Source organism: Armigeres subalbatus, chromosome 1 (genome assembly GCF_024139115.2).
Source record: "Armigeres subalbatus isolate Guangzhou_Male chromosome 1, GZ_Asu_2, whole genome shotgun sequence".
In the NCBI taxonomy this organism is placed as follows: Eukaryota; Metazoa; Arthropoda; class Insecta; order Diptera; family Culicidae; genus Armigeres; species Armigeres subalbatus.
In genome coordinates, this window is record NC_085139.1 from 199,437,190 (window position 1) to 199,725,547 (window position 288,358).

General features: G+C 40.7%; 6 protein-coding genes and 3 long non-coding RNA genes across 26 annotated transcripts; 5 read left to right on the forward strand and 4 right to left on the reverse strand.

Annotated features, from left to right (window-relative positions):
- Positions 1-6,707: 6,707 nt before the first annotated feature.
- Positions 6,708-31,940, reverse strand: LOC134205670 (arf-GAP with coiled-coil, ANK repeat and PH domain-containing protein 1-like). Its single transcript, XM_062681166.1, has 4 exons — positions 31,401-31,940; positions 19,381-20,412; positions 19,012-19,233; positions 6,708-9,972 (listed from the first exon to the last, which is right to left on the reverse strand). Exons 1-4 carry the CDS (start codon positions 31,487-31,489, stop codon positions 8,565-8,567), a joined length of 2,751 nt encoding a protein of 916 aa, XP_062537150.1. The 5' UTR covers positions 31,490-31,940; the 3' UTR covers positions 6,708-8,564.
- A 1,815-nt stretch (positions 31,941-33,755) lies between these two features.
- LOC134205671 (phosphatidylinositol 4,5-bisphosphate 3-kinase catalytic subunit beta isoform) lies at positions 33,756-170,526 on the forward strand. 5 transcript variants are annotated; one of them, XM_062681168.1, is made up of 7 exons: positions 33,756-33,911; positions 34,498-34,943; positions 122,012-122,859; positions 160,879-162,468; positions 162,578-163,774; positions 169,332-169,451; positions 169,529-170,526. In XM_062681168.1, the coding sequence occupies exons 3-7, from the start codon at positions 122,728-122,730 to the stop codon at positions 169,655-169,657; spliced, it is 3,168 nt and encodes a 1,055-aa protein (XP_062537152.1). In that variant the 5' UTR covers positions 33,756-33,911; positions 34,498-34,943; positions 122,012-122,727; the 3' UTR covers positions 169,658-170,526. The 5 variants fall into 5 exon arrangements, with proteins under 5 accessions (XP_062537152.1, XP_062537151.1, XP_062537155.1 ...); XM_062681167.1 differs by having other exon boundaries at positions 33,757-34,025; XM_062681171.1 differs by lacking the exon at positions 122,012-122,859 and having other exon boundaries at positions 33,757-34,025.
- LOC134209760 (uncharacterized) lies at positions 67,297-67,824 on the reverse strand. Its single transcript, XR_009978779.1, has 3 exons — positions 67,689-67,824; positions 67,522-67,621; positions 67,297-67,447 (listed from the first exon to the last, which is right to left on the reverse strand). It is a non-coding gene; the product is annotated as an uncharacterized LOC134209760 (long non-coding RNA).
- A 13,438-nt stretch (positions 170,527-183,964) lies between the features above and the next one.
- Positions 183,965-238,548, forward strand: LOC134205673 (protein white). Of its 14 annotated transcripts, XR_009978175.1 has the most exons (8): positions 183,965-184,426; positions 184,660-185,094; positions 195,465-195,635; positions 214,230-215,167; positions 215,230-215,560; positions 215,629-215,989; positions 237,603-238,041; positions 238,336-238,548. XR_009978175.1 is itself a non-coding variant. In XM_062681173.1 (7 exons), the coding sequence occupies exons 3-7, from the start codon at positions 195,573-195,575 to the stop codon at positions 237,986-237,988; spliced, it is 2,079 nt and encodes a 692-aa protein (XP_062537157.1). In that variant the 5' UTR covers positions 183,966-184,426; positions 184,660-185,094; positions 195,465-195,572; the 3' UTR covers positions 237,989-238,548. The 14 variants fall into 14 exon arrangements, 13 of the variants coding, with proteins under 13 accessions (XP_062537157.1, XP_062537158.1, XP_062537159.1 ...); XM_062681173.1 differs by having other exon boundaries at positions 183,966-184,426; positions 237,603-238,548; XM_062681174.1 differs by having other exon boundaries at positions 183,966-184,426; positions 184,725-185,094; positions 237,603-238,548.
- LOC134205672 (sphingomyelin phosphodiesterase 4) lies at positions 238,433-245,611 on the reverse strand. The gene is made up of 7 exons (XM_062681172.1): positions 245,428-245,611; positions 245,106-245,200; positions 244,827-245,052; positions 244,662-244,764; positions 244,327-244,558; positions 243,129-244,266; positions 238,433-239,177 (listed from the first exon to the last, which is right to left on the reverse strand). Exons 1-7 carry the CDS (start codon positions 245,440-245,442, stop codon positions 238,560-238,562), a joined length of 2,427 nt encoding a protein of 808 aa, XP_062537156.1. The 5' UTR covers positions 245,443-245,611; the 3' UTR covers positions 238,433-238,559.
- A 588-nt stretch (positions 245,612-246,199) lies between these two features.
- On the reverse strand, positions 246,200-247,497 carry LOC134209766 (uncharacterized). Its single transcript, XR_009978780.1, has 3 exons — positions 247,398-247,497; positions 246,760-247,309; positions 246,200-246,549 (listed from the first exon to the last, which is right to left on the reverse strand). It is a non-coding gene; the product is annotated as an uncharacterized LOC134209766 (long non-coding RNA).
- A 1,073-nt stretch (positions 247,498-248,570) lies between these two features.
- On the forward strand, positions 248,571-249,678 carry LOC134209773 (uncharacterized). Its single transcript, XR_009978781.1, has 3 exons — positions 248,571-248,656; positions 248,744-249,307; positions 249,537-249,678. It is a non-coding gene; the product is annotated as an uncharacterized LOC134209773 (long non-coding RNA).
- Positions 249,679-264,266: 14,588 nt separating this feature from the next.
- Positions 264,267-267,525, forward strand: LOC134205675 (28S rRNA (cytosine-C(5))-methyltransferase). Its single transcript, XM_062681187.1, has 4 exons — positions 264,267-264,438; positions 264,505-264,967; positions 265,704-265,960; positions 266,020-267,525. The coding sequence occupies exons 2-4, from the start codon at positions 264,544-264,546 to the stop codon at positions 267,472-267,474; spliced, it is 2,136 nt and encodes a 711-aa protein (XP_062537171.1). The 5' UTR covers positions 264,267-264,438; positions 264,505-264,543; the 3' UTR covers positions 267,475-267,525.
- Positions 267,526-270,000: 2,475 nt separating this feature from the next.
- On the forward strand, positions 270,001-270,832 carry LOC134209781 (small ribosomal subunit protein uS3-like). Its single transcript, XM_062685815.1, has one exon. The coding sequence runs from the start codon at positions 270,067-270,069 to the stop codon at positions 270,799-270,801; it is 735 nt and encodes a 244-aa protein (XP_062541799.1). The 5' UTR covers positions 270,001-270,066; the 3' UTR covers positions 270,802-270,832.
- Positions 270,833-288,358: the final 17,526 nt, after the last annotated feature.

The following is a 288,358-nucleotide window of genomic DNA, read 5'->3' on the forward strand; positions in this document are numbered from 1 at the left end:
CCGTCGGCATATAGACCAATATGCCTGCTTGACACGGCGGGGAAGGTGCTCGAGAAGATCATCCTCAACAGGTTGTTGATACGCACGGAGGGTGCGGATGGTCTATCGAGTAACCAGTTTGGCTTCCGAAAGGGTAAGTCGACCGTAGACGCTATCTTGTCGGTTACCAAATCCGCGGAGATAGCTATCCAGCGTAAGAGGAGGGAGTTCGCTATTGTGCAGTAGTGACTCTCGACGTGAGGAATGCTTTCAATAGTGCCAGTTGGGCAGCTATTGCAGATGCGCTCCTGCGTCTTGGAATTCCAGTACCTGTACAAGATTCTCAAGCTACTTCCAGAATCGAGTACTGGTATACGACACGGAGGCGGGTCGGAAGTGCGTTGACATAACCTCAGGGGTTCCGCAAGGTTCCATACTGGGTCCGGTGTTATGGAACGTCATGTACGACAGTGTCTTGAGGTTGAAGTTCCCGGTGGGCGTGGCAATCGTCGGCTTTGCTGACGATATTACGCTGGAGGTCTACGGCGAATCGATCGAAGAGGTGGAATTGACTACAGCCCACTCGATCGCAATTGTGGAGGAGTGGATGAGTTCCAGGAAGTTAGAACTGGCTCACCACAAGACTGAGGTGGTTGTTGTTAACAACCGAAAGTCGGAGCAACAAGCGGTGATAAGGGCAGGCAACTGCACGGTCACCTCTGAACGCTCCATCAAACTCTTGGGGGTAATTGTTGGCCATAAGAAGGGAACCCCCTCACGAAGAATAACAACTAGAGTTCCCTCTCTACACCACGGCAGGCTACTGACTGATACTTCTGCCAGCAGCTGCAGTTCTCTTTATTCAACAATAGGTATATACAATACATCCATAACAATATTCCTTAATCTACCCAAGAGCAACTACAACCAACTGGCGCCTACCTCCTATCCATCTTCGATCTACAGCGAAGCGTCGCACACTACCTGATATTCCAACACTCCTCCTTAGTGTGCACGCCTCGCAACTCTCCTGGCTCCTTCTAACACCGAGCCTCCCGTCCAGAGCTCCTTCTCGCCGAACAATTCCTCCTGGCCCAATCCGTTGCCCGTACAAATGGCCTCTATCCGACGTTTGCACAGCACCCTCTGTTGACCAGCTCCTGAATGTTCCGACGCTCCTCCTGGACGCTGACCAGCCAGCATCCTACCGAACGTTCCAACCTCCTGATGAATGCCGTCCGCCGCTACCCAAGACTTAGTGGCTGATCCATGATCCCACTGCGCCACGCGACTTATGCGGCCGATCCATGATCCCACTGCGATAACGTCGACGGCCATAACATCCCACTAAGATGGAGAACGGGAATCGTTCCTGGGCCCATAACCTGTTGGCCATAAGAAGGGAACCCCCTCACGAAGAATAACAACTAGAGTTCCCTCTCTACACCACGGCAGGCTACTGACTGATACTTCTGCCAGCAGCTGCAGTTCTCTTTATTCAACAATAGGTATATACAATACATCCATAACAATATTCCTTAATCTACCCAAGAGCAACTACAACCAACTGGCGCCTACCTCCTATCCATCTTCGATCTACAGCGAAGCGTCGCACACTACCTGATATTCCAACAGTAATGATCGACGATAAGCTCACCTTTGGTAGCCACGTCAATTACGCCTGCAAGCGTGCCTCCACAGCTATAGCGGCATTGTCCCGGATGATGTCCAATAGCTCTGCGGTTTATGCCAGCAAGCGCAAGCTTCTGGCTAGCGTTGCTCTGTCCATACTGAGGTATGGGGGGCCAGCTTGGGGCACGGCCCTGCGTATTAACTGCTACAGAACGAAGTTAGAAAGTACGTATAGGCTCATGTGCCTAAGAGTTGCGAGCGCGTACCGTACCGTGTCGCACGATGCACTTTGCGTCATCACCGGTATGATGCCTATCGACATAGTTATCAGTGAAGACATAGAGTGCTTCGAAATGCGCGGCACGAGAGGCATCCGTAGGACTGTCAGGTTGGCCTCAATGGTCAAATGGCAGCGTGCGTGGGACAGTTCCACTAAGGGTAGATGGACACATAGGTTGATACCGGAGATAGGTACGTGGGTCAAGAGGCGCCATGGGGAAATCACTCATCAGTCGTGCAGAGGGAAGCAGGCGCGAAGTCGACCCTGCCCACCTTCCGAGGACATAGGGCGTGGTAAGGCCACCTGGAAAGCCGGCAATGCGCTGGCACGACACCATGGTGTTCTTCTAAAAAAGCGAGTCACGATGTTCGATGCTGCAAGGACACGCAGCTAACCTCGAGGGTGCGTTATGCACTGGCTCCCCTTTGAAGCATTACTTTCTGGTTGTACCGAAGGGACGATGGGCTTGGCGGCAATGGAAACGGTTTAGCTGGTCGGGGATGCAGTCCTGCCTCCCTCATTGGAGGTGGCCCCTAACCCAGCACTTCCTGGTCAACCCAGGATGTCTGTTGAGCAGATTCCCCCTCCATTGTTTAGGAAGAAAAAAAAACACACACACACACACACACACAGACCTAGGATAGGATGTGCCAAGTAGTCAGTAAAAATCGTACCGATTTACTGTCACAATCGTACCGGTTGCTGATTGGTTGAAAATGACAATCGATTACTTCGATTGGTGGCGGCGGGTTTTTCGTAGGGCAGCATGTTGTTAGTTTGGCCGTGTTGCAGGTTTGTAAAGTTGATATTAAGCAAAATACGTAAATGTTTGAGTTTCAGTTTTTTTGGTAAAAAAATAAATTTATTTTGAACTGCAAACGCCATATTAATTATTCTCAAGGATTGTAAAGGTTTAAAACTGTTGATTTTAAGCATTACGATTCACCTTTCTGTCATTTTCGATCTCAAACAAATATTTACATTAGCGAAAACTTCTCTAACTCGCTTCTCTTACATAAATAATGGATGGAACGGAAAGAAAACCATCAAGTTTTTATACATGATATTTGGAAGATTTTGTACCAAATTACTTTGGCTGCACTGGCGACCACCTCGTCAGAGCAACCGACTAAAAAACAACAAGGCAGTCTCAATTGAGTTGTCACATCCTATCCTAGACACAGACCTGGACGAGATCATCGAAGTCGAAGAGCTCGTCACGGCACTGCGGCGACAGTGTGAAGTGGAGACGCCCATCGCAGCCGTTCGGCTACGGAAAGGTCCGACAGGGACGCAGGTAGCATTCGTTCGGCTACCTGCAGCGGACGCCTCCAAGGTAGTCAAGTTAGGGAGCGTCAAGGTGGGGTGGTCGGTATGCCCTGTGGGCATATATGAGCAACCAGAAGTTTGCTTCAAGTGCCTGGAACCGGGGCACAAGCAATGGGACTGCAAAGGCCCTGACAGAAGCAAGCTCTGTCGACGCTGCGGATTGGAGGGACATAAGGCACAATGCTGCACGAACCCTCCCAACTGTTTGATCTGTTCCAGCAAAGCTGCGAACAGCAAGCACCGGGGGTTCGAAGTGCCCGGCGTTTAAGCGTGCTGCAAAATCACAGTGCAGGTAACGCAGCTAAACCTGAACCACTGTGATGCAGCCCAGCAACTGCTGTGTCAGACAGTTGCTGAATGGGGGACGGATATCGGAATCATAGCGGATCCTTACCGGGTACCCGCAAGGAACGGTAATTGGGTCACCGATGGGTCTAAAATGGCGGCGATATGGACAACGGGGAAATACCCAGTCCAAAAGTTGGTGTCTTCGATACACGAGGACTTCGTCATTGCCAAAGTCAACGGGGTCGTCTTCTGCAGCTGCTATGCGCCTCCTCGATGGTCGATCAAGCAGTTCAGTCGTATGCTGGATTGTTTGACGGCTAACTTGATGGGGCGTAGGCCGGTGGTGATAGCGGGGGACTTCAACGCTTGGGCCGTGGAATGGGTAAGCCGTTCCTCGAATCAACGGAGGCAGATCCTGCTGGAATCACTGGCCATGTTGGATGTGGACTTGGCCAATGTCGGTACCAAAAGTACCTACAGCTGGAACGGGGCTGGTTCGATTATCGACGTTACGTTCTGGAGCCCTGGCCAAACGAGTAGTTCGAACTGGAGGGAAGATGATGGCTACACTCACAGCGACCACCTGGCGGTTCGCTACAGCATCGACTATGCGACCAGCATTCAGCGGACGGAAGAAGGGGCGAGACCTAGCCCTCGTATGTGGAAGACATCGTACTTCGACGACGAGGTGTTTAAGGAAGCGCTCCGCTGCGAGCACAATACTCTCGGTCTGAGCGGCGAGCAGCTGATAACAGTACTCTCGCGTGCATGCGGTGCTACCATGCCTAGGAAAGTCCACCCTAAGAATGGGAGGCCACCGGCTTACTGGTGGACTCAAGCAATTGCGAACGTGCGCCGCGCCTGCCTACGGGCACGGAGGCGGATGCAGCAGGCACGCACAGAAGAGGAGCGTGTTGAACGACGGGTGCCATTCGTGGCTGCTAGAGCCTCTATGAAGACTGAGATTAGATCAAGCAAGAATCCTGCTTCGGGGGCCTGTGTCAAAGTGCCAACGCGAATGCATAGGGTGATGCCTATAGGGTCGTAATGGCTGTGGAGTTTATGTTGGCAAGTTGACTGTTGGCAAGCGGGAGCCACTTGGAACACCTTATCGCACTGTTTGTTCACTGGATGTGATGGACGACACATTACCGGATTGCTTTGATTGTTGATGATGTGACTCTAAGTTGTGGTTCACATTAGGCCTACTTCGATGGTTTCAAAGCAATTGAATATATGATTTATGTAGTAAACGGCAAGTACTGTTTCACTGCCACACAATGGCCAAGACACGCCTCACTTTGTGGAGCTGCCAGGGGCCAGGGTGGCCGACGAGGGAAGAGTAACTGTGGCGGAACTTGCGGGGATTGCACAGTCCCTTAGTGTAGGTAAGGCGCCAGGACCGGATGGTATTCCGAACCTGGCAATCAAAGCGGTCATTGCTGAGGCTCCCGAGATGTTCAGATCTGTCATGCAGAGATGCCTGGACGAGGGAGTCTTCCCTGAAGCATGGAAAAGGCAGAGCTTGGTTCTATTGCCTAAAGCGGGAAAACCACCGGGGGATCCGTCGGTATATAGACCAATATGCCTGCTTGATACGGCGGGGAAGGTGCTCGAGAAGATCATCCTCAAAAGGTTGTTGATACGCACGGAGGGTGCGGATGGTCTATCGAGTAACCCATAATCCTACGGTATAAAGCGACCCGTGCCAAGGGGATGTATGGTCTGGGGGGTGAAATAAATAGCAGGCCACTAACGGAGCCTGTAGGGTACCTGGACACCCCCACGGTATAACGTTCCCTAACCACGTTATTGCGGAGCTCTAGCGTGGCGGACCTATTTTCTCGCGCGACTCGTGGGATCAAAATGTCGACCAAACCAAATAAAAACAAATCTGAGTGCAGAAGGAGAAGCGTCTAACGAAAGGGTGGACAGACGACAGACGAAGTGGCCTTAACAGGTCGCCCCACCGATCGCCAGGGGAATGCGATACAGAGGAGCGTGGCCGGTCGGAGGAGCCACCCATCGAGATCAAGAAGGACGGAGCTACCCTGACCAGCATCATCACGGAAGTGATGAGCAGTCACAAGGAGAGCGGAGCCCAGAAAATGGAGGTGATTACATACGTAATGTGGAGGTGATTACATACGTGCGGTAAGACGCGCGGCTACAAAGCAAGACCATGCTGAGGGTGGCTGGGTTCGATTCCCGGTGCCGGTCTAGGCTATTTTCGGATTGGAAATTGTCTCGACTTCCCTGGGCATAAAAGTATCATGGTGCTAGCCTCATGATATACGAATGCAAAAATGGTAACCTGGCTTAGAAACCTCGCAGTTAATAAATGTGGAAGTGCTTAATGAACACTAAGCTGCGAGGCGGCTCTGTCCCAGTGTGGGGATGTGATGCCAATAAGAAGAAGACATACGTAATGTACGTAATTATGCCCTTTCTGGACAACGGCGGGAAGTACAGCAAGGACCTTAAGAAGTCCGTGCTGACCCTCTGCAACCTGGTTGTAGAGGCAAAGCGGGAGTGGAAGTGAGCCAAGCGGTGGAGGCCAGGAAGGAAGCCGATTCGAAGATTCGAGTCCTTACTGAAGAAAAGCAGCTGGCAGAAAGCCAGACTGGAGAACTCCGCATACAAACCGATTTGACGCTGATAGGAGATAAGACATCTCACTGTCCCTTTTTGAAACCATTTGCCTGTCAGAAAAGGCCAATTTTTATTGGGCGATTTGACAGACGCCGGCAAGCGCAGCGTTGCTTTATTTTGCAGTCGGGTGCTTTGTTATTAATTTCGCGGTGTTGCTAGTAGTCGGGGATTTTTCAGCTTCAATTTCGAAAGATGCAAGTGAACACGAACAAACTTTTGTATTACGAGTTAAAACGCGAAACGGCATGAGAAAAATATGTTGCAATCATATACAGAATTGCAATTTGGAAATACAGATCAACAGCTCAACATTCTATAATTATTGGTTGAAATGTGTGCGCCTTGATAATTTTCAGTTAGTAAAACAAGATGGTCACACTAGAAGTGTCCGTCGTGTGAATCGTGGAAAAGTTGTGCGAGGGCATTCAGTTCTGAGATGTCTTATCTCATCTCAGATTTGACGGCTTTGGGCTTAATCAGTCGTGAAGCTATGTAGTCATAAATAGGGTGAAGGTCGTTTTTCGGTGCAATTGATTGATACTATCAATGGATAACCAATAAGTTTATTAGCACAAAGCTTTTTGTATATAGTTTATAAGAGAAAAGTGTCACTTTCTCTTTCTGTTTTTCTCTTATCGCCAATGATAAGGTATATAAATATGATGAGTGTATATAAATCTACCGTTAATAGTTAACTAGTCCCTAAAGATAATGCAACTGATGATCCACGTTTTCTTGCGTGAGATTGTTTCATTTATTTGGCTAACGATAGGTACAGTGTTATCGTTACATTTGTTAAATTTTGCAGTTATTTAGTCAACGAGCTAATCAATATTTGCGGGAGATTCGCGCTGCTAAATTTATATTAACAAGCTATAAATACTCTAAGAAAAATGCCTTATAAATAATGCTTTTACAGAAAATTGTTGAACAAAATATTGGATCATGGATCATTGGCTACTTCTTTTTAATTTATGAATCAACTTTGCAACTTTTTGAACAATACAAGCTTGTAATGATTATAGGTATTTTTGACGAACATCTGATTCCACTGTGGTTCCTGCATCAGGTTTTCTCTTTTTCTAAACATGCGTTTCGAAAGTTAATTCTGCTCTGGAATCAAACTGCCTGCTTCTGATATTAAACTAGTCTGATTCGGATCACTTAACAAATGCCTATCGCTAAATATTCAATATTAGTTTTCAAATCTGATTTTATCCGGCGTTTCACTTATAACATGGAATGATTTTTCAAATGACCGGCAACAGATGGGGCGGTGGAATTAGGTCTCTCATATAATGCACAATATTCAAGTTATGCATACCGTTAATGAGGAGAATTTATTGTTCTTCTAAGTTGCATATTTCTATTGATATTTTGTTTTAGTAAAATTGAAAACAAAAAACCTTAGTGGAGTTGTAGTAGTTTAATAAATTGTTTGGTTTCTTTACGGGAGTGTAAGGCATTGTTGAAATTATTATAAGTTGAAGATTTGTCCCTTACGCCAGTAAAAACAAAAACGATTATTTTTTTTCGGGCTCGTGCAAAAGCTTAACACTCGAGGACGCGCGCTGTTGTATTTTGTAGAGTATCAACGAAACAAGCTGCGTATGGCTAGATGCGCTGATAATGTGCAGAATAAATATTCTTATTCGATATAGGGGGAATGACGGCTTTGGGAGGTTTTGTTCTATTATTGTCAGGGGGGTTTTTTATGACTGATTATGCTCAAATTTGGCCAAAACATTCTTTGCATATCAAAGAATATTGTGGCCGAATTTCATAAAACCGTCTTTCTCCCTACTATATAAAAACAAATTTCAAGGGTTTTTAGTAGCATGAGAGCATTTACTAATCAAATAGGCAAAATGGAAGCAACCCGCGAAGTAAAAACACATTTTAAAAACAAATCGGATTTGTTCAAGTTTGAAAATTTATGTGATCTATAAACAATAGGTAGTGATTAAATTCTTCGTTCTTTCCCTGATCAATACAGTTTAGAGTCAATGCACAAGTAGGTACACTTAATGAAAAAGATTTAATTTTCAAAGCCGCGTCCACGCATGTGGCGGTAAAAAAGTATGAAGCACTATGACTTATGGAAGTCGCTTTTCTCTTAGACAAACCCAATGTTCATAATATAAAAAAGACTGAACAATATTTAGTGTGTGGGAATGTTTCAATATATCACGTGTTGTACATTCAATGTTTTGAAATATATTTAAAATACGATCATATCATCGGCCTAAACACTATTTGACCCCACTGTTCGTTGTCTGTATGCGTAACATGATTCGTAATTTGTTACAGAAACGTGTTTTACACTACTGATATAACATACTATAAGTACAAATCCTCCAACTGTTGTTCTAAAACGGCTTTGCCTCTTACCTAGAAAACCAACCTATTTTGCGTCCTTTTGCTCGTCCAAATCGGTCACAGGACCCACAACTTCCGATGCAACAATTGTGGAAGCACTTGAAAAAGAGGACGACGCCATTGAGCTCAGGCAAAGCTCCCCGGGTGACGCCCCGCCAGGGTTTCGATTCTTCTGTAACCGATAGGGCTGGTTGCTGGTTAAGTGGGAGAAATCATTCATCACGTCGGTGTAGGTCGAATCTCCGCCCAGGTAGGTACCACCATCCTCCCCAGGTCCGATTTCATCGTTTAGCTGAGCAAGCCTCAAAAGCGTCACTATGTCGGCATCAGTTCGCTCTACCGCTATGTCGATCGGTAGTTTCTGATTCGTAGCTTTAATATCATACTTCGCTTTGTGTTTGAGGAGTAGGTATGCCTGAGCTGTAGAACCATTTTCAGCCGCAAGATGAAGAGCGGTGTACCCGTTCCTATCCGTGGTGTTGATGTTGCATCCGTTGATGAGGAGAAATTCGCAGGACATAACTGAACCGGAAAGTATGGCGGCATGCAACGCGGTTCGATCGAGTTCTCCCGGGTTGGTCCAGTTCTTGTCTGCCCCGAGGGCCATCGCTTGACACATCACTGGCAAATTATGACCACTCGCTGCTTTGTACAGAAGGAAGTTGGGATTAAGCTTTTCGAAGTCCTCGCACTCCATGATTCCGTTATCTTCTTCTCCACTAGTAGATTCTTGGTCAGAGTTGAGAAGTAGCAGATGTTCATCGGTTAGATTATGATCGTTTTCAATGATGCTATCCCCAATTAATAGAATGTCGTTGAATTTCTTTGGAATGTTTAGGTTCACATCTTTTTCGTCGGCATCCGGGTCAGTATCTGTATTTCCACCACTGGATGTTCCTTCAGCTACTTCTTCTTTATTCTTCTTCCTGAGAAGCTTTCTATAACTTCTGCGCCTAAGCTTTTTAATACTCCATTTCTCTGGATATTTTGAACTGTCATTGTCCAGGCTCTTGAACGACAGGGTAGATGAAGACGTACTAGTTGGAGTAGGATCAAGACCCAATCCTCCCGTACTATCCAGCGGAAGCACAAACTTCCGATCAATGTATTTGGCTTTGATCCAAGCTTCGCGAACCGATATTTCACAGTTGTCCGTGGCGCGATCAAATCTGTTAACTTTGGCCGTATTAGCTTCGTAGATCCGATTGATTACGTCGTTACCAAGCTCTATCATGACGCGGAGGATTTCCGGTTCCCATACGTCCAGCGTAAGAGAACGGACCTTGCTGTAATGGACGCCCAAGCTTCGATGCACTCCGGAGCAGGCAATACACAGGGTGATACCGAGGTTGATCGAAGCCCACTTGGGATCCATGTTGCCACAGTCACAACAGCGTGAATTTCCGGGAATGCGTAATATTTGGGTCCAATTGCTGAAAAAATAGAAGGTTGGAATATCATGAATACTAGTTAACCTTCCGCAACTCGCTTCAACTTTCATAACACGAGAACTCGCGTGTTGTAAAAAGTACAACAGGGATGTGGGATTTAGAAAGTTACCGTCTTATACAAAGTTGTTCGAGGATTGGAAATCAATATGTTGAGAAGCTAATTAGTTTAGAATTCATCCGAAAGGTGTATATGAGAGATCAGTTTGGTTCCATATTTCGGGATCGATTGTACGACACTTCGCGGTAAAACACTCCGCGGCCAACCATTCCGCGGTGTACCAGTTCGCGGTCCACCACCTCGCGCTCAGTATCATATCGCGGTATAACACTTCGCGGTTTATACCATCTGGCGGTATACCATTCCGCGGTTAGTACAATTCCGCGGTGAAACCCTTCGCGGTCAATACCAATTTGCAGGCTCAACTTTACTAATGTTACAAGTAGTTCAATAATGTGTTCTTTAGCTTTGCAAAGCCTTGAAATTCACCTAATTATTATGTATAGCGAACAATCATTGAGCTCACACCAGACTCATATAAATTCAAATCCCAACAAAAAAATGTTTTAAGCAAAACATATTTTCAAATACGACTACCGCCACCGTACCGGGGGTGACAATGGGTCTGGGGGTGAGAATGGGTCATCGCTTTCACCGGCAGTCAGGAGGTCGAAGAGCAAAATCCATCCAGCATTCAATCCAATCTACAGGCATTCTAAGAGGTTGAAACAGTGACCCATTCTCACCCCCTTTGACCCATTGTCACCCCCGATGACGGTATGCAAAGAATGCGAAACAACACACTTTGCCTTCTACCGGATGCAAATATTTAAAGAAGGCAAAACATCACAATTTGCCTTATACCGGGCAAATGCGAACATTTGAAGAAGACAGAACATGATATTTAGCCTAATACCGGCTAACATTTAAGGAAGATACATTTTGCCTTATGCATAATTTTCAGTCATTCCATCTTCTGAGTTCTACCTGAATACCATAGCCTTTGAGGTATTAAGACAGCGACCTTTACCATATGATATAGTGTATCTTGATGACAAAGTTCACACATCTAATATTGACAATAATGTATATGTCTTTTGGAGATAACATAAAATAATGCGTAAAAGAAAAGAGAAAAATACTTGAAAGGGAAACGCAATGAAAGAAACGGCCATATAAAGAAGAGAAAATTAATAGTTGGTAGAAAAGATTGGCAAACTCTTAAAAATACAAAAAAAGTTAAAAAGATAAGCTAAGCTTGAATACCGCGAAACGGAGCACCGCGAAATTGCAAACCGCGAAATAATATATACCGCGAAACGGAATACCGCCAAATTGTATAAACCGCGAAACAGATTACCGCCAAATGATATAGACCGCGAAATGGTACACCGCGAAATGGTTTACCGCGGAATGTTTTACCGCGAAATGTCGGACAACCTTCGGGATCTATTGGTTTTGGAAAGTTGCTATCTTCTATAAAGTTGTTCGAGCATTGGAAACCAATATGTTGAGAAATTGTTAAGTTCAGAATTAAGTCATAAGGCGACGCTAGTGCATATAAGAGATCAGTTTAGTTCGATATTTCGGGATCTGTGAAACTTAGAAAATTGCCTTCTTCAACAAAATTGTTCGAGGACTGGAAACCAATATGTTGAAAAACAGAATAATTTAAAATTCATCCGCAAGGAGGTGCTACTGCATATGAGATATCAGTTCTTCGATATCTTGGGATCTGGGGGATTTAGAAAATTGCCGTTTTCTACAAAGTTGTTCGGGGATTGAAAACCAATATGTTGAAATATTGTGAAGTTTAAAATTCATCCGTAGAGTAGTGATAGCACATGTGAGACCACCAGTTTGATTATACAACCCCGGATCTGTGATATTAGTCTTTTTCACAGCTGCTCGAGGATGAAAACCATTATTCTGTTTAATTTGGATTACATCCGCTGGGTGGTGATATATGGATCAACCAGTTTTGTTAGATGTCGAAGGATATTTAAAAGTGCCTTCATTTACAGTTATTTGGGATTTGAAAACCAATGTGTTCAGAAAAGTGTGTCATATAACTACCGTTTCTGCCTCCTACACATGATGCCTTGGGTTTGATCTCAGGCCCATTTAATTCGCCTACTTTGTATCTTTTTGTATACTTCTCATGTTACAGCAATCGCTAGAACACGAAATAGATTTCCGTAGCGTTTCCATTTCAATCCCGTACCTTTAACTTGACTAGTCTAACAGTAACTGTTAGTATTGGAAATGCAGGAAAAACTTATTTCTTACATCCAATTAGAATTCCGTTTTTTCCTATCACATCCCAACAAAGTTTTTTTTAGCTGAAATAGCTTCTTCTTGGCCAAATAAGACCAATACCTCTCGAATTGATAATGTGGTTATTATCATCAATGACTACTATTTAGGTATTATTATGATAGAATTCATTTTTCATTTGTTTGCGTAGTGCACATATTTTTGGGTTATTATTATACCTTTGGCGAAGGTGGAAAACTCCATACAATATTTGATGGTGAAGAGCATTGACTAACTTCCTGGTCATTATTGTTAGGAGGCAACCCCTATAGCAAGCCGTCCCCATCTACATCACCAATAGTGTAGGTGCTATTATCATTCTCACCAGTTGACAGTTCATTTTATGTTATGTTCTTTTGTATTAATTATAACAGATAACCTTGTAATTACAAGATCGCGTGTTTTAGTTTCTTCCGTAATTTCGTGTTTTATTCCGGTTTATTCCGAGGCCATCCGAAAACCATTTCAGGTTATGGGCCCAGAACGTTTTCGGTATATCGGTCGAAGTGGTTCGCGTGATGGAGGAGAAGCCGGAACGTATGTTTTTGCCTCTGTTTGATGGCACAAATTTTTCCGCCTGGAAGTTCAGGATGATTATTCTTCTGGAAGAACACGAGCTCGTCGAGTGTGTTCGGACGAATGCCATTGAGATGGATGAACTGACGGATGCACCAGGGATACAGCCGAAATCAAGAAGAGGAAAGAAGTGGAACGGCAGAAACGGTCTAAGCTCGACAGAAAATGTAAGTCCCTATTAGTGTCTCGTATTCACGACTCGCAGCTTGAATACATTCAAGATAAACAGTCCCCGAAGGATGTCTGGGATGCCCTGCAGAGAGTTTTCGAACGTCGGAGTATAGCGAGTCGAATGCACCTCAAGCGGAGGATGCTATCTCTCCGTTTCGACGGCGGAAGTTTGCAACAACATTTCCTGCATAAACAACATAAACTTGTCCGCGAGTATCGCTCAACTGGTGCAGATCTGGAAAAAGTTGATGTTATCTGCCATCTACTGTTGACACTAGGGCCATCGTATTCTGCTGTAATAACGGCACTCGAAACGATGCCAGAAGAACAACTTTCCATTGAATTTGTGAAGTGTCGACTACTGGACGAGGAGACGAAACGGAAAGGAGTAGATTCATTTTCCCTCACCAACGAACAGACTGCTTTTGCCGGATCGAAGCAGCAGTATCCGAAGAAAACATTTAAATGTTTCGCCTGCAAGAAGGATGGGCATAAGATATCAGATTGCCCGGTCCGGAAAGAGAAAAGGAAGACAGAGGAAAGAAAGTCTAAGGCGCACCTTGCCAGTAAAGGTGACGTGTGTTTCGTAGGTGTGAGCAAAGGAAAAGAAGAAACAGTGAAGTCGGATCGAATACAGTGGTATATTGATTCTGGCTGCTCAGATCACCTAGTTAACGACAAAACACTTTTCGAGGAGTTAAAACCTTTGCGAAAACCAGTGGAAATGGCGATTGCGAAAGGCGGCGAGACAATCGTGGCCAGGTATTCCGGCACGGTAAAGGTGATTTCCAGGATCGGCAATGATCATATTGAGTGCACAATCAGAAACGTTTTATTTGTACCTGAACTACGATGCAACCTATTCTCTGTTCTGAGAGTAGATGAAGCAGGTATGCGTGTTGTGTATGTTGGAGGAAAGGTAAAAATCAATCGTGGATCGGAAGTTGTGGCATGCGGTTTTCGCACTGGAAAATTATACCAACTCGATTTTTGGCGTCGCGAGTGAGTCGATGCTAACGTGCGGTCGTGTTCCGATGCAAATGGAGCTATGGCATCGTCGTTACGGACACCTTAATGCCAAGAGCCTAGGAGAAATTTTTCGATGTGAAATGGTTACGGGAGTGAAACTGCCCCTTCATGCGAAAGACAAAAACGTTGTTGTGTGTGAGCCATGCTTGTTGGGGAAACAGACTCGGAATCCGTTTTCCATACGTGAAGCAAAAAGGTCGTCGCGAGTGCTCGAAGTAATCCACTCGGATGTCTGTGGACCAGTGACACCGGTCGGACTAGATGGTGTAAAATATTTTGTGACATTTATCGATGATTGGTCACATTTCGCGATGGTGTTCCTCAATGTAAATAAATACTAAGGTATGGAAATCCATATATTGTGTGCGTGTCTTTTGTGTATGGCGAAAAAGCTTTCACTACTACATTCGAACGAGCTCCCATAAGAAGCCGTGCAAATATGTACGTCACCATTTGCTGTTTACGTTTTTCATAATCCACTAATACACTTGCATTTGGTCTTCTTCCTCACCTTCTATTTATTCTCATTGGGTGTTCCTAATCAAATCGAAAAATGAAGTACTGGAACAGTTTCGAAATTATGAATCTTTCGTGACCGCGAAATTTGGACAGAAAATAAGTCGCTTTCGATGCGACAACGGTGGCGAATATCGCAATAGTGAGTTCGAAAGATTCTGTAAGGGGCGTGGTATACAAGTTGAGTGGACGGTTCCATATACGCCCGAGCAAAACGGGATAAGTGAGCGGATGAACCGTACTCTTGTAGAAAGAGCCCGTTATATGCTGGAGGATAGTAATATTGACAAACGGTTTTGGGGTCAAGCAGTTCAAACTGCGGCATATCTAGTGAACCGCAGTCCATCGAATGCGATCCAGTCTGGAGTGACGCCGTATGAAATATGGGAGGGCAGTAAGCCGAACATTTGCAAACTGCGCACTTTTGGATGTAATGCTTTCGTGCATGTTCCAAAGGAGCATCGAAAGAAAATGGATGCGAAGGCGTGGAAGGGAATTTTCGTAGGTTACGCTCCCAATGGCTATCGTGTGTGGGATGAAAAATCGCAGAAGATTGTGCATGTGCGTGACGTTGTGTTTGACGAGTCTCGTGTCCCGACACTGAAGAATCAGCAGATAAGCAATTCGGATATGTTTCTGTATCCGACTTCGAAGAATGAGTTAGCTGTTATTGACGATTCTCCTGATAGTGATGAGCAAGTTTCTTCCGAAGAATCTGAAGAAGAGTTTGGAAGTTTTATGCAATATAGCGAAATTGAGCCGCATGACGACCTCGGTTCTCCGGGCGAGGATTCTGGTGATGAGCCACAAGTTGAGCAGCAATCACAGCAGCGTTCGCAGCGTGTACGAAGTGCCCCTGAGTGGCACAAGGACTATGAGGTTGAATATGCAGCATATGCTCTAAATGCAACAGGGTACGTTGATAACGTACCGAATTCCTTGGCAGAGGCTCGAAAGCGAAAAGATTGGTTAAAATGGAAGGAAGCAGTAGAGGACGAGATGGTTTCGTTAAAAAAAAAATAAAACTTGGTCTTTGACGGAGTTGCCTGAAGGTCGTACCGCCATCACAAGCAAATGGGTGTTCCGGATCAAACGTGGGATAAATGGACAGCTGGATCGGTATAAGGCTCGTTTAGTTGCGCGCGGTTTTAGTCAACGAAGAGGTTTCGACTACAGTGAAACTTATTCACCGGTCGCGAAACTAGACACACTTCGCACCGTCTTGGCGGTTGCAAGTCATGAAGAGATGATCATCCATCAAATGGACGTGAAGACCGCCTTCTTGAATGGAGGGCTTTCAGAAGAAATCTTCATGGTTCAGCCAGAAGGTTTTGAAGCTGGGGAAAATCTTGTGTGCCGTCTGGAGAAATGCTTGTATGGGCTGAAGCAGGCATCGCGAGCTTGGAACGAGCGGTTCCATTCGTTTGTGGAAAAACGGCTGAAGTTCACGAGGAGCATGAATGATCAGTGCCTGTACACGTGGAAGACCAATAAAGGGACAGTGATTATGGTTATTTATGTGGACGATATCATCATCGCTGGTACTTCGTTGAAGCTTGTCGAGACGGTGAAGCATTGTTTGGCTAGTGAGTTCGAGATGACTGATGCTGGAGAAGTGAAATGCTTCCTTGGCATGCGCGTTGACCGTGATCAGCATAAGGGAGTGATGTGTATCAGCCAAAAGCAATATCTCGAAGGTTTACTGCGGCGTTTCGACATGGAAGACTGCAAGCCCATTTCAACTCCCATGGAAAATCGATTGAAGCTATCGCGTGGAGAAGAGATCAATCGGACGAACCAACCCTATAGAGAGTTGATAGGGTGTTTAACCTACGCTGCATTGACAACTCGTCCTGATTTGGCAGCATCTGTTAACTATCTCAGCCAATATCAGAGCTGTCTCACGGACTACCACTGGGCCTATTTAAAACGAATTCTGCGCTACATTAAGGGAATGTTAGACATCGGTCTTGTGTTTCGGCGGAGTTCCGATGCGGTAACAATGGAGGTGTTTTCAGATGCAGACTGGGGAAATAACGTTATGGACAGGCGCTCTGTAAGTGGCGGCGTGTTCAAAATTTTTGGATGTACTGTGGCGTGGATTGCACGAAAGCAACAAACCGTATCGCTCTCATCAACTGAGGCGGAATTAACTGCGCTGTGCGTGGCTGTTTGTCACGAGCAGTGGCTTATGCGAATAATGCAAGATCTGGGATACGATCCTGAGAAGCCTGTAGTATTTCACGAAGACAATCAATCGACAATGCGGATTGTCGAAGATTCGAAAGATTATGGGAGATTGAAGCATGTAGACATCAAGTTCCATTATGTGCGGGATCTAGTACGACTGAAGAAAATTTACCTGAAGTATGTTCCCTCTGACCGACAGCAAGCCGACATGATGACCAAGAGTCTACCTGTGGCGGGGTTTCGGAAGCACTGTGCTAGCATTGGGCTGGCTAACTGCAGCGGTTGAGCAGGGGTGTTAGGAGGCAACCCCTATAGCAAGCCGTCCCCATCTACATCACCAATAGTGTAGGTGCTATTATCATTCTCACCAGTTGACAGTTCATTTTATGTTATGTTCTTTTGTATTAATTATAACAGATAACCTTGTAATAACAAGATCGCGTGTTTTAGTTTCTTCCGTAATTTCGTGTTTTATTCCGGTTTATTCCGAGGCCATCCGAAAACCATTTCAATTATCAGAAATGGTTTAGAAGAAAATCGTTGATCTAGGACGAACTGTACAAAACGACCATTCACAGACGTTCCAGATTTTCGGAAAGGCCGTCTGGTAGCCATCGCGGCCGTTGCAGAGTAAGAAATGTGAATTAACACTAAGACCACCATCAAAAATGTCTTAGAAAAAATTGCGCTACTCTAGGACGAACCATCCAAAATGACCATTTTCCAAATTATTCGGAAGGCGGCCACGTGCAGTCATAGCTGATTAAGACTTTGGAAGATCTTCGAGATCACCGTCAGTAAAGGTTTAGAAAAAATGCGCTGCTCTAGAAAAAACTTTCCAAAATCATCAGAGCAGAGTAATGACTGAGAATTTCATCCAAAATCACCGTCAGAAATGGTTTAGAAAAATTGTGCTGCTCTAGGACGAACTTTTCAAAATTACCATTTTTACTGACGTTCCGGATTATCCGGAAGGCGGTCTGGTGGCCACCTACGGCCATAGGTGAGTGAGAACTGCGAATTAACTCAAAGGTTATTGTCAGAAATGGTTGATGCGCTGCTCTAGGACAAACTTTCCAAAATGACATTTTTTACGGACGTTCCGGATTATAAGGAAGGCCGTCCGATGGCCACCTACGGTTATAGCAGAATAAGAACTGTGGAATTTCTCTAAAATCACCATCAGAAATGGTTTAGAAAAAATTGCGCTGCTCTAGGACAAACTTTACAAAATGATTATTTTTACGGACGTTCAGGGTTTTCCGGAAGGCCGCCTGGTGGCCACCTGCGGTCATAGCAGTGTGAGAAATGTATTTTAGCTTATACATGCCCATCATAAATGGTTTAGAAAAAATTGCGCTGCTCGCGAACGAACTTTTCAGAATGAACATTTTTACGGACGTTCCGGATTATAAGGAGGCCCGTCTGGTGGCCACCTACGGTTTAGCAGAGTAAGAACTGTGGAATATCCCCAAAATTACCATCAGGAATGGTTTAGAAAAAAAAATGCGCTGCTCTAGGACAAACTTCAAAAAATGACCATTTTAACGGACGTTCCGGATTTTCCGGAAGGCCGCCTGGTGGCCATCTGTGGTCATAGCAGTGTGAGAAATGTGTTTTAGCTCAAACATCTCCATCAGGAAAGGTTTAGAGAAAATTGCGCTGCTCGCGGACGAACTATTCAGAATGAACATTTTTACGGACGTTCCGGATTATAAGGAGGCCCGTCTAGTGGCCACCTACGGTTTAGCAGAGTAAGAACTGTGGAATATCTCCAAAATTACCATCAAGAAGGCCGCCTGGTGGTTACCTACGGTCATATATGAGTGAGGTATAGGTTGAGTGAGAACTGCGATTTAATTCCAAGGTTATTATCAAAAATGATATAGAAAAAATCGCGTTACTTTAGGATGAATTGTTAATGAAATAAATAAATAATTCATTACTGGTCACTTTTCCCAGTGCACCTGAGCCTTTTACTTAGCTATATTTACCCGAGCCTTCTATCGAATCACTTTCTTTTGAATTGATGAAGAACTAATTTTTTGAGGAATACATGGTGGTTTGACTAAAAAGTTATCTCATTTTTACTGAACGTGTTGTACTTTTTACAACGGTGCGAGTCCCGGAAGGTTAATAAGTAATTGGCGTAAATGAAAAGGGCGAGAGGTGTTGTGTAGGGTGCATTTCATGTATCACATCTAGCGATGGCCGATGATACTTACATTTTCTTGACAGTTTTTCTGGGATCGCCGGTCTTCCCACTCGAACCAACGGCACCACCCAGACTACCGGGGGCACTTTCGTTCGTTGGTGATTGACTGGCAATACCACGCATATCGCTGCTATACGGACTGTGATACTGAATAGCCGAATCGATTCCCTTTTGCAGCGCCTTGAACCATGCATTCAACATTATCTCCGAATCCGCCTGCAGGATGTGAGATCTAAAAAGCAGGTGGGCAATATAAGCAACTATACTGCCGTGAATCGCATATTTGTCCCATATGAATAGGAAACCCTGCAAAGATGGGACAAATATGCGATTCACGGCAGTATACTTTCGTAGCGTATTCACATCAAGTACTACTTACTTGGTTGGTGAAATCACCTCGAAGCAGAATCGGCGATCTGAGTCGGAAAGCAAACGCACCGTACACAGCCGCAGATCTTCTTCCATCACTGTGGGAAGCTCTTCACCCATGCGTTTCCGGTAGAACAGCTGATTGTCGCGCATGCAAAACCAACGTCTGTTCCACGTTTTAAAAGCGTTGGACGTGCGTTTGAATAGATAGCCTTCCATGTGGTTCAGAGGTCGATTAGTGTACGGCTGGGAAGCTCGTTGGTCCCCGCCTTCACCGGCTGATGAGGAGCTGTTCGAAATGATCGACGGTGTCCCACCGGTGGAGGAAAGAGATCGCTCCCCATCCTCCAACAGCTCATTGACGCAAGTATGGCGGTTCTGCATTTGCTTGTCGAGTACGTTATAGTCTGCACGCATGTTACTTATTTCTTCGTCGAGATTTTTAAAGATCGATCCGTAATCTTCGCAAAGGTCTGATCCCTGGTGGAAATAAGTACTACATGCTTGGATGTAGCTTAGGATCGTTGCGAGAATTTCGTGACGCTTACGATTCTGCAGCATTGTAATATAATTCACATAGTCTAAGGCTGCATGATTGTAGCAGGACTTTGTAGCAGAGAGCAGGTTTTCCGCTTCGACGATGTCTACGGGGCGATTTTTGTTGACCTGTGCGTTCTTATAAACAGCCGCATCCAGGTTTTCCGACACCTTGGTGAATATTTGCTTATAGTCTTTGACCTCTTTGACATCTTTCTTCAAAAAGCTGGTCAAATTCTTCAATACGGTCCGGCTGGCTTGATCTAGCAAAGTGGTATGGAATTTGTTCATCTCCTGGAGGCAGTGGATCAGTGTGGTCAGGGCACTAGTGGAAGATTTGTCCTCTTGGAAGTGTTTCTGGAGGTCCCATAGTGACGTGGCGAAAGCGCTCTGATTTCTGATGTACTCTTTGCCAGTGTCGACAGCAAGGCTGCACATTTTTATCACTTTTTCTAGCTTCTGCTCTAGGTGATCAATTTCGTTTTCTTCCTGTTCAAGGCGTAGTCTGTAATCGAAGAGAAAGTATATGTTAGATAAATATTTAATTTTTGGGTATTCAGTAATACCGTGATGAATAATTAATCAAATACATAATTAATTGTATTTAAATTGATCTAATCATTCGTTATCGCAAACTGTAATATTACTTTTTAAATATATCGACCTATACTATGTATTATTATCGATTCAAAAGGTAGAGTCAGTTTGCGCTGATCAAGTAATTGATGGCCTCCTAAACTCCACAGAGACTGCGGATTGAAAAGTTGATAAGAACCCTCAAAGGTAACACATATGAGACGACCTTATGTTTCGAACGATGAAAAAATACCAAATTGTAATGTAAAAGAAAAAGAAGAAGAAAATGACTAACACAAACACTATAAATATAGGGAAGTTGAAAAGATCTCCTTGATTTAAACCTTTCCGTTTCCGTTGTACCAGTGCATCTTATCGCGTAGAGTTACGGAAGCTCAATTCGGTACTCGATTAAAAAGGCACTTCAATTTTCCATTGGCAGTCAAATAGTGGACATGGCGACCATCTGGGCTTATTCCACGAATTGTATGAATGTCGATTCAATCTAAATCTTCGGATGTCACTCTACTCATTGAATAAGCAAAATCCCATGGTATTGGCCAGGGCACGAGAAACCTTCGAAAATCGGGCTGGAGCAAACAAACTTTGAATAAAAATTGATCGAGGAGTGCAATATCCTGAAGTCATGCGTATCTATGATGACGAAAAAGTTTCCAAAACGTTCACCAACGTGCAAATGCAGAAGGACGTACTACAACTCAGAGCAACTATCAAATCCCACACCACGAACGCATCACAGCCGAAGGAAATCAATAAGATATATTAAGCCCTACTTAAGGTTTCACCAAAATCCCCATTGATGTCGCTCGATAGCCCTTCAAAAATCCTTAAACCAGAAGAAATGACAGTCCGAACCCAATCCTACATATAGCTACCCCAAAGTCCCTTACTCTATCTTCACCGGTTAAGGCCGTATAATTACCAACCATTCACGACAAAGCGGACTTAGAGCAAAACAAACTATCCAGAGGAAATGCGCGCCGCGGTACAATGAAAGCTAGTACAAACAAGTAGCAGCGTGAGAAGTATCTCAAGTTAACCTTCCCAGAAGAACGTGGAACACCGCCGGACACAACCCGAAACAAGTCCATCACTCTCTCCAGCAGCCATCAAATATCTTCTCTCTGCAAGCCAATCAGAGCTTTCATACCGACTCCGCCATCCAAGAACTAACCGTAATGAAGACAACAAGAAAAACAGCGACTCAGCCAGTCGGGAAACAATCGTAAGGTCGAGTCAAATCCAGAGCATAAATCGTTTTCTGTCGTCCGGACATTCTTGCCTTTAGCAGGTGCCCAATCGCCACTAGCTACTAGTGTGGCTCTGCCTCGTTCGGCGCAAGTCCTAAGCTCTTCAATACTCAGGTCATATTCCAATAACGCCGAACCCGGTTACTTTCAAAACTTCGCATCCCGCACGTATGAGCAGAATTTTTTGCACTGAGTGTAGGACAACACTGCTGGTGCACAGTGAGCAAGGTGATTCGATTAGGTGGAGGACGATTTGCGGACTGCGTGGTTGGCGACGTGCAGCCATGGGCCAATCTGAATGAAGAAGAGTCTTATGTACTGCACAGGCCACTCAGGCCTTAATCTGCGGGAGTCTTTCCAAGCGCCGGCGAAAAGAGAACCCACATAGCTAAAAGCCACATTCCAGAGCCTTCATTGAACAAAAACCGCACCTTAGGAAAGATCCATTAATTACGCAACCCAAAAATTTTGCATTGTGTACCCCGCTCTCCCCCCTGCCGTGACCCGATCGAGATTTCTAGTCTCGACCGTTCACCGCAACAATACTCAGCAAACTGATTCGCAATTCGGTTTGACACGGGCGAGCATTCCGTAATGTTTTCGTGGTGGATTGAATCAATATATCTTACAATCTAAGGTAGCTCACCCCCATGTCACACTTTATGGTATGAAGCATCTGGAAGTTCTATATGGATCATATGAATCGTCAAACTTTAACCGAACTTTCTCTAAACGATAAGTTAATGATGGATGTTTAGAAAAAGCTTCCTAGATAACTGACTTGAACACTTCGTGGTAGTAGTATGGTACTTAAAATCCCATATATTTTTTTCTTTTTTTTTCTTCCTAAGCAATGGAGGGGGAATCTGCTCAACAGACATCCTGGGTTGTCCAGGAAGTGCGGGGTTAGAAACCACTTCCAACAGCAAACGAGGGAGGCAGGACTACATCCCCGACCCGCTAAACCGTTTCCATTGCCGCCAAGCTCATAATCCCTTCGGTACAACCAGAAAGTAATGCTTCAAAGGGGGGCCAGTGCACAACGCACCCTCGAGGTTAGCTGCGTGTCCTTGCAGCACCGAACATCGTGACTCGCCTTTTTAGAAGAACACCATGGTATCGTGCCAGCGCATTGCCGGCTTTCCAGGTGGTCTTACCACGCCCTATGTCCTCGGAAGGTGGGAAGGGTCGACTTCGCGCCTGCTTCCTTCTGCACGACTGGTAACAAGAATGATGATGCCGCGTGCACCCCAAATTAAAATCCCACATTAAACCACCTATTAGTGGTACTGCCTTTCTCGCATTTAGCCAAGACGCCAACCTTTCCGGTTTGGCTCACCATTTTGTTTATAACTTTTAAACGCAATGACCAATTGTTATAAAATTCAATAGCGACTTTACCACCTTTCAAATGCAACTTGTTGCGAGAAAATCGGTTAAAAAAAAGATATTTTAGTTACTAGATAAAGATTGTCGCTGTCGTCGCTGTCCGGAACATCTTTTGCTGGCGAGGATAGGGGAGCTAAATGTCAAAGAAGGAAAATCCATACGATTTGACAGTTATGTACCACACATGTTTCGGACAGCAGAACAAAGGGAACCGCAGCGACAATCTTTATCTAGTAACTAAAATATCTTTTCTTAAAAATTACTAAATAAAAAGTTGGTGAGTCGATTGGTATATAACACGATGGGTTTACGATCCTTCTATAAAAAGTTCGCCTTCGGAGTGAAATTTCGACAAAATGCAAGGTCTTGTATTGGTTGAATAAAACAAAACCATTATTTCCATTGGTTGTTATTGTTTCGCGAAACGTTTATCATGGAGGAACGATTGTTCGGTTTCGATAATTCTTGTGAACTCACCGGTGAAAATTTTACTTTACTGCGAGATGGTCAATCCTTAAAACTGCTTCATGATGGATTTATTTATCACAGGGACAAAACGGTAAACTAATTAATTCATCATCAAACTATGAAATAAAATTCTATTATTTTATGCTTTGAAATAGAGCGCGGAAACATGGTACTGGCAATGCTCTTTGCGGAGGGAACAAGATGCATCCGATAAATATCCAGGAAGAGCAAACACTGCAATATATCGCGGAGTGCAAACGCTTTTAGGTTGTATGGAGCACAATCATATGCCGATTTTTTTAGCAGTGGAAAGTGTAAAGCACAGATTCACACTTAAGCAAGCTGGCGATGGAACTGAAAGACCAGAAAACAATAATCCGGGTGACAGTTACGATGACGCGGTTATACACCATGCGCATACGATTTAAAGTTACACTTACATTCAACTAAGGTGTCTTAAATGGAAGAGATTCGATGTACCATAAGAGCCAAACCACCATAATAACAGCAACAAATTTTGAAATAAAATATAGTTTTTTTATACTGATTCTTTTTTTTTGGCAAACGGGTCATTCTATGTTTCTGGAGAATGGGGAATAGTGCATTCTGGGGAACTAGTTCTGTGCATTGATCTACAACCGTAGAAATCTACACGGGAGTAATCACTATATTTATTTATTTATTTATTTATTTATTGTGTGATTTCATCAACAGACTACAATTAGCCCTAATGATGTATGTAAATACTAATTAATACTAAAAAACGCACATAGTCAAAAAAATATAACATAGTAGCATTGTCAAGATAAAAAAATTAAAACAAATAAAATGCAGCCTCCCCGAAAGGGGAGCCTCAGCATCGAATTGTTCCGTAGCGGTCTTGGTTGAACGTTCATGTTCACTTGTTGTAAAATTCTTTCGCAATCTATTCTTCCTTGAAGTACATCAGCTACACATAGGGCTCTGCCCACATCCCGGCGGATACGCAGTGGCTCTAAGGCAATCAAGCGACAGCGCTCTTCGTAACTAGGAAGATGCAGCGGGTCTCTCCAGTTTAGTCTTCGAAGCGAAAACCGCAGGAAACGCCGTTGAATAGATTCAATACGTTCTACGCCGTTGTTGTAATACGGGCTCCATACTGACGAACAATACTCTAGTGTAGAGCGCACCAAAGAACAGTACAGCGATTTCAGACAATAGACGTTCGTAAAATTTTTCACCGTTTTCATGACAAAGCCCAGGGTTCTAGACGCTTTGTCGACAACGTATGAAAGGTGGTGTGAAAATGTCAGTTTTGAGTCTAAAACCACACCCAAATCCTTCACGTGATTCACTCGTTCGAGTGTAGTTCCCAGCAAATGGTAATTGAAGATAATCGGCTCTTTTTTGCGTGAAAATGTGATAACGGAACATTTTGTCGGATTAACAACCATCCGGTTCGTAGTGCACCAATCAGCGAAAGCATTGATTTGACCTTGGAGAGTATGGCAATCAGTAACCGAGCAGATACGTAGGAATATCTTGAGATCATCGGCAAATGATAATCGTGGACCCTTAACAGCGTGATGGACATCATTGAAGTACATGATAAAAATCAGCGGTCCTAAATGGCTGCCTTGTGGTATACCCGACGTTGCACGAAAGTACGTTGATCGGTTGTCGCCTAATGCGACCGTTAGTTGGCGGTCAGTAAGATACGAGCGAAACCATTTCAAAAGATCCCCACCGATACCTAATCGGTCCAGTTTTGCGATCGCGATGTCATGATTCAGCTTATCGAACGCAGCAGAAAGGTCTGTGTAGATCACATCCGTTTGGGCCCGAGTGTTCATACTTTCCGTGATGTACGAGGTTAGACACAGTAAATTCGTAGTTGTGGAGCGCCCAGTTACAAAGCCATGCTGGTCTGTGTTGATGTGTTGCTTGCAGTGTGCACTGACGTAATCAATGATAACAAGTTCAAATAGCTTCGATACGGCGCATAACGATGTAATTCCCTGAAGTTATTAACATCGCGCTTGTTACCCTTTTATATACAGGAACATTTCGGCTATTTTCCAACAGGAAGGGAATACTCCGCTGGAGATTGAAAGCTGGAAAATCTTTTGAACTGGAGCCAGTAGCCATTCGATACTTCTTTTAATAAAACAGGATGGCACCCCATCAGGACCGGGCTTATATGAACCCTTGAGTTGAGATGCGGCTTTAGTAATAAGTTAAGCACTCACGTCAATGCTAACCAGCTGTTGGTTAGCCAAGCGGACGTTCTCGGCTGCGGAGTTGATGGAGTCGGCGGACAGTAGCTCTTCTTCGAACACACTGGAAAATTTAGCCGAAAAAAGGTTGCAAATGTCCTGTTGCGTGTCAGCAGTTTCGTCATTGAGAAACATGGATGAAGGCAATCCGCTTTCCTTGCGCTGTTCATTTATGTAATTCCAGAAAGATTTCGGGTGAGTTTTTAGGCGTTGTTGGATCCTTCTTTGATAGCGTCGGAAAAGGAACCGACTTAAGCGCTTGTACTGATAATTTATGCTGACATAGTATCGTTTCAAAGAAAGTGAGCGGAATTTAGTAAACCTTTTAGAGCAGCCTTTTTATTCCTTCTTAACGAGCGAAGTTCGTTAGTCATCCACGGAGTGCGACTGTCAGACTGGACAATTCTTTTCGGGACATGCCTATCGATGATGTATGCCAAGACATGAGAGAAAGTTTGTGCAGCTGTGTTGACATCGATCGGATCCAAAATTCGATCCCAATCCAGCTCTGAAAGAACTTCGTCAACACTGCGATAGTCGGCCCTTCGAAAATCGTAGGTCACTGCAGCCACAGTGCTAGAAAAATCACGGCCAGCGGTTTCCTCGACGGTAATTACGAGAGCTGGGTGATGAGCGACAAATTAAACCAAAGGGACCGGTGCCTTGGAGATAACTGGAGCGGTTTCACGAGCGCTAGTAAAACAGAGATCAAGCGAACGACCGTTCTCGTTTACAATTCCATTGATTTGAGATAAGGCAGCCATACTATAATTGTCCAAAAGCTTCGTGGCACCAACGTGAAAAGATGATCTTTCAAGGTCGAAGCCGTAAAAACCGCTGTGAATTCGTTTCCATGCGATTCCCGCGAAGTTGAAGTCACCAAGTATCATCAATTCGTCGCACGGAGCGGCATCGTTCGACACAAATGAGAGAGACTGACAGTGTGTGTCGATAAACTCCAAATCACGCGTCCGGTCTGGAGGAATGTAAAGTGCGCAGATAAACAATCGACGATCGACGAGTTGAATAGCGACCCAGACTTGCTCCACGGCCTTCCAGGTATTGTCCTCAATAGCAGTCACTTTTAGTCTGGAGCTTACAGCGATAAGAACGCCTCCTCCTGTGGATTTCCTACTGTTGTTCAAATTGCGGTCGCAGCGAAATATTTGGTAACCATGCCCAAAAACATAACTTGAGATGGTTCCAGAATCCAGCCAGGTCTCAGTCAGAACGATTATATCGTAACAAAGATCGATAACGACTAAGTGATAGTCGTTCAGAAACCCGTTCATTCCGCCAACGTTCTGATAGTATATTGTGATGACGGATGATGCTGGCGGGACACAGATGCACTGGAAAGCGAAGCACTATCAGATGCTGGCAGATTTACTTGCCGACAGATGGAGATCGGAAGCTCCCGTTTCCAGTCTCAAACACAGGACCGGGACGGCTGTTGGTCCCTGGGAGAAATGGCTCGACTGTGTTGAGTGGATAGAGAGCTTCCTCAATACAGGCAGCAGTTGTGCGTCCCAGTGGGTGGCTGAATCGATGAGCAACAGGCGCTTGACATGGTTCTGAGTGGAGTTCATTGATAGAAACAGGACACGACGGATGTATACTTTGCTGCGGTGTTAGTTGAGGGTTCGATGTGCTGAAAGCCGAGACACTTTTAGACGATGAAATAGACCTTTGTTGATTGTACTTGCCGGTAACAGGAATTCGGAAGACCCCTTCTCCGACCTCATTCGCAGGACCAGGACGACTGTTTGGCGCTGGCGGGAAGGGCTCGACTGCGATGATTGGTTCGGGGCCTTCCTTGAGGCAAGCGGAAGTGTTGCGTCCCGGGAGACGGCTGGAGACATTATGGTATGGGAGGCTTATGGAACTAGCGTTATTGTTTGGTCGCAGTTGTGAACAAGTGGTCGAGCTGAAAACCGAAATACTTTCAGGCGAGGCAATGTTGGTTCGTTGATCATACTTGCCGATTATTGAATCTCGGAAGACCCCGTCTCCAAACTCAGTCGCAGGGCCAGGACGGCTGTTGATCGTTGGCAGGAATGTCGCGACTACAACGAGCGGATAGAGGTCTTCCTCAGGGCTGACGGCTGTATGGCGTCCTGGCGGTTGCTTATGGCGTACATCGTGTTGTAGTATCTTGATGACTGTAGAAGGAGTTCGGAAGATCCCGTCTCCCATCTCAAGCGTAGGGCCGGGACGACTGCTGGCCGCTGGCGGGAAAGGCGCGACTACGATGAGAGGGATAGGGACTTCCTTAAGGGCAGAGGCAAGTGTGCGTCCCGGAGCAGAGCTGACGTCATATGATCTATCTATAGATCATTGCCGCTGCAACCCCTCCGATGATAACGAGAGGACCAAGATCGCTTTAGGAATGCGCAGAATATCTACAAAACCCGAGGTTTGTCAAATATTTCCAATTTTATAAAACTTGTCCGCAAAGCCGCGTCGAATGTGACCCCGCGATCGAGCAAAAAAGCTGGACTAAAATCACTTCGTTGGTGGACAGAAGACACACGGCCAGAAGAAAAGCTATTAACCCTTTCTTTCCTGTGATTGCTCAAATTCTCAACATTCAATGTGGACAAACTAACCGAAATACAAAACGCATTAGCTGGGAAGAGTTTCTGGGCAGTATGAACTAAGTGAGGGAAGCCCATATGGCATAAAGCCGTTTGGCATCATGCCATTTGGCATAACGACTCAAATGTCTATGCCATTTAACATAAAGACCATTTGGCATAACGACCATTTGGCATAATGATACCATTTGTTGGGTACCTCAAGGCCATTTGGCATAATGACCATTTGGCTTTAACGTTGAATAGATGTATCAAATGCAATGGGTCGTAATCAAATAATATTATGATATCCATTCATGTATTTACCTGGAATAAGGCAAAAAAGTAGATGACTCCTTCTTTGAAAGTATGCATTTGCCCGGAAAAAGGCAAAAGAGTAAATGACTCATTTTTTGAAAGTACGCATTTTCCCGGAAAAAGGCAAAAGAGTAGATGACCTCTCCTTTAAAAGTATGCATTTGCCCGGAATAAGGCAAACGAGTAGATGACTCCTTCTTTAAAGTACGCATTTTCCCGGGATGAAGCAAAAGAGTAAATGACTCATTTTTTAAAATGATGCATTTACCCGGGATAATGCAGATAGCTCCTTCTTTAAAAGTACGCATTTTCCCGAAAAAAAGCAAAAGAGTAGATGACGCCTTCTTTAAATGGATGCATTTGCCCGGAAAAAGGCAAATGAGTAGATGACTCCTTCTTTAAAAGTATGCAGCATTTGCCCGAAAAAAGACAAATTTGTAGATGACCCCTTCAAAAGAACGGCTTTTTCCGAAAAAAGGCAGAAGACTAGATGATCCATTATTCAAAAGATCGCAAAAGTCGAAGCGTATATGATTTTTTTTCTGGATGAACGTGATGTTTTTTTATATCATGTTTTTATTTTCTTCTTTAACTCACATCACCCACTGCGCCGCGAAGATGAAATTTACTACAGCAAAATGTACACATTCACCCAGCTAATTGAAAAAAATCACCACGCGTTTAAATGGGCCACTCACAGTCATACGGTAAGGCGCGAACTGAGCAGCCTGTCAGAGCGACTTGTGAGTGGCTGAAATCGAAATTGAACTGTCGGTGTTGGAAATGATTTTTCGGCTGCACCCAGTCGCACTCACCACGGCGGCGATGAAGGCGACTGCAGATTATACTGAGATCCATGTTTTTCACTGCATTGACTGTGAAATATTTCTACCCTGCTACGCATACGATGGGAATAATACAAATGAACAGATGATTCTATCTATCTTTTAAAGCACACGATTTCTACTTATAACGAGAAAGCATTCATGCATTTGGTTGGAAGAATTCTAATGAGTAGATCATTCCTCCATTCAAATTACCCATTTGAAAAAAAACTTTGAAAAATCACATTTCTCAGGAATAAGGCAAATTAGCACATTATTTCTTCATTTAAACCATTTAAATTAAAATTTACCTGGAATTAGCTTCTGCCCAGAGTTTTTATGATTCTTTTAATTTTTATTCCAAATGGTCGTTATGGCAAATGGCCCTGAAATCATTATGACTATTTTTCTTTATTATGCCAAACGGTCGTTATGCCAAATGATTTTTATCCCAAATGGCCTCTGGCCATTCAACTCGTTATGCCATTTGGGGTAGCCCCATAAAGTCACAATGTCTCAAGAACAACCATCTTCATCTTCCACGTTCCGAACGACCTGGAAGGTCTCTCAATAAGTCAACACTTTTTTCTCTCGCTGAGCTGCAATTTGCTCTTAGGCAGCAGGAGTAGCAAATCAGCTGGGTCCGATGGAACCAGATATGAAGCTAACCCCCATTCGACGGTCTCACCTCCGAAAATCTACAACCAATGACTGGATCATCTGCACAAACTCGATCCCGTCTGCATGGCACAGCCATGCGTTATAAAACGCACCACTCCTACATTGAGGCAAATCGGCAATTCGACAGTATGACCCATGAGCCCGATGGAATTTAACTCGAACTCGTGAACCAGATTTGAGAATTTGACTTTTCCTAATACTGCTGATGATGATGATGATTGGATTAATACATCAGCAAAGAAAGAATTTTTTTTGATTACTCAATTCGGTGTTCAACTGTAAAATGTAAGCTCAATATTTGCATGTATACAGTAATCAGTTATATGTTCATCCTTTCATTACTGCAATGAAGCTTGATTTATTATGCAATATATAAGGATTCAAATTGAGCATGAAAACTCCGTCATACAACTTCTTTCAATAAAAAAATTGAACATCGACGTTGAACTCACTTTACCTAATACCTAATCTGAATAAAATTAATTAGGCAGCTGCTAGTTGCAAAAAAACTTATATTTTTGAGTATTGTAAGTTCTCTTGGTGGGTCTCCAGTAGCTTTGCCGTAGGATTGCCAATCCGGAGAAAACCAAGTTCTAGTTGGAATGTAGAGCCATTGAAGAAAGAAAGAAAGTTCTCTTGGTTGGAAGATTGGAACTTTTCTAATGATTCGGCCCTTCGTGGTTTGGCTTTCTGGGTTTAGGCATACTATAGTATACTTTATACCTCCAATACTTTAATAAGAATTAAGCATATCTTGGGAGTATTAAACGCTTCCAACCATATTTAAAGTTTATTTCGCCAAGCAGTTAAAACATGTCAAAATATCTATATAAGCGGGAAGCGATTCGAATAAATCGGATCTGAATCAGACTTGTTCGGAAGTTTTGATCATCAAGAATGAGATAAGATGACTGATTTGTTTGAATATTATATAAGCCTATTGGTTTATTCCGTTTATTCTCTCGAAGACACAATAGGTACAATGAGTCTACAGAGAAAAGATGTCATCGAAATTATTACACTTCGGCCCATAGTCTACACTTTCTTACTTGGCATAGCATAAATCATGCATTTTTAAACAAAGGCAAATTTCGTAAACGGAAGATACCTATTGTCCTGCAGTTCAATAACTCACCTGAACTTTGGAGAATCCTTCAGGCATTCGCTGAAATCAATTTTACACGTCATGTTGGTATTGTGGGAGGTTTCCCTGTGCGAAATCATTGCATATTATTTTACAAGTTCCATACAGGCATAGTTTTCCTTCCACAAATTCGTCGCTAACAAAACAGGAAACCTACAGGTGAACTGAAAATACCGTATGTGAAGTCTTGTTTTGTAGTCGCTACCAGCAGCAGCTTGCTAATGATAATTATTGCCAGTGATTGCGATGACGAACGCAAATGGGCACGGCTCAGTCACGAACAGCGAGAAGTGAAGCCCTTCTTCCAATTGCTGGAGATTGTCGATCGTTTCCGGCTACTATCGATGATGTGACACTACTTCAAATCCACTACAGCAGCTACACTTTGGACAATGAATCGATCGAGAAATATATATGCAAAAAAACAACAGGGAAAAATGCATAAAACTTTCACTGCTGATGCACCACAAGACAACTTCGAAACAAAAATGCCCTGCAAGTTCACACTCTACGCGATGTATGTATCGTAATTTACTAGCGTAGCGAGCTGTCAAAAAGGTATGTTTTATGAATGAGTCATGCCCGTATCAGACCCGAAGCTGGAATGAACACATTCATTCCAGCTTCGGGTGTTTGTTCCGAATGAATTTGGATGACATTAAAATCCTTATCGGCCAAACTTGTATATCTCGGGTACTTTTTCAAAACGGCGTATGTTGCAAATTGAAAACAAACCCGTTTTGACCAGCATACACGGTTAGATGACTTTACCCATTAATGGGTACTACACTGAGGAAAATGGACGTATGATTTTCAATCAAACGCCTTATGAAAATTTGCCACAAGGAATCGGTATGAATTTCAATATGTTGCCTTATGAATTATGATTTTCATCGAAAAAAAAAGCAAAGTGCGGCAGACTGGGTTCGAACCATAGACGTCGGGGTCGGGAGGCCGGTATGTAGACCACACGCTCATCGACGCTTGAATACTCAGGAAGGTAACTGCGTATAAGAAACACTGTTGGTGGAATAATCAGTCGAAGATTCATAAGCGCCAATTATGAATTTCGATAGTCCAGTTCGCTGAGTGTATGTTATTGTTGATATTATTCCCACCGTGAAAAATTCACCCATTTTCTTGAAAAAGTGCCACTACCCATTTTAATGGGTAGTGGCACTTTTTAAAGAAAATGGGTGAATTTTTCACTGTGGGAATAATATCAACAATAACATAGTACCCATTAATGGGTAAAGTCATCTAACCGTGTATGGCATCAAATTCATCTATAAAAATGCTAAACGTAAAAAAAAAAAATGTTATGTAGGGGGAATGACGGCTTTGGCAGGGGGGTTTTTTATGACTGATTTTGCTCAAATTTGGCCTAAACATTCTTTGCATATCAAAGAATATTGTGGCCAAATTTCATAAAATTCGGTCGACAAAACCCCCCTGCCAATAATAGAACAAAACCTGCCAAAGCCGTCTGTTCCCGTATTATAATAAGAGTGACACTATTCATACAATTTTAATTTGAGCCCAACAAGAATGATTGGAATAACATACATATTTCAAAGCAGGCAGCCAGAACAAAAACAAATATGACAGAAGCATGGAAGATGACCGATGTCACACATACTTTTGCAATCTTATTGGGACTGCACTGAAAATGTTCGTTTTTGTGGTGCAAAAAGATGCACTTTCCGGTGTATTGACTTCTCCAAATAAACAAAAGTGTGCGTGACTTCGCTGTATTCCTGTCAATGTATGCTGTCTTCCTCCAAAAGTGTTCGTTATATTTTTGCCGCAACGAGATTACCACCCACTTTTATTTTATATATCTTATACAGTGACGTTAGTGTGCGAGAAACAGCGCTTGGAGAACTCAATATAGCTACACCACAAAAACGAAAACGACATGACGTATGGCTGTGATTGATGATCTATAATAATGTACAAGTATTATTTTGAATGGTTGTGAATTATATATGGGAGAGTACTTCAGGATCATGAACTATGCGGGAGGTCAATTCCGAATCGAACTTTTTCCGAGTTCACAATATACAGGGTTGAACCAAACATGAAATTGAGTTTTTCAAATTATTCATGTACTCTCGTGTTTAATGACGATGATGGCGCCCGCTTTACATGAATTCATTTTGATTTCAACTGGCGTTCATTCATACACGAAGAAATCCGAACGTTGATCGGAACCTTTCAGCTGCAACTCGGCAAGCTGAAAAATCATCACAAAACAAGAACGGGATCTTGTGCGTTTGTGTACGTGTGTGACGTAGTAAAAGGCGAGTTTGCGAGTGAAAAAGTATAAGGTACCTTATTTCTTTACTCGCCCAACTTGTCGGACGGGAAATCTGCCAACGTTTGGTATTCTGTAGGGAAATTAGTTAAAAGTCGGATCCAACGTGTCACAAATGTGTTTTAATGTGAAATTAAAGTGTCCGTGAACCGATCGAAATCATAATTCGGAAAGTTTGCGAGATAGTAAGCAAGAAAAAAGTGAATTATTTCTGGTTGAAAAAATCATTCACGGATATCCCCCATGAAAGCGAAGACAATACACAGTGGGTCGAAATGAAATAATTGATGTTCAAACAAGTATGGCTTATATTTTAGTTATTTGTCAATCATGTTAGATATGCCATATAGTTTCTATTCTTTGGGCATTACAAAATTTGATAACCGACCAGTTCGGTTTCAAGTACAACCTCGATTGTGTAATGATAGTGCAATTTAATCATTGTTCAAATAATACTTGAGGATACCGTGTATGTTTATTTACAATGTATGTTCTATCTCGTTTGCAATTCAGTTCGGTACTTGTCTTCCCTTTTCTGTTTTGTAATTGTAAATTATTGATTCAACGCAAACCTGGCAGTTCCTCAACTTACTATTGATCAGGCAAAAATTTTTTTTCTTTTCGATTTATTTTATCATTCATACACACAATCAAAATGAAGTATTAGAATTTTTAGCTTTATCCTCTGATAAAACGAAAGAGGAGCCTCAATACTAAGTGAAATTGCAATATACTCATATCTAAATTACTTTGCTCCGTCCCACTGTGCAGCCGCAGTGGATCGAAAGAAGAGCCCAAGAATAAGTAAGCGAAAAAACACCACCACGAGATACGGAAAGACGACGACGATTGTTTGCCACGAAAAAGTACACCATTTTACCCAGCGGAAATTTTTGTATGGTGAAGAAAAATGCAAAATTGCAAGTGGTGATAAGTTTTGACAAGCCAGACGACAACGAAGAGGGTGGCATGTATTTTTTTGTACTCAGTGCGATAAAAATTAATATTTGTGTTTGCTTATTTAATTCGGGTTGAAAATTGTGTGGCCCATCAGCAGTTCGCGTGAAGTGAAAAAAGGCGGCCTACTAAGAACGTCGTGAAGGGCGGACGACGGGTTGTGACGATGGAGAATGTGATGAAACGAAAAAGGAGCGCCATTACGGTGTCTGGGATTTCGGCTCTGTGTTGAGAAGCGCAGACGTACATCTTCTATGATGGTAAGTCTATTAAATAGCGGACTCGAACCCGAGTTAAACAACAACAAAAACATGCTGGGTGAAAAAAGGTATAGTCTGCTACTTTAGGGTATCCGAATTCAATCTATAGTTGTCGCCTCCACCACACACATCAAAAGAAGGGCAAAACAAGTGCGAATTGCTACCGCACGGTTTAGCAGGCGTTGCCAATCGTTTTTGGAGTAATGTATCTCGAATGTTATTGTCTAGATCATAATAAATATACATTATGATAAATCTGAACCTAAATGGTTCAGCCTGATTTGCTTCACTATCATTCACTATTTTGCGTTTATTAAATATATAATAGTTTTTTGTTACTCTGTACTAAAGATTCTTTGTTTTATCTGTAATGCTGTTAAAACTATTAGTCTATCCAAATGTAATTATATTTTAAGACTGTTGCATGCTTGACCCGATGTAAAGTACGGACGCTATTCGGAACATTTATGTATGCCAATATCGAATGGTTTTTGTTTTCTTATGATATTTCACATTTCTTCACTTATTGTGACACTAGACTCACTTCTTCTTCATTGGCGTTACATCCCCTACTGGGATATTGCCGCCTCGCAGATTAGTGTTCATTAAGCACTTCCACAGTTATCAACTGGGAGGTTTCTAAGCCAAGTTACCATCTCTGCATTCGTATATCATGAGGCTAACACGATGATACTTTTATGCCCAGGGAAGTCGAGACAATTTCCAATCCGAAAATTGTCTAAAGCGGCACCGGGAATCGAACCCAGCCGTCCTCAGCATGGTCTTGCTTTGTAGCCGCGCATCTTACTGTACGACTAAGGAGGCTCTGGAAGCACTAGACTCACTGTGATGCTTTTTTACGCGGATTCTGAAAGTTTTTCCACGTTATTTTTTACAATTTTACGAACATTTTGAAATTAGAGCGATCTCGTTGAAAAAAAAATTTACGCGATTTTTTTTACGATTTTTTGTTTATCGGTTTAGGGCTCTAACCAGTTTTTTTTAACAAGGACTATGAGATTTACGTGGTTTATGAGCAATATAAAAAATATATATATATTATTATATATGATTTCTTCTGCAAATTCCCAAAATAGTGCTTTCAGAAATTCTTCTGGTTATTCCTAAAGAAATTGTTACAAAAATTCTTACGAAAATTTCTCTAAAAACATCTCCGGAAATTCTTCTGTGAATCAATCCGGAATTTCTCTAGAAATTATTCAATGAGATATTCTCGTTAAGTTACCGGGGGAACTTCTCTATAAATGATTGAATTCATTTGACGATAACAGTCTTAATAAGTAGTGTTTTCGCTCCTAATTCCGGCTAATCAAAATATTGCAGCAAAAAAAAAATAGGGGGTCCCGTAGCGTAGTTTGCTACACGTTCGCCTTACAAGCGAATGGTCATGGGTTCGATTCCCAGCCCCTCACCAAACCCTCGTCAGTCGCCGGATGCGCAGCCTATACGGTGGCGTATTCGGGAACGCCCTTACCGTTACGACTGCCTGATGACGACTGACAAATTGTTCTTCTCGGAGGCATTCCTCCAACGTACCCGGATAAATGGCAACCGAACAATGAAACGATCATTGGATTCATGACACGGACAAATGGACTCACGGTGAGATGGACCAACAACGACAACAATAAATAATAGAAAATCTAAAAATAGATGCTGTGTGGATTCTGGCAGCAGAATACCACAGTAGATCTCGGCACAGTAGCGGTTAAGTAACAATTTCTCCGAAAATTTCTCAGGAAATTTATTTTTCAATTCCCCCATAAATTCCTCAAGGTACTCTTTGAAAAAAAAATCTGTGAATGGCGCCAGGATATTCTTCTATAAGAATTCATGATGAATTTTTTGTTGAAAAATTCGAAGGAGGTCCTGAAAGATTTTACGACACAATTCCTGGAGGATTTACTGAGGAAATTTGCAAAAAAAAATCTGGTTTGAATCCTTGGAGAATTGTCTGAATAAAATCTTGAATGAATTTTCGATGTAATGTGTGCGTTTCCAAATATGTTTAAAGTGAGTTTATGCGGAATTTGAAAAAAGTCTGGCAGAATTTCTAAACAATTTTTACATGTAATTCTGAAATAATTTCAAAGCAAAATACCGAAAGAATTCTTGTAGAAGTTTCTGAAGGTGTTCTTAAAATTGTTCCTGCAGAACAATTTTTACATTTTCTGGACCATTGAATGTCAGGCGGATTTCTAAAAGGAAAATTGTTTATGTTTGGCCGTTGCATACTGGGGCAACCCTTGTCCAAAAAGCGTATTTTTTTTTATTCTTATTTTATATATTTGGAGCAGGGAAAATCCCCTGGGAGTGGAATCATACAAACATCCTTCTCCCAAAGGCATAAAACCTCCTCTTCTTTTCAACTTGGATACATCAAAAGAAACACTGAGATGTGAGATTTAATATCTCTTTGAAGGAAGTGCATTTCACTTTCATTTATCCTTAGTTATAATACTGATATGTGTGGCAAGCAGTTGGTGGTAAGCGTTGAGTGGTGGTGGGTGGTGGCAGATGGTGGTGGCTGGCGGCGATAAGAGAAGATACAGAATAATTGAATCGTCAAGCGACTACTAACTTTAATAATGTAATGGCCAATGACTCAATTTTATATAATGTAGCGAGGAAGGTTTCTTTTCAAATGTTTTCTCATTCGCAGCGTGAAGTAGTTGAGATTTGTAGCTGATTTGCACGTAGCAGGTAACTCGTTGAGGGGCCCTCCTTAGCCGTGCGGTAAGACGCGCGGCTACAAAGCAAGACCATGCTGAGGGTGGCTGGGTTCGATTCCCGGTGCCGGTCTAGGCAATTTTCGGATGTAATGTGTTGAATTTTCGTAGATAATTTTCCAAACTTGCATAAGGGATTGGTAACCATAAATCGCTTTTATTGGAAGAATTGTGTCTTTGCAATTCATGTATAGGTCGATTGTTGGATGTCTCCATGGTTTTCCGTCTTTCAAACATCTTTTCTGAATAACCTGTAGCTCCTTCAGTACAAATTCACTTGCTGAACTCAGCAAACAACAAGATATTGTAGTCTGCTATAGAATAGTGCGTGGTATAACCTGACTAATCACTCGATCGGTAAGAAATTTGCTATTTTTTTGAAAACTCCGCAGATTGAGCTCAACTTGCTTTTGAGCCTGTTTACGTTGGCTATCCATTTTAACAATGGATCCAGCGTGAGTTCAAGAAACGAGTTTTCTGTCACCTTCTCAATTTGATATCCATTAACTTCCATACCATCATGTGGATTCGTTTCCAGGGTGAATGGAATATCATGTATTTAGTTTTATTGAGGTTCAGTGACAAAAGGTTCGAGCTAAAGAACTAATTCAGTAGGGCGACGTCGTGTTTTATCTGTCTCTGCAGATCATCTATCGCATTACCTTCATAAAATACTGAAGTATCATCCGCAAAAAGTCGAAGTCATTCAAAGATAGCTTTGAGATGTCATTGATGAAAAGAAGAAATAGGATCGGCCCCAGGTTGCTGCCTTGTGGAACCCCCGTTCTAAATGAACCAGGAAAGCTTTCACTATCCCGAACTCGAACAAGCTGATACCGTGAGATAGCTTTCAAGTATTGATTTTGTAACTCTTCTAAATTCTAAAACTTCCAATTTTGCAATCAGCAATCTGTGATCTATTATGTCAAACGCTTTCTTAAGGTCGATAAATCGGGCAGCAGCGATTCTTCTGTGGGCTAGAGTGTCGTAAATATCACCTACCTCTATCAGATCACTACAAGCTGTCAATGTACAAGATCTGCTCCAAAATTCATATTGATGTAAGAATATCAAAGTTGTAACATTGCATAAACTCTGTTATCCTAGCAGCCACAAGGTGCTGCTCCATAATTTTGTCCAGCGTGGATAAACAGTTTGCTTCTAGTTCTTAATTCGAATATGGGAACTACTCGTACAAGTTTAAGGCAGTTGGGGTACACGGTACACGCCAGTGCAAATCATATCGTTGAATACATCCATAATTAGTAGTGCAAAGAACTGATGATGGAGTTTAACAAAATTGGCTGGTATATTGTCGGGACCGGGAGATTTTCTAACGTTTAAGAATCACAACTTCGTTGTACGTTGTTGGATACAGGTAGAGTGAACTTTGTTGAGGTACGAGGATGCCAAATTTATGGATGTTCATGTCGCTGTTGATGCCAGTGGCCAAAGATGGGCCGACATCGCAAAAATCCCTATTGAATACCTCACAAATGCTGTCGGGTTCGGTAGCCATTAGCCCGTTGACCTCTACTACTGATATCTCATTATCTGTATTATGCTTCCCCAGGTTCCGGTTTATGAAGCTTCAAACTGTTTTAGTATCTAGTCTATCTAGTTGTCTGTAATAATAATCGTTCTTACATTGCGCATTTTTTGATGAAGTAACTTTGAAGCTCGTAATAATAGTTCCTTGGCCAAGTTGTCAGGAGAACGTCGATGTCTACGTAGTGCATTTTCTTTCAAACGAATCAGTTTTATTAAATCGAATATCATCCATGGACAATGGATTTTTAGTTTTTGCCTCTAACGTTACTGTCTTCGTGCATTCCGACAAAATAGATTTGTACAAGCTTATCACGTATTCCAACTTGTTTACAGCACTTTACAGTACAGCTTCTTGAAGAAAAAAGTAAGAAACAACAAAAGAGTGGTCGCTTAAATCATTCCTAACCGTTTCATTGACAACATTGTTGGCGATCTTTGCAGTACAAACTGTATGATCCAAAATATTACCACTATATCAACTCTGGTACTGATAGTGTTGGTAATAAAAGTATTGCAAGATTCCAAGAGACGAACATACTCGGAGACGGCGTTGTTTGCTGTTCGATTCGATGGAATATTCATGTCGCCGACTAATACGCAATCTTGCCCCTTCTCAACATTAATCATTGCTTCAAATTCTGTTAAAAACGCCTAGAATTGAAGCTTGGTGGTCTGTACACAGCATTCAACTGCAGATCTTTACTTTTGATTTTTATTGCTAGATGTATGTGGTGAAAACCATCAAATGTTCTGTTCGCGCAAACCTTGAAGTTTAAATCCTTTCGAATGAAGATGGCCAGGCCTCCATGGACATCATCTCTGCAAGAGAAGATTGCCATGTATCCATCGAGAGAATAAAGCCTTGTTTTATCCACCTTCAACCAAGTCTCTCCCAACACAATAACATCCACTCGATTTGCATACCTATCCAACAGTTCTTTGATACAGTCAAACTTAGATAAATCATTCATGCCCCGGATATTAAGCTGAATTATCCTAAACGTACTTCTTGTTGTTATTACACCCGATTCTTTTTTACACGGGGGATGCGTGCCGTGTGAAAAATGTTCGTGTAAAAAAATCCGTGTTATTTCGAAAATCCGTGCAAAATAATCCGTGTTATTTGAAGAATCCGTGTAAAAAACCGTGTTATTTCGAGAAACCGTGTGAAAAAAGCCGTGCAAAAAATATCCGTGTAAAAAAGTCATTGGCTCTTTGTTAATATGGGGGATGCGTTCCGTGTAAAAATAAATCCGTGTAAAAATAATCCGTGTTATTTCGAGAAACCGTGTAAAAAAAATCCGTGCTATTTCGAGAAACCGTGCAAAAAAAAATCCGTGTTATTTCGAGAATCCGTGTAAAAAAAATCCGTGTGAAAATAATCCGTGTGAAAATAATCCGTGTAAAAAAAGAATCGGGTGTATATCTTCTTTTTATTATCCAGGACTCTGTACAATCGTAAGCTTTATTTGTATACATTTGAATCAACTATCTAGAACTCGATATAAAACTTCATTTAACGTCGCTTAGCTGCAGCCATTTCGATTCGACCAGGCCAAACAAATTTGAAGTTGAGACAATCTTGTAGCTCCTTTACTTGTCGATGCAATTCCATACCGCGTGGTGTCAACTCGTCCCTCAACATCAGTTTTCTTGCAGGGCCAGGCAGCATGGGTTCGATTGCAGTGGTCAACACGGGTCCATAACTTCGCTTTTTGTAGAAGAGCTCTTCGATAAAGCGCTCATCCGAAAAAATAATTTTGATCGGGACTGACTCAGCGTTGCGTTGCTTTGGCTCGGATAAGGAAAGGCGCTTAATATCCACGACTGCGCCATCTGGTAAGTTGTATCCTTCCGCGAAGGCATCCAAAGTAAAATTGCGTTTATCGGCAGCGCCACTCTATTCAGACGATCCACTTCCAGTTCCAGCTCGCTAACAGCACCATTTATATCCTAAAATTTTAACTGCATTTCGTAGGCTCCCGATTTCAGTACTGATTACTCCGCTTTTAGTAACTTGACTTCTTCCAGAATAGTGTCCATTTTTACTCGATAGAAAGTTTTGGGACCGCTCCAACTCCGTGATGGTGTTCTTCAGATCATGCACTTCTTCTCGCGTTCCTTGCACCTCTCTGAGTACAGTACGCAACTCATTCATCAGTTGAGAGTCAGATGATGGAGACGATTTGGCTCGATGATAGAAATCCTGACACTCCGTCGAACAGAAGTAATCCTTCTGTTTTACCTTTTTTATCGCTGAGCCAAACACATTACGCCACTTAAAATGTTCACATTTATGGCACTGGACACATTCGATCACTTTCTTCGGATCCCTTTCTTCCTTTTTGCATGAGATGCAGATAATGCTATCATCGGACATTGTTTACGAAGTTCGTTCCACACATAGGCCCGGATAAATGAAGAGTGACAGAAACTATAACGAGACTCCGACAACGCCGATTGTTGACCGTGTCATGAAATATTTCATGTAGACATAGACAGAAACGACAAATGAAGACGTAGATGTAGACGTAGACGGAGAAGACATTGGATAACTTAAAGACGTAGACGTAGAAGAAAATGGATGACTTAAAGAGGCAAACTAATAACGCGTCCACCGGTAGTCGGCTAAATGAATTCCTGTTATCTTGATGATCCAGCTGTTGTTTTTCCAAAATCGACGCGGTGGTAAGGTACACCGGGGCAAGTTGAAACGGTTTTTTCAAAGTTGAAATTCGAAGTGCTGTAAAAAAATCACCCTTTGATATATTTTGAATCCGTTTGCGGTGTTTGCTAGTTCGGGCCAAATATTATACATAAAAAATAAGCAACCTTAACAAACTTTTTATAAATATTTTTTATATTTAAATTATTTTTTTTATATGCATCGTTTCAACTTACCTCGCGAATCGGGGCAAGTTGAAACACTGCGTTATATTCAGACGTAAGCTAATTTTGCCGTATTAATAACAAAATGTATGTACTCAGTGATACTCAAGAAGCACGAGGTTGTAATGGTGACTATAATTCTGCTTGGATTCGCACAAGAGTCCCATGTAAGTTTTTGACGATTTTGATTTTCCTTCAGTAATAAGCTTAAAATTGTCTTCTGTTTAAGAAAAACTGATAAAATAGTAGGCTTTGTTCTAGAAATTTGAAAACAAATTCCATTTTTGTTGTCTCATCTTGATATTTACTCTCATAAAAATCAGATTCCAGATTTTGATAGGTACTCTTTTACACAAGAAATAAACTTAAGTATGGTCTATTTAATTGTGGGACAATTAACACGGATAAGTACGGATAAAGAATATTATGTCAATTTTTGGGAAAGACACCAATTTTTTTTTCAATTTTGTTAGATTTTTTTGTATTTCTCCATGTAAAACAAGTTTGATAAATTCAACAGCAAATTACTCAAGTCAGCGAAACTAACATGGGACTCTTATGCGAATAAGGGCAGTGTACAACAAAGTCACAAGCGTATTTTCAGAGACCAAATTCTGATAAACGCACTGCGTTGAAAATTTATCAAATTGATTTCCTCCTACTGTGACCACTCGGATTACTATTCAGGATGCTTCATTATTTGGTTCACTTGTATATTGCGCAGTTGATTAATTCAGCTGCGGCTTCTTCATAACTACATTAATTAACCAGCCATCACATCTCTCATAAACTCTTCGATTAGAGAAATAAACAGCTGGGGTAGTGAAAGATGTAGTTAACGAAATGTTCACATATTCTATGTTTTATTTTTCTGAGATTCAGTGCTCAGTAGATTAAGAATCTCAAAACTGCAGTTTAAACATTCTAGTGGAGATTGTAGGAGGACCCTTCTTTTCATTCTAGTGGAGATTAGGAGGGTTGGAGGGTTGCATTCAGGACGGAATGGGCGGAGATTTATTAAAATTATGTTCAGTTTGCATGTTTTCATAAATTTATGTTTTTCGAATGCATGTATTTACGGACCATGTTGAATTCTGAAAAAAAAAACTTTTAATTGCGAGGGTGACGTTTTGAATCGTTTGTTTCAACTTGCCCCGCACCACGCATTTCGATTTGCCCCGATGAGTTGAACATGCAGAGCAATATCAAATAACCAAAATACAAAAATTAAAACGGGTCTTTCATCGATTTTTCATAATCATTATGCTTATTCAACATTAAATGATTACCTACCGTGAAAATTTGATGAAAAAACTCTTCCAAACATCGTTTTGAGACCTGTTCCATTGACACGTCAAATAGTTGGTTTGTATTTTGCAAACGGCGAAAAATAAACAATGGCAGTGATTGCTTTTGAAAACTGCAATCTTTCGGGAATGGCAGTCAGAAGGAGCGTTTAGGCGAGTAGTTTGTTGAAAAAAATTATCAGAGCATTCGGTCGTTTCTTATCTGAATTACAGCTTCCGTTTCAACTTACCCCGCATTTCAACTTTCCCCGGTGTACCTTAAAGCAAAATAGATCCTCAACAATGCATCACACGGTGCTTAGCACGTGCTCGTTCATTTTTTGTTTAACATCTAAACCAGGGGCGTCTCGTGGACTTTTGCTACACCTGTTCTACCATCCTGGTAAAAAATATTCATCAATGGCTTCGAATGAAAGTTGTGCATTTAATCTAATATTACAACCTTTTCTTGTACAACTTAACCAAATATTAAAAAAAAAAACATTTAAATAGAAATGATTTACAAAACAATAAATAGCTTATTAATCTCTTTTTTTTTTGCCTCGTAAAGCTGGTAGATCACTTTTACGTAGTGTTTTACGGTGTAAGATCTACCAAACCGAGTCCTAACTTAATCCATTTTTCAAGCTAGGGCAATAAGTTGTGGTATTTCAACGATTTATCGTATTTAGTCCTCTCTACCAATTGCAGTTTTTGAATTATAACAAAATTAACTTTACCCTGCACATGGTTGAAAGACTCAAATTCCTCTCTGATTTGATGCTAAATTGTATGCAGCGGAAACATATTTTCTAGCAATTAGATATAAAAACCCGGGGCCATTGACCTATACAGAACTAACTGCTGGAAAAAATTCAAGTTAGGGTTCTATGGGTACTAACTCTTCATGAACTGGTAAACAATGTTAGTTCGAGGAACACACGGAAATTCTTGTTACTGAACAACTTCTCTAGATTGAAATGGTCTTGTAGATAGAGCTTAATCCCGGGTTTATAGCTTTACTGGTGATATTCTAGAAGCAAGACAAGGATGTGGCTAGGAATCCAATGTATGGCCAATTAACAGTATTACTGTTCTGTTTTCTCAAGGAAAGATTTGATAAGGGGCGCGGCTTCAATGAGAATGCTCTCTGTGGAGGGTCTGAATAGCGTGACCGTGTCATGCACTCTTGGGAAAAAAACAAGAACTGTATCGAAACCGATACTTCATTGCTTCTCAATAGTAATGAAGTAATTCGACATGCACTTAAACACTCGTCTAAAATCTAACTTGGTAACAGTTGGCAATACATAACTGGATATTTCTCAGAATAGAGATCTTCTAAATCGGCTCATTCCACCATTCGGGGTACACGGGACCCATCGCCGCTAATATTTAAACTCTCACATATTTTGTTGCTATGAAAGAAATGTTATTAACCATTATTAGTATAATTGTTTGATGCGGCCCCAGATTGTGACGAACAATGAGTCACATTTAGAAGCTGAAAAGTGTTCCAGTTATTTAATTTATCAAATTTAATGAAAACTATACCTTTTTCTCTATGTTGATTGATTTTCAGTATTCGTAAAAAAGCATTATTGAATGCATCTTTTGAAAACGCAAACATTAATTTAATATTGTTCTTGATGCATTGCATATTCATCAGGACAAAAAGAAAAACAAACTGTTTCCAATCATCGGTGTATGAACGAAAGCGTGCGCGGTGCGCCTTTCGACAAAGCAAAGCACAGCCCGACACTCCGACCGGCAGGTTTTGACAGAAAATACATGGGTTAACTGTCAAAACGCGCCGCTGCGCTCATCATTGTGGGAGCCCCTTAACCGAAGGTGCGTCGCGTCGTTGATTGTTCTCGCAGCGCGTCGAACGGGTTTGACTCCTGCGCGCATAGCAAAATTTGCATCTAAACGTGCTTGCTTCGCATGCGAAAGAGGATGATGTGAGGAAACGGAGAAAGCTGGCAACGCTCACGCTGGTTCTCTGCGCGCGGAGAACGAGTGAGCCGAGTGAGCATACCAAGGAGGAAATTATTTCAAATCATTTGTCATGGCGCAAAACTTTAAATTTGACTTCTGGCAGCGCTGCTGTTGGTTCTTCGTTATGGATCGCACGACTGGCAAAAGCTTTCTATGTGATGGGGTGTGGTGTATCGGAGAAACACACATTTAGCTGCAATTTGACTATACGCCAAGCATGTGGCGTTAACTTGATCTGCCTACGAAATATTTTGTTTCGTTAGATATTAAACCATCATTGGAAATATTACGTGAAACTTTGTTCGCCCTAATGATTAATTGCTAGGAAATTAATTGTAAGTACATTAAGTTTCTTACTTCTGAATTAAAAATGGTTACCTGTTCCATGAACAGGTAGAACGTATGGACGAGGCGCCTCTGATCTAAACAGATAACACTGTATCCACAATTTGATTACACGGTTCAAGGCCGGTTCATTACACGGTTCAAGGCCGCATTTTTCCATGCTCGAATGCGCCTCACGCTCGCCAAGTCGTTATGTACCTGTTCAACCAACCTCGAACCTTCTGGATACTGGATTCGCCGTAGAGCTGGGCGAGCTCGTGATTCATCTTTTGCCGCCACACACCGTCTTCTTGCAAACCAACAAAGATGGCCCTGAACACCCGTCTCTCGAATACTCAGAGGGCTTGCAAGTCCTCCTCGAGCATGTTCCAAGTTTCATGTCCGTCGAGGACTACCGGTCTTATGAGCGTTTTGTACATGACAGATTTGGTGCGGGTGTGGTCGCAGTTTCTTATGGAGCCCGTAGTAGGCCCGACTTCCACAGATGATTCGCCTTCATATTTCACGACCAACATTATTATCAACCGTTAGCAATGATCCAAGGTAGACGAATTTATCGACCACCTCGAAGGTATCACCATAACACTGGTCTATCATAACACTGCTTCTCAGGCGGGCCTTGTCGCGTTCGGTTCCGACCACTAGCATATATTTTGTCTTCGAAGCATTCACCACCAGTCCCACTTTTGTTGCTTCATGTTTAGTTCTGTCACTTTTGCAAATATTCGGCCGATAGAGTCCATGTCATCCGTCATCATAAATTGACTGGTTCTGTTGAAAATCATACCCCGGCTGTTACACCCGGCTTTCCGCAGGACCCTGTTGAACAACAGGCACGAAAATCCGTCACCTTATCTTAAACCCTGACGCGATTTGAACGAACTGGAGTGTTCGCCCGAAATCTTCACACAGTTTTGTACACCATCCACTGTTGCTTTGATCAGTCCGGTAAGCTTCCCAGGAAAGTTTTTCTCGTACACAATTTTCCATAGCTCTCTGCGGTCTATAATGTCGCATGCCACCTTGAAGTCGGTGAACAGATGGTGCGTTTTGCCGTACAGTAAAGATCTGGTCCGTTGTCGAGTGGCCGTTAACGAAGCCGGCTTGATAACTTCTCATGAACTAGTCGCTGTGGGCAGTATGTAAGACTGGGAGGTTGTGTGATTCTTCGTTCTCCACCATTAGTACGTCCTGTGTGATGTGAGGTTGATCATTATAGCTTCTACGAGATTCACCAGCGTTATCATACCTATGGCTTCTTATTCGCTGACTGTGGCTTTTAGGGTGCGTTTGAGAAGTTGAAACTCTCCACAATGTTTATTATCGGACTTCTCTTGTAAATTATCGGACTTCTCAGATAGTAACCGTGTAACCTCAAACGCTGCTTTTTAAATATCACCTCCATATTTTCAGGACCTAAAATATAAAACTAAGAATGACGTAGATACATTGACATAGGGTGGGTGTACCAATCGTCGCCATGCATAAGAACAACTATTTTTATTTCGAATAAGTAAAAGGCATGTGGGTGGACTTTATATATAAGGTTTTACTTCCTGCTCCTTAGAACATCTGTGAAAACCACAATAAAATTTGTTATAATCCCTAAAATTGATTAATCCATAATAGTAAAGCATGCACCAGTTGTGGCACTATTCTTAATTTTGGTTCCTTATTTGGCAAATCTCATTGCTTTCTTATGGGATTGGCCAAATTGGGACCACTAGTGCCCTCCTTAGCCGTGCGGTATAGACGCGCGGCTACAAAGCAAGACCATGCTGAGGGTGGCTGGGTTCGATTCCCGGTGCCAGTCTAGGCAATTTTCGGATTGGAAATTGTCTCGACTTCCCTGGGCATAAAAGTATCATCGTGTTAGCCTCATGATATACGAATGCAAAAATGGTAACCTGGCTTAGAAACCTCGCAGTTAATAACTGTGGAAGTGCTTAATGAACACTAAGCTGCGAGGCGGCTCTGTCCCACTGTCCCAGTGTGGGGATGTAATGCCAATAAGAAGAAGAAGTGCGACAACTGTTGCGAAGGACGTGAAAAATTAAGCAAAATCAATTTTTACAATTATGCTTTGCTTCCCGGATAAAAAATATAATTAAAATATCATAAATTTTACTGTAACAACACCATCTAAAACAAAGGATTTACCATTAAATATAATGGAATTTTAACAATTAAATCACATAGGAAATAATGGTTTTCCACGATAAAATGAATGGTAAATGGGACTTTTACAATAAAAAAGGGGGGTTGTTATGTATCTTTACAATAAAAAAATCGAAAATTTTCCATACATTTTTCAGATCAAAACAATTGATTCAACGGTTCTCCAATGGGACGATTTAGAGAGACAAAACAATAGAAAATATTGTATGTTAAATGTTTTCTCTCACTTTTTTTATTGTTTTACAGTAGAAATATAATGAAATTTAGAATTCATTTAACTCTAATATTACAATAGAAATACAATACAACTGTATGTCCTACAATTTATTTTATTGATACGATTTCAATTTAATTTTATTTTCGTATAGGCTTAATGTTCAATCAGTTTGAACTGAATTTTACTTTAATTTCAATTCAATGTGATTCAACAATAGTTTTAATTTGAATTTAATTCCAATTTATTTTAATTATATTTCAATTTCATTTGAATTCAATTTAAATTTCGTTTTAATTCAGTTCTTGTTCGATTTCAAATTAGTTTTCATTCAATCCTAAATTTAATGTGTTAGTATTATTGTTTAGCGCTTTGCTGTTACTTAGTCACTGTTGCATTGATGTTAAAATCAAATGCGCCGATGATGCACCTCGCTATACTCGCTGAGCACGCTGTAATTTCAGCCACCAGGAAAGGGCTGTCTCCTATTAGACTTATATACGACTTGTTTTTTGTTGAGTGGGTGAATTAAAGTTAGTCGTTTTTTCTAACTCATCAGCGAGCTCATCAGGTTATGAATGAATCTGTTAAAAATGTAAATTATAAAAGCATGTAAGTTTTCTTAAAAAAAAGTACTTCGAGAAAAAAGGAAAAGTTACCTGTATCAGTTATTATTGTATCTAATTGGTAAGATAGGTCAATAATAGCTGCCGAACGATATTCAGTCTTACGTGGTCTTACCATAAACTTCCTTCTGAAAAGGAACAAGGATACATTTTAACAAAAATCTCGCTTAACTTTTCAAAAGGACCTAAGTAACATTTTTTTCATGAATTAATTTGAATACTGCTATCAATAGCTTTCATGTTGTTCTGTTGATTGCGCTATTCAAATTAATTCATGAAAAAAATGTTACTTAGGACCTTTTGAAAAGTTAAGCGAGAAATGTTCCAATCTACTTCGGCGGTGGAAATTAAGAACTCCTTCCTAAAGGTACTTTAAACAGTTCTCTTGCATCAAAATCATCCGGTATACTCACCACGATACAGCAGCCTATGATCCGCCTCTTGCCCACTTCTAGAATCCGTAATGAAGGGACACTTCCTGCACCACAACATCAGTTTCATTTTTTCATTCCACTAATCATAAACAAAACGTACACGCTCAAATAAATCCAGCAAATCTCCGAGTAGAATGATATGCAAAAGAAGTTTTTGTTCCTTTTTATATTTTTAATTCAACCTGGTCATAGGGTAAAACGACCTATTATGGAGGGGTTAAGCACCGTGTCAAAACAGAATTGATTACAAAAATTCTTCAAAAATTACCTGTTGGTCGATTTCCACATTGCAGTAGTTGAATAGGATGCTCGTTAACTATAGTTTTGTAAATATTACGTCAATTGTGCTGTACTTATGCTGTTTTGTTTTTATCACAATAAAAACAAACTACCGCAATAATAGGACGCAGTTGCCTATCGTTGCGATATTTTTTGAAGGTCAGTCCTATTGTTGCGGTATTGCATGTAATTCTTATGGGGAGCGATACCGCAACAATAGGACCTTAGCACTACCGCAATAATAGGCTCAAAGGATTCAAATTTTTAACGAAAAATGTTGATTTTTCATCATTTTGAACGGAATTTTGTCAAACAAAAGCTGTTCTAGTCGTTAATCCGAAGAGTTTTAGCGTACCCACAATTGTTTTCAATGGTATTATATCCAGAATGGACTACTTTAACACTACCGCAACATTAGGGCATACCACAACGATAGGACGTTTTACCCTAACATGAATATTTCAAGACCTGAAATAAAAAGTATTTATTACAAAATCGATAAAACTTTTTTTTTCATCTAATAATTAAACCTTTTGTTACTATATTGTATTCAATTGTTATTTCATTAATACAATAAACAAATTAAATGTTTAAAAATTATATAATATTTTCTCCAAGGTGGATTTTCTGATCACCCAGTTAGAATACTTGTATAATATATTTAACTTTGGGATGAGCAATACAAAACATAAGCGAACAATAAAAACAAGATAGAATGTATTGGTAACAGTTAAATTTATTGTGCATTTAAAGTAAGCACAATAACATATTTTTATGACCGTGAAAAAACTACAATAAACGTACAATAGATTATTTTGTTTACCATACAATCTATTGTACTCCAATGGATTATGCCATGCGAGGTACTGTAAATTTTTATCCGGGTTGTGTTAGGTGTCAAAGGTGTTATCGTATCATATGAATATGCTTTATCGATATGAACTTGGTTTGCGGTGATTTGATTGGCCATTTGGCATACAATTTGGCACTAGTGCGACAACTGGTGCTATAGCCACGACTGATACATCTAGCATATATCTGGATATAACACAATTTTATTGAAATCATTGAAGACAAAGACTAGATGATAACAATATCAATTTTCAGAAACCGATAATTGCAATGAAGCTAAAACCTATAATGCATTCTTAACGTTAGATGGACCGCGTTCCATGGTTTGCGATCTGCTGCTCCGCTCCATACTGCGTGTATCGCACATCAAAAATTAGCCGCCAGGGTACAGCGGGTAGGCTGTGTGGTAGGAACTGCGGCCGCAAGAGAGGAATGGGAACGACCCTATGATGTATGTGTGCGCTGTTTTACGTAAACTCGACGCAATTCCTGTTTTATCCTGGTTTTAGCGCGCGCTACGTCAAGCCGAGGCGTGTTCGTGGCATCAGTTGTTGTTCAGTTCAGTTCGTTCAGGGGTCAGTGGTCCCTACGGCACTAAAGGGTACACAAACGATGGAATGGGTACGTACAAGTATAGCAGCTCCGGTTATTGAGTTTTCGGAATGGTTGCAAAAGCAGACAGACTGTTCATAGCGGAACGAATTTTATTAGCGACGTAGAAAATCGTTCAGTAAATATTGAAACATACTACGCATAATTCAATAAATCGATTACCAAGAAAACAATCGTCCTGCTAACATCAGTATGTTACATAAGCGCATCGAAATTCTTAGAATGTTGAACCACGAATAGGTTGCTCTATCAATCGGTTGACGTTTTTGACAGAGGACAAACATCGTGGAACTATGGAAAATTAGAATATGTACGACTAAAAATGACGCAAACAGCAGATAAACATTCATCAGCAAAACAGAAAAAAGCGCGGAATAGTAGTGAATGACCTACAAAGGCAACGGCAGGGGTTTTCGAGAACCTTCACGGCACCAAACCTTCGCGTCTAGAGCTACATAGAGATGTAATATGTGTGAAGTGAACCAACTATGGCACCCACACAGATTCAGGGAATCGTAATGAGCCAGACGTAAACTATAAGGCAATGGCAGGTGAAACGAAGCGAACGGGCCACAAGAAACTCGGGGAGAAGTTGACTTCGCACACAAAATAAGAATCAAAACACGCAAATGAACTGCCAATGGTAAGTCAATGACTCAATACGCAGAAGCGCCCATAGTCGTCCGCCCGCCGTAACCGTCGATGCTCAGGGATGATGGCACGCTGTACATTTCCGTCTGTTTTGATTTGCTTTGTAGGCAATGGCATGCATGTTGAGCATGGCAGCAGGGTTGCCATTAAGGTACACATACGCTACATAACTGATCGCAAGACTTTGCTTTAAATATGATTTTTTTTTCAAATGGGGTATTTGTTCCATCATTAACAACATGTTCCTATATCAATAACAATCGCAAAATAGACAATGGAGGCTTGATATGCTGTGTTATTTTTTTTTATGAAACCATGCAATCATTATCCGATCATTAAGTATATCATAATTATAACAAGGGGAGTTATTTATTTCAGAAAAATATTGTGACAAAATGTGTAATGAATTATGCTGGATAGTTGTTAAAACAACAAAAAATTAAAAAAAACCCCTCTAGCCGTAACACAATTAAATCAGAAGTTGATATCTTGATATCAACATTATAACAAACGTCGATATGATTATTCCAAACAAAAACCTACTTTTAAGGTAATTACTAGACCTCTTCATGTTTTCAAAAAGTATCGAAAATTCGACCGAGAAGATTTTTTCCAAAATTGAAAACAGCCTAAAAACACTAAATCGACTTGAGCCACCTCGAAATTTTATCCGAATTAGCTGAAAATTTGACAGGAGACTTATTTTAGCATAAGAATTGTTATTCTGGGCTGACCGGTTGAATTTTCGATACTTTTTGAAAACATGGAGAGGTCTAGTAATTACCTACTGATGTAACATCACGTATAAAAATCTGGTACGCTACAACGACGGATTTCCACCCATGATGTAGGCAATTAACTTTGTACTAGCTATTAATATCGAACATAAACTTAAATTATACTGATTATTTTCGCTTTTTTCCAATATCTACAAAAAATGTAGGCAAATTTATCTAGAAATCCAACGAGTTGTTTTCTGGATTTCCACAAAAAAATCTACGAAATATTCGCGGGATACTGTGAAGAATATTGTGAAGTTTGTTCAAATTGAGGGTTTCACGATGATTTTTTTCAGTTTTCCTAAAAAAAATTCTTCTGAATTTTGATAGGACTCTTTCTTAATTTGCCCTGGATTTGTTTTATATTACTGTGGGAAATTCATCTTAATTTTCGTGGGAAATTTCCCGGAATTGTTCAGAATTTCAACGTGAAATTTTTCAGTTGTACCAAAAACTGTGTTCAACGGAATTTCACCAATTTTTTTTTAAATTTTGAAAGACTTTCTTTGGGAAATTATTTGTATTGTCAATAAGATATTTTTTGGAATAATGACGGGAAATTGTTAAAAAAGGGGAAGCGACGTATGGCCAAATGCCACTTAGCTGAATAATGCATTGAGCTGAAAGCCATCTAACCGAATTCCATTTGGCCGAAACGTCATTAGGTCGAATACGGTTTGGCGAAAAATGTCATTTGGCCGAAAGCGAGATATAACCAATAGGTATATACGACCGAACTGGTAATTTGGCCGAAAAATCCGTCTCCCCTAACAGGTTGTCTGGCCGAATGTGGATATGTGACTGAAGATGCGGTTTGGCCGAACCGGGGTCATACGGCCGAAAATGTCATTTGCTAAAAAAAATGCCGACTCTTTCGGCTGAACGATCGATTCAGAAAGAAAGTTTGTAGATCAGGGGCCGTACCAAAGACTAAGGGGCAAGCCAGAGTAGACGCGACGTGCGATGCGACGCGACGTGACTCACGTAAAAGAATAACAATCATTATCAACAGGCTGTCAAATTGCACTGTCGCGTCGCGTCGCATCGCACGTCGCGTTTACTCTGGCTTCGCCCTAATGAAGACGTTCGTATCTCATACAAGAGCCCACTTCTATAGTGCTCATGAAGTAATAGAATAGAAAAATAGACAACCGCATTATCACCTTGATGCAAGTACCGAGTTGAGTAGCTGGTACTGCTTCGATTGTTGCATTGCCTCTCCACATATCGATGTTGAAGGGACCATACACTGAACCAAATCTTCATCCTGATAGCGACTGATACTTGATTTGGTCCCGCCCCTTAACGATAATCATTCACTTTCAGGATGATCGTCATTTGCCAGCTCCCATTCGCTAACGTGGTCGCGTATGATAGTCATCCCATTTCCATTGCCCAATGCAGACGGTGTGAAGGTGATTAACATTCGGTGAACAGATGATTCCAGGATAGTTTTGAAATGATTTTAAATTTGAGAATGTTTTTCAATTTGAAAACTGGATGACAAATTTAATTGTCACTTTTTTGTAAAACTAAGTAAAACTCGAAAAAAAACAAATATTTAGAAATTGCATGCACATTTTATTTCGTATTGTGTACTTCATTTATAGGCCTTCATTTATTCTTTTGCCTTAATTATGCTTCTTTTTGTGCCATACTGCCCTAGCCAAGGTCACGGGGGTTGACGGTACTGAAGATAATATTCATCTGTGTATCATATCACATTTGGAGCACTTCAGTGCGCCTCTAACGATTCACAGTGGATCGGCTGCTTTGCAGACTGAGCCCCTGATCGTATGTCCCGGCATACTTATCAGGTATAGCTCTTTACATGGAGGATCCGCTAGGGCTCATTAGCACTCTCCAAGGGGTCGGGAAATTAATCAATTTCTCCTCAACTGGAAGTAGCGAAGCCAACGCGTGGCCATAGGTAGCATAGGATAGGTTGTAATATATATTGAAATTGAGAAGTCTACTTTGTATTTTAGAGACATTCAATTTTCAGAATGTTTTAAATTGGGAGTGGAGAATTTAGACTTATCAGGATTTACATCAGGTTGAAAAATTCAAAATAGTAATGTCATAGCAAACCAGAAATCAGCCAAGAAAAAACGTAGGATTAAAAAAAATAGATTGATCACAAAATGAAATAATAATATTGAACATTTTAGATTCAGTAATTAAACAGAATTTTATTTTTTTATTTTTGTTTCAGAAATGGTTTAGAGCAGCCAAGGTAGAAGTTTACTAATAGTAGGATAGAAAAACATTAAATTGAAAATCTGAGATAGAAGAGAGACAGAAGAAAAAAGTGGAGGTTGAGATTATAAAAGAGAAAAAGAGATTGATAAAAGGAGAAATCAGATATTGATAGATATAAGAAGGACATAGGATTTGTAAGGCAATACTCAACAATTCTTTTGTAGTTTTATACATACTGTATCTAACAATGACTAAAACACTAATAAGACAAAGTTATAAAAGACCTTTATGTTGAAACATAACAGACAGACAACCGACAACAACACAATGACAATAACAGATCTAAAATATAGAAGACAAGTAGTGTTTTACATTAATTATACAACTCACAATAATAGAAATGACTATCCAACGAGTAGTACATATTTTTAATGATGTTATTCAGATAAACCAATGCTTCATAATCGTAAAATTCATTCATTTAGCAAGGAAATAGACGCAATGAAGCATTACCATACCATTGATAACTGAATCTTGGACCAGACTTTAAAGACTTGAATTTTGAAGAGTGGAAATGAACATGACCATTTGACTACTGAAATTTATGATATCAGACAGTACTGTAAAGGATATGACGCCATAATCTTGATCAACCGCCAAAATAATGGAAGCTCTCAGATTAATATGTCGATTTATTGCAATAGTACTTAAATTAATTTATTGTATATTTACGATACCATTTAAATTATTCCATGTTGAAACAAAGTCCACTAGTATGATCCCATCACATTACATCAAAGTGTTATGGCTCGGCTGCGGTGGTGGGCGCGGTGACGCGTTTTGACAGAGAATACAGAATTACTGTCAAGATGCGCCGTTGCGTTAATCGCTGTAGAACGGCCTTTACTTGGAGATGGCATCAGTACCACCCGTTGTCAACATAGACTACTATTCGATATTGAATGTCGGCTCCAAGAAAACATTAAATCAACTTTACATGTTAATTATTCGGAAAACATTCATGCGCGTGATGAGCTTTCATTATTATTATTATTTGTGTTTAAACTGACAGACTGCGGGAAGGGAAATGTATCGGTATGATCACAATACGAACCCAGACCGCAGTGACCTAGTGAGCAACATAGCTTGAGTCGTCTGCTAGTATTGTGTATCACATGGAGAGCCCAGTCGAGATACCAGTCTATTAAGACTACAACTGGTCAACCCTCGAAAAAAAAAAAATTATGCTTCTTTTTGTGCCATACTGGTTTTTTCCGGGATTGTTCTCATGATGGAATCAGCATAACGTTACTGCAATCCTCCTGAGATCCTGCAAAATCCTGTAAAAACAGTACTCATTTTTTTGTTTCCATGCGTATTTAGTCAAATGTTTTTACTCACTGAAACCTGCTCGAGCGCAAGCCGAATCGATGATGATGGCAAGACGAATTATCACTGAGGATGAAAACAATATTTAAATTATTCTATGCACTTATTACTTGACTAATTTTGTTTTTTTTTTATACGTACCACAAATCCATAGCGCCTGAAAATAAATTCCAAGTCGCTCGAAATTAGCTTGCGATGGGAAATAACACGAACTGATTTGTCAGGAAATTCAAATAAAACATGGCGATAATTTTTGCTTTGCCTCTGGCAGACACTCACTCAACCAATCCGCACCTTCATATGTACACAATGCATTTCAATACCAAATGAACTTCGTTGTGGGGACAAACCAAAACAAATATCATCCGGTATCTCAATGATTCTATTTCGGTATAGATGTATATGAAATTTGGGTGACACATCATTCAACAAGCGTTATAAGCATTGTTTGCTGGTCGGATGATTTTCATTCGGTTTTACATGGGTAAGTCATACACAGCGGGACAGCATACATTTGTGGAAGGAATAATATTTCAAACAAGGGGAAAGTCAAATCAGTCAATTTAAGGTCCATGCTTTGGCTCAGTGTAGAAATAAGGAGAGATGAAATGAAAATTGAAGTGAATACTAGATCAAAAAGATCGTTGCTATATGAAAAATAACAACAAAACAAATGTCCTCCCTTGTTTTTTATCTTCTTCTTCTTCTTTTTATTGGCATTACATCCCCACACTGGGACAGAGCCGCCTCACAGCTTAGTGTTCATTAAGCACTTCCACAGTTATTAACTGCGAGGTTAATAATTTTTGCATTCGTATACAGGGTACAGGGTGTTCAATAAGTGCCGCATAAATCGATATATCTATTTCATGTATTATTGAAGCAAAGTCTAATGCAAACAATTCCAATGTTTTTTACACATTAAATGGGTCTTGGATTTAACGACACCAATCATGCCGATCAGAAATCGCCCATGTAGTTAGATGGAAGGTGACGTGTGTTTCATCTACAAAAATAAGCGTTGAGCTGGATTGTTGCAACTATCGCGCTATCCCACTGCTGAGCGCCGCCTACATGGTATTCTCCCAAATCAAATGCCATAAATTTGTTTTAAACAGTTCCAGGCTGATTGCCAACCGGGTTGATGTCGATCGATTTTAAAGTGTTTCGTGTACCTATTTGAACCAACTATTTTTTATGTTTTACCAAAACAATCATCAAAGTGTCATTCCAAACAACGACTGGTTACCATAAGCTACTTCAGCGCAAAGTTGATGCGAATGGAGGTGATCTATATATAGAACATCAAACTTGGGTACTGAGGGGCCAAATGCAGTACTAGCAGTAGTCCCTCGAATGAGCCCTACAGTTACGTCTTAATTAGCCTTTGGGCCGTACACTTATAACGCAAGGGGTTTTCCTGTGTTTTTTAAACTCCCCTTCAATCCATGTAAAATATTCTTCATACAAATGATTTTTTATTTATATGGTGCGTATGAAAACGACAGAACCAACCCCACCCCTCCAGATAGCATAGTATGTACCCAAGTAACAATCGTAGCCTTTTCACTTTGACAAGCAAATTAGTTTTGTTAAATTATTATTAACTAGTTGACCCGGCAGACGTTGTCCTGTATAGTAGGCGTGAATGCGCGTTGTAAACTGCCCATGCGAAATTCCCATAAGAATCTTAGTTTTAGTTTTTCACGATTCACTCATCTTCACTAATAATTTTCGCATGAGAAAATATCATATAAACCCGTCGGAAACTATAACGAATGTAACTGCTGAAGGAATGAAGAAAAGCCATCCAGCCGTTTTTGAGTTATGCGGATACGAACACAGACCATTTCATTTTTATTATATAGAAAGAAGAAGACCGAAGATAGAAGATGTATATTTGCATATAGTACCTTTTCCATAGGTTTAAGAATTTCAGAAGAAATCACGCATTGCTTTTGCTCATTCGGATTAGTTTTAGATCAAGGGAATCCGTTCCGTCATTCTCTTTTTTTAGGTTTCGAGATGAGCTCATTCACATTTATATCCTTCCAAAAACCGATTATTCTGATTCTATAGTGGATGCACAGTGCGCAGCGTATGGATTCGGAAACGGCAATCCTTGCAGATTGGCGATCAAGTATTGCTAAAGCCCAACAACCGACATGCCTGGAAATACCAGGCTGTCCGTGTGCTAGGCGAAATGGTATCCACAATAGACTACTTCCCAACGATTGAATCGCTGGAACACTGTAGTTCAGATATGGGCAAAACGGATCACTTTGATGAACGGATCAGATCTAGGTCCTTGTTGGTGTTCCAAAAACGGAGAAACTTGACGCTTGGAATGTCCATAGATTGTTATGCATGTGCGAGTCGAATCAGTATCCAATTCACACCTTCTTGGTGGACTGCATAAAGGGCCCATCGCCTTCAGCAGTAAGCAAAAGCAGCAGTAATCAAAAGGAGAAAGAATTGAAAATCAGGCGGTTTCTCTAAACACGTTTGTTCTCCGACACTAAGTTCGATATGTACAGATATATTAATGTCCCTAAAATGAGTTCTTCTTCTTCTTCTTCTTATTGGCATTACATCCCCACACTGGGACAGAGCCGCCTCGCAGCTTAGTGTTCATTAAGCACTTCCACAGTTATCAACTGCGAGGTTTCTAAGCCAAGTTACCATTTTTGCATTCGTATATCATGTGGCTAACACGATGATACTTTTATGCCCAGGGTAGTCGAGATAATTTCCAATCCGAAAATTGCCTAGACCGGCACCGGGAATCGAACCCAGCCACCCTCAGCATGGTGTTGCTTTGTAGCCGCGCGTCTTACCTCACGGCTAAGGAGGGCCCCTGAGTTCAGGCAATTTTATTGTTTCGCCGAAAAATGATGGATTAAAAATTCAAACATCAACTCGCGGCGATCACCCCAAAGTAAACAGTATACACTATACTTATTATTCTGTTACACAATGTCTGTTTTGAAATTTTCTTTTAATGGGGCGATTGAGTCCTGTACATAATTTTCACAAAAAAACATCCACTACATTTTTCTACTTAATGTAATAATCCCGCCAAAACATCGAAAGCAGTTATTTTGATAGGTATAGGTTACGATGTTACAACCGCTCTTATGATTGCCACCACCTTTTCAGACAATTGATAGACTTGACAATCATAGTGATATCACCGCTAATTAGCACTGTTAATAATATTGCAATAAAAAGTTGTTTATTGAACAGATGAATAGTTTTATCAACAGTATGCAATTTTGTACAACCCGCCTGTATGAGCGCAACAATGGCAACCCTGCCCGATGCGGTGGGCTTAGCTTGTTCTTTATTTCAGACGATCATACTCCACTGGCTGTACCGAATTGAACCAAACCGTGCACACGCGGTGTGTAGAAGAAGGTAAATAGGTAGAACGCAGAAAGCATAGTGCGATGTTGGAAAAGACGTTGAACTTATTCCGGCTTGTTCTACGGCGTATGATGGCTCGGCCAGTAGGACGTACGAGAACAACACACCGCATGAACTTTAAGCTGCGAACCAAATAAAACCCAACGTTGTTGTGGTGCACCATGATAGTGAACGAACCAACCAACTGGAGGTTTTAGATGGAGCAGGCATAAAAATAAATCGATTTGTTTGGAAATGCAACCGTATTTGTGTAGAGTACGAATGTTGTTGTTGATGGCAAGCACATGCTTTTAGTGTAGTAAAAAAATTGCATTCAGATTGCCATTTCGTTCATTCGATTTGAATTGGTTAAAGTAAATAAATAAAAGGGAATGTAATTACTATGACTAGATTTCAATTTATATTTCTAAAGGTTGATTATTTTGAAAGGTACAAGGTACACGTTTATCATTTCAAAACAGTTCAAGTATCAAGATAACTTTGAATGATGTCAGTTTTTGTCACTGGTCAATTTGACAGTATGATCTAAGCTATTTATAATGGAGTGTCTTTTATCTAGCTGCTAATATGTAGCTTGTGTGTATGATAATGAGCCATCAAGATGGCAAGGAACAGCGATTGCTCATAATTTTGACAACGGCTCTGGTTGCTTGCATCGAAGATGCAATCAGGGGTTTTCTTAGTAATACAGAAATTAAGCAGTCCTGCTAAATGAAATCTATTTCTATATTTACCCTTGTAAAACTCACGGTAATCTTATTTAAATGTGTGCCCCAGAAGCCCAAATATTTTGCATGAAAACCTGGCCAAGTCCATGTACCAAGATGAACGCAACCAATCCAATCCTAAGCTCATGGCCACTTTCAGTAATTCTCTTTTTGCTGCAATATGATTCTCATTAATAATGTTCAACAGATCACCTCATTCTAAAGTGTTAGTCAATTATACTTATGGGAATCGTGATATGAATTAACTTTTTAAAAAGACTTGGTAACTCTAAAACACTTTTATTTATAATACTAACACAATACATTAGGGTGGCTCAAATTAGTATGGGAACAACTTTTTTCAATTTTTTGATGGGCCGCCCTCTTATTCAGTTCTATTTGATGCCCTGATGCTCTGGATAAAATTTTAGCCAAATCGGTCAACGTTTGGGCGGTGCTAAACTCGTTGGAAGTTTATATGCAAAAATGTGTGCAGAACAGGGTTGGGAAAAATCAAATTTTCAAAAAATCGAGGATGATCAAATTCACCCGCGATCTTACTTTTAAATTATCAGATGATAAAAACTCGCCAGCGATTAAGAAGCGTTTGAAAATCGTATCTTGATTTGAAGCACTTACCGTTACATTTTGAACACTTTTTCCTTACTACCATGAAACCATAACGCCAAATAGAAGATATAACGGGACTGTTGACAATTAGCTGATCATAGCAAAGATTAATGTTTGAATGAAAATTCTGTGTTTATTATCGTTTGAGTACACTATTTGAGAGGTTGTCGCCGGCTACAACTCGCCTACTGTTTTCACCTGAAAAGTTTTCACATGAAAATTGCAATCATTATCGTCTGATTATGATTCAGCACAACACTGGTGCAGAAACATCCAAAAACAGTTTGTTGCAGTTGGACGGCAACAATTACGATAAAGAACTATGATACTCATTCAGATTTTGAAGAATTTAATACAGAATGTTATGCAGAAAACCGCGATAGGATTAGAGTTTGCCCGGCTAAGTTATTAGCATTTCTCTGAAGTGGGGTTTGAGCAAATTTCGTTTCTTCTACCTATGAAAAAAAATTCACCCCTACAGCATTCCAGTAAAATGCTAATATCTTTGCCTAAAATACTCTAATCTTCTCGCGGTTTTCAGCTTAACATTCTGTATTTAATTATTTGGCTGAAATTTTGTCTAGAGCATCAGGGCATCAAATAGGAATAAAAGGGCGGCCCATCAAGAAAATTGGAAAAGTGTTTTTTGAGCCACCCTACGATACATCACCACCGGTGATTGTCCAAATCTGCAAAAGGAAAGAGAACGCGCCACGCGTTCACGGGTTATTTATAATGGACAAACTGCTGATCCGGCAGTTTGTGTCGCCCACGTTGTCTGACTGCAATTGGTGCATGATGTTCCGATGTTTCCATAACGGCTCCCCTTCCTTCTATTGCTATGGGATAAGTGGTATATCTCTTGACTCGGGACATCCATCAGTTGCTAGTCTGAAATTGATATGAATATCTTCCTTTGTGTTGTGTGATATGTTTTCTCCAACTAAATATGTTTTAAAAATGATGGCTATGATAAGGCCCAGGATACATATGAATATAACTGTTGTGGATAATGAGGTTAACCATCCAAACATATGTAGTTTCCAAGTGATTTTACAAATAGTTTTAGCTTTGTAAATTCGTTCCATAGGGCATTTGGCTGTGTGTTGTCCTGAAACTAATTCAGAAAAATATATTAAGCTCTTTTAGTGGAATGTATTAAACCGTCTAAGACGAATTAAGTACTGTCCATTTAATTCCACCAGTTAATTTTTGTTATCTTTGCAGATACGTATTTCGACCACACAGTTGTGGTCGAAATACGTATCTGCAAAGATAACGAAAATTAACTGGTGGAATTAAATGGACAGTACTTAATTCGTCTTAGACGGTCTGAAACTAATCGTTGAATGCACTCCGTAGGCGGTTCTAAGTTGCTGGAGGAACATATAGAGAGATCTTTCATCTCTGGAATCGGGTTTTTCGACATAAATGTGCTTTGTCCTTCAATATAAAATTGTGCCGTTAGATGAATTCGTAAATTATTGGCAATTACGGGTTTAATCAAACCGTTTTTATATTGCACATCCTTGATTTTTATTATTTTGAGTATAAACATGAACATCTCGTTGTTAATATACTGCGTATGCGCTAGCAATATTCAACATATCGTCGACCGAGTTCAATCGAAAACCGTTATCGTTGAGGTTATGGCGTATAACTATATAGCTATCGAATGTTATTTTTTCCAAATTCTGCTCGTTATCTAATAGTGAATTGGGAGTTTTTGGCAAGTTTCTCATACGTTTCTCAAACATGTGATTTATCTGAATTTGTTTATTATTTTCATCTACCAAAAAGTTTAGAGAAGAGTTTATGACATTAAGATCGGCGTCGGCGTCTGGACTTCCTGAAATATATTTCCACGCTCTACCTAATGATTCCCATCGTTTGATTCGATGTGACCTAATTCAATTGAACAACAGATTAATTCTGTCTATTTTTATCCTGATAGATAACTCAAAAAACGTCTGATTAAGCTTTCCGGTTTGGGCTACATTATTGTACACATCTATTGTCGATTCAATGGTTGTAAGGTTTATTGGATGCATTTTTCTAAAAAATCTGTTACTGATCCTAGCTTCTCCTAAAGGGAATCATTATGATTCTGTTTTACATCGTGTAGTCTTAAATCCGTTAGAGTCGTTTGCGTCAGTATCTTCTTCTTCTTCAATGGCTCTACATTCCAACTGGAACTTGGCCTACCTTTTCAACTTAGTATTCTATTAGCATTTCCTCAGCTTCCAATTTTCTATGCCCGCCATTGCATATCTTGTATGGCAAGTACAATGGATACACTATGCCCAGGGAGTCGAGAATGTTTCCAACTCGAAAACATCCTAGACCGGTCCGAGAATCGAACTCGCCATCTCGCTCAACATCTCCGGAAGGCTACTGCGTCACTATTCCAAGCCATAATCTGTAAGGATGTAGGAAAGTCAGTTCAAATCAGTTTGTTACTTCTTTGTGTCTTTTTATTTATGAATTTTGATTCCTTTTTCGTTTTGCTCTTCGATATCTACTAGTCTATTAGTCTTTTCCTTTCGTCTTCACTAAAACCTTATCGTGTCCGATATCCTCTTAAAGACTATGACTATGTCGTGTATTTTAATTTTAGAATTATGTTTGTTAGCCTCGAAAACAATATTGTTTCTTGCTGTCATAACAGTACGTTGTTTTGCTAAGTTAATGTACTGTAAGTCTAATGACGTCGAGTTTCCGAATACTAGGGTGGGTGTACCAATAATTGTTAGAAACTTTTCATTTTCCTTCACGTAGACATCCTTGAATAGACGTTTTACGCTCATATTTAACGTATTTACAATCCCAGCAGGCCCGTAGGGGCCCTCCTTAACCGTGAGGTAAGACGCGCGGCTACAAAGCAAAACCATGCTGAGGGTAGCTGGCAGTGTTGCATTTTGAACTGAACAAGAGCTAAGAGCAATCCACAATGGTCCGATTCAGTTATTTAGCAGGAAAAAACTATTTTCCTCCGTTTTCGTTCTATTTGGACACTTGGTGTCTTCAGTGAAGTTGTTTATAATAAAATATTGCTTCTTCGGTCAAAAAGTTCGATAGGGTGGTCCTTATCGTTTCTCAAAACTGAAATTAAACTTTTTTATTTCGGGTTTTTTGTGAATGACCTCTTCAGCAAACTTGCAGTAAACATTATTTGATGCAACTTTGCCGAAGACACCTTGTATCTAGCACATAAATTGAGTTCAGTAAATGAAGTTTTCGATTTTAACCTAGGGTGGCCCAAAAAAAATCAGTTTTTCTATCCTATCTTTTTTGTTTTAAGTTTTACGAGAATGCGGTCTTCAGAAGAAATGAAGAGCAAGTGATGGTGCATATTTTTGCTGAACACATCATGTTTATAAGTCTTACCATTTAAAAGTTATATGCAATTTATACCAAAAACTATGCAATCTCAAAATGCCTATATCTCATGGAGATGGTTCGATTAATTTTTTTGAAGGTGTTATCTGAAAGGGCACATATATAGTAACTTTTACTGCAAAAATTACGGGAACGTATTTTTTTTAAATTGAATAAATCGACTTTGAAAATTTCTTCGAAAAAATTTTAATTTACTAGTATTTCACTATATATTAAAATTATGAGTAAATTACCTTCGGCAAAAGTTCAAATTTAAACTAAAAATACATATCCGATTATTATTATTTAATCAGACTAAGGCCGAAGTGGCCTGTGCAGTATACAAGAGTCTTTTCCATTCGGCTCGGTCCATGGCTACACGTCGCCAGCCACGCAGTCTACGGAGTCATCTTCCACCTGATCGATCCACCTTGCCCGATGCGCACCTCGCCTTCTTGTGCCCGTCGGATCGTTGTCGAGAACCATTTTCACCGGGTTACTGTCTGACATTCTGGCTACGTGCCCGGCCCACCGCAGTCGTCCGATTTTCGCGGTGTGAACGATGGATGGTTCTCCCAGCAGCTCATGCAACTCGTGGTTAATTCGCCTCCTCCACGTACCGTTCGCCATCTGCACCACACCATAGATGGTACCGCAGCACTTTCCTTTCGAAAAATCCGATACTAAACTTTTATTAACAATAGCGTACGCAACTTATTCTGCTTTGATTTCCTTCCGACTTCCGAAAATGGTTTCGAAGGACGCCCGCCCTTTCTGGCTTTTGTGGTTTCGTCTGGCGTTTGATCATTATTTTTGAGCCAAATTTTCTTACTCATCCAAGATGCATTCGATGAAAAAAAAACGTTTGCGGTCAAAATGACTATTTTTCCATTTTCTGTTAAATTCAATGCTCATCCATCGAATTTGTTTCAGCAAAGCACTCTCATCAATTTTCCACACGGAAGACATTTGCTTCACATGCTTCAAAATTTGCACAGGGCTCTTCTTGTAATCGCTTCCTGTGATTAGCCAGTCTGCTATATTTTTATAAGTAACTGGAAATTAATATATGTAATTGAATGAATTGTATTTCAGTTTCCTGTACAAAGGTTTTTTTTATACCACTCTTCATTGCACGAATATACTTAAAGACAATCCTCACGGAATCCGAATTTAAATTCACTCGCGTTTTCAAGGGCACACCATTCAATACGGAAACAACGCACAAACTGTCATTTTTATTTTTACGCATGCTACGACGCAGTTTTGTATCGGATTTTTCGAAAGGAAAGTGCTGCGTACCATCTATGGTGTGGTGCAGATGGCGGACGGTACGTGGAGAAGGCGAATGAACCACGAGTTGCATGAGCTGCTGGGAGAACCATCCATCGTTCACACCGCGAAAATCGGACGACTGCGGTGGGCCGGGCACGTAGCCAGAATGTCAGACAGTAACCCGGTGAAAATGGTTCTCGACAACGATCCGACGGGCACAAGAAGGCGAGGTGCGCAGCGGGCAAGGTGGATCGATCAGGTGGAAGATGACTCCGTAGACTGCGTGGCTGGCGACGTGTAGCCATGGACCGAGCCGAATGGAAAAGACTCTTGTATACTGCACAGGCCACTTCGGCCTTAGTCTGATTAAATAATAATAATCGGATATGTATTTTTAGTTTAAATTTGAACTTTTGCCGAAGGTAATTTACTCATAATTTTAATATATAGTGAAATACTAGTAAATTAAAAAATTTTCGAAGAAATTTTCAAAGTCGATTTATTCAATTTAAAAAAAATACGTTCCCGTAATTTTTGCAGTAAAAGTTACTATATATGTGCCCTTTCAGATAACACCTTCAAAAAAAATTAATCGAACCATCTCCATGAGATATAGGCATTTTGAGATTGCATAGTTTTTTGGTATAAATTGCATATAACTTTTAAATGGTAAGACTTATAAACATGATGTGTTCAGCAAAAATATGCACCATCACTTGCTCTTCATTTCTTCTGAAGACCGCATTCTCGTAAAACTCAAAACAAAAAAGATAGGATAGAAAAACTGATTTTTTTGGGGCCACCCTAGGTTAAAATCGAAAATTTCATTTACTGAACTCAATTTATGTGCTAGACACAAGGTGTCTTCGGCAAAGTTGCATCAAATAATGTTTACTGCAAGTTTGCTGAAGAGGTCATCCACAAAAAACCCGAAATAAAAAAGTTTAATTTCAGTTTTGAGAAACGATAAGGACCACCCTATCGAACTTTTTGACCGAAGAAGCAATATTTTATTATAAACAACTTCACTGAAGACACCAAGTGTCTAAATAGAACGAAAACGGAGGAAAATAGTTTTTTCCTGCTAAATAACTGAATCGGACCATTGTGCAATCGGTTCGTTCGTAAAAATTGATCACAATCGCAGTAATCATTGATCATCGTTCAAAATTTGAAAAAAGCTCTTGCTCTTTGCGTTCAGTTCTGAATTTTGAACGCGTTCAAAAATTAAGTTCAAATTATTTAAATATCTGTAATTTTAAATATAGTCTAGAATACAATAAAATGCTGAAACAATACTCTTACAACTATGTAATTGATCAAATGTTCTGTCTACATTTATTAATTTAGGTCAATATCTAGAGAATCAATTTGATGTCTAACGTTTACTCATTCAAAACAAACGCGCTTTAGAAATTATTGATGTAAGAACATTTAAGATAGTTACATAATAGCACTTTAACTTCGAGTGGTGTGGTGGCAATACGTTAATTACAACCTAGCTGAATTCACACAAACTTAATATTCGCCTTAGATATAATATATTTCTGCTATAGGAAAAACAATTACAGAAAAAACGGCAAATCCGCCCCCTCTTTCATCGTCAAACTGTTAGTGCGAAACCTCAAAATTTTTGTATGGATCGCAATTCTTATATTACCTCTTACTCCCTTTTCCTAATTATGTGAAGCAATTTGTGTTCGTTTCTAAAATGAAAACCAATTGATTTGAGCTCATGAATAACTAATACCCATTACACCAACAATGTCAATGTCAAAAATTGTCTATTTTACGATAATGTATTTTAATAAATACAGTTTCTGAAATAAACGCTGTTTTAGTGTTGTGAGGTACCAAAAGTATACTTTTGGGAGATGAAATAAAATAAAATAAAATCTTGTTATTTAAACATGTAATTCAGCTTTATGAACATTTTCATCTACATAAATCATTTTGCAACAGTTGAATTCACATTCCGGTTGAAGCTTAGTCGTGCATGTTTTTGACTATATTATCCTGACTTGACTGAAGGTTACTTCACAGTTTACACGATCTGTGAATGAAATGGTAGAATTAAAAGAAAAGATTTCCCATAAACAAGCATTTGCATAAACAAATTTGTCTCACCGTTGAAATCTTATTTATTCCTTAGCATCACAGATCTCGAAGCTTTCATTTCGAAAAGCAAGGAATATACGGTATTTAAATCAGTTCTCCTGCAATAGACCTTTAATTTAAAATCACGTTACAGGTAGTTATACAAATATAAATTTATTAGATATATTGATACGTACTATGCGCTGGTGTCGAATTTGGGGCTACGTAGAAATATATCGAGGAAATAATGGTAGAAACAGTGCTGAAATCCCTCGCAGTGCGAAATCCATCGAGGAACATAATGTTTTGACAATCTAATATGCAACAATGGAATGTTCGTTTTGCGTTCGTTCAAAGCCTGCTTAAAGTTCCGTATTTTGAACTGAACGCGCGTTCTGTTAATATGCTCTTGAGTTCAGTTCATTTTTCCTGAACACAAATTGATCGCGTTCAAATGCAACACTGGTAGCTGGGTTCGACTCCCGGTGCCGGTCTAGGCAATTTTCGAATTGGAAATTATCTCGACTTCTCTGGGCATAAAAGTATCATCGTGTTAGCCTTATGATATACGAATGCACAAATGATAATTTGGCTTAGAAATCTCGCAGTTAATAACTGTGGAAGTGCTGAATGAACACTAAGCAGCGAGGTGGCTCTGGCCCAGTGTGGGGATGCAATGCCAATAAGAAGAAGAAGACAATCCCAGCAACTTTTTACAAAGGTCCTAACAATTGAAGACATGTTTAGGAAGTAGACTGATTGACGAATCTCTTGATATGTTCCTTCCAACTTCTATGATTAAAGTTGTGACTCTTATGAACAAATTTGTCTGGGTCTTTCTTAGAAATTAGATCTGGTTAAGATTGCAGAATTGTACTCGCATTCCCTTGAAATGTTTATCTAGAATTCTAGAGCACAATGTTGCAATATTAGGTGGGGCAAATATTCCGTTTGTTATTTTTGGAGATAAATGAGCTTTAAGAATATTCAACAGTTGTTCTTCGGTATATTACTCCTGGTGGAATACGTGTCTACTATAACCTGAAAGGATAAAATAATAAATGTGAGGGGACTTTTCCTCTGATTTTATCAGTGTTCGCGAAAGGTACGCAATTCAATTGGTCTTTCGTGTCCATCTACACCCAACCAGCGGATGGCAGATTTTAATACAGTTCTACATAAGAACCTTACAGAAACTGTGTAATAATTGGGCATATACAATTTCGGAAGATTTTAATACAATTGTTGTATTAAAATAATACAGATTTGTATTATTTTAATACAATATTTGTATAAAAATCTTACAGAATTGTATATGCCCAGATTTTATACAATAATTGTCAGATTTGTTTTTTGGGTGTACCATTTGCGTCAATACTGGGCAGATAACATAGTTTGATGCGACGTTAGTTAGGATGAACGGTTCATTTGAATCTGGATATCTCAATAATAATGTTGTGCTCATTATATCCTTTAACTTAGCAAAGGCAGATTCATATTCAGGATCGGTAGTAATTGATTTATTCTTGCCACGAAGTAGGTTAGTCATTGGTTTTGCAATTTTTACAAATCCTGGTACAAGTCTTTCGTACAGGGTCCGGCTATTGAAGTACTGTATAGGAATAAACAGATAAATTGATCAAAACATAAATATTTCTTTTCAATTTCATTCGATTTCATTAGAAAATATATCACTTTTTGAAAGTTCATGGGTAAAGTTCATCTTTTTTGTTCTTGAGCTGAACCACCAGTCGCAGACGACTGAGGAACGTACAAGTCCCGCGGGGGCTCTTTGTGATATTTTACCAGAAGCCACCAGATGTCGCTTCAGGAATTGCACAAAAAACATGATGTTTTAGAGCAACCGCTTCCTCAGGAGTATGTTCCTGACAGTAAAATTCATAGGGTTTGTGTCCGGCGAATTCGCTGGTCGCTCTTAGCTCGAAATGACCAATGAAAACCCCTTAGTTGGGTTTTCTTCACTTTTTGGGCAGGCGTCTAATCCTGTCCCCTGGTATCAAAATAACAACGTGCCCACGGTTCGACGACGTTTTTTAGAACTAATTCCCAATACGTATTTTGTATTATTTTGCTTTTACTCACTTATGTAGCAGTTCAATTACTGGACCCTGTACTAGGAGATTGTTCCGAGAAACGACTTAAGTTCTTTAGATGCTTTCGGGGAAGGCCAGTTTTTAATTGCCTCAACTTTCTTTGGGTTTGGTTTCACTCCGTCTGTAGAGACGACGTGTCCAAGGAATTCTACTTCCTTACGAAGAAATTCAGACTTATCACATTGTACCTTAGGGTTAGCATCTTTCGGTGTTTGTAAAATTTTCTGAATATCCTTCATATATTCATCTAAAGAAGTTGAAAAGATAATGATCTCGTCCATATATACGAAACGTCTTATCCCCAGATGTTTTCGTAGAACAGCATCCATTAAACATGGGCATGTCGTGGGAGTATTCTTCAACCCGAACGGCATTCTCAAAAATTCGTATTTTCCATTGTCGACATTAAATGCCGTCTTTGGAATATCATTCGGTACCACCTAGGGTGGTCGGTATTGTCCATTTTTGACACATACCGGTATTCAGTATTTGGTGGAATCAAAACCGGTAATACCGGTAAAATACCGGTTTTTGTGAAAATTTTAGGTATTAAATGAAAAACTTTTGATTTGAACTTTTGGATGAAAAATAATATTTGTTGACAACTTCAAATGTTGAAATCATTGTTTGTTGAGCTGGGTAAAGCAAAACTAAAGTAGACTGAACATACTGAGCGACTCATCTCCTAATCCACATTGGATTTTTTTGGCAATGTTGTCAACTACTGAGAACCCCCTCTCTGGTTCAACCGAAATTGGACGAATGGTTCCAAGGCCGTCGAAAGTCACTGTCAAGTAGTATCATCTTCGTACTGATCGTCAGACCTGGTCATTGTCTCAGTTTTAATGATCGAATCAGGAATACGCTAGCTGATCGACGCTTCTAGATCTCGTCCACTTGCTAAATCAAAGTAGCTCACGGAGCAAAGTAGAATTCACGGCAGAGTAGTTCCACAGCAGCCTGAACAGGTTTGAGTGCTTAAATTTTTTTCCGAAACGCCAAAGAATCATCACTAAAGTTTAATTCGAATTAAAGCTTCAACTCATAGATCCGTCAATTCAAATTCTTTTTCGAATTGAAAACGGACATATTTTTACAGCAAATCGATTTTTTCAGGTGATATCCGGAGAAGAACTATTTTGGCTCAGTGATGAACTCTAGTAATAAGAAAAATCACTTAAATAAAGCCTAAAAAATACTATGGCACGTACTTTTTTCACAATTTCATATATTGCGAGAAAATTCCCGACGATGTTAGTAATGTTCATTAAAGACAAAAGTCATTGGCAGTTTGACAGATGGCTAAGAAAATAAAGCAACACGTATGATTAATGACTGATCGATTGTTGCTGTAGGTCAGCGGTTCTCAACCTTTTTCTGGAGAGGTACCCCTTCGAACTTTTGCATTAACTGAGGTACCCCCTCTCGAAAGTAGGCTTCCAATCCTCTTGGAAACATAATTCCTTTGAAGGGAATCTCCTTTCAGCTTTTGAATCCCTTTAACCTTTTGTCTGTGCTCTGGGGTCAATATGACCCCAGGCCACTTTGAGTGGCTGCCATTTTTTTAAATTTTCAACCGATTCTCCTAATTTTTGGTAGTTTGGTAAAACTCGCCGAGATCTGTCTCCTAGGCGCAAATTCACTTCAAAAATCTTGAAAATATGCGCTACAGTGTACTTTTTTCAAAAAACTTACGTTGTCTGTGCTCTGGGGTCAAATTGACTTAAATTGAAATTGCTATAACTTTTTAATGCTTGGCCAATTTTGAATTTTGGGGCTGGTTTCAAAAAATAATTTAATCATCTTTCAGGTCGTTACCAAAGATTGACTATAGGTGGGCGGGTACATCGCGGGGAGGGGGTTTCGTAAAAAGGGTACAAAAATAGTGATTTTTCATGCTTATTTTACTTATATCTGAGAATCCTACCCATTTTGAACTGCACCTTTTCAAAAAGGTTATGCAGGAAGGCGTGTGCTTTGATATGAGGCATTGATTAGTTTAGAGCTTGGTCGCTAGGTGGCGGTATATTTGAATTCATTACTTTAGACTATTCAAGTAATTCCGATATATGGAATTTTCCTCATTGTAAATATTCTTATCGCACAAATTTGAAATTTGTAAAGATGACGTCTTTAATAAAGTTCGTCTGGTGGGAATGGACTGTCATGTGACGAAATGAATAATTAGGAAATTTACAAATAGGCGGCGCTAGCGGACTTGCAATATTCATGCATATATGAAATATTGCTTTAGCTTGAGATCCCTCATACCTACACTCAAGTTGTATTCGGCAACATTGTTCAGGATGTCTAGCACTACAAAGCGGTGCTCAATATAATGAGTACGTCTTCCAATTTTTGAATTTGTGCGATAAGAATATTTACACTGAGGAGAATTCTATATATCGGAATATCTTATGTAGTCCAAAATAATGAATTCAAATATACCACCACCTGGCGGCCGAGTTCTAAACTTATCAACGCCTCATGCCAGAGCACATGCCTTCCTGCATAATCTTTTTAAAAAAGGTGCAGTTCAAAATGGGTAGGATTTTCGGATATAAGTAAAAAAATCACTGGTTTTATACCCTTGTTCACTAAAACCCCTCCCCGCGATGTACCCGCCCACCAATAGTTAATATTTTGTAACGACCTGAAAGATGATTAAATTATCTTTCGAAACAGCCCCAAAAATCCAGAATTGGCCAAGCATTAAAAAAGTTATAGCAATTTCAATTTGGGGTCAATTTGACCCCAGAGCACAGACAACGTAAGTTTTTTTTGAGCACAGACAGAAGGTTAAAGTAGGTTTCCGCGCCTCTTGATTAAAGGCTTCTGAGCCTCTTGTAGATATTTCGAGGTTCTCGAGTCACTTAAAAGGGAGGCTTCCTTTGCATCTTAAAAGGACGCTTCTGAGCCTCTTGATAGTATGCTTCCAAGCCCCTTGAAAGAAGAATTCCGAGTTACTTGATGCGAGGCTTCCGAACCACTTGAAAGTAGACTTCAGAGCCTCTTGAAAGCAGGCTTCCGAGCCTCTTAAAAGGAGGCTTACGAGCTTCCGAGCATCTTGAAAGGAGGTTTCCGAACCACATGAAAGTAGTCTTCCGAGCTTCTTGAAAGGAGGCAACCTAACAACTTGAAAGGAGGCTTCCGAGCCTCTCGAAAAGAGGCTTCCGAGCCTCCCTAAAAGAGCCTTCCGAGCCTCTTGGAAAAAAGGCTTCAGAGCCTCTTGAAAGGAGGCATTTGAGAATCTGGAAATGCGACTTCTAAGCCTCTGGAAAGGAGGCTTCTGATCCTCTTGAAAGGAGGCTTCCGTGCCTCTGGAAACGAGGCTTCCGAGCCTCTTGAAAGAAGGCTTCCGAGCCTCTTGAAAGGAGGCTTTTGAGCCTCTAGAAAGAAAGGCTTTTGATCTTCTATAAAGGAGGCTTCCAAGCCTCTTGAAAGGAGGCTTCGAAGACTCTTGGAAGGAGGATTTTGAGCCTCTTGAAAGCGACTTCCGAGCCTTTTGAAAGGAGCCTTCCGAGCCTCTTGGAAAGAGGCTTCGGGGCCTATTGGAAGAAGGCTTCCGCGCCTCTTGGAAGGAGGCTTTTAAGCTTCTTGAAAGGAGGATTCTGAGCCTGGAAGGAGGTTTTTGAGCCTCTTAAAAAGAGGCTTCCGAGCCTTTTGAAAGAATCTTGAAGGGATGCTCCAGAGCCTTTTAAAAGGAGGCTCACGAGCCTAAAAACTTGAAAGGAGGCTTCTGAAGTGCCCAGCAGGCTTCCGAGCCTCTTGAAAGGAGACTTACGAGCCTCTTGAAAGGAGACCTTCGAGCTGCTTGGAAGAAGGCTTCCGAGAAGCGTAGAAAGCTGCTTCTAATCCTCTTGCAACGATGCAAACGAGCTTTAGTGAAAAAAAAAATCGTTTTGTTCATTCGACGTTTTGTTCATTTGATCTTTTGTTCCGCAGCCCTTCATACATTGTGCTGATTGTGGAAGGCAGAATTCAATTGGGATTTATTCATAGCATTGCATATTATGTACAATATAAATTTTTGAAATAAAAAATACACAATTATTAAAACTTTATCAATGAGTTTGATTGGAATTGTAATACGTCCGCCATTACGTATTTTTGTCCGAGGTACCCTCTAGGGCCAGCGAAGGTACCCCCAGGGGTACATGTACCCCAGGTTGAGAACCGCTGCTGTAGGTGAACGTCGTCATTAATGTTTACTTGTGCAAAGGTTCATTCATGCTCGCATTCAACCAACTGGTAACCAAATATTTCTCCCATCTATGCTGGATTTCCTATTTATATGGGACAGATATGCGATTACAGGCAGTTTTGCTGATTAATGTAGGTGAAAACTATTCGAGATTTTTTATTCTGACAGCTAAATTTGAAATACCGAAAATACCGGTATTTTTTGTCTCTAAAACCGGTATTTTCGGCATCCAAAATTGGCCGGTAATACCGGTATTACCGGTTTCGGTACTACCGGTTGGACCAACCTAGTACCACCTCTACCTGGTGAAAACCGGTGGCTGAGTCGAGTACAGAAAAGTACTGTGCTTTCCCGAGGCGATCCAAAATCTCGCTGATTCCGGGTATAGGATATCCATCTGCTGTGGCGTTAATTTATTCAGTTTCCTATTATCTACAACCACGCGATATTTCTGTATACCCGAATTATCTGTTTTCTTTAGGACCACCCAGATCGGGGAAGTCCATGGGAAAGAAGATTCTTTTATGATTCCAGTATCTAAATTTTTTTGGATTTGTTCACTTACCTTTTCCCGTAGATGGTATGGGTACTTGTAAGTTCGTTGGCGTTTATTCTTTACTTGATGGGGGAAATCCAATGTCTGTCCATCATGGAAGAGAACACTCTTGAAAGGCCAAAGAGTTTTGGCTAATAATTTGACTTCTTCTTTATTGAAAATTTGAATATCAACCGGCATGAAACTTATCCGCAACTTAATTTCCTTGATTAAGTTGCGGATAAGTTTCATGCTGGTTGAGAAAAAAAACGTTCATTCTCAGAAGGTTTCAATCTCTACAGTTTGTCTAGTAGTAAACAAGTGTACAGTGGCACAGACCGCATCGTGCTTTCGTGCTGTGCGGTTCTTTTCTCTTTTTGCTGATGGAAGTTTTCAATACTACCCGACACTATTTCAATTTCAACAGTGTTTCTCAGCGCTATTTGTACCTACTGATCCCGTTACGATCTTTGCTGGAACCCGTGCCTTCGTTTCACGTTTGACCCGTTTGCGGAAGTAAAATTCCGACGAGCGGTGGTAATCCTGCAGGGACACTGTTCTAAAAAAAAAACTTCTTAGAAGGTCACGTCTCCACTCTCAGCAATGAGCATTAATAAAAACAAGAGGAAGGGTGAGTCTATGAGTTCTGCACTTTCTTTTAAGAAACAAGGTTTCAAGACCGTCCTGCCAAAGCGTGGAAAAATAGAAGGATATTCCTTCTAACTCTATCATTGAAAATAATTGTTCTCCTATCGAACTGAGCAATCAGTTCGATTTGATTCGTGACGAAATTGAGCAAATCGAATCTACCTCTAGCCCAGGTGATTCGATCCATGCGAAAAAGCAAAGGATTCCACCAATTATGGTATCTGTTGCCGGGTTTTCTGGCTTTTGGAATGAAATTTTGAGTAACCTTCGAGGGAGCATGGTTCCATTTCAGATTGCCAGGAAGGGCGACTGCCGCGTTTTGCCGGGATCCTTTGACGATCGCAAACGTCTTCTTCTTCTTCTTATTGGCATTACATCCCCCACTGAGACATTGCCGCCTCGCAGCTTAGTGTTCATTAAGCACTACCACAGTTACTAACTGAGAGGTTTCTAAGCCAAGTTAACATTTTTGCATTCGTATATTCGTATTTTTGCCCAGGGAAATCGAGACAATTTCCAATCCGAAAATTGTCTAGACCGGCACCGGCATCGAACCCAACCACCCTCAACATGGTCTTGCTTTGTAGCCGCGCGTCTTTCCGCACGGCTAAGGAGGGCCCCGATCGCAAACGTGTTCTTCAGTATTTAACTGAGAAGCGACATAAATTCTTCACATACGACGACAAAACTGAGCGAAAGTTCAAAGTCGTCTTGAAAGGTCTCCCACACCGTGAATGAAATAATGCTCGAAGCAATTTCAAAGGTTAAAGTTTATTCGAAGATTGTTCTGCGTTATATTATACTATTCAATATCCCAATGGACCAACTTGTTTTTCTTCCAGTCGAAATCCTTCTACAATTGATTTAGTTTCCACGGATTCAAGTCAGCTGTGTGGCCAATTGGTAACTCATGCTGACTTTGACTCTGATCACCTTCCTGTGACGTTTGAAATCTCATAAAAAGCCATTTATAATCCAATCAGCTCTTCTTTTAATTATCATAGAATTGATTGGGATTTATATAAAACGTATATCGATAGGAATTTTGATGTTGATTTTCCTTTCGATACCAAAAGTGCTATTGATAATGCTCTCGTATCTTTGACAAATTTAATTGTCGAAGTTAGAGGCATTGGAATTCCTAAATGTGAAATTAAATTCAACACCAGTGTTATTGACAACTTCAGCTCTTCAGCTACTGATCCGTCTTAAAAATATGAGACGAAGGCAATACCCAAGAGCTCGCGATTCCGCGTTAAAAGTTATTTGGAAGAAATACCAACTTTGAGAATAATGTCTCGAAGTTGGATCCCAGTTCGAAATCCTTTTGAAAATTAACGAAAATTATTAAAAAACCTCAAAAGCCAATTCCAGCGCTTAAAGAGGGAAATAAAATTGTATTAACAAATGGCAAAACGGCTCAAAAACTTGCTCAGCAGTTTGAAAGTGCCCATAATTTTAGTCTAGGTCTCACTAGTCCAATTGAGGATCAGGTTACACGGAGCTTCGAAGACATTCTCAATCAAGAGAATGTTTTTGACCCTTCGTTGGGAACTAATTTGGATGAAGTGAGATCTATTACTAGAAAATTAAAAAAATATGAAAGGTGATGATGGTACATACTTATCAAAAAACTTCCTGAGAGCTCTTCATCCTTTTTGGTTAATTTTTTTAACAAATGTTTTCAATTGGCATATTTCCCAGATAAATGGGAAAACGCCATAGTTGTTCCAATTTTGAAGCCGGACAACAATCCAGCTGAGGCTTCTAGTTATCGCCCAATCAGTTTGCTTTCTTTCTTGAAAAGATTATTTTAAATAGAATGATGGTTCATATTAATGACAATTCTATTTTTGCTGATGAGCAATTTGGTTTTCGCAATGTTTTCGCCAACCACTCATCAGTTATTAAGAGTTACGAATTTAATTCGGCTCAACAAAACTGAAGGATATTTGACTAAAGTTGCTCTTCCTGATATAGAGAAAGCAGTTTTCCTCTGTACATAATTAAACTGATCCAAAATTATTTATCAGATCGCTCACTGCAGGTAAACTATCAGAATTCTAAATCTGATAGATTGCCTGTAAGAGCTGGTGTTCCTCACGGCAGCATACTGGGGTCCATATTGTATAACATTTTCACTTCTGATTTACCTTATTTACCACCAGAGTGTCAAAAATCTTTGTTTGCAGATGACACGGGACTCTCAGCCAAAGGGCGAAGCCTTCGTGTCATTTTTAGTAGATTGCAAAAAAGTTTGGATATTTTCTACACTTATTTGCGAAAATGGAAAATTTCCCCGAATGCTTCCAAAACTCATCTTATAATTTTTCCACATACGCCGAGAGCTTCTTATTTGAAACCTTCTAGCAGACATATTGTCACTATGAATAGGGTTCCAATCAATTGGTCTAGCGAAGCTAAATATTTAGGACTTCTGCTGGATCAAAAATAAACTTTTGAAAGCCACATTGAAGGCTTTCAAGTCAAATGTAACAAATATATTAAGTGTCTATATCCACTTATAAACAGAAAATCAAAACTTTGTCTTAATAACAAACTTTTGATTTACAAACAAATTTTTAGACCAGCCATGTTGTATGCTGTGCCAATATGAACTTGTTGCTGCAATACCAGAAAAAAGGCACTTCAGAGAATTCAAAATAAAATTTTGAAAATGATTCTGAAGTTGCCTCCGTGGTATAGTACACAGGATTTTGTTTTTACACGATTTTTTTCGCTCGTATTTTAGATCGTGTGACTTCAACTTACCACCAAAATCTTCACAACATGTTTCAAAAAATCCAGAATAAATCAAAGAAAAATCACATGATAATTAATATGCGTTAAACATTTAGGATGAGTCCAAATTTGAAAAAATGTAAATCGTGTAAAAACAGAATCCAGCCAATGAATTTCATAGAATTTCTAATATTGAGACATTGCAACAAATGTCCAACAAAATAATTTCCAATTTTAGACAAAAATCGTTGCAATCTTCTATTACAACGATTAGCTCCTTGTACCCTTAGTATAAATTAGGTTAAGTTTAGTTTCAGTTGAAAACATTGTAATTCCGACATGGTTTATTCAATCAGAGGAAAAATCTTAAGTGCCAGAGGCAATTGGAATGTATTAATAATAACTAAAACTGTAACATAGCAAATAAGGATGATGGTGTTAAGGAAACACGGAACACATAGTCTAAGAGATGAATGCATGTATTAGATAATTAGCAAATAAAACACGTTAAAAAAAAACGAAGAAGAACTGATTTTATTTCAATAGTCTGTCGTGATCGTCATAAAACAGTTATTCGCTGCAAGAACGCCTTCTCCTCGGCTGTTTATTTCTCTGTAAGCTTTTTTAAGTGGTAGATCTTTAATTTCTATCTCCGCTTTTAGTTCTGCTTCTCTAATTCGCTCTTGTTCCTCACGGATCTTCATTTTCCTGGCAAGATGCATCTTGATCCGGGCACTACACTTTTGTCTCCAGTTGCCTTACTGGACTTTTTCGACATCATAACCCCTGCTGAAAAATTACACAACTCGATAAGGGGTCGTTCATCAATGATGTCACAGGTTTTAGGGGGGGAGGGGGTCTAAGATTTTGTGACACTGCATATACTAGGTATACAAAAAAGCGTGACAGAGGGGGGAGGGGGGTCTAGAAATCTCAAAAAGTAGTGGACGTCATATTTGAATCGTCCCTAATCAATTCTTGCACGGTAGAAGAAAAGTAGAACTGCTACTGCAAACCAGAGTGTATGTAATTAAGAGTGGCGACACTGTCAGAATTGGAACAAAATTCATCTGTCATTCCCATACACAATCGTGTACCAAACGAGCAGGAGACCTGTCGAATGCGGCACATGTCGCCACTCTTAATTACATACACTCTGCTGCAAACCACTCAAATGGATTTTAAAGCAAAACCTGCTAGCAAGCTTTGAATGAAATCCAAAATCCGTGCGAAAAAAAAAGTTTTCGATCGCCGCACTCGAGAGCTGTGTGCATTTTCTCATGTCGTCGCTAAATTGTACACACGAATTTCCAGGAATTTAATTCAATAAACCGTAATCTTTTTTCTGTCAAGTCACTGTGCTGTAGAAAGCGCAAAAGTGTCCTACATTGTGTCTTGTGTCTTTCGAAGTGTACACACATTGTCCTCGATGTGAAATTGAAAGTGACGAGATTTTTTTTAGAGACGAGTGACATTTACTCATCTCGTCAAATTAAAGTCATGTAATAAAGTACTTTTGTTTTCTATTTGGAATTGGTCGGATCTGGTGTTGCATTTTGAAGTTATTTTCATAACTTTTCTTGGCTTAAACATACGTGCATCAGAATCAAATATCTGCTTAAATTTAATTGTAAGAGGTGAGCCAGCCTAGGGCTGAAAACCTCTCAAATAAAGACAGTTTATATTGAGGTCTAGTTAACACCAGTCAAAATAGAAAAATGTTTCGAACATCAGATGAGATTTTTTGAATCCTACCTATTAGTAACATAGGCCAATCATGTGCCCACTAAGCAATATATTTAGGTGACTGTTAGCACTAAACAAATTCAATGTGCGACTTGGACGGACGGTTTATTGGTTGATGGCTACGTTGTTTACCTTACCGCGAATGACGCCATATTTGCCATATATTTATCGACTAAGGAGGCTAAGCTCGGCTCTAAATTGCGAAAAAAAAACCGAAAACAAAAATGCGAACAAAGAAGAAAAATAACCCCTCATGGCGCTGAAGCCATCAAACTTGAAGCTGCAATGCACTAAAAATAGTGTAGCTCAACAATTGAAAAGCAATTGTCCTAAAAATAGATTCTCTTTTCGCCTCCGTTCGTTTGCTCCATCATTTTTATGTTTACCTATCGATCGGCCGTTTTGGCTCGGCGGGCGTGGAGAAATTTGCAAGGCTGAGTAGTCAGTCAACAGCACTGATGGCCGGCTGGCGCTGGCTGGCACTACTGACGGACGATGACTAATTTGCAGCTGACTGGGATACCATCGGCAAGCAAAGTGGCAAAGGCGTCAACGAGAAATATATATGTACCTACCTACCTAGTCTAAGAGCAACAGCACTAACTCTGATAATGGTGTTGGCTGGGCGGGCACACGTGCCGCAAATAAACCCTGGGAGATGCAACGTGCCCTGTGGGTGGATTACTCCTCGTTTATTTTCTGATTAATTGAATATTATGTTCTGATTTCTTAGTTAATTATTTTCCATAAATTCTGAAAAATATTCTACGGAGTTATTGAATAATGAGTTAAACTTTGACAATACTATATACATGCTGATTTTATTCATCAAATCTTGATACTATTTCATTAAATCATCCCTTGTTTTCTCTTAGTAATGACTTTTTATATCGTTCGAGTAGATGTTCAAGCTGAATTTTACTCAAAGCGATTTAATAAAAATGCGAGAAGGCAGAAAAAATAATAAGAGAGATGAATGAAGGAAGATAGAAGAAGGAATGAGGGAGAAAAAAAGGCTGATAGAAGAAGTAGAAATAAAAAAAGGAGAATGACGAAAGTAGAAGAAACAAGGAAAAAGTTTAAAGAAAGAAAATGGTAGATGGAATAAATAAGAAGAAAGAAGGAAGACGAAAGAATGAAGCAGAAAGAAGAAAATGGGGATAAGAAGGAAGAAGGGAAGTAGAAAGGAAGTAGAAAGAAGGAAAAAAGAGGGAAGAAGGAAAAGGGAAGAACAGACTTCTGATTTCTTACTTCTCACTTTTAATTTTTCACTTCACATGTCTCACTTCTCAATCGACATGCTTCTCATTGTAAAGCATATGTTATTGACGAGTAAACCGATGCCTTCAAGAGCGCTGTAGCAATTTTTTTGCTGCCCACATCGGAAAACTGTTCGCCATACGTGAAATTTGTTCTTAAACCTAGTTCTTCCTTTCGTAATCACATGTAACTTTTTTTGTTACAGACGATAGGATTAATAGACGTTAGGCATAAATGTATCAAAGAACGATTGTACGACAATTACTCCAAAAACTAAACAATTTTTCGAATAGCAAGAATAAGTAGCATGTTAGTCGCAGTCCATTCTAAAGCTTACCCGGTATAAGGATAAGTGTATGTATGGCCCCTCCTTTGAGAACGGTCATTTCAAAAATGTTCTTTTCGAGGAGATATTATTGTCGAAAAATGCTATTTTCGTTATAGGTTAATGTTATTTTCGACAAAATGTCATTTTCGGGGAAAGTAGAAAAAATGGTAAAGTAATTGTTGAAAAAGTATCTAATACGGGGAATTGTACGATCCCAAAGAACTTCCGTGTGTTATTGGCGCGTCTCTTCACGGTCTTGATCTTCCTGCTAACGCCTTTTCATTCAAAAATGTATTCTGGACCAATCCACCTTCTGAAGACATTTGGGGCTTTTCAAAACGCGTTGTTTGCTATAATAACATCGTCTGTATCTTATTCTATTGTCGAGTTATATCAATTTACTTGAAAAAACATGACTTCAGTAAAATTGGTAAAACTTGAGATAAAAAATAACATATCTCCAATTTTTTGACATAATAAAGAATATGAATTGCTCTTTCAAATGCCGTGTAAACATATTTTTTTGGTCTGCCCTAACCGGAGATATCAACTTTTGAAAAAAATGTAATTTTGACAGAAAAACGATTATAACTTTTGATCGGAAAAAAATATTGAGCATATTGACCCAACAAGAGTTGAATTTTTTTGAGCTCTAAAAGTCACCCGAAGACGACTTTTTCAAGAAATCTAAAACAAAAAAATAGATCAAAAATACTGTTATTTGAGGTACATCCTAATCCAATTATTTAAAATTGCTCTAAATCAGCCAACTTAAGAGCTACAGAAAAAACTTTTTTGGCAAAATTTATTGGAATAAGCTGCGCTACAACTTTGTTGAACATAACATGTCAGTATTCCGAGAAATAAAAAAAATATTTTCTATTTTTTATATGATGGGCCACCCTATTTTTTGATAGCACCATAGGGGAAACTGGACACACATGATCCCCGGGGACACATGATCCCCCCATGTTTTCTCGAAAACTAATCACATTTTTATATCAGTGATATGTGCAAACGGATCCGTTAGATAGATTATTGAATCTGAGTAACATTTGATATTAGTTACTTTATGTATATGGGTTTTAGAGAGGTTTTATTATTTGAGCATTCTCAATCCTTTTTTTCTTCAAAAGAAAAAAGTTTAATAACTTTGAATATGTCCAACCAAAACGTACCAAATTTTTACTGGACAAAGTTTTATTATTGTAGAATTGAATAAATTCATTCAATTAACTATTGCTTATTTTCCTTTGAATACAAAAAACAAAAAAAACATATATTCTCAACATGGACACACTTGATCCCTCACAGTTTGGACACACTTGATCCCGAAATTGCATATATTAAGGCGTCTGTTGTATACCGTTGCATATTATTGTATTGTACACACTTAAAATAAATCGCCGAATTCGGTAAAATTTTACCGAAATCCCAACAGCAGAACTGTTCGGTAAATAATTTTACTGATTTTCGGTGATTTTGACAGTTGAACAATGAAAACAATTTCAAAAAATCTGTAAAATAATTACCGTACAGTTCTGCTGTTGAGATTTCGGTAAAATTTACCGAATACTGTGAAATGAGTTAAGTGTGTATGTAACTAATCGATTTGTTAAAATTCTTTTCTAGTTAAAAAGTATAAACAAATTTAATTTCTCTTTAATTTTGTCAATCAAACGATACACGCGCAATTTGAATTTCTCAATAGCCTTATTTCATTAACCAGAACAAAATGTAATTGAACATACTTATTTTTGATTAGTTTTATTAAATACATTTTAACATTATTTTCTATGAAAAAGTGTATAAATTAGGCTTTAAAAATACTCAACAAATCACAGGGCTTAAAATCAGTATTGTTCTATCTGGTACTAAATTCTTTCCGTTTGAACTAGGAGAAGTTTGCTTACAATCACCATTTATTTGTAAATCTTCTTAAATAATTTTTCAATAATAGGCACATTCAACAACTTTTAGTCAGTTGTTTAAGAGAAATCGCATTTGTGTAATAATAACACACACTATAAAAATGATGATGCGTGACAGTACCATATTGATGTATGAAGTCACCATCCTGTATGAAGTCACCATCCTGGTATGAAGTCACCATCCTGGTATTGGTAGTAATCTCGATGTATCACAAGTTTTTTATTGATCTCAAAACAGGTACTCAGGGATATTTACCAATGGCCATGGCATTCGCAGTGTGGCCAATTTTTAGAGATTTAATAAAAAAAATGGATTCTAAAATTACAAAGATATATTTATGTATCGATCAACCGTTTTTGAAATCATAATTGTATCAATTACAAAACGAGATCGTCTTGGTTGTCATCATGGTTGTCGTGATATGACCACTGTCTTTTAATGGAGTGAATGGTTTGCAGATGAATCATCATCACTATGCCAATTTTGTTGCTATAGCAGACATTCTATCTGTCACTATTACTCTATTCGAGAACCAAAAAACTTGCCTTACTTAATACCAACATTATTTAATTTTCGCACGACCGCTATTACGACAGACTATGAAGAATTGTTAGGATTTGATGCTAGACCAATTCGTCCTTTCATTAGACTTGGAAGAACCTAAACATGTTCAGCTCATAACGGGATCAATTTTCCCCTATATGGGGATCAATTCTCCCGCAAGTTTTGAAAATTCCAAATTTTCTATCTTTCAGCAAAATCGAATTTTTGGTTACTTTCATGAAAAAATAATTACTTCCAATGACGTTTTTGTAAAGCTAATTAAATTCTTTATCAAGTCCATCAAGAAGCGTGCAAATCTGTGCATGTTACATCGAGAAATATGCTAAACAAAAAGTGGGGATCATGTGTGTCCAGTTTCCCCTAATGATGGACAATTCTCTGTGAAATCACGATTTTTGTCTTTCTCGTATACTAAGTATACGTAAAGGCTATATGTTCGCTCCAAAGATGAACTTTTTATAGGAGGCCCGGAGACCCATAATGTTATATACCAATCAACTCAGCCCGACGAATTGAGGTGATGTCTGTGTGTGTGTATGTGAGTGTGTGCGCGCACCAAAAGAGCAAAAAGTTTAGCTCACTTTTTTTTGCACTAACCTTTAACCAATTTACTCGCAGCAGGTTGCATTCGACGTAGTATAGTGCCCCATTGTTTCCTATTAAAAATTAACCGGATCGGACTATGGGCTTGGATGTTATGGCCAAAATACTTTTTCTTATAAAAAAGCACGTGAAAAAGTCTAGCTCACGTTTAATGCATTTACCCTAAACGGATTCCCTCACAACAGGCTGCATTCGACGCAGTATCCTGCCCCATTGTTTCCTATTGAAAATTGGACGGATCGGACAATGGGCTTGGTAGTTATGGCCAAAATACTTTTTCTCATAAAAAAACGCGTAAAAAAGTCTAGCTCACTTTTAATGCACTTACCCTAAACCGATTTCCTCGCAACAGGTTGCATTCGACGCAGAATCTTGTCTCATTATTTCCTATTGAAAATTGGCCGGATCGGACAATGGGCTCAGAAGTAATGCCCAAAATCTCGCCCAAAATACTATCTTTTTACCGCACGAGAAAGGCATCATCACCGCTAGGTGGATTAATCTGGGTTTTTAAGGATCAATTTTGTATTATTTTATTACCTTGAAATTTTGAATATACATCCTTTATGGCCAAAAAACATTATCTGCATCATTGGTTTGCCCTTTTAACTCTGGTTTAACTTTTGACAAGGGCCTAGCAAAAACACCTTGAACACTTTCAAAAAAATATAACTTGAAAACGGCTTGTCCGATCATTCTGGTGTCTTTGGCAAAGTTTTAGGTAATCAATGGGGCTATGTGAAAAAATATACACTGTGAAAAAAAAAATTCAAACATTGAAAATGAAACTTAAAAATCGATTTTCTCAAAAACGAATTTTTCAATATTTTTTATTTTTTGATATGTTGTAGCAGATAATATATGTATTGTTTTGCACTATGGGTCATGATGGAGAAATGATGGACAAAAAAGTTATAATTTTTTTTAAATAGGTTGGTTTTTCAAAAATGGTTGAAATATTATTTTTACGTTTTTATGAATTTGATTTTATGAAAGTACGTTAAATTTCCAATGTAAAAAGTGTACGTCATTTTTTACTAAGTGCAGCCGTTTCTGAGATACAACGGTTTAAAGATAAAAAACGGCATTTTTTAAATTTCCAGTCTTTTTCGAATGTTTTATGAATATATTTAACATAGAATCAAAATTTACTGCTATCGTCGAAATTTATTAATTAAAATGTAAGTATTGTAGCAGTGGTTGGTTATTTTCATGGTATCATTATATGTATGTGATAAAAATTTCTTTGTAAAAACTAAATATTTTGTTTTTTGATGTGTGTTTCAGTTGTCATAAGACGAGTTTGTACCAGTGCTGCAAAGTGTCACCGTACAAGTCACGCAAAGCGTGACAATAACAAAATCCAGGTCATGTGTCAAGTACTCAATTGTGATGCTCAATGTGGATCTCACATGCTTGGTGTAACGATCAGCATGAAAGTGACATTTTAGCAACTAGCGCTTGGTCACTCACCATGTCTTCACTTCTTCTGCCTGTGATCACCAGCATGAATGATAGGAAAACTTTCCTGATGTTGTGGTTGTCATATCCATGTCATCTTGACTATCGTGATGATCACTTGACCTATGCGGTGTTTGGTTCGAAATCAACGCTCGACAGCAATGGAATAATCCACTTAGCGGAATTAATGGATTTTGCTGTGATAAAATGCATGAAGCCAAAATAGAATTTTTGGGAACATTTAAGTGTTCTTATTGTTTATATTGACTTTTTGTGCAATATTTTAAGAGGTGCTATTAAAAGAAAAGTACATACATAGTTTTTCCAAATTTGATCCAGACTATCTTTTGAAAAAGGCCAAATTTTTATTTATTGATTTTTTCAAATGGATACAATTAAAAAACGACGCATCCTACAAAAAAATGTTGTATGGGTGACTATCGCAAAATCAGTCAAAGTTTCTAATAAAGATATCGGAAACAATTCAAATTGAGCCCTACACTGAAAAAAAATCAGTTTCAACAGTTTCAAAAATTAAAACTTTGTTAGAAAAACTTTTTTTCCTTCAAAGTGCCCAGCTTGCGATGTATGGACGGTTGGTAGGGAACATAATCACCTATCTTGAGACACAATTTCATACAAATCAGAAAAAGCGTTTTTTCGCAAATCGAGTTTTAATTTTTGAAACTGTTGAAACTGATTTTTTTTCAGTGTAGGGCTCAATTTGAATTGTTTCCGATATCTTTATTAGAAACTTTGACTGATTTTGCGATAGTCACCCATATAACATTTTTTTGTAGGATGCGTCGTTTTTTGATTGTATTCATTTGAAAAAATCAATAAAAAAAATTTGGCCTTTTTCAAAAGATAGTCTGGATCAAATTGGGTAAAACTTAGTTAGAGCCATTCACAAATACGGCCCATACAAATTTCAGAACCCTCCCATACAAAATACGTTACGAGAGGGTGGGTGGGGGCTTTCAGCCCCCAGGTCCATTTTAGCGTTATGTAATTTGTGAATGAACCCTTAATTTAACTATTGATTTATCCAATTTATCAATTAAAAACGACGTCAGTCCAATCAAACGACATCAAAATCAATCAATAACGGTGCTCACCTGCACTTTTGACAGCTGACCGACCTGATGCTCTTTATGGCTCTCAGCTTGTGGTTGTCAATCTGGGTGTCACGCTTACCGAAGGTACTCACGTGTCAGCTTCTACATGTCACGATGCGCTTGCAGTGATTGTCAGTAAAGAACATCGTTTAAAAGCGTGGTGGTTTTTGTTTTCATATCTGATCATCTGGTGATGGTCACGACATTTTGCAAGACTGGTTTGTACAATCGCAGCGTGTAGAGTCATATTTTTGCCTTTCTCGTACAACTAAGTTGTACCGAAAGGCTATCATTTCACTCCAAAAACGAACTTTTGATAGAAGTCCCGGAGACCCATAGTGTTATATACCATTCGACTCAGCTCGATGAGCTGAACAAATGTCTGTCTGTCCGTGTGTGCGTATGTGTGTGTGTATGTGTGTGCGTGTGTGCACAAAATGCCATAAAAACATTAGCCAAATTTTCACATAGAAACTCTTAACCGATTTTCTTGCTACAAGTTGCATCCGACAGAGACTAAAACGCTGTTGATCACTATTGAATTTCATAATAATTGCAAATTGCAAAAAATAGATAATATTAAAATAGTGAGAGACATAGTCATATAGAACAATAATGTGTTATGAAAAATGCCTTGCATCTATGAATATTTTATCCGTGGCTTCCCATTAAGAGTTTCATCGTACTATAAAGATGCTCGTGTTGCACGCATTTAGGCGTAAGTATGCTCTTCGTTCAGTTTCATAGTACTATGAAATTGTCCGAAAGTCAAAATTCGAACATAGGAAATTCGAGAAACTTTTGGCAGCGCCATCTGTCATCTACTAGTGTAAATTTTCTATCATAACATTAGACGGTGTAACTGTTTTGCCTTTCTTGTACATCATCGAGGTGTAAGCGTTAAGGCTACATTTATTACCTTTTTGCGCGAGAAAGGCGCCATCACCGCTAGGTGGATTAATCTTGTTTTTTTTATGAAAGACTGAGTCAACCATACTTCAATATATGTTATAGCGGAAGATTAATATGAATCTCTGCACAGTGAGTCAAGATGAGCAAAAATGAAAAAAAATAAAAAAAGCCGTTTCCAAGTTATATTTTTTTGAAAGTGTTCAAGTTGTTTTTGCTTAGGCCCTTGTCAAAAGTTACACCAGAGTTAAAATGGCAAACCAATGATGTAGATAATGTTTTTTGGCTATGAAGGATGTATATTCAAAATTTCAGGGAAATCAAAAAATTCAAATATAAATAGACCTTCGATTTCACAGAGAATTGCTCTATTTCTAACAATTTTGTAGAACAACTTTTTTTTTAGTACAGAGTTCAGTGCGTGATTTCTCATGTTTCGGACAGCAGAACGATCGCGTGATCGGCCGAAATATTGTGTTCTGCATTGCGCGGCCGGTAATAAAGTTAATCAGTTCAGTGCGTGATTTCTCTTGTTTCGGACAGCAGAACGATCGCGCGATCGGCCGAAATATTGTGTTCTGCATTGCGCGGCCGGTAATAAGAGTAGCCATCGAACAAGTAAGTGCAGTGCGTGTTTTAGTCGTCGGGAAATAAATAAAATATCTATCTTGTGTTCGGTGGCTCATGCGCGTTCTTCAATAGTTTGCTGTAGCCATCGAGCAAGTGAGTACAGAGTGCTGCGTAGCCATCGAGCAAGTGAGTACAGAGTGCTGCGTTCCCGTGCGGTCGTCCAAAACGCGAATCTTCTCAGTTTTCATATGCTACTGGGTGTGCATGTTTTAACTTTTAACTAGTATAAGTGTTATTTCCCATCCCATAGATCGCATCGCTTACCAAAGTGAATCCAGATAAATTATCCTTTGTAACTAAAACGATATCCTATCCCAAAACAATCGTGGAGATGCAGAGGTATACTCGGTCTCTAGTAGCAACGAGAGTCGGACTAACAATCCTTCCATTCCTATATGACCGTAAGGACGTGGCCAGCGCCATTATTGACTTTAAATATTTGAACTCCCGAAACGTCTACATTGAGAATGGGTTGCTAATCACAAGTCCCATTCATTGTGTTCTCTGTACAATTTCGCAAGGTCAGTCAATCACGGAGTAGCAACTACGAATTGTGCGGTCATAATGCTCATGCTCATGCAATTTTGTAGAACAATTTTTTTTTCTAAAAAATATAATTTTGGCGTAAAATGCATCTTTCCGCGTAAAATCTGTATCCTGGACCATAGTGCAATGGCGGATCGAATTTGTCTCCAGCCATCTTCAAGAGAAACTGCGCCCAGCTACTCTTCCGTTGGGAGAACCAATTCGAGCTGCTGCGCGTAGTCTTGGGTTAGTCTACCATCTTGTAGCCGCCCAATGTTAAGCCGCGGCGTTGGACTTCGACGCGGGTTGTACACCGTCAAGAGTTTTGAGCGCAGGCATACTGCGACGAGGTAGTGGTCAGATTCAATATTCGCACTGCGGTAGGTGCGGACGTTGTCGTGATATCGGTGAAGAATTTACCGTCGTTTAGAACGTGGTCGATTTGGTTTTCCGTTTCTTGGTTAGGTGATCTTTATGTGGCCTTGTAGATATTCGTTCGTTGGCCGTTGTCATTCGATATGGTATGAAGACTGTCCGGTCCGATCACCGGACATTTCTTCCCTCCGTAGCTGAACGTTCATGTCGCCGATTGACGTTCCGCAGGGGCATTCCACCACATCCTAGGCAGGCACCACACCTCGCAGTTGGCCTGGGAAGCGATGGTCAAGCCCATGGACGGACTACATATGTCTACGAAGGGTCCGCAAATCATCTTCCACCTGATCTATCCAGCTTGCTCGCTGCACACCTTCTTTTGCCTTCTTTTGCTCGTTGGCTCGCTATGAAGAACCATTTTCACCAGGTTATGGTCTACATTTTGGCTACGTGCTCGGCCCATCGTGATCGTTCGATTTTCGCAGTAGATGGTTCCCTCAACAAGCATGGTTCATTCGCCTCCTCCACGTACCGTCTTCCATCTGCATCCCACCATAGATGATTCGCAGTACTTAGCTCCAGATGATTTTATTCTACTTTAACAAGTTTAAAGAATTTTGTCAAACCTGCTTAGACTTTAAGGAATGCATCCAGGTTAAAAAAATATCTCTAGAAATTTTGATAGTTTTTCTGATCAAATTTTTAGTTTAAGTTGTAGATATTGAAATGTGTTAGTAGAGCTTATTTGACTCTCCAGCTAAATTTCTTACATTCGACTAAAAAGGCCCACCTTTTTCAATGACATCTTAATTTTTTTTGCGCTTATTTATATGGCTTTCCGATACCTGATAGGAGAAACAAATGAAATTGAAGTTAGTTTAACAAAACAGGTGTAAAGAATGGCCATTTAATCACATGAAAAATTGCATTGCCCGGACCCTGGGAACAGCTACCGGAAACAGAAATTGAATTTGCACCTCAGTTTCATTATATATCTAACAAAACATGATCGTTATTTAAAATATGGCTTTTATTGACCATCTCGACATAAACAAATGCATTAAATTGATTTTAATATTGTTGATTCAAACCTTCTAAAGTTAGGCGAAACACGAACAAATTTGGCTTATACAACATGAGGAAAAATGAATTATTGCTATTCCATACAGGGAAAGGACTTTTCAATAGGTGGAAGGACCTCTGCAAGTGTAGTGTTGAGAATCGTCCGGTGCTGGGGGATCTCCCCCAAGAATCATATTATTCCATGCACATACGAACTTGAATCTTGAACAATATTGCTACTTATTGCTTACTACTTTGGCAATGCTTAAGATAAATTTCTTCTGTTTTGAAAGATAAGCAATTAGAATCATTAAGAACAATATAAAATGCACGTAGTGCTTTTTAACTATATTTACTCAATAAATACTCATTTTTATTTGGCTTAAGAAACCTGTTCTTTGATTATGACTGATTCGCCCTAAACTTGCTTTTTAATGGATAAAGTTTAGTATGTTAAGATTCACCTTCTAGATTTCATCCGACTTTAACTGCAAAGCCCGCCACGTTGAGCGTCGCTCCGAGGCTATAATAGAGGATAGGCTTGAAGATAAGCTGCTGACTGACGGATTGACGACAAAATGCTGTCGCAAATATAAGCGCGCACGGTTTTCGTCATTGCTGGCGAACATTTTTTTTTCTTCTGTATTTTCATTTATCAACACCCCGACCGGGCTGACGCAATGCGATATTAACATCGGATACCGCACTGTGGTGGGATGGGGCTTTTCTTGCGAATCGGTTGTAACTGGAAAGTGTGGTTGTTTTCTTCCTTGTGCGCGTGAACGGATTACGCATTTTGGACTTCACAAGAAAAACAGTTGTTATTGGCACAGCGGCAGCATATTATAACGTGAGAAAACAGCAGGGACAGATGTTATGATTGCAACACGGGCGCCCAACCCATCATCGGCTCGGTGTGGTGGGGCGTCGTCCACGATTCGTGGAATATGCGGTTCGATCAGCTCGCGCTCCACACAACACAACAACCGATGGAGGCGCGATGTTTATCGTCAAAGTGAGATTGTTCGCTGGAATCGATATTTTCTACAACCGGCTGTTTAAACTTTACATTTCTTGAAAGTTGTTATTTTTCAAGTTCAATGGAACGATCAGGAACAAACAGCTCGTCAGCATGACGAGGTTATGTTCGCATCTTGATTGCATACTTTTGCTTCCTCACTAACAGGTCACCGACAGGTCGTTTGTTGCTAATACACAGTAATAAATAAATACTGATTTGGGAACGAGTTTAATTTCGGTTAACTATAAGATGTGACTGATTAACTCATCGAGATTAGTAGGTTAATGCCTTTTTTTAAAAGCTCAGCAAAGTTTCAAAGCAAAGTTCATATTTTAGAAAGGCTATATGATACAGAACTCAAATTGAAACTCAAATTGAAAAATTCAAATCGATTCTTTTGATATGACTTGTAAAAGCAAATAGTATTTGTATTCTTATCGGGGAGTAGAGTTTTTGGAACAGTCAAGTCCGAAAATACGCATTTGCTGTCTGTCGAAATAGGCTTGATGGTTTATATTATATATTGGATTTAGACAATTTCTAAGTTTTTCATTCAAGCAGCGTATTTTCAGTGGCAATACTAGGCAGTGTCAGACACCTCGCTGTAGACCGAAGATGCTCAGTGGAATCGTACTGAGCCTATAACCTCACGACGAAAACACAATACTAGAATTCCCTTTAGTCCATTGCAGGCTACTGACTGATACTTCTGCCAGCAGTTGCACACTTGCAGCTCCCCCTATTCTTCAACAGGTTATGGGTCCAGGAACGGTTCCGGATCTACAACTCAATTAGTCACAAAAACGTAGTCGAAGGCTAACTAATTAACTACTTAGTTATTTACGTAATCGCAGTACGGGATCCAAGAGTCAGCTGCATAAGTCGCGTTTATTTATTTCATTATTTATTTTTAGTTATTTATTCCATCTTTGGTTCAGACCCTCACAGACTAAAGTATCTTAATCCTATTTTTGAAGACAAGTTTACTAACATTAAAATCAAACATACCACATACATCGTTAAACAATCTACAACATCTGTCAAGAGGTTTGTTGTCACCGTAAGCAGTGCGGTGGTGTACCGGGGGATTTCCCGGAGCACGCTACTGCAGCCAATGTTGTCACGGATCATGTCAAAAATAAAAAAAGTCGTTGTAAATACGTTCGGCGTTTGGAGAGTGTTTCTTGCAAACCAATGAGCGTACATCTGTGCTCATACGGAGGCAGGTTATCGAGATCGGTCCATGGCAGCAATCTTAAAGCGAATCTGACGAAACGTTTCTGGATGCTTCCTATGCGTGATGCATGAATCGCATGGTATGAAGCCCATATTTGAACTCCGTACTCAAGAATGCTTCGGACCAATGAGCAGTATAGTGTTTTCAAAGCATAAACATCATCGAACTGTGCAGAGTTGCGGCGCAGGAAGTCAAGTATAGTGTTGGCTTTAGAGATCGTCTTTGAGATGTGCTCACTGAACCGAAGCTTACTGTCCAAGGTTAGGCCAAGATCCTTTATTGAGTTAACTCTCATAAGCGGTAACTGATCCATCGAATAGTCAAATCTGATTGGTGAGATTATGAATTTGGTGGCATTGGCTTGCCTTCCGTTTGTCTGACACCACGATGATAAGCGCACAATGCATTGTTGGCTGGATACGTAGCGCGAAAATTGAAGGTCCTAGGTGACTCCCTTGTGAAACTCCAGACGGAATCTCGAATTCACCGGAAGTGGCGTCACGAACCTTAACGAAGGCTTTTCTTGAAGTCAGACGGTAGACCAAGACGGTTCAGTTTCAAAATAACAAGATCGTGCGGAACTTTATCAAATGCCTTCGAAAAGTCAATGTACACAGCATCTACTTGTTGCCGCTTCTCGATGCATCCAATAACACTATTGGTGAAGCTCATCAAATTAGAGATCGTCGAACGTTTTTGCATGAATCCATGCTGGTATTCTGATATAACGGATTTAAAGGCTCGACAAAGCTTATCATGCAACAGTCTTTCGAGTACTTTGGCCAAACAGTTCAGGATCGAAATGGGTCGATAATTTTCCACGCTATGAATGTTGCCGGATTTGAAGCTCGGTGTAATTGATGCAAGCTTCCAGGCATCAGGGAACACGCCATCCGCGAGGGATCGATTGAATATTGCCAGGGCTGGGACAGCCAGCGAGGCTGCACAGTTCTTTAAGATCTACGGTGGAATCTAATCTGGACCAGGTCCCTTCGAAACGTAAATCGAATTAAGAGCGCTAAAAACCGTGTCAAAACTGAAATTTAGCTGCGGTTAATGGATGTTCAAGCCTCGTAACTCATCTAGATACTATTGTAGCAGTGAATGGTAATCTGCATTTGCAGAAGTGTTATTGGCGGAAGAATTATGATTGCCATAGAAGACGTTATTCGGAATGCCAGCCGACACAAAAGACCAGAACGATGAAGGGTCCTTTTGAACGGAAATAACGTTTGCGGGCCTTGCGTAGATGGTTCCGTAGTTTTCGCGGCTGCGGGTTTCACCATGGTTGTTGGCATTTTGTAGACATTCTTCGGGTTTTCAGCGGGACATTGTCACGAATTACTTGGTAAACATTGTCATAAAAAAACAGTCACAGCATCCACCGTTACGAGGTTTGACAAATACGTCCCGTCCAATGCAGTGAATCTTGCAACAAAGTAGCATCGTGGGAAGTTATATTCGTTCCGTGGAGCTGGGTTGCAAGTCTTCAGAGGAACATTCGAGCGTCAACACAAATGGCTTTTGGTAAGGATCGACTTTCAAAATGGCAGCAGGTGATTCAAACAGTTCAATTCGATCAGAATCACTGACGAAAACTAAATAGAGAAGCCTACCATTCGCATTAACCAAATCCAAATCATTGATTTGATGCAGTCATGTGGCTAGTAAAGACTCAACTACTGTAAGTTCTTGTTCCGATGAAGCGTTGAGAGGCAGAAACCCATGTACTTCATCATCGAATTCCCAGGTCATATTTGGAAGGTTGTAATCGCCCATGACTACTATCATGGTATCACGAGGGTCAGCTAACTCGCGGAGACGCATGAGGGATTCCCCGTGCTCAGCGTAAATATCGACGGGACTGCGCGGTCGAATATAGATGCAACACAGACAGATGGACTCATGTTGTAGCATAACTTTCACAATAACTTGCTCAAGATCATCGCTGCCTTCAAAAAATACGGCTTTCGAATGCAGCTCGGCTTTCAGTGAAAGCCTTACACTGCGATTAGGACTACCCCCCCGCACTGAAATACACTACATTCCTATCGCATCAGTAGATGGTGTATGTGGGTGTCTACTATCTGGAAAAACCTGGAAAACCTGGAATTATCAAGGAATTTCTCCCCACCTGGAAAATTCCTGGAATTATCAGGGAATTCTAGACATAATCAGGGAAATTTCAATACCCGGTAATCATGAGTGAAATACTCTCAAAAGATGAAAAAAATCCTTTAAAATATTTGAATAAATATGCCAATCAAATCTATTGAAAATGTAGTGAACGTTAATGGATCGTTGTTCCGCAAAAAACGTTTTGCCATCTTCTAAAGAATTCCTGGAGAATTTCCGAAGCTATTCTTGGTGAAATCTAGGAATTTATTCGGAAAATCAATTAGGGATTGCTTTGTAAATTCTTTTGAGTATTCCCTCGGAAATTCTTTAGGAATATATTAAAAAAATACTAAATTAGTTAGGATTTTTCAAAGCAATTCCTGGAGGAACTTCCGAAGGAATTTCGGGATCAGTTTTCCAAGGAATTATTCAAAGAAATCACAAAAAGAGTGTCCATAAGAATGATTAGCAATTTTCAAAATTATTTCTGGAGGAATTTCCAAGATAAAAACCGAGAAGAATTCCCGGAGGAATTTCAAAACGAACATCCGGAAGATTTTTCGTATTGATTCTTTAAGAAATTCCCGAAAGGGAACCTTAAGGGATTTAAAAAAAAAAAGTGTAGAGTGATTTGTGAAGGATTTTTGCTAAAGGATTCTTGAAAGAATAGCCGAAGAATTCCTTAATGGATTTTTCAAAGGAGTTTCTAGAGGTATTCTCGAAGTATTTCAAAAAAAAAATGTTAAAAGCAAAATATCCGGAAAAACTCCTCCAGGTGTTTTCTAAAGTTTTCCTCAAGATTCTTCTTCCGAAGCATTTTCCGAAGGTTTTTACAGTAAAGCAGTAATAGAACGCTAGTGGCTCTGTAACCATTGAAATTATTCTGCCAAAATATGCTCCAATAAGCTTAATAGCCTATTCAGATTACGATTAGATTATTTATCGTAATAAATATTGTGTTAAAGCGGAGAAAGAAAGATGAATGTATGGGGATGGCATCAGGTTGTTGTTTATCATGATATTATGATCATAAATGGCGTAATCTGAATAGGCTATAACCGTTTGACACTTATAGTACCGATACCTTGGCTGCTAGGTCCAAGCAAACTAGATGTTGGTCACAAACTAGAACGCGAACAGGTATAAGGACGTTAGGCATGAGTACGTTAGGCATAAAGGATGTTAAGCATAAAATGCCCCAAAAACAGCCCACGACATAAAGAAGGTATTATGTCTAACGTCCTTATGCCTTACGTCATGGACCCAGCAATCTCATATTTTTGCATCAACACATTCCCCAAAGGAGTTTTTGTAAGAAGTTCTGAAGGATTTCCTGAAGAAATTCCCAAACATATTTCCGGAACATTTCCTTAAGAAGTTTTCTTAAGTTTCTTAAAAAACAGCTGAAATAAAATTCAAAGAGATTTCCGAAAGAATTCTTAATCAAGTATACATAGAAATTTCTAAAAAAAAATCAGAAGAATATCTGAAAAAATCTGCAAAGTATTTTATAAAGGTATTTCCGAGGGATTTTCACAAGGCTTTTTCGAACAAACACCTAAAGGAATTAAAAAAATCGTAAAGGAATCGCCAAATGCATTTCTAAAGGAATTTCCGAAACAATTCCTTGAGATGTTTTCTAAAGTTTTAGCAAAAAAAAATTCAAATTAAGTTCTGAAGCAATTCTTAAAATCCGGAGGATTTTCCGATGAAATCTATGGAGAAATTTTCAAAAGAATACCTGGAGGAATTTCCTATGTGATTCCTGAAGGAATTTTGATTGAATGGCTGAAGCAATTTCTTGGTGAGCTTGCAAAGGAATTACTGGAAGAATTCTTTAAAATAATATTTTTCGCAATATTTACTTTTTTGAATTGATTATTTTGCTGCTAATACCTATATGTGGCACATTGGTTTTTGCCTGGAAATTAATGTAAAACACCTGGAAAAATCAGGGAATTTTGTTTTTACAGATGAGTAGACACCCTGTAGATGCTTGACAGTTCGGTGTTCGAGATGTCGGAATAGAGCCATGTATCCATGTAGCAGTAAATTGAGTAAGGTGCTTGTTTTTGTCTTTTTTTATCCTCCAAATATGTGCATTAAGGTGGTTATACAACAAAGCCACAAATTGGCCATCTTGGAAACCAGGTGCTTTTTCTAGTGATTTTTCAAGAGCACGAATTAAGAGAACCCACAATGTTCATGTGGATGAAACATCCATAGATCGTTTGCTTACTTATGGTAAACAATCGACTTTAATTTCAGCATTGTACGAAAATTATTACACTAGATTTGAACTATTGATGATAGGGGTAGAAAACCGTGTGGTGAGTTTAAAATTCACCACATGGCTTGATTGTATAATCACCTTAAAATGAACGTGTGTGAATCCTCGCTGTAGACGGGAGATGAGTAGGGACCATACTCCAGTTAAATGTATCTGCTCTTTTGTAATATAAGGGAATATTGTTAACGATGTATTCCCTAGTAACATTTTGGTTTATGCTGGTTTTATAACACTCTTGAAGAATAAATTATGATCTCCAAGAGCATTATAAAACTTAAAATGTTACTTGGGTTGTAGATACTTGTTGTTTAAATATAAGAGAGGTGCAGTTGCTGGCAGAAGTATCTATTTATTTATTTATTGATTTGCCTTCAATCAAATGTAGACCAATTATACTTAGTACAATAAATACTTATTATCTAGTCTTTGTGTAGTTCAGTCATTACCTAACTTGTCTAGAGAACATTTTTGCCTTTCGCGTACCACAAAGTTGTACCAGAAGGCTATAATTTCACTCCAAAATTGTGTATGTGTGTAGCCCATAATTATTTTTTTGTTAAACGCTTTTCATATAGAAGGACTTGACAGATTCGAGTTCAACTGGTTTCATTCGATCGAACAAATGTCCTAGTTGGACCTTTTGTTTTTGTTTGTCAATAAATCAAGCAGTTTGGATTATATGTTTATTTTTTAATCCACAAAAACACTGTTTGCATTCACACATTGAATCATTGATTATTGTAGCCGTGGCGCAACCCATAATTGAGTATTTACAGTATTTACAGCGTACTAGAATTGCACCAAATCTTTTAACCGCCGAAAGGTAGGCAATAAGCACTGCATTTACAACATTAATTCGAATTCAACATATTGAATCGAAAAAGGCATCATCACCACTGGTGGATAATTTTGGGTTTTTAGATGAGTTTTACTCATCGTTACATCAATTGTTCCACAATGTGCATTACAACATGACATTATTCTATTTATTGGGCCATTTCTGTCATAGTTTGTTCTTTGATTATTGATATAAAATAGGCCTCTATTTCTAACGGATAGACGCATTAACATTGATATTTGCCAAAATTTCACTACTATATAATATAGTTTATGAAAGCTATCATTGAGAATTCCCTACGTTTTTTGAGTTTTTTAGGTTTGTTAAGTAATTAGTTGATTGAGACACCCTAATGATACTAAATTCGTGAACAAAAGTTGAGATTTTTCCCACACCATTCCGATCACTCACCTACACCACAGGTAGAGAGTAATCGGCAAAAGCTCCCTAAAATGTTCGTTTCGCTACACACGATCTCTGTACTGATCCTATACCTAGATATAAGACAGCAAGAATCTCGCAATAGTTAGTCGAATACAAACTATCAGTCCAATCGCATCTACCGTGTTATTTCTAGTCCGTATAACAAGTGAGCAATAAATCCATTCGTCGTATCGTGAAATTTCCAGTTCACCGCGTTAAGTGATTGTAATAATTCCGAACATAAAAGTTGGTCCTTCGAAGAGCCGGATCACTGCGCGCGCGTGAAACTCGTGAAACTGTGAAACTTGGTCGTGAAAGACTGTCTAATCGTGACAAGTGATAAAGAATAACGCACTTATTGTGTGCGAAGTCACAGTGTAGTGCACCGCATTTGCTTTAACAACTGGACGATCAGACATTGTGTGTGCTTGCCGCAACTGACAACCGCAAGTTAAGTCCCCACCGGGGTGAAGATTCGAAAGTGATTCCGCACAGTTCGGATAAAAATTGGAAATAAGTGCGGAAAGAAAGGCAATCGTTTTGCTGGATCGATCGTCAGGTGGCTTGGGCACGCTTTGGTGGCTTGGCTTGGGTCTACGAAACTGAACTATTGTTGGGCCGCACAAAGGAGGTGAAACAATCAACCCTTCTTCTGTGCCGCAGACTGTAAGTACGCTACTCATGCATGATAGCAGCCCGGCTGCGGGGATCGTTTTGAGGCAAATAAAGTTAGACTACTACAAGGTGATCAATTATCACTAATTGCTTTTGGTTTTGGGAGTGAGTTGAGTTATCCTGACGCAGTTTAAAACTGTCCTTGCTCGTCGCTATCGAAGTTGTGGTGGTGCAACGTTCTTTCGAGGAATTATTTGCGATTTTCTGTTCTGTTGGTCGATTTTGGGGATTTTCGGTGGATTTTCTGACCCTTTAAAATGGCACCAAGTTTGCGCGCTCTGTCTCGTCAGGAGCGATTTTGCATTGATTCAATGAACAACCTCATTAGCCTGACTACCACATACGATGAGCAAAGAGACAAAGGCTTTCTTGAAGGATGGCTGCAGCGGTTGGAAAAAGTGTTTTCCGAATTCCAATCGATTCGTTTGCAGTTAGAGCTGCGTGAAGATAACGATGAATTTGCGGATGCATCGGAAACTATTTCCGTGAATGAAGATGCAAATAGGAAGGCTAGAGATGATTTCGAATGCAATTATATGAAGGTGTATGGGTTTATTGTTTCTAAAATGCGTACCCCTGAACCTATGCCATCTTCATCTAATCAAAATGTCGTTGGGCAAACGAGCACGCTTGCAGATTCGTCGTTCGCTCGAATAAGGTTACCGGAGGTCAAACTTCCTACCTTTGACGGTACCTTAACACAGTGGTTGACTTTTCGTGATGCTTTTGTCAGTTTAATCGATTCTAATCCCCAATTAAAACCAATCGACAAATTCTCCTACCTCGTTTCGTCGCTAACTAAAGAAGCGAAACGTGTGATTGAATCGATAGAAATTACCTCGGTTAATTATTCAGTAGCTTGGGGACTACTTGAGAAGAGGTTCGATAACAAAAAACTTGTCGTGAGAACGTATATCGAATCGTTGCTTTCAATCGAACCTATGCGCAAGGAATGCTACGACTCCTTGGCGCGCATCATCGATGAGTTTGAGCGGAATCTTAATATGATTCAGAAAATGGGGATAGAAACCAATGGCTGGAGTGTTTTACTGGCGCATATGCTGTGCGCACGCTTGGATGGTGCTACGCTGAAACAATGGGAGCAGCATCACGCATCCACGGAAGTACCAGAGTATGAGGACGTGCTTCAATTTCTGCGTGGACATTGTGCTATATTGCAGTCGCTATCATCTTCAAAAGTTCGTATTCCGGACCCGCCTAAACAGGAACCAATTCGATCGCTGAAAACAAAGTTGAGTCATGCTGTAACCGCAAGCACTTCACTGAAATCATGTTCCTTCTGTAAGCAGTCGTCGCATTCCCCCTTCCACTGCGAAACTTTTCGCAAAATGCCAGTATCCCAACGTTTCGAACTAGTAAAGAAAAATTCGCTTTGCATAAATTGCTTCTCGCCATCCCATATTATGAAACAGTGTCCTTCCAGCTGTTGTCGAGTATGTGGACAAAAACATCATACTATGTTGCACCAAAATACCACGCTTCGTCCGTCAGATAGTGATTCGATTCCAAAATCCACTCAAATGCCTCCTCCTCCTCCCAATCATGTACCATCCATTCGAAGTACTACAGTTCTGCCTCAGTCCTCCACCTCTCAGCCTCAGCCCTCCACCTCTCAGCCTCGCCTGTCATCTACTGCAGCTGTTCCATCCACCAGTGGTGCATCTAGCAGCTACGTACCGACGGCTCTACTTGGGAATGTTCGCAGTGTCCCCTTGACCGTTTTGTTGCAAACCGCCGTGGTGAAGATTGCTGATTATAATGGATATGCTGTATGGGCTCGTGCATTGTTGGATCCTGCGTCGCAGATTAATTTGATGACGGAGCAACTCTCGCAAAAATTGAAGCTTCGGCGACTGAAGACCCACCAGGAGATCGGAGGAGTTGGAAATGCTACTGTCGTTTCGTCGTACCTCGTCGATGCAAGGATTGAGTCGCATTGCTCCAGTTTTGTCGCAGATTTCTCTTTCCATGTACTACCAGGAATCACTCGTGAGCTACCGGCCAAGGCACTCAACACCAAAGAGTGGAACATACCTGCTAATCTCGTTCTAGCTGATCCCACCTTCCATCAGCCTGGCCCTATCGACATAATACTAGGGATGGAAGTCTACTACGAACTCGTCGAAGAAGGCCTAATTCGTCTAGGATCCAATCTACCAGTGCTGCAGAAAACCGTTCTCGGATGGGTCGTGTCCGGTAAAGTTGGATCGACACCATCGGCACAAATCAGCTTTGTGCATGTCTGTAGCATCAGTTCACTCGAAAATCAGTTGGCACGCTTCTGGGAATTAGAGTCTTGTCAATCCAGTAGTACATTTTCCGTCGAAGAAACGCTTTGTGAGGCTCACTTTGTTGCAACCACCAGCCGTGATGATAACGGTCGATTTGTCGTTCAGCTTCCGAAAAGATCAGCAGTCCTTTCAACACTCGGTGATTCCAAAGAAATCGCTACTCGCCGTTTTCTCGCTCTAGAGCGGCGTCTGAATGCCAACCTGCAACTGAAGCAAGCGTACACGGAGTTCATTGAGGAGTACCATCGACTTGGTCACATGGAAGACATCACGGACTCGAAAGACGCAGAAACTCACACTGTCTCGTATTATCTGCCCCACCATTGTGTCATACGACCCGATAGCCTGACTACCAAACTCCGGGTAGTATTCGATGCCTCGTGTGCTACCAGCACAGGAGTTTCGCTGAATGACGGACTTATGGTAGGTCCTGTCGTCCAAGATGACCTAGTGTCGATTATCTTACGCTTCCGGATGTCTCGGTACGCGATTGTGTTGACAATTTAGTGACCGACAAATTTGGCTCTCGCCGTTGGACCGGCGATTTCAGAAGATACTCTGGCGGAATTCTCCATCCGAACCAATACGCACATTCCAACTTTCCACCGTGACGTACGGAACGTCATGTGCTCCGTACCTTGCCACCAGAAGCCTTATGGAACTCGCCAAGATAGGAGAAATTTCTCACCCACAAGCCGCTGGGGCAGTTGCTAAGAACTTTTATATGGATGACCTTCTAACCGGCGTCAACGAAATATCAGAAGGCCAGCAGTTAAGTATTCAAATGTGGGATCTCCTGCGATCAGCTGGACTTTGCCCTCGGAAGTGGTCCTCGAACTGTCAAGCTATTCTCGCTCCACTACCACCCGGTATGCGAGACGAAAGGACGATTTTGATCTTGAATCCTCGGCTCCGATCAAAACCCTTGGGTTAAAATGGCAAACAACCACCGACGAATTTCTTCGACGTTCCTGAATGGAACGAATCTCCCATTATCACCAAACGGATTGTACTATCGGAAGCTGCTAAACTTTTTGATTCGTTGGGATTAGTTGGTCCTGTAATCGTGCAGGCCAAAATCTTCCTCCAGGATGGCTGGTGAAGCCAAAAGGGATGGGATGAAACCCTGGACGATGAATTACAACAAAGGTGGCACGAATTCCGGCAAAACCTTCTCGCCCTCCGGAATCTCCTCGTTGCTTCGCTGGGTAATTCCTCTCGTCGAACCCTCATCGATCCAAATTCATGGATTCTGCGATGCTTCACTGAAAGCATATGGTGCTTGCCTTTATGTCCGTGTGGCATCCAACGATGGCACTATCAGCGTGAATCTCTTGACAGCGAAATCGAAGGTAGCTCCTCTCGCTGATTCTCGGAAGCAGAAAAGAGTCTGTTTACCTCGTCTCGAACTTTCGGCGGCATTACTCCTCGCCCATCTGTTCCAGAAAGTGCAAGCTGCAATCAATCTCGAAGCTCAAACGTTTTTCTGGTCGGATTCCACCATAGTCTTGCATTGGTTATCCGCTACTCCGTCCCGTTGGAAAACCTTCGTTGCCAATCGGGTGTCGGAGGTTCAACATGCAACCGTTGACGGACGATGGGCTCATGTTCCTGGATGCGAAAACCCAGCGGACATAATTTCGCGGGGAATGGACCCCGAACAACTGAAGGCTACCAATTCGTGGTGGCACGGACCAGATTGGTTGTCGAAGTCATCGCGGTTTTGGCCTTCCTTAACTCCCACCTATGATGAAAACTTCAACCCTGAAGAACTCGAAGAACGGAAGGTCGCTCTCGCTATCCAATCCGTACCTCCGAATCCTATTTTTACGCTGCGGTCTTCGTACAATGCTCTACTGCGAATAGTTGCCTGGATACAAAGGTTCCAGTTCAACTCGAATCCCAATAACCGAACACAACGGCGGTCTGGTGGTATATCTACCGTGGAAATGGACGATGCCTTGCGGTGCCTCGTTCGAATCGCTCAACGTGAATCGTTCCAGAATGATCTTGCCTCGGTGTCCAACTCTGGACAAGTCAAACCCTCGTCTAAACTGAAAAACCTCGGACCGTTTCTCGATGATGGTATCTTGCGAGTCGGTGGTCGGCTTCGCCATGCTTCGGTCCCTGCTGACCGGAAACATCCATATATGTTGCCATCGAACCACCCTTTCACCGAGCTGGTCACACGATATTACCACCTGAAAATGCTGCACGCAGAACCCCAGCTGCTCATCTTAAGCCTCAGGGAGAAGTTCTGGCCATTACGTGCCCGAAACCTAGCGCGAAGGATCGTTCATTCGTGCATTAACTGCTTCCGTTGCCGCCCTCGCATTACGGAACAAATCATGGGCGACTTACCAGTCGAACGTGTCTCGCCTACGATGCCCTTTTTGAGTACCGGAGTAGATTTGTGTGGGCCTGTTTACTATCGCCATCCTGATCGTAAAACCAAGCCAATCAAGGCGTTTGTCGCCTTGTTTGTTTGCCTATCGGTAAAGGCAGTTCATATAGAGCTCGTTGGGGACCTTTCAACGGGGTCGTTTCTAGCTGCCCTCCGACGTTTTGTGGCTCGAAGAGGGAAACCTAAACTGATCCAGTGCGATAACGCAAAGAATTTTCTCGGAGCGTCTCGGGAGTTGGCAGAACTAGCTAGGCAATTTCGAAGTCAGGAGCAGCAATCCAGCATTTCTCGAGCGTGTGCCGAAGACGGCATAAGTTTCAAATTTATCCCTCCTCGCTCCCCGAACTTCGGTGGCCTGTGGGAGGCGGGCATCAAATCTCTGAAGACCCACCTCAAAGCCACACTGGGAAACGTCGTTTTGACTGCTGAGCAACTAACCACACTTTTGACCCAGATCGAGAGTTGTATGAACTCGCGACCTCTAACCCAACTATCAGCGGACCCAGAAGACCTGGATGTCCTAACACCAGGGCATTTTTTGATACACCGTCCGCTAATAGCCGTTGCGGAACCTTCGCTGGAAGATGTACCTCCGAATCGACTCGACAAATGGCAGGAAGTTCAAGAGTTTCTCCGCAGACTTTGGAAGCGCTGGGCCACAGAATATCTGTCCGGGCTGCAGCCTAGAACCAAATGGACCCGCGAGAAGGACAACATCGTTATCGGAACTCTAGTTCTGGTGAAAGAAGACGGACTTCCACCCCTCAAATGGCGCTACGGCAGAGTGACCCACATCTTCAGGGGAGATGACGGGAACATTCGCGTCGTCGTAGTGAAGACGAAGGACGGAGAGTACCGGCGCGCGATTTCCAAAATCTGCGTGCTGCCGATAGATCATCCATCGTCGCTCGTACACCACGAGCCCGCTAATGACAACTGATGACATCTCTCTTCCATCGCAGTGTCTGTTCTGCGCAACAACCGGGGGCCTACGGGCCTCCGGTCCATGTAAGTCTTGTTTGTTTAATGAATATTCAAAAAGCTCAAGGAATTTTTGTCTCCCATCATGACCGGCCGCTGGACGAGTGCCACAATCCGTGGGCACGGGCGCTACAACCCACAACCACAGCGCTGGACATTCGATTGACGATGACGGAAGGAAGGAAGGAAGGACGAACGACGCAGACCCGGGCGACGAACGAATACCCTGATGCATCAGTCATGGACCCAGAGCCAGCCGCTGATAGAGCAAGATCGACAGCCGAAGTAGTGTTTATCAACAGCTGATCGTAAGATCGGCAACGTCCAGTGTATATGAAAACCGATTAGTCACGTGTTGTAGCCGATTGTTACTGTATTAGTGTAGATCTCCGATCCCAGTCCCGGTCACCTTAGGGTAGATAGGTTAAAAAACTAGTTTTTAACGGTGGCCGGCATATGTTAAGTAATTAGTTGATTGAGACACCCTAATGATACTAAATTCGTGAACAAAAGTTGAGATTTTTCCCACACCATTCCGATCACTCACCTACACCACAGGTAGAGAGTAATCGGCAAAAGCTCCCTAAAATGTTCGTTTCGCTACACACGATCTCTGTACTGATCCTATACCTAGATATAAGACAGCAAGAATCTCGCAATAGTTAGTCGAATACAAACTATCAGTCCAATCGCATCTACCGTGTTATTTCTAGTCCGTATAACAAGTGAGCAATAAATCCATTCGTCGTATCGTGAAATTTCCAGTTCACCGCGTTAAGTGATTGTAATAATTCCGAACAAGGTTAATTAATGAACACCGTGATTCATAAAAAGACAATGTTAGAGACGTGCATCCTAGTTTTCGAAGCGCTAAGAGTAAAAACTGTTTTTATGCGGTTCACATGTGTTTCTTGATACGGAGCCCAAACTACAATGCGGTATTCTAAAAGAGGACTAACATATATGCAACGTACAAAGTTTTGATTGTGTAAGGATCATTTAAATTATAACTGAATCTTTTGATAAAACTAAGTATGTTGCTTGCTTTATAAATAATATGATTATAGTGATCTATGAACAACAATTTGGAGTCCAGAATGATACCTAAATCTCTAATTAGTTTGCACCTCTCAACTGTTTTCTAGCCTATGTATATTTGCTCTTGTACCGTATTGATCTTTCTTGTAAACGAGATTGAATGGCACTTTTTTACATTCAATTTCAATAGATTTTTCTTGCACCATTTATAATTATAAATATAGTTGAAACACTACTAGATCAGACTGATTCATGTCATCTGCGTAAATGGAAACATTCAGGTAATTGCATCGTTGACGAATAAGATGAATAACAATGGTGGGATCCTTGCAGTACTCCAGATGTAACCTTGAATTGTTTTGACAAACATCCCTCAAATCTTACTCTTTGGGCTCTGGCAGTCAAATATGATTCAATCCATCAGTCAGTAGCCCGCCATAGGGTAAAGCAAAACCTAGTCTAATGTTTTCTTCATGAGGGAGTTCCCGCAGGCGTTGCTCGTTCAAAACAAATAAAAATTGTTAGCAGAAACACTACTAGTAAGCCTCAAGCAGAAAAGGATTTTTTTTTGTCTCGGGTATCCTTAGATTTTCGGGATCTCAAAAACAATATCCCGGGTATCGGGAAATCCCGAATTTTCCTAAATCCCGGCATTTTTTGTTCCGGAATGGAAATTCTAATCAAACCTCATATCTCCGCTGTTGTTTATTCAACAATTACAATTACCCATGACAATAGTTGGTTAGAATAACTGTTAAACTGATTCAGTGCTGCTTGTTCATCTCTTATTATAACTTGGGCAACGGCTTGTTTATCATCTATTTACGGAATGCTCGTTTTATTTTCCATGCAACACCAAGTTTTAAGCATTTCATGTTCTCTGAGCTATTCACAATTATGAAATAACTATTTAACAGCTATACTTTAGCTAAATTCTGCGCGCTTTCCCAAAATGCTAGTTAGATATAATTTCGGCACTGTGGCATTTTCGCCATAAAAACTCTAAAATAATAATTATAAGACAGAATATTGTTTACATCTTTTATTTTGCTCGTTGTGAAGCGGTACTTATCCGTGTAAGATAAATTAAAAAAAAATCTTAGTATAGTTATGACTTGAAAAACATTTAAATATGGGATAAATTGGTCAAGTCGCCTGAGTGTAAAGTGAGCAATGTTCTTACAGATAAATGGAAACAAATTAGACTAAATTTCAACCTAAATTGGTTTGGCTGACAGTGGGATCGCTCATTAATCAGATTGTGACTGGGTAGAAAGAAGGGAGGAGAAAAGGGATCTGGCAATTTACGCTCCATACACATTTCGTACAATTTCTTCGTTTGTGAGTTATTATTTCCATACAGATCCCCGCGTTCACGAAAACGGCTATATATCAGATGTTTGTCATAAGCAACTCAGCAAAAGCTCTAGTTTCTGTAAAAAACTATAACAAGAACCAATATTCCACCCATGTAATTAATATAGGCGCACGCGCACAAAACCTAAAATTTTTGTCATCCCCTCAAATAATCCGGAATTTCCCCTGCGGTTAGAACATGATTTTAAATCAGTTTTTCAAAACTAGATGGATTCCCTGCCGAACCATTCCCAAAACTAAAGTAATCGGTTGATATTTAACAGGCTAATGACCAATTAAATTTTTGATAAAATTTCGCCCACCCTGTAGGGTGATATATCATTTTGTCTAACCCAGGTACGTCTGCATGTCGGGATAAAACAAAGAGTTAACATTTTGAATATTATTAAGAATATGTATTTAGTTTAAAATATTTTCACCGAATAATTTGTTTTATTTACAATATTGTTCACTTTTCCCCACCGTCTGACTTTTTTACCCCACCTAAAACAAAATTGAATTATTTTGGACTTATTTTAAACGATTTAAATAACATATTTGAATATTTTTTCAAATATTTTTCACAACAGGGTTTGATAACCAATAGGATAAGCTTCGACACACCTACATTGAACGATTCAATTTCTTGATAGCCACTTGATGAACAGCAACAGTTCTTAGGGTGTCCAATTTACCCCCACCACTCCTAGTGGAATTAAATGGGATAGTACTAATTCCGAATTCGTCTTATGACATTGATTGTGCTAACTTTTAAATATTTCACAGATATTTACTTTCACTATCTCTGTAATCTAAAAGAAAGGCATAATCCCCATCAGGCGAATGAATCGTTTTTTTACAAAATCAATCCCCACCCTGTGCATATTAGGAACCCTTGGAACCACATAATATTTGACCATGGACTTTCCATTCAACAATCTAGCTCGCTTCCATTTACGGAGCATGCAGTATCTATTTCTTGGAAAAAGTCTCCGCCCGTGGTGGTTTGGTATCAATTAGGAGGCGCTCCGAAAAGTCACCGCCGATTATCGGTCGATAAGTGTGTAAAGGTCATTTTAGTTGTTTGGCAATTCGTGATAATACACGAATGTGGCGCTGATATTTTTTTTTTGGCTGATTCATCATGAAGCGCCCTCTTCCCGCTACTTGCATTACCTACTGAACGGATGTTCACAATCTACAATCAACAAAGGTTCATTCATAAAACGGACAATCTGTTCACACAGTGTGATAGCGTCGGTATTTTCATTACACTGGCTGTTGTGAAACATATTCCGATGGCGGGCGCCAATATGTGGTCGCACCATCGTCATTCATCACATCGTTGGCGCTGGTAATTGACGTGCAAAATACGTACGTTTACGTATGACGTAAATGTTACTTTCCGCCCATACTCAAGTTGAGCAGAATTGTTCTGGAAATGAAGCGAATTATATTCGACAATTTCGGGAGCTTGTTTTTTTTTCAGAATAGCTGATTTTAATTTTATTTCTGATGCTATCAAGAACATTTCGAGTATTGTATTATATGGATCGTAATTACATTTTTAGTTGGACTCATGGAAGCAAATTTTGGCATACCTACTTTTGATTACGCGTTTCAACTTTAGGGCGTATACTCCAGGGAATTTTAAGATAAACTGAAACGAAACGTTTGTTGAAGACATCAATCTGTTCATGTATCATAGTTGCAAAGAGCTTACAGATATTTGATTACGCGTGTAGACTTCAAGGACAATAATCCGAGAAATAGTCGGACAATTCGGATGAATGGATCTGAATGAGGACATCCGTTATGATCTACAATACTATTTTCCAGAATCGGGAGGGCCATATTTTGATAGTAGGCAAAAATACTGACCAACCAAGTTGGGCTTTAAAGCAAGCTGTTGGTGCACATGATTGGCGACTTCGTTATGGCAATCAGCTGAGGTTGGCCACCAGGACACGTTATGCTCGATTGTATGCCCCATTGGTCCACTGGCAGCGGTCCTCTAAGTGTTCGTGAAATATATAAGTGCCGATAGTTCTTCGTCCCAATTACCCGGTCCTGGATGGCTACCATGAAAGCTTCGATTTCTGAGAAGAGCTTATCCGCACCAGTCACATATTTGATACCGATTTGTCGAGCATATGTCAGGAGTCGTGCTCATCTAAGGAACTGTTGGCACGCATCACACGATCAATCTACACTGAAAAGAACAGAACTGTTAGAAAAATGAATCAGAAATGACTTTATAAGAAAATGCATGTTCAAGATTCATAATCATTCTCACTACGTATGTAATTTGAATCAGTAAACCTCATATCAACCTCTCGCACTTGCCAGTTTTCCATCTATCGAGCGACTAACTGACCGGGACAAATGACCAACCTGGAAATTTACCGTAGAGATGTTCATGGAATGAGAAGATCTCATATGAAGATTGCAAAAACGGCCCTTGTGGGTAAGTATGTCAATCAAATAATTTCCACCGCACATCAGCCACGTGGAGTAGGATTCGATATTTCAGAAGAGTAGGTAGAAGCTTTGCTCCTCGCAGTACTTCCAGAGGAATACAATCCGATGATCAACCTACATCCGTCAGACCCATCCGTGCGAGCCCACCGATTCGGCGGACCAATTTTATCCTAGTGCCACGCGAAAAGGCCAAAAAGCGCGCGCGTGTATTCATCCAGATGTTCTGATGGACCAATGCGAAGTCCCGATGCGAAACAGGGGCAGGCCACCATGGATGAGGAATTTCGCGCTTCGATGGACAACGGGAGATGCTAGCTAGTTCAACTTTCTTCGAATGAGAAAGCCATTGGATGCAGATGGCTGTTTAAAACAAAGGTCGGCAAGAAAAGCGTTTTGCTCCGGTGGCAAAACAAATGACGTTACGGACTCTTCAATGACAATTGCTTCCATAAAGAAGTCCATAGTTAAGCACGTTGACGATAAAACAGCGTATCTGAATGGTGGGGACGATTCACATGCAGCAGTCTGAGGGGAACGTTACTGGTGACAACCGCATGGTGTGTCATTTGATGAGGAGTTTGTACGGATTGATACAGCTGCCCGACAACAAGAACTATCTGTGTCTAATCGGAGGTCTGCTGTATGTATCGGTCAGACTTCCTTGCTAATGCGATACCTGCGTAACCTCTCAATAACAAGTTGTGCCTAGGCTCATCTGATGACAGGTTACAAATGTTCGATCAAATTCCGATCACCTACTACTTTTTGGGGGCGTGGCACTGAGTTCCACCGAAGCGGTATTCGTTACACTTGACGAAGAGTGCCAAGAGCGTTTCTAGACCAGAACTGAAGGAAATAGGAGAAGTTCAGTGTCCACCAAACGTTTTGGACAACCAGAGCTGTATCAAGCTAGTGGAAAGCGATAAGATCAAGTATGTTTTGTTACCCTGCAAGAGAAAAAGGTCATTGGACATTATAAATGGCAGATTATATTCCTCCTAGAGTTCGGGTCGGGTTCGGGTTTGGAAAATTAGAACAATGTCGGGTTCGGGTCGGGTACGGGTTTGTGAGATGATAAAATGTCGGGTCTGGGTCGGGTACGAGTTTGAGAAATAAAGTATTGAATATTTTTTTATTCGTTTCTGGTAATTTTAAGGCTTGTTCGTTGTTTGGGCCTATACCCTTTTGGGTGTAAAGAGAAATATAAAATATCTAGTTTGAGTTTTCCGCCAAAAAATTAGTTCGGGTCCAGCTCGGGTTTAAGACTGCAAAAATTGTCGGGTACGGGTTACATAGAAATAGTCAGTCGCAATTGATTTAAAATTGTAGCTGTCATAGAAAAAAATACTATTTTCGGGTGTAAAACGGGGAAAAATGGACACTTCCAGTCATGATCTAAGGCCGGATTTTATACCAGTCGTATTTTCCACTAAATTAGCATCAGAAAACATAGAAATAGTTAGCCACAATCGATTTTAAATTGTAACTGTCACAACAAACGATTTTAGGGGGTAAATGGGGCGAAATGGCTATTTCCAGTCATGATGGATTAGATACCATTCGTATTTTCTACCAAATAAGCAGCAGAGAACATAGGAATAGTTAGGCGCAATCGATTTTAAATTGTAGCTGTCATAGAAAAATATGATTTTTAGGGGTAAATGGGACAAAACGTCTTCACGTAGTGTAGGGGAAGGTGGGTAGACTTGATCCCCGGGGAGACTTGATCACCCCCTGTTTTATCGAAAACTAAAGTAGTTTTGTTCTAGCGTATTTTTTAGTATAGATCCTCTAGGCAAATAACCTTTATGTGGTGAGTTATTTTTTGGATTGACAGCCTTATTAATTCTGCAGGGCGGTTTATATGTTTTGACCTTCCTAAAGATTTTTTTATTGGCCACGCAAATATTGAACAACTTTTCATAACAATGACCAAATGCTTTCGTTTTTTCACAGCAACAAGCCATAAATACGCTTATTGATCTGTACTGATGAAAATGTCAACATTCCATCAAAGTTTTAGGATATTTGGATTTGAAGTTATTGCCTCAATATGGGGACACTTGATCCCCCGTTAGTCACCCATACAAAAATTTGGCGAAAAAATTCAAAAAAATTAAAAACCTTTCTTAGGCTTCTAATTTTTTGTAGATTTGACGGATTTGATGAAGGGTTGGCTGGAAAAATTATTTATTGCGTAGATCTCATAGAAAGGGGATCAAGTCTCCCCAAATTTTAAAATTGCATGTGCTGTCGAATTCAATAACAAAAATCGTTCAAGTATACGCACAGCAATTCGATAATTCCGCGTATTTTGAAGGGAAAATATTTTAAAAATCTGAGGGCACCTTTCTAATTTTATCAGAGCAAGTTCTTGGAGAGGGATCAATTTCCCCCAAATATTTTCAAAGTCGATTTTTGACAGCACTCCAAAAAATCGATTGTGTATCAATAACAACAATAATTTAAGGACTGTCATACATCAGTAAAGTTAAATACTATATTTCTTAGAGAGTACGTGTGGAAATCGCGTATGTTTATTTATTTTTGGTTGTGATACATCGGAAATCAGAAAAGGGGATCAAGTCTACCCAGTCTCCCCTACTGTGCTGAAAAGAACTGGTAGAAACGGCGGCGCAGCGGCTGTCGGGGAATGTTAAAGTCGAACAAGGCTGAGACATGATTGAAGTTTCTCTGCAACCCGCTGATAGCACCATGCATGCTGTAGTTAGTTCGGCTAAAAGGCATTCTTAGCATTGCGCCGATTCGTAGTGCTCTGAGCTACAGTCAATTCGGCCTTGCAAGATGTCAGCAATTAGAAGAGCTCGAGTTGTCTCCCTACGGTATCGAAGCGCTTCCAAATGTATCAACTGACATCGCGATTCATAGCTTGGAAGACGTTGTGGATCCCTCAATGGAAATTTACGTAGTGCGAAACGTAGGAATCGGCGTTGCACCGACTCGATTCTGTCGGAACCGTTGTTATAGTTCGGGTTCCGCACTTTCGATTTCCCGGTTTTTCCCGCTTTACCTGATTAATTTTATAAAATTTTCCCGGTTTTTATTTAACTTAAAAAAAATGAGAATAAGAGTTTTTGAAGTTCAATTAGGCGTTTTATTTTCTGACCATACCCGAGGTCAGTTTTATTACGAAGCAACTGATAATTTATAACGAACATTAGAAATAGATGCATTAAATTACCAACAACGTGTTATGCGAAAAGCTTTAATCAACAGGTAACCAGAAATTGCACGCAACGTGGGCATGCAGTGTTAGTGTCAACCGGCATTTAATCAATATGGCAATATCGATAAGCACCTAATTACAATGGTTCAGTTCTTGTTCTAGTTGCAAAACAAACTCATTCTTATGAAGTAAATCAAATTAAATTGATGTTTTTAGCTTAGAGAACTTATCAATGAAGTAAGTAAAGCAGTGTATAACCTCATCATATTGGTATTGCTTTTCTAAAAAAATCAGAAAATTATAAAACAACTAATTTGAACACAGCTTAACCCAAATCTTTGTTTCCGATCAAAATAATTATTTTGTTGTCTAAAATAGATTTAAGCACATTTTGGCTAATCACAAATTTGGTGAAGGGTCATTTGTCCGAAAGCCCATTCGGCCAAATGACCCTTTCGGCCTAATGACCCTTTCGGCCAAATGACACTTTCGGCCAAATAACCCTTTCGGCTTAATGATCCTTTCGGCTTAATGATCCTTTCGGCCAAATGACCCATTCGGCCAAATGACCCTTTCGGCCTAATGACCCTTTCAGCTAAATGACCCTTTCGGCCAAACGACCCTTTCAGCCAAATGACCCGGCCAAACGACCACTTCGTCCAAATGACTTTCGGCCTAATGGTTTATTCAACCTAATGGCTTCGGCCAAATGGCTTTCGGCCAAATGAGCCTTCCCCGAAATTTCGTCATTAAAACAAATTCATTTTAAAAATTTCCTAAATTTTGTTTTCTTTTTTCAGTTTTCTATCCATTCAAGAAAAAAATCTTGAATTAATTATTAAAAAGTTTGAACGTTCCCATTCAATGTTGAAGTATATAGGTATTGAAATTTTAAAAGTTTTGGAACTTATCCTTATTATCAATGTATCAATTTAAAAAAAAATATCATAATATACTTTTACCATCATAACCTTTGATTATATTAGGTTAGTCGTGGAAAAATATTAAACTATATCTTAAGTAATAGGTTAATACACTTTTCAAAATATTACAGACAAAATCACAAGGCATAAAAAATTACCATTTTTCATTGATTTGTTGAATTTTTTAAATATAATTCCAAACAACTCTTGAGCATGTGTTAAGGTAAATCGCGTTGTAATCCATGGCGCTTTCAGGGGCACATAACTCCTAAAACAAACGACAGAGAACAACGAAAAGCGGTTCTTCAGCTTTACTCACCTACAGCATACACGAAAAAATGGTTTTCAAATATGCTAGTCCCTAGTCGCGAGGTGGGGGCAAGGACGGCCATTGTGGCAGCCATTTTTAGGCTCTGTCGTGATTGTCCTTCAAATATATATTATTCACTATGTTCGTTTTTTCAAATTCTATATTACGATTGTATGCATTCCTCGTAGCACAATATTTCTGATATATGGTCGGGGTCCTACCAAACCGCACCAAGCGGTTTTTTGACTGACTTGTAATATTTGGTTCATAAAAGTAAAACGGAAATCATTTCATATCAATTCACATACGTCTATTTATTGAAGGATATCCTTAGTTAAGAGGAATAGGGATATCTGGTACGATTCGTGATCAATGAAATCTGCTAAACAAAAACTTGAGAGGAAATCTGGGTAATTTTTAGCAGGCGCTTGGTTCGATCTGGCAGCAACCTGGGCAATATGTCGCTTGAAATTGATATCAAAATGATCTAGTAATAACACAAACTGGTTTTGGAAAAAAGATTTACTTTATTCTCGAACCTTACGCATACCATATACTAAAATCAAATAATTCAGATGAAATGCGACTGATATCAACTTCATTAAAAACATTGAAGTATTTGGTATGTAGCTTAACGCAAATTTATTTTTTCCCGGTACATGTCTTGAATTCCCGGGTTTTCCCGCTTTTTTTCCGGTGACTTCAATTTCCCGTCTTTTTCCCGGTTTAGTGGCCACCCTGTATTTACAGAGATGCCTAAAAACTGCTGTATATGTACAAAGTAGTGCTTCCAATACCCATGTTCAAGTCTGTTTCTGTTTGTGTTTGTGAACGCAACTTGTTGTAAGCAAATCGGTTAAGGATAAGTGCTGAAAATCGAAGGAGATTTTTTCACGTCTAAAAATAATATTTTGCCCATGATCTCTGAACCAAATTTCAAAACGACAGATTTTTCCGTCAAATACACCTTGTTGCCATGGATAAGGGCAAAACGAAAAAAACGATTACGAGTCTGTTTTACGCATTTTATTACAAAATTAGTATTTTGGCCATAACATCTGGGCCCATAATCCGATCTAGCCAGTTTATAAAAAAAACCCAGATTAATCCACCTAGCGGTGATGATGCCTTTCTCGTGCGGTAAAAAATAGTATTTTGGGCATTACTTCTAAGCCCATCGTCCGATCGGGCCAATTTTCAATAGGAAATAATGAGTCAAGATTCTGCGTCTAATGCAACCTGTTGCGAGGAAATCGGTTCAGGGTAAGTGCCTTAAAAGTGAGCTAGGTTTTTTTACGCGCTTTTTTCTGAGAAAAAGTATTTTGGCCATAACTACCAAGCCCATTGTCCGATCCGTACAATTTTCAATAGGAAACAATGGGGCAGTATACTGCGTCGAATGCATCCTGTTGTGAGGGAATCCGTTTAGGGTAAGTGCATTAAAAATGAGCTAGACTTTTTTACGCGCTTTTTTATGGGAAAAAGTATTTTGGCCATAACTACCAAGCCCATTGTCCGATTCGTCCAATTTTCTATAGGAAACAATGAAGCAAGATACTGCGTCGAATGCAGCCTGTTGTGAAAGAATCCGTTTAGGGTAAGTGCATTAAAAGTGAGCTAGACTTTTTTACGCGTTTTTTTTATGAGGAAAAGTATTTTGGCCATAACTTCTAAGCCCATAGTCCGAATCGGCCAATTTTCAATAGGAAACAATGGGGCAGTATACTGCGTCGATTGCAACCTGTTGCGAGTAAATTGGTTGAGGGTAAGTGCAAAAAAAATGAGCTAAACTTTTTGCTCTTTTGGTGCGCACATACACACACACATACACACACACACACACACACACACGCACACACACACAGACATCACCTCAATTCATCGAGCTGAGTCGATTGGTATATAACACTATGGGTCTCCGAGCCTTCTATAAAAAGTTTGTTTTTGGAGTGAACATATAGCCTTTACGTATACTTAGTATACGAGAAAGGCAAAAAGAATCAATAGGACTGAATTCACCGTCGAATGCTTTTCGTTGCGTGATAATCGGTTAAATATATGTGCCAAACATTAGCAAGACTGTTGCGCACACACACAGACATTGCCTTAATTCGTCGAACTGGGATGATTAGTATATAACACTATGTAGATACATACATACTGGCCGAGCACATATAGCTTTACATAGTGTACGAGAAAATAAAGCATAAATTGATAAAACTATGAGACTTACTTACTCTTTGAAGCGCTTCCTTATTTGCTTCTGTTTTCGCCTACCTTACCTTGTGGACTATCATAAAATTATGCATTTCTGCTAGGTGGAATAATTTTTTTTTTAATTTATTGGAAAATGGGTGATTTGTACTTGTACGCATTGTTTCTCGTAGTTATCTAAAATCCAGCTGTTATTCAATTTTTCTAAACCTTGCCTTAGTTTGCTCTCTTTACAATTGTCAATCAATTCTCACAACCATAATTGCGATCAAAATATAATCAGAAAAGCATCTCCACTGACAAAACTAAAACGCCCCGTTCTGTGTCGTTCCAACATACTCACGGATACGGTTATAATTACACGGTGAAGAAGCACGAGTTTCAATACATCATCAACGCCATGTTTTAGAGTAATTCTTGAGCAATTTCTCGGGAAGTGCTCAATAATTGTTGATAAAATTTCGAAAATCGATACAGGTTGACCGTTAAAATCAGCGACACCCGGAAGTGAGTCACCTTATCTAACAACCAATAAACGAACACTGAGATAGGTAAACATTAATATCTTCGGCACGTGTGGGACATAATTTTCGAATGCTTTTCCGCTGACGAGATATCAGCGAGTGAATGTTTTGTAGTATTTTGTCAGTAGATTTAGAGTAATGAGAATTGCTTTAAATATAGAATGGATATTATGCAAGTTTTACATGTTTAGTGAATTGGATAACTTTTGTGTGGACTACTACATTGTGTATTGTGTTATTTTTAGCATACATTGGATATGGTCCCAATTTATAGCTTCTCCGAAATGCAAGCAACAGGTCCAGCTTTCCATGGTCCATGAGCTTTACAATATCAAATAATACTAAAATCTGAAACAACATTATAAAAGTAATAAAACCGAATAAAAAATTCACAATTTTTCGGATACTGATTGATGCCGCCCCAGTATTCGATTCGCGCGAGCAAGCGCCGACGCGTCACGCTCTGGAACGGCGCGCGGGTAAATCCAAAACATCTTCGCCGATGTGTAAACAACAATCATCGAAGAAAACCCGTTCCGTTCAAAGCGCATCCTCCGCCGCCCAACCTTGCAATCATCACCTCCGCAACACCGCATCGCCATAAACGGTGTTGATCATCATCGTCATCGGCAACCGCGCGGGGCGCCCGCCCGCCCCCGGGGGTACAATAAATACTATCGATACGACGGGAATGGCAGTGCTGGTGCCTTCCTACGTAAGCCGCCACGAACCTCGCGGCCGCCGGAGGAGGTGTGTATGCTCAGAGCTGTGCGGAGCAGCAGCGCGTTCATTTCGAAGTGTAAATACAGCGCGACGACCCCCGCGAAAAGGTTTCATGAGCTTGAGCCGACCGCGAATGGTAGCCAGTATTAAGCTGTCCGTCAAACGCGCTATACCTATGTGCACAGTCAGAGCACAACAACCGCGGCGGACGAACGCGAAGCCAAAGCAGAGCAGTTGACGGTCATACTGTACGCGGCCGCAAGTTGGCTAGTTGGTGCGGCGAACGGTCGGTTATTCGCGTCCAGTTGATTTTCATCATATAGTGAAATCGATCAACGTGTCAGTATTACATTATGGGCTTGAGCAAAATGTAAGGATGCCACATAGTTGCTGTGTTACTTGATCGATAAGTTCAAAGAAGTTCAGTTGAAATTGTGATGGAATGAAGTATAAACTAAAATCATAAAGAAGTTCGGTGATAAATTGAGATGCGGATAATGTCTTCAAAGGGATTATTAACTTGTGTGATTTATATCGGCCATTGGATATAAAACCTACCGACAGCGATGGAAATGAGTGCTGAACTATAAAACATAGTTCTCTAGAAATGTGTTATGCAGCTTTTTACAGGAACATACATACAAACAAATTCGAGTATATTTTCGGGGGAAATTATTCAAGATTTTTCTCAGTGCATTTTGCCTTTCTTATGCATCAAAGTTGTATCGAAAGGCTACGATTTCATCCCAGAAAAAGAACTTTTTATTGAAAATTCATGGACCTGTAGTGTTACAAACCAATTGACTCAGCTCGGCGAACTAAGCAAATGTCTGTCCGTGTGTGCACAAAAGATAAGAAAAACATTTGCCAAATTTTCATATAGTAATACTCAACTGATTTGTTCGTAACAAATTACATTCGACTCTATTGAATTTGATTACGACGATTTCGATTTCGCAAATTGTATACTAAATAGAAACAGTTGATGTTTTGCCCGTCATAACGTACTTGACTCCACTTACTCATCTTATGACAGGTGTTCCACTAAAAGAGCTTAATCATTTTGTTTTTATGTTTTGGTTAAATGCGATAACGGCATATCACTATTAAACTAATTAATTAGAGCTGAAAAAATGTGAATCAATTTTATTAGATTCCATGGGAACCGAAAATTATATTGTGACTATCCTAAAATGGTTTAGAATGTCTTGAATCGTCTTCATCTTAACACGCAGGGTGGTTCGAAGCCCTTAAATATCATATTAAACTTATTCTTGCATTTCTCCTACAGATGACTTGCGTCGTGGCGATCATTACATTCGAAACACATACTTTACTACAGCTACTCTCAAAATTGAGCGTAATAATCCACGGTGTTATATGAATATATTTGCACATTTCAAACGATACAATTTGTTTTCTACATTTTTGCACATTTTTGCTTTTCTCGTATACAAAATATATGTAAAGGCTACAGGATCACTACAAAACTTTTGATAGAGGGCTTGGAGATCCGTAGTGTTATACATAAAAAAACAGCTAGACGAATTTGGATGATCTCTGTATATCTATGGGCGGTATGTGAGTGATGTATGTGTTCAAAAATGTGAGACTCATTTTTTCGTACTTAGCATTATCCGATTTTCTCGTAACAAGCAATTGACGCCGAATGCAGTCTAGTTGTTTCCTATTGAAAATTGCCTTGATCGATTATTGCGTTCCAGAGTTATTAAAAAACATTGTTTTTGCCAAGAGGGCTTCGAAAAAAAAATTTAATCGGGCACGATCGCAAGTAGAAAAAAAAAATTGGTTAAAATATCAAAATCTATCCCCGTAAAGTGCTAATTTAACCGCTTTTATGTGTTTTTTTTTTGCATTTTTATAATACGCGAGAAAGGGATTATTAAGCCACCAACGCTAGGTGGCTTAATCTGGGTTTTTCAATAAATTTCTCTGCGTTTAGGATACGCATCTTTCCCAGCACTGCCTCAAATCTAGGGCATCCGAAGATCGCGTGCTCGGGTGTTTCCTCAACATCCTCACATCCAGGATAGCATGGTGATGCTGCGTGATCAATGCGATGCAAATACTTGCTGAAGCACCCGTGACCTGAGAGGAACTGCGTCAGGTGGAAATCTATCTTTCCATGCTTCCTGTCAACCCATCTCGACACATTTGGGATGAGCCGGTGGGTCCACCTTCCATTTTACCCATTATCCTCTTGTTGCCACTTGAGCATTGAATAAATTCTTGCAGTCTTCCTCACGCCACTCGTTTCTCTTCTTCGGTAGCATTCTTCTAGCAATCTTCCGCCAAGATTATACCAATGGGGATCATACCCGCGATTTCAAAAACCGCCACCAACGATATGTTTTTCAGTTTTTGTAAGCGCTGGTTACTCGCATGGCCATGAGCTGGAAGGCACTGCTACACTTCATTCGGCGAGAACCCCGTATCTCAGGATCGATGTGAATACACATGCAAGAAGTCTTCTTTTGCTGCTTTTTGGACTCACGATGTTCAGCATGGTTCTGGTTAACGCGCTGATCGTTTTTGCCGCCTTCTCACAAGCAAAGTATCGACGTGGCTATTGAAATTCAGCCGATTGTCGATCATCACCTCCAGATGTTTGAAGGCATGCTTGCAACTGATTCCATGCCCTCCGACTACAATCTGCAACTGCTGAACAGCCTTGCAGATACTAACTGTTACTACTTTTTAATCTTTTCAATTGTGTCGATCGTCTCTGCCGCCAGCATTTCCACCTCTTCCAGTGTCTTGCCACTGACTGTTAATATGGCATTTGTTCCGTAGAGCAGAACTCGACTCTGCAAAATCCTGATCAAGTAGCCAGTAGCATACATGCTGTGCAGTACATGAATTGTCACCACAGCGCAATATCGATTCCCTCTCCTATTCTGTTTAGACGCCTTCTCTGCACTTTTAACGACTGTGCGAATTGCGTCAATCGTTGATATCCCTTTCCGGAAGCCGAACTGCCTCTTGGATAATCCGCTTTCGATTTCTGTACATTTGAAAAGCCAGTTGAGGATGATCCTTTCAACGAGATTCCCATTAGTATCCAACAGACATATAGACCTGTAAGATGTCAGATCTCTAGGCGGTTTTACTGGCTTTGGCACCAGCACTAACTTTTGAATCTTTCATATGTCAGAGAAACAATGATGATCTAAACATTTCTGCATTACCGCTTTGAACATGTCCGGGAACGCCAGTAGCGCCAGTATCAAGGCCACAATAGGGATTCCGACTGGACCAGAGGCTTTCTTCACTTTCGCTATTGGACGGATAGGGGCCCTCCTTAGCCGTGCAGTAAGACGCGGAAGTGCTTAATGATCATTAAGCTGCGAGGCGGCTCTGTCCCAGTGTGGGGATGTAAGGCCAATAAGAAGAAGAAGAAGAAGCTATTGGACGGAGTTCTTCGTTGTCACCAGAAGCGTCCGCATCAGCATACAGCGTCGGCGCCCACACTGTCGGATTATGCTTCGGAAAAAGGACCGGCAACTTACAATTCTCCTTGATAGCTTTGGTGCGTCAATCTGCGCGGAGATTGCTGAGTTGTTTGTTCCACCAATAAGCTGGACGACGCCTGTTTCTTGGTTACAACTTTCACGGCATTGAAGCATCACACGCTCTTGTTAAAGTATCCGTTAGCTGATTTGCATCCATGTTTGGGGCATAACCTTCAACGTAAAGTGCCTCAACTAAGAGGTCTTAATCGAGAATTTTTATCTTCTACATCTGCTCGCAGGCTTGCGTCCTATGTATTGCCGTAGACCTCAACATTATACTGCATCGCCTGATGGTCGCTATGGGTGTAATCTTCACTGACTCTCCAGTTCATATTCCCCATCAGCGACGAACCAACTGCAAAACGTAACAATTAGATGGATTCCCGGCCATCTTCGCGTAATGCTTTTACGTTGCCTACGTTGCACAACTTAACATCCACTTTTGCTAGAGCTTCCTGCATACTATAACCTCTTGGGTTGGTTAGTTTACTTCCCCATTCCACGGTCCACGGATTAAAATCTCCTTCCACCATCTGGTGGAATTGATTAAAGACCGCGGGGCCTAACAGCTGCATACGAAGACACCGTTGATTTTGGCAATCACGAAACCTTCGCATAAATGATCAACAACTTTTTAAATGGGGTGTTCGCCCATAAGAAACTTGCAATTTCGCATATGTCCAGTTCTTATACAGATTTTGGCAGGTTCCTATACATAATTGTAAGAAAATCTGACATCCGCTGGTTGGGTGTACAAATCTATCGAAATTATATAAATTCTTTCGTTCCTATTTTAATGCAAAAAGTTCAAATCTTTCCTATCATCTGCTGTTATTATAATATTTATCTACTCTCTCTGCTAGACAGTGATTCCGTTAACCCATATTACCCTAGCAATCTATAAATAGGACAGCTCTTTTGAATGATCAGCGAGCCTTTTCTCCGGCCGTTAATGGGTTAACATGATGTAACTGTAGCCTACAGTTACATCATACTAACAAAATTGTTTTATTTCAACGAAAACTCGTTTTTATTTAATCAAATTCAAAATAAATCTCTAGAATCTTAACCTATTTTTAAGATCAACCACCTTATTATAATACGTTCCAACCTTTCAACAGAACTATCAATATTAAACAATAACTCACAAATCCTTTTCTCCCGTTATACTTACAGTTATCCAACAATCATGTGATCGTGCGGTCCAAAGTCCGAGCCGCGTGAAGCTGATTTTCGGATGCAATACACAAAGAAGTGCTGTCCATGTATTGTAGAAACAATAACGAGAACAACAAGTGATTCGGTCGCTTCAGTGACGTGTTCAACAGAAAAAAAAAATAGAAACCCCGGTGGTTCAGTTGTTGTTTGCCGTGTATTTAGAAGACTGCCGATTACCGTTATTCAAAGTTCAAAAAAACAAAGTGGCATTCTGCCGTCGGTCGTGCAACAAAACAACACACTGTGGTGTGAGTAAACAGGTTGTTTTGTTGCGAATGCGCAAATAATACACGGCGGCGCGAGTGGCAACGGCAGTGCGCCGGCTGGAAGAACAACAGCTTCGACAATAACAACACCTCCGTGCGCTCCATCAAGTCAGCGAGCATCGGGGCAGGAGAAAGCGAAACGCTGCTGCGCTGTTGGACGAATAGCGATCCGGAAGAGCGGTCGTCACTTCGTCATTGGTGAAAAGTGCTGCGAGACCTTTGCGCATTTCGCTGTGGGGAAAGATTTTCCCTCTGAATGTGCGTTCGGATTAGTAGAGTGAAGATTTGCAAAGTTTTATGCATATTATTGGGATGGTGAATAGATTAATTGTGGAACAGGGATAATAATTATATTTAAATCAATCAAGTTGGTGCTACAACAAGTTCGGTGCTAAATAGTAGAGCAAGATGGGAATGAAGTTCAATTACGATTACTGGGCCAACCCAGAGGAGCACACCGAGATAACGTTCTTTCTGCCGAACGGTGTGCTCATAATACTGAAATATTCAATCTACACAACACTTCAGGATTTAAAAGCGGTAAGTCTCTATAGTTTGATTAAATTTTATCTGATTAGGCTTACTTATAATCAATAAATAACAATAACGATTAGGTTATTATTTATATTTTGAACGCAAGTACATCTATCCGATGAGAAATCAAGCGCAGCATTTTATTGAATTGATGTATAGAAACGCATTTATGGGAATAATATGGCGACATCACATAACCGTTTTACACGTTAAAGTACTCTAAATGAGTTTTTTTTAGTTTTGTAAAGATTTTCTGATATTAGTTTAATTCTATTTTTTTTAATTTTCGTGGCTTTTTTATAATTTTATTAATGTTGAAATATCCTTAGCGATTACACATAAAATGAATTCCAAAATGGCTGGTTTTTCAAATAATTTGGCGCAGATCTGGTCCGTTGTCGTGCAGCCGTTAATGAAGCTGATTTGATATCTTCCCATCAAATCATTTACAACAGACGGAGAACAATAATTTGTGATAGGCTTTGCAGGAGGTATTGAAAAAGCAATACCGTTAATTCTTTTAAAATAGTTTTTGAATCCCATAAAAGTGCCTATACATTTTTTAATAAATTGTGCCCCATATTTAAGTCCTAAAGTCCCATCATCTTTGGAAGAAATATCCATATAAGAGGGCACGAAATAAATTTTCCAGGATTAATAAATTGAGTGTAGTATCGAAATGAAAATATGAGATTTATCTACGAGTTTTTAATGAATTTATTTTTGTATTATTATTATTAATTTCTTCGGAACTTGGTCTTCACAAATTTCGTACGAACTATTGTCGCAACAACACTCCATCACGTAGTTTGGGATGCAAGAATGCGCCATAAGAAGATTTCCCCATAGCATATGGTATGTAGCATCACCAGAAATACCAGTTGGAGGGCAAACCATGTTTAGTGTTTTGACCGCTCGTCTGTGACTCATCGGTTATTCCCTAACAACGGTGGCGGTGACGACGTGATTCATGTCACATTGCACCGCTTCATACCACTATATACCAGTAGAGGCCTATTGGCACATTTTGTGAATGGAGAGACAAAACGGAGATCAAAACAGCTTATGGCCAACAACCGCGCCATCATCATTGCCGTCTCACCACGTCTTCTTGCACGTAGGTATGGACCAAAATACCAACCTACGACGTGGATTAAAATAAGCAGCCCAGCGAAGCTGCCACTGACACGGGCTGGCCCAGGGTATAAGCCAAACGTGTTGTTTACTTTTTGTGGTGGTTGCGCTGTCCGGCCTGGCGGCTGGCATTGGCAGGGCAAGCGCAGTGTGCTGCTCGTGTTGTTTGTGTATTCACATGCAATCCAGCGACCTCAATATGTGGGGGATCTGTCCTCCTTTCAGCAAACCGAAGTGAAATTGCCATATTTTGCGACGCTGCTGTACGCTGGCCGTGCTGCCGTTGCACTACTCGGAAATGAGTGGGATGTTTGGGTAAATATTAAAGATGTCTCGGCGGTGTCGAACGCCTACATTGTTGTAGGTATGTGGAACTTTACTGGCGTCCGCCGACGACTGTACGCTCGGTTCCATTGGTTATGCTTCCCGCATCTCATTTACATCTTTGGATGAAGTCCATCTGTTACACCGTATGATGAAATACCATGCAACAGATAGTGACGTACCCACGTTGAGTGGAATAAAACAGCTCGTTGAAAACGGCTGGCTGCTGGTTTATCTATGAAATGAAAATGTTCCAGACATAGATTGTACGATTAGTCATAATAGGCACTCGCATAAATATCTAAAATTCGCGTAGGTATATTTTTTGCTTACTACTTTTGCCTCCTTTATCGAAAGGATATCATTTCACAAAAAAAAACACGTTTTTTTTATGGAAAGCGTGTTCATGACTTACTTCAACGCCAATTTATATGAGGCGTCTGCAAATAAAATCTAAACAATCAGCCCTTTTTGAAAATTTTGATATCAATATCAGCCAACTCTCTAAGATTTTACACAGCTAATAAAACAATTGATTTGAAGCTCTGAACCTTTGAAATTTGAATTTACCTGAAAACCAAAACCAATTATTCTATTTTGTTAATAAATAAAAACAGACTTTAGTTTCTTCAATTTTTTATGTTTGTATAAAACTCAATAATTCGTTTACACCTCTTTAACTAAAATAAAACTAGGCATCAAATTCGTGCAACTCTGAGAGCGGTCACAATAACCGAAATTTATGGCTGCAAAAATATCAAATACACTGATCCCACATAATGGGTCACTTTGTAACAATAATTAGTCACTCCATTTTGCATATTGATCAAATGGAAATGACCCATATTAGTGTGTGACCCATGATGATCTATAGCGGAATTTTGCTCTTCCTGGCATAAGGAGTTAAAATATCACGATACATACATAAAACACTTAAATACACGATGTTATTCGTTGAAATTGACATTTTAAATACCCTATTATGGACCCTCCAAAATATTCCTATAATAGACACTCTCGTGTTTATTTTTTTAGAATTGTAAAAAATCATCTTATTTGGGAAGATCCATTAATTACGTAACGCGAAAATTGGACTTTTTCAACCCTCCCTCCCCCCTGTGTCACACTTTTTGTATGAAGCTTCTGAAAATTTAGTATGAATCGTCACACTTCACTCAACCCCCCTCCCCCCTCTAAGCGTTGCGTAATTTGTGGACGTTCCCTTTCACTTTCCATAGCATTTCCAATGCATGTAATCAAATCATAGGACTGTAAGGTAGGTTTTCCCGATGGAATTTCATAGCAAAATGTTTACATTGTACTGTAATAATGCAACAATGGAACTACCTCAAAACATTTCCAAGGAACTCGCCGGGAAGTCCGATCTTTGAGAACGGCAAAAAATAGCGTTGAAAAGCGCTAGAAAGTGTTGAATGTTGGGAGAAAATCAATCACACGTGCATTCACTCGCCCAAGACTTTTCTCAAACGGATTTTGTTTCAGTTTGGGCGAATATGGCCAGGATTGGATTTCAGGGAAACAATGGTCGGAGATATTTTTTAGGATCCTCTGAAAATGATTATTATGATTATATTGATATTATGATTAGTATTAACGTAAAGTAGGGAGGACGGTTAAAAGGAAAGTGCCTCCTGAGCCGATGTTATGATCACGAGCATTATTCGTGTTGATTCTGTTATTAGCAAAATCAAATGAAAAATCGTTTCGTATGGGTCGGATTCGGTCGAAAATTAGCACACCGAAATGCATGTTTTGAAGCCCACTCAAGCATTCGGTGAAAGATTTATTGTATACAAGTACGAAAAAAACAGAATCGGATAGGCAGTCCCCACAGAGAAATGATGATTCTCATTTTGTGTTGAGGAAAAAACAGCTGTGTAGAACAAGTGGATCATCAGAACCAGTGCTCCCCGCGTTTGGAGTTTTTTTTAAAAGAAATGTATCATGAGGTATAGCCTCTCGAATCAGTTCTTTATCAGAATCAGACAGCTTGCGAATAAAGTTTCTCGCGGTTTGCTACATATCGTATATGTATGGGGAGGTGCATCGAATGAACACAATGACGTTTGAGAAGTGCGCTGTTTACTAAAAATAAACACTCTTTCGTACATTGAGTTCATTCAAAATGAATTTCGGCACCGCTCAAACGTCAAATAATGAACCTATGCACTGTCCCATACAGAGATAATAATTGAGAGACTTTTTGATTCTCTTTTGGATTAAATCCCTGACCATTGATGAACTCCTGATAAAATGAAACCATCTCAAAGAAATTGAACTATGATCACTGTCGAAACTTGATAGCAGATGGAAACCCTGAATGAACTACTAAAGTAAGGGCCCATTCACAAATCAAATAACGCTCTCACGGGTGGGGTGGTGTTCGTCAGAGCGTTACGGCTCATATAAATTTTAGAAGCCTCCCATACAAAAAAAAACTTTACGGGGGTGGGTGGGGGCTTAAAAATGGTGAAATTTGGCCTTATGTAATTTGTGAATAAACCCTAATTCTTAGAAAGGATTTTTGCATTCATTCTTCAAGGAGAATTTTCTAACAAAAGCTACAAAGAAATTCTTGAAGAAATCATTAAAGTCATTCGTTATTGGCAAATATTTTAAAGGACATTCCGCTGGAACTGGAATCAATGTAGATACAGGATTATTTACCGAAAGAATTCCTGAAGAGAATTCTGAAGAAATAATCCAAGGGATCATTAAAATAGCTTTTGGTTAAATACTTTGAGAAATTCAAATATAAATTCCTGAATCTTCTCATTTTCAGGGCTAAAGCTATGTCCATTTAGAATACGGAATCATTTATTGTATTGCAGCGGCACGAAAAGTGACCGCTGCAAGAATTCTTTTACAGCGGTTTGTCCACCTAGGCGCCCACTTGCTGGGGTATAAATTTCACGATGTTTCGTGTAGCAAGTCAAAAATTATTCCAGATGGAAGCCGAAAAAAGAAAAATCTGCACACCCACGTTGATAATCCTGCTCATCGACGATGGAACCTACGTCAAAATGGATTTCGGACAGCTTCCTAGCTTCCTTCTACATGGCGACGGCACGAGGAGTAGTTCCTGCGAAGTTTAAGTTTGCTTTTTGGACAAACTTGCAAAAAAACAGATGTACCTGTACAAGGAGGAATGTCTCAAAAACCGCGGTCTACCTTCCATAAAGCCCATGAAGGTCGCGTGAAGTTTTGGCCAGATTTGGCGAGTTGCCACCACAGCCGGGAAGTTATCCAGTGGTAACGCGATAATAACAAAGATTTCATCGATAAAAACATAAATCCACGCGACTGCCCATAGCTCCGGCCCATCGAGACATTTTGGAAAAGCGGAAGCTTAAGAAAAGTGGAAAACAGCTCGAGACACGACTCAGATGACCAAAATGTGAAACAAATGTGCCAAGGAAGTTGACTCCGGAGGTGTGCGGTAAGACGCGCAGCTACAAAGCAAGACCATGCTGAGGGTAGCTGGGTTCGATTCCCGGTTCCGGTCTAAACAGTTTTCGGATTGGAAGTTGTCTCGACTCCCCTGGGCATAAAAGTATCCTCGTGTTAAGGTGCCGTCAGACGTTGCAAGCAAATCACTCGCAACGAGCATTTTGCTCGCAGAAAGTGACAACTGTCAAAAATTTGCCTGTCTGACTACACTGAAAGTGATTGCATGCAAACAAATGACAACTCGTAAGCAAACGCTTGCTAGTGCAGCACTAGCAAATTTTTCGCTCGCAAAAGTGAAAACGTTTTCAGGTGGCAGTGTTGCATTGCAAAAATAGGAATGAAATTAGATTTTGTGGCCGAAAAACAAGTTTTTCGTTTTTGTTTATATTTGCATGAGAGTAAATCAGACATTTGCTTAAAGTAAAAAACTGCTACGTGTGACTGCAATTGCGAGTGCTCTCAGAAATCATTCGCTCGCACGAGTGATTTGCTTGCAACGTCTGACGGAGCCTTTAGCCTCATGATATACGAATGCAAAAATGGTAACTTGGCTTAGAAACCTCGCAGTTAATGAACACTAAGCTGTGAGGCGGCTCTGTCCCAGTGTGGGAATGTAATGCCAATAAGAAGAAGAAGAAGTCCGTTACATCTCATATTAAATTTGATATCGTGCTTCTGAAAAAGGTTTTAAAAAAAATTTACAACGCTCGTGCTTGAGCACATCACAGAAATAGAGACTCCATGGGAAATTACGGTTGGTTGCAAATCCGACTGCTCGCAATAGATGGGTGGTCAAAATGGAGGGGTTTTGTATGTTCATGGGAACTTGTATGTTCATTGGGAGCAGAATCTCGCATTTTTTTTGTATTCCTCTTTGCACCAATATGTCCATGGGGAGCCTTCGAAACCCTTCAATTGACTGTGAAATAGCCATCAACAACGTATAGCCTATTCAACAGTTTCATCATTTGATATAATTATGTATCTTGCCATGAAACGGCATGTACTTTATTTTCAGTGAAATTAAAGGCTGTAAACTTTGACATTAAGACACTATCAAGTGATAAAGCCTGGAGTTTGACTTAGCTGTTAGTAATGCAAAGATCCATTTATTTATAAATCATGAAATTATTTCCGTTTTAGCATTCAAAACATTATGCGGCATAAATTATGCCGATACAAATATTTAAAAACAATTACGTCACATCTCGGATTTTTTTTGCCCAAAAATATTATGAGAGGGTAACAAAAAAGATCGGATAATTTTGAGGATTTTCACCTTTATTATTCACCGGATGTTAACAATGGCTGCCGGTATTCAAATCTTCGGCGAGTAGGTTGTCTCGGTGGGTCAAGTGATATTTGGCAACTATACCTGCAAGTTGGAGTTGCTTTGCTTCGGAAAACTCGCCATCCTGGGCTGTTGCATTGATGTTCTTAGTTTCTTCTTCAGAGCGTAACAGGCCCTCAGGGGTGAGTTGGCAAACAACTAGATAAGTAGCATTTGGTGGTTAGCAAGTGTATTTGTTAATTCAGTGGCAAAATAGAACGAACTTAGAATCTCGACCTGAGCGCAATTTCCAGCGAGTGCCTTCGACAAGTGCTGTGACTGTCCAATTGCGGATACTTGAGGCCGAATTGCTGATCGGACGAGTGTGCATTCTTGGATATCGGTGGTTGTCAGGTGCACAGGAGCATCTGACGATGTTGTCAATATAGTGAAAAATAGTTCGGACTTGAAATCCAGATCGGTGCACAATTTCCAAAAATATTAGCGACAAGTGATTGTCCTCCTGCGGATGCCTTAGTCGCGAAACAGCTTGACCAGAGATATCCGATAATGGGTCAATAATTTCTTCCTCCGCGGCTGCTGGTAATATAGTGTCGATTGGCACAAAAGCTAGCGGTACGGACTGAAAAATCTGTTTTTTGGTGTGTCAGAACAAATCACCGGCAGAGTAGATTGACAATACGCTTGGCAAGAAACTGTCTCTAGAGGGCCACTGAAAATTATTTGTATATGCACCAATTCACTAAGCATTGTTAGCGGCTGCTACTGGAAGAAAAAAAACTTATGAACTCAAACGTAAATGATATTCATATTTAATGTATAACTCCTTTACGTGATGTGTTACGGAGTAAGATTAACCATAATCACATTACCAGCTTCTGATAAATATTGACCCATCAAATATCCTTCTCAATAGCTCCGTGATACTTATGAGGGTGAACTGGGGCCGTCTTTAGCCGTGCGGTAAGACGCGCGGCTACAAAGCAAGACCATGCTGAGGGTGGCTGGGTTCGATTCCCGGTGCCGGTCAAGGCAATTTTCGGATTGTAAATTGTCTCGACTTCCCTGGGCATAAAAGTATCATCGTGTTAGCCTCATGATATACGAATGCAAAAATGGTAACCTGGCTTAGAAACCTCGCAGTTAATAACTGTGGAAGTGCTTAATGAACACTAAGCTACGAGGCTGCTCTGTCCCAGTGTGGCGATGTAATGCCAATAAGATGAAGACTTATGAGCAGTGATGGGAAATGTCAAAAAAATGTCATGGGGTTGCTATTACTAATTTGCTAATAACTTTTTTCAAAAGTTGTTTACAATTCGGATTTTTTTATTAACATGTAATGCTTAAAGGATCCTACAACTTTGCCAAACAGGTCATTGTTCTAAATATACAGTGTGAGGCATGATAACGAATTTAAAAAAATGTCACGGAATGTCATGACATTAATGTCATTTGACACTAATTCGGCTCTCACGCCGCCAATTTTAGTTTTAGAGCAATGACCTGTTAGACAAATTTTTAGTATCCTTTGAGTGCTTTATGTTTATATAAAACATACGATTGTAAATTACTTGTGAAAAAAGTTATTAACAAATTAGTCCCATGACATCGATATGACATTTCCCGTCACTGCTTATGAGGGTGGCGCTAAGTCGGTGTCCATTCTTTAAGTAAGTGCTTCATTAACAGTTCCTCCCTTATCCTAGTTACGGTGAAAATAGGCTTGACCAGGAGTAGTAATCCCCATGCTTTTGCTATTTATGCCTTATATTGGAGCCCTCTCGATATTCATGGTACTCTAGATAGGGATTTGCAAAAAATATATCCAATTTACAAACTACACCGTAAAAATGCTAATTGAATAGGTACCAGGTGAATGTTACTTTGTTTGTTTGACGTTTGTTCAAAACAGATCAATCATGTAATTTTTTTTCCACTGAGTATGTCGTGTGGATTGTTTAGAGTACACGGAGTTGCAAGTCAACTCACTATAAGGCATTCCCTGTTCTTCGTTAGAAGCGAGCAGTTCGTTTTTTTTTGCTCTCATCTCGCGTGAAGTTTTCCTAGCGTTTTTCTTCAGTAGAAGTTTTTACACTAGGTTTTTTAAACGCGTTTTGTGCCCTGTGACTGGGAAGCAGCACACCCTGGCCGAGACCTCCGGTGTGTCTGTTAAAGGCACTTCCGGCTACGACAACCTGCCGGATCGCAAGTCGCAACTTCCAAAAGCTGCATCACCATCAGCAGCAGAAAGTGCGGCAATCGTTTTGCTACAGAAGCCCCCGTCCCCATCGTAGCAGCCAGTACGACGACGAAGCCTGCCTGCAGAGGAGTCGCCATCGACACCGGTACGCTACCTACCTACACAAGGCTGTTATTGTCGGTAAATATCTCGCCTCTTGTTTTCGGTCTCTCGCATCTTGTGAATTGGTAGTTGAATTGGCAAGTGGAACTGTGAACTGGTAGTGAATTGGCAAGTGGAACTGTGCCAAAGTTCATCAGATAAAAGTTATTTTTTTACCGTCCATTTTTTTATCGTTATATATTTTTTTTTTTTTCGTTATTTTTTTTCACTATATTTTTTTTTCTTCATATTTTTTTTTCGTATATATTTTTTTTTTTCGTTATATTTTTTTTTTTCGTTATATTTTTTTTTTCGTTATATATTTTTTTTATCTTTTATTCATTATCCCGCTAACTTTTTTATTTTTAATTTAATTTATCCGCCACTTTTTTATTTTTTCCCTCTTGTTGGAATAACCGCAATATTCTGCGTGCTCTTTGTTTCGACATTGGAATCATTTTATTTTTCGTTGCGGTGATCATTCTCCGCAATGGAAACTGATGACAAAGGCGGGGGTGATTCGCAATTTGAAATTTCTGACGATGATTACATTCCATCCCCGGAATACGAGCAATTTAATGAGCGAAACTTTCCACCACAAAGCGAACATAGCGCCGAAACCGGCTCAACTCCCGCTGAAACTGTTTTGCACAAACCGGTCAACAACTCTAATTCTCCTGGGACTTTTAACCTGCCTTCGCCTGATCCTATGGATACTAACCAGGCAAGTGGATCAACACCCCCGGCTACCCCCCGCCTAAAAGTGTACCCGCCAGGATCTAAGGGCCCATTTCTGGTTTTCTTTCGGCCCAATGGTAAACCGCTAAACAAATTGCGAATCGAAAAAGATCTGGCAAAATCGTTTCAGGGCATTATTGAAGTGAATGCCGTAATAAGTTACCGTAAGCCAAGCTAAGTCACTGTAAGTGATCGTGAACAGGCCAACAGAATTGCTGCCTTCGAGCTCTTTCAATTGGAATATCACGTATACATCGCAAGCAGTGAAGTCGAGATTGCAGGAGTGGTCACCGAGCAGTTTCTAACATGTGCTGACATCAAGACTGGTACTGGGGGGTTTAAAAATCGAGCGGTCCCAACAGTTCAGATTCTTGATGTCAGACAAATGAATTACGTGTCAGAAGATGGCACCAAAAAACCGTCTGATTCGTATCGTGTGACCTTTTCTGGGTCTGCCCTTCCTGACCACCTTGTTCTAGGGAAACTTCGATTACCAGTGCACCTCTATATACCGACCGTAATGAACTGTAAAAAGTGCCAGCAGATTGGTCACACAGAGACCTACTGCTGAATAAACCACTGTGTAGCAAATGCGGTGAGCAGCATGCCGAGGGTCTCTGCAGTAAACAGCCGAAGTGTACCTGCTGTGGCGAAGCTCCGCATGAACTCACTGCGTGTGCTCGGTATATAGAGAGGGAGAAACATCAAATCCGCTCAATAAAACAGCGGTCAAGGCGATCCTATGCAGAAATGCTGAAGACGCTTGCCCCAGCCGCTGTTCCATCAACCCGTTCTATCGCCAGCTCAAATGTCTTCTCTTCCCTGCCCTTAGATGATCAAGGCTCAGACTCTGGGGACGGTGAAGAATATACTGTCATCGAAACAGGGACAAAAAGAAAGCGAGCAAGGTGCAGGCCAAAACGCCAGCACGCTTTTCAAGATGTTCCTGTCGTTGAACAGAGTACTCGACCCTCCCCTGGAAAATTAGCAAGTGGTGGGAAACCCCAAAAAGTTTCTCCTATGGGGTTCAAGTTTGCGGCTGGCAATTTCCTTCACTTCCGGGAACATCTAAAACCCCAGCTGTTCCAATTTTTGCCCAGAAAGCTTACATCAGCAACAAAATCATCAGGCGGTTCAACATAACCATGTTGAGGTACCCGATAAAATGACTCTTTCTGGGATTGTGGATTTCATCTTCAATACTCTAGAAATCTCTCCCGCAGTGAGAAACATTATCAACATGATAATCTCACTGGTGAAACCCTTATTGAAGCAATTGATTTCAAAATGGCCTGTTCTTGATTCAATCTTATCCCTCGATGGCTAATTTAACCAACGAGGTCGGGGATAAGATCGTAGTCCTGCAGTGGAACTGTAGGAGTATTTTTAAAAACCTAGATCCGTTTAAGTTTTTAGTTCACAGCTCATGCTGTGACGCATTTGCTCTTAGTGAAACATGGCTTTCTCCAGACAAAGTTCTTTCTTTCCACGATTTCAACATTATTCGCCTAGATCGAGGAGATGGATATGGAGGGGTGCTCTTGGGGATCAACAAGCTCCACTCCTTTTACAGAATAGATCTTCCCTCGATGACAGGCACTGAGGTAGTCGCATGTCATGTCACCATACGAGGAAAAAGCCTCAGCATAGCTTCTGTGTATATACCGCCGAATGCTTCTATGCGACGCAGAGATCTTAACGAAATCTGCTCCGCTATGCCTGAGCCACGGTTGATTCTAGGAGACTTTAACTCACACGGTACGGCCTGGGGAACTTACCGATGACAACCGTTCTTCGTTGATTTACGACATGTGCGACTACTTCAATATGACATATTTAAATAACGGAGAAGCAACACGTGTGGCACCTTCAGGACTCGAAAGTAGAATTGACCTCTCAATCTGTTCGATTTCACTAACATTGGATTGTACGTGGAAAGTAATTCAAGATCCCCATGGTAGTGATCACTTGCCTATCGAAATCTCAATCACCAATGGATCGTATCAGTCTCGCCAGATTGACGTTGCGTACGACCTCACGAAACACATTGACTGGGGAAGATACACCGAGGCGATCATCGTCGGTGAGCATTCGATCGATATTCTTCCTCCGATGGAAGAATACCAGTTTCTCTCAGGCTAATCCTAGACAGCGCAGTTCAATCACAGCGTCGATCTATACCGGGATCTCAAATACGTCGCCGTCCGCCTTCTCCTCTTTGGTGGGATGAAGAGTGTACTAAAGTCTATCGGGAAAAGTCCAACGCGTTCAAGGACTATCGAAAACGTGGTACTCGACATAATTACGATCGTTATGCCTCTCTTGAACGTAAGTTTAAGAGTCTTGCGAATGCTAAGAAACGCGGTTATTGGCGCCATTTTGTTGATGGTCTTTCGCGCGAAACGTCGATGAAAACACTTTGGGCCGTCGGGAGAAGAATGCGTAACGCGTCATCGATTAACGAAGATAGGGAAAGTTCCCTCGATGAATCTTCGCTTTCGCCAAAAATGTGTGTCCAGATTGGAAATTCAATGGTTCGCACGCAAAGCAACCTCCGGGTCCGGTCGACACGAGATGGGCGCCCCATTTTCGATGGTTGATTTCTCACTTGCTCTCCTTTCATGTAATATTACCGCTCCAGGAATGGATATAATTAAATATAAGCAAGTTGTAAAACCTCCCAGACGTCGCGAAGAGGCGCATGCTGAATTTATTTAATCAATTCGTGGAAAGCAACATTGTTCCGGATGAATGGAGACAAGTGAGGGTGATCGCTATCAAAAAACCCGATAAACCCGCTTCGGATCATAACTCGTACCGTCCAATCGCGATGTTGTCGTGTATACGGAAGCTGTTAGAGAAGATGATTCTCAATCGGCTCGACCGATGGGTCGAATCAAATGGCTTTCTATCAGATACTCAATTTGGATTCCGCAGAGGCAAGGGAACGAACGACTGTCTTGCATTGCTTACTACAGAAATCCAACTGGCCTATTCTCAAAAAGAACAAATGGGTTCAGTTTTCTTGGATATTAAGGGGCTTTTGACTCAGTTTGCGTTGACGTCCTTTCAGACAAACTCCACGAGTGTGGGCTTTCACCAATACTAAACAACTATTTGTACAACTTGTTGTCTGAGAAACATATGAGTTTTTCTCATGGAAACTCAACAACTTCAAGAATTAGTTACATGGGTCTCCCCCAGGGCTCATGTTTAAGTCCCCTTCTTTACAATTTTTATGTTAAAGACATCGATGGATGTCTTGTGGGAAATTGCTCGTTAAGACAGCTTGCGGATGACGCTGTTGTCTCCGTTACAGGAACAGGGGCGGGCGATCTGCAAGGACCATTGCAAGATACTCTGGACAATTTGTCTACTTGGGCTTTAAAGCTGGGTATCGAATTCTCTCCGGAGAAAACTGAGCTGATTGTCTTTTCTAGGAAGCATACGCCAGCAAAATTAAAGCTTCATCTTAGGGGTAAGATAATCTCTCAAGGCATTTCACATAAATACTTAGGGGTCTGGTTCGACTCGAAAGGCACCTGGGGAATGCACATTAGACATCTGTATCAGAAATGCCAACAAAGAATCAACTTCATGCGGACAGTTACCGGTACGTGGTGGGGAGCCCACCCGGAAGATCTGATAAAGCTATATCGTACAACGATCTTGTCGGTTATCGAATACGGTAGTTTTTGTTTTCAAGCCGCCGCGAAAACTCATATATTGAAGCTCGAACGCATTCAATATCGTTGCCTCCGCATCGCGCTAGGCTGTATGAACTCGACTCATACAATGAGTTTAGAGGTACTCGCGGGAGTACTTCCTTTATCAGATCGCATCGCGGAAATATCGCTCAGATTCCTCATTCGGTGTGAGGTTTTAAATCCATTGGTAATTGAGAATTTTGAGAAGCTAATCGAACGAAACTTCCAATCAAAAGTTATGACACTGTACTACTGGTACATGAGCCTGGAGATTGGCCCTTCTTCGAATGCTCCCCATCATGATTGCTTCTTAGACTCCTCCAGTTCTTCTGTAGCTTTTGATCTGACCATGAGAGAAGAGATCCATGGAATTCCAGATCCTCTCCGAATGGAGTGTATACCACCAATTTTCACAAGTAAATACAGCCATGTCAGTTGCGTCAAAAAGTTTTTCACCGACGGGTCAAAAATAAATGAATCCACTGGATTTGGTGTCTTCAACGAATTGCATAGCGCCGCTCGAAAACTTCAAAATCCTTGTTCCGTATATGTTGCAGAATTAGCAGCTATACACTACGCATTGGAGCGAATTGCCTCTCTTCCCTCTGATCAATACTTCATTTTTACGGATAGTCTCAGCTCAATAGAGGCTATACGTTCAATGAGGCCGGTACAGCACTCACCGTATTTCCTGAGCGAAATACGATCCATATTGAGTGCTCTATCGAATCGCTTTTATACTATCACTTTGGTATGGGTCCCTTCACATTGCTCGATCCCGGGTAATGAGAGAGCGGACTCACTTGCCAAGGTGGGCGCTATGGAAGGTGATATATACGAGCGTCAAATCACCTTTAACGAATTTTGTTCAATTTCTCGTCAACAAGCCTTGCTCAGTTGGCAACGAAAATGGGATGAAGGAGATTTGGGTAGGTGGTTACATTCCATTCTCCCGCAGGTCTCGAAAAGACCTTGGTTCAAGGGGTTGGACCTTAGCCGAGACTTTATTAAGGTAATGTGTCGTCTAATGTCCAACCACTACTCACTAAACGCGCATTCCTATCGAGTAGGACTCGCAGACAGCAATCGATGCGGTTGTGGGGCAGGCTATCAGGACATCAATCACGTTGTCTGGAACTGCCCTGAATACGGTATTGCTAGGTCCGATTTATATGCATCCCTCCGGGCCCGAGGGAAACCAGAAAATGAGGACATTAGAGATGTGTTGGGAAAGCTTGATATTGACTACATGGCCCTTGTTCACAATTTTTTGAAGCGCATCAACGTCATTGTTTGATTCCCTCTCCCCCCATTCGTAGGGCCATGTCCACCTTGTATTCTCCCACTCCGCTCTGTAGAAACGTTTTGCTTGTATCGTTGCAGTTTGTCCCTGTTCTGAACCACACCAATCATCATGGGAAGACTGCATCAACGCTACCTACGGACACCAATATAATCCCAAGCCCCAATCCCATCCAATTTTTTTTGTATGTACTCCTTAACCTCGACCAAGCCGCGAGTTTTTCGGCTCCCCAAAACTAACATAAGAACATAAGAAGCAAAAAATGAAATTGTAATAAAATTTCAATTGACTTTCGGCTCCGTTATGCCTTCGAGCGCTTGAGCCTTCAAATAAACGCTAAGTGAAAAAAAAAACTCACTATAAAGTTCCTTTCTCTCAAATCCGTCCTTGCATGGAAAAAGCCAAAAGTAAATAAATGCAAAAATGAATAAATTTCTGGAAAACTTTTTGATAGACGTCCTGGGAAATTAAAAAAAAATCTTGGAGGTTCCCTTTCCTAGAAAATAATCCGAAGTTATTTGAGAATCGCTACTTGCGCTACTTGGTTTATTAATTTTTTGAGCACCAGGAGGAGAATTTGAGTATTTCCCCTGCGCTCAAATTCGAATATTTACAGTACAGCATCAGCGTTATTACTACATGCGTACGTTTGACGCAACGAATCATCAACGTTCCACGCTAACGGTAGTATTGACGAACGTGTGTCGTGCGTCGATTTGTTTTTGTATTTTTTTTTGCTCCTCTTAATTGCCCAATGAAACAGAAGCTTAGTCTACGGAGGCCACAGCGGGTAGCTCCATTAAGCCGAAATTTGCATTCCTAAGATCGCGATGCCGTAAATTAGGAAGTAACGGAAGATAGCGAAAGTAACACGCTCAAAAGTCACCTCACATGGTCGATTACCGAGTGAAAGCAAAATCATAACATCGCTATCAAGACAATAAAAATATAAAAATCTGTATTCATCATAATTAAGTGAGATTACTTTGCAATGTGACAATGACTAAGCAGTCTAGAATGATAGATTACACTTAGACATAACAGCTTTTAAGGCTATGAAACAAAAAGTATTCTTAATCTACCGTTAGACAAGTTATATGGATGGGGATGGTTTCAGTCAATTAGTCAGAGTTCGACTCATTTGTCAATAACGCAGTCCAGAATATGAATTTTGAATTTGCTTGTATGATTGGTTGAATTCATGGTATGGTTGTAGGGGAAATGCTCCGATCTCCATCTCACTGTACATATATCCATCTCATCGCTTAACAAAGAAATACGGCACCAAATTCGTCGCTTCTTTTTGTCAACATGCGTGCTCACTGATGAAAAAAATCACAAAAATAATAAACAAACCAAATTCCTTTCCATTGCTTTGTTTTTGATGGGATGGAAATAGGAGCTATGAGATGAAGTGGCGAACCGTTCCCCTATATACCGATTGACACCATCTCTGATTCTCGGTCTTGTGGAGTGTCTTCACCTGTGCATCATATAAGTTAGTTAGTACTACATATTCAGTTTAATTCCACTACTCGACTCAAGTAGTGGAATTAACCCCTCGTTATACGCGCAGGTGTAGCCAAATCTACTTTTAATCCATTGTTCAGTATTGCGTCTTAGGATAATTATGTTAAAGATTGATTCTGTATTGATATCTTTTGAAACGCTAAAAATTGAACAAAATTTCGAAATAATCTCAGTCTGTTTTGTGGCTTGATAAACACTAATTTGCCAATCGTTCTGCAATCTATATAGACGATTGCAACAGCTTGTACCACTAGGCCCACTAATACATACTTCAGTTGCTTCAGGATGATGAAATATCTCAATTAGGTTTTTAACCAACCATCCTAAAGCGTCTGCTGTCTCAAATTGTGCTGAGTTGGGTTGTTTACCCGATGATACGAAGTTCCACTGTCTCACACATATGTAACATGTTGTTTGTTGGGCGAGGAACAAACACGTTGGTTCTCGAAATGAATGAACTGCACACCACACCAGCAGAGCAGTGTTGTTGTTTTTCTCCATCCATATCGTGCGGAGAAGATGACGACGACTCGATGGTTGTTTGTGGCTGGTTCGTTCGTTCGTTCGTTAGCTCGTTTGACGCGATCGAATGCGCCGCGCTGCGCGCAGCGAACCTACAGCTACACGGTGGGTGGTAGTAGTTTGCTGCGCTCGTTCATCGACGACAACGTTTCCGTTTGTGAATGACTCAAATCGTGTCACACACAGACCATGTTGGAGACTGCGGCACGAATAGTATCTTTAACTATAGTGGCCTACGCGCGGGAGAAAAACAACTCTATCAGTTTACACACCGTTAAAGGCAAAGACCGCCGCCATCGATCCGGTCATGTGCCTTTTGTTGTTTTCGCGCACTCACGGCTATTTGCAGAAGTATGATGTTGGACGGAATTCTGGCGACGACAGGTTAGGATTGCATGGGGGAGATATACCGCAACAATTTCGCTAATTAGGATGGAGAAAAGCAAACAGGATGACTAGAAGATTTGACCGTAAAAAGGTCGTTGGTGACGACTGCTCGCCATGATCGACAACATCCCGTGATGTCATGTGAATATCATGCGGGGTAGTACTGACAAGGACAATTTTCTCTCTCGCTCTGTCTTTATTGGGACTATATCCGTCAACTGGAATATGTTTTGTCGCCGCATTGCTATGTATTTTGGAAGACTTTATTAGTTTTGATAAGAGCCGATCAGTTCTTGACTCAATTTAGTTTTCTTCGGTACCTCTACTTCATTTCCAATTGAAATTTGGGCCTGTTTTTCAGCGTAGTTTTCTTTTAGTACTTTCACAAATTGGGACCGATTTTCGATTTTGACATAACTTATTTTGTACGATTTCCTCCAGAAATTTTCCCATGCATTCCTAATTGAGGTCCACCATATAGATTCCTTCAATAATTCGTCCAAAAACCCTTAGGCTAGAATGAACAGGCTGAGAATTATTCGATCTCAAATTCTTCGAAGTGTAGCATTCATGCATGAGCATGTGCATGATGACCGTGCATTTCGTAGTTTACTACTTGGAAATGTATTATTTATTTATCAAAACTTCTGGATAAAGGAAAACCCCGAAATTCCTATATAGACAATATAGTGGCATCTGAATTTCTAAAAATGGGAGAAGAAACTTTCCAGACTTCATTAATAAAAAATTCATTTAAATTCCAAAAGAAGGAACTCCCCAGAAGTTCGGTAAAACGAATTTCCTAGAAACACGTAACGGACATTTTTCAGAATTCGTAGAGAAGATGTCTCCATAATTCAAGAGGGAAAAATTATTAAGAGTTTTCGATCGATAGGCGATTTCACAGGATCCTTGGAAGAAAATTTATTAAAATTTCTGGAGGATGACTTTTTTTAATATTGAAAAATCGGAAGGGTTGTTCACAAGACTCGGCCGCATGGTAGACGTTGGACAACGCAAGAATATTATTGTAACACAAAACGCATTGTCGTTTATTATGGTGTAAATATGAGAATAGTTAAGTATCTGAGACACATTTTGGAATCTTTTGGAGAAAATTTTACTTGGCCACCTCTGACGCCATCCATGCGAATAAATATTTCTAGCACCTTTCTACGATGTGCGTTCGTGATTCTGTTACGGACGGCAACTTTCTGACGTCGTACTTTGAACAAATTCGCCACTCCCAATCTTCCTTTGTATAGAATGGTGGCTCTGAGAAGAACCGAATAATTTCTAATAATGCATGTTCCAACGTCCTCAGCCTTGCGGTGAAATGCGCGTCTATAAAGCAAGATCATTCCCGGTTCCGGTTTGGGCAATTTTAGCTTTGGAAGTTGTCTCGACTTCCCTGGGCATAAAAAGTATCTTCGTGTTAGCCTCATGATATACGAATGCCAAAATGGTAACTTGGTTTAGGAAACCTCGGTTTATAATGCCAAAAAGAAGAAGCATCTTTCGAATCACTAACAGCTGTCGACGACGACCACACGACCCACTCCATAGGCTGGAATCAAATTTGCTTCAGCAACTCCGCCGATGCTGGGATCGCTATCTGCTCTCCGCGACATTTCCAATGAAATGCCACGCACGTGGAGAAAGCAGTTTTCCTATAATCAATAAAGAAGGTCCATTAGTCCCGCCTCTTTGTTGATCGGCAAATATTGTGTAACTGTAACTCTCACCAAAAAGGGCGTGGCTACAGGACTAACTTTATTGATTACAAGAAAGCAGCTTTTCCACGCACAACGGCACAAGAGCCTTTTCGTTCGAGATGTCGCGGTCCCATCATCGGCATCGGCGGAATTCCTGTTGGAAATTTTATTCCCACCGATGGTGTGGGTCGTGCGGTCGTCGTCGTCGGCATCAGCAGCACTCAGATGCAATTTTCTCGCCTGTTTCGCTACGATGGCGGCTGTGGCAGCAGCGCGGTAGAGCACATTTCAAGCTCTATCTGGAATAAGGGCGAATGTCGCAAGAGAGGATTCTCTTCGTCGACTTCCCTTCTTTTAAATAAAAGTGACAAGCAGCTGATTTCTTTGTGGTTTATCACCCCAGAACGAAAGAAAACAATGCGAACTTGCATCTTGAAGTTTTGTTTGTTTGTTTGTTTATTACTGACACGTTACACCAGAGGGGTGCATTTGTGTCAAAAAAAAGTTCTGTTACAATTCTAAAGTTTTTCGTACAATTGTGTGTGGTGCAAATAATTCAATAGGCTTTCAGTTGAAGTGTCTGCATTACCCAGGGCCTCGCGTAAACTATCGCCGATGTTATATTCACGTCTTCCCTTTTCGTGCTTCTTGCATTCTAGAATAAGGTGCCGAACATCCAGCACGGTTCCGCAGCATTCGCAGATTAACGGGGGTTCTTTTTTCAGAAGAAACGAGTTAGTGTACCGGGTATGGCCGATTCTCAACCGCGTTTAAACGCGCTGATCCATCGTGATATTGTGGTCTGTCCATCTATAGGTGTCGTTTTTCACTTCTCTTAATTTTGCATCTCTGGATTCGTACCATTCGTTGTCCCAGTGACGACGTATGGCATGCTTCACAACTTTCAGTGAGTCCTCGCTTGGAATGGGTATATTCATAGGATGTTGGCTTCTCGCCTCGTTAGCTAGGCGATCGGCTTCCATGTTTCCAGTGATGCCAGCATGCCCTGGAATCCAGCAAAATCGTACAGCTTTATATTTTATGACGTTTTCAATATCTTGGATCCATGGGTGTCGGGATCTATCTGCTTCTAAAGCCAGCAAGCAACTAGCCGAATCCGTAAGGATCACTACATCTTCAATATTTGGGATCGAAACGGCCATCTTAATGGCGTATGCTTCCGCAGAGAAAACGCTGCACTCTTTCGGGAGGCTATACGTCCTTGTGAACCCAGTGTTGTATAATGCGGCTCCTACGGCATCTTCACCCTTGGAACCGTCGGTGTATATAATTGTCGAGTGGTGGAACCTGGAAGCTAGTAGCTGTTGAACAACTGGTCGTACTTTCTCCGGGGGGTCACCTGCCCGAACAGTTTTCTTCACATCCCACACAATCGTCGGTTTTCGTGAATTCCACTCACGATCACCATGCCTAGTAAGGCGACTGATTACGGGGAGCGCTGTATCCGTCAATTCAGTCAAACGATCGAATATTCGTCGAAGGGTATCGTTATTTCGGTGTTTAGCTTGTATTCGGATAGCAGTACGCGCTATAAACCGCGCCGCTAGTAATTCGAAGGGGAGAGTTCCCTCCTCAGCCATGATCGAGTCACGAAGGCTCCGGAAGCAAACCGAAACATTTTATTGTAAGTGGGAGCAAGTGTTTGTAATGTTCCTGGACCTCCTAAGCTCACCAGGCCGATCCCGTAGGTAAGTTTCGAGGTCACTAAGGTGGAACCGACCTGCAGCAAAGTCGTTCGATTGTCACGCGGAAGCTTGGCGCCGATTATTTTCAGAATCCGTAGTCGAGACTCGCATCATTTCTTCATCATTTGGCAGTGTGGCTTGAAGGTCAGCGTTCGATCCAAGGTTACGCTCAGGATCCTCAGTCTGTTTGTCCTTGGTATGGCTTTCCGGTCAATGGTGATATTCTGCGCTGGCTCACGACGCGCATTCGGGCTGCAGTAGACTATTTGAGACTTCGTTGCTGACACCGCGAATCCGACACTCTTGACCCATTTGTGGACGGTCTTGACGGCAACCTGCAGTTTACGTTGCAGTCCTTCAGTTTTTGTCTAAGTATAACGAGAAGAATGTGGTCCGCATACAGGACAATGTCAACTCCGCTCGGCAGTATTCGATAGATGGGTTGCATCGCAACGAGAAATAGCGTTACAGAGAGAGCTGATCCCTGCGGCACACCGTTTTCCAGTTGGTGCTCACGAGACAGATGTCCTCCCACGGACACTTGGAAGGTTCGCTCCGAAAGAAAGCTTCGCAACATGTTCGTCATCCGAACACGTATCTGCCATGGCTTAAGAGTACACAGTATGCCATGCCGCCAGGTGGTATCATATGCCTTTGACAGGTCCAGTGAGGCTATCAGGCAGTGCTCGTCAACGATTGGTAGTGATCTCTCCAGTTCGGCAAAGTAGGTATCGGTGCCAAGGCCTGAGCGGAAAGCAGCTGATTTCTTTCTGGTTTATCACCCCAGAACGATAGAAAACAATGCGAACTTGCATCCCGAGGTGATAAACTGTAAAGAAATCCTTGTCACTTTTATTCAAATGAGGGGAAGTCGACGAAGAGAATTCTCTCTTGCGACATTCGCCCTTTTACCAGATAGAGCTTGATTTCTGCAATGGTTGCCGCCTGAAGTACCATCGATTGGCTATCATCAGTGAAAGCAGCTCTTAAGTCATAATTTGAGGCGAGACGAATGTTGATCAAAGTACAAATGATTCGCTTGGTGATGGCAGATAGTTTCCGTCGGAAGCAGTATCACAAGCACGCGTCAGAGAGACGCTGCAGAAAATTATAGCAGTCAATTGAAATTTTCCCTCAAGATTATAATTTTAAAAGGGTAGACTGCTACTTGTTCCAGGTTTTATCTCTATCTATGCGAATACATTAGTGTTGAACTTAATTTTAAAATTAAAAAAACACTAATAAAGAATAAAAAAAAAAAAAATGCGAATACATTTTTGCAGCTTCCGTTTTAGACGCTCGTGATTCTGCGGCCGACGGAAATTTTCTGCTGTCATCAAGGGATTATGACTTGTACTTTAAACAAAATTCGTCTCGGCCAAACCATAAAATTGTACTACGGCAGCGTTTTGGCGTTGCAAAGCGGTTAATTTGCACTTTGAACAAAATTCTCCACACAACAACCTTCTCTTGTATAAAATGGTGGTACCGAAGAAAAAAACAATTTATTGATCCTGCAACAAAACCAGATCCAGAACCATGAAAGTAAGTTTCACTGGAGTGCCGCTGACGCCGAAGATAGCCACTCGATAGTTTGCCGCTAAACCGCTAAAGATGCAAAAACCACCGCCATCGATGCTAGGATCGCTACCAACGCCATCGTTTTGTGTGCGCTCTCCGTTCCCACTCACCGTAGATCATCGTACAGAAATGACGCGCGAGTACGAATCATATATCACAAAGAACCATGGCTCCGTAAAGTGTTTTACACGCCTGAGCCTACCAAATAAACGAACTTGGAAAAAAAAAACTTACATCATTCTGATGTCCGTGCTAGGAATGCATGAACGGGATTTGTTGGTTCTGATATTTTTACTGGGTAGGACAAGAATTGAAATTTTCATTAGTTTATCGTAAATCATCAAAAGTTCTGAATTTCTGAACAGTTTCGAGTCGATTGATATTTAAATCTTGAAAATCCATCGATAGATAAAGGCTGTATTAACATTCAAAATCTTACATGATTGCGTGACGGTCCCCAATTTTAGATTCTGATTTAATACCCAGTACCTTCGGGCAAGACGTTGTCCAGCGTTAAAAAATAATAGAATGACATCAACATTGCCAGAATGTCAGTTGGCATATATGCAGCTTGTCTCATATAATTTCCGAATGCAAATTTATTCTGAAAAGTTAAGATTCGGATTAGTCTTTCCTGCAGATCCGACAAAAATCCGACTATTTGGAGAAGACCGTAATTCCCTAAAATCCTTGGAGGAAGAATTTCCCATAATTTGTGAAGGTGTAAATTTCCCCAGAGTATTTGAAGTAGGGAGAGCCGTTCCATTGAATTCTTGGGAGAGTAATTCCACAAAAATTTTGCATAAGTAATTGCTGGTGGTGGGGTATTCCAGAAATCATGTGGAATAAATAAACCAAATTTCTTGGAACCGGTTAAGTAGCGAGGTGTTTGCTAATATTTGTTTTCATAGTTATGCAAAGATTGTAGCCAACGAATAACTACAGGAGTATCTGAATAAGACGCATTTTGTCAAACATTTAGCCAACTCCTTTACAAACTTCTCGCTCGTTGAGCGCCCACTTATTTAGTCTTGCACAAGAAATAAGGCAAAAGATGTTAAACTTATATGGTAATCAGCTTTCTCTTCTCTGGTGGCACATTATATCAAGATGACTGTTCTAGGAATGGTTTTTCAAAAAAAAATATCGATGTTGCTAAATCGTTGTTTTGATTGTCGAAATATCGATATATCGACGCTGAAACATTGATATTCCGATATATTGACACGTTTTGAAAATTGAAAGCACGAGCACAAAAAAAAAAGAAATTACGGAACAAAGAAGTGTAACTTCACATCACATATCACATTCTAGTATTTTTTTTCGGATTGTAGCTAATGTTTGTTATATTTCTCAGTTTAATTTATTGTGGTTCATGTTTCTCTAAGTAAAAATATCGAAATCCGATATCAGCTATAGAATATCGATACGGTCAAATATTACAATATAACAAAATATCTATTAAACGAAGGGAAAATATCGATACTCGATATATCGTTTCGGTATCGCCCATTCTTAAAATGTTTATAGTGATAAAAAAAAATTCTTAGTTAGGGAAAAAATTAAAGGATGCATATTGGGTGAACATTTCATCGGCGCTTCTAAAATTGATCATCCCGGTCTAAAACTTGCAGCCAGTTGAAAATAGTGGCGGCGGCGGCGTTTTTTCGGCTGTCATGGCGCGGGGTGGTGGCGCATACAATTTTCACCAGGATTTTGCCTTCCAATGTTTGTTTACAAAATCATTTATGTACACCCATATCGCAAATCAGTTTCGAATTATCAATTAAAAGCTTTTCTTTGCCTGTCTTTGCATGAGAATTTATCTTGAGCTGCAAAATCACAATAAATGATACACTATGTCCACTAATCCAGAATGTTTCTCACTCGAAAATATCCTAGACCGGACCGAGAATCAAACTCATACTGTTCATATGAGTTTTTTTTTAATTTTTCACAAACAATTGTGACGACCTATTTACATGAGAGCTAAAACCTTTCGTTGTATGTGCTGCCTTCAGCATGGTTTAGTTCTTTTCATATTGATAAAATGGCGACAAATAATTGAACATTATCTAAGTGTCCGAAATTTAACGTTAACAGTCTTTATGATCTGTTTTGTAGGCATTCATGCATCGTAATTCTATTTAACTTAATTATAAGGTGAAAAAATACACCCTAACAAAGTTACATCGTACTTTAAGACCTCTATAACAACGACAACAGAGTAATAAATAACCTACTTACTGATCATAGAAGGTTTATCAACTGTCAAAATAAATATACATTTTCTGAAGATACCATTTGCTAAAATAATAATGAAAAAACACAGTGCTGGAAATTGTTCTCTTGTTCCAATCTATCGCATGAAATATCTACACCAAAATTCACATGATTTATCGCACATTTCCAACTACATTGAAACCTTGAAGCTTTACCTAAATCACAATACCACGCGCCACGTTGACTGGCCCAAACTTCTGATTCGACATTCATTGTCAAACAATCTGTTTATTTGTTCGACGGAAAAATAAATAAAACTGTAAATTAGATCGGTGTTTGCAGATTCGAATGTGCGAATTAAGGAATGAATCATTTGTTTTTTATTTATTTGCAATATCTAATCCAAATATTCCGCCACTATGCCAGGTTTAAGACAAACGAAAATGCACCCTGATCTTCTGGTTGGTTGGTAGAAATGAATGTCTTTCAAGCACGAGCGCAAACCGAGTTGCCACAAACAGAGAGGTTGCAAGGTTATTGTGTTTCTTTATTTGCCGTGTGTTGACGCAATCCATGTGAAATTCCATTCTCCTAATTAGTGTTGTTGTTGGCATTGTAGATGACACGTGCGGCGGTGGGGTTCCGATGTTTGGATCAAGTTCCAATAGAAAGCAATAACAAACATTAATCTGCCTTGCTGCGTTGCCCCCGCAATATACGTACTTTCCCAATGTACGTACTATCATTTTCCCAGAGCGGAGTATTATCAATCAGCACGCGTGCAGAATTTGGAACACGCAGCAGGAGGCATACAGCTGTGTTTATTTTCGCGCCACCAAAGCTGGGGAATTTCGCATCATTTACAACACACACCCGCACAGCGGTATCGGAATAATATGACGTTCGAACTTTAAAACGTATGTTTATGATCTGAAATATGGGATTTTTTTTCATCTGGAAAATAAGTCCCATTAGGTGCGTACTTGATTATCTGGTAATGTGACGCAAATAAGTACGTTTAACATTAAATTTCATTTTTTGTTTGAATAATTTCATCAGGAATATCCATGTCTTTTAATACATATGTATCACTGTATCATTGCTCAGCCGTCTGCACCATATTTCATCTTATGACATATCAGCAAGACAAACCACATCGAGCGTTATCTTCTTCTTATTGGCATTACATCCTCCACTGGGAAAATGCCACCTCGCAGCTTAGTATTCATTGAGCACTTCCACATTTATTAACTGCGAGGTTTCTAAGCCAAGTTACCATTTTTGTCGAGAAGTCGAGAAAATTTACAACCCGGAAATTTCCTAGACCGGACCGAGATTCGAATCCAGCTACCTTCAGCATGGTCTTGTTTTTTAGCCGCACATCTTTCTTACCGAACGTCTATGGAAGAGAACCCGCGTTATCGAGCGTTATGTTTGTACCACAATCTCAGTCTGCATCTGCCACTATGTAGATAGTTAGGATACTTTGTTCTAGCAGGAAACATTACTAAGCCAATATGTTTGAAATCTTCTTTTCAAAATGATTCAGCAAAACAAAGATAATAACTAGAATACAACACATATTTGTGCTGATTTTAAGGTTATCATAGATTGTATGAACATAAGCAAAGCCGATACAAACATTTAAAAACAATTTTGTCTCCCCCTCCCTCTTTGGATTTTTTTGCTCAAAATAATTTAATTAAAATAATTTCATTTTTATATTTTATATTTTTTTATATTTCGATTTCTTCACCTCCGTTTAGGGCTTAAACCAGGTTTAAGCGTATGGGTAAGCACCGCTTAAGAGTTAAGCGGAGGTGAAGAAATCGGCCCTAAGTTACATAACATACAATAGAAGTAAGAATGATGTAAAAATCGTTTTGTTTGATGCCGATGACCGTCTAAGACGAGTTAAGTAACTCCATTTAATTCCACCAATTATTTCGATTCTTTGCAGATACGTATTTCGACCACAACTATGTGGTCGTCTTCAGTGTCTCGTACTTGACTAAACTTCGTCGTATACGTATCTGCAAAGATATCGAAATAATTGGTGGAATTAAATGGAGTTACTTAACTCGTCTTAGACGGTTGAATACATTCCACTAAAAAGAGCTTAAAATATTTTTTCTGGGGATGCCGATGAGTTAATTTGTCAATAACCGCTTAAGCCACGTCCTTACAAACACACATTAGCTCCAAAAATGCAGTACCTACATGCACGAGTCGTCGAAGAGTTCGCGAAATTGCATAATATTCACAAACACCCTCGTGCGCCGACATTCCGCGGCTATCGTGATTTTGTATGATTTCAAATCCACCGCATCCACAGCGCCTACCTCAGCGTTCAAAAATTTCCGATCAAGGTTGCCGTTGACGTCGAATGGCACGGGCTATTATTGGATGGCTCTCCGCACCGCAACCCCGCGCGATAAGGCGGCACCCTCGAACACACTTCAGGTGTGGAGAATCCATGAACCTGTCTTTGCGCGGGCGCTTATCAGTCAAATGAACCTCGCGTATGCAACAAATGCACAAATCTAAAATTAACCATGTTTTTATCGTCCGCCGATGGCAAGAGCAAAATAAACATTGCCTCGTGACCGATGCATAAACAATAATTATTTTCTTTGGAATTCCCAGCGTAAAAGTTGGCCCTAATTGCCCCGCGCCTATTACTAGAAGCGGGGATTGACATAAGTTGTTGTTTTGCTTCGGTCGGATATGCATCATCATAAACCACCCAATGCCTCTCGGCCGAGGCGGCGATGACTCGACCTGACTCACCAAGTGTAAAGTACCCACAAACGATGCGATGATGGAGAATTTTCGATCAAAACAACATTCCATTGCACATGTCGATGCTTGTCGCGATGCGATGGCCGTGTGGTGATGAATTGGTTTGTGGTCGCGCCGTGGTGGTGGTTGGAAGCGCGCGGGAACTACATTCGCGCATCCGTTCAAGATAAAATCGAACGCGACAGTTGCATTGCAAGTGTAGGGGCTTCGGCAGTGCGGGACCTGCGGCGATTCCAAGAAATGCAATACGAACATCGTCGGGTCGACGCGTTTTGACGATGGAGAATGGGGAGAATAGCCTCGGGGGGATAGGGAAATAAGTTTCGTTTGCGCGCGCGACATGACTGAGCTTAAAGGATGTCCTTTGCAAAGGTGGTAAGGCTATGAGATTAATAAGATCGGGAAAAGATATAGAAATAAATTGCACAAAATATTTATCGACAGGAAGCCTGCCCATTATAAATCCATACTAATCGAATTATACTAAGTGAAAGCTGTTGAGTATTCCTTTTAGCTATGTAGGTTTTCTTTCAACATGCGCTTGATGGGGAAGCGTCATTAACAGTATAATGAAAAAATAAATTTCCCCATACTAATTTGCATGCAAACTTGAAACGGCTTGTGCTAAATCAGTTTTAATCCAAATGAGCTCAAATTTTCAGAGGACACTCAGAACATAGTAAAGAATCAGATGAGCACTGTGGAGCAAAATCGATTTTTTGAACCACCCTATTCACTATACATGATCCGCAATGTAGCAAAGATGTAAACTAGGTATGTTGGGGGAAATTTAGCAGTTTGCGCAGGAGTAAAAGTATAACATTATCGTCATGGTAATTTATTGATTTATTTTGTTTCATTTAATTTCTTCTAACAAACATTACATAAACTGATTCGACACATTTACATCAGATTAAAACTGTACAATATAAAAATAAGAATGGTCTTAGTCTTAAAACAAAATAAATGCATCTTTAGATTTATTTTCCAGTGCTCCATCAGGTGTCGTATCTTTGTCTTAGACCGAAAAAAGCCAAAAAAAAATCCAACGCTATCCAAAAATATACTAAGCAAGGGCTAGACAGCGCATGTAACGCCAGATATCACGGGATCAGTTGTTAGCATCAATGATGTTATCGATCATTAAGTAATTTGCGTTCGATCATTTAGTAGTTTGTCAATAACTCATTCCAAAAGCTGTATTTCAAAATGAGTTGTATGGTGAACTTCTAGTGCGAAGGTTTTTCTACAACTCTGCTATAGTTTTAGTAACTTAGACTAAATGATAACAAAATTCTAATCATTCAGTTTAAGTTACTGCAACTAGCGCTATAACTCCGTTATAAGTTGAATTCTAACAACGAACCATTAGGCAGTGTTGTAGAAAAACCTTCGCACTAGAAGTCCATCATACAACACATTTTGAAATTCAGCTTCTGGAATGAGATATTAAAAAACTAATAAATGATCAAACGCAAATTACTAAATGATCAATAACATCCTTGGTTAGCATCGGTAGATCGACCCAAGATGTTCTGTTGCTATCAATAGCAGTTTCAAATTCACAACACTTAGTGGACCACCTAGTAGCAATAACTAAGTATCTGTTTAGTGGGCCTCGGCATAGACCTACTGGTTACGCACTACGTCGCAGATGAGTACCGTGTATACAATTGGTCATTTTCCATTTCACAGTCTCGGAGAGCCTCCAACCAGTGTGTGATCTTGATCTTCATTAGAGTGGCCCAGCCTCGTATGGGGAGAAAAAAAGTTGTCGAATTCTACGGGGCACCCCTCAGGATTGTGCCTTTGGGTAAGAAAATCATTCTCTGAAAATTTCAGCTCAATCGCATGTTGTATAAGCTGGCGCATCTGATTTGAAGTTTGTATGGTGGCTTCAGCCAAAATGCATAAGAAAATACACCTCCATCACTCTTGTGTTCAGGAAATTGGTTCGGAATGCCCGATTGACATCAGAATTGCAACAAAGGCAGTTGATATGTTAAAGATCAATTCCACAGAACATTATACGATAAATAAATGACTTTTTATAAAGTTTCAGATAATTTATTAGGAGTTGGGCTGTGCACTTTGGAATTCATTGATTGTCATGAAAAACGTGCGCATGTTATCAATGTCAATGTTATCCTCTGCATATGTTTGAGCGCGCGCGAAACCACACAACGCAGGCATCTTTGATGGCATGCGTATGTTGTTCATGGCAATCAATGAATTCCAAAGTGCACAACCTAACCCCTAATAGATCGGCCGAAAACTATAAAGGAGTTCATTTAATTATCGTATAATGTTTTGTGGAGTTGATCTTTAACACATCAACTGTCTTTGTTGCAATTCTGAGCTCAATCGGACACACCGAACCAATTTCTTGAATAAAAGAGTGATGTATTTTCCTATGCATTTTGTCTGAAACCACCATACAAACTTCAAATCAAATGCGCCAGGTTATGCAACATGCGATTGAGCTGAAATTTTCAGAGAATGATTTTCTTACCCAAAGGCACAATCCTGGGGGGTGCCCCGTAGAATTCGACAACCTTTTGTTCCCTGGGCCAGTCTAATCTTCATTTCCAAAATCAGTTTGAGATTCCGCAATCTATGAAGTCTGGATTGATCAAAAATCGGCATTTTCCCCGGAGCATTTCGGAAGATTCCGGAACATGTCCAACTTGTTTAGAAACTCTCAAAATGAGCTCTGTTGATCTTGTTTTGGAAAATTATGAGGTTGGAGGTGTCGCCAGCGAGGCTTCAAAAATGATCAAAAATGGTCATTTTCTCCGGGCATCATTCCTGAAAATTCCGGAACATGTCCAACTTGTGCAGAAACCCTCAAAATGAGCCTCATTGATATTGTTTTGCAGAATCATGATGTTTGAAATGTCGCAAGCTTCGTAGCTCCGTAGCTCACAATTTTCCGTGGGGAGGGGGAACTCCTCTGGACGATTCCGAAACATACCCAACTTTTAAAATTAACTCCATTGATCTTCTTTTCCAAAATCATGAAGTTTGAGGTGTCATAAGTGAGGCTTCATAAATGATCAAGAATGGCCATTTTTCCCGGGGGCACCATAGCATATGTGATTGTACAAATCGAGGGTGGCTATACAATGCTCAATTGAGCAATCTACTGTATATTGTCGCAAATTAGTACTTGGGATTAGTACCTTTTCCTATACAGTAGCAGTTGTATACCTGGCCACGTCCTTACAATCACGGAAGGAAGGGAAGGAATGTTAGCTCAACATCTACTATTGAAGATGCAGGGAACCCATACTACTCATAAATGTCTCGAGAAGGAAAATTTGTGTTAGTGGGTAAGGTGAATAATAGGGAGCTCTATTCGACAATATAGAGCGTTTGTCAATAACAGTATATGCTGAAAAAATATTAAAATATATTCATCAATTTACTTACGAACCGTCCAAAGGAGGACAAAGTAACCTGGATTCTACAAATGTTTCGCATTATATACAAAACACGTTCAACCACACACTTATTCACCGAACATTAAAATCAGAACCAAAAACTCGGATATTACGAATGTTCTAAATCCTACCTGAAACACGTCCGATCACGCACCAGTTGTTCACTCACTCGGCCGCGCGAACTATCTGCTTACTGAGCAGAAACACGACAGGCACTCGGCCATTTTTCCCGGGAGCACCATTACTGAAAATTCAGAAACATGTCCAACTTGTCCAGAAATCCTTAAAATTATGACGTTTGAGGTGTCGCAAGGCTTCATTAATGTCGGAACATGTTCAACTTGACAAGAAACCCTCAAAATGAGCTCCATTGATCTTCTTTTGCAAAATCATGAAGTTTGAGATGACGCAAGCTAGAGTTTATAACTGATAGAAAATGGCCATTGCAACAGGCGGACTAGGCTTCCGGAACATTCCCGAACACGTCCAACATGCCCAAAAACTATCAGGATAATGTCTATTGATCTTATTTTGCAAAATCATGAAATTTGACATGTCGCACGTTGACTTATAGAAGTGCTAAACGAGTGTTTCCACGGATGCCAAAAAACCTACCCCAGTACACCCCGGAATATTACCGGAACCAATGGCCCAATCCAAAATATTATCCCATTTTTAGAAACTAGAGATCTGAGCGATTGTTGATCGGTTGAAAAATGTAGAAGTTATGACTTTTTTTTTAGTGATTATATGAAAGCGTGAATCGTACGTTCAGGCTTTGAGGGTTAATGGTAATTTTTTTTATTCTTTAACTATTTTTTTCTACCCGGGAAACTAAATATGTTCAAATCCAGTCGCTTTCAATAATGTTGAGCTTTCATTCATTTTTGAAGTCTTTTCTTCGATAGATAAGCACCGCTTAAGAGTTAAGCGGAGGAGAAGAAATTGGTCCTTAATCGACAAAACAGGCCTCATATTATTTTTTAGTTGTGAAGTATCTCTGAACCAATCAAAAGCATTGCTAAAATTCGTAACCAAATCTTCGTTTTCATTTTCATTTATTTAGTCTACATCTAAACAGATAACACTGAATCAACAATTTGACGCCACAATACACGGTTCGAGGCCGCATCTCTCCATCCTCAAATACGCCCCACGCTCGCCAAGTCTTTCTGCACCTGGTCTGTCCATCTCGCTCGCTGCGCTCCACGTCGTCTCGTACCTGCCGGATCGGAAGCGAACACCATCTTTGCAGGGTTATTGTCCGGCATTCTTGCAACATGTCCTGCCCATCGTACACTTCCGGCTTTAGCTACCTTCTGGATACTGGGTTCGCCGTAGAGCTGGGCGAGCTCGTGGTTCATTCTTCGCCGCCACACACCGTCATCTTGCACACCGCCAAAGATGGTCCTAAGCACCCGTCTCTCGAATACTCCGAGTGCTTGCAAGTCCTCCTCGAGCATTGTCCATGTTTCATGTTCCGTAGAGGACAACCGGTCTTATTAGCGTCTTGTACATAGTGCGGTGACGAATCTTTTTTGACCGCAGTTTCTTCTGGAGCCCGTAGTAGGGCCGACTTCCACAGATGATGCGCCTTCGTATTTCACGACTAACATTGTTATCAGCCGTTAGCAAGGATCCGAGGTAGACGAATTCCTCGACCGGTATCCCCGTCTATCGTAACACTGCTTCCCAGGCGGGCCCTGTCGCGCTCTGTTCCGCCCACAAGCATGTACTTTGTCTTTGAGGCATTCGCCACCAGTCCATCTTTTGTTGCTTCACGTTTCAGGCGGGTGTACAGTTCTGCCACCTTTGCAAATGTTCGGCCGACAATGTCCATGTCATCCGCGAAACAAATAAATTGACTGTTCTCGTCCATAATTTTCCATAGCTCTACGTGGTCTATACTGCCGTATGCCGCCTTGAAATCAATAATCGGATGGTGCGTTGGGAACTGGTATTCATGGCATTTTTGAAGGATTTGCCGTACAGTAAAGATCTGGTCCGTTGTCGAGCGGCCGTCAACGAAGCCGGCTTGATAACTTCCCACGAACTCATTCACTAATGGTGACAGACGACGGAAGATGATCTGGGATATCACTTTGTAGGCGGCATTAAGGATGGTGATCGCTCGAAAGTTCTCACACTCCAGCTTGTAGATGGGGCATATAACCCCTTCCTTCCACTCCTCCGGTAGCTGTTCAGTTTCCCAGATTCTGACTATCAATTTGTGCAGGCAAGTGGCTAGCTTTTCCGGGCCCATCTTGATGAGCTCAGCTCCGATACCATCCTTACCAGCTGCTTTATTGGTCTTTAGCTGTTGGATGGCATCCTTAACTTCCCTCAAGGTGGGGGCTGGTTGGCTTCCATCGTCCGCTGAACTGACGTAGTCATCTCCTCCGCTGCCTGTACTCTCAGCGCCATTCAAATGTTCCTCGTAGTGCTGCTTCCACCTTTCGATCACCACACGTTCGTCCGTCAAGATGCTCCCATCCTTATCCCGGCACATTTCGGCTCGCGGCACGAAGCCTTTGCGGGATGCGTTGAGCTTCTGGTAGAACTTGCGTGTTTCTTGAGAACGGCACAGCTGTTTCATCTCCTCGCACTTCGCTTCTTCCAGGCGGCTTTTCTTCTCCTGAAAAGGTGGGTCTGCTGTCTTCGCTTCAGTCTTTAACGTTCCACGTTCTGCCAGGTACCTTGCTGCAGCCCGACCGCCCGCCCGACTTTCTCCCATATACCCGACGTTGTTCTCCGCTGCGCCGTTAATGGCTGTTTTGACTGTATTCCAACAGTCCTCAAGAGGGGCCCTATCGAGCTCACCCTCTTCCGGCAACGCTGCCTCGAGATGCTGCGCGTATGTAGTGGCGACATCAGGTTGTTTCAGTCGCTCTAGATCGTACCGCGGCGGTCGTCGGTACCGAACATTGTTGATGACGGATAGTTTTGGGCGCAGTTCAACCATCACCAGATAGTGGTCAGAGTCGATGGTAGCGCCACGATATGTCCTGACGTCGATAATGTCGGAGAAGTGCCGTCCATCAATCAGAACGTGGTCGATTTGTGATTCTGTCTGCAGTCGTGATCTCCAGGTGTACCGACTTTTTTTTTCCTTATTGGGTATTTTAATCACTGCGACCATTTGTTAGATCTATTGTGATATATGCCCCATTTGATACAGCTTTGTCAAGTTGACGCATCATTGCTATGAAGAGCAAGTTCATCATCTTGACTGCCAGCGTCTTCCCAATGGGGTATTATGGTTCTGATGAATCGTACTACCATATTGGGATTTGTTCTGGTGTACCGATACGGAAGGCTGTGTTGGAAGTAGGTGCTGCGAATGGCCATATTCTTGGAGGCAGCGAAATCAATTAGTCGTAGGCCGTTTTCGTTCGTCAGCCAGTGTGCGCTGAACTTCCCAATAGTCGGTCTAAACTCCTCCTCTTGGCCAACCTGAGCGTTCAAATCTCCTATGATGCTTCCGGAGTGTGGGCTATGGACGTTGATTATGCTGAAGTTGAAGAACCGGTCTTTGATCCTCAACCTGCACATTCTCTCGTTGATCGGCCACCACCCGATCACGCACCTTTGCATGTCGCCCATCATTATGATGGCTGTACCCAGCTCTGGTAGATGATATGATTGCCTTAAACGTTCACACCATTGATCCCTTCCAACACACCTCATGCAGCGCTACGATACCGAATGCGCGGTTCTTCGGCATATCGGTGAATATGCGTGTGCTGCCGATGAAGTTAAGAGATTTACAGTTTCACGAACCGAGTTTCTAATCGCTAGTCTCTTTTCATCGCAGTGGTCTTCGCCGATGATTTCGGTCCGTACTCTCTTGTTGATTGTTCGTTGCGTGAGTTTTGTTTGGCTGGCTTGCAGGGCACCAAACCCCCTAAATTTCCGGAGGACCATTCCTCCTTATTTCCGGTGGACCATGGTGCACAGTTTCACTTAGAGTCCCTCGCTGGCACTCGGACGATGATCAGCTGCCCCTAACATGGAGAACAGACGCTGTTGTGAGCCGATCCTGACATGGAGAACAGACGCTGGAGGAGACATGGAGAACAGAGATTTGCATCTCCGGAGAGGAGCCACAACCCCCACCCCCTCTTCCCTGTCATCATACAACCATAGTGCCCACCGGGGTAGGTTACCCGATCTTCCCTAAGGTTGCTCGTATCCCGGCCAGCACCGCGGGGAGGTAGGGATAGGAGTTGCTGGGTAAGAGGCTAAGGACCGCGAGATGGGGTGTATGGGGTAGTTTTTACGCCACTAGAGCATCGGAGCAACTACTGCGTGCTTAAAAAAATCGGATTCTCTCGATTCCTAAATAGTAAATAGTTTCCAACAAATTTCAAATTCTAGTTGTCCTAGCTGTTCAAGATTTCGTAAAATGATGGTAAAGAACAGTAAAATATGGATTCTATGACACTACCCCGAATGTCATTAACCCGAACGCCAATACCCCGGAAGGCTATTGCCCCAAATAATCAATTACCCCGAATGGTCACTACCCCGAATTATCCTTACCCTGAATGACCATTGCCCCGAACTTGTAAAAAAAGGAAAATAAAAACTTGTACTCACTTTCTCGCTCACTTTATCACATTATTAGATTGCGTTTCAATAATGAAGTTGAAAATAGGAACTAATCAGTCAAAAATAACATATTCAAAATAATTAAAGTAGGAGTCATTTACTCACCTGGCTTATTTCGGGCTACCGCGTTGTTTAAAAGACGGAAACATTTACTTTTTCGACTCATCTCGGGTAAATGCGTGCTTTAAAAGAAGGAGGCATTCACTCTTTCGCATTATTCCGGACAAGCGCGTGCTATTGGCGAACAAACGTTGCATGAAGAAGAAGAAGCATAAAGATGATATTCGAAAAATATTGCACGGGAAAGCATACGAAGAAAATTTTGAAACTCTTTTTAAAAATTCTAGAAGCAATTTAATTAAAAACGGTTAGCAGTGCGGGTCGGAAATTTCTTATACTGGGTATGAAGTACAATATCAGTAAATAAAATTTTTAATCGAAATGATGTTGTTATTATACAATATAAGAAATTTCCGACCCCGTACTGCTAACCGTTTTTAAATTTTCTACGTATGCTTCCCCGTGCAATTTTTTTCGAATATCATCTTTTCTGCTTCTTCTTCTTCATGCAACATTAGACTGCCAATAGAGAGTCGTTTTAGTGCGGGATGCAAGCACGTTCCCAGTCCCGAATCGAATGGCCGAAAGGACGATAGCCGGACACAAACGAACCGCAACCACACCGACAACATGGTAACATTCGTACGCTTATCTCAGTTGACATGTGCTCGCTGTATTGACAAATAGGAGCAGCTGTAACCGGAACAAATACTGACCTTCCGAGCAAGCGCAATAACGACAATCGGAACGTAACCTATTGTCGTTAGAATACAAAACCTTGATGATAACAAATCGACCGGCCCGGACAGAATCTCCAATACTTTGCTGAAGTCGCTGAAAGACGTTCTGATCAATTCATTGCACATGCTGTTCAATTCTTCGCTTTCCAATGGGTACTACCCTGATTTCAGCCGTTACTCCATTCCTTAAAAAAGAGTAAAAGTCTAATGTTGAAAACTACCGCGCCATAGCAATCCAATCCGCTATACCGAAACTTTTTTAATCTCTGGTAGATAACCACCTATACCAAACTGTTCGTTCAAACATATCAACAACCCAACATGGTTTCCTGACAGGAAAGTCCGTCATAACGAACCTCTGTGAATTCTGCTCCGTCGTAACTGATTACATTTCGCAAGGATTCCAAGTTGATTGTATTTATACTGACATGAGTAAAGCGTTTGACATGGTCGACATTGAAAGCATTCTGAGAGCTGTATCAAATTTCGACTGAAAACGCTTTTGGAATCAAGAGTTCAATACGTAAAAGTGAACGACAACGGCATGTCAACTCAGGTGTCCCACAGGGAAGTCATCTGGGGCCAAACTATGTGACTCATTCTTTCGTCTTGATCTACGCCGACAATGTAAAAATATTTAGGCCAATCAAATGTGTACAAGATTCTGTACTTCAACAAACCGATCTCCAACATTTTGGAAGATGAATGGGCGAGAGAATGGGCTTAGTGTCAACGCTACCGAAAGTTCTGTGACGACGTTCACAAGGAAAAACAGTCTCTAATTTTCGGTTACCAGTATGTAGAAACCGCCCGTGATCTTGGTGTGACTCTTGATCGTGCTCTCATGTTAAACGAGCGTAATAACCGAATTGTATAGGAAGGTCTACACTTGTTTGCTTTATTGAGAAGGTTTGGAAGGGATCTGGACGATTCGCATGCAATAGTGAATGTGTTCGTTGGACTCGTTAGGTCGAAACTGGAATATGCCAGTGTTGTCTGGACACCACAATACACTGGCCAAATTCAACGACTGGAAGGTGTCCAAAAAAAGTTTGAAAGGTTCACTCTCCGGAATCTTCCGTGGACAGGAGAAGAAATACCATGCTATCAAGACCCCTGTGGCTTGGTCAATCTCGATACGATATTTACGCGTCACGAGATAACAGATATTGTGTTCTTCACTAACATCATGACAGATCGTACCGAGAGTCGACACCTCCGAGGATAAATTCAGCTGAATCATCTACGACAACGGAGAGTATTTAACCCCTACTACGCAATCATCGTAACTACCTGATGCAACACACCTGCGATTAGATTTATGAGGGAGTTTGACCGTTTCAAAACGTCATTTCTTTAGATATGGGGTCCGAGATGATAAAGATTAGGTTAAGACTGATTCATGTTATATTGATGTTATAGATTTTAAGATAGACTTGGTTAAGGGTGAACAAAAATACATTCCAATAAATAAATAAAGGTTAATATATAAATAAATAAAGGTTCCAATAAATAAATAAAGGTTTACAGAATACCGGTGAAATCGATCCGTGGTCGCTGCAAACCGCACCTCATCGTTTCGAACAAACAAAGCTGAGCTCAAAAGACCTTCCTCAAAGAAGGTCTTTCTTTCATATAGTCTATTGGTTGCTCCTCCGTCCGATGTACACGTGAAGCCAGCAGCTTAGGAGAAGCGTGGACGGGCGCGCTGATATCCAATCGCACGGAAGGCGGATTCGCGCCATCTTCTATATTTTTGTTATTTTTTTGCGGTTGTGTTATTGGAGTCGCGGATTTTATTTTGTTAGTCGCGGACTTCGCGGATCTAAATATGATCAGTTTGTAACAGCATTCGCTTTACTTGAAATGGATGCCACACTGCAATTTTGTGTAAAAAAACAAGGTGGCCGTCTTGCCCCATATGACGATTTTGCCCCACATTCCCTAACTATCGATTTCTGCACACAATATTTGTCGCAATCTGTTTTTGTGGCAATCCTCCTTGGAAACCTGTAACAACCGTCTTTCGAAGTTCATATCCAAGGTTGTCGGCAGTCATTTCGAAATCTTATTCTTAAGCAAAACTTATTCAACGGTGACATTTAGAATAAATCTTCAAGCTTTCAGATTCTCTTCAGATAGAATGATGATATTACAACACCAATGGTTTCAAGCCGATACTGTTTCGTCGACAACATTTGAATGCTTCACTTATTGCAATTTTTCAACAACATTTATCAAACATTTTTTGATGGAGCGTATAAAATGAGATCCATTTTCTTATGTTGTTAGCGCATAAAATCATATCGACAAATTATAAGTGTGTTACCTTTCTCCTGTGCTCGAACATCTACATACAATAACCACAATCTTTTATTCTCATTTTTTTCCAGGATGTCTGGGAAGAGGCGGAACGCTACCCCCTGTACTGCCACCTCGGCGACAAGTCGATGTACTTCTTCAGTACGATATCCAGCGCCAACAACAACAGCTACGAGCTGAACGATGAAACCAAACGACTGATCGATATCCAGCCAGTATTCTGCATGTTCCGGTTCGTGGAGAAGCAGGTTTCCGTGAACAACAAGCTTATCAACAACATCACCAACCTGCTGGGGAAGACCCTGTCGGAGAAAACCCTCAAGAACCCGGAGGTGAACGATTTCCGCACCAAAATGAGCTACCTGTGTGAGGACATTGCCAACAAGCGTGCCACCATGAACCGGATGCAGCGGATAGCGTACCAATATCCTCCCAAGTTGGTCAGTAGCCAGCACATACCGGAGGTTGTGAAGAAGCGCATGATCAATGGGGGGGAGTTTTGCGTGGTGGCCAAATGTTCCGACATTGCCGTCACGGTGAAGATTCCGTGCACCGCAACACCCACCGAAGTGATAAAGCGCATTTTAGAGAAGAAGCAAATACTGGCCAATACGCGGAATGAGAACAGTTTCGATTTCATCCTGAAAGTATGCGGTCGGGAGGAGTACCTGTTCGGTGATTACCCGATTATAAACTTCCAGTATGTACAGGACTCGTTGTCTCGCGAAGAAACACCAACATTTGTTCCCAAGTTGCTTCGCAATGTAGATATTTTTGAAGATAATATTTATGAAATTCCGGAAGATATTACTCAACGGACGAACAGTACCGGCAGTCGGCAACCTGCACAAACGTTGCGGAAGGTGAAGTACGTTCCCAGTTGGGACACAGATGGTCCGTTCCAGTGTACGGTGAAAGAGATCACCGCTCTGAATTGTGATGCGAATCGGAACGTGGAGGTTGGCATCACACTTGGGCTGTTTCACGGAGGGAAATCTCTTTGTAAAACGGTGAAAACCGATTTGGTGGCGTTGAATGGTGGACGTGCGGTGTGGAATACGAATGTGGTTTTTGATATTGATGTGAAAAATGTTCCTAGGATGGCGCGGTTATGTTTAGTTATTTATGAATTAGTTAGGACGGCGAAGGGCACCGGTGTAAGGGCGCGTCGTACCAAGGACGGGTTTATGAATCCCATCGCTTGGGTTAATACCATGTTGTATGATTATAAAAATCAGCTGAAATCGGGCCCGGTGACGTTGTACACGTGGACCTACGCAGAAGACTTGCAATCGGAAGATGTTCTGCATCCGCTGGGTACGGTGGAACCGAACCCGCGACGGGATGAGTGTTCCTCGATAATTTTAAGCTTTCACAACTATTATAATGAACACAAGATCGTGGTGTACCCGTCGGAGGAACAGCTAATGGATCATGCCAATAAGATGCGGCGCGTCAATAGGCATCTGAATCGGGACAGTGCGGAGGAGGTTCGGCCCATTAAGGATATTCTGTCGATGTATATGCACAACGATAAGCTCACCGATATGCACGAGCAGGATCGAAATGCGATTTGGGCAAAGCGGAGAGAGTGCATGATGCTGGAACCGGATGGGTTGCCGTGTTTGCTATACTGTGTGGAATGGAACGATCGAAATGAGGTAAGTTTTTTTTAAAGTTGGTAGCTTTCCAGACTACGAGCTTTACCACTTGATGTCCTGTGATTATGTTAATGGTATAGCATCAACTAACATTTTCTTTTTTTTCTAGGTTGCCGAAATGGTATCACTACTGCAAGAGTGGCCAATTCTCAAGGTGGAACGTGCTTTGGAGCTGCTCGACTACGCCTACGCCGATCAGTACGTCCGGCGGTATGCGGTCAAATGTCTGCGAACCATCCAGGACGATGAACTGCTGCTCTACCTGCTGCAACTGGTGCAAGCTATGAAGCACGAATCTTACCTTTACAGCGATCTGGTCGACTTTTTGCTGCAACGATCGCTCAACAACCAGCATATCGGACACTTCTTCTTCTGGCATTTACGATCGGAAATTCAGGTTCCCTCCGTGCAAGTTCGGTTTAGTCTCATTCTGGAAGCGTATTTAAAAGGCAGCCAAGAACATATATCGATACTGCTAAAGCAGATGCAGTGCTTAAGAAAGCTGCAGCAAGGTTCCGAGTTGGTCAAAAAAGGAAACAAAGAGAAGGGAAAGTCATTACTGATGGATTACCTGCAAGATAAACCCGTTGGCGATGCATTGTCCGACGTGATTAGTCCGCTGAATCCAAGCTTCCGGTGTAAAGCGGTTCGCAAAGAGAAGTGCAAGGTTATGGACTCCAAAATGCGACCGTTGTGGATTGTGTATCAAAATTCCGACATCAATGGTGACGATATTAATATGATCTTCAAAAACGGGGATGATCTCCGGCAGGACATGCTGACGCTTCAAATGCTGCGAATCATGGATCGAATATGGAAAAGTCACGGATACGATTTTAGAATGAATCCGTACAGTTGCATAAGCACCGACCGCCGACTGGGAATCATCGAGGTGGTGCTCAACGCTGAAACCATTGCCAACATTCAGAAGGAGAGGGGAATGTTCTCAGCCACATCGCCGTTCAAGAAAGGGTCGCTTTTGACGTGGCTCAAGGAACATAACACGACGGAGGAGATGCTGGCAAAGGCAATACAGGAGTTCACGCTCAGCTGTGCGGGGTACTGTGTTGCGACGTACGTCCTAGGGGTGGCCGATCGGCACTCCGACAACATTATGGTGAAAAAGACTGGTCAGCTGTTCCACATCGATTTTGGCCACATATTGGGTCATTTCAAGGAGAAGTTTGGTTTTCGGCGCGAGAGGGTCCCGTTCGTGCTGACGCATGATTTTGTCTATGTGATCAACAACGGGCGAACCGATCGAGAAGCAAAAGAGTTCCGCCAGTTTCAGCATCTTTGCGAAGAGGTAAGGTTGAATTTTATATTTTAGGCATTTTGTTTTCATTCAATCCGGATTCTAATGCTCGCTAACGGTTGATCAAATCTTCTGCCCATCATTCTCCTTCACAAGTCCTTCAGTCCTAGTTATACTCACTTGCTAATAGTTGTTTCCATAAGCTGAAATTTGCCTCGCTCTCAATTTCTATTTTTTTAAACATTATTCAACACTTTTCCTATGTTTATGTTCTTATTTATTCCTGTGCTTGATAGAACAATTTTGTCTCATGATTGCAATTGGTCGGGCTTCTGCCTTTTCGACGTATTTTGTATCAGGGTATTTGAGTGAGAAGGCAGGCCGAATAAGAAGTGAGAAGTCAGATCTTCATTTCTACTTTTTCTTTTCTCTTTTTGCTTATTTCTTTTTTTCTTCCTTCGTATTTCATATTTCGTTTTTGACGTAAACTACGTCTAACGGGAAGACTCGAATACAGGGGGACAAATGAAAATTTCCAAATTCGAGACCGTCACGAAATCATGTAAGATTTTGAACTTTAATAGCGTCTTTATCTTCCGATGGATTTTTGAGATTTATATATCAATCTACGTGGAAATTCTCTACCAATTTGTCAATTATATTGCAACTTTGGGTTAGGACGTTAAAATAGGGTATCGGATCATTTTGGCAGCACCCTCTTTTCATATCCGCAAGAGTCTCGTTTCGGCCGTCGCCGTTCAGTGCAGTTGGCTTTTGGACTCTGCTTTTTGTGCGGTGTTTCGCACAAAAAGTAAAACAATGGAGCCGGACCATCAGTGGCGGCGGTCGAAACAAAGGTAACAAAAATGCGTTATGTAGTGCATGGTGCATAAAAAGTGATGCAGATAGGGGCATGTTTGTGCAGGCATGAGACGATCAATTGTTATCAATGCCAATGCCCTTACTAGTAATGCAATCATCGCAATTTAATTGCATAAACATGTTTATATTTAAAAACGACTTTGGAAAATGTTGAGCATTTTTTTTGCAAACTGAAAACTAATAAGGCCGTTACACATATTTATTAAAAACTAGCGAAACAAATCCAGCTTTGTCCGGATGTTGAAAATGTCACAATGAACTATTTGCAGCACCGCACTCTTGATCATTTTTCGTCCGTTTGTTTTGTTTTCCTCAACAGCTGACCCAAAATAGTATTCTAATGATTTTTTAAATTTCCCCGTTAAATTCGCCAACTTTTTGTATATACAAACCTTGTGGATCCCAAAACGAAAAAATCTTGCAAATCGATCAAGCCGTTCGCGAGTTAAATCGTCAGGAAGGAAATCTCAACTCATTTTTATGATATAGAAGATTATGGTCTACGCAAGGTCAAGGTCTACTGGCCTCTAATCAGAGAACTAATCAGAGAATAAATCAATTTTAGACGAAATAAAGTTCGTCGGGTCTGCTAGTAAAAAATAAATATAAAAATGTTTAAAAAAATTGAAAAAAAAAACTCCTCGGATTTGTTAAAGAATGTTTTGAAAATTCTCAAAATTTACCTGATTTTTTTTTGTTGCCCCTCAAATTGTTATTTTTAAGCAAAACAATCCGAAGGGGGGGGGGGACTTATTTTAGAAGATGTTTATATCGGCCTAATAATATTTTGTCCAATTAAATGCGCGCCTGAATCAGAAGGATTTAACTTTGATTCAGGAAGTGTTATTACAGGAGTGAATCATGCGGTACTTATTGTACACGACAAAAGCTTCGGAACGCATACGTTCTTGAAACGGGCTAAGTATATGAGTTACAATAGAGTTATCACCTACTTGATCCCTGATTCAAAAGTCTTGCAATGATATTAATAAAATGGTTGCACGAATATTTTATCCATAGTGACACTCAGTGTTGGTAGAATCATACTCAAATCTAAATCATCGAGGTTTCATGCACGAGCTAACTCACCTGCGATTCTGCAGGGGGAGCATCATGCTTGAGTTTCTCGGCCAGAATCGCATCGCTTCGCTCACTCACCGAAAATTGATTTCGTTTTAAAAAGCGTCAAAACGCAATCGAGGCGTATGTTAGCCATTGTTTTAGAAGAAAACAGTTAATTCAATGCATTCAACAATGAAGAACACGTAAATATCATGCAATGATGCAAATTGTGATTCGAATCATGAGCAAATCTCAGGGCCATGATTCTGATGGGATTTGACTCACGCATGGTTTGAATCGCCGATGAGATTTGAGATTTTGAGATTTTACCAACACTTGTGACACTGCCAGACAGTGGGAGTTAGATTGTAATAACACACACACACCCTCTTTTCCCGTCCGCAACGTTTACTACTCGCGCGCATCACCACCAAATTAATTGGGTTTTGGTACATGATTGACATTTTATGATTTCTAGTGATGCACGAAAAACAAGATATTGCTATGATTGGAATGTTTCTGAATAATAAAAGTTGCAAACGGAAAATATTTCTATTGAAATATTTTATCAAATGCTTCAAAACCCAAATTCGGATCCAAGAAAGGCATCATTACCACTGAGGAATAAATTTGGGTTTTCACAGTGAATGTTTTAAACAATTGTCGTATCCAACAATTTTCATATAGTAAGATACGCTGCTTTTGTTCGAAACCAGTGACATAAGTAATCAAATGATTTTTCTAAAAATATTCATGTATGATGGCACTACAATCCTCAATGAACAAACTGTCTTACGTAGTTTACGTTGGGCGGTTGTGTCTTGTACATAACCCTTCTGATTTTTCTTCTTCTCTTTAATTGTTTGCTTGGGTCTTATTTCCTTGTCTCTTCTTTTTTCTTACTACATTAATTTTCTTTCTTAATTATTTATTCTTTTCGTCTTACTGTCTATTTCCTGTTTCCGTATTTCGTCTACTTCCGTCTTCTTTCTCCATTCTGTTTTTCCATTCTTTCTTCTTGATGCTTTCTTCCTTCTATATTTTTCTTCTTCTGCCTCCCTTATTCCTTATAGCTTCTCCCTTCTTCTGTTTTTAATGTTCTCTTTTGTTCTTCCTATTTACTTCTTTCGTTTACCTCCTTTTTTCTCTCGTCTCCTTACTCCCTTCTCATTCATTTTTTTCTCTTTTTTCCTCCTCTTTCTTTCCATTTCTTTCTCCTGCTTCGCTTTTATGTCTTCCGCTTTTCTTCTTGCGTCTCTCTTTTTTTTTATCCATCCTTCTTTTGTACTTCCACCTTCCTCCTTCATTCTTCCTTCTACATTCTACTTTATTCCGCCTACCTTTCTTTTTTTTCTCTTTATTAAAGTGTTTTTTTACCTACCTTTCTCGTTTTTTACTGTTATTCTTTCTTCTCCTTTCTCCCTTTATTTTTCTGCAGTCTTCCTACTTTTTCCATTTCCACCTTTTTTCTTTCTCACTTCTTCCTTCTTTTTTCTTCCTCCTTCCCACTTCTTTCTTCTTCTTCCTACTGCCTTCGTCCGTCTTTTTCCTCTGTCTTCCTCCTTCATACATTCTACTCCAGTTTTTTCTGTCCTCTTTTTACTCCCTTCTTCAATCTTCTGTCTACATTCTACCTTCTTCCGCCTCTCATATTCTTTATATCTCCTTCCTTCTTTCTTTTTTACTGTTCTTCTTTTTTCTTTCTTCATCCTTCTCCTTTTGTTCTCCTTTCTTCCCACTTCTTTCTTTCTGCTTTTCCTTCCTTCTGCCGTCTTTCTTCTTCTGTCTTCCTGCTTCATTAATTCTTCTACCGTTTTTTTCTGCTCTCTTCACCTGCTTCCGCCTCCCCTCTTCCTTATATCTTCTTCCGTCTTTTTTTACTGTTCTTCCTATTCCCTTCCTTCTTCTTCCTCTTTTCTTCCTCCTTCTTGTTTCTACTTCCTTCTTACTTCTTCCGACTTCCATCTTCTCGGCTCATTTTCCCTTTTGTCTTCCTCCTTTCCACTTCTCTCTATCCCTATTTCCTTCTCACTTCTTCCGTCTTCCGTTTCCCCTCTTACTTCTTCATTCATCTGTTTTTATTCATTTTTCCTGCCTCTGTTTTCTGCCTTCTCCATTCAACATTCCTCTTTCTTCCGTCTCACTTTTTTTACTTCTTATTTATCTCGTTTACTTTTTCCTTCGTTCTTCTTTCTTCTTCCATCTCCCTTCTTACTGGTACGAATGTCTTACCTGGTACCCATTCGGGCTAATAATTTGCAATTCAAATTAAACTTATTCATCAAGCTTCCCATAAGGCGTCGATGACCTTTGGAGTCTTCCAAGTTTCTCAAAAAGAGCCTTCCCACCCTCTTGAAATGAAGCTTCGTCCGCTTCTTCAAAAAAGAATTCCGATCCTCTCGAAAAAAAAGCTTCCGAACCTCTTGAAAGGAGGCTTCCAAACCTCTTGAAAGCCGGTTTTCAAGCCTTTTGATGGGAGGTTTCCGAGTCTCTTAAAATAAGGTTTCTGAACATCTAGAAGGTATGCTTCTGAGCCTCTTGAAGTAGGCTTCAGAGCCTCGTGAAAGAAGGCTTCCGAACCTCTTTAAGGGAGGCTTCAGAGTTTCATGAGAGAAGGCTTCCGAGTCTTTTGAAAAAAGGCTTCTTCCTGTTTCTTTCTTCCTTCTACATTCCTTTTTCTTCCGTTTCACTTCTTTTCTTGATGTTTACTTATTCCTTCTCCTTATATCTTACCTGGCACCCATTCGAGCTAATAATTTGCAATTCAAATTAGGCTTATTCAACAAGCTTCCCATAAGACTTCCATGACCTTTGGAGGCTTCCAAGCTTCTTGAAAGTAAGCTTCCGAAAGGAGCTTTCCGAACCTCCTGAAGGTAGACTTTAGAGCCTCTTGAAAGGAAGCTTCGTCATCTTCTTCAAAAAACGAATTTCGATCCTCTCGAAAAAAGGCTTCCGAACCTCGTGATAGGAGGCTTCCGAACGTCTTGAAAGCAGGTTTCCAAATCTTTTGATAGGAGGTTTCCGAACATCTTGAACGTACGCTTCCGAACCTCTTGAAAGGAGGCATCCGTAACTCTTGAAAAGAAGCTTTCGAGCCTCTTGAAAGGAGGCTTCCGAACTCTTAAAATGTGGTGTGCGAGCTTCTTGAAAGGAGGCTTCGGAGACTTTCAAGAGGAGGTTTGCGAGTCTCTTGAAAGAAGGCAGCCGAGCCTTTTGAAAAAGGTTTCGGAGCCTTCCAAAAGAAAGCTTAAGAGTTTCTTGAAAAAAAAAAAGACAAATCTTTATCAACGACGCTACTGAGCTTTTCGGAAAAAGCCTTCATGCCTATCGAATAGAGGTTTGCAAACCTCTAAATTCTTGATTTTTATCAAACTTTTTATCCTTTTGATCTTTTGTTCCACAACCCTTCATACACTATGCTGATTGTAGTGGGCAGGATTCAATAGGTTTTGATTTACTAATCGCCATACATATTATGTACAATAGGTACGAAGCTTTGGAATTTTAAAATACATAATTATCAAAACTGTATGAATAAGTTTTATTGGAATTGTAATAGATCCGCCATTACGCATAGGTACCCGAAGGCGTAATCACAATTAAACTCAAGCAGAAAAGAATTTATGTGAACCTAACAAATATCTACTCAACATTACTTCCACAGGCATTTTTAATCCTACGAAAGCACGGATGTCTCATCCTATCACTGTTTGCCATGATGATCTCGACCGGTCTACCCGAGCTGTCGTCGGAGAAAGATCTCAACTACCTGCGGGAAACTCTGGTAAGTAGCGCCTCTTCCCGTCGCCCTTTTTCCTTGCAGATTAACTCAAAATCATTTGCATTCCCACACACACACAGGTTCTCGATCTGCCGGAGGAGGACGCGCGTACCCACTTCAAGTCCAAATTCAGCGAAGCCCTCGCCAACTCGTGGAAAACGTCCCTCAACTGGGCCTCGCACAACTTCTCCAAAAACAACAAACAGTGACAGTTGCGTAACAATCTCACAATGTAAAATAATGTTGTCTAGCAGTGCTGCAGTGGTCTAACTTCTGGAAGTTGAGAACAGGACGTCGACCGTTCTGGACGTAACTCTTGCGTTAAATTACATTTTGTTATCAAACGTTTACGCTAATACGAATCATGTTAGAATCTTCTAGTCGATACGGTTCGAATTGTATCTTCAATGATTAAAACAATACTTCTTATTTTCTATTTAACACTATTTACAGATATGTTCGTCCATTTCTAATCAAATGTCTAACATCATGCGAGATGTAATGTTTTGAATAAATAGCTTTTATGGAATATTAGTTTCAGTGACACTAGACTCATTTAGGTATACGTTTGAATGAGTTATGTATTTATACGACACGGATGTTGACTAGATACCCATGGTCAGATTTCAAAACTTAAGAAAAAAAATTTGCTTCAGGCGTTAATTAGTTGTGTCAACTTTTAATGATGAGTCCACTTTAAAGGCAAAATTGAGGCAATAAATGTCTCATGAGAATATGTCTTAGAATTGTCCATAGCTTCTGTGAGTACTCATTATTTGTAAGAAATGGATTTCGGGATTTCTTTAAAAATTGAGGGGTTGATATGGTCATTTTAGCTGGACAATAGATTGAAAATTGTCTACATCACACTGAAAGAATAAAACCAATTTCTCATCATAGATTTATCACAAAGTTATTTCGACACAAGAGGGGCTAGATCAAAAATGCAGGCACGTTGTTTCTATAGTGTACAGTTTAAACATTTGTGCATAAGCAATTCGCATCTTAAGTAGTTAATTTTAAAGTTTCTGTTGTTCTTTCATTATTAAGGTAAATAAAACCAAAATTAGAACCACAATTCATAAATGAGATAAATCTGAGGGTTACTAAAGCGACCTTCTGTGTACATACATTTAAATAATAAAATAAATTAATAAATAATATCAAAGCGGAATAATCTATACAAGTTAGACCCTTGCTGCCCTAACATTGATAAATAAAAATATCCAATTACTGATAAGAGAAAGAGGGAGAGAGAGAAATAAAGATATTACTCCAAATAAACAAGCAGGAAGCTGCAAAACGACTGATAGAACAAAACGCTATTAAAGCCTAGCCTAAATGTAAATTATTAAATAAAATAATAACATTATATTGACTGTCATAGTGTATAATAGTGTAGTCCTCGAAAAGTTAATAACTGAAATCTAGGCGTTCTAGTTTGCTACTAATTAAAAAAAAGTGGTTTGAGAATAGAATAACCTAAGTAAATCAATTTTATAGCAGTACAGTGTATCTATAACTAGACCTAGGACGATTAGACAACACGGAGTCAGAACAAACTTAGGGTTTAAGTCAGTAGAGCTCGAAAAATGAATGAATACGTTGAAAAAAAGGCAAACATTTTTATTACTGGAATTAGAAATTGAGAAACCTTTCGTTCTGTTATTCGCCCGCGCTAGAAAAGTTATATTTCCAACAGCTATGTGCCTTTCTTGGCCCAGCACACTTGTATTGCAGGTTGCCACCCTCAGACACTAATAGGTGCTGAAGTGTAAGACTCGTCCTGGCAGGATATGCCTGCCCGGGAAAAACCTACTAAAGAAATACCTTGAGCTTCAGCCTATGTCTTTGTACCTTCTTTTTTCTGGCTAGTGTCATTCCGTTTGAGTTTTTTGGCTTCTCTCTTGGACGCTACTTTCTAGATACAGTAACCATTCGCTAACTGGGCGCTCTTTAACTGGGCTGCTTTTTAACTGGGCGTTCGCTAACTGGGCTACAGCCCAGTTAAAAAGCAGACAACCGTCAAAAATAGACGTCAAAAGTAGTTTGACATTTCATTGTCAATGCTAGCAAGGGGCATGCAAAAGGGAGACGAGTGAATATAATTGATTCTCGAGTAACATGATAATCGAGCGTAAACCAATTATTATTTTTATTCAGAAAACAAAACAATAATTAGGGTCGCAAAATAATGTTCAGGAATGTGGAAGACCTTTTAAAAATTAACTTCTTGCCCGAAAGCAGAGTAATTCACTATGGCATCGAAATCAATCGCACCCATTTCAATATCTACCGTTAAAATCTGTTAATCTGTAAAAAGTACCCTCATAATAAACCCGGATCAGTTGAGTCAATAATCTCGGTAGTTGAAATTTGCGAGAATTTGTGAACATAGCCACAACTAAAATTCAGAATGTGAACCATTCCACCATTGTGAACCATTTAAAGTTCAGCAGTTTGATGGTTATTTCTCTGTGGTTATAAATGACATTTTCAATACCCCTAAAATGTCCAATTGCTGCTTACATTTTTAAAATTGCTGCCAAACAATAATGCATGACTTAAAGCTAGTACGCTGCTGAAAAGTACTTTGCAAATAGATAGGATACGGAATGGTCACGGAATGATTCCGCTACTGAAATTCCATGAGCAGTACGGAGCTGACAAGTAGAGAAAATTTCGTAACGCTAATAACGCTAAAATGCTGGGTAAGCTAAATGGAGCTATCATTTTTCCTTACCAAAAAATATTCCGTACCATTATTCCGTACGGAAAAGTAACATTTTTCCCATACTGAATCAGCTGTCAAATTTACTTTGGTAATTTGATCTAATTTTCCGTAGACCCATTCCGTAAGAGCAGCGTACTAGGCTTTAGCTAGTTGTTTGAATAAAATCAAGACTATCTTGTACAAATGAATAATTTTAAAGCAACACAACAAACAAGTTGTGTTGTTTGCATTTTGTAAGATTCGCCCAATTGGCAAATTACTCGTGTTGCATATTTTTATTGTTTTTAAAAAGCAATTCAAAACATTGCATCGACATCACCCTCGGTGTCCATCAGCGTTTGACAGGTCAGCCCAGTTAGCGAGCAGCATTCGCTAACTGGGCTGTGCTCTTAGCCCAGTTAGCGAACGGTTACTGTAATCCTTTTTGTTTGTTCAATCCTACTCCGACGGGGAGTTCCCCAACGTTGATATAGTTCCCCCGCAACCGACGAATCGCAATAGTGGTCAGAGTCGATGTTAGCGCCGCGATATGTCCAGACGTTGTTAATGTCGGAGAAGTGCCGTCCATCAATCAGAACGTGGTCGATTCGTGATTCTGTCTGCAGTGGTGATCTCCAGGTGTACCGATACGAAAGGCTGTGTTGGAAGTAGGTGCTGCGGATGGGCATATTATTGAAGGCGGCGAAATCAATAAGTCATAGACCATTTTTATAATTAGGAAAGCTTTGATCACCGCGTGACTTTATCGAAATTAATTTATTGGCTTTTTTCGGTGATAATTATACTACTCTTGGGGGCCCTCCTTAGCCGTGCGGTAAGACTCGCGGCTACAAAGCAAGACCATGCTGAGGGTGGCTGGGTTCGATTCCCGGTGCTGGTCTAGGCAATTTTCGGATTGGAAATTGTCTCGACTTCCCTGGGCATAAAAGTATCATCGTGTTAGCCTCATGATATACGAATGCAAAAATGGTAACCTGGCTGGTAACCTCGCAGTTAATAACTGTGGAAGTGCTTAATGAACACTAAGCTACGAGGCGGCTCTGTCCCAGTGTGGGGATGTAATGCCAATAAGAAGAAGAAGAAGAATTATACTACTCAAAGCGAAAGGGAGTAGATGAAAGTAATGAAGATACAGATTCGATTGACACCGCAAGCGAGCGGCAAGTGTGAATTGAATAGAAACTGAAGATTAGCAGAGGGCCATATGAGAGAACAAACATTGTTAAAATCGCTGTTATTCTGCCTAACGTCCACCCAGGAACGGCTTGGATAGTGACGTGGTGATCACTGTACCAAGACAGGCAAAATAACAGCGATTTCAACCTGCTAAAGTGCTGTTCGGCAAGCGTAAACAGTTCTATTGATTCGTGGCATATTTTCAGAGATTCATACAAGAGCGCGCTAAATCTTGAAATCGCTGTTATTTTGCCTGTCTTGGTACAGTGATCACCACGTCACTATCCAAGCCGTTCCTGGGTGGACGTTAGGCAGAATAACAGCGATTTCAACAATGTTTGTTCTCTCATATGGCCCTCTGCTAATCTTCAGTTTCTATTCATTTCACACTTGCCGCTCGCTTGCGGTGTCAATCGAATCTGTATCTTCATTACTTTCATCTACTCCCTTTCGCTTTGAGTAGTATAATTATCACCGAAAAAAGCCAATAAATTAATTTCGATCGGCCATTTTTGTTCGTCAGCCGGTGGGCGCTGTACTTTCCACCACGTAGACCGAATTTTCACATTTTAAACCCCCCCTCCTCCCTAGTAGACTCGTAGACTTTTCCAACCCCCTTGAAGTCTACGTTGACTTTTTCAAATTTCATATCAACTAAATATCATATCGGGATCAGTACAAAAGGCCGAATCACAAAAGGCCGAACCACAGAAGGCCGAATCACAAAAGGCCGAAAATGTTTTAGCATACCACAAAAGGCCGAAAACCCAGAAGGCCGAACCACGAAAGGCCGAATCTCAAAAGGCCGAATAACACAAAATACCGAATCATTACAAAGAGTTTCAATCTTTCAATTAAGAGAACTGGAATATTGACAAATTTACGTTTACTTATATTATGCTGCCCTATTAAGAAAAACTTGTCCACGTGTTTTGCAACTACTAGCAGCGATCTTAATCAATCTTATTCAGTTGAGGTATTTAACGTCAGTTCAACGTCGAAGCTCAATCTTTCAATTGAAAGAAGTTGTATGACGGTGTTTACAGAGTCAATTTGATTCCTTATATATTGCATAATAGATCAATCTTCATTGCAGTAATGAAAGCATGAACATACGGATAAATATTATCACTTTAAAGTAACGGAGTAATCCAAGAGCTCTCTTTTTCTTCCTTTGCTGACGTAGTAATCATTATCAGTAGTATTGGGAAAAGTTAAATTCCCAAATCTAATGCAAGAGCCTGAGTTAAATTCCACCGGATTCATGGCTCACAGAATCGAATTGCCGATTTGCATCAATGTAGGAGTTGTGCGCTTCATGATGCATGGTTGAGCATTGTGCTAATGATGCGCACTACTCATGATCTAATTGCGACATCAGAAGCTAAACAAAATAGACTTTTTTCAATTATTATGCCTTTGACCAAAAGCTGTATAACTTGCAGTAACGCGGTGTTCCTCAATGCATATCATTTTCTCCAAATTTAAAAGAAACTGACTTCACAAGACTTCACTGAGAAATCACAAAATAATCCGAATATTCTAAATTATATTAAGTATTTGAATAAAGTCTGAATAAATCGACAGACCAACAAAGTGGACCGGAGCGAGCGCGCGCGCTCCGGTCCACTTTGTTGGTCTGCCGATTTTATTCGGCCTTTTGTGGTTTCGGCCTTTTGTGATTCGGCCTTATGTGATTTCGGCCTTTTGTGGTTTCGGCCTTTTGTGCATTCGGCCTTTTTTGCTTTCGGCCTTTTGTAATTCGGCCATTCGTGATTCGGCCTTTTGTGATTCGGCCTTTCGTAGTAGACCCATCATATCATATGATTCATATGTTTTGTCGAAGTCAACTAGTGGACATTCCGGTGGATTCAATTTCTTCTAGAGGTAAATGTGGAGCTTATTATTATCTTTATTGAATACATTTATGGCTAGTGTAACAATTTTCACTAATTCTAACATTGATCACGGAAAACAGGGACAAAATATTGTAATTCAGTTTCCTTCAATTTGCAACGGTCATTTCACATCGTCGCGCATGGGTACGGGGCAGTCGATATATGCGCGTAGCGCACCAGTGCGCTCTGCGATGAAGAGCGATCAAAATGAAATCGATTGATGAGCGGGAAAGAGCTGGAAAACGGCGTGAGTGGACAGTTGATGTTAACTCCTGATTTGAGAAGAATCTAGAAAAAAAGCAAATCGACAGTGAAGAGGTTTTTTTGATACCCGGTAGCTCGCAGTATCGTTTTTTTTTAATGATCCGGTTGCGAAAGGTGGATTAAAAACCCGTCAGTGAGTTGACGAATGGATCCGAGTCGTGTTTCGTGACATTTTTCTGCAATCCATCACCCGGTTTATCGGGCTGATAACCGATATCCAAGTGTATTTGGCTGGCCATCGAAACGCCGTAGCCGCCGCAAGCCGTCCCACTAGACCGTTGCCACAAACCCTGAAGTCAAAGACACTACTGTCGTATCTCTTCGGCCGAATAACACTTTTTGTGGCTTGAGCCACACAAACTGAACACATCCGATCGCTTTAAAGTTCGTCAACAAACTGAAGATCATCTTGAGGATGAATTCTCATCTCGCGTGATTCAAACAGAATGTTCCACACTCACATATGCATGATCTCGCTCTTGCTAAGCCAAATTCAACAATGTGACACAAATACATCAGTCTTTGTATCAACTCCATATGCATCATAAGTAAGCATGCAACTTCCCACTTAAACATACGCATGTAGGCGCACACCTACGTTTCGTATCATTTATCTTTTTTTATCCAATGTATTATTAATTTCACTAATTCGAATTACCGAATTAACTCTTGTTAATAAGTACTCAAATCATTCACTCACCATAGACTCTACAACTACGTCCGCCACCGACGAGCTGACTGGATTCCACGAGCCTCGAACCAGACGATCTCCAACGAAGCCGCCATTCTGTTTCCCGAAAGACGCTATCATAGCGCACCTCCGCTGAGATCAATTCCGTGACGTTCACCGTGACAGCCCCGGAGGTATTCAACGGTCATCAAGCCGACGATCGGCCCTTGGGGCCACTACCACGTTCTCCCGGCACCACCCGGTCCGAAGCTCAGGTCCATGGTAGTAATAATGGTAGCAAAAGACGCCATCGTTTAAAACAAATCCTGAAGGAAGAAAAAGCAGAACATGAATTTATTATCCATTACGATATGGATCCAGAGATTGATTTACAAGCATGTAAGAAAATTTTTGCTGAACTACAGATAATTTTGAAATCTAATCCTGTAGCGCGGGTACACTTTTGTAAGTCCCGCTTATTACTAGCGGTGATCACGAATCACGCAGTTGGTAAGCTCCAAACTCAAGGCAATGAAGATTTTAACAGAGTACTCGAACTGTTTTCAGAGTACTTCTTGACTGAAGATCAGTTCTTCACCACCGAATCTGGTTCCGAGTCAGATGAGCCGGGAGAAGAAGCGGCGGGAGGGAGCAACACACCTGCGCCGACCGCTTCGCGACCGGTGTATACCGGAACTATTCCCAAGCAACCGGATATGTCGAACTTTGTCACTAAAGATGATTTTAGTAAAGCGATGACAGATATTGGGAGTCTACTCAGGGCAATGTCATCTCAGTTGAATGGGTTAAGGGAGGAAATTCGGAAACCTCCTACTCCGGCACCCCGATTATCGCTGAACAGGACCAACCCTTTTTTGGTAGAGGACATTCCAACCACCCAAGTGGGTTCTTCGAAAACATCGATAGATCCCAAACTTGCAAGCTCGACAAGGCCAATGCCGGGTACTATCCCTCTCCAGCCAAGGGGCGGGTCCTTGATTGATTCCATTAAATTTGTTGCAACTTTGATGGCTCCGTCAGCGGTGTACCGAGTTCATGGGTGCCCCATGGGTGCGAGCACATCGGTTTTACCTACTGATGCAGTTCAAGGTAGCCTGCCGTACCCCCGTCAAAACACATCGACGGCAAATTCAAATGACTCATACTGTCGGATTATCGATAATTTTTCGTTCAGTCCGCTAGATATGGGAGGTAAAATTCCAAACACACGTACACACCCTTCAAGCATTCAATATGCTCAGTGTGTGTCATCATCCATGCCACCAACCGAATCGTGTGCGATACCAACACAAGTTGCGCCAGTGATCCCTCCTATCATTCCCGCAGCATTGTCATCGTCGGCCACCTCCATCAACGATTTTACCACGAAAGATGATGCCATGCACCAGTGCGCTACGTAGAAACTGGGTGCCGAGTGGGTTAACAGATCCACTGAACTAATGAAGAGCGATCAAAATGAAATCGATTGATGAGTTTTGGAAAATAAAGAAATATTCGGGTACTTATCATGGTTTGGAACTCAATGAGTTCCTCAGCCATGTCCAGCAGTTGGCTATTCCGGAACATGCCACAGTAGCCGACTTATTTGATTCGGCCATCCATCTCCTCGATGGACCAGCCCTAGGTTGGTACACCGCCCGAAAGAATCAACAGTCTCTGATAGATTGGCATCACCTCAAAGATGAATTGAAAAGATAATTTCGTCATCCTGACCTGGATTCGGTTCTCAAAACGAAAATTTATCAGACTCGTCAACAGAAAGGAGAGTCCTTCCAACAATATTATCTTCAAATGAGCAAGCTTTTCCAAGCCATGAGCATTCCACTGTCTGACCTTGAGAAAGTAGAGGTCTTGAAGACAAATCTACGCTATGATGGTCGGAAAGCTTTGATAGGAAAGCGAATCACCACACTCCAAGGGCTGATGTCTATCGGGAAAGATCTCGACGCCACCGACTTCTCAGCCTTCTCCAAAGTATTTGGTACGCCTAAACGAGATACTTGTGCGATTAATAACGCTGGTGGAACGTCTTTATTTTCACGTACATTCTACAATCGGAACAACGAGAGTGATTCGGCTAGGAATCAGCATATGCAGATGAAACCTAAATCTCCTCAGAATAATCTCAGAACGGAAAACAAGTCCCTACCCAAACCCAATTTGCCGGAAAAGTGGGGAAATATCCAAAGAACCGAAACCGGGATGTAGCAAATCCAGTTTTCTGACTCGTCTAGTGGCCAAATGTACACTCCCAAGTGAATTCGAGTGTTTCAATTGCGGGGATGAGCATGAGCTGGCAAAATTCCCTGTTCCACGGAGAGTATTCTGTAGGAGGTGTGCCTTAAAAGGCTTCACAATGGAGAACTGCCCATTCTGCCCAAAAAACTCGCAGGGGAAGCCCTAAAGCCGCAGGGACTAAGCCCTAAAGCCGCCAAGGGAAATCTCATCGAACACGTGGTTACCCGATTTATATAGTGTATAAGAGTGTCGATTGGACGACACCAATGAAGGTGAGATATCCAAATCCACAAGATAACCTCGAATCAAATGACCGATAACCGACCCCACGCTAAACTCAAAATTTTTGATCTTTCTGTAAATGCGCTTCTCGACTGCGGAAGTAATTTATCGTTTATTAGTTCACGCATCTTTGAAAAACTGAGGAACGTCTGCCTCCGAGAGCCGTTTCACAAAGTGGAACTAGTGGCCCCACTTGACAAAAGATTGCATTTGCGGGATGGATTTTTGGCAACTTTTCCGAATAAACCTATCCTTGGCTACTATTTCAGAAGGGAGCGGGGAGATCGAATGCGGTCCTGTCCCAACGGAGCAAATCTTAACAGAGGAACAGTTAAAGAAGCTGTCCGAAATCAAGAGGTTGTTTAAGGTGGCTGAAGCTGAGACCCTCGAGACCACTTCACTCTGTGAGCAAAAAATTGTGCTTAAGGAAGAATACAAAAATAGTAAGCCTAACAGGTCTTCCCTACCCGATTGCTCAAAAAATCCAGCAGTTTATTTGCGGAGATCGATCGATTACTCGACCGAGGCATTATCGAGGAATGGAACTCCGATTGGTTGTTGAATATTGTACCAATAAAAAAAAGCGTCGGGGGCGATACGTTTGTGCCTCGATGCTCACAAATTAAATGAGAGGACCGTCCGTGATGCCTATCCCCTTCCGCATCCTGGACAAATTCTCGGACGCCTACCGCGAGCCAATTACCTTTCAACCATAGACCTCACTGAGGCATTTTTACAGATCCCGTTGGCTCGGCAATCCCGAAAATTTTGTTCGTTCAGTGTGCAAGGGAAGGTTCCTAGTTCCAGTTCACCCGCCCACCATTCGGTTTAATCAACAGTCAAGCCACGCTGTCTCGGTTGATGAACCGAGTGTTAGGCCAGGGTGCACTGGAACCGAATGTCTTCGTATACTTAGACGACATCGTCATAGTATCCGACTGTATTAGACTGCCGTCGTGTGATGCCGCTTTTTTTTCGGCGATGTTCGTCTGAAGTCAGAGCTCTTATTAAATTAGATCTATCTCACGCTCCGGTCACTACTGGAGATCTCTACCATTACCTCAGTATGCCCCGGCGTGTGTCGACGCGGTGCGAGAAAGTAATGTCGTGTTCAACGGTCGTGTAATATTGTGGAAAGTATGTGTTTGGTTTATTTTTGAATTAATTAGGGCTCCGCTGCGAGAGCTCCGGATGAGTTATTTGTTTTGAGGAGGCCGACAACTGTTGCCTGTTTCTTTGTATATATCCAATCCGGTCGTAGCAGACAACCAATGTAGGCAGCTCCTCGGTTAGATTGTAAGTGATGTTATGCATGTCTATTGTTAGAGGTCACTGATTTCGTTCAAATGATGTTTTGTTTTGGTTTTTTGTTGAGTATATTAGCCTAAAGTTAGAAATTTGAACCAAGAAAATAAAATATTGTATACGCTTTCATCAACTCCGACCAGTGGGGGATATGTTACCGGCGGGTAACAATTTTCACTAATTCTAAAACAATGATCACGGAAAATAGGGACAAATATTGTTATTCAGTTTCCTTCGATTTGCAACGGTCATTTCATATCGTCGCTCCATATCAAGCTCCAACCCACGCTGCCAGTCTGCCCCGGAGGTATTCAGCGGTCATCAAGCCGACGATCGGCCCTTGGGGCCACTACCACGTTCTCCCGGCACCACCCGGTCCGAAGCTCAGGTCCATGGTAGTAATAACCGTCATCGCCGTAATCCAACGTGGCCGCCACCATCGCCTTTGTTTCGAGAAGTCCACGCACCGTCCCTTCCTCGCCGCCGATTGGCCCGGTGAAATAATCTCTCGAAGTTCTTGCCTGTCCGTGCAGTTTGGAGCGTCCCCGCAATCGGACGATCGCTATCCTCGTCGTCGCTATTCCGTCACCGATCCGTTCCAAGAAGCCACCCTTTCGACAGTCCTGTGTGTGGAGCCCAATAAAGCGCTGTTTGACCGTAAGTAATACGTACGATATAGGTTTCCGTGATCCGAAATCTCCCCAGCGTCCGTACGCCCTGAGACCCGGAATCCAAAAGAGGTCTTGAGCACCCGTCCCAAATACTGCCGTTGGCTCTAGACCAGCAGTCTGGGGTTTGCTGCCGGTTTCCCTCCGAACCCGAGCTTTTAGGTTCCGGGGTCAAAAGTACCCGAGCAGCACAAGTCAGACGAAAATGGTTGCAGCTACTTTATTGTGACTGAATCTGGTGACATATGAGTTACAGTAACCTATGTGGAACTTGTGTGCTGCTAGGGTAGGTTTCATAGTGTGGTTCTAATCATAGAAGTTGAATAGCAGACACGGAAGACCATCACCTTGCCGTAACCCTCTGCGTGTTTCGAAGGGACTCGAGAATGTCCATAAAACTCGAACTGCGCCGGAAGTCGCATGTCCTGCGCGCGTGCTCCTAGGTTCATTACCATACCGCCACCGTTGTCTGCCATATCGCCATTCAGATGCTCTTTGTATTGCTGTCGCCACCTTTGGATCACCTCACGCTCGTTTGTAAGAAGGTTCCCGTTTATGTCCTTACACATATCGGGCTGTGGCACGTGGCCCTTACATGAACGGTTCAACTTCTCATCGAACTTTCGTGCGTTATTAGCGCGGTACAGTTGCTCCGTCTCTTCACGGTCTCGATCTTCCTGCTGGCGCTTTTTCTTCCGGAAAATCGAGTTTCGTCTGTTCCGCGCCCGTTTGTATCGTGCCTCGTTCGCCCTCGTGTGGTGTTGCAGCAATCTCGCCCATGCTGCATTCTTCTCCTCAACTAACTGCTTACATTCGCCGTCATACTAGTCGTTTCTCTGATCCGGGGCCACCGTGCCTAGTGCAGCGGTTGCGGTGCTTAAAATGGAGGATCGAATATCTCTCCAGCCATCTTCAAAAGACGGTGCGCCTAGCTGCGCTTCCGTTCCCTTTCAGCTGCTGCGCGTAGTCTCGGGCTAGTCTACCGTCTTGTAGCCGCCCAATGTTTAGCCGCGGCGGACGACTTCGACACGTGTTGTACACCGTCGAGAGTATTGAGCACATACATACTGCAACGAGGTAGTGGTCGGATTCAATATTCGCACTGCGGTAAGTGCGTACGTTCGTGATGTCGGAGAAGAATTTACCTTCGATTAGAACGTGGTCGATTTGATTTTCCGTTACTTGATTAGGTGATTTCCATGTAGCCTTGTGAATATTCTTGCGGGGGAAGAAAGTGCTTTGGACTACCTAAGCGTTCAAATCTTCTATGATTCGTGGCTTGGGCAGCTGTCGTACTCGCATTCGAGCTGCACATAGAATTCGTCCTTATCAACATCAGTGCTTCCGGAGTGTGAACTATGGACGTTTATCACGCTATCACTTATCACGGTCACCCCTTCTAACAAGCCTCCTGCAGCGCTACGATGCCGATCAACAGTCCTTGAGCACATCGGCGAATATGCGTGTGCTCCCGATGAATTTGAGAGATTTACAGTTCCACAAACATAGTTTCAAATCGCTATCCTTTTTGTCGCTATGGTCTTCGCCGATTGTTCCGGTCCGTATTCTTTCGCTGATTATTCGTTGCTTGTTTTTCTAAAAGCTGGCTTGCACCAACCCACCCAAATTTTCGGAAGACCATTCCTCCTTAATTTCATGGATCAAGATGGATCATGGCGGACAATTTTGCTTAGAGTCCCTCACTGGGAACAGACGCTGTTTTGAGGCACTCCTAACATAAAGAACAAATGCTCGATGAGATTTGCACTTCCGGAGAGGAGTAGTTCCTACCGGGGTTGATTACCCGATCTTCTCTAGGGTTGCTCATACTCCGGCCAGCACCGCGGGGAGGTCGGTGGTTGAAGAGTTCCTGTACTTGGGTTCACCGGTGACCGCACAAAACGGTACCATTGGAAAAATTAGGAGATGCATCGTGGCAGGAAATCGTACGTACTTTGGACTCCACATAATAAATATAGAACGAATAGAGTTCGCCGTTAAACCAAAATAACTAGGTATCTACATTAGATCGGTAGTCCTCTATGGACACGAGGTCTGGAAAAGGCTTGAAGAACATTCCAGAACACGAGATCTGAATAATGCAACAATGAAGAACTAAAGCGCACTTGGAGTATAGGTTTCTAAAGAAAAGTGCATCGTTCGTAAATGGAATACAGTACATGGAAGAGGCGAATGAACGAAGAATTGCATCAGCTGTTGGAAGAATCATCCATCGTTCACACCTCTGATATCGAACGACTGCGATGGCTTAGGTACGGTGAGAATGGTTCTCAGTAGCGATCCTAGGGGCATAATATAGGCGAGGTATGCAGCAAGAAAGGTGAATCGATGATATGGAAGATGATTTGCGGACCTATCGTAGACTTCGTGGTTGGGGACGTGTAGTCACTAGATTGAACAATTAGTTATGATCCCTTGATCTCAGAGCATTCACCATGAAATGAAAACCAAATGAAGCGGCTCTTGGAATTCGTTAAACTGCATGATTTAAAATACAAATTTGAACTCTTTCGCTTAGATAACCTGCCAGCTGTCGGCGTCTCAGATATGTATTGCGAAATCAATGTTACATCAGTTAAGCAGATGTCATGGGGTCATCTCGACTGCTACGCGATCGACGTTTGATGCTTTTCTCAATTCCATAGCATCAGGGTTGGTCAGTTGGGTTTGGTTAGCGATTGTCTATAAATTACGTGACGCTTAGAGGGAGCTGTTATACGAGGTTTGACGATCCATAAAAAAATGGTGCTTCATACAAAAAGTGTGAAAAGGGGAGGGAAACACAGGCGACCCGTGTTCGCCGAATGCTTATTGGTAACTTTATCTTTGAGAGCATTAGCTTCCCAGTTTAAACTTCAAAATATTATAATATAAAAAATTGAGAAAATTCAAATTGATTGTAAATGTATTATACCTGTTCATAGTGGATAATTGTTTGTTCAACATACCTAATTATAAAAAAATGAAAAAAGTTCAATCGCAAAGTAACCACCATCGCCGGTAGCTAACACCGGAGGATAGAACGCCAGCAATGAAAGCTTATCAGTGCGCGCATTACAAGAGTTTCAGTTTATACTCGCACACGTCGTTGCTCTTGTCATGCATTATCTCTCTTGGAAAGACGTCGATTGTCAAGGATCCAAGCTAGGTTCTATTCTCTGTTCAAATAGGAAAAGCTTCTCATTACGTTGGTTCACTCCGGGTCGAACTGTTGGTTGGTCAGTTTGTTTGTACGTACATCCTTCGTCCATCGTTTGCCGACTGTAGCCAATCTTCAAAGAGAAGCCAAATCAACACGAGGTTACTTACCCGAGCAGTTGCGCTTTTCCGTTTAGTTGCATTTCGATCGTCAACTCGGCCGGCCGGTAGCTTGAAAGGGCTCTCGATTCAAAGTTTCACTGTCGCGAGTGTAGTATAGTGCAGTTTTGTAGTTTGCAGGACACCTAATAGCTGGTTCCTCAATTGAGGTGTTTAAATCCTATTCAAAGGTTGGACTGCAACCTGGTGGTTCGCCGGGGGTAGTTGCGTTTGGATTTGCGGTTGACGAGCAGAAGGAGAACGTTAATATACACGACACGAGGAGAATAGAGACCCGGCCCGGCGGGTAATTTGATCCCGCAACATATTTACATCAGTGCAATTTTATTCCGTCTGTCTCCTCGGTTCCTGTGGATGTTCGAATGTGAAAGGTGCGCTCCAATGTATGTAAATTAGACCTGTTCAATACGTTAATATAAAATCCTAATTTCATAGCTTAGATAAATGTGATCTAAATAATTTGGTATTCCGCCCGAATCCTTCAAAACTCCAACCTTAATTCTAATGCAGTCAAAATTTAAATTCATTTGAAGTCCGATCCTAACGGTTTCAAATCCAACCGATGTCTATAATAACTCCAAAATCAGTTTAATATCCTAATTGATCAATGCTCCAGGGACTGCCAAAATTTTGCGATCCGCGATCATGAGATGAGTTGAAGAGTGAATAGGTCTAATATAGATACATACATGACATGCAATGCAATCGACATACCAAGTTGTCTGAAACAAGTGAAGCCCAAAAAAGTTTGTTTTCTTACAAGTTTCCACTATAGTGCGTAAAACGCAGTGCAATTCTCAATTAGAGTGAACGTAAATCAGCTATAACTGCAGTTACACTTTATATACACGCATCAAGCAGAAATCAAGTTCCACGGGTTAGGATACTTCTTCTACAAAGATAGTTGATCAATACACATGGAAAGCCACAAGGAATTCTTGGGAAAATGATTGGATTACCAGTGGAAGATCACAGCCGCAGCATCTCTCGTATCCATTGATTGACGGGAATTGTGCATTGGAGTGAACGAAAAGACAGTTGTATACTAAAGGTAAGCGGTACCTACATATGGCGTTTGTGTTTGTCCACCGTATTACACGTTCTCTTCACGGAACGTTGAGCATGGGCACATACCAGTTCGTTGCTCGCGTGTCTGTTGGTTCCTGTTTGATGAATATGGAAAGGCGGTTTGATATCCGAAAGTCTAACAGTCTAACAGGATTAATGGAAGCTCTTTTGGGAAAACAAGTCGAGGACAATTATGCTGTGTTCTTGGAAATTTGTTACCGGTGAATGGGTCGATAGATTTTCTGTATTTTTTCTTACATTAGAGGGATCATGTTGATCCAAGAAACTTTGTTATAATTTATGCAGACTCAAATATGAGATGAAGGGTCTAAGGCTCCTAGAACACTCTTTGTCATAATGACAAATACTGCACTGATAGGTTAAGTCGTAAGATAGCTGCAATTATATAATGCGGTGAACCCAGCTAGATATCCCAGGGAGCAATTAGAAGCTTGAAAAAAACACTTGAGTTTGAAAGAATCTTAATTACAGCATCTGCAACTTGTTTCAACAGCGAATGCAACTTGTTTCAAGCAAATTGGTCAAGGATAAGTGCCTGAAAATTTACTGACACTTTTGCCACATTTCTTTGGATGGGTGCGCACAGACATACACACACATACACACAGGTGGGCGTGGTAATCGTCGGCTTCGTTGACGATATTACGCTGGAGGTCTACGGCGAATCGATCGAAGAGGTGGAGTTGACTGCAGCCCACTCGATCGCAATTGTGGAGTAGTGGATGAGTTCCAAGAAGTTGGAACTGGCTCACCACAAGACTGACCACAAGACTGACACAGACAAACAGACGTAACAGCTAGAACAATTTCCTGGAAAATTCATCGACCAGTTACTTTACCACCATTTCGTGTATTGCATGTTGCACGGATTATTGTTTAGTACGACAATGTCAACAGACAGCGCTAGTATGAGATGTCAAACTAAAAGTAAACGATGCGTGCGCCTCTAGGTGTGGAACATGTAATCAGTGTAATTTGAAACGACCATTCAGAGCAAGGACGATGAGAATTTCATCAGTGTTACGTCTGTTTGTCTGTGCTGAAGTGGCTGTTGTTAACATCCGAAAGTCGGAGCAACAAGTCTCTCACTTATCATCTCTGTATACATATACGATATGTAGCAAACCGCGAGAGACTTTTTTCGCAAGTTGTCATGATACAGAACTGATTCGGGAGGCTATTCCCCATGATAAATTTCTTTTAGAAAGCTCCAAATGTGGGGAGCACTAGCTCTGATGATGCATTTCAACTTGTTCTACACAGCTGTGCAGTAACCACCACGAAATGAGCGAAAACAGAGCGAGAATCACCATTTTTCTGTAGGTGCTTTCTATCAGATTCTGTTTTTTCGCACTTGTATACAAGTTTGATAAATTTGTTATCATGGCTTGTTATGATTCGGAACAGTTTTGCCTCTCTTTTATCGTTGTTCGTTATCTATTGAGAGCGATTTCTGCAAACCCTGAACGTGACGCATTCACGCCCACAATTCAACGTTCACAATAATGATTAAAACAATAATGGATTTAAAAATGCATGATTTATTGAACAGATATTTTTAAATAGAGTGAGAAAATTATTAACGAACTTAGTATTCAGAAAGAATATAAAATAACAATCTATAACAATATAACAATAGCCATAACAATTATTATAAAAAACTTTAAAAAAACTCCTTCATTAGTTCTGCAGGTAATTCTTCAGATAATAATTTCGTGCTATTTCTCATAAACATTTCTGAAAAATTGCACCGTAGAATTCCTTTTTCCAAATCTTCGAATTTCTTCTGTAGAATCCATAAAATGTTCCGTGAAAGTCCGAATAATTACTTGTGAAAATTTCAAAGAATTTCTCCAAGAATATCACCAATTCCATCCAATTTATACAGAAACTATACCAAAAATGATTAATTACCGAAGAGATCCTGAAAGAATTCCGGTGGAAACTTCAAGACCGGAAACTTCTCCGGGAATTCTTCCAGGAGATCCACCGGCAGTTCCTCCAGGATTTCCTCCGAGAATTTTTCCGCTAGTTCTATCGGCAGTTCCTACGGGGGTTCCTCTGAATTTCTCCAGAATTTCCACCGGGAATTCATTCAGGCTTTCTTTCTGGAATTCATTTAGGCTTCTTCATCAAATTTATATTGAAATTCCGCCAGAAGCTCCTCCGACAATTTCTCTAGGAGCTCCTAAGGGAATTCTCCGGGAGGTCCTCTGATGATGATGATGATGATAATCCAGCTACTTACCCCTACAAAGGATTCAGCTAGATGAGATTTATCTTTAAGGTGAATTCTCCAAGTTTTTTTTTCGAGAATTCTTCTGGTTGTTTCACTGGCCCCCTTCCGGCTAAATCCGGCCCTGGTTACTTCGATAATTCCTCTGAGAGTTCCTCCGGGAATTCTTCCTGCAATTCATCCGAGAGTTCCTCCGGGTGTTCCTCTGCAAATTCCTCTGGGAGTTCCACCAGTAGCTCTTCCAGGAAATCATTCAGACTTTTTTCAGGCAATCATTTAGGCTGTCTTCAGAAACATAGCAGGAAAATTCCTCCCGAAGTTCTCTGGGAGTTCCTCCGGGATGTCCTCTAGGAATCCTGTAGCAGTTCTGTTTGGCGGGTGATATCTTTCTCGTTAAACACACTCGTCGAACGTTGAAACTAGAATGTTTTATTAATCAAAAGTTCTTAACTTAACCTGAGCTCACATTTGGAGGTACCTGAAGTCAGTATGTATAACTAGCCAATCAGTGATCGATGCACTGATCGGGAGAGAGATAGCAAAATAGAAACCACACCGTCGGCACTAACGTGCGATGGGTAGCTTGGGAAGATCTTGGCCTAGAAACAACCATAAAGTGATTACTCTTTAAAATGACACTTCCAAAGCATATGCATTGCATTGAGCATTGACTTGATGGGTCGCTGAAGTATGGGGTCTTGAATTATATTCGGAATGACGCAAGGAATGCGTCTGATACGCATGCTACAATCCTTCTAGGAGTTCCTCCTGAAATATCTCCAGGAGTTCTTACGGGAGTTCCTCCGGCAGTTCCTTCAGGAATTCCTCGGGGAGATCCATCGGCAGTTTCTACGAGAATTCTTCCGGGAGTTTCACATGCAGTTCCTCTGGGTATTCGTCTGAGAATGAACTCCCGGAGGAACTTCCAGAGTAATTTCCGGAGGAATTTGTGGAGAAATTCTCAGAGGAGTTCTCGAAAGAACTGCGGGTGGAACTTTTGGAGGCTTTTCTTGAAGAACTACAGGAAGAATTTCCGCAGGAAATCCTGGAAAAATTCCCGGAGAAACTCTCGTAAGAACTCCCGGATGAACTCCCAAATGAACTTCCGGAGGAACTCCCAGAGAAATTCTCGGAGGAACTTCTGGAGGAATTTGAAGATAAATTCCTAAAAAAAAAGCCTAAATGGATTCCTGAAAGAAACCGTGAATAAATTCCCGGAGGAACTACTGGTGGAACCCCCGGAGGAATTTTCAGAGGAACAGCCGGTAGAATATCCGGAGTTGATTTTCTTGAGGAACTTCCGAAATCTCATTTCCCGTGCAATTCCTGACAAATACTTCCAGGAATTCCCTGTGAAGTTCCTGGAGGGATTCCCGGAGGAACTCTTGGAAAAACTCCTGGAGGAGCTCCCAGAGGAACTCGCACAAGCACTTCTACTTGGCTACTTGGGCTACTTGGAAAGCAGGCAATGCGCTGGCACGATACCATGGTGTTCTTCTAAAAAAGCGAGTCACGATGTTCGGTGCTGCAAGGACACGCAGCTAACCGCGAGGGTGCGTTGTGCACTGGTCGGGGATGTAGTCCTGCCTCCCTCGATTGCTGTTGGAGGTGGTCCCTAACCCCGCACTTCTTTGACGTCCAACCCAGGAAGTATGTTGAGCAGAGTCCCCCTCCATTGCTTAGAAAAAAGTAATGGGTAATGTTTTAAACATAACCGCGAGTAGACGTAGGACTTTACTTTACGTATTTACATTTAACTTTTGAATTTATGGGGTTTGATTATAGGTATTGATATTGGAAACGACAACTTTCATACTGTGTAGAATTATTAGCGATTTGTTTTTTTTTCAAAACTTCTGAAAATAAAACCAATACAAACATACAAACCAATACCAATACATAATAATAATTACTTTGTTTCTAACTATTAAAGCCTTATTTACTTAAGCAAATTTAGGGCATTTATATATTTCTTATGATACTAAAGTTTAAGAATGCTATTAATGAGATTTTTAGACCTGGCAAAATGTGCTATTTTAGGGAAACTGTCCCGTTTTCCATTTTATTGGACATATATTTATCTTATCGCCAAACAAAAAATTACAGCACTAATTTTGTCGCTTAGAAACGAGTCGAGGAGCAGTAAAGTAACCCTACTAAAATAGAGGAGATACTGCTTATACCCCAAAGAAAAATAATTTTTGCAATTCCTGATCATAATACCTACCTAGTTTACAGTTCGTCTTTGAGTGACAAAACGGCCTACTTTTCCATACCAACGAGTAAGTAAAAATGTTCAAATAGTGTCGCGTAATAAATTAAATAGTTTGATATCCATGACATCAGCATTTTAAAATGCAAGCTCATCTATCGCTTCAAGGCTTGTTGAGCTATGCAATGTGGCACGATAACATGGAATATGATTGTTCTTCGCAGCAACATGATTTGTTGGTAAGAATGATCATGTTAAGTAAATCAGTTTGTACCGTTTTGCTACAGATTACAGATAAAATAATGTTTACTAAAATATTCTACTACAACTTATTTTTTGCCAACTTTTTTAAAACATTTATATGTAATACGGCGAAATTTTATAATCTAAAATATATCATCACCTTTGCTAATTGTGCATCATTTAAATGCCAAATTTTCTAAGGAGAACCTGCAACAATTTCATAAGGAATTCCTCAAAGAATTTCCAACGGATTTTTCAAAGGAATTTCAGAAGGAATTACTAGATGAGTTTCCTAATTCCAAATAGAATTTCAGTAGATATTCTTATTGGAATTCCTTCGGAAACTTCCTCAGGATCTCCTTCGAAATCTCCTTATCAGGGTGTCTACTCATCTGTGAAAACAAAATTCCCTGATTTTTCCAGGTTTTTTCCAGGTGTTTTACATTAATTTCCAGGAAAAAACAAACGTGCCATATATAGATTTTAGCAGCAAAATAATCATTTCAAAAAAGTAAATATTGCGAAAAATATTATTTAAAAAAATATTTTGGTGGCTTCACAAAAACAATATTGTAAATTACTTAAGAAATTCCTCCAGGAATTCTTCGCAAGTTCACCCAGAAATTGCTTCAGCCATTCAATCAAAATACCTTCTGGAATCACATAGGAAGTTTCTCCAGGTATTCCTTTGAAAATATCTTCATAGATTCCATCGAAAAATCCTCCGGATTTTAGGAATTGCTTCAGAACTTCCTCCAGGATTTAATTTGAAAATTTATTTGCTCAAACTTTAGAAGACATCTCAAGGAATTGTTTCCAAAATTTCTTTTAGAGATGCATTTGGCGATTTCTTTACGATTTTTTTTTAAATTTCCTTAGGAATTTTATTTCAGCTGTTTTTTTTAAAGAAACTTTAAAAAACTAGAAAACTACGGAAATATGTTTGGAAATTTCTTCAGGAAATCCTTCAGAACTTCTTACGAAAACTCCTTCAAGAAATGTGTTGATGCAAAAATATGAGATCGCTGGGTCCATGACGTTAGGCATAATACCTTCTTTATGTTGTAGGCTGTTTTTGGGGCATTTTATGCTTAACATATTTTATGCCTAGCGTACTCATGCCTAACAGTAGATGCATAAGTATTAGATTGCTAATGTCGTTCCTGTTCGCGTGACTAACATCTAGGTCACTTTGATCTGGCAGCCAAAGTACCGGTACTACAAGTGTCAAACCAATGTTGGTAATGAAACAAAACATGCACTACAACATTATACATAACAAACCGACAAGTTAGGCTTGTGAAAGCATATTTTGGCAAAATACTTTTATTGACTACAGCGCCACTAGCGTTCTAGTACTTATGCTTCTACTTGCCTAACGTCTTTATACCTGTTCGCGTGACCAACATCTAGTTTGCTTGGACCTAGCAGCCAAGGTATCGGTACTATGAGTGTCAAACGGCCAAGTTATAGCCTATTCAGATTACGCCATTTATGATCATAAATATCATGATGAACAACAACCTGATGCCATCAGTCATCACCATACATTCAATTTTCTTTCTCCGCTTTAAAGCTATCACTATCAGTACACTGTTTGTCATAATGACAAATATTTGTCAAGTCAGCCCATGTCGAATTCTAATCGGTATGATAGATGTCCGGATCAACTTGACAAATATTTGTCATTATAACAAACAGTGGATTGCGGGCTTAACACGATATTTATTACGATAAATAATCTAATCGTAATCTGAATAAGCTATTAAGCTTATTGAACCATATTTTGGCAGAATAATTTCAACGATTACAGCGCCACTAGCGTTCTATTACTGCTTTACTGTAAAAACCTTCGAAAAATGCGACAGATTTTTTTTTGAAATTCCTTGGGACTTTTTAAGAACTCATTCAGAAGTATCTTAAGGAAAACTTTAGAAAACACCTGGAGGAGTTTTTCCGGATATTTTGCTTTTAAGAATTCTTTGGAAATACTTCGAGAATTCTTTTCGATTTTTATCTTGGAAATTCCTCCAGAAATTATTTTATAAAATTACTAATCATTCTTATGAACACTTTTTTTAGTGATTTCTTTGAATAATTCCTTGGAAAACTGATCCCGAAATTCTTTCGGAAGTTCCTCCAGGAATTGCTTTGAAAAATTTAGTATTTTTAAATATATTCCTAAAAAAATTCCGAGGGAATAATCAAAAAAATTTACAAAGCAATCCCTAACCGATTTCCCGAATAAATTCCTAGATTCCACCAAGAATAGCTTCGGAAATTCTCCAGGAATTCCTCAGAAGATGGCAAAACGTTTTTTGCGGAACAACGATCCCATAACGTTCACTACATTCTCAATAGATTTGATTGGTATATTTATTCAAATATTTTTAAAATCTTTTTATCTCTCACTCATGATCACCGGGTATTCAAATTTCCCTGATTATGTCAGGAATTCCCTGATAATTCCAGGTATTTTCCAGCTGGGAAGAAATTCCCTGATAATTCCAGGTTTTCCAGGTTTTTCCAGGTAGTAGACACCCTGCTTATGGAGTTGATCCGTCTTTTAAGTTTACCAGTAGCTCATTCTAAAAATACCAAGGTTCTAGCACAAAATTCTAGGAAATTCCTGGGGAACCTCTGAAAAAAATCCTAAAGGAACTTTCAAAGGAACTACTGAAAAAATTCCGACATTCTTAGAATACATCGAGATTTCCTTTGGATATTCCTTCGAGACTTCTTTTAAAAACTCTCTCGAAAAATCCTTCGGAAATAACTTCGGAAATTATTCTAAAAATTACTTTTTAAATTCCTCCGGATGTTCTTTAAAAAATTGAAAGAAGAAATTTTAAGAATTACTTCAGAATTTACCTCAGAAATTCCTTTTGAATTTAGAACTTCCACTTGGAACTCCTTCGGAAATACTAATCATTCATTTGGAAACCCCTTTTAGGAATCCCAAACTTCTTCGCAAGCAGCTTCCGCAATTACTTCAGAAATACCTACGGAAAATATTTTGAAAATTCCTTCAAAAATTCCATCGAACATTCTTTTGGGATTTTGTTCGGAAATTTCTTTAGGTTTGAAAAATTTGCATAGGAACTTTTTTCAGAAATTGGTTTAGGAATTTCTTGGGGCTTTTCTTTTGATTTTTTTTTAAGAAATCCCTCGGGAACTAAATTGGAAATTCCTTCAGAAATACCTTTGAAAATTCCTCTAGAGATTCTTTTACAAATTCCTTTAATTGATTTTTTGAAAATTCCTAATGGAATTTCTTCAGAAATCCCTTTAAGAATGTTTTGACCTATTCCGTTTAAAATTCAATAGATAATTCCTTCAAACATTTTGCTGGAAATGCCTTATGAGCCTTCTCCGATATTTCATCAGGAATTACCTCGAAAATTACTTCGAAAAGTCGCTCAAGCACTCATTCGGAAATTTCTCCAGGAGTCCCATCAGAAACTATTCCATTCTTCAGTACACAAAATTTCAGATAGAATTATTTTGTATGGTTTTACTGAAGGAATCTCCGAAGGAAAACCTGAAGAGAATCTCAAAAGAATGCCTATAAGAATTTTCAAAGAAATTCTCAAATGAATTTAAAAAAAAAAAATATTGCCACGGAAAGCAAGCCCTGTGTTCATAAGCTATTTCATGTACTTTTTATAGATAATAAATAAGGAATTTATTTACTGTACTAATTTTTCACTTCTCATTTCTCACTTCTCGTTTCTTACTTTTAATTTCTTACTTCTCTCTTCTCACTTCTCATTTTCCACTTCTCCCTACTTACTTCCTACTACCCACTTTTCACTTCTCACTCATTGTAGTGCCTGTCCTCTATAGAGGCCGTTAAAAGCTGATTAATTCAGAGAATCATATTTTCCCGAAGTATGAAAAGAACTTTCAGATTTTTATGTCGTTGCGTCACAAAGTTATAGCGTTATTTTGGGTGTGCTGAAGTTGAAATGGATTTCAATGCACTTCAAAGGAAGGTTCAAAATAAAAAAAAAATAAAAAAAAAGACTCACGTGTAATCGAGTTTCACTGTTTCAGGAGAAGAACATCACAACTTTTTTGAAATGTGAATTAATGTTCATCGGCTAGCTATGTTTGTTATATGTTGTATGAGGCCAAAATACCCAATAAAATCGATACAATTGGGAGGTTCCCCCCCTGTTTCCCATTAGTATTGTCACATATTACATGCACCAGAAAGACTGGGAAATAGTAAAACCCTATATTTCCCAGATAAAGTAATTAGTATTTAGTCTTGCGCTTGAAAAAAAAAACAAACAATTAAAAAATACAATATGAAGCAAGAGTACATGACATTGCGACAATTTATACGAGGTGCAAGTTTTGAAATACGGTAGCTTTATTTTCCTAAGCTGATAAGTTCATTTCTAATCGAGCATTTTAGTTGCTTTGCTTATCCCGTAGAAGAAAGTTCTACCACGTTCTACGTAGCTTCGAATACAGATAATACTATCTAGCGTTTTGTTTTTGCCTTTGGTGCACATCAATTTGTAAAAAGACAAAATTTTGATAGAAGAACCGGAAGAGAAATTGAAATAATGTCAGTGTTTGGCTTTCTTGTACACCAAGGTGTACCGAAAGGCTATATGATCGCTTCACAAATGAACTTTTGATGGGAGACCCACAGGGCCGATATTCACATACTTAATGACTCAGCACGACGAATTGAGGTTAAATATGATGATTACAACCATATTTATTTAAAAAAAAAATCTATCCTTAGAAGACTTCTATAGAAAGGGTGGGCGAATCAATGGAAAACAAGGAGAGTGTGGGGAAGAGTCTTGTTTAGAAACCAAATAATTTAGTGTAACTTTTGAACCCCTACGGAGGGTGAAAGTAATTTTTGACAACCAAAAAAGTAACAATAATAATGCTTGGCGGCGTGGTGGAAAATGGTGAACGGTGCAGACGCTTGAATCACGAGTTATACCAAGTGTACAAAAATGCAGTCATCGGCAGGCTGATAAAATACGGCATATTACAGTGGGCTGGACCTGGAAACTAGTACTAACTCGTCTGATGACAAGTGGAGACAATTCGCGTTTGATAATTTTCTTAGCTTGTCATAAGACGAGTTTGTACAATCCCATTGAATTCCACCACTTAATTGTATCTTGACAGATACGTATTTCGACCTCAACAGTAAGGCCGTCTTCAGTGTCTCGTACTTGACTCGACTTAATAATACACACTCGACTATAATAATACGACAAAATAATTTTCTTAACAATTTTTTTAGTTCTTTTTCTGTTATCGTCACGCTTATACTGCCATGTGGGACAAATATACGATTGTGGGCAGTGGAATGGGTTTCAAAAAGCGTGATAATCCATTAAAACATATTTTTTTAGTTTATATAAAAATCGTGACGAAGGGGAGGCGGCTCAAAAATTTCTTATTTCTATGTGATGTTCTGGTTGGAACTTCCTGAAATAATTTATGCAACTCGTTGCAAAACTTGATTTTTTCCGTACTAGTACACTCATCGCATAGATTATTATTTCAGTCTACCGAACTTATCAAAAAAAATTACTTCACTGACCAATACAATAATTTACGGCGGCTCTTACAAAGTATGCTTTATCATCACTATTCACAGATTTCGGGAATTAAACCCAACAAAGTGCTGTGCCGCGCCAAGAGGAAGCAGGATTCCTCGAAAGAAAATACGCTACTGTTCCGATAAGAACGGCCAACCAGCACCACCATGACAATTAACACAGACGACCAGTATGCCGATAATGAAAGCAAAAGCAACATCACGTCTAGAGTAAGTATAGATCACGCCCGTTTCTTTTCCTTGTTGGGTTCATTCTGGATTAGCCGTCAGATTCAATAACCGTATCGTTATTTTAGCTACATAATAATCATTAAAAGAAACCTTACGACTTCATTGAAGATTAAACGCATCGTTCAAATATGCGAATAATAAATGCTGTTTTGATAACAGAGCAACGGATTAATTGCATTTGCAAATTTCACTTCAGTTTCTAATGAAATTGAAATTATAATAGGCGGAAATTGGGTTTATTTTTGAATAAATGAACAGAAGATAAAAATAATAAAAAAATTGATCAAATTGAAACAATTCACTCTATAGGGTATGAATGGCTAGTGAATGACATCAGCAGAACTGAAGTCATATGAAATCGATAGTTTCTTCCTTTACGCAACGGTAATTCTATTAATGACGGATCGCGTTACATGACGCGTCTATCGAATATGATACCATTATTCCTTAGTTCTGTTTTGATGAGCGACGATGGCAACAATTTTATGATCTACAATTGAAAAAAGAATATATATATCCTCAAATTGAATCCCGTTAGAATACAATACAAAACTACTTCACGCTTTAAGGGGCCCAAATCTACTAAAAAGCGACAGGCAACGGCGAAAAACAAATTTTCCATTGCCTTACTAAAGTATGCACGTAAAAGATACTTTTCAGGTGAACTGATCATTGATTTACATTTGTGCCGTCGAAAACGTGACGTGATATTGCTGACTTAAAAGGTTATATTGTAACTTTAACTCTTTTGATTAGAGTAATTCGCCAAATGTTGAACGCACGTGCATTTCGTATGGGAGTTCAACATAAGCCATGAGTTTTAGCCGTTCGACAGCCGATTTCCCCATCGAGTAGCTAAATAAATCAATTTTTGCTTTTTTCCTCATATTAATTAATGGGTGGACAAAGTACTCCCATAATAAGTTAACGACATTATGTTGAAATATCCTAAGATTATACAGCAATTTAATTTCAACCTCCCGGGACTCGCACCGTTGTAAAAAGTAAAACGCCTTCGAAAAAAGCACGCTTATCATTCACAAGAGCGACGGGACTACGTGATTGATCCAGGACCATGCGAGTCCAGGAAAATTAAGAATGGGCACTACGAAAACAACGGCTCAGTTATCACTTCACGTTTCGATCACACATATCTACCAAAATAGGGTAACATTACCTAGCCTGGGATCTAACGTTGGCTCATCACGCATATTAATCAATAATTCAGCGAGAATACACCGTTTTGTAGAGAGATATTTATCACTGCATCTTTAAAAAAGTGTATCAAGCATATTTTAATTACATTACGCTAGATTCATGCACTTCTTCGTCTGATAGACGCAATAAAGTTGCGTGGAAAATCACTTCGATTTGGTTTTTAGCAGCCACAGCACGCAGGCTGTGCAAGAGATTTTTTCTTTTGCCCAATTAAATAATTTTCTGAATGGGCTATTTTTCACACATTATATAAATGGATAACAATCACACTATTTTAGAATTCATATCAAATTCACAATTTTCATTAGTACATATAGCGACACGATTAACCCTTTTGTTACCGACAAAAAAAAAACACCCTTACGTTACCGACAGGGTACCCGGGTACCCACGGACTTAAAATGATCATAACATTGTCAGTTTTTCACCGATTTTGACGATTTTGATTGCTACGGATGCAGGAACTTACCCACTATTCGATACATGTTACATAGAACCGATTAGGATTACCTGGTTACCGGAACTCCGGATTAACTGGGCCAAGTAGCAAAGTATGTATAAGTTGAAGATATATATTCAACCAAATGAAGATTTCTTGCGTCATGACTAATAAACTTCGTTGGAAATTTAAAGAATATAACTTAACTACATTACAGGACCATCTTAAAATTAAATTCCGGAACGGCTATTCTGGAAACAGGTTCCCGTGGGGTCTAAGGTGGCCACAAACTCATTCTGAAGAAACCCTGGCAATATGGGCATCGAAATTCATGAAATTGTTTCGGAAGCATGATCTGATAAGTAATTGAACCACAGGAAGGTTTGACAACGAACCGGTCATCCTGAAACAGGTTCCTGTGGGGCATAAAATGGCCACAAACACATTTTGAAGAAACCCTGGCAATATGGGTATCAAAATTCATGAAATTGTTTCGGAACCATGGTTTGATTAGTAATTGGACCATATGATAGTTTTACAACGGAACAGTCATCCTGGAACAGGTTCCCGTCGGGACTAAAGCAAGGATGTTAACGATCATTCAGTATTTTGCGTTCGATCATTTAGTAGTTTGTCAATAACACATTCCAGAAGCTGAATTTCAAAACATGTTGTATGGTGGACTTCTAGTGCGAAGGTTTTTCTACAACTTTGCCTTATGGTTTGTTATTAGAATTCAACTAATAACGGAGTTAGAGCGCTAGTTACAGTAACTTAAACTAAATGATTGGAATTTTGTTATCATTTAGTCTAAGTTACTGAAACTATAGCTATAACTTCGTTACTAGTGGAACTCAAACAACGAACCGTTAGGCAAAGTTGTAGAAAAACCTTTGCACTAGAAGTCCACCATACAACATATTTTGAAATTCAGCTTCTGGAATGAGTTATTGACAAACTACTAAATGATCGAACGCAAATTACTGAATGATCGTTAACATCCTTGGACTAAAGTGACCACAGGCTCATTTTGAAGAAACTCTAGCAATATGGGTATCAAAATTTATGAAACTGTTTCGGAAGCATGATCTTTTGGGTTATTGGGCCATAAGATGGTTTGACAATGGACCGGTCATTCTCAAACAGGTTCCCGTGGGGCCCCTTATTTAGAAGAAACTCTTGCTATCTTCTTTTTCCGTTATTTCTTGTCAAAAAATAAAAATTAAAATTAAAAAAATAAAAAATTCTTGACAGGTACTCAGAAATGATTTATAATGAACCACATGCGCTGTAAGCATCATTGGTGTTTGCTGAATAATTTACAAAAACAAAAAGAACGACTAAAATTTTCAAAATTTTTTAACATAAAAATTTGGACATGACAAAAGCCCCAAGTAACAATTTTCATGCTTATTAGATTTATTTAATTCTTATAGCGGATTTATGACAGCAGTCACTATGGCTAGTTGCTCAGATTTATTGGCGATCTTATTGCTATCAATAAACCTCTAATAAATCTGCTCGAAAAGCTTCAAACGTCAAATGCCACCTGGTCTTGTTAGTAGCTCTACGGTTGTAGCGAAGAGCGTAATAAGTCCAATTTTCAAAGCTTGATCAAAGCCATATTTTTGGGTCGTTATGTGGTCAAATAAATAACCCCAATAAGAATATTTATATTGCAAAGGGTTTATAACAGTGTTCAATAAGAGCAACATTTTCCTGATCGAAAAATCTATGATGGCCATATTGGAAATGGAGAACTATCTTCAATTCAGTGAAATTTATCACTGGAATTTACGATTCGACGGTGTTTTCGCCACGAAAGGCACGTTTTTGGTAAAAGATATAAAAAACAAACATTTTTTTTTATTCCTTTATTTATTTGTTAGGCACTCTGTGTTACTTAACCGCTACTGTGCCGACATCTACTGTGGTATTCTGCTCTACAGATTCCACACAGAATCTATTTTTAGATTTCCATTACCATTATTGTTGTCGTTGCCAGTCCATCTCATCGTAAGTCCATTGTGTACATTTGTCCATGTCGTGTATTCAATGATTGTTGCATTGTTCGGTTGCCATTAATCCGGGTAACTTTGGAGGAATGCCTCCGAGAAGAACAAGTTGTCAGTCGTCATCAGGCAGCCGTGACGGTAAGGCGCGTACCCCAAACGCCACCGTATGGGCTGCGGATCTGGCGACTGACGAGGGTTTGTCGGAGGGGCTGGGAATCGAACCCATGACCATTCGCTTGTAAGGCGAACGTGTAGCCAACTACGCTACGGGAGCCCCCTAAAAAAAAAAACCAAACATATTTGGGTGTAATATTAATAAATTTAATGAAGGTTTACGTTATTGATGTTATAACAATTTTAAATTTATTTTAAAAAAACTGTATTATTTTGCGGGCGCGTAGTGCTTAATCTCGTTTTTGCACTAGCAAAAACCTGAAAAAGTATTATTTTGCAGTCATCCTCATCATGATTTTCATCAACACTTCAGTTTGTTATTATTTGTTTGCAAGGTTTTGTTTTTCTTTTTTCAAAGCCAAATTTTTGACAGCTGCCGCAGCCAAATTCCCTTTTTTGCGGGCGGTTTGAAACGGATTTTTATATACTTTTATAAGAGGTATATAGTGGTAATCTAGAGAGGGCCATTTGGACATATTTTACTCTTATAGTGGTCATCAGAAGGAGATCCTGTAGTAATGGGTTTTATTGTCAGTTCTTGTAATTCGATCTTGAAAACCATTCCTAGAGCGGAATAAAACTTCAAATGTTACTTGGGGTGGGACGTGATAAAATCAGGCCGAAAATGTGATAAAGCCGGAGGTAGATAAAATCGGGGAGTGGCAAAATCGTGTGAACACTGTGTCACTTTTCACTTCTCTCTTCTCTATTCTCATTTCTTTCATTTCACTTTTCACTTTTCTCTTCCACTTTTTACTTTCCACTTCTCACTGCTCACTTCTCACTATTCACTCCTCACTTGTCATTCGACAAGTCTAGAGTGCTTTGAGAATAGGTCGTATGTGCAAAAGAGAGTCTCTCTTTGCCTCCATTCTCTATAATAAAGTTTACTTCAGATTTCTTGGCAGATATCTAAAGATTATAGCTTTGTCTAGCGTTCTGAATTGAAAATGTGGCAAAATATGCAAAACTAGCTTATGTACAAGCGAAAGAGAGCGTGAACAAAGAGAGCCTCTCTTTTACACATACGACCTATTCTCAAAGCAATCTAGAAGTAACCGTTCGGCATAAGGGCCATTCAGCCTGATGACCCAACATCAGACCCATCTTCTTGGAAAAAAAGTTTCCGAAAATATTCCAAGAATTTTGATGCCAGGGTGTCTTCTAAATGATTTTGTGGCCACTAAAGGCCTTTCGGGAACTTGTTCTAGGATGACTGTTTCGGTTGATATCCATCCTATGGTTTCAACTTTATGGATAACATATTTCCGAAACAATTCCAAGAGTTTTGATACCCATATTGCCAGGGTTTATTCTAAATGAGTTTTAGGCCCCTACGAGCCCTCCGGTAACCTGTTCCAGAATGACCGTTCCGGTTCATATCCATCCTATGGTCTCAACTACATGAATAACATGTTTCAGGAACAATTCCAAGAATTTTGATTCTCATATTGCCAGGGTTTATTCTAAATGAATTTATGGTCACTTTAGGCCCTCCGAGAAACTGTTCCAGAATGAAATCCATCCTATCGGACCAACTACACGGAAAAGATGTTTCCGGAACAATTCTGAGAATTTTGGTACCCATATTGCCAGGGATTCTTCCAAATGAATTTATGGTCACTTTGGACCCTTCGGGAACCTGTTCCAGAATGACCATTCCGGTTGAAATCCATTCTATGGTCTCAACTACATGGAAAACATGTTTCCGGAACAATTCCAAGAATTTTGATACCCATATTGCCAGGGTTCATTCTAAATGAGTTTTTGGCCCCTATGGGCCCTCCGGGAACCCGTTCCAGGATGACCGTTCCGGTTGAAATCCATCCTATAGTCTCGACTACATGGAAAACATGTTTCCGGAACAATTCCAAGAATTTTGATACCCATATTGCCAGGGTTCATTCTAAATGAGTTTTTGACCCCTACGGGCCCTCCGGGAACCTGTTCCAGAATGACCGTTCCGGTTCATATCCATCCTATGGTCTCAACTACATGAAAAACATGTTTCCGGAACAATTCCAAGAATTTTGATACCCATTTTGCTAGGGTCTCCGGGAACCTGTTCCAGAATGACCGTTCCGGGTCATATCCATCCTATGGTCTCAACTACATGAAAAACATGTTTCCGGAACAATTCCAAGAATTTCGATGCCCATATTGCCAGGGTTTCTTCAGAATGAATTTGCGATCACTATAGGGCCCACGGGAACCTATTCCGGGATGTCCGTTCCGAGCCCATATGATCACGTAGTCCTAATACGTTGGGAAGTCATAATCCTCGAATTTTCTGCGAAACTGGTAACTCAGGATACAAGAAATCATCATTTGGATTCTATAATATCAACTTCTCCATTTTTGAGAGATGGTCTAGCAAATCCGGAACTCCGGTAACCAGGTAATCCGGATCGGTCATATATGACATGGATCGGATAGAGGATGAATTTATCAATCCATAGCAAACGGAATCGTCCAAATCGGTTGAAAACTGACGAAGTTATGGTCATACCAAAACGTGGGTACCCGGGTACCCTGTCGGTACGTTACGGGGTAAAAATATTCAGAAGCCCCTCCCCAAGCCCCCCCTTACTGGATTTTCATGTTCATACCACCCAAACCTTAATTTTGCCGAGTTTGAAGATGTCACGGAGTTTCAATTTCCTGCGATGCTTAGAACTCTAAAAAAATTCCACTTGAAAACGAAAAAGGTACCCGGGTACCCTGTCGGTAACAAAAGGGTTAACCAAAACTTTTGGACAATGTTTGGAGCACTCGTTGACAAAATACAGCTCACGATTTTCGTTTGAAGCAGCACATTATAATTGCCTACATTACGGCTTTCACAAACGGTTTATAGTGAATAATGCACCAACTTTTCATGGGCTGAAAAAGCATCTACAACTCAGAGCTAAGAAAAAAAAATTGCTGAACATAAAGTCCAGAGATTCGAGACTTTTGATGGCTTAAATAAAAGATTGTACACAATTATTGTTGTTTTTGACTACTTGGCCTAATAACTAAAAGTAAGCAAGCCGTCACAACGATACACGCAAAAAAGCGTTCATGCGTGAAGACGTAAACTAACGAGTTCACGGTGTATTTTTCGGGTACAACAGTCACGGATTCGGGAATACAGTAACGTTTTCTGGAACGTTCTGGAAAACGTGACTGGTGTTCCCGTATCCATGAATTAAATCACGGTGTATTTTTGTTAGTTCACGAATTCGGGAACGCTTTTTATTTTGCGTGTAGATGTGCTCAACCACAGCATATGAGGCTAACGGCTTGAGCTATATGCCCTAGATGACCAAAAAACTGAAAAATATGTTTACGCCTGTTATAACGCAGCAAAGATGGCAAAATGATTCCCGCTGTTATTTCTATACATGTGGAGATTTGTTTTTCTGTTGATATTTTTGTGCTACGTGATTAAATCTAATCAGTTTAAATTGTAGTTGTAAAAACACATGAACTGTCCTGAAAAATGGCTACGATTGTCAATCAAAAAAGTCACTGCCCAAAGATGTTTTATCTAGAACAGAGGTTCCCAAACTTTTTGGATATGCGACCCACCTAGCAAAATCCCATATTCTTTGCGACCCACCAGGTACCAAATACATGCATTTTAAGAAAGTGGATAAAAATAAATTTACGTTGGATTGATCAAATCATAATAATAAATTATGTCATATCCCTGTATTGTATTTTTCAAAATCTCAGCAAATTTTTAATCCAATTTGGAACGGAATTAAATTGGATTTGAGTTGGATTTGGACTAGATTTGGATGGAATTTTGTATTGGATTTGGATTGTAGTTGGATTATTATTGGATTTGGAGTGAATTTGGATTGGATTTGCATTGTAGTTGGATTTTGATTGGATTTGGTTTGGATTGGATTTGAAGTGAATTTGGATTGGAACTGGATTGTAGTTGGATTGATTGTATTGAACTTCATTGTATTTGCCAATATCTCTCTATTATTCTAAGCGTCTGCCTCTGTTCACTTTACTCCAATAACAAAAGAAGGCCATTGAATTCGTAAAATTGGTTTTTCTCCAGTCTTCCATTCATTAGGTAGGTCCATATCTACTTGGTGGAATAGATTTGTGGGACAAAATAGGCCTAAAAGTATGAATCATAATTAATCTTTCGCGACCCACCATTGATCAGCCCACGACCCCCCTGGGGGTCGCGACCCACAGTTTGGGAAACCGTGATCTAGAAGATCTTTTCTCAGCATTCAGCAGGGTCGAATATACACACGTTTTCAACTAAATTCATTAATATTCATAGAAATTCCTTTAAAGATCAATATTATATACATTTTCGAAGAAATTTAAAGAAATTAATGATTAGGTATTGTTTAAAATTGTTGAGCGCACATATTAATTTTGACATGACAGTAATTTACTTTAGAGTTTCTTCAAAAACCATAAATAGTTTTTTTTTTTAATTTCCAAAATGTTTTTAGTTTTGCATCTCAGAGTGCTTTTTCAACATTCTTAGGTTTTAATTACACCCTTTAAAATTAATGGAAATCCTGTGTAATTTATGACAAAGCAAAAAAAACCTTTGATTTACATTCAATTTGAAGGTTTATACTAAACCGGACGCATTCATACAGTGATTATACCATGGGCTATATAAACAGTCAGAGCAAGCAAACAAAGAAACTTAAACCGTGGAAAGCAGTGTAGAGGGACTGGAAAATGCGACAGGTAAAATAATACACTGCTTGTAATGCACTACTCAGAGGTTCATCGGCCTAATTTACTTATTGCCATGTGTATTCAAATAGGCAACACTTCAAAGGTTATCCTATACTCGTTTTCCCCCATGCGTACGCAAGCTAAGACACGCATGGGGTGTTTCCACGTGGAGTAATTCTAGTCAGTAATTGGAGAGAAATTTATCTTGCTCTGAACAATCTGTAAAATTACATTGAGTGGAGAAAGAACGTATTTTCATGTTACCATCAAATTGAAATCATAATGAATGACCGATTTGAATGTTAATGATTAATTACAAACAATTACGATTTTTTTTGCTGTAGGTTCCTGAAGGACCTAATTCGACATAAATCTGGTTACTTAAAAATATGTTGTGATTTTAAATGTACCGTAGTCGGGGGTGACAAAAGGGTCAAATGGGGGTGAGAATGGGTCACTGTTTCAACTACTTTGAATGCTTGTAGAATAGATTGAATGTATCTTAGGGCTAGAATACTAAAATATAAGAGACCTTTTTGAACGATTTGCTCTACGACCTCCAGACTGCTGATGAGAGCAATTAATGACCTATTGTCACCCCCGATGGCGGTATTTCAATGCACATATTGAAGCATGCAAATGAACGTAAAATTCAATCGATCTTGCTGTTCTCCCAAATCTAAATAAATTTAAAATGTGCTAGCTTGTAAAATTCAGTCAAATTTAATTGAATATTAGCGATGCACCGAATAGTGGTATTCGGTGTTCGGCAGAATACCAAATATTTCAATTTTAGTTATTCGGCGAAACGAATATTCGGCCGAATAATCTTCCTTTATTCGGCTGAAAAATCACTCATGCTCAATTGATACCAATTTCAGTAGGTTTATTCTACAAGGAAATAAATATGTTTACCTCCTAAGAAATCAAACGCAGGATTTCTTTTGATAGACTACGAATTGTTTTCGAAGAGAAGAACGTCTTATTTCTAAAACATAACGATTCATATAAAATGAAAATAGGATGTGTGAACTTTGACATTAAGACATTTTTATCAAGTGTCAAAGCTAGGCCAAAGCTAAATAGGTTTTGAGACGACTGCACTGCAATTACTTTATTTGGAACGCTTTTCGTTATTCCAGAATGTGTTTGCGACCAAGATAAAAAGTCGACAATAATTATATTTGTGTTCATCTTATCGGGAAAGCCGATTTAAATAGTAAGAGCAAAAGGATGTAGGATGATATATAGGTTTGAAAACCCAGATTAAGTGGTCAAATGAATAAAAACAACATAAATACCAGATTCATTAACATTGTTTAAGTATATTTTTGTATACATGGTACCTGCTCTCGACTGTATTTCACTATGAAATTTTCATATACCTATTTGCCAGTAAAGACCGGAAGACAAAAAACATCATTTTTTTTGTAATCATGAAAATTTGATCCCAACATGTTCGGAGGTGCAACACGTTAATTCCACGTTGAAATTATTTAAAAAATTAAAAATTAATTCACAAATTATGTAGTGGAGCTGGGGTCTTATTTTTTTAAGTTTCACACTGTGAGGCACGACATTACAAAAATACCATAGTAGAATATTCAAACATTTGTTTCAGTAATCAGTAAACTATTTTTATCTTTATCGTATTTAAAATACATTTTGAATTTATTTAGCACTAGTAGACCCGACGAACTTCGTTTCGCCTGAAATCAATTTGTTCTCTGATTAGTTTACGAGTTAAGTCGAAATTTCTGTTTCATTTGTATAAGAGCCCCTCTTTCCAGAAGGGGGAGGGGTTTCGAACCACTTTAAGAACCTTCATTTCAACCTTTTACACGTCGTTGAATTTTCAAAATAATTTGCTGTTTTTTTTGTTATCTTAGGGTCTGTCTCATTTGGAGAATTAAACTTAAAAGTGACAGTTCGAAAATTAGCAAATAACCCGGTAATAAGAATGGCTGGTGCTGCCCAGCAATTCCAATAAGACATCGATGCAAAATGATTCGATATCTGTCAAAAGTAATCTTGCTCTGCGAGCAGGGTTATTTGATAATTAAGGTACACTGGGGGAAGTGGAAAAAGGGGGTAAGTGTAAAAATCGACTCGAAAATTGGAATTGTACATACTTTACAGTTTTTACCACATCATAACATTATGCAAGAATATACTTTGATGCTCACACTAATACTATGTTGAAATTTGTATAATACATACACTAACACGGTTAACGCTTGAACTGTTATTTTAGGTTTCGCAAAAAGTTGATTTTTGCATTCATAAAATCAATTCTTATTTGCACCAATTGTTCTTTTTTCAAGTGAATTTATATCACAGGTGACCATTATAATACAATTAAACTAATCCCATTCAATTGGTAGTGGTTTGTACCAAGGAAGCAAATAATTCAAAGATTTTACACTTACCCCAGGTATAAAACACTGCGGGGGAAGTGGATAATGTTCTAATTACGCAATTTTTTTTCTTCCCTCCAGGGTTTATTTCGATAGCTGTGAATCTTAATATGTTCTTTCTTTGTTATTATTGTGATTTCAGTGGTGATTGGACTCATATAAATGAGAAAATGACTGATTAATCCACCTATCGGTATTGATGCATTTCACATGTTTTACATATGAAAAAATGTATAAGAAAGTTAAAAATAGCACTGATAGGTGAATATATTGTATAACTCACATTAATTTTTATTCATAACAAGTTTTGCCGTTGAATGCAATTTTGTTTGCGAACAAATTGGTTAAGGACAAGTGCTTAAGAATAGCCGATAATTTTGTACGTGCTTTGCGCACTCACATACATACAAATACGCACATACGCAATTCGTTAAACTAAGTTCATTAGTTTATAATCCTGTAAGTCCCATTTTTCCTTCAAAAAGTTCATCTTTGGGGCGAACAAATAGACTTTACGTACACTTAGTGTTCGAGAAGGCAAAACCAGCCCTCCCTTTGCTATTACGAGAATTCCTTGAGGATATATTCCGTTAAGGTAATGAAATTATTCAACCAAGGATACTCAGAGCAATTACCGTCTTGATTTTAGTTATGTGTAACTACTCATCACTATTGAAGGTCAAGGTAACATGGGTTTTCCACTTACCCCATCCCACTAGGGTAAGTGGAAAAACAACTCCTCATTTTAAAATCTATTTCCATAAATTTCAAGCGACTAAAATGGTATGAATTACCGCACAGTTGGTGCAAAATTGACTGTTTTTGATAGCCCATTTTGATTGAACGCATTTAGATCATTTAAACTGGTTTTACACTAATTCAAACATGCACTATCGATTTTTCCTTTTCCACTTCCGCCAGTGTACCTTATTGAAATGTCACTTTTAAGTTTAATTTCAGTTTAATTCTCCAAATGAGACAGACCCTTAGTAATAACAAAATCAGTTTTCAATTTGCTTTCGTGGACTGGACATCTGAAATAGTTTTGGATTTGATGTCACAGTATGGTATTTCTGCTGTCGAGTTTTATATGTTAATCAAACGAAACGATATCAACTTGAGTAATACAATTTTTCGACTGAACCAGCTTGAAGCCACTGAAATTCGGAAGTAGGGCTGAGTGGGTTAAACCATGTGTATGTACAGATACTGCATACGAACGTTGCAAATGGGTGCTTCGACAGCCTGGGGCCACATTGCGCATCTCCTTTCAGCTCTTTCGTATGACAGCTTGCATGGTTTGCTCGTTTCGAGTTGAGGTGCGCAATGCCATCCCTGGTTGTTCGAAATAAGCATTTTAAAAGCTATCATGAGTTGGATTGTTTTAAATTAGCATTTAGATTTTCATTGCTAATTTAATTGTTGTTAACACATTGTTGATTTTCGTGAAGTGCAATGTATCTGGTAGAGATACTTTTCACGACATGGTAAACAATGATGGTGTCAGGCCATTAGGCCGAAGGTCATTAGGCCGAATGGTTATTATGCCGAAAGGTCATTAGGCCGAATGGCCATTAGGCCGAATTAGCAAAAAGTGAAAAATGAGAAGTTCATTCTTCACCATACGTTCTTCCTTCTTTTATCTGTATTTTTTTCTTTCTTCTTTTTTTTTTTCTTTTTCGCTCTTCCTTTCTTTTTCTTTCTTCTTCTTTGTTACTTATTTCTTCTCCCTTCTTCCTTTTTCTTTCTGCATTCTTCTTCCTTCTTTCTTGGTTTTTCCTTCTTCTTTTTTTCTTCCCTATTCCTTCTTCCTTCTTCCTTCTTCCTATTTCTTATTTCTTCTTCCTTCTTCCTCTTTCTTCTTCTTTTCTCCACCTTTCTTCTTTCTACTTTCTTCTTCTTCTTTTCTTCATCTTATTTCTTCTTTATTCCTTCTTCGTTTATCCTTCTTCCTTTTTCTTTCTTTCTTGTTTCTTTCTTTATTGTTTCTTTCTTTCTGTTGCTTCTTTCTTTTTTCTTCTTCTTTTTCAATTATTTCTTCTTTCTATATCCTTCTTTCTTCTTCATTTTTCCTTCTTCGCTTTTTTCTCCTTTCTACCTTATTCCTTATTCTTCATTCCTTCTTCCTTCTTTCTTGCTTCTTTTTTATTTCTTTTTTCCCTCTTCTTTCTTCATCCTTCCCTCAGCCTTCTTCCTATTTTCTTCTGCCTTCTCCCTTCTTCTTTATTCCTTCCTCCTTCCTTTTTCCTTCTTCTTTCTTCCTTCTTCTTTCTTCTTTCTTGCTCTTTCCCTCAACCTTCTTCCTCTTACTTATTCCTTTTTTCTTCTTCCTTCTTCTTTCTTCCGTCTTCCTACTTTCTTCATCCTTCTTCCTTTTTCCTTCTCATTTTGTCTTCTTCCTTCTTTTTTCATCTTCCTTCTTCATTCTTCCTTCTTCCTTCTTTCTTCTTCCTCCTTGTTTTCTTTTTTCTTCTTCCGTTCTACTTCTTCTTAACTTCGCACTACCAGCTTCTCATTCTCCAGTTCTCATTAGGGCTAATGGCTTTCGGCCTAATAACCTTCGTCGAAATTAATGTATTGGCTTTTTTCGGTGATAATTATACTACTCAAAGCGAAAGGGAGTAGATGAAAATAATGAAGATACAGGTTCGATTGACACCGCAAGCGAGCGGCAAGTGTGAAATGAATAGAATAGAATAGTATAATTATCACCGAAAAAAGCCAATAAATTAATTTCGATAAAGTCACGCGGTGATCAAAGCTTTCCTAATTATAGAATCCAATTGGCGAAAAATTGATGAAATACAGTTCGAATAAGATTCAATTTGGGCGAAGTATGAGCTTGCGAGAGTTATGCGTGAAGAGATTTAGCGCGCTCTTGTATGAATCTCTGAAAATATGCCACGAATCAATAGAACTGTTTACGCTTGCCGAACAGCACTTTAGCAGGTTGAAATCGCTGTTATTTTGCCTGTCTTGGTACAGTGATCACCACGTCACTATCCAAGCCGTTCCTGGGTGGACGTTAGGCAGAATAACAGCGATTTCAACAATGTTTGTTCTCTCATATGGCCCTCTGCTAATCTTCAGTTTCTATTCATTTCACACTTGCCGCTCGCTTGCGGTGTCAATCGAACCTGTATCTTCATTACTTTCATCTACTCCCTTTCGCTTTGAGTAGTATAATTATCACCGAAAAAAGCCAATAAATTAATTTCGATAAAGTCACGCAGTGATCAAAGCTTTCCTAATTATCTAATAACCTTCGGTCTAACTGCCTTTGGCCTAATAACCTAGCATCAACAATTATTGCGATATTGTGCTTATTCAGGAATTTACGATGCAGCTTGTTGAAACATAATTTTGCAGGTGCAGGTTCGGAATATCTGTACTCATTAGACTTTGGTTAGACTTTTCGAAAACGGGTTTCACTGTCATAAATATACAAGTCTTCAGCATATTTGTGACATAATGTTCATCGATGAAAACAAATTGAGGGAAAAGGAAAAAATCAGCCAACCTGCCCCTTCGGCTAACCAGCCCCGGTCTCCCCTACATATAATGCCATATTGGTAAATGTTTGTTGTATTAGCACTGAAAGTTTTACAGTAGCACTAATGTAGTTTTTTCATTGCAGTTTACAAAAAAACAACAGTGTGCATTTAAAACGCTCGGTCATAAAAGACAATGCATCACATGATAGCTTTGAGAATGCTAATTTAACCGACTCAACATTTTTTTTTCGTCGTATTTCAGCATAAATTTTGGACATTGTGCTTATAAAACGGATGCAAACCATGAAAAAGTAGAAATATGGGAGAAATTTTTTTTTATATATTTTCTAGGGCTTCCAAACCTTCCTTGAGTTCAAATCTTGATGATCTACATAAACAACAAAGCAATGCGGGGCCTCAATCCTAATTTGAAGTTGGCAATGCTACTAGAGACATAATTAAACTATTCTTTTCAAATCGCTGTGTTACCAGAACATCAATGTTACTCCAAACTTTTCTTGAGTTCAGATCTTGGAGGTCTACAGGACCAACAGCGCATTGGTTTCCGAGCTTGTGTGTCAGTTGGAGCAGCCCCATAGAACATCATTACACCAGTATATACATAATACAACATGCCCAGAATATATAAGATACTCCAAACAATTCTTGAATTCTGATATTGGAGGTTTACAAGACATCTGTGCTTTTAGAATGATCATATTTTATAAAATTTGGCGGAAATATTTTTTTTTCAGAGCGTTTCTAGCGTATTATAATTAAAACGGTCTGTGCTGAAGCTAATGGGTACCATTTTATAAAAATCCCACTACTAGGCGTACGATTAAATGGATCTCGTATAAAGTGATGCTTAACTGCAGTACAGCATAATGAAGAACATAAAAGCGAAACTATAGTCACTTATTCCCAAAAAACAAAGTCGTAATGTTATTTTTAAATCGTGCTTATACTTTCGGGGACACCCTATATCACTCCAGAACAAGATTTGAATAGTGGCACGAAGCAAGATCCGTTCAGAAGATTGTAGAGCCATCTTGTTACTTCAACAGCTTTTTAGATACCTCTTGAGGTGGATCTCTTCGTTTACAATTCCGGTAGTTACGAACGGCGCACTCCGTTTGCCACATGAGCAGATTGCTTGCCAAATCATGTATTTCTTGGCAAACTATTAAAGTTTCTGCTTCCTCACTTCCTCCGAAACATCAAACTTGTGCTGGGTGGTGAAGAACAGTAGCCCCGGAAGCTGCCGGAAGTCCACCTTGACGTAAATCTCATCATCAGTATCTGGATGTACAATTTCCGGGCCCGTGACTTTCCCACCGTATTTTGCCGTTCGTCACGATTTGGATCCTTCTGCACATGGTACATATTCAGTCCCTCCTGGTCATTGTCTCTAACATGGACAGATCGAACTTTTTATCCACATCTCTGACCGAAGCATTGAGATACCGCTTAAACGCTTCCAGAACACGCTTGTGATCCTGATCACTAATAGAATATCCATTCTGACCGCGTTTCTTTCGATGCTCAGAGTTTCGTAGTAACTTTTAACCACACGACTCACCGTTGACAGCGCGATTCTGAGTTGACAATGATGAACTTATTAAAGACAATAAAAAATCGCCTAAATAAAGTAAATAAAAAAAGAAACCGAGCTGTTTTCCGATGGCTCGAGGAGAAAGTTGAGAATTTTAAATGTGTTTGTGCGATATCAATTTGACAATTCTTCATAGGTTTTTACAATAGCGGAACAGAGAGGAGGAGATGGCGGCAATGTTTCAGAGCAAATTATGGTACGACGACGTGTCTGTGTCTGTTGACCGCAGCTGCATTCGTCAAAAGCTCCCCCTTTTAACTTTCGTCTTGATGCCCACCCACGTAACTTCTCTGATCATTATCATTGTTGGCGACGCAGCACATTCGGCAACCCTGCCAACTTCTGCCAACTGCTAAGGGATGAAGATGAGAGAAAAGCGTCAGCCATTGTATATAGCAATATAATATGCAGTAGGTCCATGTAGGATATTTTGTTATGCAGATGCGATATTGCACCTATTTCACTAGTTTCCAATTATTATAATTAATCTTGCCCTTTTAAAGTTATGTGCCAACAGTGAATACAAGTGGCAAAACAGTGTGGCTTTGTGAAGTGAGGCTTAGTGCGAGTTTCTAATGTTCAATAGAGATCGTTAGATTTCAGGTTAGACCACCGATATCTCTTTTGTCAGGAATACAATTCTTAAAGATTAATCTATGTCTCCAAAGAAGCCACAGAAGTCCATCCTAACTCATACTCCAAACCACACATAGACATAGATGAACTTGATTCTCTTTCCCACGACTTTTTTCAAAGATTTCAATAGGAAGGAATCGCCTCCGAAAAAATGCTAGAACAAAAGTTGTTTGGCGTAGCTAAAATTAGTGGAAAACGAAAAAAAGTTTTTGATTGTAAATCAATAGTTACTTGATTGTTTTCAATAGTTTCACTATTTTTACACAAAATTGATTATATTTGTAGTCTAATGAAACCATAAAGTTGTGCTAAATACTGCTTTTTGTTGTTGAAATAATTCGATTAATGTTGGAAGGTGCAAAATTTGATGGAGCTCTACAGCTACCATGGGAAGGAAAGGGTTAAACACTTAAAAAGATGATTGAATTTCTTGTAGGGCAAACCACAACGGTAATAAACCCATTTGTTCGCGAGATCTATCAAACATTAGGGTGAACCGAATCTGTAAGCTAACATAATTATATTTGTTTGAAAATTGAATTAAACTAATGAATAAAAAATCATTGCAGCTTTAAGCATCACGCTCTAAAGAATCGGTGTTTTGTGTATATTACAATAATATGGAAATGCTAATATCATCTTTCAAACTTAGACGTACATGTTCATGATAGAATTAGAGGCAAAAGTATAGGCAATATTAGTGATGGTATATATCGCACGTCCTTCCTTCTGCCATCACAAATATTGCCCTCCGCTCGCTTTCGAATCGACTTCTATAAAAACATTCTTCATGCCTGCCGTATCCGAACGGAACTATCAATTCTATACTTTCGCCTCTAATTCTATCATAAACAAGTACGTCTAAGTTTGGAAGATGATATTAGCATTTCCATATCATTGTAAATTGTTCAACTTCACGTAGAAGTAATACACTCAAATCATTAATTTTTACCATCTTGATTTCCAAGGGTCAGAAATTGTGATTTTCCTGGCTTCGTAGAAGCTCTGCCAATGACAGAGATACGTTTTCAAATTTGCATGTTGGCTTTCCGCTCGTGTCCCGGTTAAATCATTGAGACCTGGAAGTGCTTCTGAGGTGCAACTGTTTATAATTTGAGTAGGAGTTATATAGAGCCAATATGGTATATGGTATGGCTTCTAAAATATTGATATTAGAGCTAGGTATATCATTTTTTTTCAAAATCTCAGTTTTCTTCTACTTTTCTTCTGTTTCTTTACGCGTTTGAAAATTATTGTCTCGACTATTTGTCTGTTGCTACGGTGCACATAACCTGAAGGAAAACACGTGATTTTGCAACGGATTTGTCCTTTCTAATGCCATTTTCTGAATCATTAGTGCAACTATTGTTATCTGGTGGAACAACGCTGGGTGCAAGAACAATATAATTTGGGAACACATTTGCTTCGTGTGGTGTCGCATCTCTGTCTCCGCCAGTGTGCTGAAATCTGAATACATCTTATAATGCACGAAAAACTCACCATCACCGCTAGGCGGATTAATAGTTCTTCAATGTTTGAGTCGAAAAGTAAATATTTCCGGGTTAAGCAAATTCTCACAAACATTTTTTGTTTCTTTTCCTTTTCCGGCCTTACATGACACACTGTAGAACGAAACTTACCAATGTATCTGGCGACTAAGCTGCGAATCAAGGAACTATGATTTCCCAGCTACTTCCTATGTAAATCAGTTGAATTATTTGTTTTCATGTAGAATTATTATGCGAGTCCCTGTAGAATCCTGTTGAGTCTCCTACTCTCATCGTCCCCTACATATCGTTTGTGTGGTATTCAAATCGATATATCTTATCCAAAATATTCTCTCTAATCGTTCCAGCGTTATAGCACCAGCAGCTATCAGGATATCGATGAAGGTATCAGCCATGCGTTAAGCAGTAATGACAAATCCACGCTGATTCAAGTTTGGAAACCTAAAAGTTATGGTGCCGTCAAAGGACAGATACCGCAGCACGCACGGCTCACATACACGTGGAAGGAGATCGACGTGTTTGGAGAGATGCCGAGCGATACCAAAAAGGAACCGCTATGTAGCAGATTGTGTTCATGCTTTTCCCGCCAAAAGAAAGACTTGAATCCCCGAAAGCACTTACTGAAAAATGTCACCGGGGTGGCAAAGAGCGGCGAATTGTTGGCAGTAATGGGAAGTTCCGGGGCCGGAAAAACGACATTGCTTAACGCTTTGTCTTTCAGATCGCCACCTGGAGTAAAAATTGCCTCTAGTTCTGTACGTGCATTGAATGGGATACCGGTCAACGCAGAGCAGCTTCGTGCTCGCTGTGCATACGTCCAACAGGACGATTTATTTATCCCTGCGTTAACTACACGAGAACACCTGATATTCCACGCAATGCTGCGAATGGGTAAGAATGTACCCAAGAGTGTCAAAATGAACCGAGTCAACGAAGTATTACAGGAGCTTTCGTTGGCGAAATGTGCAGATACAATCATTGGGGCTCCCGGTCGAATGAAAGGTCTATCCGGGGGAGAACGAAAACGACTGGCATTCGCATCGGAAACACTAACCGACCCTCATTTGCTGCTCTGTGACGAACCTACCTCTGGACTGGATTCGTTTATGGCGCACAGCGTTCTACAGGTGCTGAAAGGAATGACCCTCAAGGGAAAAACGATTATACTGACCATACATCAACCTTCTTCGGAACTGTACTGCCTTTTCGACAAAATCCTTCTGGTGGCCGAAGGACGGGTTGCGTTCCTTGGATCTCCCTATCAAGCCTCGGAATTCTTCTCACAGTAAGTTATCTTGTAGCGTTATCACGAACTCTCATAAATGTCATTTCAATCACAAATTACAGGCTAGGAATACCATGTCCGCCAAACTATAATCCGGCTGATTTCTACGTGCAGATGCTGGCAATTGCACCGAATAAAGAAGCCGAATGCCGGGACACGATCAAAAAGATCTGCGACTCCTTTGCCGTCAGTTCGATCGCTCGGGAAGTAATGGAGGTTGCCAATTCCGGGAAGAACGTTGAAGAGCAATACTTGCTGCAACCTATGGAAGGAGTCAGTCGGACAGGTTACAGATCGTCCTGGTGGACTCAGTTCTACTATGTGTTGTGGCGCTCATGGCTAACGGTGCTCAAGGATCCGATGTTGGTTAAAGTTCGATTGCTTCAGACTGCGGTAAGTTGTGATACCGACATTGGGGTATAGTTTCAGGATATTAACTGGTTAATTTTGATATCACGCAGATGGTTGCCACCCTAATTGGAGCGATCTACTTCGGACAGCAGCTGGATCAGGACGGCGTGATGAACATAAACGGAGCGCTGTTTCTATTTCTGACAAACATGACTTTCCAGAATGTGTTCGCCGTTATCAACGTGTTTTCTGCTGAGTTACCGGTATTTCTTCGTGAGAAACGCTCGAGGCTATTCCGCGTGGATACCTACTTTCTGGGGAAGACCATTGCTGAAGTGCCGTTGTTCCTAGCTGTTCCATTTGTGTTCACGTCGATAACCTATCCAATGATTGGACTCCAGAGCGGGGCGTCACATTATCTGACAACGCTTTTAATCGTTGTTTTGGTCGCAAATGTGGCGACATCTTTTGGTAAGTAATTCATCTCAATGGTTGTAAAGAAAAGATTGATACGAAGGTTAATGACCTGTTTATTTTTTATTAAAATTAAGACTGGAGTGGTCTGTAGTACATAAAAGATGTCACATTTTTCGCTAGCGTCGCAGAGCCGTGGATCTTCTCTGTTACGACTCGATAAGCGTCACCCGAAGGATCAGCTTCAGCTTCTCGACACAACTTCTTGAGTCAGTAGGACTTGCGACTTTGATGTTTCATTTGAAAGTCGCTCTAATACCTTCAAGGGAAATTATAGTTCTGTCCAATGAGCAGCTCGAAGTAGCTCGAAGTTGTTTCCGTCCTGCTCGTTCTTTTTTGTCAACAAATGAACATGAGAGGGATGGGAATAACTTCGATTTACTTCGAGCTGCTCTTTGGACAGCATCTAAATTTTAGTTCATCTCTGACCGTTTGAGACCTTCGCTTCGGAAGCGTTTCCGTATGAAAACAAACCCTATCTCGTCTGTGCGCGTGCAAGAGAAAGATGATAAACGTCAGATAGTCTTATACCTACCGGATCGCATGGTGATAGCTATGGTTATACTGCCTGTAACCGCATAGTTGTCCCATCTTTGCTGGGTTTCCTATTTATATGGGACAGTTATGCGATTACAGGCAGTATAGTTCTCACAAACTCTCTAGTTCGTGTTCCTCACCAGCGACGGTCTGTAGAACGTGACGTCGATGGTGGACTTCTTGCCGTCTCTGCAAAATGTACTTACGGTATCTTCGTTGCTCCCACTCCGGCCTACTTCTAGCTTTGCCAGAACCTTCGGCGCAAACTGTATCCTCTGGCGATAGTCAGACTGCTTCCTCATTCCACCACCCAAGTTAAGTTGAAATCTACAGTTTAAAAACGTCAATAAAAATGCTACACATAAATCTAATAGGGTTATGCTGACCATACTCAACGCTTCGCGTTTCAAGGTGGAGGAAATTCCAATTCTTGCTGGAATATTGATTTCGGTTAGGACAGATTGGGCGTCAATTGCTCCTTACAAAATTTTCGCCGCAAAAACAGTTTGAGTGAGGAGGTTCTGGCTTCAGCTCTGTCACGAGCGTGCGACGCTACCATGCCGAAGAAGGCACGACCGCGTTATTGTCGACCACAGGTATACTGGTGGAGCGAGCATATTACAGCCTGCCTCCGGGCTAGAAGAAAAACGCAAAGGACACGTTCGGCGGAAGTGAGGGAGGAACGCTTCGAGCAATTCAAAGCAGCGAGACTGTCTCTAAACAAGGCCATCAAAGAAAGCAAGAAAGCCTACTTCGACAGATTGTGTCAGATGGCCAACTTGAACCCATGGGCAGACGATATAAGGTGGTGATGGCCAAAACAAGAAAAGCACTGGCACCTCCCGAGTGATGTCCAAAGAGGCTGAAGACGATAATCGAAGCACTATTCCCACGGCCCAACCCATTGGCCGCCAGCAGCGAGGGTAGGAGCAAACGACGAAGCAGACGACGAGAGTGGCGGTAGAGGAGCTAATGACGGTGGCAAAGTCTCTCGATCTGAGTAAAGCACCTGGTCTGGACGGGATTCCGAACATGGTGTTGAAGGCAGCTGTGTTCCGAGTTCTGCCGAATGAGCTATCCGTCACGGGGTGTGCTGTCTTATCGCGCGTGCTACTCCGTTCGCTGTCCCACGAAAAAAGAGGCAAAGTCATGGTCTGCTGTTTACTAGTCGGTGTTGGCAACCAAACCGTTAAACGATATTTACATATCTTTAATCAATGCACTCTAAAAGTCGATTGTCCAATTCCTAATATATCTCACCCTCACATTCCCCTTCTTCTCTCACTAAAAAAAGAGAAAAAAAACCATTGACTTAGGATTTCCATAAGTCAGTTTTTTTTGATGATATGGAAATGCTAATATCATCTTCCAAACTTGGACGTACATGTTCATGATAGCATTAGAGGCGAAAGTATAGAATTGATAGTTCCGTTAGGATACGGCAGACATGAAGAATGTTTTTATAGAAGTCGATTTGAAAGCGAGCGGAGGGCAATATTTGTGATGGCACATATCGCACGACCTTCCTTCAAAGCTCCCGTATGAAGGGAGGAAGAATATCAGTGTGGAAGCTGATATATCCTAACGGAACTATCAATTCTATACTCTTCGCCTCTAATGCATGTACGTCCAAGTTTGGAAGATGATATTAGCATTTCCATATCATTGTAAATCGTTTAACTTCACGTAGAAGTAACACACACGAAATCATTAATTCAGTTTTTTTTCTAATTTTACAATCCAGTATCCGATATCCGTACTCAATTCCTATGTTCAAAAACATCCTAATTCAAATTGTTTTTTTTTTTACAAATTGGTTTACTATTTACGTTTTTTTAGCATTTCCACAGTAATTAATTTAAAGTTTTATTTATGCCTGCCATTGCATGGTTATAAATAACTCGTATCAGTATTTTTTTTCATATTCATATCCAATTTTCACAACTAATATTCTAATCCAACTCCATCTTTCAAATACAATCTCTAGCTTATAACCAAAAGTTGATTCTAAAATAATATTAAATATTTGCAACCAAGCCAATTCCAATTTTCAAATAAAAGAATCATGTCACTTCACCCATTATCAAAAATTAAATATTTCATTAAAACCAATACCAAAAACAATCAAATTTCAATATTTCAATTCCAAGTCTACATACAAATACGTAAATGCATATTTACTAAGCAAATTAATCCAGCCTTTTTTAACATTTTGAAAATGTCAACTATTTCAGGTTCATGATTTTTTTTGAAAATATTTCCAGCATTGCAATCTGAAACCAATAGAATTCGATTCGGCAGACCATATCCAATACAATTTGATGGCTTTCCAATGGAAAAATCAAAACAATATCGGTAGCTCTTCAAACATACTATGTATTGGCCCTTTAAGCTCAAGCTAATAAGTACGGTACTCTCACACAACACCTTCGAAATTCAAATTTGAATAGTTGTGATCTGCTGATCTGCATTCTTTGACATGAACAATTCGCCCTCTTCTACCCAACCTTCAACATCAAAAGCTGCAACAATCCAATACTTTTCCAGAGCACCTTCGACAACACAAGCAGAAAACCGATGGGAAAACAAATCATTTATTCCGAAAACAAATCATTCAATCCGACGCTTTTTCAGAGCGTTTTCGACACTACAAGTCGAAACCGATGAGCAAATTTGTCAATCCGACGCTCTTCCAGAGCGTCTTCGACATCACAATTCGAAACCAATGTGCAAATCATTTAATCCGACGTTCTTCCCGAGCGTCTTCGACATCACAAGTCGAAACTGATGTGCAAATCATTTAATCCGACGCTCTTTCAGAGCGTCTTCGACATTACAGGTGGAAACCGATGAGAAAACTTATCAATCCGACGCTCTTCCAGAGCGTCTTCGACATCACAAGTCGAAACCGATGTGTAAATCATATAATCCGACGCTCTTCCAGAGCGTCTTCGACACTACAAGTCGAAACCGATGAGCAAATTTATCAATCCGACGCTCTTCCAGAGCGTCTTCGACATCACAAGTCGAAACCGATGAGCAAATCATTTAATCCGACGCTCTTCCAGAGCGTCTTCGACATCACAAGTCGAAACCGATGTGCAAATCATTTATTCCGACGCTCTTCCAGAGCGTCTTCGACACTACAAGTCATAACCGATGAGCAAATTTATCAATCCGACGCTCTTCCAGAGCGTCTTCGACATCACAAGTCGAAACCGATGTGCAAATCATTCAATCCGACGCTCTTCCAGAGCGTCTTCGACAATACAAGTCGAAACCGATGAGCAAATTTATCAATCCGACGCTCTTCCATAGCGTCTTCGACATTACAAGTCGAAACCGATGAAAAAATGTCCCAATCACGCCCACAGGATACTTACAAAACAATTATTTCCAACCAGGAACAACCTGGCAGGATCGCCAAATGTGCGGCCCAGTTCTGCCGAACGAGCTATCCGTCACGGGGTGTGCTGTCTTATCGCGCGTGCTACTCCGTTCGCTGTCCCACGAGGAAAGAGGCAAAGTCATGGCCTGCTGTTTACTAGTCGGTGTTGGCAACCAAACCGTTATACGATATTTAGAGTGAAATCAGTAGTGATTCAGTTTGGTTGCAAATTTTCGAATACTATTCTAGTTTGAATATGAGCCAAAATAGAACAAACTCACAGGCTTCCCCAGCAGTGTTCTATTCATGTTTGATTTTTTTTTCCATCAAATTTTTTTTTTTTTTTTTTTTTTGGCTAATTTTATTTGCTAATTATCTAATACATGCATTCATCTCTTAGACTAGGTGTTCCGTGTTTTCTTAACACTATCATCCTTATTTGCTATGTTACGCTTTTAGTTATTATTAATACATTTCAATTGCCTCTGGCAGTTAGAATTTTTTCCTCTGGTTGAATTGAACCATGTAGGAATTACAATGTTTTCAACTTAAACTTAACCTATTTTATACTAAGGGTACAAGGAGTTAATCGTTGCAATAGAAGATTGCAACGATTTTTGTCTAAAATTGGAAATTATTTTGTTGGACATTTGTTGCAATGTCTCAATATTAGAAATTCTATGAAGTTCATTGGTACTATACCACGGAGGCAACTTCAGAATCATTTTCAAAATTTTATTTTGAATCCTCTGGAGTGCCTTCTTTCTGGTATTGCAGCAACTAGCCCATATTGGCACAGCATACAACATGGTAGGTCTAAAAATTTGTTTGTAAATCAAAAGTTTGTTCTTAAGACAAAGTTTTGATTTTCTGTTTATAAGTGGATATAGACACTTAATATATTTGTTACATTTGGCTTGAAGGCCTTCAATGTGATTTTTAAAAGTTAATTTTTGATCTAGCAGAAGTCCTAAATATTTAGCTTCGCTAGACCAATTAATTGGAACCCCATTCATAGTGACAATATGTCTGCTAGAAGGTTTCAAATAAGAAGCTCTCGGCTTATGTGGGAAAATTATAAGCTGAGTTTTGGAAGCATTCGGGGAAATTTTCCATTTTTGCAAGTAAGTGGAGAAAACATCCAAACTTTTTTGCAATCTACTACAAATGACACGAAGGCTTCTCCCTTTGGCTGAGAGACCTGTGTCATCTGCGAACAAAGATTTTTGGCACCCTGGTGGTAAATCAGGTAAGTCAGAAGTAAAAATGTTATACAATATGGGCCCCAGTATGCTGCCTTGGGGGACACCAGCCCTTACAGGTAATCTATCAGATTTAGTATTCTGAAAGTTTACCTGCAGTGAGCGATCTGATAAATAATTTTGGATCAGTTTAATGATGTACAGAGGAAAATTAAAATTCATCAATTTTACAATCAAACCTTCATGCCAAACACTGTCAAATGCTTTCTCTATATCAAGAAGAGCAACTCCAGTCGAATATCCTTCAGATTTGTTGAGCCGAATTAAGTTCGTAACTCTCAATAACTGATGAGTGGTTGAATGCCCATGGCGAAAACCAAATTGCTCATCAGCAAAAATAGAATTGTCATTAATATGAACCATCATTCTATTTAAAATAATCTTTTCAAACAGTTTGCTTATTGAAGAAAGCAAACTGATTGAGCGATAACTAGAAGCCTCAGCTGGATTTTGTCCGGCTTCAAAATTGGAACAACTTTGGCGTTTTTCCATTTATCTGGAAAGTATGCCAATTGAAAACATTTGTTAAATAAATTAACCAAAAGGATAAAGAGCTCTCAGGAAGTTTTTGATAAGTATGTAGAAAATACCATCATCACCCAGGGCTTTCATATTTTTAAATTTTCTAGTAATAGATCTCACTTCATCCAAATTGGTTCCCAACGAAGGGTCAAAAACATTCTCTTGATTGAGAATGTCTTCGAAGCTCCGTGTAACCTGATCCTCAATTGGACTAGTGAGACCTAGACTAAAATTATGGGCACTCTCGAACTGCTGAGCAAGTTTTTGAGCCTTTTCGCCATTTGTTAATAAAATTTTATTTCCCTCTTTAAGCGCTGGAATTGGCTTTTGAGGTTTTTAAGAATTTTGTTAATTTCCAAAAGGGTTTCGAACTGGGATCCAACTTCGAGACATTATTCTCAAAGTTGGTATTTCTCAGAATAGCGAAACGTTTTTAATTTCATTTTGCAAATCTCGCCAAATAACTTTCAACGCGGGATCGCGAGTTCTTTGGTATTGCCTTCTTCTCACATTTTTAAGACGGATCAGTAGCTGAAGATCGTCGTCAATAATAATGGAGTTGAATTTAACTTCACATTTCGGAATTGCAATGCCTCTGGCTTCGACAATTAAATTTGTCAAAGATACGAGAGCATTATCAATATCACTTTTGGTATCGAGAGGAATATCAACATCAAAATTCCTATCGATATACGTTTTATATAAATCCCAATCAGCCCTATGATAATTGAAAGTAGAGTTGATTGGATTATAAATGGCTTCTTGTGAGATTTCGAATGTCACAGGAAGGTGATCAGAGTCAAAGTCAGCATGAGTTACCAATTGGCCACACAGCTGACTTGAATCCGTTAAAACTAAATCAATTGTAGAAGGATTTCGACTGGAAGAAAAACAAGTTGGTCCATTGGGATATTGAATAGTATAATATCCCGCAGAACAATCTTCAAATAAAATTTTACCATTGGAATTGCTTTGAGCATTATTCCATGAACGGTGTTTGGCATTGAAGTCACCAATTACGAAGAATTTTGATTTGTTGCGAGTCAGAATTTGAAGATCAGCTTTCAACAAATTCTTTTGCTGCCCATTGCATTGAAAAGGCAAGTAGGCTGCAATGAAGGAAAATTGTCCAAAATTTGTTTCAACAGAAACTCCCAAGGTTTCAAAAACTTTGGTTTCAAACGAAGGAAATAATTTATGTTTGATACGTCTATTAATGACAATGGCGACCCCACCACAGGCGCTGTCAAGACGATCATTTCTGTAGATAAAATAGTTTGGATCTCTTTTAATGGAGAGTCCTGGTTTTAAATACGTTTCAGTTATAATGGCAATATGCACATTATGAACCGTTAGGAAGTTGAATAATTCATCTTCCTTACCCTTTAGAGAGCGGGCATTCCAATTTAGAACTTTCACACAATTATTTAGATGCATTGAAACGGAGTCCGATAACAATTTTTTGTGTGTACTTTATACCAACCTGAACAGCTTCAGGAATGGTATTTGCTTTGAACATTGCATCAATCATGTGATGCAATTGTTCAGTTAAAAAATCAAAATCGGAAGCAGTCATGCTACCTGAATCAGCAACATGACCGTTATTTTCCGTTGGGACATGGGTATAAACCTCATTTTGAGAAGAGAAATTTTGTCTACCAGCAGCGATGTTTGCATACGTAGGTACATTCGAAAAATTGGAATTTACTAAAGTGCTTGCTACCCGTTGACGAGCGGCAAAATTTGTTTGTGAATTGTGGTGGGTATGAATTGCTCGACCGGTAACCGGTTTCGAAATTTGAGCGTTTGAAAAATTTCTACCCGTCGAATCTGGGATCCGATTGGAATTTCCCGTCATCAATTTTGCACGGGAATTCAAAACTTTTTTGCGTGAAGGGCATTCCCAGAAATTGGATTTATGATTGCCCCCACAGTTTGCGCACTTAAATTTATTGGAATCTTCTCTCACAGGACATGCGTCCTTGGCGTGAGAGGTTCCACCACAAATCATGCATTTAGCATCCATGTGACAATGTTTGGTTCCATGACCCCACTTTTGGCACTTACGGCACTGGGTAGGGTTTTGGAAATTCCCCCAGGCCTGCGGAAATGTTCCCATGTAACACGGACATGGGACATAATACAGGCCTTTTCAAACTTTTCATATTATTTAGTTCACTTTTGTTAAAATGAACTAAATAAAATTCTTGAGAAATGCCCCCCTGGGAAGTACCAGAATGGGATTTCTTTTTCATCTTAATTACTTGGACTGGTGAAAATCCAAGTAATTGAGAAATTTCAATTTTAATCTCATCCAGTGATTTGTCATCACTGGGGAGACCTTTCAAGACGACTTTGAATAATCGCTCAGTTTTGTCGTCGTATGTGAAGAATTTATGGCGCTTCTCAGTTAAATAGTGAAGAAGACGTTTGCGATCGTCAAAGGATCCCGGCAAAACGCGGCAGTCACCCTTCCTAGCAATCTGAAATGAAACCTTGATCCCCTGAAGGTTACTCAAAATCTCATTCCGGAAGCCAGAAAACTCGGCAACAGATACCACAATTGGCGGAATCCTTTGCTTTTCGCATGAATCGAATCACCTGGGCTAGAGGTAGATTCGATTTGCTCAATTTCATCATTAATCAAATCGAACTGATTGCTCAGTTCGATTGGAGAAGAATTATTTCCGATATTAGAGTTAGAAGGAATATCTGAATTCTCCAGCTTCCTTCTATTTTTTCCGCGCTTGGGCAGGACGGTCTTGAAACCTTGTTTCTTTGAAGGAAGTGGAGAATTCATTCCTCTTGTTTTTGTTAATACTCATTGCTGAGCGTGGAGACGTGACCTTCTAAGAGGTTTTTCCCAGAACGGTGTCCCTGCAGGATTACCACCGCTTGTCGGAATTTTACTTCCGCAAACGGGTCCAACGTAAAACGAAGGCACGGGTCCTTGCAAAGATCGTAACGGGATCAGTGGGTACAAATAGCGCTAAGAAGCACCGTTGAAATTAAAATAGCTTCGGGTAGTATTAAAAACTTCCTTCCGCAAAGAGAGAAAGAACCGCACAGCACGAAAGCACGATGCGGTCTGATTTTTTTTTTTTTTTTCCATTAAATGAAATGATTATGTTGCTGCTGATGAAGGCGCGGTAAATGCAAAGTGGATTGATCCGTACATAAAATGACGCATTCATGCACCAAAACAATTGAAAAATATTTGAATCTCGTGATTCATTCGTGGTTCAAATCTGTAGAAAATAGAACTGAGCGGTATAACAGTTTTAAGTTTTTGAATCTCGACTGTTATAAAAAATGAATCTTGAGCCACTGCTGAGAAAGTGCATGATTCAGATTCATATTCAAACTGACAGCCCCGAACGATTTGAATCACTGCTGATTTTACTCTTACATATCTTTAATCAATGCACTCTAAAAGTCGATTGCCCAATTCCTAATATATCTTACCCTAACAGCAGCCATAATGAATAATCCGAACATGTTCAAGATAGCCATGCAGAGGTATCTGCACATGGGCGTAGCCAGGATTTCGAGAAGGGGGGGGGGCAACTTTTTTGGTCTTCTAAATCGTAGTTTTATAGTAGTTTTATAAAAACACATGAATATTAACACATGAAACCAAATCCAAACCAAATCGAAACAATAATGATTAAAACAATAATGGATTTAAAAATGCGTGATTTATTGCTCATCAGATATTTTCAAATAAAGTGAGAAAAATATTAACGAAGTTAGGGATTCTTTAGGAATGCCTCCAGCAACTTCTTCGGCAGTGTCTTCAGGAATTCCACCATAAATTTTGCCGGGAATTGATCCGAAAATTCCACCATTATTTACTCCAAGAAAATCTTCACGAGCTTCTTTATAAGTTCTGCAGAATTCCCTGCAATAATTCAAATAATTTCGTGCTGTTTCCCATAATTTTTAAGAATAAGAATATTCCGTGGAAATTCCGCAGAACTGCCAGTAAACATTCCTGAGAATTTCACGAAAAATCTTCGAATTTCTTGTGTAAATTCCATAAAATTTTCCGTGAATTGTTTCGAATAATTTCTTTTGAAAATTTCAAAGAATTTCTCCAGGAATTCCACCGGAAATTTATACAGAAATTATACCGAAAATGAAATCAACAAAGGAATTTTCGGAGGAATTCCTAGATTAATTCGCAATGAAATCCTGAAAGAATTCCGGATGAAACTCCAAGATTTCCACTGGGAGATCCTCCAGGAGTTTCTCCAAAAATTCCTCCTGGAATTCTTCCAGGAGTTCCACCGGCATTTCCACCAAGAATTTTTCTAGGATTTCCTTCGAGAATTGTTCCGGTAGTTCTATCGGCAGTTCCTTTGAAAATTCTTTCGGGAATTTCGGCAGAATTGGAATTTATTTAGGCTTCTTCAGGAATGTATTGAAGAACTACGGGAAGAATTTCCGGAGGAAATCATGGAGGAACTCTCGTAAAAATTCTAGGATGAACTCCCAAAGGAACTTCCGTAAGAATTTCAGGAGGAACTCCTGGAAGAATTCTTAAAAGAACCTCCCGGATGAAGTCTCGTAAGAACTCCCAAAGAAATTCTCCGTGGAACTTCTGGAGGAATTTGTAGATAAATGCCTAAAGAAATGCTAAATGAATTCCTGGAAAAAAGCCTGATTGAATTCCCGAAGGAACTACTGGTAGAACTTCGAGGAACATCCGGTGGAATACCCTAGAGGAAGAGAATAAATATTTCTGAAGGAACTTCAGAAATCCCATTTCCCGTGAAATTCCTGCCAAATATCGTCCAGGAATTCCCTGTAAAGTTCCTGGAGGTATTACCGGAGAATTTCTTGTAAAAACTCCTGGAAGAACTCCCACAAGCACTTCCGGAGGAATTCCCACATGGAAGTCCTGAAATAATTCTTAGAGAAGTTCCTAAAGGAATTTCCGAAAAAATATCTGAAGGAATTCCCAGAAAAATACCAGGAGGAATTAATGCAGAAATTCCCAGATGAAATCCTGAAAGTATTCCCAGATGAATTGCTGAAGAAAATCCCTGCGGATTGTTCCGAAGAAATTTCTGGAAGAACTCTTGGCAGATATCCGAGTAAATTCCGAGTGAAGTCCAGAAGGAATTCTAGTACACTTCCGCGGAAAATCTCCCGGAGAAATTCCTGAAGGAATTCATGGAGAAGTACTTGAAGAAACTCCCGAAAAAATACCTGTAAGAATTTCTGGGGAAATACTTGGACGAATTCCAGGAGAAATTCATGAAGATATTTCTAGAGGATTTCTTGAAGGATATTCTGAAGTAATTGCGAAAAGAATTCCAGATTGGAATGCTAGATGATTTCGCTATTGAATGTTTGGAGGTATTCCCGGAAAATTTCCTGGAAGTAATACCGGAGGAATTGAAGGAAGAGTTCCGAGAGGAATGCCCGGAAAATTTCCTAGAAGAATTTCCGAAGGAATTTCTTATAGATTTACAAGTGAAATTATGGAAATTATGAAATTATTTTTGAAGAAACTTCTGGTAGAATTTTGGGAAGAAATTCGGTATGTATTCTTGACGGAACTCTCGAATGCATGCCTGAAGGAAATGCCGGATTCTTCCTGAAGAGAGAATAGCCGAAGGAATATGTAGAAGTAAATCTTGGAGAGAAGAAAAGATATCTTCAAGGAATTTCCTTGTGAATTTCCTAAAAAAAAATAGTGGGGGGTTTCTAGATAAGGAGGAATTTAAATTACATGAGAAGGATTTTCGAACGATTTTCAGAGGAATTTGTGGTTAACTTTCTGGAGGAATTCAGTAGTTCCCAGGGGAGCTTCTAGAATGATTTTAAGGAGAATTTTTGAGCCCGAAATGTTTCGAGTTGTTTTGAACTTTCATATATTATGGATCCTGGATGCCCTAATAATTTTTGGGAATCTTTTGAATTTCAACCACCTATTTCTGTATATGATTGAATCGTAAAGTGCACATGTTTGATGGAATTCATTTCAGAACCCGTTCAATCTTTCCACAATTTAGGGGGGGGCGACGGCCCCCCTTTGCCCCCCCCTTGGCTACGCCCTTGTATCTGCACGAGCGGACTTTCCCGGATATATGGAAAAGACAGCGTTTGGTCCTATTATCAAAACTTCGTAAGCCAGCAGGGGATCCCTCAGGTAGGAAAGCTACTGGAGAAGTTGATCCTGAACAGGCTGTCGCCGTACGTGGAGGAGGTAGGAGGATTATCGAGCGAGCGAATCGGCTTTCGGAGAGGAAAGTCTACTCTGGGTGCCATTAAATCGGTGGTTGACACTGAAAAGGTCGCCGTCAAATGCAAGCGGCGTGGTATACGTTACTGCGCAGTAATAACACTCGATGTGCGGAATGCATTCAACAGTGCGTGCTGGGTGGAGATCGCGAACTCGTTTCTTCGGCTGGGAGTACCGGTAGGGCTGTTCCAGATTCTGGGAAGCTACTTTCAGAATCGAGTATTGATCTACGAGGCAGACGAAGGGTAGGCTAGGGCCCCCATCACGGCAGGTGTCCCACAGGGATCAATTTTAGGTCCATTGCTGTGGAACGTGATGTATGATGGCTATTCGAGTAGTTCGGGACCAAGGCGTGAGCTTTATGGCTCAACGGTTAAGCAAGAAGCTAAAAGGCGCAGTGCACGGGAAATCGGTTGATCGGAGTAGGCTAGGTCCACCGCCAGGGACAAGTTTTATAGATCGTGGCGCGCGAATGCACCGGTTTCGGGTCGTCGGGGCACCACTGAACCGGAAGCTATCTCCACCCGGAATCTTTGGTCTGACATCGGTACTCGTCCGGTCGGGGCATCGGCATATCCTTTTATTGCTTCCATTTGAGTATTGCGAGTAAACTTCAGAAAAGTCTTTTAAATTCCTTTCAGGTAACGTACCACCCTTTTCAGGGCGGTGCAGTGTGAAGAAGACGGCTGCTGCTGAAAACGTCCTAGGTATCCAACTGGAAAACAAATGTCCGGCCGTGTAGCCATCATAACGTACATCAAACTGCCCAGTAATTCTCGGTACGGTGCTTCAATTCCTTCCATCGTCCCTTGGCAAAGCTGCAGCCCCTTCTCCATTGGAGTTTTGGCCGGGTTACAATCTTCCATGCAAAATGTCTTCAGAATTTTTTTAATACTTGAGTCTTGTGATAATTCCAAACTTTCTTGTTTTGGGTCATACAGAATTTTCATTCCAAGGAAATATTTAGCTTCACCCCAATCAGTCATTTTGAAATATGTTGATAGCTTGTGCTTAACATCCTCGATTGTCTTGATTTTCTCTCCAATGATTAACAGATCATCAACGTAGAGAATTACATAGATCACTTCATTCCCCCTCTCGTTGATTCGGGTGTACACCACTGGCGGAGACAGAGGTGGGACACCACGCGATGCAATCAGACCATTGTTCTCGAAGGCTATTGTTCTTGCGCTTAGTGGTGCCCCACCAAAAAACAATAGCTGGCTCCGCCAGTGGTGTACACACAATAATCATGAAAAGATCTCTTGAAACCAAGCTTCAGTAGTACTTCATTGAGCCTCTCATTCCAGCATCGCGGGCTCTGCTTCAATCCGTATAGTGATTTTTCAAGTTTGCATACCATTCCAGGAGCAGCTTCTACACCATCAGGAAGCGCCATAAAGATGTCTTCTTTGAGTTCTCCTTGTAGAAAAGCCGTTTTGACATCCATTTGGTGAATAATGTATCCCTTCTGCAAAGCCACAGCCAGTACGACCCGTTGTCGTTAGTTTAGCTACCGGCGCGTACGTCTCATGGTAGTCAATACCTGGTTTCTGTAGTAATCCCTTCACGACCAGTCTTGCCTTATGCCGAAGAACATTACCATCGGCATCTTCTTTTATGCAAAAAAAAAATCCATTTTGATTGCAATAGCTTCACACTAGTCGTACACGTAACGATTTTCCATACCTTGTTAACTTCCATAGACTGTTTAGTTCGTCACCAATAGCTACCACCCAAGCATCTCTGTCGTCACGTTGATGAATCTCGTTATACGTAGATGGCGAATCTGTAGGTTTGGAATAATCAGCAGCAGCGGATGCACTGTATCCAGTGAAAAAAATCTAATAGCTTAGCTGGGAGCTTGCGCTCCCGTTCGCTGCGCCTCGTAGTTGACTCTAACCAGTCTTCACGTCTTTCATGCGAAGGGAGCGCGCCAGGTTTAGTTCATCAAGTATTTCTTCATAAATTTCATCATCTTAAGATTCAATATTTGAATCTTGTCTGGTTGTATTTTCTATATTTTGGTGTTCAGCTATGGTACTTAATTGTTCCCCCTCTGGCTCATAGACTAAGGGAATTATCAACGGTTGTCTATCAACATCATCACTAGCATATGGAAAATTTTGTTCATCAAATTCCACATCTCTTGCTACGACAATCTTCTTTGACGATCTATCCCACAAGCGATAGCCATTGGGTGCGTACCCAATCATAACGGTTTCACGGCTCTTTGGATCCAATTTCTTTCGTAGTTGGTTAGGGATCCAAGCCATGGCCTTGCATCCGAAAATTCTAAGTTTGCTGAGGTCTGGCTTAGTATTTGCCCACTGCTCTACTGGGGTAATGTTTCGGTCTAGTGCACTTGTAGGAGACCGATTAAGGATATACGTCGCCGACAAGGCCGCTTCTGACCACATTCGCTTTGACATCTTGGAATCAATAAGCATTGATCTAACTTTTTTAACCAGGGTTCTGTTGAATCGCTCAGCAACGCCATTCTGCTTCGGAGAGTATGCCACCGTCGATTGAACTTGAATGCCTCTGTCTTGATAATACCGTTTTTGCTCATTAGAGAAATACTCCCGGCCTTGATCAACTGTCAGTTTACTAATCTTCGTTTGCCAGTGGGTGGTAGCCATTGCTTCATATTGTTTGAAACAATGAAAGACTTCACACTTACGCTTGATAGGATAGATAATTGCGAAATGCGTCCAATACAAGTTACCTTTTAAATAAGCCACACCAATGACCTCATCATTAAGCTTGAATTCCGCTCGCTCGATTCCTCCTCGGCCAGTGAACAGGATATCAATTCCAGCTTGAGAAAGTTTCTTGACCGAAAGCAAATTTTCCCTCAGCTCTGGAATGAATATTACGTCCTTCATACGGAATTCAACATTCTTGTTTGACAATCCTGTCAGCTCTCCGACTGATTTGGGATACCAGATCCTTCTTTCATTGACGACCCCATAATCTAAAGGAGGTTCTAGTATGGATTGACAAAGAATGGAACAGATGGCCTTCAACAGAACAAAGTAACGAGGTTTATTGAAGAGCTATGAATAAAAACATCTGGTTAGCTTGAAGGCTTGTCATGGAATGAGGTCTCGGATTTTACATGTCAATAACGTCTCTGTTTCACCGATTCCTTCGATTGATTCATTTCTTCACTAACATATTCCTGCCATGAGTACTACCATTGCTTTTTGAGAGTCAGCTCCCTTCACTGCTCAAAGAATTGGCAACGAGCTCCCGGAAGGCCGAAATCTTGATCGCAAGATCCTTCTCCTGTTCGAACGGCAACTCCCCTTACTGGATACGCTTAGTTCTCACCCAAATTGTCCGGGTCCCCTCTCACCTTTTTTTTTACGAAGGAGAATGCATTTACACACTAACCCAGCACACGTGCATTGTAGTTGCCAAACTACCACACGGAAGTGTGCTGGAGTGTCGGACTCGACCGTACCGGTAATACCGACTAAACTCCCTTGGGCTACTTCTGGGGGATGGCAGTACTTAACGTACTCGCTCATTCTCGCTCACACAGGCACCCGTCCCATGCGAGTCTTACTTGGGTGCTCACTCTATCGCACCCTCTAACACACCCTACATGCTCTGTTGCACCTCTATCATGCCGTGTGGGTCTGACTTGTACGCCCACCTTTATCATACCATGTGAGTCTGCTCACCTCTTTCATTCAGTTCGCGCTGACTCATACTACTCTAGTCATTCGACCTAACACTCGCTCTGGCATCCCTTGTGGGACATTTCGCTTAGGTTCCCACTTCTGACATACCATGTGAGTCTGACTCACCTCGCTCATACCATATGAGACTAGCTCAACTCACTCAACTCATTCCTTTCGTACCATGTGAGACTGACTTGGATGCTCACCCACACTGCTCTGCCACGCCGCAGTAGTAGTCATAGGAACCAACATTCCTGCGCTACTCCCAGCGCGGCGTGTGCAGTCCATACATACACCTATTCATTCACACTTCTGCCATGCTTCGAGATGACGATCTCGGTTGCCACCCGCTGCGCCATACCTCTGCATGGGCAAACCATTCCATCCCTAGTAGCACAGTTCAGATCGAATTGGTTGCAGCAACTCCAATGTGACTAGATTTAGTCACGTATGAGTCACAGCGACTGATATGTGACAAGTGTGCTACCGCCATCGGGGGTGACAATGGGTCTGGGGGTGAGAATGGGTCATCGCTCTCACCGGAAGCTTGGAGGTCGTAGAACAAAATCGTTCAAAAAGGTCTCTTATATTTTAGTCTTCTTGCCCTCAGATATATTCAATCCATTCTGCAAGAATTCTAAGTAGTTGAAAAAGTGACCCATTCTCACCCCCATTTGACCCATTGTCACCCCCGACGACGGTACTCGAGATACTTCTCTGCGTTCGGCACTTTTCGCTCTAACTAAGCAATCACAAGTTAGTACTGCTTGTCGATTGCTGCTCGGCGCGCCAGATTCTCTGCAAGCTGCAGGCAATATGAGTGGTTGCAGTCGAGACTGCGTTCCACTTCTCCACCGCTTGACACATCCTCTGGATAAGATTATCCGGAGTTGTGTCCCGGCCGCAAACGTCTAGCTTTGCTCTTCTTTCGACGTCGAAACGAGGACATACGAACAGTATGTGCTCTGCAGTTTCGTCAACACCTGGGCAGTCAGGGCAGACGGGGACCTCCGCGGGGACCTTTAGCTTCAGAACCCCGTCATACATCAGGTTACATAGTACCGGGCCCAGGATTGACCCTTGCGGGACTCCTGCGGTAATGGGAACACTTTTCTGACCGGCATCGGTCTCGTATAGCAGCACACGGTTCTGGAAGTAGCTTTCCAAGATCTGGTACAGTCCCACCGGCAGGCTAAGCCGGTGTAACGAGAGCGCGATGGCATCCCAGCTTGCGCTGTTGAATGCGTTCTTCACATCCAGTGTCACCAACGCACAGTATCGAATTCCTCGCCTTTTCCGTTGGATCGCTACCTCTGCAGTCTTGAGCACTGAGTTGATAGCGTCCACCGTGGACTTACCCTTCCGAAAACCAAACTGGTTACTCGACAGGCCATCCGTACCCTCTGCGTACGGGGTGAGGTTGTTGAGGATGATCCTCTCGAGCAGTTTACCCGTCGTGTCGATCAGGCAAATTGGTCTGTACGCCGATGGGTCGCCCGGAGACTTCCCGGCCTTCGGCAGCAGTACCAACTTCTGCCTTTTCCATCTCTCAGGGAAACGACACTCATCCAGGCATCTCTGCATAGCTAGCATGAACATGTTCGGGTACGCTATGATCGCTGCCTTGAGTGCACTGTTTGGAACTCCATCGGGGCCTGGAGCTTTGTTCATCGCAAGGGTGTTAGCCACTGCGAGTAACTCTTCGTTCCTCACCGGAGTCACCATTTCGGCCACACTCCCAGCGCCTTGCAGCGCAGGAGGAGGCCAGGGACTTGTGGCTCGGGACGGGAAGAGTACTTCGATAATCCTCGCCAACCGGTCCGGTGACCGTTCAGGGGTGAAGAGTAGGGCTTCCATTTTTCCCGGGAATCAACTTCCCGGGAAACGGGAAATGAAATAATAATTTCCCGGGATTCCAGGAAATAAAAAAAAATCTCGAAACTAATTCAAAATCGTAGTTTAAATTTTGTCGTAAAATATGACTTTGAAAATATACATTCGACATCAGGCATGCTTGCTATTTTGTCCTCAAATGATGGAAGAGTTGTTGAAAGTCTAAGAAAGTTTTTGTCCAGTTCGAAAAGTGTTAACTCCTTCTACAAAACGTTCTCCAAGTATTAGCATCTGCTCTGGCTCGAGAGCAAGATCTGCAGTGTCTTGATGAGCTCCGCTATGTGCTACTTTTCCATATATTTTTTTAAAACTTTTTCAGGTTGTATACGCATTTTTTTTCAGTTTTTGGACAACGACGGCTTTGAGAGATTCTCTTCTATTATCGCCAAAATATTCCTAACTTATTATAATACTTAATTAGTATAATACTCGACGACTTTTTTTTGTGCATAGAATCTTCAGGTCAACTTTGAAGGATAAACCATTTTTATTCATGTACGTCTACTTGAACACATTTTGTATTTAAAGCAGATGATTGAAATATTTGAAATGATGTCGTACTTTAATGATCCTGACTATAACATTTTTTTCAGTAAAAGTATGCTTGAAATGCCGAACAGCCCCTTAGAATGAAATGGAATGTTTCAGAAATATCTCAAAATACAAACGAGTCTTCGGAATACGAGTCTGTTCGGAAATTGAATCCAAAAGGACTGAAGGTCATAAAAAAACCATTGACAATAAGCTCTGCTGCTTCACCACAGACACTCAATTTTTAATTCGACTTCACAACGCTTACGGCTTACGTTTAAACCTACTGAATAAACGAACGATAGATACAAACTGGTTCTTTGTCTCGCCTCTCTTCAACACGTGTTGGAATGCACCGTATGATTCTGTAGCATTTTCAGTAATAACTTGAATTCCTAAACTTCAAAAGTGAAATAAATAGTAAGATGATGCTTGTAAAAAAAAAATGAAATTGATACCCCAAAATCCGTTATCATCAAATTTAAAAAATAAAACAATTCTAGATTGCTTTGAAAATAGGTCGTATGTGCAAACGAGAGATTCTCTTTGATCACGCTCTCTTTCGCTAATATATCGGCTAGTTTTGCATGTTTTGCTACATTTCCACTTCAGCAGGATAGACAAAGCTATTGTCTTTGGATATCTCCCAAGAAATTCGAAGTAAATTTTTGTATAGTTTCGTAATAATCGAAAGAGAATAGATCCAAAGAGAGACTCTCTTTTGCACATACGACCTATTTTCAAAGCACTCTAGAATTATTACAAAATATTTTAGTATGTTCATTTCCCGGGAAATTCGGGAAACTGATACATAAATCCCGGGAATCGGGAATCCCGGGAAATATGATTTCCCGGGAAATCGTTTCCGGGAATGGAAGCCCTAGTGAAGAGCCCCCTTTGGTCTTGGCCATCACGATCCTATAGGCGTCACCCCACGGATTCCCATTGGCACCCTCGCACAGGTTGTCGAAGCACGCTCTCTTGCTGCTCTTAATGGCCTTGTTAAGGGCCAGTCTCGCAGCTCGAAACTCGATCGTAGGGCTGCAATTTCGGCACTCCACCAGTATGCCGGGCGTCTGCCATTTCTTGGCAGGGCTTTCCTCGGCATAGTAGCATCGCACGCGCGTGATAGGACAGCTACCAGCGCATCCCCGCTTAGACTGTCGGTGTTGGCCTCCAGTCCCAGGGCCGCGGTGAAAACTTCGCTGTCGAAGTGATTGGACTTCCACCCACGGACCTGACAGGGATCACCCGCCCTCGGACGCTGCACACCATAGTTGATCTTGAAGCGAATTGCTAGGTGATCAGTATGGGTGTAGCCCTCGTCTACCCTCCAGTCCAGGTCAGAGACCAGACCGGGGCTGACAAACGTTACATCTATCCAAGACTCGGCCCCATTCCTACGGAATGTGCTACTGGCTCCGTCATTGACAAGCACTGCGTCGAGTTTTGCAAGTGCCTCGAGTAACGCTTGTCCCCTCTGATTGGTGCAGCGGCTGCCCCATTCCACTGCCCAAGCATTAAAGTCTCCCGCTAAAACGAACAAGCTCCGACCTACTCGGTCGGACGATAGCCTGTCGATCATCTGGTTGAACTGTTCCATTGGCCACTTTGGTGGGGCGTAGCATCTACAATAGAACACCTCATTGATCTTAGCTATCGCGACACCCTCCGCGGAGGAGTGTACAACCTCTTGAACCGGGTACCTTCCCGTTGTGCAGATTGCCGCCGACCTAGACCCGTCCGACATCCAGTTGCCATTGTCGGCAGGGACGTTGTACGGGTCGGACAGAAGGGCGACATCGGTCCTCGACTCCGAGACCGACTGCCACAGCAGTTGCTGGGCAGGTGCACAGTGGTTCAGATTCAGCTGTGTTACTTGCACGGCTTTTTCCGATTGGCTTCTCCGAAGGAACACGCAGGCCCGCCCATAGCATGGTTCCGGGCCTGCTTCTTACTGGCGCAGATAAGGCACCTAGGTGCCTTGTCGCATTCCTGCGCCTTGTGTCCCTCCTCGCCGCAGCGACGGCACATCTTGCTTCGGTCTGGGCCCTTGCAGTCATAAGACTTGTGCCCGGAATCAAGGCACCGGTAGCACCTGTCCACTGGAGGTGGCTGGAGCACGCTTACTGGGCATACTGACCAGACGATCTTCAGCTTCCCTTTCTCAGTGACCTTTTTGGCGTCAGCCACCGGTAGTCTGAGATAGGCTACCAGCGTACCAAAGAATCCCCCTCTTAGACGTACAGAGGACCGCCCAACCTCTGTGCCGCACTGCTCTTTGACGGCAGAGACGACGTTATCCGCGGTCGTGACCTCGTCCAGCTGCTTACACTGGAGGGTCACTTCCGCACCCAACGACCTGACATGAGCGCCGTCAAGACCTCCTGGGCAAGCTTTTTGTAAGCTACCCCGCTGGATTGCGCTTCAGTACCAAGATCATTTCACCGTTCTTGATACGTCTGACACTGCGCACATCCTGGCCCAGGGCCGATAGGCTATCGGCCGCTCGCAGCGATTTCAGGACATCGGCATATTTGTCCTTGTCGGTTTTCACCAACAAGGCCTCGCCTCTGTCTCTCACCTTCTTCGCAGGTCGATTGCATCCCCTTCGGCGGATGCCGATGGCTGGTTGGGGCCAGCTTGTGGCTCGGCAACTTGTACCTGTCTAGTGCCTTTTGCCTTCTTGGGCACACGCCCTTCAGGCTCCGGTGCACCATCCAGGCGACGCTTCGCCTTAATGGTAGCGCGTTTGGGTCGCTTCGAACTTGGCGTTTTCTTGCCCTCACTGGCCGTAAGGGCGGTCGCCTCTTTCACCGCAGTAACACCGCTAGGGGAGGAGAGGGCCTTGGTCTGCGTACCTTTGGCTACCTTCTCTGCTGCCGCTACACGCCTGATATAAGCGTCCTGTTCTTGTCTTGCGACACGAACAGCTTGCCGAAGCACCAACAGGCTCTGCTTAAGCTCCTTGTTGGTGTTCTGCTTGCCGCTTATGAACTCGATGATCTCATCGAGTTGCTCGGCCACCACCCGTATCCCTGGTAGTGGCTCGTCAGGCGTGCAGGCAGGGCTACTCCCCACCACCACTGAAGACTCTTCGGTACTGCCAATAGCAGCAACCGTCACTCCACTCTCTCCCTCTTTAATAGGGGACCTCGCTCTCACCCTCTCACCTATCCTAGGACCGATGTGTACGACGTTTTATAGCTCGCTTCGACCATCAGTGTGTCAACCTTGACCCTCTCCCGATAAGAACGACGTTTTTCTTTCTCCTTCTGTTCTTTTTTTCTATTCCACATTCTTTTCTTTTTTCTTGTTCTTCGGCTGGCCTTCCACCGTCCATCAATTTTGTTTTTTTTAATTTGTTTTACGGGATTAAATTTACGAATACATATTGTAACATCATACCTACTAATGTATTGTGCAATGTAGTAAACAAGACAATTGTATTATTAATTATTCGTAAATTATGTGGAATCAACAATACATCGAGCAACAGGCCGCTAAACTACTCACTTTTTCTACCTTTCAGGTTACCTAATATCCTGTGCAAGCTCATCCGTCTCGATGGCTCTATCCGTCGGCCCACCGGTCATCATTCCATTCCTAATCTTCGGAGGCTTCTTCCTGAACTCGGCATCGGTTCCGTCGTACTTTGAGTATTTGTCCTATTTCTCCTGGTTCCGCTACGCGAACGAAGCACTGCTAATCAACCAATGGAGCTCCGTTCAGGAGGGAGACATTGCCTGCACCCGAGCGAACGTTACCTGCCCCAGTTCCGGGCAGATCATCCTGGAAACGTTCAATTTTCAGGTGGAAGATTTCCACTTCGATATCGCTTGCCTGTGTGTGTTGATCGTGGTGTTCCGTACGGGCGCGCTGTTTTGCCTGTGGCTGCGCTCGCGAAGTAAGGAATGAGCATTTCTACGTAAGAACTAAACGTTAACCTTCGTTTTGTGAATGCTGATGATGTATGTAACCACAGAATCATTAAGATTAGAATAGCTTCAGTGTTTTAGTTACCGAGTAGTAGGTACCTATTGTTCAAAAACTGAAAAAAAATCTGAGCCATATAAGAAGCCATCAACGTCAACGCTTGGAGGAAACCAAGTCCCGAAACTATTGTGCTGAAGCAAAACCAACTGTTGTTTCAAAACTGTAAATCTGTAAACAATTCATTCAAAAATTTAACTCTTGTTTGAATCACTGAAAGCTTATCGATCTTACTGATAATGTGTTAACCCTCACCAATCTGGCATTTATAGAGAACGAATCACGTAAAAAAAATAAAGGACGTCATCTCTAGTTAAGTCATGCCTCCCGTGCAGCATGTGTAGCAATTATTCCGACCAAATCCCAATGTAATGAGCAATCGTTTATTTCTGGTAGTAGCGCAATTTAGCTCGATTATTTTAAATTTCATGTAAAAAATACTCACGTAGATACCTAATAAACTTTTTTTTTACAAAATACAAAAATTATATTTTAACTAACCTGTTCTGTTGATGATTCTGGGCTCGGTTCGCACTTCCAACAAATCACACAGCAATGATTTGAAGACCAAGTAGAAGAACGAGGTTGAAACGAGCAGCATAAAACCGTAGCTCGGGGCGTTAAACAGCAAATATCCCAAAAAGAACGAGAATAAGATCACAAAAGACGATTTGTACGAGGCCAGCACCCTCAAGCATAACCTCGGTCCCAGGTTCTCCTGTTTCAGCATACAAACTCCTTGGGATTTGTCAAACGTTTGCGACACCATCGGAGGACTCAGAATCTGACGACTCAGCTTACCCCACAGATCGTTGCGGTTCCAGAGGTCATTCATTTCACCACCGAACATGAGGTTCAGTTTACACGACAGCTGGTGTAGGAAGCGAACCAAGAAGGTAAATTCGGTGCTGGTTATTGGCAGCAGGGCGGGATCGCCGGTGTAGCGAAGTGTGCTTTTTCGAAGCTTCATCTGTTGAGGCGTCAGCGGGAACGTTTGATTCGCTGGGGATGAGTCCATCGTTGTGTTCCAGGTGGTATCGGTGAGATAATCGGCCGTTGGGGGTGTGTCTATTTGCATGGCTTCGCCTTGGAACAATTCTTCAGTTAGAGGGATCTGTAAGCAGGGGAACATATCAAACGAAAGTTATTTTTGGTGATGAGAATATGATGCTGGGTCATTAGGCTTAATGAGAATTAAGGAGTGAGAAGTGAGGAAAAAGTAGAACAGAAGAAGAAAGAAGGAAAAAGAAAGAAGAAATAGAAAGAGGAAGGAAGAAAAAGGGAGAAGAGGAAAAAAGAAAGAAGAAGGAAGTAGGAATAAGGATGAAGGAAGAAGGAAGGAGGAAGAAGAAAGAAGGAAGAAAGAAAAGGGAAGAAGGAAGAAAGAAAAGGGAAGAAGGAAGAGCGAAAAAGAAAGATGGGGAAGAAAGAAGGATGAAGAAGAAAAACCAGACTTAATCCACCTACAGTGAATGGAACCCTTCTTACACTTTTGAAAGGTTATGGGTGCACTGCATATTACAATTTTTACCATGCAAGACCGAAATCCGTACAGCACCGAAAATCGTCCACCTCATGAGATATCAATAAATTAAAGGAGGTTAAAGGTAATTAATGTAGGAATAATTAATCTTATCCTGTTCAGATACTTGACTGTAAGCTTTTAGGGCATAGAATTGGAAAGAAGGCTTTGAAATTAAAAATACAAAAATCAAAAACAAATCTCCACCCACCAAACGCGGAGTTTGTGCCGCCATTTTGTTTTCGGGTAGAGCATAATGGCACCAAAAGTAACTGTGTTTTAATTGCTAATTGCAAATCATTACATAAGATGAGCGGAATACAAATCGAAGGGATCGCTTCTCAAGGTGCATATCGAACTATTTACAGTGGTAGTTTAGTCAATCAGACTGCTTCAATTTAAATATTTAGTTAAGAAATAGCTGTACGGATTTTGATCCTTTGATTCGAATTCCGTCCACGGTGGACGGATTTCGAGTCAGGAGTAGTTGATTTAATTCATTATTTTATCATGTTTTTCGTAGTTTTTAATGAGTAAATGTGAAACACTTCAAAAGTAGAAGCCTTCATGCGCCTGTGTCAATGACAAACGTTTCATTTACATTCGATTCCTATTTTCTAATGACTTTTTCATATACTAAGGTGCTTAAGTGTACGGATTTCGATGCCCCACGGTATGCATAAACATGAACTTTAATTGGATAACAAATAAATGAAGTTTTTATGCTCGAAAAAAAGTTCGAATCTACAGTTGGTATATTTTTTCGGATTTCAGAGATATCAGCAGGATCCAACATCCGATTGAAAAAAAATGCATTTCATGGCAATATTTTAGCTTCCGCTTATAGTTAAGAGAGCTCAATCAGATAGCAAACTATTGAGATCTTGAAGTGGCACTATCTTGTAACATACACATGTTATATCTAGTTCTTTGATCTGAGTTGATAGGCATGCGATTATGGTAATGGTAAAAGGAAAAAAAATCTAGTTTTATAAAAATATTATTTAATATTTTTACAAATAAAATAATTCAAGCAGCATCAAGACACAAGTGTGAAAGTCGTATATTAATAGAAAGCGAAATAAACATAAAGCAAACATTGGTCGCTAAGGAAACGCTTGTGATAATTTTTTATCGTCTTCAATATAAAAAAAGGGATATTTATGGATTTTTTTAAATTTTCAATAAAAATGCACAAAGGCTGCAGATTTGCTTTGCAACCAAGCCCGATGATTTGCAACCGTTGAAGCCCGAAAGAGTTCAAATCGAACCATAGATGGCTGAGATATTGATGTGGCAATTTTTTATTAGTTTTCTAAAAATATGCCTCATGTTCGTACTTCACAGATATCTCGGAAGCTAAATGTCCGATTACAAAAACATTTTAAAGCGTTCAATGGCAAAGACATAGCTTTCGTTTAAAGTTAAAATCATGCAAATCGGTTCACAGACAGCTGAGATCTTGATGTGACATTATTTTGCCAATGTTGTGAACAAAATACGTCTAATGCTTTATGTTCGTATTTCACAGATATCTCTGGAAACCAATATCTGACTGGAAAAAAAAATAATGGGTGCTATCGCGAAGCCATAGCTTTCGTACAAAAATGAAAGCGTGCAAATCGCATCACAGACGGTTGAGATCATTATGTGGCATTATTTTGTTAGTTTTCTGAAAATGCACTTGAGATTCGTATTTCACGAATATTTCTGAAATTAAATGTCCGATTGCAAAAAAAATTCAATGCGTTCAATGGCAAAGACATAGCTTTCGTTTAAAGATAAAATCATGCAAATCGGTTAACAGACGCCTGAGATCTTGATGTGACATTATTTTGCACTTAATGTTCGTATTTCTCGAATATCTCGGAAACTAAATGTCCGATTGCAAAAAGAATTCAATGCGTTCAATGGCAAAGGTATATCTTTCGTTTAAAGATAAAACCATGCAAATCGGTTCACAGACGGCTAAGATCTAGATGTGATTTTTTTTGTAACGCACACACGCACACACGCACACACATATATACACATGCTCATGGATGGGAACGACAGCGTCGCAACTGTATTCAGCTTGCGGCGAGCGCGTAGCCGCAGAACGTGGCGAAACGGCCGGGTTCGGAGGAGCTCCCGCTTTCGGGGAACTTCTCGTCGGAGTAGGTTAGATCCGTCGTCGGCGACTATCCGAGTCGTTCGCGATCGCGACCGAGGCGGGAGCTAAATGGCTCAATGAATAAGGTGAGAGCTGAATGGCTCAAGGCAAATGAAACTCGGTTATCGGAGTAGGCTAGGTCCACCGCCGGGGATCAGCTGAGTAGACCGTGGCGTGCGAATGTACCGGCTTCGGGTCGTCGGGGCACCATTGAACTGGAAGTTATCTCCACCCGGAATCTTTGGATTGACCTCGGCACTCGCCCGGTCACCCGTTGAGACGGGTCGTCGGTTACGGGGGAGCTTCCGACGTCGGGGAACTCCCTGTCGGAGTAGGATTGATCCTGAAAGGCGAAAGGCGCAGTTCATGGGAAATCGGTTAATCGGAGTAGGCTAGGTCCACCGCCGGGAGTGGGTCGGAGTAGGGTAGATCCGCCGCCGGGGGACTATCTGAGTAGCTTGCGAGCACGTTGAGAGCTAAATGGCTCTAAAAATAAAAAGGAAAGTAGATGCGTTGCTGAATGGCACAAGGAAAAAAAAGTAAAGGGCTTAAGGGCCCACGCTTTTGTGTGCTTGCTGGCACCAATAAGGGAGCCAAAGGGCTCAGACGTATGACAAAACATCGAAGAGAGGCACTGTGAAAGGTGTTGTTTTGGGAGGAGTACTTTTAGTACTGCTTTCCCCCACAGAAGTAATACTGAAAGGTAGTCCCGGGGGGAATTGTGCATTAGAAGAGAGGGTAACTCAAGTAACCTTCTGTTGCTTGGGTAAGTTTAGTGGGTCCGGCGGTCTGGCCTTCTGTCAACCGCGTCAACCCCACTCCCTGAGTGATAATTTCAGGTGTCTATATGCAGATTTGTCTTCATCCCTCTATAAAAAAAAAAAAAAAAAAAATACACATTCTCAGTTCGTCGAGCTGAGTTGATTGGTATATATGACTTGGGTCTCCGAGTCTCGGATAAAAAGTCGATTTTTCAAGTGATCTTAATACCCTTCTTAGGGTGTAAGAAGGGTAAAAAGAAGGGAGTAAGAAGAAAGAAGAAGGATTAAGGAAGAAGAAACGAGGAAGAAGGAAAAAGGAAGAAGAATGAAGGAAGAAAGAAAAAATAAGAAGAATAAGAACAGAAGGGAGAAGGAAGAAAGAAGGAAACAGGAAGAAGGAAAAAAGAAAAAGAAAGAAGGGAGAAGGAAGAAAGGACATGGAAGAAGGAAGAAGAAAGAAAGAAGAAGTATGAAGTATGAGGGAAGAATTATGAATAATCATCAATTCTAAATCCTTGCCTGCGGTATCTCAGGGTTTATGATTTTGTAGAATATTTCCACATGGGAGTATTAAGTATTCACATTCTGGAAGAACTCGAACCGATTTTGGCATAATAAACTTTAACATACCTGGAAAATCCTCGCCATCGACTGCAGGACAACGTCCAAAATGTCCGGAATCTTTTGTCTATCGCTCAGCATAGCAGCATACTCTGGATCATGGTCGAAATAACCGAATATATTATATAAATATTTGAGAACCCCCTTGTAACGATTCTTCTTTTCCTGCTGCAACTGACGCAGGTTTTCCTTCGCCACCAGCATCGACATATAGATTTTCTTCAGCATCTCTTCAATCGCCAGAGAAAACAGTTCTCCGAAAAGAAACACATAGCTATCGTCCGAGGGCTCCCCTGTCGAACGATTTCCGGGCGTACCAGGTCTACCCGGTGTTGCGGCACCGCCACTTGAATTGAACGAACGACTCAATCCGGCGCCGCCACTCGTATTGCCAGCGCTACGGCTCGAAGCACCAGACTGATTCCCGGGAGAGGTCGACACATTGAACGTGGAATTGTTCAACGGCACGTTATTGTTAGACGACATGATGACTTCGTTTTGGCACAGTAAGTCCATCAAATTACTCTGGCTGAATACCTTCAACAAACGGAACAACATCAGAACGTTCCGTAGGGTGGTCAAATCCATTCGTTCAAACCGTGGTATGAGTTGAACGAATATCTGCGTGTAAGCGATCAAGTTTTCTGCGATAAAACTTTCGTGTCGTGGAGTTATTGGCAGGTCCATATTTTGACTTAAGTCGCGATTGAATACGTATCGCCACGGTTGAATGTAGCTAAGCCACAGTTCCTGGACGTCCGAAAAGGAGCTGTCGAGCGGCCAACGAGCCATCAAAGATTTTAGAAAACCATACATGCGGGCATTCATCAGCGGTTGAGCCGATTGTCTTAGTAGAGCCATGGAACTGTTATCCATTTCGGCACTGTTGCCAAATGCATGCAACTGTTTAACGAGAATCCGAACACATCGGATGAATTCGTTGCTGGGCAGTTCGCGGGAATCGTCCACATCCAGTCGCAACCAACAGTCGATGAAAATGTAGAGAACGCTTTCAGTGCGCCAGCAATGAGCTCTCGACGCCTCAATCGAACTGGCATTGACCGATCGCTGGTGCGATGCTGAAGCTGCAGTCGGCGTGTGATGGTGTATGGCCGACAAGAGCAGATATTTTGGCGATTTTGTGGGACTGTGAGAAAATAAAAAGTATGAATGAAGACTAGTTGAGCTGAATATTAATTCTACTCACGTCATAACTGGAATGGCAGCTGGCGATGCCACCTTAATGTTTCCGCTCACTATTTGCGGTAGGACAATCGAGTCCGGATGGCTGGGCAAAAAGGTGCACAGGTACTCTGCTGTCAGAATAAGATAGAGCGTTTTGGCCTTGTCGTTTCCAAGAGTTTGCGCTGCTGGGTGGAGAAGTTGCAACGGCACTGTGCCATGCAGCGCAAAATGGAACATAAAATAGTCAAATGCATCTGAAATGTAGAAATAAGGATAAAGGAATTTTCCGTCGTGCTTAGGAAAGCTGTTTTGGATATAATACATATGAATTGAAATGCATGACATGCAGAAACTTACTCAATGACAGGGACACAACCTGCCTCCTGAAAGGATCTATGTTTATAATGTCACTATAAAAAGCCGAATAACGCCCGCTTTCGATGATTTGTTGCATTTTGTGCTAGAAACATAGGAATTAATTCAAATTCAGTTACAAGAATAATGTAACAGCGGACAGCTTACCGGAAGACACGATATCGGAAGCTCGTATTTCAGTGTATCAGTCAGCAGCCGATAGCACATCCGAAACATGGGTCCTCCTATCGGGATGAAAAAATTGTACATCACATCGAAGTCGTGCGGATGCGTATCACGAGTCATAATCCGAAAGCCCCAGCCGCTTCCCCCGCCGCTGAGACCAAAAATCGAGTTGATGAGCGTCGGGTAAATGTCCTGCAGTTCCTTCAAACTGTGAAACGTTGTCATAAATGGAAGTCAAAATGAAGCTAATGCATTCGTTACCTGGCTCGATCAATAAGCAATCCCAGCTCCGGGCAGCGCATCATCGGTGGGAGGCTCAGTATTTCCAGGATTCGTGCCTGTACGGGATAGAAAACCTAATAGCCTATTCAGATTACGATCTTTAACGAGATATTTGACATGATAATGAGAATCTTGATTTCAAAGTTCACTCATCTTATTTTCATTTCATTTCTGATTGTCAATTATCACTTCAAATACCTCGTTAAATGATCGTAATCTGAACAGGCTATAAAGGTACGCACATATCAAAATGTAAACAATTTCAGGAAAGGTGGTTATGTTGTAATTAAGAAGAACTTACCCCTGAAGAATCCATAATGTGATGTCAGTTCGTAAACTATTTAATAAAATGCAATTCCTTTGTGTATATTTGCAATATTCACAGATTTGTTTTCTATTTTATTAAATTTCGTTAGAAAACCGAACAGCATCTGCTGTAATCCGCCGGCTGGAGTTGTTTTGCCGCTTCATTGTCAAAAGTTGCCCCACTGCGAATTCGATGTATACACACGGTGTACAGCGGAACCTTACAAATTCCAATATTTTGACATCTGAATTATTTATATCCCATCAGGAAACAATTCAAGCATAATTTTTCATAACGACGTATGTAACAAAAGTAAACAAAACGAGGATTTTAATACAACGTGACAATCACACGCGGCTTTATATAATACGCATCGATTTTACTGATTTCAGATCTTAAAATTCTTTAATTCAATCTTTTTACGAATCGACGTATGTAAAAAAAACTATTTTTGAAGTCTCACTGTTACATACGTCGCTTTAACATACACGCTTAGTTCAGTTCACCTAAATATGGGTGAACAGTACCCATAATCTCGAAAAAGTGCACATACCTATTTATGGGTGAAGTGTCATTTACCCATATTTGAGTACATGTGGTCCGTGGAAATATTGGTAATGTTTACTTATTTTGAGTTTTCTATTATAGGTGAAATTCACTCAAATTTGGGTGATATTTTTTGTTTGTTTTGAAAATTGTGTTGAATAAAATTTGTATTTATATAAATATAAATAATGCAAAATATTTTATTTGGCATTAAGGAAAATATTGTATTTATTTATGTATGTATTTAAATTTACATTTTCATAAAAGAGTGATCCATTTCTCTATCTTCCATGATGCTGGATGCTTGGCTGGTGCTGTATTACCAGCAGCAGAACCCGAAGGAAGTAATCCCGGATGGTCCGATACATCACTTAGCAGAAGCTCCGTGTTTAATAGAGAAGAGTCCTTCGCAGCAAGCATCTGAGAACAAGTTAACTGACAAGCATCAACTATAGACAACCGTATACGGATGAGGAGATTTTTCCGTAACTGGTGGCAGCTTTCCAGGTGGTAACTATGCCGGATGTTGTTGTACCAATCAATTTTGAACGGCACAGATTGCAAAAACATCTGAAAAATATTGAAAGTCGCGATTAAATTTTGAATAATTACATTCAACTACACAATAGTGCTGTCCAATGAGCAGCTCGAAGTTGTTACCGTCCTGCTTGTTCTTTTTTGTCAACAAATAAGCATGAACAGGACAGGGGAGAAATTTCGAGCTAGTCCAAGCTCTCATTGGACAGCACTAATTTTACTAATATATATAATTGAACTTACCAATCAAGTCAACACTCTACAATCCGGAAATTATTTTAGATGCAGCATTGAATATCATCAAAACAAATTTGTTCCTGGTACAAAAATAAATCAGCATCCCCTTCCGCGCTTACGATCCGTCTTCCATTTGCGTTTGCTCTATCTTGAATGGCCTCTATCTGGATTTATTCCGTCTCTTTGGTCAGTTGACACCTGTCGGCGTTAAGATCCATTGATAAGTTGAGTGTCGTTGTTATTTTCACTAGCGCAGCAGAGGTCTTCCGAATTTGAGTTCGTGAGACATGCAATTTTGGGCGCGTCGAATGGCCGACAGGCCGAGAGCTTCCAATAGCCAAACCGAAACGGTTGCTGGAGGATTTATAGTTCAGACTGGTACCTGTTATGAACATCACAGCCTTTCCGGTCAGCGACTCACAGCTGTGAGCGCTCTCCACCGATGGTTCAGGAATCAGTTTCCATTCTTGCTGTCTGCTGTACAATCGTCGATCGCCGCATGTGCGTGATGAGGTCGATATGGCGCTGCCGGTTGCTGCTGGTCGGAACATCGGAACTGGAAAAGAAATAAGTTTCGAAAACCAATATTTATTATCAGAATCTAGAACAGAATATAGCAATCCCAATAAGACAAAAATAGTTACCTTACTGCGCCCGGAATCAAATTGGTTCTCGTTTTGGTCATTAGGATCTAATATGCGGGAAAAACTTTTAAAAAAAACTTCCAGTGATTGCGACATTAATAATCAATTATTGACGTACGGCCATCAGCTCGAATTTGTTTATGTTCAATTTTTCACCCAAATATGGGTAACTGTGATTACTCAAATATGAGTTAAGTCGATTTCTTTAGATAATCAGTAAATTTTACTGATTTTTTGGGTATGTTTTACTAATAATATTGGTATAATTGCATTTACCCATATTTGAGTGAATGAAGTACCCATAAATAGGTAAACCAATCTAAGCGTGTATGGGAACTAAGAGCGACCTATGTAACAAAAAAAGCAAAACAAAACAAAACTGTAGTTGCGTCAATCGTGCACTATGGAAAACCGACCAATGTACGCCGACGTGCGTGCAGCATACCGGTGTATGTATAATTTTATCGTTTTTCACAGTGAATTTGAATGAACTGAGATTTGATGTGAAGCACGCTTATTACGTGTCATGTAATGACGCATGCCAGCGGAAAAAAGTATTGAAAAAAGATTTAGTTTTAAAACAGTTTTAGAAAAAGTTTTGCCAACTTTCTGCAAAGAATTTCTCGAATCCTCATAATTGTTACATACGTCGTTATGAAAAATTAGGCTTGAATTAATCTGTGAGATGTAAGACAAAAGTTAGGGGATGTTAGATATGTTGCTGTTAAGAAACATAAATATTTATTTTATGCTTTTATGCCGCCCTGCGCTTTGATTGTTTTTTTTTCACTTCTTTGACATTTCTCGCTTAACTTTTCAAAAGGACCTAAGTAACATTTTTTTCATGAATTAATTTGAATAGCGCAATCAACAGAACAACATGAAAGCTTTTGTTTGCAGTACTCAAATTAATTCATGAAAAAAATGTTACTTACACGCTTAGATTGGTTTACCTATTTATGGGTACTTCATTCACTCAAATATGGGTAAATGCAATTATACCAATATTATTAGTAAAACATACCCAAAAAATCAGTAAAATTTACTGATTATCTAAAGAAATCGACTTAACTCATATTTGAGTAATCACAGTTACCCATATTTGGGTGAAAAATTGAACATAAACAAATTCGAGCTGATGGCCGTACGTCAATAATTGATTATTAATGTCGCAATCACTGGAAGTTTTTTTAAAGTTTTTCCGCATATTAGATCCTAATGACCAAAACGAGAACCAATTTGATTCCGGGCGCAGTAAGGTAACTATTTTTGTCTTATTGGGATTGCTATATTCTGTTCTAGATTCTGATAATAAATATTGGTTTTCGAAACTTATTTCTTTCCAGTTCCGATGTTCCGACTCTCAGGTTCCGACCAGCAGCAACCGGCAGCGCCATATCGACCTCATCACGCACATGCGGCGATCGACGATTGTACAGCAGACAGCAAGAATGGAAACTGATTCCTGAACCATCGGTGGAGAGCGCTCACAGCTGTGAGTCGCTGACCGGAAAGGCTGTGATGTTCATAACAGGTACCAGTCTGAACTATAAATCCTCCAGCAACCGTTTCGGTTTGGCTATTGGAAGCTCTCGGCCTGTCGGCCATTCGACGCGCCCAAAATTGCATGTCTCACGAACTCAAATTCGGAAGACCTCTGCTGCGCTAGTGAAAATAACAACGACACTCAACTTATCAATGGATCTTAACGCCGACAGGTGTCAACTGACCAAAGAGACGGAATAAATCCAGATAGAGGCCATTCAAGATAGAGCAAACGCAAATGGAAGACGGATCGTAAGCGCGGAAGGGGATGCTGATTTATTTTTGTACCAGGAACAAATTTGTTTTGATGATATTCAATGCTGCATCTAAAATAATTTCCGGATTGTAGAGTGTTGACTTGATTGGTAAGTTCAATAATATATATTAGTAAATATTATAAATATTAGTAAAAATTAGTGCTGTCCAATGAGAGCTTGGACTAGCTCGAAATTTCTCCCTGTCCTGTTCATGCTTATTTGTTGACAAAAAAGAACAAGCAGGACGGTAACAACTTCGGGCTGCTCATTGGACAGCACTATTGTGTAGTTGAATGTAATTATTCAAAATTTAATCGCGACTTCCAATATTTTTCAGATGTTTTTGCAATCTGTGCCGTTCAAAATTGATTGGTACAACAACATCCGGCATAGTTACCACCTGGAAAGCTGCCACCAGTTACGGAAAAATCTCCTCATCCGTAGTTGATGCTTGTCAGTTAACTTGTTCTCAGATGCTTGCTGCGAAGGACTCTTCTCTATTAAACACGGAGCTTCTGCTAAGTGATGTATCGGACCATCCGGGATTACTTCCTTCGGGTTCTGCTGCTGGTAATACAGCACCAGCCAAGCATCCAGCATCATGGAAGATAGAGAAATGGATCACTCTTTTATGAAAATGTAAATTTAAATACATACATAAATAAATACAATATTTTCCTTAATGCCAAATAAAATATTTTGCATTATTTATATTTATATAAATAAAAATTTTATTCAATACAATTTTCAAAACAAACAAAAAAATATCACCCAAATTTGAGTGAATTTCACCTATAATAGAAAACTCAAAAATAAGTAAACATTACCAATATTTCCACGGACCACATGTACTCAAATATGGGTAAATGACACTTCACCCATAAATAGGTATGTGCACTTTTTCGAGATTATGGGTACTGTTCACCCATATTTAGGTGAACTGAACTAAGCGTGTAGGACCTTTTGAAAAGTTAAGCGAGATTTCTCTTTATGTGTTCCCAAGTAACCATTAAGCCGTTAAAATCGACTTTATTTCGGCTCTATAGTCGCACTAAAATCCTGTCAACAGTGCTAATAAGACTTACAATATTCTTTAGTGCTGCTCAAAAGCCGCTTTTGGCGAATTATTTGGCTGATTTAGTGCTTGCCCCTACCAATTTTTCCACGCCTATGCCGAAATGTCAAAATTTTTAGACGAGTTGAAACGGAACGAAGAAAAAAAAATGAAATGGAAAATACTTGTTTACATTCTAATGCGTTCTTTCTCTTTTATTCCTATTGGGGATTCAAATTTTTGCTAATTAAATTTAACTCCGGGCTTGAACGCTTGGAGCTGTGTTTGATGATTTTTGTTTAGGTTTGTCGCTTGCTTTACCATCTGATCCAACACGGATCTGCATGGATGTATGATTGGAAGGGATAAAAAGCAGAAGGTTTTCATCTGCCTCTTTATCAAGGGCGAGTTAGTAGTTATTTATAAACGACTTTGTATTTAAGAAACCCATTTAGAAAATATCTTTCAGGTGAAGATTAATCAATATTGCTGTAGAATAAATTCACAGCTCTTGAAACATTTTTCTGGCATTTTTCATGTAATATGATGCAGTCTTGGCTGCAGATTATTATTTATCGTTGTAATAATATTGAAAAGCATACACGACTGATTACAAAAACAAATGTTTTTAATGCGAGTAAAAGAGACAGGTTATAAAATTCTAGGTGTGATTGTTATTGATTCTACCAAAACGTCATAGATAGTAGCTCTAAATTGGTAATAATAATTCCATTATTCGGCTTGAATCCACAGGGCTTATATCAAAGCGTTGTATACCGATATACGTCTTCTTTTCATGCTTGAAGTTCATACGGCTAATTAGCACTTAAAATCATATATACAGCTTATAGGCACTGAAATGTTGTTATATGGTTTATATAAGGCTTATTAAAGTGCTTAATGGTTACCTGGGTCGTATCGCCATTCCGGGCTCAGCGAAAAAATAATCGCCGTGGTCTATCTTACGGAAATGCATCCAATGCATGTAGTCCCGATGGGAAGGATACACCCTCCTCTTCCTGACTACGAGGACTCTCGCCCCCAATATCAGCTGAGTGTTCAACGGTAAGTTATACATTCGCACTACCAAATGATTCTCGTATTATGACCAGCTTGATTTCACTTCCTGTTTTTACCCAACCACAAACGTTTATATTCTATTTGTATGTTTTTTCCATCCTACGAGCAACAGAATCACAAGGATTTAAACTTTTACATCGAATACAGAACCTTGACTCTGGCGATCTGTTGGTTTAGTGTTACCAGACGTACTCTTTTAAGAGTACATGTACTCTTTTTGGGGCAGAAAAATTACGTACTCTTCTTTTTCGGAGAAAATGGTCATATATATTATTAGTGGTTTGCGTGAAGAATGGTTATGTTTGCGCTTATATAAATCATAACATAAATCTATGGATTTTTGCCAACAAAAATGTGTGGATTTTTGATAGTGTTGCTGATTTTACAACACGCAGGAAAGTTCAGCACACTCGAATAAAAAAGTCCAATAGAATTACAATAGAAATTATTGTACACTAATAAAAATCCACACATTTTTATTGGCAAAAATCTAAAGAAATTTACAAATAAATTTTATGTGTGCGTTAATAACCACCCGCTATAGGAGAATCCACATAAAGGTTATTAGTTAATAACGGTAATGTGTATTTCCCAAGGAATGTAAAATAACAACATTGCCAATGACAACGACATTATCCTGTCTTGTAAATGTTGGGACAAACTCAACTCGCAATAAGCGTTTGTCCCAAACTGCAACAGAATAGGACAATTATCGCCTGCCACGCATTTTGAGAAGTAGTCGGTTTCCGATGATGTTTTTGGTTAAATTAGTATCAGTTATCATATATTAGACATAAACTTAACCATCTGTTGACATGATTTGCGTTTTACTTATAAAATAAACAAGTTATCGCAGTTTGAAAAGTTCACAACAATTACCGCTCCATGTTTGTTGCAAATAAAATGGAACGCAACAATGTCTTTATCCTCTGCAGATGGGGACAAAGAGTTATCGCTATTCTCTTTCGTCGCTTGTTTTTTTTTTTTGCATTTTTCAGCGACAATTACATTCCTTGGTATTTCCACATATATGCTATGCAAATTCACATAGCCGTTATGTGGGAAATGCTATAGTCAAAATTTATGTGTGCCACACATAATGGATATGATTGGATTTTTGTCAGTGTAACAATACGATAAATTTAATTGTAATTACAATAAAATCTATTGTTGCTCACAATAGAATAACACTTAGGAATATTGTTTACCACCATAAATCCATAAATCCTATTGTAAATGTCAGTTTTACAATAGAAAATTGGGGTTGTTAGTTACCGTAACAATAAAAAAAATCGTTTTTTTTCTCGAATAATTTTTTGCCATTACAATAGAATTTATTGTAATTCTATTGTCAACAATTTTTTGTTAATTGATTTTATTGTACGTTTATTGGAACAACAATAAGGCAATTTAATTGGTACAATAGAAGAACAATAGAATTGAATATTCATCAATAAAAAGTATTGTAATTTTATGTTATTTTAATGTATTTCTATTGTACATTCTATTCGGGCAATTTTGCATGATTCCAACTGTTGCGAATGCAACGAGAGGAAAAGAGAGTTCCGTAATTTTAATCGTTGTTTTTTGTCGCGGCGGTAAGCGCAGCGATTACAATTTTCCTATAATAAAGCTCTAGTTAGGATTCGATGTAATTAGCTTAGCATTCTTGTACTTACGTTTGTAAGTTTTCCTTATTTTAAGTAATTGAATTCAAACATCCCTAGACTATGAATACAGATGGCCCAAATTCTTCTATAGAGTTGCTGCTAATAAAGCCGTTATAAGAATCTGAAAGGTTGTTCTAATTAGCTGTGACTCTACATTATGATCACTGCATTCTCACTTCTTCTGTGCAGGTTTAGATTTAACTAGCATAAGTATATCACCAAAACTGATTATAACTGACTATGAATCCAACGAAAGTAACAAATTCAACGTTTAATCCACTATAGAATACAATTATTTCGTTCCTCAATTATAGCTTGTCATCGTGTGTCAACTATCATAAACATTTGGATGTCATTCGCAACAAGTACAGCAGTCAACTTCACTATTAAGGCAAAGAGACAATGTAGGTGCCGTGTATCAGCTAGGGTGTACGCAACAGTCCCCCCAGTAATTGGATGGGGGGTTCGACTTACTTCAATAAATGCACCTACGTTGGGCACATCTAACATCCCGATGAACAGATTGTTCTTCTTGTCTACTCCTCCTGTTTGTTTGCTTTTCATTGAGTCGAAGGTCTTCAGCAACAAAGGGTCCTCCATGCTTCAGGGGTCTTGCAACATCTCCAATAGATCGTGGTAGCTTCCCCGAAGTTGAATTACTTGACGACGTAGGATGTTTGATTTTTTGATGTTTTGAAAATGTCAGTGTGATTGGGTTTTGCTTCTTGGTGAATCGTTGCTTAGATGTCGTGTTGATTTCTACAATATTTTGTTCGATAGGTTTTCTGGTCACGACATTCATGTTTCCGATCAGTCGGTAGGAATGAGAACAGACATGAAAATTATGCGGTACTGCGCACGGTTTAGTCTTATTAGTTGATGAGTGTTTTCCATACACCGTCCATCCAAGGCGCGTTCTAACCGCTACAGGTTCGTGAAGCTCTCCTTCACGACTCTCTAGTATGTTGAGAATCCTCACGTTGCTTACTCCAATCAATAGTTTAGGTTGTACGTTGTGATAAGATTCAATGTCTAGTCCTTGCAGATGTGCATATTTTCCAGAAAGTTTCCGCGCTGGCAAGGATTGAGAAGGCAATTTTAATTCCTTCACAGTATAAACCTCCGTAAGGTTGTGTTGGCTACTTGTGTTACGTGTGCCAGATATATCGAAAGATACGATTGTCGCGTCTTTTTCATAACGGCAAGTGTCTCCCGTCCATCGTAAACATAATGGATGCTTTTTACCATTAAGCTCCAGTTCTTTTGCCAAACCTTCCTCCATTAATGTTAACGAAGACCCACTGTCTAACAATGCATACGTATGCAGCTCAATTCCATTGTTGTATAGGATTACTGAAACAACACATCTGTTTCACCTCCTTGATGTGTATTGCACGACTCGGTAGCTTCAGATTCGTAATCGGTATCTGGGCTACTGCTAATTTCGGTCGACACAGATGGTGGTCTCCTTGTTTGTCTTTCAAACTATTGTGCAACAAACGATGGTGCTGTGTCTGGCATCCGTTTATCCCACACGGTTTAGACATCTTGCACGGTCCACGGTGGATGGTCAAGCAGTTTCGACAAATTTTAAATTTACGAAGCGTGTCCCAACGAGTAGAAAGGCTGTACGATAGAAACCGTTTGCACTTGTCCACTGCCGCACAACTTCCCTGGCAAACGAGACACTCGTTGCTGTCTGATTGATTTATTTTCGGAGTAGATTCAGAATGAGCATTTATAAATCCATCTTCTCTCCTTCCGCGGCGAAGTTTATTGTCCACTGCTACCGAAAACTGCGGCATTGTCACTGTGCTCGCTGCATCTGCCAACTTATACAGCCATTCGCTAAACTCAGACAAAGTTACGGAACGAAGTGACTGTCGATGGGTTGCCCAGTTCAAACGAATCATCGGAGGAAGTCGATCGGTTAAGCTCTGTAGAAGCGTGAGATTACAAAGATGTTCTCCTAAATCGCAAGCTTTGACTGTGGCCACCATGTTACGCACAGACAGCGCAAAGTCGACAAGCGACGCGAGGCGATCTGCTTTAGGGGCTGGACCTGGGGCTGGAAGACTATTGATCTTCTGCATTAGCGAATGAACTATAATTTCTGGCCGACCGAAGAGCATCCTCAGAGTAGAGATAACTTGATCCAAGTTATTAGGATACAATAACTGACACCTTACCGCTTCCAGTGCCTTCCCTTTTAAGCACCTCTGGAGTCGAATCATATTCTCCTCGGGTGTGAGTCCACAAAGATGTGTCGTGTTTTCAAATGAGGCAAAAAATAATGGCCACTCCTCAGGCTCGCCGGTAAATATTGGCAGCTCTTTCGGCACGGCATGGCGAGCAGCATTTTGGCTTCCATTCAGCAATGTCAAGCCTCCTATTGCTGTATGCTCATCCTGGAACGCAGACGGATAAAATCCAAGACCGGTTGAAGGCATATTACTCGTTGACGGGACAAAAGCAGAGACGCGAGCCCGATGATCACCGTGGGCATGAGAAAACGTCGGAGCGCCAGTGAGATTATCAGTTTGTGGTTGTACTGTTGTAGCTTCAGGGTGGTGCTATTTCGTGTGGTAGGTAGTGCAGGGACTTGGTTGGTATACACTGGTGAAGAATGATATACAGGAACAGTATCGCAATGCGGATGATTAAAACGGTGATTTGCGTTTGCTGGCGAGTCTAATAACAACTGGAACCTACGCCTTAAATACCGCAGTTCAATGGCTTCCTGCTGCTCCAAGAATTGAATTCGTAAATCCGAGGGTAGTCTATTAACGAGATCGTTTTCTGCCATCACGTTTCTATCTTCCACAACCTCGGCGAGAGGATAAAGTAAGCCTTGTGAACGGGTGGCACATTGCAATGTAGATGACAGAACGGTGTGCGCTTCATGTGCTTGAGGAAGGGGAGTTGGAGTACGAGAAGGAGGCACTGATGTCGCTCTGTGAGAACGTTCGATGAGCACTTGTGGTGATGGAGCATTTTGAATCATTGAATTTCGGGAACGTGGTGTTGGTGGCATTCGCGGAGACAGCAGTGATGAATGTATAGGTGGCTCATCTGTGATTGCATTATGCGGAGACGATGGTGGTGGCAATTGTGGAGCCGGATGGGTAGATGCTGAACATTCTGGACAGCTCCATGGACGATTGGCCACGTCTTCGTTGACACCGACGCAATTGAAGTGAAACCACTCATCGCACTGGTCGCAGCACACCATCTCGTTGTTATCGGGATGGTTACAGAGTAAGCATGTTTGCAGCAGGCTATCTCGAGGCACCTGATTTTGTCTGGGCATTATGAATCCAACGAAAGTAACAAATTCAACGTTTAATCCACTATAGAATACAATAGGGGGATTCACTTAACGGCGTAGGTTGCTGTGTATCTGTTTATGGAAATGTTTCATAGGCGATTTGAAATATGTCCCTTGTGATTGAGTGTGAAACATTTCTATAATCAGATACGCAGCGACCTACGCCGTTAAGTGTATACCCCTAATGATTTCATTCCTCAATTATAGCTTGTCATCGTGTGTCAACTATCATAAACATTTGGATGTCATTCGCAACAAGTACAGCAGTCAACTTCACTATTAACCCTTAAAAGACTGGGACGACACTTCGACCATACTTTTGGTCATAACTTATGATGCCGTGGGCCGATTTATGGAATTTATATAGTTTTACAAAGGGGAATAGCAGCACTTTCAAATGCCGTTACGAAATTCCGGTTCGTAGTTTTCCGTCCGGAGGAATAACCGGAAATGTAGGGGACACCTCGCATATTTCCATATATCGAAGGTCATATTTTAATTGTAGTCAATAGTATTCTAAAAAAAATAGCTCAAATCGACAATTATATTATCATATGATTGCCAGGAATCGATTTCTGTGAATCAATGGACTTATATTGACAATTACGTCCACTATTCCGGGACCGGAATCACCGGTATGTGGTTCCGGAGGACCAAATCAAAATTTCAGAGAACCATACCATGCGACACATCAAATTACACTGCCGCGACGAGATACGGCCAACGAAAGTATAATCGGACCGTTTTGGACACATGTGACCACTCTGGCACAGGTTCCGGTACGCCACTATCCGGTTCCGGAGGACCAAATCAAAATTCCAGAGAACCATACCATGCGACACATCAAATTACACTGCCGCGACGAGATATGGCCAACGAAAGTGTAATCGGATCGTTTTGGACACATGTGACCACTCTGGCACAGGTTCCGGTACGCCACTATCCGGTTCCGGAGGACCAAATCAAAATTCCAGAGAACCATACCATGCGACACATCAAATTACACTGCCGCGACGAGATACGGCCAACGAAAGTATAATCGGACCGTTTTGGACACATGTGACCACTCTGGCACAGGTTCCGGTACGCCACTATCCGGTTCTGGAGGACCAAATCAAAATTCCAGAGAACCATACCATGCGACACATCAAATTACACTGCCGCGACGAGATACGGCCAACGAAAGTATAATCGGATTGTTTTGGTCACTTGTGACCTCTCTGGCACAGGTTCCGGTACGCCATTATCCGGTTCCGGAGGACCAAATCAAAATTCCAGAGAACCATACCATGCGACACATCAAATTACACTGCCGCGACAAGATATGGCCAACGAAAGTGTAATCCGACCGTTTTGGACACATGTGACCACTCTGGCACAGGTTCCGGTACGCCACTATCCGGTTCCGGAGGACCAAATCAAAATTCCAGAGAACCATACCATGCGACACATCAAATTACACTGCCGCAACGAGATATGGCCAACGAAAGTGTAATCGGACCGTTTTGGTCACATGTGACCTCTCTGGCACAGGTTCCGGTACGCCACTATCCGGTTACCTAAATTCCAAATCAAATTACACTGCCGCGACGAGATACGGCCAACGAAAGTATAATCGGACCGTTTTGGTCACTTGTGACCAAATCAAAATTTCCGGAGGACCAAATCAAAATTTTGGAGAACCATACCATGCGACACATCAAATTACACTGCCGCGACGAGATACGGCCAACGAAAGTATAATCGGATTGTTTTGGTCACTTGTGACCTCTCTGGCACAGGTTCCGGTACGCCACTATCCGGTTCCGGAGGACCAAATCAAAATTCCAGAGAACCATACCATGCGACACATCAAATTACACTGCCGCAACGAGATATGGCCAACGAAAGTGTAATCGGACCGTTTTGGACACATGTGACCACTCTGGCACAGGTTCCGGTACGCCACTATCCGGTTCCGGAGGACCAAATCAAAATTCCAGAGAACCATACCGTGCGACACATCAAATTACACTGCCGCAACGAGATATGGCCAACGAAAGTGTAATCGGACCGTTTTGGACACATGTGACCACTCTGGCACAGGTTCCGGTACGCCACTATCCGGTTCCGGAGGACCAAATCAAAATTCCAGAGAACCATACCATGCGACACATCAAATTACACTGCCGCAACGAGATACGGCCAACGAAAGTATAATCGGACCGTTTTGGTCACTTGTGACCAAATCAAAATTTCCGGAGGACCAAATCAAAATTTTGGAGAACCATACCATGCGACACATCAAATTACACTGCCGCGACGAGATACGGCCAACGAAAGTATAATCGGATTGTTTTGATCACTTGTGACCTCTCTGGCACAGGTTCCGGTACGCCACTATCCGGTTCCGGAGGACCAAATCAAAATTCCAGAGAACCATACCGTGCGACACATCAAATTACACTGCCGCGACGAGATACGGCCAACGAAAGTATAATCGGTTTGTTTTGGTCACTTGTGACCTCTCTGGCACAGGTTCCGGTACGCCACTATCCGGTTCCGGAGGACCAAATCAAAATTCCAGAGAACCATACCGTGCGACACATCAAATTACACTGCCGCGACGAGATACGGCCAACGAAAGTATAATCGGATTGTTTTGGTCACTTGTGACCTCTCTGGCACAGGTTCCGGTACGCCACTATCCGGTTCCGGAGGACCAAATCAAAATTCCAGAGAACCATACCGTGCGACACATCAAATTACACTGCCGCAACGAGATATGGCCAACGAAAGTGTAATCGGACCGTTTTGAACACATGTGGCTACTCTGGCACAGGTTCCGGTACGCCACTATCCGGTTCTGGAGGACCAAATCAAAATTCCAGAGAACCATACCATGCGTCACATCAAATTACACTGCCGCGACGAGATACGGCCAACGAAAGTATAATCGGATTGTTTTGGTCACTTGTGACCTCTCTGGCACAGGTTCCGGTACGCCACTATCCGGTTCCGGAGGACCAAATCAAAATTTCAGAGAACCTTGAATTTAAAAACAACCTGAAAGGAATTTGAACACATCAAATTACACTGCCGCGACGAGATATAGCCAACGAAAGTGTAATCGGACCGTTTTGGACACATGTGACCACTCTGGCACAGGTTCCGGTACGCCACTATCCGGTTCCGGAGGACCAAATCAAAATTCCAGAGAACCATACCATGCGACATATAAAAAAATATTGCCGCGACGAGATATGGCCAACAAAAGTGTAATCGGACCGTTTTGAGCACATGTGACCACTCTGGAACCTGTGCCAGAGTGGTCACATGTGTCCAAAACGGTCCGATTACACTTTCGTTGGCCATATCTCGTCGCGGCAGTGTAATTTGATGTGTCGCATGGTATGGTTCTCAGAAATTTTGATTTGGTCCTCCGGAACCGAATAGTGGCGTACCGGAGCCTGTGCCAGAGAGGTCACATGTGACCAAAACGGTCCGATTATACTTTCGTTGGCCGTATCTCGTCGCGGCAGTGTAATTTGATGTGTCGCATGGTATGGTTCTCTGGAATTTTGATTTGGTCCTCCGGAACCGGATAGTGGCGTACCGGATCCTGTGCCGGAGAGGTCACAAGTGACCAAAACGGTCCGATTATACTTTCGTTGGCCGTATCTCGTCGCGGCAGTGTAATTTGATGTATCGTATGGTATGGTTCTTTGGAATTTTGATTTGGTCCTCCGGAACCGGATAGTGGCGTACCGGATCCTGTGCCAGAGAGGTCACATGTGACCAAAACGGTCCGATTACACTTTCGTTGGCCATATCTCGTCGCGGCAGTGTAATTTGATGTGTCGCATGGTATGGTTCTCTGAAATTTTGATTTGGTCCTCCGGAACCGGATAGTGGCGTACCGGACCCGGATAAAAATGTACTATTGGTGCAATAGTGAAAACAATTGAATTACCATACAATGTACGGTATACAATAGGATATATTGTTTATTGATGGTTACACAGATTGTATCCACACTGAGGATACAATACATCAACATATTTCTCTAATGTAACAATACTTGCAATTGTTTTTGAAACATTTTCGTACATAAGATTCATACATTGATAACTTTTGAAACGATTCTTTACATTGCATATAAACTATATAACAATACTTGCCTCAAAGCGCCAAATATGTATTTTTTCCCTTTAAATTGCATTGTTGAACAGTAAAGCTGTCACAACTGAGAAATCAAAAATCGTATTGTTTTACTATACAAATACAATACAATCCAATGTATTTTGAACAGTTTTGATCGGATATTTCAACAATATATTAACCATACACTCTATTGTGTGACGAAAAAAATGTATGGAAAAATATCAGATTTTGTATTGTTACGATACTTAACAACCCGTACATTCTATTGCGAAAACGTCATTTACATTTGAGTGAATGGTTCATAACAATGCATTCTAATGTATGTCTATGGGTTCATTTACAATATAATCTATTGCCAATTTAATGTTATTAATAGTAGTGTTACAATAAATTGTATTGTTATTCTACTGTATTTTTTATTCGGGGAGCCTGTGCCAGAGTGGTCACATGTGACCAAAACGGTCCGATTACACTTTCGTTGGCCGTATCTCGTCGTGGCAGTGTAATTTGATGTGTCGCATGGTATGGTTCTCTGAAATTTTGATTTGGTCCTCCGGAACCACATACCGGTGATTCCGGTCCCGGAATAGTGGTCGTAGTTGTCAATATAAGTCTATTGATTTACAGATATCGATTCCTGGCAATCATATATTAATATAATTGTCGATTTGAGCTATTTTTATTAGAATACTATTGACTACAATTAAAATTTGACCTTCGATACATGGAAATATGCGAGGTGTCCCCTACATTTCCGGTTATTCCTCCGGACGGGAATCTATGAACCGGAATTTCGTAACGGCATTTGAAAGTGCTGCTATTCCCCTTTGTAAAACTATATAAATTCCGAAAATCGGCCCACGGCGTCATGAGCTATGACCAAAAGTATGGTCAAAGTGTCGTCCCAGTCTTTTAAGGGTTAAGGCTGTGAACCATTCCACCGATTCGTTTAACTTTTAGTTAAAATTTGACACTTCGATGGTTATTTTCCCATCGTGGTTAAAATTTTACTCCGAAGCCGACCCATTTGAGTTTTGACAGATTGATAGTTATTTATTCTAAACGAAATGGATTTGGCGCCAATTTTCTCGCGAACAAAGTTTAACTATCGAGCTGTCAAATCTAACCATGCTCCGAAGCAGGGTTATTTTTAACCACGGCGAAATAACCATCGAACTGTCAAATTTTAACTAAAAGTTAAACGAATCGGTGGAATGGTTCACAGCCTAAGGCAAAGAGACAATGTAGGTGCCGTGTATCAGCTAGGGTGTACGCAACGCCAACAAAAAAAAAGTTTGTTAGAAAAAGGTATAAAACCTCATCGTTCAACGGTATTTTTGAAACGTAATTTTTAGCAGTGGGTCTTCTGACTGCTTCTGACCAGCGATGCCAGATCTACGGAAATTTCCGTAGATCTACGGAATTGAATGCTTTCTACGGATCTACGGATCCGTAGATAAAAACTACGGAAATTTGAAAATTTCTGCGGAAATCTACGGATTTTTTTATTAGCACACTTTTAGTTTCAATTGATGTGGTTTCACATTTAGTTTAAGTTGAGTGAACAATATGTGTAAGTTCCTGATATACGGGTTTCAATCTAGAGGGAAAGACCGTTACAAATATTTATTGAAAATTATGTCCTATTGGTCTCCGAATGGTCAATGGGACTAATGGGAGATAATAATAATTATTTTAAATTGAAAAGACTTCAAAAACTTCTTTACTGCCGTGAATCGCGTTGAAAATGATTCTTGTGTATGATCCATGAAGCCTGTTGCAAATAACCAATTCATTCAGTGAAGTCGAACATCCTATTTAAATTCTTGAATAACACTCTTACTCTTGTGTTCTAATCCTGAAGTTAAGTTTGAACCACCGTGTGTGCAATCTTTGTGGAATTTAGGATTCACCCTCCACCAGGTGTAAAGCCGACTACCCAACATTTGGTCCTTTGAACCGTATAGTTTTCCAATAATCTGGCTCGAAGGACCATTATATTGAATTACCGGCCCTCTCAATACAGAGAGAGATAATTAGAGTGCGCTGCCATACCCGTAATTAATTTCAAGGATCAAGCAAACCCAGTCGTCTAGTTTCTTGGCTGTAAAATTCATAACACAGCTCAAACATTTATTAAACATTTTATCACATATACATCATTGCCTAAAAAAAATATACTGTCTGAGTTCAACTGGGACACAATGGTGCACGCGACCCACTAAACTGAATATTTTCCCTCAAATTTGTTTGGTTACGCTAAAACTATTCTTAAAAATGTTTTTTCGCCAATTTTCATGAATTCTGGAGAAAATCCCGAAAAAATTCTAGAAGTCTAGGATTTTTTTAGGACATTCCATTTGACATTTCAATGTAAATTCCTTCGAAAAACTCTTCATGGATTCATCCGGAAGTTCCCCTGGTTCTCCTGCGGTAATTCCCTCAGCAATTCTCTCAGAAATTTCTTTACGAATACTTTTCGAAAATCCACTCAAGTTCTCCCTCGGAAAATCCTTCAATAATTCATTTTTAATAATTCATTTTTTTTGAATTCTTCCAAAAATATTTTCGGGGGCTCCTCGAGAAGCTCCAAATGATTTAAAAAAAATCCGCCACTAATTCCATGGCATATTCTTCCAGGAATACCTTCGAAAAAGTTCTTGTAAATTTCTCCAGAAGTTTCTTCGAAAGTTTCTACGGGAAATCCTCTGAAAATTCTTCTTGAGACTTTTGAATGTTGAACATTCTCTAACAAAACTTTGGAAATTCCTTTTGTAATTCGTTCGGATACTCCTAGAACTTCGTCCTAGAATGAACTACTGGATAAATTTCAGAATAAATGGAATTTTTTGTGTAGCGATTTCAATAATAAATAAAATTCAATAAAAATAAAATAATTTCTGAATTAATTCCAGTAAAAATTTCTGAAAATATTACTAAAGGATTTTTTGGAGGAATTCTCTTAATAATCCTTATGATACTTTCTGATTAAATTTCCGGAAGAATTCTTTACGGAACCTACTAAGGTTGTCCTTTAAAAAATCCCAAAGGAATTTGTGGGATGTTAGTGGAATTCTAAAGCAACTACTTTAAAAGTTAAGAAAATTATTTTGAGCTTTTTAGTGAAATGTCTTCACTTGTCATAAGACGAGTTTGTACCTTCCCATTTAATTCCACCACCATTCTAGTGGATTCATTCTGTAAAATGAAGGTTTGCCTGAATAATGTTTTGGATGACTTTCCTGTAGGTTTTCCCATAGAATTGTTTAAAGTATTTACAGAAAAATGTCTAGAAGACTTTCCAAAGAATTTCTGGATAATTTTTCAAATAACACCAGGATGATTCCTTCAAGATTTTTTTTCGAGGAATTTCTGGAGGAACTCCTGGATTTAATAGAAGTTTGGTAATGGATGGATTGTAATCTCGACATTACCGACATTACCACAACTATAGCATCGCCATCGCTACAGCTCAATAAATGTTTTGAAAAATAGAAAGTCCATAATATTAATTATGTTAAATAAAATGTGAAACGGTGCTCTATTTCTTTTTAGTTTTTCATGAAAGTTAGGATATAACAAAACCAGTAACTATAAATTTTGATGGTTAGTGGTTTTGTTGTTATCTAATTTCTATGCAGAAAAGATGGAGATCAGTCGTGTAATTTTCTGTATACTGTATATAGAGGAGCGCCGAAAAAGGGGCAGCCATAATTTTTGAGCGAATCTACGGAATTGATGTTGAAGCAATCTGGCATCGCTGCTTCTGACTGACAGTTCTATTTTTTTATTTTTATTTTGGAGCGATTTCCTTTCGCGTGCGTTACTTTTCATAGATTTTTAGATCGGAAAAATTGTGGAACTTTCTGTATTTTTGCCTAAAAATTGTTCAGAAAATTACATTCCCCATTAAAAAATATTCTACTGATAAATACCAAGTGACTTTCAGTGAAATAGAACTGTGGTAAGTAGAATATTGTTCATGTTTCATTTCCCGAACTATCACGTGCCTTGCCTCTGTTTGTCTCAGCGTCTCGTTAGTTCTGCACGTTTCCCCCAAACCTTACAAATGGCTGTGGACACTGAAAAAGATTCCCAGCAGGATCAACCACGACGTCACAAGATTCCAGTTCCATCCAATTACCGAACGGCATCGAAGATACTACGTCGAGTGGTCGAGGAAAGATGCAACGTGAAAACTCTGATCCTGGAGGAGAAGCACATCCGCAAAGGAAAGGGTCTGGCCATTATGGACTTGATCTTGGTCAATCTGAAACAAATCGACGAGTTGTTGAAACGGACGAATCTGCTTACAAAGGAACCTCGTTTGAATCCGTGGTTGGCAAAAGTACTGATAGCGGAATTGATTTTCGGTCGTGGAGAGTTGAATGGGGATTCGCTTCCGGTACAATGTATCAAGCGCTACAAGGAGGAACTGCAAGCGACACTTGGCGAATTGGATGTGGCACCGACTAAACAGCTAGATTTTAAAGGTAATTGTTGCGTTTCGATTGACCTAAGGGGAGTCTTTTCTCTTTCGCTTCCAGGCAACGATGGGAAAGAAAAATAAAAGCAAATCGGCATTGAACTCTTCGCTGGTCGCAGGCGAATCGAACTCTGCCGAAACTAAACCGCGGAAAATCAAGCAGGATTTGGGTGTACCTGAAAAGAAGCCCGTAGAGCCGGCGTTGAATGCTCCAAGTGGTGGCGATCCTTACGAAGTGCCATTCTATTCTAAGCAAGCTGCATTTGCCCTGCTTTGGTTGCTGGTTTACAGCTTCGGAATGTTTACACTTCCGTTCGCTGCGTTCTACGGAACGAGGCACATTTTGACGCACAACTTCCACATCGAAGGATTTGCCAACACATGTGGATCGGTTCTGGCTGCTGTGCTGATGGTTAACATAATTATCGTGCTGTATGCGTTGAAGGGATTCCAGGAGGCGGAAGAGGATGACAAGGAAAACAAGCGAAATGAAGTGACTCCAGCTGCGGCGGCAAAAGCCAAAGTTGAACCGAAGAAGATGAAATAATTTACAAGCTTTATTTACAGCTGCGGATGTTTTTTTAGTATTATTAACAAGTGTAGTGGTAGTTTTTCCTTGTGTGAATAAAGTAAGAGATAAGACTTCCCATTTATACCATCAACAAGCGTACTCGTCATTACTGCATTTACTATTAACTATGTCGTTTTATTAAGTTTCGCAATGACCATAAATTATCTTTCAGAACCTCGTTATATTCGTATTAACACTAGCGTATTGGCCCAACCCGGTGCCATTCGATTACTGCAGGAGGAAGGCTGGATGTTGGTGGAGGAAGAGTTTGAAAAGTATGCCGATTTTTTGGAACGAGTCAAAAATCTGGGAGACTCGGAGTTCATCGTCGATTTTCACTTCAAGGAAGTGTTGGTGTTTCCCAACAGCGCCAAGAACTATTGGGCGCGAGCCACAGAGCTGAAGCAGAAATTTGTTTTGCAAAACAAGGTGAGTTTTTAGCAAGTTTTGTGTTGAATATAACATTAAAAGTGCATCTTGCATTCAAGGCTTGCATCATTCCAACTTATCTGCTGAACCCTCCGAAGAAGAGTGTAGTGCTGGACATGTGTGCTGCTCCGGGTTTGAAAACCACTCACTTGGCAAACTTGATGAAGAACAAGGGTCGTATTTACGCTGTCGAGCGAGACGCGAATCGCTACAAACTGCTTTGCGATTATTCAGCCGATTTCGGCGTCATAAAGACAATCAACGACGACTGCATGCTGGTGGGTGATGAACAGGCGCCTGGGGTTGAGTACATTCTGTTGGATCCCAGCTGTTCCGGGTCCGGCATGGTGAGTCGTCTGAAGTTAAACGAAGAGTACGACAAGCAACGGCTGTACAGGTTAGGTGGTCTGCAGTACAAACTACTTTGCCACGCAATGAATGCATTCCCATCGGTGAAGCGTATTGTCTATTCAACATGTTCCATTTTCCCAGAGGAAAATGAAGACATTGTACAGGGAGCTCTGAAGCATAACGGCCATTTCAAGCTGACGGATGCCAAAGAACAACTTGGCAAGGAATGGCACAATTTCGGCTCGCCGGACTACCCTGGGATCGGAGAGAAGTGTTTGTATGCTAGATCGGAGACTGACCTTACCATTGGCATGTTTGTGGCCGTTTTCGAGCGATGCAATGAAGATGAGTACAATGAGGTGTACTTAGCTCACGAGAAGCAAAAGGAAAGTTATGAAAAGCTCTCTAAAATGGGACAAGGCATGGACTTTGGCCGTGGAAAAAAGGGGAAAGGAAAGAAAAAGACACAGCCTCACGAAGAAGAGTTTTTGGAGCAAACAGACGTAATAAATGACACAACTCTAGAGCTCGATCAGTTGCTAGCTGATCACAATGACGATTTTCCCAATAAGAAGGCTAGGGACAACGGTCTGGAAGAAGCAAGCAAAACAGTTGAGCACGCACATGTAGAAACAGATTCGACTGGCATCATCACTGAAAAGAAAAATAAGTCAAAGGAAGCAGTAAAAGACAACACAAACGAACCAGACGCAGAGGTAAAGAAAACAAAGAAGAAAAAGAAGAAGACACAGCCAGATGGAGAAGAAGAATCTCTGGAGCTAACAGACGTGGCAAACAACGTATCTTCAAAGCTCGATCAGCTGCCTGCCGATCACTATGACGTTCATCTGAAAAAGAAAAAGAAGACTAGGGACAATTATCTCGACGAAGTAAACACAACAGTAGAGCAAGCAGCTGTAGAAACCGATTCGATTGACATCAGCACTAAGAAGAAAAAGAAGTCGAAAAAAGCAGCAGCAGATGAAGAATCCGGGACAAACGAACCAGACGTAAAGCCTAAGAAAACAAAGAAGAAGAAACGCAAGCATGACACTGAACAGGAAGTAGATGAAGAGTCACTACAACATAGTGAGCCAGATACTGATGAAGCCCCAAAGAAGAAAAAGAAAAAGAAGAAGATGGATCAATGTGAAAATGAGTAGAGTAAAATATTAATAAAAGTTAGAGCAGATTCTTCCATACAAAACTAAAAACTCTGATGAATTGAAGTATCATCAAATATTGTTTATATTTATCAGGAGATAAATTACCGTAAGAAAGGTGTTTATACAATTGATCCCGTGGTGAATTTCAAATTCACCACATGTTTTTCTACTCCCGGTTCCAAAAGCCCAAATCTAGAACAATTATGTTCGTACACAGTTCTGAGAATTAAGTCGATTACTCAGCATAAGTGAATAAATGATCTGCCATTGAAAACTATTGTACTCGTACTATTGAAAAAATTCGGCAAAAAGCACGTGGTTTCCAAGATGGCCGATTTGTGGCTTTGTTGTATAATCACCGTAAGACGATTTTAATGATGGGCTGGTATTTTGGTATTGGAGTTGTATGACAAACTGCGGAACAAGGATGTTAACGATCATTCAGTAATTTGCGTTCGATCATTTAGTAGTTTGTCAATAACACATTCCAGAAGCTGAATTTCAAAATATGTTGTATGGTGGACTTCTAGTGTGAAGGTTTTTCTACAACTCTGCCCAATGGTTCGTTGTTTGAATTCCACTAGCAACGGAGTTATAGCTAAAGTTTCAGTAACTTAGACTAAATGATAACAGAATTCCAATTATTTAGTTTAAGTTACTGCAACTAGCGCTCAACGAAGGATAAAGTACAAAGTAGAAATGTTGAATAAGGCAGGCGTTTATAAGATAAGTTGTTCCCAATGTGAAAAAATCTATGTAGGCCAAACAAAAAGATCATTAGATATAAGGTTCAAGGAACATATGGCGGAAGTGAGTAAGGCGAAAAGAGAAAACGATAAGGGATTACATTACGAATTTAGATCTAAGGTAGCAGAGCATGTGTATAAGGAAAATCACCCAATTACGGCATCAAATATTAAAATCTTAAGAAATATCTCTTCCCCATGGAAACTCGATGTAGCTGAGAGTTTGGAAATCCACCGACAGGTACAAACAGCGCTGTTGAATAAGGATCAGGGAAATGGCAGCTCTTGGCTCTTCAAGTTTCTACCTAAACAATAAAGTAATTTACTGTATACTGCCTATAACCGCATATCAGTCCCATATGAAAAAATAGCAAATCGAGAAAACGATCATTCAAAATATAATCAATATTTTCTTCAGCGTTGCTTGATTGAAATGCTTTTCCAACATTTTTCACGCCAGTGTGATGTAAAAATATGCATCTATTACTATGCTTTGCTTTATTAAAATGATTTTAGCTTATTTTTACAAAAATAATCCATGGGATAAGATATACGGTTACTTTGCCTGTTGGAAGGGAAAGTAATCGGATATCCTGTCCCACTACGTTGAATTCTGTAGGAAGTTACATCAATAATTAAGTGAATCGACAGAGCAAGCCAACCGTCCTCTGGAGATTAGTATATCCACAAAAGATAATGTAACATTGTCCCAACGTGTTTGCATAGACTTATGGTAGATCAAGTGTTTAGTAATCTTTTGGTGATTAATATCCAATGGGTTTACACTCTGTTCAATCTTAATTTGGTATGACCGGGCCTTAAACATCATCCGCTGGCCGAGATAAGAGTTCTAAGAATATTTGTCATAATAAAAACAAGAAAATATAATCTTCCTGAACCAGAGCCAGTTAAAATTCATGTTCATGGGACATATTGTAAGGTTACTTTCATAATGGGACTCAAATGCGGTTACTTTCAAGATGGGACAAATCAACTTGTATTTTTTTTAATTTTTAGAACAAATACACAGTTTTATTTAAAAGCACACAAATATAAACCAAAATATAACCATTAGTCAACAAACCTAAAAAATGATGAAAAGTCATATGGGACAGTTATGCGATTACAGGCAGTTATCAGGAACTTTCTTCTGTGGAGGAAAACAAATAACTAAGTCTTCGGTTAGTTCTGAGTAAACGACGCATCAGCTGTTTATTGGCTACTCTTTTATAGGAGGTAACAGATTACATTGTAATGTTCATTTGAAAGTTCATTATGCCCACTCATTCGAAATGTGGGGTTTTATCGGTTGGTCGAATACGGCTAGCGACCTACAATAACGAATTTTAATTATTTCGAAAGAATAAGAAAACCCCTGATTAATCCACCTAGCGGTGACACATCAAACATTACATATAATATATATATATATATATATATATATATATATATATATATATATATATATATATATATATATATATACAGGGTGTCGACTACCTGGAAAAACATGGAAAGTCAGGGAATTTGATTCTGGACCTGGAATGTCAGGGAAAGTCAGGGAATTTAGATTGAGGTCAGGGAAAAAAGTACCAAAATCCAATATTGAAAATGTATATTCAAAAAATGTATTTCTATCTGTACTGGAAACTGCAGCGAATTTGTCATATATCCTCAATAATCATTAAGAAAATTAATTATTAAAAGGTTCTTTTGGAATGTTTTTATGTTTTTTTTATGTCGTCTTTTGACAAACTTCATGTATTATTTTTGAAGGACCTTCTATTCCATATCTTTCTTTTCTGCTTCTACCACGTTTTGCTAAAGTTGTGGTCTGTTCAAAATGTACAACTCAGTGTCGAAAAAACGCCGGTTCGTTGCCAATGGCATGTTCCGCGCTGAACTGAACGAGTTCCTGACTCGTGAACTGGCCGAAGATGGCTACTCCGGCGTGGAGGTACGCGTAACTCCGACCCGTACCGAAATCATCATCAAGGCCACCCGCACCCAGAACGTGCTGGGAGAGAAGGGACGTCGCATCCGTGAGCTGACCGCTGTGGTCCAGAAGAGATTCGGATTCGCCCCGGGGACGGTCGAGCTGTACGCCGAGAAGGTCGCCACCCGTGGTCTGTACGCCATCGCCCAGGCTGAATCCCTCCGTTACAAGCTGATTGGAGGGTTGGCCGTCCTCCGTCGTACCTGCTACGGTGTGCTCCGTTTCATCATGGAATCGGGCGCCAAGGGTTGCGAAGTGGTCGTATCCGGCAAACTGCGTGGTCAGCGTGCCAAATCGATGAAGTTCGTCGACGGTCTGATGATCCACTCCGGAGATCCGTGCAACGAGTACGTCGATACGGCCACCCGTCACGTTCTGCTGCGTCAGGGAGTGCTCGGTATCAAGGTCAAGATCATGTTGCCATGGGATCCAAATGGCAAGATCGGACCGAAGAAGCCCCTGCCGGACAATGTGTCTGTGGTGGAGCCCAAGGACGAAATCATGTACAGCACACCACGCAGCGAACCCAAGAACAAGCCAACGCTGGAACTTGCTGAAGTCGTGGAGCCGGTGGCTAGCTAAGCTGTTAATTGTAACATTTACAATGTGAAGGATGAAAATATATTTTATATATTATAAACAATTTTTGAATAATTTTTTTAATAGTTCTAGATATTATCCAAAATATATATTTTCTTTCTGTTGAATAAAAGCATTCATCCACAACAACTGAATTTACTTGTCATAAGACGAGTATGTACAATCCCATTTAATTCCACCACATAATTGTACCTTGACAGATACGTATTTCGACCTCAACAGTAAGGTCGTCTTCAGTGTCTCGTACTTGACTCCACTTGTCGAGTACGAGCACAAATCGGTTAGTAGGAACCGGAGTTAGAACCATAGTAATTTATGTAAATAATAAGGAATTTGTGGAAATAATGGGATCTATCTCTTTATGGAAAGTCGTCTTCTCTTAAAGTCTTATAAAACCATTAAACGTTTAGCGTGGCCGACGTTTCGACCATTGGATGTGGTCTTTTTCAAGGGAAAAAATGAGTTGCCCTGGAAAATACCACATTCAATGGTCGAATCGCCGGGCAGAGTAAAACGCTAATTATTTGATGGTATTATACTGCCGTGAAACGCAAGTCAGATGGGGCCCTGTATACGAATGCCTTACACAGATGGCACTGACGTGCGATTCACGGCAGTATAAGACTGCCGTAATCTCTACATCTGTCTTTTTAAAGTGGTTATTTTTAATACATTTTATAAGGCACGAGAAAGCCACTTACACCACTAGATAGATTAATATGGGTGTTCCTTGAATTTCATAGACAGTTGCACGAGTCAAAGGTTCCATGGAAAAAATTGTCCTCATGAGAATTCACTCGTTATGAAAGAGAACTCACGGGTTAAAAAATGTATCAGTCTTGGGGGCAAAGGCGTAGGATGTGCATACTTAAGTCACATGAAAAATCTCATTGCCCGGACTAGGCTGACAGCTACCGGATGCAGAAATTGATTTTACACCCTAATTATTTAATATTTGTTTGATATCATGATCATTATTTTAATGGCAAATTTTGACTATCTCCACATAATTAGAATGCATTAGATTGGCATTGCGCACCTCGACTAGAAACGAGCAAAGCATGCAAACTGTCATACGAAAGAGCTATCGAAAGGAGATGCGCAAGAAGGCCCTAGTTCAGGATGCTTTCTAGTGGGAAACATTTCGACCTCTTGGGCATAGTGTATGGCGGTCATAGAAAAGCTTTTAATTATTAATTGAGCAAATACCAATAAAATACTAAGTTCAAGTTCAAGTTTGAATGCTGATCCATAGAAAAGGAAGAAGCAGAAAATATCAAATGATGTCACGGTGCAATTGTTAATGGCATATGCGTTTTTCTGAATTTTCAGGATTTCTTCAAAAATGTATCTATGTTTATCTTCCTGGAGGAAATAGATGAATTTATATGAGCTTATGAGGATTGAATTTTAAAATATCTGGATGTTGGAGGATCGCTAGCAGTCCGTGAGTGTTTTTAGAAGCCAATAAACAAAACTGTGTAATTAAGAAATCTTAGTTGTCGAAAGTCTAAAGAACTCAAACAGCCCTTGAAGATGCCCGGAAGGATGTATCGATCTCCATAAAGATCTTGAGAACTTTTGAAATGTTTCCAATGATTTGTGAGAGTCTGTCAGTAATCTTGATGGTTTATCACGATTCCAGTGAGTCTGGGAAAAATTCCGGAGGTAAATATGATTTAGGGGAAAAGAATACAAGAAACTCCGTATACATCACATTACATGGAATCAATAATGGAAGGATGTGATTAATGATGAATTTTGATTAACTTCCATGATTTTACTTTTAAATTACTAATTTAACTACAAATTCTTACTTTTCTCCTCCTAGAGGTGATTAAGAATGACTAGAAGTGGTTAAGCTTCCAGTAACTCAGGGACTCGCACGGTTTTCAAGGACTTCAACATGTGTTCTTCTTTGTTGTTCGAAATAATTTCTTCTTAAATTCTTTCTTTTAAATTTTTAAATAATGAAATTAATCCATATGTTAACATCGAATACGCTTCGATTGGGTTTCAATGATTAGATTTACTTCAATTGATTTTCAATTCGGTTATGCAAAAAAAAAAATCATCCTCGATGTTCTCTCTCCATCAGAGTCGCAACGAGTTAGCTCGCGCGCGCCTCGATTATTAAGATTTGAGCAAGATTCACAAGACACTGATCTTCATATGTTTCTATTATTCAGGCTTTAAGAAATACTTAATAATTTTCAGAACAGCTTACATCATGGATTCTACTCACTGGTACTCAGAGCATTAGTGATTAATCATAGATTTAATCATGATTAATGAATAATGGGTTATTTAATCATTATTCATTAATCATAATCATGCAAAAAATATGATTTAATCATTAATCACTAATCGTTAATCATATAATTTTACATTCAATCATTAATCACTAATCATATTCATAATTGTTTTGAGTTTATTCATTAATCATCAATTTTAATCATTGCATGCATCGCTTTTATTCATTAACCTCTAATCATAATAATATAATGTTGAAAGGTATAAATAACCCAATTTGAAAGAAAGGCTACTTGACTATTGATCACTATGCAAATCATTCAATTTGATTATTCATTAATCATATCAATCGTTAATCACTAATCACACACATATTCTGTCAACATTTAATCACGATCGGTAATCGTTAATCATACTTCAAACTTTTAATTCTTTATTCATAATCGTTAATCATTGTAAAAAAATATTTTAATCGTTAATCATAATCATTAATCATTGTCAAAAAATAATAAAACATTATTCATAATCTTTAATCATAGAGTTAAATGATTTAATCATAACCAATTTAATCATTCATTGGAAGCTTTATTCATTGACGCTCTGGGTACTCACTGGAATCTTGTCAAAGTCTCCCATCCAGTAATTTCAATCGTATGTAATCAGACGAATTCTATCATGGTTTCACGAATCAGTTATTATTGATAAGTACATACTATAAAAATACTAAAAGTTGAAACTGCTTTATATCTTTGATAAAAGTTTAGAATTTAAACCATAAAATGTAAATAATGATGCTTTCTATAAATGAATGAATCGCCTGCTTTGAGCGTGCTTACAGCGGCACAGAAGGAGTTAACTTTCTGAAATCAGTATGGCGAAAGGCATCTACGGTTCGATTACTCGAAATTAAGCACCTTAATCGAAAAAATATTTGGTAGGCGTAGTAGCGGATACCATCCTTCATAACCGGTACCAAATAGTTTTTCATGAAAAGTTCCTAATCTTGAGAAAACCCGCGTTAGATGTCTTTCGCCATACAAATTTCTGGCGGTTAACTCATGCTGGCTATTTTGCGCATATACTATAGCGCCGGGATGTGATAGCGGCGAGTAGAAAATCAGCCACTGCCAATAATTCATTATTGGCAGTGGCTGATTTGCTACTCGCCGCTTCCACTTCCACGTTAACGAACAGGACACACGGACTCCAACACCCTTTCCCACGGGACGAAGCTGCAGACGATAGCAGGAATAGAACACGACACCATGGATGTATCGTGAAGCACCCAGACAGCTGACGCAGCACGGACAGCAACGACGACCAACGGACTTCGGACCCCGATCACCTGATCTGGGCCACAGGGCAAATTGCTGAGTAGGTTTTTCAGGTTTGATAGGTTTCTTCAAATTGAATAGAGGAAAATAAAGTCAGTCTTATCGTAACCTTTTTTAAAAACGGTCTTTCATTGAGAAAGCCCTTAATTTATATATTTTTTGATTTTTTGTGATTTTTTTCGTGGGGTTAACTCATTGTTTCATTGACGCTGAAGGTCTTAAACGACCAAAACCAAACCGCGTAAAAGAAAACCTGGGTGTATATATATATATATATATATATATATATATATATATATATATATATATTTAAAGCTTTATTAGAGTGATTTTTAAGTTGTTGACAAAGTAATATATATAATATATATATCTAGTATTTTGCGCTTGATAATGGCGGCGTGAGTTTTTCTAAATTTGACATTCAAGAGGTAGAAAACATTGGAACTCATCAAGTATGCCTTGCTTCAATGAATATTCTTGTTATCAACAAACAAATGTCAACTATTTTTCGGAACTATTATCAGAAACAGAGAAATTAGTTCTATTTCTCTATTTCCCTGGTACTTATTCAAAAGGACGTATGTGATTTTGTAAACAAAGATTCAAACGTCGATTTGTCCAATCTGATGGCACTCCCACGCAAACCAACACCACCAAGAGGTAGCCGAAGGCTTCCCCTACCTGTCTGTGGTGATGTTTTGCGTGGGAGTGCTATCAGATTGGACAAATCGACGTTTGAATCTTTGTTTACAAAATCACATACGTCCTTTTGAATAAGTACCCGAGATTTGTTGTTTCATTATTCTTAATGCTTTATATATTTTAGGTTATTGGAAAGTTGCATGCTACGCTTTTACCGATTAATTGGAAGAAGAACCATCTATTTTGATATACGGTTTGAAAGGGATGAGCTGACGCTTTGTCGAGATAGTCGAGATGGTTGGTAAATTTTGAATTCAAATAGTTCAAGTTTCAACCTTGGCCAGTTAATATAAAAAGAAGGTTGTTAACCAATTGTGAAGCTTTTCGTATGATCAATTCAACCCTTCGTGCAAGTATTAGTATAATAAAAAATCTCACAGCTTGAGGTAGTTATAGTTGGTAAAGTGTAATTAAATTTGTATGCATTTGATGAAGTAAATTCAAAAGGAGACATAATTACCTCTTAATCAATGAACATTTCAATTGATAAAAAGTTTGAATAATTAGATAAACATAAATTATTAAACAACGCGTTTGACTTGAAGGTAATAGGAGGAACATCAATTAGGTACTTGATATACAAGTCGGTGTATTTCCGGCACAGCCAAAAAAAGATTTGGAAAGTGACTCTTCAAAACCAAACTTGACGAATTAACTATTTTAAAAGTCATGTTGAAGTGCACTGGGCTATAACCGAATATGTGCACTTCTCTGTTTCCTCATATCCAGTGCAACTATAAGTAGAAGCTGAAGCCGATAGTTTTCTTCTATTGCATTCCTAATTTGTATGTTTTTTCAGTTAGGTTCGTCAATCAATCCTTACATTACAAACTTGCCTGGAATATATGAATGAATAATAATACTATGTTTTAATGAAATAAATCAAAAGTAAATCATATAATAAATATCCAACCACTACGGAAGATATTTGACATTAGTTTATTTACTTAATTTTTTTTTCATTCAGTCAAGGCATACTTGATGAGTTCCAATGTTTTCTACCTCTTGAATGTCACAATAAGGGGAACTCACGCCGCCATTACCGAGCGCAAAAGACTGGATATATATTGGAGGGAGAATCTGCTCAACAGACATCTTGGAATGGACGTTCAGGAAGTTGTTGTTCTTCGTGCGGCCACTTGTTCGATAAAAGGATCCTGTTCTACCACAGACCACAGGGCACCGGTATGACCTATGAAGCCGACTCCGAATGATTCGTTTTTCGAAAATTCGTCAATGATTGGACCACCTCTTATTTGCGCCTGAAATAGCCATTCCTCGAGTCCACGCGCCACCTTCTGTGTAGCTCCGAGACGATTTGGACGATAGCCGATAAAACGGCGTTCCAGCCAACTTCATCTTTACACATCCCCCGGACTAGGTTGTCCGGTTGTCTAGTGTCCAGACCACATGTGGCAAACATGTAGTCACGCATTGTACGAAAACGTGGGCACACGAACATTGCGTGTTCCGCCGTTTCCTTTAAACCTGCGCACAACGGACGCTCGGGCGATGCCGAGTGTCCAAACCGGTGTAGATACTGTCTGTAGCAACCATGGTCTGTGACCTGACTCAGGTGGAAGGTGATTTCCCCATGGCTCCTCTTGACCCACGTATCTATCTCCGGTATCAACCTATGTGTCCATCTACCCTTACTGGAACTGTCCCACGCACGCTACCATTCGACCATTGAGGCCAACCTGACAGTCCTACGTATGCTTCTCGTGTCGCGCATTTCGAAGCACTTTATGTCTTCACCGATAACGATGTCAATAGGCATCATACCGGTGATGACGCAAAGTGCATCGTGCGACACGGTATGGTACGCGCTCGCAACTCTTAGGCATATGAGCCTTCACGTACTTTCTGTCGTAACCTTACAAATCCTCGCTCTTCAATCAGCGGAAAAATTGTCTTCAACTCCTAAAATTGGAAAGCGTGCTTACGCTCCAAGAAATGAACACTGAATGACCATCGTTTATTTTCATTCGAACAATATAGAATTCCCTGTCAGCCTACTGAGATTGAATTTCAAATGTCTTCTCATTAGCTTCTTAGTATGCTGGCATTTCAATTGCATGCTACGATTGAATTTCAAATACGTTATCATTATTTTATTATTGTCATTTTAAAATAGTTATGTTTATTTCATTATTTTTATCGTAAATCCAATGTAACCAAAAATACGAATCTTTTTTCCCGACTCACTTTATTCCCCACACTTTCTAACTTCGTTCTGTAGCAGTTAATACGCAGGACCGTGCCCCAAGCTGGCCCCCATACCTCAGTATGGACAGAGCGACACTAGCCAGAAGCTTGCGCTTGCTGGCATAAACCGCAGAGCTTTTGTACATCATCCGGGACAATGCCACTATAGCTGTGGAGGTACGCTTGCAGGCGTAATTGACGTGGCTACCAAAGGTGAGCTTATCGTCGATCATTACCCCCAAGAGTTTGATGAAGCGTTTAGAGGTGACCGCGCAGTTGTCTGCCATTATCACCGCTTGTTGATCCGACTTTCGGTTGTTAACAACAACCACCTCAGTCTTGTGGTGAGCCAGTTCTAACTTCCTGGAACTCATCCACTCCTCCACAATTGCGATCGAGTGGGCTGCAGTCAAATCCACCTCTTCGATCGATTCGCCGTAACACCGAATCCAGTATGGAACCTTGCGGAACCCCTGAGGTTATGTCAACGCACTTCCGACCCGCCTCCGTGTCGTATACGTATACGTACTCGATTCTGGAAGTAACTTCCGAGAATCTTGTACAGGTACTCGGGAATTCCAAGACGCAGGAGCGCATCTGCAATAGCTGCCCAACTGGCACTATTGAAAGCATTCCTCACGTCGAGAGTCACTACTGCACAATAGCGAACTCCCCTCCTCTTACGCTGGATAGCTATCTCCGCGGATTTGGTAACCGACAAGATAGCGTCTACGGTCGGCTAACCCTTTCGGAAGCCAAACTGGTTACTCGATAGACCATCCGCACCCTCCGTGCGTATCAACAACTTGTTGAGGATGATCTTCTCGAGCACCTTCCCCGCCGTATCAAGCAGGCATATTGGTCTATATGCCGACGGATCCCCCGGTGGTTTTCCCGCCTTTGGCAATAGGACCAAGCTCTGCCTTTTCCATGCTTCAGGGAAGACTCCCTCGTCCAGGCATCTCTGCATGACAGATCTGAACATCTCGGGAGCCTCGGCAATGGCCGCTTTAATGGCCAGGTTCGGAATACCATCCGGTCCTGGCGCCTTACCTACACTAAGGGACTGTGCAATCCCCGCAAGTTCCGCCACAGTTACTCTTCCCTCGTCGGCCACCCTGGCTCCTGGCAGCTTCACGAAGGGAGGCCAGGGGCTTGGGTCGTGACGTGGGAAGAGCCCCGCGATGATCCTCTCCAGCATCTCTGGAGACCACTCTATAGGGGCCATCGCCCCACGTGTCTTGGCCATTACGACCCTATAGGCGTCACCCCATGGATTCGCGTTGGCACTTTGACACAGGCCCTCGAAGCAGGCTTTTTTGCTTGATCTAATCTCAGTCTTCAGAGCGGTTCTAGCAGTCCACCAGTAAGCCGGTGGTCTCCCATTCCTAGGGTGGACTTTCCTAGGCATGGTGGCATCGCATGCACGCGAGAGTACTGTTACCAGCTGCTCGCCACTCAGACCGAGAGTATTGTGCTCGCAGCGGAGCGCTTCCTTAAACACCTCGTCGTCGAAGTATGATGTCTTCCACATACGAGGACTAGGCCTCGCCCCTTCTTCCGTCCGCTGAATGCTGGTCGTATAGTCGATACTGTAGCGAACCGCCAGGTGGTCGCTGTGAGTGTAGCCATCATCTACCCTCCAGTTCGAACTACTCGTTTGGCCAGGGCTCCAGAACGTAACGTCGATAATCGACTCGGCACCGTTCCAGCTGTAGGTATTTTGGTACCGACATTAGCCAAGTCCACATCCAACATGGCCAGTGATTCCAGCAGGATCTGCCCCGTTGATTCGTGGATCGGCTTCCCCATTCCACGGCCCAAGCGTTGAAGTCCCCGCTATCACCACCGGCCTACGCCCCATCAAGTTAGCCGTCAAACAATCTAGCATTCGACCGAACTGCTCGATCGACCATCGAGGAGGCACATAGCAGCTGCAGAAGAAGACCCCGTTGATTTTGGCAATGACGAAGCCCTCGTGTGTCGATGACACCAACTCTTGAACTGGGTATTTCCCCGTTGTCCATATCGCTGCCATTTGAGACCCATCGGTGACCCAATTACCGTTCCTGGCGGGTACCCGGTAAGGATCTGCTATGATGGCGATATCCGTCCCCCATTCAGCAACTGTCTGACACAGTTGCTGGGCTGCAACACAGTGGTTCAGGTTTAGCTGCGTTACCTGCACTGTGATTTTGCAACACGCTTAAACGCCGGGCACTTCAGAACCCCCATGGGGTGCTTGCTGTTCGCAGCTTTGCTGGAACAGATCAAACAGTTGAGAGGGTTCGTGCAGCATTGTGCCTTATGTCCCTCCAATCCGCAGCGTCGACAGAGCTTGCTTCTGTCAGGGCCTTTGCAGTCCCATTGCTTGTGCCCCGGTTCTAGGCACTTGAAGCAAACTTCGGGTTGCTCATATATGCCCACAGGGCATATCGACCACGCCACCTTGACGCTCCCTGACTTGACTACTTTGGAGGCGTCCGCTGCAGATAGCCGAACCAATGCTACCTGTGTCCCTGCTGGACCTTCCCGTAGCCGAACGGCTGCGGTGGACGCCTCCACTTCACACTGTCGCCGCAGTGCCGTGACGAGCTCTTCGACTTCGGTGATCTCGTCCAGGTCTTTAACCCTTAGATTCACCTCCGTCGTAAGTGCCCTCACCTTGACCGTCTCGCCTAGGACTTCCTCCGCCAACTTTTTATAGGCGGCGCCCTTTTGCGAGACGCCCCGCTTTAGCTCGAGGATCATCTCGCCCGTCCGGGTACGTCTTATTCGACGTACGTCGGCGCCGAGTTCACCGAGCTTGACGTCACTCCTCATCGCCTTCAAGACGTCCGAGTACTTAGCCTCGTCCATTTTGATGACTAGGGCATCGCCCTGGAGCGATTGGCGCCTACCCTAGACTTTCTGCTACCCTCATTCGCCTGGGCCTTCTTTTCGGCCCTTGACGTCTTCGGTTTCCTCTTATTCTTGACCAGGGTCCAGGAGGCGTCATCCCTCTATTTCCCTGGTCTGGGGCGGCTGAGAGCTCTCAGCCTGCCGTAACCCCTTACCACCGTCTTTCCTGGGTGGACGGACCTTTCCAGGTCCTTCCTCCCCGGTTTTGGAGGTACCTGGCCGGGTTCGGCTTCCCAGCCCCACTACCCTTGTTCGGGGTAGTAACCCTCTGCGTTTTGGGGCGGCCCCAGGGAGCTCATCCTGGAGACTGTCTCCCGTTTTGTGTCTGCTCCGTTGGAGCAGCCACCCCCGACGTGCCCGCGAATACTTGAGCCTCGATCTGGGTAGACTTTGGCACCACCGTCTTCGCTGGCACGTCCTCTGTCGATTCGACCTTGCCCAAATCCGCGAATTCTTGGGCCTCAGTCTGGGTAGACCTTGACTCCATGGATTTCACGGGTTCGCACTTGGCCGTCCCGACCGCCGTTTCCAGCTTGGCGTCCAACATCGACTTTCGAAGTTTCTGCAAGCTCCTCTTGAGGTCCTTACTGATGTTATGCTACGATGACGCAAAGTCGATGATGGCGTCCAGCTGTTCCGTCGCCACCTCGAAGGCCGAAAGCCCATCGCGTTTGCGGTTCATCGCCTCCACAAGCCATGGGCCGTCAATAACCTCTACCGGCGTATTTTTAGCCGAGAGGAAGGTTAAGTGACCCACGCTGGCGCTGCGCACTGAGCTGCCGACTATTGCCTCTGGCCTCCTAGGCGGAGACCTGAACAACCCACCTCTTGCGAAGGGGTTGTCGCCTACACTACTACCACTAGTTGAAGAATTGCCTTGGTTTTCCATTTTGGTCCCACGAGTTGCTCGGGAAAAGAGGTCCACCACGCCAGAGCCCAGCATGACGCGGTAAGGGACAATTACTGTGGAGGGTGCCCAGGCTCCGTTAGAGGCCTAGCTCATTATTTCACCCCCCTGGCCATGTATCCGCTCGGCACGGGTCGCTTAACGCCTTGGGATTAGGAATTAGGGACGATGGTCCCTTTGGTCACACCCCCTCACTATAGCTGATGTCAGAAGGACAACAGTGCCCAGGCTGCACCACCAGCTAAGTACAAAACCCTTAGCTGGCGGTCGACTGTAATCAGAAGACCCGTGGAAGCGTGAGATTGGAACTTGTGAGGACCAGAGCTGTGTAGGTCGCTCCTACCCAGATGTCAACTCACCATTTCGCAGCCCGCATTCAGAGGTGACCGCGCAGTTTCCTGCCCTTATCACCGTTTGTTGCTCCGACTTTCGGTTATTAACAACAACCACCTCGGTCTTATGGTGAGCCAGTTCTAACTTCCTGGAACTCAACCACTCCTCCACAATTGCGATCGAGTGGGCTGCAGTAAACTCCACCTCTTCGATCGATTCGCCGTAGACCTCCAGCGTAATATCGTCAGCAAAGCCGACGATTGCCACGCCCACCGGGAACTTCAACCTCAAGACACCGTCGTACATAACACCGGACCCAGTATGGAACCTTGCGGAACCCCTGAGGTTATGTCAACGCACTTCCGACCCGCCTCCGTGTCGTATACCAGTACTCGATTCTGGAAGTAGCTTCCGAGAATCTTGTACAGGTACTCGGGAATTCCAAGACGCAGGAGCGCATCTGCAATGGCTGCCCAACTGGCACTATTGAAAGCATTCCTCACGTCGAGAGTCACTACTGCGCAACAGCGAACTCTCCTCTTCTTACGCTGAATAGCTATCTCCGCGGATTTGGTAACCGACAAGATAGCGTCTACGGTCGGCTAACCCTTTCGGAAGCCAAACTGGTTACTCGATAGACCATCCGCACCCTTCGTGCGTATCAACAACCTGATGAGGATGATCTTCTCGAGCACCTTCCCCGCCGTATCAAGCAGGCATATTGGTCTATATGCCGACGGATCCTCTGGTGGTTTTCCCGCCTTTGGCAATAGGACCAAGCTCTGCCTTTTCCATGCTTCAGGGAAGACTCCCTCTTCCAGGCATCTCTGCATGACAGATCTGAACATCTCGGGAGCCTCAACAATGGCCGCTTTGATGGCCAGGTTCGGAATACCATCCGGTCCTGGCGCCTTACCTACACTAAGAGACTGTGCAATCCCCGCAAGTTCCGCCACAGTTACTCTTCCCTCGTCGGTCACCCTCCACAAAGTGAGGCCAGGGACTTGGGTCATGACGTGGGAGAAGCCCCGCGATCATCTCTGGAGACCGCTCTGTAGGGGCCATCGCCCCACGTGTCTTGGCCATCACGACCCTATAGGCGTCACCCCATGGATTCGCATTGGCACTTTGAAACAGGCCCTCGAAGCAGGCTTTTTTACTTAATCTAATCTCAGTCTTCAGAGCGGCTCTAGCAGCCACGAACGCCACGTCCGCTGAATGTTGGTCGTATAGTCGATACTGTAGCGAACCATGGTCGCTGTGAGTGTAGCCATCATCTACCCTCCAGTTCGAACTACTCATCTGGCCTCGTTTGCATTGCTTGAGAGTCCCTGATTATATGTGCAGGATTCTGAAAAGCTATTTTCAGAACAGGATATTGTTAGTCGACACCGACGCTGATCAGCAGTCGATTGAAGTGTCAGCAGCTTTTCCATAGGGATCGATCCTCGGACCGGTTGTGTGGAACATTATGTATGACGGAGTATTACGGCTTTGCGGATGATGTAATGCTAGAGGTCACAGGCGACACTCTCGAAAAAGTTGAATTGAAAGCTTCGTACGCGATTAGCAGAGTCGAAGAATGGCTCAACTCAAGGAGGTTGGCGTTGGCACATCACAAGACTGAGGTTGTTGTGGTGCATGCATAACCACCATGGGTTGCAGTAAGCGAGGATAAACGTAGGGACCTGCACAGTTTACTACATGAGGTCATTAAAGCATCTGGGCGTGATGATCGACGATAAGCTCAATTTTACGAGCCACGTCGATTATGTATGCCAAAGGGCTTCATTGGCAATTAAATCTTTATCTCGAAAGATGTCCAACGGATCGGCGGTGCAAAGTCAGGTGCATAGGCTTATAGTGGGTGTAGCATTGTCTATTATCCGATACGGCGTACCAGCATGGTCCAAAACACTAGAGGCCGGGTGCAATGTTAAGAAATTAATCAAGGTACACCGGCTGATGTGTCTGCGGGTTGCAAGCGGATACCGCTCCATAACTTATGAGGCGGTGTGCGTCATAGTTGTGATGATGCCGATAGACATACTTCTGGAGGAATGTGTGGAGTGCTTCAATGACAGGGACTCGGTGCAAGTGCGACGTGTCAAGAGAGCAGCTTCGTTGCTCAAATGGCAAAGAGCATGGGACACTGCAGTCAAAGGTCGTTGGACCCACAGACTGATTCCGGAGGTATCGAATTGGATTAGTAGGAAGCATGGTCAGGTCAACTTCCACCTATCACAGGTGTTGTCTGAACATGGCTGCTTTAAAAAGTTCCTGCATATGTTCGGGTTCGCAGATTCTGCGGAGTGCCCGGAATGTGTAAGTGAGGTAGAATCGGCAGAGCATGTGATGTATGCATGCCCGCGATTCGATGTTGAACGCCATGCCATGCTGCTTGTCAGCGGAATGGATACAACCCCGGACAAGCTCGTTGAGAGGCGTTTGTTGTCGGGCTTATGATGCAGACCGATAGGTTACTATCATAGCTTGCAATCGACGGGTGTTGAGGTTACCATCCTTGAAGTCGATGTTGCGTTATAACGTCGAGTGCGTTGGCATAGGCGTGAGCGTTCTCAATAGTCCTCCCCTGATGTATTGCTTAATTGCGGGCCGGGGGATACGGACTGGCGAAAGGGTTTTGGTTTTAGTGGGTCGGGTGATCCCATCCCCACACTACCTGAGTTAACCTCCTCAGGTGTCTGTTTGCAGATTTCCGTTTACCCTTGTTCAAGAAAAAAACACATTGGGCTTACACACTCGGCCGACAATGTTTCACACCTGAGACGAGACCTGCAAAGACGGCTTCTTTTTCCTTGTTTTGACACTTGTTCTTATTTTCATCACAGTTGATCATCGATTCTCAACTGTTTCCTTGAGTGTTTCACCTAAATCCCGGGTAGAATCTACTGAGCACAGGGAATCAATATTCGAGCAACGCCTAACAATATACCCTTTGTCGTCAACAGAGTTTGTTACTGACAAACGCACCTAGCGACAAACCTTTATCAGAACCCGAACACAATATGACAAGAATCATTTGCCTTGCATGCTCTGATATTTCCGAGAATACGATGCTAATATTGTAATCATTGTTCGATTCTCGAATATTTCCATAAAAGCAGAAACTATGATAGCATAAAACCGAAATTTGCTCTAGAAATAATGAAAAATAACGGGATTAAAAGTTAGCAACAAGATTGTCTTCTTTTTTGTTGCTGACAAAAAATTTCGGATCTTTGTCATTATTATCTCCGACAAAAACAAAGCTTTGTCGTTGGTTCTCTTTTGTCGCTTGTTTCGCAAGCGCATTTCAGAAAAATTGATTCCCTGACTGAGCACAATAAAAGTGTTGCAGCAAGCGAGGATAAACGGTATTTTACAGTACATTCAAAGTTATTTGCCTATATGCCGGGTATTAAGCCACCCGGAGTGGAAATTAATTACTATGTCTGAAACTTGATTATGTATATGTACAACATGTGAAAGATTTAGTTCGGAAAAGGTATTGGAGGGTAACCGCCCCTTCGGTGGGGTTTGATCCCACGACCCCAGTTCGCATCACAGGTGCTTTCCCTACTAAGCTACGAAGGACCTCCGTCGTCCACCGCAGCTTAGCGGGTACTGATGGAACCAAATTCCCAGCACAAGGTAACAGCCGATCTCTCACAATACATTTTCAGAACTAACTAACTAACTAGTGATTTTTTTGAACTTGTTACAATCGGCGGTGCGAAAATAGTAGTGCTGTTCAATGAGAGCTTGAAGTAGCTCTAAGTTTCTCCCTGTCCTGCTCATGCCCATTTGTTGACAAAACAGAACGAGCAGGACGGGAACAACTCTAAGCTACTTCAAGTTGCTCATTGGGCAGCACTAGTGACTTATGTGCCTTCGTATTTCACGACTAACATTATTATCAGCCGTTAGCATGGGTATCCAAGGTCTATAGACGAATTCATTGACCACCACAAAAGTATCCCCGTCTAATGTAACACTGCCTCCCAGGCGGTTCCTGTCGCGCTCGGTTTCGCCCACAAGCATGTACTTTGTCTTCGATGCATTCACCATCAGTCCAGCTTTTGTTGCTTCACGTGGCATTTTTGAAGGATTTGCCGTACAGTAAAGATCTGGTCCGTTGTCGAGCGGCCGTCAACGAAGTCGGCTTGATAACTTCCCACGAAGTCATTCACTATTGGTGACAGACGACGGAAGATGATCTTGGATATCACTTTGGAGGCGGCATTATGGATGGTGATCGCTTGAAAGTTCTTACACTCCAGCCTGTCGCCTTTTTTGTAGATGGGGCATATGATCTCCTTCCTTCCTCTCCTCTGGTAGCTGTTCAGTTTCCCAGATTCTGACAATCAGTTTGTGTAGGCAAGTGGACAGATTTTCCGGGCCCATCTTGATGAGCTTAGCTCCGATATCATCGTTACCAGCTGCTTTATTGGTCTTTAGCTGTTGGATGGTATCCTTAACTTCCGTCAAGCTGGGGGCTGGTTGGCTTCCATCGTCCGCTGAACTGACGTAGTCATCTCCTCCGTTGCTGCCTTGACTTTCTTGTCTGCTCTCTCAGCGCCATTTAAATGTTCCTCGTAGTGCTGGTTCCACCTTTCGATCACCACATGTTTGTCCATCAAGATGCTCCCATCCTTATTCCTGCATATCTCGGCTGGCGGCACGAATGGTTCAAACACAATTGGTACGTTTGCGTGCGTTCTGACAGTTTTTCCATGGAAAAACTGTCAAAACGCACGCAAACGTATCAATTGTGTTTGGCCCAGAAGCCTTTGTGGCATGCGTTGAGCTTCTGATAGAATTTGCGTGTTTCTTGAGAACGGCACAGTTTTTCCATCTCCTCACAATCAGCGTCTGTGGATCTGCTGTCTGTGCTTCCGTCTATAACGTTCCACGTTCTGCCGGGTACCTTGCTGCAGCACGACCGCCCGCGCTGCGTCCTTCTCCTCCAGAATCTGTCTGCACTCTTCGTCAAACCAATTGTTCCGTCCACTTCATCCCATATACCCGACGTTGTTCTACACTGCATCGTTAATGGCTGCCTTGACTGTATTCCAGCAGTCCTCAAGAGGGGGCCCATCGAGCTCACCCTCTTCCGACAACGCTGCCTTGAGATGCTGCGCGTATGCAGTGGCGACATTAGGTTGCTTAAGTCGCTCTAGGTCGTACCGCGGCGGTCGTCGGTGCCTAACATCAAATATACTATATTAACAATATGATTCACTCTCACGAAATTTTGGCGACACCACATGTGGCGCCAACTCGCGTCCGAAAGGATCGATACACACGTAAATAAATCGAACTACCCAAAATATGACGATCGTTTTACACACACTTCAAAATGTCATCATGAAAAAAAATAGGGATGCTTGATGTTTTTTTTGCAACCTTAATCGATTATGTTTAATCGAATGCAAATGGAAAATCAAATGTTGTAGCAGAAGTGTGGTAGGCATATTTTTGTGGAAATGTATAATAAATTTGATATAGCTCGTTGAACTGTATCCGGCGGACCATGCCGGTGCACCTACTCGCCTCTGTTTCGCACACCATGCTGTTGTTTGCTCATTTGACTGCAACACTTTTATCAAATGTACTATTGTCGCGCTAATCTTTTCCTAGAATGCTGCGACGGTCTTACACTCGCAGGCTCGGAAGCAGGAAGCCGCAGTATTCTATTTTATCTCGAGATGCATAATATATTAACAATATGATTCACTCTCACGAAATTCTGGCGACCCCACATGTGGCGCCACGATACACGATACACGTTATAATTAAACTACCCAACATATGACGATCGTTATACACACACACTTACGGAGCCGAATTTATTGAATTCAACATTTGGCTAGCAAACATTACCGCTAGGCAATGGTTAAACTCACTGGTATTTTTAACAGCAAGGAAGTGACCCTGGTCAATTTACTTATGTTTTATTACACTTTTGAATTTAAATGTAAATTAACAAAATTCGTAGAGATTTATAGATTTATGATTTATAGATATATAAATGCATAAGAGTTTACAAAATGATTGTTTGAGCTCGAAAAACGATGGAATTCTGACATTCAAGACTTAAGGATTTTTGAAAACGTAACGATTTTTATCACATTTTTAAGGATGATATATTTGCAATATATCAAAAATATTTTACTACTTATGAGATGAGCATTAGGGTGGCTCAAAAAATTGATTTTGATCCACAGTGCTCATCTGATTCTTTACCATGTTCTGAGTTTCCCCTGAAAATTTGAGCTCATTTGGATTAAAACTGATTTAGCACAAGCCGTTTCAAGTTTGCATGAAAATTAGTAAGGAGAAAATTATTTTTTCGTTGTACTGTTAATGAAGTTTCCCCATCAAGCACAGGTTGAAAGAAAACCTACATAGCTAAAAGGAATACTCAACAGCTTTCACTCAGTGTAAACCGCATCTCAATTAATCGTTCCAATATTTCATGATTAGACAATGTTTTCACCACGTAAAACACTTTTTTGGTAGTTGATTTGCATTATAAATATATTAGGGAGAAATATCAATATATTCAAGGGAGATTATATATTGCTGTTACAATTATTTTAAATTGATATTTGAAAACCATGCCTAGAGCGGAGTAAAACTTGTAATGTTGCTTGGGATATCACCGCATGGCTAAGGAAGGCTTTTATATTACTATGGTAGATTATTGTTTGGCATGATCAATCGTTTTGAATAATTTTATGACACCAGTTAAACTTATTCATTCGCATAACAAGTTTCAATTTTGGCAGGTGTTTAGAAAGAATTGGGTATATATGAAAAAAATGTATCGAACCAGTGCATAATCTCCATCCAAGCGTTTCTCAGCTATTTTCAGAGGATTTCATACATTTATCGA

Coding starts and splice junctions, on each gene's coding strand:
- LOC134205673 (XM_062681173.1), top strand. CDS start 195,573: ATGACAATTAACACAGACGACCAGTATGCCGATAATGAAAGCAAAAGC. Junction 215,561..215,628: donor TTCGATTGCTTCAGACTGCG/GTAAGTTGTGAT, acceptor GATATCACGCAG/ATGGTTGCCACCCTAATTGG. Junction 215,990..237,602: donor AAATGTGGCGACATCTTTTG/GTAAGTAATTCA, acceptor TCTACCTTTCAG/GTTACCTAATATCCTGTGCA.
- LOC134205671 (XM_062681168.1), top strand. CDS start 122,728: ATGGGAATGAAGTTCAATTACGATTACTGGGCCAACCCAGAGGAGCAC. Junction 162,469..162,577: donor AATGGAACGATCGAAATGAG/GTAAGTTTTTTT, acceptor TTTTTTTTCTAG/GTTGCCGAAATGGTATCACT. Junction 169,452..169,528: donor ACTACCTGCGGGAAACTCTG/GTAAGTAGCGCC, acceptor ACACACACACAG/GTTCTCGATCTGCCGGAGGA.
- LOC134205670 (XM_062681166.1), bottom strand. CDS start 31,489: ATGATTTCGCACAGGGAAACCTCCCACAATACCAACATGACGTGTAAA. Junction 20,413..31,400: donor AAGGATTCTCCAAAGTTCAG/GTGAGTTATTGA, acceptor CTTCGATTACAG/ACTACGCCTTGAACAGGAAG. Junction 19,234..19,380: donor GAGGTGATTTCACCAACCAA/GTAAGTAGTACT, acceptor CCTGCTTTTTAG/ATCTCACATCCTGCAGGCGG.
- LOC134209781 (XM_062685815.1), top strand. CDS start 270,067: ATGTACAACTCAGTGTCGAAAAAACGCCGGTTCGTTGCCAATGGCATG.
- LOC134205675 (XM_062681187.1), top strand. CDS start 264,544: ATGGCTGTGGACACTGAAAAAGATTCCCAGCAGGATCAACCACGACGT. Junction 264,968..265,703: donor TAAACAGCTAGATTTTAAAG/GTAATTGTTGCG, acceptor ATTATCTTTCAG/AACCTCGTTATATTCGTATT. Junction 265,961..266,019: donor AATTTGTTTTGCAAAACAAG/GTGAGTTTTTAG, acceptor CTTGCATTCAAG/GCTTGCATCATTCCAACTTA.
- LOC134205672 (XM_062681172.1), bottom strand. Junction 244,559..244,661: donor GGTTGTGTCCCTGTCATTGA/GTAAGTTTCTGC, acceptor TCTACATTTCAG/ATGCATTTGACTATTTTATG. Junction 239,178..243,128: donor CGATGGCGAGGATTTTCCAG/GTATGTTAAAGT, acceptor CCCTGCTTACAG/ATCCCTCTAACTGAAGAATT.